General features: G+C 36.3%; 1 protein-coding gene across 9 annotated transcripts; it reads right to left on the bottom strand.

Annotated features, from left to right (window-relative positions):
• Window positions 1–43,279: 43,279 nt before the first annotated feature.
• On the bottom strand, window positions 43,280–219,041 carry IKZF2 (IKAROS family zinc finger 2). 9 transcript variants are annotated; one of them, XM_067026817.1, is made up of 9 exons: window positions 218,876–219,041; window positions 216,960–217,026; window positions 215,371–215,419; window positions 214,450–214,554; window positions 113,105–113,371; window positions 106,633–106,800; window positions 61,877–62,014; window positions 53,506–53,649; window positions 43,280–47,498 (listed from the first exon to the last, which is right to left on the bottom strand). In XM_067026817.1, the coding sequence occupies exons 2-9, from the start codon at window positions 216,960–216,962 to the stop codon at window positions 46,774–46,776; spliced, it is 1,599 nt and encodes a 532-aa protein (XP_066882918.1). In that variant the 5' UTR covers window positions 216,963–217,026; window positions 218,876–219,041; the 3' UTR covers window positions 43,280–46,773. The 9 variants fall into 9 exon arrangements, with proteins under 9 accessions (XP_066882918.1, XP_058908562.1, XP_066882921.1 ...); XM_059052579.2 differs by lacking the exon at window positions 218,876–219,041 and adding an exon at window positions 218,189–218,443 and having other exon boundaries at window positions 113,183–113,371; window positions 216,923–217,026; XM_067026820.1 differs by lacking the exon at window positions 218,876–219,041 and adding an exon at window positions 218,189–218,353 and having other exon boundaries at window positions 113,183–113,371.
• Window positions 219,042–288,358: the final 69,317 nt, after the last annotated feature.

Here is a 288,358-nt window from a genome sequence, read left to right on the forward strand (position 1 = left end):
AGTAGCTGCTTTATACATTTTCTTCCACTGGGGATTTGTCCAGGCAAGCAAGCCTGAATATACTTTACATTTCAGGCATCCTGAATGTCTGTCCCTTCCAGATGATATCCCAGTTACCAAATGGCCCTGGCTGGTTAATGAGGAATGCAATAGTGTTCCTTGCCCTGGTTATATGTCACTTGTTAGGGGATGTTGGGAGATTCCCAGATGATTTCACATCTTAAGATAGCAACTGGTAACTGCCTTATCAGACATCATGCAAAAAGTTTTCTGTGGGTGCAGCAGTTTCCTAAGTGTCCTATCTTGATTCCCAAAACAGATTACATTGGAATTATCTTTTCAAAGAAAAGCCCTAAGTTTCAAATGGTCTAAAATTTAAGAAGGTTATAAGCCCTGAAAAATAATCATTTGGGGACAGTGCGGTGTCAGAAAAAGAATATATTGGAAAACTGGCTGTGTAGTTTTGAATCTCTAATTCCTTCCTAGGAGGTATTAACTGATTGTATAGGATTGTGGTAAGTCACAATAATGTGTCCTGTTTATTTAAAATCATTCTATAATACTCTATTAAAAAGTGATGTGATTGGAATAACTAGAATCTAGGTCAGGTTATTGAATAGGCTTCCATCCTCCAATTTTTTAAAAAAATTTTATTTTATTTTTTGGCTATGTTGGGAGTTTCTCTAGTTGTGGCGAGTTGGGTCTTTGTTGCCTTGCGTGGGCTTCTCATTGTGCTGGCTTCTCTTGTTGTGGAGCACAGGCTCTAGGTGCACGGGCTTCAGTAGTTGTGGTGCATGGGCTCTAGGGCACAGGCTCAGTAGTTGTGGTGCACGGGCTTAGTTGCTCCGCAGCATTTGGGGTCTTCCCAGACCAGGGATAGAACCCATGTCCACTGCATTGACAGGTGGATTCTTAACCACTATGCCACCAGGGAAGCCCCCCATTTTTTTTTTTTTTTTTTTTTTGCTGTTTTTTAAAGTCTCTTTCACTATTCTATGGGAGACTTTGTGGTGGTTTAGAAGGAGAACTGCTAAAGTGATAGCAGGATGAGGAGGCCGATCTCACTAGCTGTATAGCCTGGGGATAATCCCTTGGTATTTCTGAGCCTCAGTTCTTTCATTGGTAAGATGAAGAAATGGGTCAGGGGCTTCCCTGGTGGCACAGTGGTTGAGAATCTGCCTGCCAATGCAGAGGACATGGGTTCGATGGTCTGGGAAGTTCCCACATGCCGCGGAGCAACTGGGCCCGTGAGCCACAATTACTGAGCCTGCGCTCTGGAGCCTGTGCTCCGCAACAAGAGAGTCCGCGACAGTGAGAGGCCTGCGCACCGCGATGAAGAGTGGCCCCCGCTTGCCACAACTAGAGAAAGCCCTCACACAGAAATGAAGACCCAACACAGCCATAAGTAAATAAATAAATTTTTAAAAAAAAAAGAAATGGGTCAACTTGGTAGTGAAGATCCCTTATAGCTCTGAAATCAAAGAGACATTGGGTTTCTATGAAATTTAAACCAGTGACATACACATCCCCTTCATTTGTTGTTGATGTTGTTCTGTGAATTTTTGATGAACATCACCTTGAGGGAGGGTGTTATCGTCTCTTTCCATGAATTTTAAGTCTGTCGCCTATTTCTCGCCTATCATTCTTTACCAGTGAGAGGTACTTTTTTGTTTCCAACAGTATTTGTCTATTTGTTTCCACATAAAGGAATAAAGACGTGAGAATAGGAAACAAAATTATGAAGTGAGTTATATGGGAAGTTTGCAAGGCACAGAATGGACCTATGATGGAGACAAGGAGGAGGAAGGGTTCTTTAGTTAGGACACTGCATGTAAAATCTCCAAAGTAAGGGAATTATATTTTAAAGAACTACAACTGACTAAATGAAGGAATGAGTCGGTATACATGAAGTTCTTGAGCTATATTTGGTGAGAAGGAGATTTTTGACTTTTGCTAAGCCCTCAGACCTCAGTTTTATTAAATAAATAATTCTCTGGATGTATAATTAGAAAGAGAATGTTAGAAGTAATTTTCCAAATCAGAAGTATGAGCCAGACCCAACTTTCCTACTATAGATTAATGCCATCATACATAATCCTGAAACATGCCTAACCAGAACTACTCAACTGGCAGAGCTGCCACTATCCTCTGCCATCCACTCTGTCCCAGCACCCTCTTGGGTAACCCACGTCTGTTTCAAAGGCTTTCATGCTGTAGAAGCAGAGATAAGAATTGTCTCAGGCTTGTGCAGACAATTAATCCTGACCACAGCAAGATGCCATTTCCCACCCCAGAAGTGGTATCAGCTGAAAAGGGAACTTTCTTTGATCTTATTCAGGGACTTCAAGCCATTTAAAATTACCCCACTTCAGCATCCTATTTCCCAATTCCACGGTCATCTTGGTTGGTTGTTATTTGAACGTTTTTTTTTCACCTTACTTGAAATTACTTCCCACCTAGGCTAATTTACCAGGGATCCAAAGCACTCATCATGTGGTGTGCAAAGGATATAGAGATGGCCTTGTGTGCAAAGACAAACTGGTAACAAGACGGCATCTCTACCAGTAGCTTGTGACTAGCATGACTCTCCATGAATCAAGTGATATTTTCTAATAAGACTTCAGACTGGTGGTTTTATCCTAAGTTGGGCTCTGGTGCCAAGATGTCTTTGGCCAAGCTAATAAACTGGTGATCAAGCAGATGTGACTTTGTTACCAAAGATTAGGAAGACTATGGAAAAAGTAAACCAAACACTACAAGTGATAATACTACTACCTAGTACAGAAGCAACAATAAAAGCATACAAAAGAATGCAGAAAAACAATTCTTCCAAAGATTGCATTTTCACTGCCCCCCTTGCTGATGCAGAGTGTCACATTCCTACACATCTGGTAATCCTTATCAGTCCTTTAGAAAGATGGGAGACAGAATTAATGAGGTAATTAGAGAGCTGTAGACAAATAAGAGAAGGCTAGTGTTTGAGATCTCAACTATGGATCTATGCACCTGGTTCTAGATCAACATATGTTTTATTTATGAATCACCTAAAATATGTTTGAGAGTTTGTTGCTTATATGCATGCATTTGTGCTATGGAGAGGAGCCTAAGGTATGTGTTATAGGGCAGTCTCTACACTTGAGATAATAATGGAAGAGGAGTCAAATACATGTGATTGTGTTCATGTGTTTGTATGTAACATATCTCTAAACTCACTTTAGGTAAGGAAAAGGGTGCACTGGTCAAGTTGGAACCAAGTGTGCAATGTTCCCTCTGAAAATGGCCCAAGGGCTTCATTTGCCTTTACTAAAATGAGAAAAGCTTATGAATAAAGTGGATTTTGAGCTGAGTATTGAAGAAAGTTTAGAAATGAATGTAAATGAGAGTATGGCTAAAGGTTTTTAGGCAGGTCATGAAGAAGCAAGTAGGAGAAACAGAAGTAGAGCAATAGCCAGGAATAATAATGGGAATGTTGACAGATGACCTCAAAACCCACTTCAGGCACTTAAGGGATTTTCAGAAAAGAATTATGTGATCCCAGCAATGGAAACCAGGTAGTAGCATTTAGATGAACATATCTGCAGGAAAAAAGGGTCTTGAATATTAATGGTGGAGCAAGAAATGGTAGCTAAGACCAAAGATAGTCAGAACCCAGATGAAAAATGCAACTAAAACAATGCAGAATAACAAAATACAATACATAAAATAAACTCTGACACTATTAGGGAATTTGCTGGGGCCTGATATCCCTTAATTTTCCGGGAATAGGAAGAGACTGCTGCTAGGGTTCAAAGGCTGGCTTAGTCTACTTAACTAAATGAAATGTTCTACCCTTCTTTTTCCTCTTCTCCCCTGCACCTTTGGAAATGGATTTTATTCTGATTTTGCATAAAGTATAACATAAAAATTTATTTAGAATATAATCTTATCTTGTCTGTTTCAAGAGGGATTTCAATTTCTTATAATGCCTTAAGTTTATTATTAAATATTTTGACAGGAATGAGTGGGGAGAGTATGGAAGAATAATGCTGAACAATTTTTGGGTATCTTCAGTTCTGGTTACTATGCAGTGGACTTTCCATATGTTGTCCTATATATTCAATTATTATTTGTTATAGTTATTTCAATTCATATCTTTTTCTGTTTTAAATAAACTTTACTGCACATTATATATAATATAGTTCATCAGCTTAATTATTTGATGAAAGGAATGACTTAGGGCAAAAACCAGTGTGAAGTAGCAGCCACATGAGAATGAAGGTCTTAAGTAAAATTAAGGAATTGAGGGTTTTGGGGACAAGTTTAAAATTAAGATATATAGTTAGATAACTAGATAGCAATTTTACTTTAAAAAAGGAAGAGGAAGAAAAGGATCCAGGAAAGGCAGAGTCTCATTCTGTTAGAACTAGAAAGTTCTGTAGACATGCATGGTTGGACTTTAGGAAAAATACTAAGACAAAGAAGCTAATATTTTGCATTATTTGCTATAGTTTTGAGGCATTACTGCAATAATTTTAATCTACTCCTGTTTCCATGGGGGTGATGAGCAAATTTTGTGGGTGATTAGGAATCTTGTGCAATATTAGCATAGATGCAAGATACTCTTAAGCAAGACTCGTATTTCTGTACCTAATTGGAAAATCTAGGCCTTTATCTTAAGATATCTATATCTTGACTGGGAGATTCATTAGTTATAAAAGAATTTAAACTTTGAATCCACAAACATGTATTGAGGAAATAGATGTTTAGGTCACTGTGCACATTCCGAAAGGAGCATCATGTTGAAAGCCCTGAAGATGTATTTTCTCCAAGATGTTTCCCATTAAGATTGAAGATAGTTACTCCAGAAGAGAAATGCCAATGTATTAATAGCACTATGTTCTTTTTGTGGGGTCTGTCTAGATACATAGGATCAGATAAAACAGTAATTCCGAGTCACGTTAATCTGGTAAGAAATGTTTGCTCTCTTTCAAATAATAGAACCACTGCTGCCAAGCACTATTAGGTGTTGCAGCTGAAAAAAATGTACTGAATATATAAATTTCTGCCAAATATTGCATTTTATTCTGTCCGAATAAGTAATAGAGTAAATTGGAATTTCTGAAATTGTTAAGTGTAATTACCAAAAAAAAAAAAAAAGGAAAAATCATCTACTCTAGCTATATGATCTTCTGGTATTGTATTACTATTTGTAGACTAGGTTTTCTATGCTGCCATTTTATATAACAGAATGAATAATATGGTAAAAGGTGTGTAAGCAGGAAATTCCCCTAAGGGAAGGCTGCAGAGGGATAGGTGTTTACCAAAGTATTCTACATGTGTATTAGAATCAATGGGACAAAAATACAAGGAAACTTTGTAGTTATTTCCTGTAACATCAAATGATATACTGTGTTGAGAATTACAGGGCATATTTACAACAACCAGTATAATTCAGCAAAAATAAATAGAAAACTGAAAAATCCAATCAAGCATTATTAATGCTTAGCAGTTAGATGGACAGTCCTTTAAGTTTTTATTTACTAAAATGCATCTTACCACCTTTTCCATGATATTTCCCATGGTGCGTTCAAGTTTAACTGAGCTTAAATATACCAAATATCAGCATATAATTCATGATTTGGAAATGTAGAGAAACAGATGTTCACAAATTGTGGAGGGAATAGAGTATCACTTGGCATTTGAGAAATGTTCTCCTTCAGTATAGTTTCAAATCCATCACCTTGTTTGATTTTAACAACATTCCTATGATATAGGTAAATTTGGCCTTTAGAAGTATTCACATTTTACTGTAGAGAACGAGCTTGCTACCTGCCCAAGGAGAGTCATGGAATTTCTATTCAGACAACTCTATTGCCTTGGTGTTCCTTCCAATAAAGCTTGCTGCCTTTCAGGGCTAGAAACAGGATGGACTTAACAAAAAGTTGGAAATGACCCTGAAAAGGAGGTATTATTTTTAAAAGAGAGACAGACAAGTGGGTTGCCACTTGTGAAGATTATGCAGTTTTATAATCCTTCGGGTTGGTTTGGTCAGCATTTGTAATCTAACCCCTCACTTACGCTTTGGAGAAATAACATTTCCTCTTACAGTATTTCTTATACATATTACATGCTTTCAAAACTATTCTTTACCACACCTCTCAAAGAGAAGCTTAAAAATATCTGAACTGCAATGGGTCATGATGCAAATTCCTACCGACCCCCATTCCTCATTCTTTTCCCCTAAAAGCACTTTTTTTTTTTTTATCGCTTCCAACCTGGAGGTGTATAACATTTGACAAAACGAGTTGAGGTGACTCTTTTTGCGATTATCTCCTATTTCCTTCTTAGAAATATTGTCTATGTATGCCATGACTTCTATGTGGCTGTGTCATGTGAATATATACCATCTTTTCTTAAAAAGTGATGGCCTTTATGCTAGTTAAGACGGATACTACTGTAAACTAGTTATTTTCTATGAAGCTAAAGTTCACTTTTGTTATTTCTCTAGAGGAAAAAAGACTTGTTTATTAATCAAAATTTAATCTAAAAGATTTGTGAGAAAGTGATATGTCTTACCAATTTTTAAGAGATTTGTTCTATTTTGGGTTATGCGTATGTCAGCTCCTCTAGTGAGAGTTACAGTAAAATTTTCAGTTGGCAACACTTGTTATTTGTTTATAAAATACCAATTCATTGTTTGAAGTTCAAAAAACTATTGCTTCTTATATTGTTAAAAAAAAAAAAAACCCAAATAACCCCAAGTTACTGCTTTACTGAATTTTTCTAAAATTTAAAGCAATCCAGACAAGTTAAAACTAAGCTAAACATAAACAAGTAAACTTTATAGTTGAGGTTCTAAACCTCCTTTCAAAATTGCTTCACATAGCAAGACTTTAAATACAGTTGGCCCTCCATATCCTCGGGCTCTGCATCCACGGATTCAACCGATCACAGCTCAAATATATTTGGAAAAAAAAAATCTAGAGTACCAACAAGCAAACTTGAACTTGCTGTGTTCCAGCAACTACTTAAAAAACATTTGCATGGTATTTACAACTACCTACATAGCATTTACATTGCATTAGGTATTATAACATATATGGGAGGATATGCCGTACATTATATGCCAACTACTATGCCATTTTATATAAGGGAATTGAGCATCCTTGGATTTTGGTATTTGAGAGGGCTCCTGGAGCCAATACCCTGTGGCTACTGAGGGGTGACTGTACTTTAAGGGTTAGTGGTGGTGATATTTTATATTTCTGTCACACTTCCAACATCATCTATTACAATTCTGGACAAATAATGGATGCTTTACAAATGTCTGATTGTTCGAAACAAATGCTTGTATCATCTGTCTCTTCCTTGCCCTTTTACTGATTTATTTTGGCCAAAGTACACTGATAGAAAGTTATTTCAATGTTTGTCAATTAGAACATTTAAAGATTAAACACTGAGTTTAATAGGGAAGGAGGATGCTAGACCTGGCCAATAGGAATAAGTGATTAATTCTGAAATAATGAAAGGGTGCAGGAGTAGCCACAACAGTCAGTTTTATGCTTGCAAGGAAATGATGAGTGGGAAATTTGTGACACCTGACTAAAAATCAATGCTCGTGGAAGGTGATATAATAGCTTTAAGCTGGAAAAAACTAAGTACAGGGGAAATCAAAGCTGACATGGTGAAACTGCACAGAAAGAAGTGGGTAGAATAATGACAATGTCAAGCAACTAATGAAGCTAATGAGGCACAATGTGATGGCACTAAAGATCTCATGTCCTCTAAAACAACTAGTTAATTTAGCTGACTAATTTCCTTACCTCTCCTACTAAACCTCTTAAGGACACCCTAGTGTGGTCCCCTTATGTGATATTTTGTATCATTTCTCAGAATTTTCAAAACAATAATATTAGAAGGATACATTTCAAAAGAGGAAGTAAATGCTAAAAACAAGCCTTTAACTTATTTATTAAAGTGGTGATAATCTAAATCCAAAACAAATCCCAAAGTTGTTTTTCTGAATGAGAGAACATGAAGGAAAGAGAAACGAAAGTAATATGTACACCTCCATTTTTTTCTGGCTCCAAGAGAAAAAAAATTAAAATGAAATATTTGTGTTAAGAAAGCTTAATACTAGATGTAAAAAGTCTATACTTATGCTACATTTACTTTACGTTAAATTATTCCCAGTCTCCTGTTTGCTTCTAAGGAGACTAGTCAATAGCTTCCTGCACATTCCTCTTAGAAATAAGAGAGGGTTATAGAAGTGGGCTAAAAGAGAACACTAATTAAAACAGATTCCAAAGACATTTGGACTCAGCCAAGCAAACTCCTTAAAATTGCAGGAGAGTTATTGTCTGCAAGGTAGCAGTCAGTGCCTTTCTCTGACTTAACTTGGCTTGGATAGGCTTCTCTGTTGGCGAGTTAAAGGGTCTCAAACAGCAAGAGATGTTTTATCTTGGTTAAGCTGATAATTTGTCCTACTTAAGCAAATGATGCAAATTTCCTTGCAAAGCTCTTTGCTCATTAGCTCATAATTAGGGTAATAAATCTGTAAACACCAAACACATCCATGAAAACATCATAGTGCTCTAAAAGTGAAAGTGGGCTTATCCTATCCTGAAGGAAGCAGTAGAGAATTTGCAGAAACCTATTCAAATTCTGAATGCAAAGCTACATGAAATTGTTATAAATTTAACCCCTAGGAAGAAGAGAAGGAAACAGTCTGGATGGTGTGAAATCACCCTAACAGTCCATGTGAAAACTGAAAGCTTTAATTGAATTTCTTAAAAATATTTTAGAATTATAAGTATTCTTTGTTATGAATTATTTTTAAGTGGTCTTTCACACACATTTTCATACACGAACATTTTTGCAAGTAAGCACTTACTCTGCTGCTGGGGGAAACCAGTGGCCTGAAGGTACCAAGCAATTAGTCAAAATTCACATAGTGAGTCAAAATATCTAGTCAAGAAAAAAGCCTAGTAGAGGACTCAGCAAAGCACAAAGCCCACACTCCACGTTTAATATACATAATTCTGGGGTGGATGTATAACTTGAACTACTCCTGAGACAAGGGAGAATTGTGAAGTCACGAGAAATCAAGCAATTCTGCTTTCTTTTACGATTAACAGGAAAATGCTAATTCTATGCTGGTTACTTGTATACTTATAATACATCTTTCATTCTCCATTGCTTGCAAATTATTTACAACAGTCGGTTTGCAATTTGTTTACAAATATGACCCCTCCTTCCTCAAAGCTCATATTAACTAATACCAGTCCAGATCATGCCTGTACATGCTATGGATCTTCTGTTTATTTCTGAGCTCCACACAACTTGTTCATTTTCCTTATCACTCAAGATTTAGAAAATGTTGATTCATGTCAGTACCATACCATGTAGACTGACTAAAACTAGCTTCAGAATTAGGGTAGGGTAGACATGTTTTCTTTATAGAAGTACATGGAATTGCCCTCAGACTCCATGTGTTTGTCCTAATCCATGTGACACTTAAATTAACAGAACTGAATTTCTTTGTAGTTTATGTTACTACTGAGAATGTTTCTTCTTGCTCAAAAAGTGGTATGTTGAGACCCTAAATTGTTCCAATCTTAGCAGAGGAGGGAGGATGAACTTTCCAGTGGTCTATTTACTCCTCTGAAGGGGAAACTTTTCTTCAGTTATCCATTTGGATCTCTTTTGGGACTAAAATGCAGACTTTTAGCTAAGATGAAACTATTAGAAATTTAGAAATTAGAAATACATGTCCTTTATTTGGCAAGAAAAGACAACAACAAAAAAAGCCAAATAAAGTGAATGTGACATCTATTTATATTTTATCCTTAGGAGGTAAGTTTCTAGAGACAAGACCACAGTGGAATCTTAGTGTATGCTAATAGGTAACCAGGAAGATGCTTATCATGTAACATTAGCTAAAAGACCAAATGTGCATGGTAGGCTCAAATATATTTTCATTTCGTATTTAACTCCTTAAAGGTCTTTAGTAGTCTGGCTGCAACTAAAAATATTTAGAATGATATACATAGGTATGAGAATTAAATCCAATCATTGTGAATAAATCATATTGGAACTTAAATTCTCCTCTAGCTTTTACCTTAAAAATTTAAATATTTCTTTGCTCTCTTCCCCTTTAATTTATCAAAGACCTACATATCCACTATCCTATCCCTATATGGGGTATTTAACACTAATTTACATTTCACCAATATATTCAAACTTTCCTTCTTGGCCTTTTGGCGAAGTCAAAAATTGCTATAAAATATAAGACATTCATCTACTGCCTAGAAGTCTCTCAGAAAAACTCCATTTAATAACTATCAGTTTTTCCAACTAGCAGAAGTACTCTGACATTTTCCAAAAAGCAGCTGCAAGCAGCATTTCTCCTGGCAGACCTACAGGCCCCATCTAGTGTAAGGGGCTTCAGTCCAGATTGATAGTCATCTAAACTAGAGTGTGAGGCACAACCAGTTTTTTCCAGAGCTAACATAAGGGAAGAGGGGAACGACCTTTAGAGGCGCTTAAATACTGAAGGCTGAATCATACAATAGAAACAAAAATAGAAAGGTGAGAGAAATGGTTTAGAGTTTTTGTAGATTGTTAGGGGAAAAGAAAAGGAAAACGCGAAAAAAGAAAAACAAAGGGCAAATACAGAAGACATCAGATATTCTGAAGCTTCTAACTTTAGCACTTCATCAACATTCCATTTTCCCCTCTCCTGGAGAGACCGAGTTTTCTTCTTGGTCCATCCTTCCCACATCTCAGGAGAGCATCCCTGAATTCTAAGGCCACATTCTGACAATACTCCTCTCTCATCCCTGTGTGTTGTCAGCACTGCTGCTTGAACAAAATGAGGGGCTAAATCCTCCCATTCCCAAATATTCACCCCTATCTCAAGTTTTTTTCCCCTATATTTTCCTATGATTTCTTGTGTATCATAAAAGGAGTAGATACTGGGTCTTTTTTTTTTTTTTGTACTAAGTTTAGGTGTTTTACATTTATTGTGGGGAACCTGGACAATGAAGTAAAGAATAACCCCTTGGCTTCATGCAGATTCAATCAATGCTTCCTTTGGCTGCCTCTTTATTGTTATTTAAGACAGAAAATAGTAAATACATGGAATCTTTTAGTTTATTAAACAAAAATAATTAAGTACACAAAACTTGTCTTTAGATGTCAACCCCAATTCTGTCTTTTCTCCTTTTGGGATCTCCACTAGAAAACTCTCAGCCCCCTTCTCTCTCATTTACACTTTTCTATGAGCTGAACTATCAGTGTGCTTCTTTCTTCAGGGGTATTTACATTTTAACCCTTGCATCTAATTCTGGAATGGAAAACTTTGTTCCTAAGACATTTCAGTTATTACACCATGTTTTTACCTAAGAGACAGGCTCTGAAAGTTAACTTCCCTCATTAAGTTTAAGATGGAGGAGGTGGTGGTGGTGAGTGATTTTTGCTCTCATCCCATGTTTTCTTCTGCACTGGAGGCCATGCAAGAGGCTGCAGCAATGGCAGCTGTTGCATACCATTTCCAGGAGACACAGATAATCATGGAACTCAGAGCTGGGTTGAAATTCTTCTAGTCAAAACCAAGACATGGCGAATAAGCAGGGGTTTATTCTGCTTCTAAACTAGGCCTCATGTCGCTTCTGTCCATGTCCATGTCATGGTCCCCCAGATACTGAGGCGGCTGGGATATGTAGAATATTCATGTGTCCTGCAAGGCTGGGGAGACATAGGTCATGAGCTGGTGCAAGGGAAAGAATTGTCTGTTTTATTTAGACCGATTCAGGAAAAACTGTGTATAGTCCACTTAAAATTTCAACATAAGAATAGCTTCATTTGGTCTTTTGTGAGGGTAGATATATTCACTCAAACTTAGATTACCCATTAAATGTCAGTCAAAAAAACTGGAGCCACTTCTTATTTACTAACATGTTAAGGATTGTCATAATACAGGACAACATTCTAAACTGAATCCTAAATATAGGTCCTCTATCACTTGGAAAAGTTGGGAAGACTGAAAATCCGAGCCAGAAGTTGCTCATCATGGACCTGAAATCTAATCCTCTTTAGGTCATTCAAAACCCCAGAACAATTAGTGTCAAAATTTCTATGAAGGAAGAATTAATTTCTTTGGTAGTGAGGACAGAGAGCTTCAAACTTGAGTCCTAAGAAAAGAGCAGGAATTGAGGATGTGAACCAAACACTTTAACTTTTAACATGAGGGCAAATGTCATGATTATCTAATTCAACCTCTCAGATTTTACTGACAAGGGACCAGATCAATTACATAACCTTTCAAGGCGTTTAGTGGGAGTCAGTCAACTTCGGTTTGATAACTGACTCCCTCATTTTTCACTTGTGGGACATTAAGTATGTAACTTTACCATAGTTTTCTGTCTACAGAATTGGGATGATTTGATAGTATTGCCTCATAAGGCTATTGCAGGGAACAAATGGATCTACTCATATATATAAACCACCCAAATCAGTATATGTAACCAGTCTGCACTCAATTATAAACTTTTTTCCATAACTCTCCTTTCACATGAGGGATTTTAATTTTTCTTCATAGCTTTCAGAATAATGTAAAGAATGTAGAGAGATCTTCCATTTACAAAACACTTCTGGAAGAAATAGCATCCTTATGAATTTTAGAATTAAAATATAAAATATATTCAATTTTAGTTCTCATTTGAAATTTAAGTGGGTCTTTAACATGAACTTTGGCCAGACTTGAAAACATGTAATAATTCAACACGTCGGACAAGCATTTCAGGTCTGGCTAAGCCTTAAGGAATGGGAAAAAAGGGAGTGGAAGAGCCTCCCCCATTCAGAGGTAACACCTACCCACCCTGCTCATAACTCAGACAGCTCTGTACTTTGAAGAGCAGAGGAATAAAAGGAAAAGATAAGAAAACTAAGACTTTCTTGCAACTCTGTCTTTCTTAGAATTTCTCTTTCCATGAATGTCTTCCTTTCTCTTTTCAGCTCTCAGCCTATCATTCAAGTTCATGAAAATTTCCCAAGATACCCAGCCTACAGCCACCTCTTAGTCTCATAAACTTCTGATACTTATCATTCATTAACTTGGGTATTAATCCCAAGCCACACTCTGATAACTCCTCTGCTGCTTTAATATTTCGCTATTACTTTTCTGGTGTTAATATTTTGTTTCCCAACTAGACTGTAAGTAACTTGAAGTTTCTGGAAGATATCTTTTTTTTTTTTTTTTTAATTGGTTGACCAAAGAAAGAAAAGGCAATGCAGAAAAAGAAAGTAACACTGTAATTCAGAAGAATTTGCCAGAACAACTCAAATACCAGCTTTGCTCCACAAGCCCCACCCCAAAACTAAGCAGGACTGAAACGGCCAAAGCAAAGCCATAGCAAAGCTCAGTCAATATTTAGCTTGTATTGCGTATAGCAATAGATTGCTAACTAATCGTTTTGCCTTCAGTCTCTCCCGTCTAATCCCTTCTTCACACGACTGCTTGAGTGATATTACCTATGTTAGGCACTCAATAATCAGTTGTTTAACTGAATTTATTAAGCATATATTTTCTGCAAGGAAAAAATTACCTTGGTGATTTGAGCAACTGTATCAATGTTGTGCTGTAAGTGAAAAGACAAAACTTTGGCAATTTAAAGTGTAAGGAACTCAACTTAGAAAATAAGGTCTTGGTACAATGTATTCAGGTCCTTTCTAAATTCATAAGGACAGCTGCAAACTAGGGCCCGCTTTTTGCTCACTGCTGTCTTAGCAACTACGGCAAAGTAATAACTCTTTAGCTACATCACTCTATACACAACATGCAGTTTGACCATTAATGGTCTTACTGGAATAATACTGGTGTTAGAAACCGTAATTCAGGATATCTTACACATTACATAGATTCATACATTCAGTCAACAAGTAGATATTCAGTATCTACTACAATCCACACACCAAGACTGATAAAATTAGCACAGAGGTAAAACAAATACTGGGGTGTTATGAGAACCTTGTTTTATTTAACTATGACAAAATAAATGCATACAGGTAAGATCAAACCTTTTGAATCAGTTAGGGCTGAAGCAGGAAACAGATGGCACATTCAAATTAAGAAAGTTTCAGAGAGTGTAATGTGAGCTTTCATGAGCTGGGTAGAAGGAAACTACAGCGCCAGTATCTGTTTGAAGGCAGGACTCTTCACAACCCTTGTCCTGAAGGAACGGTTGTGGGGGAAGGGGTGGTGATGAGAACTGTAGACAGAATACTTGTGAGGAAGCAGCTGGGCAGAGCTGAAACCTTTGACACCCCATGGGGCTGGGGCCTGAGGTATACACACCCGCCCTCATTCTGGGCACTCCCTCTTATGCCTGTCTGAAGGTCAGAGAGCAAGGAGTCTCCCTGGTGGGGTCTACATGGTTCAGCCACCCAGGCTGCAGGGCAGTGCAGAGAACAGAGCATAGACCCAGAGCTGATGATATTCAGCAGCCTTTAAAACTTTATGTTAAGTATGGATGCAGTCATTATGGGTTGGTTGAACAACACCAAACCCTTAATGAATGAGTGATTTAAAGTAGTGCATTTTTGGGCTTCCCTGGTGGCGCAGTGATTGAGAATCTGCCTGCCGATGCACGGGACACGGGTTCGTGCCCCGGTCCGGGAAGATCCCACATGCCGCGGAGCAGCTGGGCCCCTGAGCCATGGCCGCTGCTCCTGCGCGTCCGGAGCCTGTGCTCCGCAACGGGAGAGGCCACAACAGTGAGAGGCCCACGTACAAAAAAAAAAAAAAAAAAAAAAAAAAAAGTAGTGCATTTTTAAAACAGCACAATAATATTCTACTGAGATCCCTAAGGCAAGGTGTCAGAGCAGCTGTCATTACTGATACTTTTTATAGAAAACGGAAAATTAACGAAGCAAGAAGAAAAAAATCAAACTTGGTTTAGCTGTATAGAACTACTAATTTCAACCATATATATTAATTGCTTACCATTTCTGCCTAATTACCATGTAGCACAATAATGTGTATCATTACACACGTGTCATATTCATTTTACAATACTAACTGTGCAATGTTAACTTTACAGAATTAGCTCAGTTTAAGTCTGGGCAGTTTTTGTAGTTTTTGACTCGTGTAGGATGTTCTCTCTTTTAACTCAGAAAGTGATTTGCTTCAGTGATACTCTCTCCAACCATATGGTCTCCAGAGACCCAGGAAAAGGAAAAAAAAATTTGTAGCAGATCCTTTCAAGGTAATATGACTTAACTGAATAGTGCTCAGAGCCAATCCAAAGCCCAGGATTGGGTTATCAACTCATTTCAGTCATGATATCGAGCAGGGAAAAGCTCATGCCAGACCCTTTGTAACTCTTAAGTCATAAAACTCAGTATGCAGTGAACTGCCCCTAGGAGGATCAAATGGGCAAGGGGTGTGCTATCTTTAGCAAGTATATCCTGGTCACTAAGACCACATTCCATTTTTGCACTTGAACTAATTCTTACACCAATGATTAAGGTGATTATGATGTGTTAGTACTACATATTTGCATTTTCAGTCATGATTCAGACATCTCATTACTGGGTTTATGAATTCATTCCAAGGATTTATCATAAAATTTTTCTTTTTCCTTGATAAAGGGAGAATAGATTTAGTCCACAAATTCTAGATCCTTTAAATTCTCAGAGAATGCCTGAAATATACTACAAGTTGTTCTGAAAAGGCTCAGTTTAATGATATCAAAAGCCATAAGTCAGCAGTAGGTATAATACTATAATTAAAGTAGGTTCAAGGTACTATGTGGTATGCATTTAAAGGATTAATTTACTTTAAAGAGATGATCCTTTGATCCCAGTGAATAGTTGAGTTGCTTTGCCTCACATCTGGATGAGGATCTATACTCAGAAATGTAAAAGTGTGAGGATATGTTGGGACATGGGCCATATTTCACAGCCTTAACAAATACAAGAGTTTCAGTGATTCCACTCCTCCCTAGGGATTTATCTTCTAGGATCACAGGACCCTTCACAGTTACTGTCTCCTCACGTGTGATAACAGGGGAGGACGATTATATTAAGTCCCGCTATGCACCAAGAGAGAAAGCAACATGATGTGGAAAAAGGCCAATTGTTTGCATTTTCACATCATCCTTGCCTGCTGATGTGTTATCTGACCTTTAGACAGTTTGCCACTGTTGTACATAGAGGGCCGCTAAATTAACCACTTAAATGTCAGCAGGAATTAACTGACCATCTGCAGTAAGCAAATGATGGAAATATGACAGCTGGGGGTATTTTTTATGGGTTAAGAACACTTCCTACATAATCACATAGGAAGTATAGCTACCCTATATTGCTTGCCTATTTTCTACTACATACTTAAATCCATCAAGATTTTAATTCTTTGATCAACCATGTGAGGTATACCATATACCCATTACGTAGATGAGGCAACAAGATGAATGGAAACAGAAATTTACCTATTGTCACAGAGGACACGTAAGAGGAGGAGCCTGGATTCAGACCAAGTCTGTCTAGTTCTAAAACTCATATCCTTCCCACTATTCTGTACGCCTTAGCAACGCCTTTTAGCATTCCAGTTATGGTGGTTTTTTCTCCATGGAGATTTCCCAATTACCGTGTACACAGAAACCCACAGCCTATCCCTGACTCTCCTCCAGTTCTCTGTTCTTTCTAAAACATCTGACTCAGAGTAATCTTCCTGAAGCAGCAAGATACTGAGACTAATGAAGCAGAAGTTACTATTATGTCATTTGGGACAACGACCTATGGGCTGTGGTCAGTAGATTACAGCCTGGAAAGGTCACATTTTGGGGGGTCAGAGGTGATGATTCATATGATATCTTCTTTTATCAAGATTAGTTTTAAGAAATGTCAGAATGTCCAGTCATCCAAGTTCTCTAAGAAATCTGCTGGCAAAATAATTGTTTTTTCTCAAAGTTTAAAAAAAAATCCACTAAGGTGTTCTATAACTCATCATTTGGGGAGGGCTGTCAAGAGTTAACAATTACAGATTTCTCCTTCTCTAGGCTCACTCTGGCACCTGTGCCTTACATCCCATCCCTTCCAAATTCCTCAAGAAACTTGTTACCACATGTTTTGCCTTCATCTCTAGAATCTTCAGTTTCTGCTTCATTCCACATTTGTTTTCTTCTGCCTTCATACTTCACCAAAAACTTTTAGTTTGCTCTGCTGTCCCCTCCAGCTACCGTCTTATTTCTCTCCTCTTCATTGCTGAGCTTTTTAAACAAGTGGTCTCAGCATGCCGCCATCATCTCTGCCTCATATAGCCTCCCTTTAGCTCCCACCCCACTACCCTTTCATGGACGTGCAGTGGTTTTTTTCTTTGCCAGATACATCAGACAGTCTTTATTCTTGGTATCTCTGTGTCATGTTAATTTAAACTGCTCACTCCTCCTTGAACCACTGGCTTCTTTCTTAGTTTCCTTTAGTCTCTTCCTACAAATGTCAGTAGCTTTTTCTCCCCTATTTTTCCTTTTGTATTTTTATTTACTTATTTTTCTATTTTAGGGTTCTATATAGTGCTGATGTAATCTTCTTTATTAATCTTCTTTAGCAGCTTTATTGAGATATAATGGGCATACAGTAAACAGAACATATTTAAAGTGTACAACTTGATGTTTTGATATATTTATACACCCATGAAACCATCACTGCAATCAAGGTGACGAATATATCCATCACCCCAAAAAGTTTCTTCATGACTCTCTGTAATCCACTCCTCTAACTGCCCCCCACTTCATCCCTAAGCAACCACTTATCTGGTCTCTGCCACTATAGGTTATTTTTCATTTTCTAGAAGTTTTATAAATGGTATGATACAGTATTCACCCTCTTTTTTTGACCTGGCTTTTTTCAGTCAGCATAATGATTTTGAATTACTGTTGCATATATCAATAGTTCATACTTTTTTATGATTGACTTTGAATTCATTGTAAAAATAGTATACTAGAATTGGTCCATTCATGTCAATTCTAACTACTCTTTGATGGACATTTGGATTATTTCCAGTTTTTGGTTATTACATAGAAATCTTCTATGAAAATGTATGTTCAGGTTTTCCTCTGAACATATGCTTTCAGTTCTATTGAGTAAAAAACTTAAAGAGTGAAATGCATAAATCATAGGTGGTATATTTACCTTTTAAAAAGCTGGTAAATGCATCTCCAAAGTGCTGTACACTTTCATTCCCACCAGCAGTGTATGAGAGTGTAATTTCCTCTAAATCCTTCCTAACATTTAGTATGGTCAATATTTTAATTTTAGCTATTCTAATAGCTTTATTTCATTCTATTGCTTTATTTGCTTGTTATTACAATATCAAAATGTCTTCATTACTGTAGCTTTATAATAAAATTTTAATTTCTTCCTCACCTTATTTTTAAAATTCCCCAACTGTGGCTACTCCTGTTGGAACTATTGCTGAGCTTGAGCTTTCTCTCTAAACATGACTGGCCTTAGTGAATTCTGGAAACTTTCTCACAATTCCCACAGACACTTTTTTTGCTCAAGGTGCTTAAAAAAAAAAAAAAAAAAGCAGAACCACTAGCCCCAGCTTCTCCTTTTCCAAGCCTATAGCTCTGCCAATGTAAAGATGACTATAACTATACTTGGAAATCTCATTTCTTCAAGTTCTGAACTTTTCTGAAATTCTCATCTGACCCTCCCCATTAGTTCTCCCTCCCATTCCATTATGTCAGCACTACCACCATTCTCCTCTCTGTCCATCAGACTTGAAACTTCATCTGTGACTTAGCTCTGTCCTACTTCCCCTAATCCAATAAATCACCATACCCTGGCCATTTTTTTCATTCAAAATAATTTTCATATATGGCTTCTTCTTTATTCCCATCGTTCATTCATATTCTCACTTTTCTCATTCCTGAGTGACTGAAAACCTAACAGACCATCTCATTTCCAGACTCTCCCTGCCCCAAGCCATTTTCTTGGATTTATCTTTCTAGAGTAAATTTGTTCTCAAGGCAAACCCCTACCCAGAAGTTTTCCTTTCTAGCTTTGTTTTCTTCGAACTCCCTTTTAACTTGTTCCAGTCTAGCTGGTTTTTTACTTTAATTTACATGTGAAACTAGCTAGTTTTTAAACAAGTATTTTCTAAGTAGAACAGAATTTTAAGTAACATTTACTTAAAGACTTTGTGGAAAGGCTGTGAAATCCAGGAACCATCACAGAATTTGGTTCTCTGTCCTCTATTTAAACTATACCTTTAGCGTTTTCTATGAACCGAAAGGCATCCAATCATTTGAGATTGAATGATTTTATTTAAACTTGTACTTCGCCCTATATTCAAACAAGAGCCTACTATAGGTTAAAAGAACAACAAAAACAAAAATAGAAGTCTAGAGTAAGTTCTCTTATGTCTCTAAGATACGAAGTAGACCAACTAGACTGGTGTTCTACAGTAAAGAGAACAAATTCCTGTGACTGTAGGCAACTAAAGGAGAATTTTCAGAAGTGACAGGTTACTAACTATCCCCTTTCTTCAATTAAAAGTTCAATGAACCTAGTTAATTTCAACTTAGGTAAATGCCCAATTAATCTTTAGACTTGCTGGCCTAATTGAAAGTCACGGGCAAGTAACATTTGTCAAAACAGAAACAAACTATAAAAGTTTACTTCCTTGTGATATTTTGTAGAAGAGATAAGAAATAAAACATTTTCTAATAAGTGTAATTGTTCAAGGGAAGTAATATTTGAAGATCAATTACTTGAGAATGAAAGAAACATTAGAACCTTATTTATGCATACAGAAGGACATGAACTAGGAAATGTATCTTCTCCTGGTTTTCAAGAATGTGGTATCCTAAACATTGAATCATTAACATGATGAAAATGCCATAGTTAGGGAAAATCTCATGGTTGGTTATTCTGGCATAAGATTATTAACTCTTTAAAGGCAGGTATTTATCTTTTCCCCATTAGCACCTGATAAAATGCCTTATACATAGTAAGCGCATAAATATGTATTTAAAAATTGAGTTCAGTAATACTATTTTCTCAAAATTAATATCACTGACACAGTTAAACAACTGGCTTCAAAGGTCAATTAGATTCTAATTTGCAGGAAGAAAATAAATGAAAAGAAGCAGTACAATTCCAGATTCAACTTTCTCTAAACTAAGAAAAAAAAATAGATGACCTGAATCAGAGCAGGGCACCGATGAGATAATTTTCTGATACATAATGTAGATTTATTTATAAATGCTGCTAAACAGTAAACATTAAGGGGAAAAAAAATTAACCCAGCACATTGTATTAGTAGAAAGTTTTTTTTTTTCCCCAAGGAGCGCAAGTTCTTTTGGAAACCTGCATGTTTTTAAGGACATGCAAGTTCAGGTACATGCACTTGTGTGGGGTAAAGGTGTCATAATCAGAACACGGTGTTTAAAACCCAGGTGCCTGTGCACTCTCACACAGTTCAACTTCATTTCAAAGTCTAGGAGAATTGAGTTTCCTAGAATTCTCATGAGTAGAAGACGACTAGTTTATTTTTTTTTTGTCTTCCCGATTCATGTGTGAGGAATGAGCGTCAAAGAAGGGTAGTGGCACTGTTAACCTCACGCAGCAAGCTAGCCTGAGCATTGCCTGATTACCCAAGGTCTGTATTGCATTAACTTTCACCTGCTCAGGAAAGTGCAATGCTATGTTTGGATGAAAACACAGGAATCCAGGTAAGCCAAACCAAACAGTTTAGCCAAGAAGATGATTCAGCTTATTAGGACTTGGGCAGGCAAATGGGGGAAAAAAAGGAGTGGGGGGAAGGGCGGACGCTCAGCTTTTCCTCAGCAAACCCAATCCCCTTCTCCCAAAAAATAATAGGAAATTTTAATTTTTAGTAAAAGATGTATGTGATGATGCAGAGTAGGTAGAGTAACAGTTTAAAAAGAGACAGCAATAAATCAAATTTACATGTCCTACATGGAATGTGATTTCTGATAACTTTAGAAGGAGAATTTGAACATGAAAAGGTTTGAACAGACTTTCAAAGGAATGGAGAGGGAGGTAAGAGAGTGAACTTGTCCATTTAAGCATGTTTTTTCCCCAGTCCTTACTGCTCATCTGAAAACAAGAAGTAGAGCAGGTCAGGAAAGGGGTTATGGTTAACACTGCAAGATGAAAGATAAGCAGCCAGGCAGTTAGAAGCCAAAGCATTTTATCTAGAAGAGCAGGTCTGGCCTTGTTTCCATCTTGATAAGAATTTGATTGGAGAGCTTGTTTGTCTCTAGGCTAGGATGGGGTGGCAGGGCTGAAGAAAGGGGACAGGGAAGTTGGGGGCTTAGTTATGGAGCTGTGGCAAACCACTAATGTAGTGATAAGTCCTTCTTTTGTATTGTACTTCTACCTGAACTTTCAAATTGTTAGACTTGTCTGTTGAGATAACACGGCTGTGTTTCTTTCAAATGTGCAGACTTAAATATCTAGAGAATTTAAGTGACCTGAACAGGCTTATTATCCTAGTTTAAAATGTTAAAACAATGGCTAACTGGTTAAGCCACTGACTCAAAACTTGAAGGAAATGACATTGACTTTAACTCCTTTTAAATGGTATGTTTATCTTTTTTCTGAAGCATATGCACAGTGTACCCTGGATTACTTTTTAAAGTTATGTTTTTATTCTACTTCAAATCCTTTTCTTAAAAAAAGGATTACAATTATAGGAGCTTCTACTTTCTGATGATATAACTGCTTCAGAAGTGGTTTTTAAAATATAATTATTAAAATCGAAAACTTCTAGGGTCATCAAGTTCTGTTCTTGGTGTTCTTGGATAAGAGACATGGTTTCAGGTTTTCCTGGGGTTTTATTTACTATTACTTTAAGTATCTCAGTCTCTCATAGAACCAAGAAATCAAAAGTTCGAAATGAAATGAGTTATTTTTTTAAAATAGGCCTTTAAAATTATTTTAGCAGCTAATTGAAATGATTTTAACGTGGTGAATTTACTGCTCGTGCCGTTAATTGCCCAAGTTGGGTTTATTGACTATGTCAGATGATTAGCAGAGGAGGAAGCATCATAAGATGGATATAACCCATACATTTGCTGGGGTTTATAATCTATACTATCTGAGAGATCAAGTAGAACATTTGTAGCCCAAAAGGTTAGATCATAAAATAAGTCTGTATAAATGCCAGGTGGAAAGAAAGATCTTAAAACAATATATTCTTATCTTGGCTACTTTACACATTGTCTGGCACTTTGGGTCTTGTCTTCGCTGGTCCTGAGGCTGTCCCTATAGGTAAGTAGCTCTGGACACTGCCCTGACCACCAGGAACAGAGTCCAGAACACCCTACGAAGAAAATTATCTTTCTAGAATGCTCCCAATTTAAAATTTTTCTTCTTTTACCTCTTGCCTTTGGCTATTCAGTAAAGTTGTACTGGTACTGAAAGTCTGAGGCCAGAAGAAATTTAATGGTAATCAATAACAATTATGATAATATAATAATAGCATCCCTCATTTACAAGAAGCCTCCCAGGTGACAGGACTTTGTAAGACATTTTATATATGCTGTTTCTCCATTGGTTATAAACGTCTACCTACTAGGCCCTTACTCTATTTTCTTTCACAGACAAGTTTTGCCAAAAAAAGTTATATATTTATTCTATATCCTGACTTCAGGATGCTTTTAACTTTTTTCTTATAAAATAATGTATGTGTATGTATATATACTATGCATATATATATATATAATTTAGAAATGTGTGCAAATTTAAAAGTGAAATAAAATGCATAATCCAACTACCCAGCAATAAACACTTTGATATATAGCTTTTAAAAAATTGTCCTATATACATATGTACACATTGTTTATTCATAAATGGAGTCATTGTATTCATTTGGTTTATCTTTTTTTTTCAAATAATAAACTATTAATGCCTTTCCATAGTGTTAAATAGTTACCAATTTTTCATGGTTGCATATTATCATAAAGCATGGATACTTTCTTAATCAATCTTACCATTAAATATTTTAATTATTTTTGTCTATATTAGTTTAACAAACACTCAATATAAATACTTTATAGTATTTATTCACTTAATTCTTGTAAGACTCAATTAGGCTGTAACAACCTTTTCTGACAATGGTAATCCTTTTACTATTTTACAAATAAGGAAACTGCAACACAAAGATTAAGTAAATTACCCAAGGTCACAAAACTAGTAAGTGGCAGATTTCAACTCAGGTTGTCTGGTTCTAGAATGAGTGCTCTTAACTACTGTGATATGGTTACTATCATAAATAATGCTGCAATGAATATCCTCTTTTTTTTTTTTTTTTTTGAGAAAATCCTTAGAATGAGAATGCTGGCTTTTCAAATGCATTGGCAATTGACCTTCAAAAAGTTGATACTTTTCTTTCCACAAGCTGTGTATTTCCAGACCTTAGATAATACTGAGTGTTATAATTTAAAATTAAATCTCCTGCCGTTGTATTTCTCATTTCCAATCCTCTTAATCTAGTGGCCTTTTTACGGTTATCTTTTAGCACTCCATGGCACGGGGTAATTTTCCCTCACTCCCTTCTCATGCAACTCTTTCCTGCTTCCGTGTGATATCATCCTCTGCTACTCCCCTCTAACTTGTATTAACATTCCTTCTCTGTCTCCTTCACTGATACTTTTCTCTGACCTCTTTTTTAATTTTAGTGTTTCTTAGCTCTTCACTTGATTCTCTTCTCAGGTTGCAGTCTCCCTGGGAAATCTCATCCATCCCCATGACTTTAACAACAATTTAAATGCTAATGCCTCACTAATCTTTATCTCCTCCCAGACATTGCTCCTAAATTCTAGACTTACATATGTAACCATCTATTAGATATCTTCAGCAGGGATATTCTCCAGGCTTTAAAAAACAGAATATATTTAAAATTGAACTCAACATTTCCCCCCTAAACCTGCTCTTCATCTTGTAGTTACTATCTGAATTTGATGTTACCATCACACAACCAAACACCTAATGTGAGACTCACTCTAGACTTGCACTACAGCATAGGGTAAGGATGATTAGCAATGATTTTGAATCAAGTAAATCTGGATTTAATCCTTACTTAAAATCTGTGACTTCAAATCTGGATGTCCCTGGAAAAGTTGTTTAAGCTCTCTAAACTCCAGTTTTATTTTCTGTAAAATGAGGATAAAATTACCTACTCTGCAAGGCTATTGAGAAGATGAAATGGGATGGTGTATGTTACATATGTTCTTATTGGAGTTCTTGATATACTAAAACACTTAAAGAGTATTGCTATTTGGGGGATAATGTCTCACCTCTCACATCCAATTGGTTTCTAAATCCTGTTGTTTCTAACTCTGTAACTTCACTCCAACAACCCTTGTTCTTTACCATCACTGCTGACAATGCCTAGTTAGGATCTAGTCATCTCTACCTCAGTGATTGCAATTTTCTCTAACTCAGTGGTCCTCTTCATTTTTTCCTGACATCAGCACACAGGGTGATGTTCACATGCGTGATTCATTCCCTCAGTCATAGTCAACGTCAACTACAGTTCTAGAAGTTTAGGCTATAACTCTACTCCTTTCCTTCCCATGCCATGAGAAAACATACTAGAATAGTAGTAAGAGTGGCAGTATTAAAGAGGTTAACTTGAATCTGCTCCCATTTATTTCAGTCTGGTGCAAATTTGAGTACTGTATTTTCAATAGCAAACTGCTTGCAGCACATATGTGTGCAACTACATCATGGTTGAAAGCTTTGTGTTAACCAGCTTCCTCTACCAGTTTTCTTACCCCACACTAATCCCATCCTCCTCACGACTGTCAAAGTGAGCTAGTTTCTATTATGTAGATTTTACTACATGTTCTGCATTTTCTATGGTGTAAAATGCAACTCCCTTTGGTTTGGCACAAAAGGCCCTTCAGACCTGGCCGTTTTTAGCTTTTTCAGGCTTTTCTCTTTCTATACCTCACCTTGCATAGGACTTTTGAAACAACAAAATAATGGCCTTCTCATCTCCCTTTCTTCATCGCCCCCCTCACTCCTCATCCCACTGCAGTCTGCCTTAGGCTACAGGTGGTCCCTGATTGTGCCCTTCATCCTGGGCACTCACGACCTATGTACCACTGAGTATCTTCACTCAGCAGTCATGGACACTTGGAACACTCCCCTTCCTCCTGATTCTTTGGCTGCCCCTTTATTAATTGCATTTTTGGCATTTTATTTTCCTACCCATACTTCAATATTCTGCCCCCAGGACTCTTTCCTATGCAGTTTTCTTTTCTTCTCTGTTTTTCTGTTCTTTTTTAAATATTCTACTATCTTTGGGAGATCCTCTACACTTTGTAGTTTCAACTACCATCTGTATGCAAATACCAACAAATCCTTTTTTTTTTTTTTTTTTTTTCCCCTTTTCTAAGCCTTACCTCTTTCCTGAACCCTATATACCCAATTGCTCATAGGACTTTCCCACTTGATGGTCTTATAAGTGACATAATTATTCACAGTGTTTCCAGAAGGGACTTCATTATCCCCCTACCCTTCCAAACCAACTTTTTTCTCATTCAAGTTGCACACTTCTATAAATGGAATCATCCACCCAATTTCTAAGCCAGATATCTAGGAGAATCAATACTTGACCTTTACAACTCTTTTTTGAACCCTACATTTCAACCAGTTATCATATCTTGATGATACCTCACTAATACCTCTAAAGGCCCACAACATATCTCCAAATCCACTGCTATGCCTTAATCCACGCTGCCATCATCTCTTACTTAGATTAATTTATCTTTTTCCTTCAACTCTGCTGCTCACTAACCCATTATCCTCCACACTCAACCAGTTATTTTACCTCAATTCAAATCTGATAATATAACCCTCAGGACTTAAAACCCTTCAAGATAAGTTTCAAAGATTTAACATGATTGAAATGGCTCTCCAAGACTTGGATCTGGCCCCTCCTTTCACCCCAGACTACTTGCCATGTTCACTCTCATACCATACAGTCCAGCTATATTGAACTTTTTTCAGTTCCTCATGTGGTTTGTTTTGTTTTGTTTTTTGTCTCTGTTTTGCCTGCATGGGATACTCTCCTATCCTACTCCCTTCCTTTGCCTGGCTTTCTCCTACTTCAGAGCTCCTGTTCTCTAGGATTGATTATGTCTTCCCACGGTAGATTTCTAAGGTCCCAGTATTTGCCATATCATTACATCACATTTCTTTACTAAAAGCTTTCATCGCATATGACTGCTAATAAAGTAGATTCAGATTGGGGTACTATAAAAACGTTATCTACATACCTTAAAATTTTTTTTGGCCTAATACTTTAAATGCACAATCACCACTAGCTTTTTGATGTAGGGCTATGACTTTTAATTGGGAGATGAGTATGTTGAATGAAAGAGCCATTGTCTTTCTTTACCACAGTGCACCATGTGTAAGTTCTAGTTTCACTTTATTTAAAGTGCAGTGATAACTTAAAATCGGGTGAAAAGTTAAAGACATTGACCATCCAATCTGAATGTACAATTTCCTGGATTATTAAGACTTTTTTTCTCAGTCTTTTCTGGTTTACATCCTTTACCTAATTTTGGTAGAAATGTTTTTAATGATTTCCCTTTCTTGAGTCTTTCCAAAATATTCAACTTAATTTTCAAAGAAACAACTCTTTCATTTTACAGTCTATTTCACCAAATTATGCAAGCAATGTTTAATTATATTACATGGTTACAATAATAAGTCAACTGTCATAAATAGTTTGAGCATAAACACAACTAATTCTTGGCAAGCATGCAACTCAACCAATGAGAGAAGTGTGTAGGCTTACTGGAGTGTAGCCTACTGTCTGAGAGCTTTCACTGAGCCCAGAATATTAATGAGTTTGTTTTGCAAAGGCAACTGATAGGATTAGTTAGTTTGCCAAGTCAGTTAAGTGAAGGTCTGTTAAGAGTGCTCTGTTAACACAGTTGTCGTCTCTCTTCCATGTTGACTGTATGCACTCTGAGGACAGGAGAAGCATGCATGTCTTAGAAAGAAACCATCTCTTCTTTTTTCACCATGATGTTCACCACCATGGGCTGGGCACACAATAAATATTTGCTGAAGAAATGAACATATTAATAAATAGGTGGAATACCTACTCCTCATAGCCTGTCTTTCCTCCAGTATAGCTCAAGTGTCAACATCTTAATTTATAGCCTGACTTCCCTGATTGATCTCTCTATCCTTCAAAGTAAAATGTTTAACTACCCTCTTTGTCTCCACTGTATTCTAAACCTAGTCCCAACCTACCTCTTTAAAATACTCTTACTAACATTTCATTTTGTTTCTATTTCCTTTTAATCTGTTACATATCTCTGGAAGTCAGGAAATTATTTTAATTTTTATATCTTATGTTTAATATATAAATGGCACATGTAATATTTCTGAGAAAAATTAATTAATAAATGAATAAATAGCTCTGCCATGTACGTATACTTGTCACTGCTTTAGATGAAGAAACTGAGCCAGAAAGATTAAACAGCATGAGCAATATTACAAAGTAAATAAATCTTGGGGTCTCCTTGGTCCATGGACCCCAAAGCTCATTCTGTCTTTCAACTCTATTATGTCTCCTTTAACCACCTAGTAAATTAAAACCTCTTCTAGGAATAGAAGTAAAGCATTTCCTGGTCTTGATCAATTCTTACTTGCCAGCTATCCGTGAATATTAATATTCTCTTTGCTTAAATTTTTTTATAGACTCATAGGTGAATAGCAAGGAGGAAGGGCAGATGATGAATGCGCAGGATAAACGATACAAACCTGATCAATAAGGTGGAGTATGTGGTCTGAATTAGAGGAATGTGGAAACTGAGGTGGGAAAGAGATTATATAAAGCAAACCAGACCTAAAGATATAGATTTACCCTATGGCATTACTTAACCCATGGAATGAGAACATTTGTATAAATTATCCATGCCACTGTTTCTCTCCATGGAGGGTACTGTATTTCCCATATATGGTTTGGGAAGGCTTCCTGGAGTAGATTGATCCCAAGGGGTATCTTGAATGATAGGAAAAAAAAAAAAAATAGCTTAGTGTTTGGAAAAAGGGATCTAATTTGCAGGCTGAAAAGCCAGTGTTATTGAAGGAACTGACACAAATGAAAAAAGGCAAACCTGGATGATGAATAGAGTGAAGAAAGAGCCATTGCAATGTTGTAAACAGTAGAGAATCTCTGCACACTCAAGGGAAGAAAGGAACAACATCTTTATATTAAGGATTTTCCTGGACCTCCAACTCCATACCACTGACTCTTGCATTTATCTCTGATTTTGTCCAAATCCGACTTGCCTAATGCTCATCTTAGTTCTTCAGACGTCATATCTAATGCAAAATCTCTTAGTTCTCAAACTCAAAGCTTCATATTTTAGAAAATTCAGACATAAAATCAATTCTCCAGTTTTCTAAACACATTTATAACTGATCTACTTTCAGTATACTTAATAATGTAGCTGTTCAACAACTTTTTGTGTTTCACCACAAATTCTTTCATATAATCTGATTAAAACACATCCAGAATATACTACTATCTTTCCTACTCTACTCGTTTTCAGTTTTATTCAGCAAAGATATACATCCCTGTGGTCACTTTCTTCAATATCATTATCTTTGTAACATCATCTCTTTTGTTTTTCTTTACTATTTATAAATTCTTAATCCACAAGCAAGGTGGGCGGGTCAAGTGGTCTCTCCCTTTCTACCTTTCACTTCAATCACGTTTCCACACATTTACTTCCCCTAAAATCAAATCAGCTATCTTCACTGAAAATTAAAAGTACAGAATTATCTAAAACATAAAATATATTGAGATGATATATAATTATCTTCATATTTGTATCCCTGGATTATCACAGGTTAACTCCATAGATTTAGGCAAGCCGTTAAACTCTTTTTTTTTTTTTTTTTTTTTTTTTGTGGTACGCGGGCCTCTCACTGTTGTGGCCTCTCCCGTTGCGGAGCACAGGCTCCGGACGTGCAGGCTCAGTGGCCATGGCTCACGGGCCCAGCCACTCCGCGGCATGTGGGATCTTCCCAGACCGGGGCACGAACCCGTGTCCCCTGCATCGGCAGGCGGATTCTCAACCACTGCGCCACCAGGGAAGCCCAAGCCGTTAAACTCTTAAGTCTCTTGTTACTCCAACTAGAAAATGGGGTGGACAGTAGCATCTACGTCATATGATTGTGTTGAGGATGAAAAAAGAAAAACATGGAAATCACCACAGTGACTGTTATATAACTTAATGAAAGGTAGCTCTGGTCATTATTACAATACAGGATTATTTATACAATTGAGTTTAACTGTTAAGACAGATCAAAGATCTGCTTCTGAGCCCTTGGAATGTGGCTAGTGAAGTGTCTAGTCCAAATCGAGATACATTGTAAATGTAAAATAAAAACTGGATTTCAAAGACCATGAAAAACAAAGAAGGTAAAATATCTTATAAGATTTTTTATGCTAATATTAGGTATATTAGCTATATTGGAATAAACAAAAACTATTATTAAAATTAATTTCACTTGTTTATTTTAAATGTGGCTATTAGAAAAATTTTAAATCACGTATGTAGTTTGTATTTGTGGCACATATTACATTTCTATTGCATAGCACCATGATACATAATAATCACAAACTCATGAGTGGGTTTAATGTTACCTAGAAGTCCTGTCATAAACTTTCTATTTCAGGTGAAATGTTGTCACCCATAATTAACTTTATTAATTTTTATAATATATACGTATAATAGAAGAGGCTCTCTCTTAAGATTATAGATTTTAAATAATCCATATATTATGATGTGAAATTCTTTCTATATTGTATTTGTAAAATGCCCTCTACGTAGCCTGCGAAAATAATAATATTGGGCACCGTATATTTTATGTATCCAGTTAATTTATATTTGTGTGCATAGCTGAAGATTTGTATGATAATAAATGGGAAACCTTAGTTAATTTTACTACAAAGCACGCAGGTTACCAGAAGACCAGTAACACATTGTGGTTAAAAAGTGGTTCCAGAGAAGCCTATGTAGGTAAAAGAGATTGTCTAAAAGCTCTGTCGGGCTACAGGGTTGTTCTATAACTGTACATCCTGCCTTAGTGTGACCTTGAACATCATCTGACTATGAAACCCCAGTTTCCAGTCATGTGATGAGCTGGTGGTGGAGAAAAAAGGCTTATGTAAATAGATTCACCAAAAGCCTCGTGGTGAGGACCCCTGTTTCTATCTCTGTAAATTGAGACGAAACCTCTAGCTCAAAATAAGATGATAATGCATGGCACATTTAAATAACTGCAAACATACACCTATTTTTTTTTTACACACATGCCACATCTATAAAAGAACAATTGTAAATAGTATTCTATTGCATACATCACAAAGAGAAAACAAAAATCTGTTCAAACCTTCATGAGAGAAGGAGACACACATGACTGGACACCACCCACCACCCCAGCTGAGGTATATGGGGATTCACTCTCTGGCCAAGCGGTGGTCCGTGTCTGTGCCTGTCTGAGGTCTCTGGTTGTGCTCTGTGTTTCTCTCAGACACATTCAAATTCAGAGGAACTTAAAATTGAGGAAGCTTTCCCTTAAAATTCTTTTGTAACACAATTTCAGCCTAACTTTTTAGTTATCTTTCTGAGAACTTCCCAACAGAATTTTCAAAATCTCTCTCTCTCTTTTTTTTTTTTTTTTTGTTTGCATTGGGTCTTCATTGCTGTGAGCGGGCTTTCTCTAGTTGTGGTGAGCAATGGCTACTACTCGTTGTGGTGTGTGGGCTTCTCATTGCAGTAGCTTCTCTTGCTGCAGAGCACGGGCTCTAGGCACAAGGGCTTCAGTAGTTGCAGCACGTGGGCTCAGTAGTTGTGGCTCATGGGCTTAGTTGCTCTGCCGCATGGGGGATCTTCCCGGACCAGGGCTTGAACCCGTGTCCCCTGCATCGGCAGGCAGATTCTTAAGCACTGTGCCACCAGGGAAGCCCCTCAAAATCTCTCTTAAATCCCACCTTTTCTATGAGGCTATTTCTGGCCCCAACACCTTCTCTTGGTACCTGTGTTTTGATTCTTAGTCACAACTTCTCTTTATAATCATTGCTGTACATCTCATTCCTTTTATTGTTTTATGCATTCCTTGATAAAACTCTTCTTACACTTTACACTTTAATCCCTTGAGTTTAACTTTAAAGTTTGCTTTTTTGCTGTACACTCTCCCTATATGATCTCATCCACTCTGTGGTTTCATATTACCATATATATAGTATATGTGTGTGTCTATATATAGTATACATACCATATATTTTATATGTCATATTGTGTGAAATACCAGTATGACATCCAAGTGGGGTTTACATGAACTTAAGCTCAGATCTCTCTCCTGATATTAACCTAGTATCTTCGATTTCCTACTAGACATCTCCACTTGGATGTCACACTGGTATTTCCCACTCAACGTGTTCAATATGTTCCTCCTCTTTCTACCCCTCAAATCTGTTTCTCCCCACTGTGATTTTTTTTACATCAAAAAATGGCACCACTGTGTACTTACTTTTCTGACTCAGAAACTAGGGTATCATCCTCAATTTATCCTTCTTCTTCACCACCTACATACAAGCAATCACCAGTCCAGCACTTCTACCTTTTAAATATCTTTGGAGTCGAAGCACATCTGTCCATTTCCAGACCACTCTCATAGCATCAGCCACCATGATCTTTTTCTAGGATTTACTGTAGCAACTTCTACTTCCTGTCTGGCATCCCTCCAACCTAGTCTCATACTGAAGCCCAAGCAATTTTGCAAATCTAACCATGTCACTCCCCAATAGAATCTTCATTGGTTCTTGTTTCCCTTGGTATAGATTCAAATTCCTTGAATTAAAAAAAAAAACAAAGCCCTAATATCTGACTCTACTTACTCACGTCTCCATTTTCTCTCTTGCTATGTCCCTGTTCTCATCATATACTCCAGCCACGTTGAGCCTGCAGTTTCCTGAAGGTAACCATTCATATTTATTCTCTTTCTGTCATCTCTTTCTGATTCTCCTTTGTCCATTCCTCTTGTCCATCTGTCTGTTTTCTCTCCACCCTCCTCTCCAGGAGTTTGTAGATGTCTTCCCTCTGCATAGAACACACTTTCCATCTTCCTCTCTCAGTTTTCCACATTCATCAAATTTACTTCGATTTATCCTTTTGGACTCAGCTGAGATGTCACTTCTACCAGGATGGTTTGGCTCACTCCAGTGCTAAATTAGGTTCCCCTTCTATTTATCTTCACGGCATTTTACTTTTACATTTATAGTAATGACTATCATGTTTTATTCCTAATTATTTGTTTTCTTCCTCAGTGTAAGATAATTTCTTTGAGTACACAGACTTTGTCATATTCAATATTATATCCTAAGCACCCAATCTGACACACTGGAAGTGCTGAATAAAAGAATGAACTCCCTGTAGTACTTAGCAAAGTGGCTTGCCTGCAGTAGACATTCTAACCCCTTGAATTTTAGATGATTTTACTAGTGAATACTGTAACAGGAACCAAACATGCACAAAAGGAAGAAATGGTATAGAAAGGAAAGGGACAGAGCTTACAGTCTCCTCAAACTTTCAAAGTAGACTCAAATTTAATTTTGGAAACAAAATCGTCTGCCCATTCTATCCTCTTAAAGCCTCATCCTACAGGCTAATTCTGTAGACATTTGCTTAAACTTCTCCAAGGACTCAAAGTGACCTTGTCAAGAATCCCAGAATAAATAATGTTCACTGGGCCAGAATCCTAGAATGAAAGTATGAATATGTTGCTTCATACTTGTTTTTCGTTCTTCTAGAGCTATTTACCAAGTAATTTCTTCAAGGTTCTCAAAAGAAAAAAACAAAACCCTTACATCTTCAAATGATAATAATGTACTCCCTTCACCTTGACAGAATCAGGTTTAAATCTAGGTTTTAATATGTGTACATGCTTTCATAACTATATCTCCTAAATATTCTATGTTTAATATTAATAAAATGATCAAGGACTTAGACCCATATGTAGCCTAACTTTATACTTAGAGTAAAATATCAAAAGGCCTTGCTGTGTCATGAATTAGGTGTTACTCCATATAAATCAGGACTGTTTTGTACATAGTGATAAATGCAGTGGGATAGGTCGTTCACTCTTACTGTCATTCAGATGGCCAATGATGTTGCTGTCCTTGTTTCTCCAAATTAGTTTTATTATGGAATTCTGCCATAATAGCTGGACAAATGGGATGAATTTAGATCTCACAGACCAAAACAAATTTAGAAGCTAAAGCTCTTTTCCTTTTCCAGACTATTGCATTTGTAATTTACACAGGTTCAAAATAGTGAAAATAAGTCTTAAAAATGAGAAAAGTAGAAAAAGTCTTTGCTTCTGAGAAATAGAAGGGTTATTTATAACTCAGCCTCCAGAGAACTAAAGAACAAACAGCAGATAAATAGAACCCAGAAAGTTTACAAACTTAAAATGTAACAAGTGAACAAATTATACTAGTTGTACCTTTAACCCTCTGCTGGTGTATTATTATAGGTGACACTAACTGTTCAAAAGCAGCAGGCTGAGAGATCACCGATCCTGATGCTTGAATATGCTAGGTTACCATGGGTAATGCTAGCATTACCCAAAGCTACTTATAAACCTCTATGTGGTGACTAATAATTGTAGTTGGGTTATACACACATTGGAAACGTGGCTGGCAAGGCATACGGACATTAATATGAGCCACATGATCACAGAAAAGAAAACACATGCCCTCCATTTATCTTGGTCATTTTTGGAGGCTTTCTTTAAACTGGGATAATTGTGCCATGTTTTCTGAGTCACATACGGGAGTATAATATAACTCATCCAAGCATATCTAACATACTTCATCTTAAAAAAAAAAAACTACGTCATTAAGATAATCTACATTGATAGAATGATACGTTAGCAAATTTTTACATGGCCTCAAAGTCACCACACAATATCAAGCTCTTCAGTGTTAAGTTTTCTATAGGTTAGAAACTATGACCAGGATAAATTACTCTAAGAAGAGTTCAAAATATAGCACAAAGGAGAATGTTATTAACGCTGAAAAATATCGTATTGAATATGGTGTCAGGTATCCCAAGAGGCTGTTTAATAATTTTTAAAAAGCCCAAACCATATTTTTATAATTAAGGCAGAGAGTGTTTTTCAGCATGCTCTAGTTTAAATAGATAATATTGGTGTCTATTTTAGAGTTTCAATTAAAAAAAAAGGTGTAAGAGAGTTAATAACATAGTGCTAATTCAAAAGAATTAGACAACAACTCATTTCATATCTCAAAGACCCAAGAAAGCTATTTAAATTCTTCTTGGCGAAAAAAGTGCTGTTGTCCCTTTACCTGTGCCTGAAGCAGAGTTTTTCCCATGCTCATTATGTGATCAAGTGATCACATTCTTAGCTATAATCAGACTTGTCAAAACATTAAAGAAGAAAGCAGAAGACTCTGGGCTTATACCTGTAACTTGGAAAATATATTAGTGTAATACATTGGTATAGCCAAACTCTACCATTTATTAGGATGACTACAAAGTAATTTGGCTAAGAGTTTGGAAAAACATGAGTCATTTGCTGTCCCAGTTTTTTTTTTTTTTTCCCTTGAGTGTTATCAAATGATAGTAATATATATACATGTTACAATCTGATGCAAATAAATAAAACAAGAAGGGAGGTGGGGTGAGGTGGGGAGACAAAAGATAGACTGTTTGAAGGCCCAAAATATCAGGTTACTTACTTATATTGTAGAAGACAAGGGAACATGGTGGTAGGTGTAACTACAGCAACCATTCCTGAAGACTGGGGAACTTGTCAGGTCAAAGCCAAGAAATTCCAGATGGTTGTACATGTCTCAGTCCTGAGGGGTACACGACATCAGGTCGGATTTTATCATAAATATTTCACTCACTTCATAATGGCTAGAGTTGGAACTGGAGTGAATCTTGGAAACTCCGTTAGGCTACAGAATTAACAAAGTGGTAAATTAGTATCATTTTTTAGCACCTAACAAGAATAAGCACAATATCTAGGCCACTTACAGAATTTGGAATATACCATAAAGGGACAACTTATCATTGCAAACACTTGGATATCATGGCCAGTGCTTCCAGTACAAATATCTTCATATTACTCATGACAAGTGAGCTCAAGAGTTTTAAATAGAAAGGAGTTAGAAAACAAGTGTAAATATTGGAAATTATATTCTGCAATAAGGAAAGAAAAGGAGTTTGAGGATATGGATAGACTGATATGGATAGGCAAAGAATGCCATTAATTATGGAGGAAACTTGGTAGACAATCAAAAGCCCACACTTATTTAAATCAAGCATGAAGGCAGTTTTCAGAAGACCATGTTTAGGATAATTTATCCATCTTTAAAATTTCTACAGAAAAATTTTAATTCCAGATTACTTTTGCCCTGCTACTTAATACTGTTTCTTAGCCTTCCTGACTGTGTCAATGAGTTTATCTGGAATCATTCTGTTTAAAAATCACAAGAAGCAAAACATTACTTATAAGGTATGACGGTTGAAACATTATTTTTTGTTACCACTACCTTATAATATTTGTTGTCTTTGTCCATTCGGGCTGATATAACGAAAGACCACAGACTGAGTAGCTTATAGACAACAGAAATTTATTTCTCACAATTCTGGAGGCTGGAAGTCCAAGATCAAGTCACCAGTATGTTCTCATTCTGGTGAAGGTCCTCTTCCCGGTTCATAGCTGGTGCCTTCTTGCTGTGTCCTCACATAGTGGAAGGCACTAGGGAGCTCTGTGAGGTCTCTTTTTTAAGGGAATTAATCCCATTCACGAGGGCTCCACTCTCATGACCTGATCACCTCCCAGAGACACCTCCTCCTAAGACCATCAGATTAAAATTACGATTTCACCATGTGAATTGTGGGTGGGCACAAACATTCAGACTATAAATCTCTTATTCCCTTTTATTAGTGGGGCTTATCAATCAAATGCTGAATAAACTTCTTTTGAAATGAAAACACTGGACTAAGTATATACAGAATTAAGAGTCTAGTTTTAGCTTTCTCACTTATTGGGGGTGTTTATGAACAAAATCACAACAACCTGAACCTATTATTAATGAAGTATCAGGTAGCCTACCATTCCCATGAGAACTTTGAGAGTAAATTAGATAAATCCAGTTAACAACTGTGCTAATTTGTAAAGTCCTTGTAAAAAAGAAAAAGGCATAGTTAAAACTCATATTCTCGTTGCACTAAATTACTTATATTTAAAATGATTGTATTTCAGATTCCTCAGAATTGTGACAGGGTGAAGAAGAACAGATAGCAAATGGTGTAACAGGTTATGTTGAGAAGAGAGGGGAAAGAGAAAAAAGGTTGGTGTGGACACAGATGAGGAGGGCGGTGAGAAAGAAGCTGGAAAGAGATGTAGATGAACTACATGACATCATGAGAAAAAACAGGGGAAGAAGGAAAAAAAATAGGAAAGAAAATAAGGCCACTTACCCCCTAGACTGGGATTTTCAGCTTCCAAGCTACACATCCACTTTTATTGCTCTAACAGCCAAATGCCCTAGGTCTCCCCATCCCTACTTCTGAATGGGGAATGTTAGAAACTCCCCCATCATTTGCAAAAGCTGTGTGGGCCATAGTCTCTTAAGCTTTTATATCCACCAAACCAGAACCAAAGCATGGGCCCAGGGCTTTGAGATACGAGGGACTTTATTCCCATTCCCTCTTAGTTAAATTCTCCTACTTCCCTATCAAGGGATTTCACAACACCCTCCCAGTGGAGACAGCTGATTCTGACCCCAGTCTCCATCAGCTGAGGTAAAATGACAATACTGCATGACTCTTGCCTCTTTAGGCATAGGGTTACCTAAGGCCCAGTAGTGTCCCACACATACACCCTTACCTTCATTTTTACCTTTGGTTCTTCCTGTGCGTTTAAAAATCTTGCTTCTTTGCATATGTTCCAATGGGTCAGATGATCAGGTTCATATAGCTCTTTTAGGAGATTCTAGAACAAACAACTCAACACCTATATGGGCAACAGCTGTTTTTACTGTTTTGTTTTTTTAAAAAAAAACATTTTTATTGGAGTATAATTGCTCTACAATGTTTTGTTAGTTTCTGCTATATAACAGAGTGAATCAGCTATACATATACATATATCTCCATATCCCCTCGTTCTTGCATCTCCCTCCCACCCTCCCTATCCCACCCCTCTAGGTGGTCACAAAGCACTGAGCTGATCTCCCTGTGCTATGCGGCTGCTTCCCACTAGCTATCTTACATTTGGGAGTGTATATATGTCCATGCCACTCTCTCACTTCATCCCAGCTTACCCTTCCCCCTCCTTGTGCTTTGAGGGATTTGTCCTGCCTGTGCCTGACAAAACTTCAAGTTAGAAGTAGTTGGTCTGATCTAAGACATATTTTGAGATGGTAGAGCAGCAGTAAGGACAAAAAGAAAAAGGCTAACATTTCTTTTTCTCAGACTGAGCATCTGTATATTTTCTGGGATCTCCCTTTACTTTTCCCCATTTTTATATGGAATTATGGGTACTTTATACTCTTCATCTATTCCTCCCCTCTGCCTGTTAGGCTAGTTTATGGAAGCACCTCCCTCAAGTTTTGTGCCAAACCAGAGAAAAGCAGCAAAATTCAGTTTTACCAGCTGTTATCCTTGTTGGTATCTCTAGTGAGAAGTTTAAAAAAAAAAAAAAATCACATCGGGAACTGTTAGTAGGGCTATTAACGAAACATGAGGTTTGGTTGAATGTTTAATGGGTCCATCTTAGTACTCCTTAATAGCAAGAGGCAGAGTGGCAGAGTTGCTAAAATGCTAAACATGAACTTCCTTCACCAGGTGGCTCACACCCCAGGGAACCCTTGGGCTTGAGCATGTTGATAAAGTCTTACAAGCATATCAAGATTTCAATTATTTATCATTTCTCTGACTCTACTGCAATAGAAAAATCAAGAAAATACGGCAGGCTTAAAAAATCTTTTTCATTTTGCTTCTGTCGATACTATAAGTCAGAATTCGATATTTCTTGCTGATCTTGAAGGGATCCTTCATAAACTTAACACTTTTAAACCTTGCTACTTCATTTGTTTGCACTTTTCCCCCACAAAGTAGGTTAGTATTTTGGCTTAAAGCCTGGTCAATGAAGTAACATTTCATTTGAATATGTAGCATTTTTCATTCTCTGTGCCATGTGGAAGTGAAATTATTGGGGAATGTGATAAATACTCATAAAATTCTAATACTTATGGATGAAGGAAAATTCTAATAGCCATCTCAAATGTGATAGTGGACTTTAACTTGGCATGGGGGATTAAAAAATCGCTAAAGCTCAATAAAATGAGTTTATAATCATATGTGTTCTTTTATGTTTCCAGTTATGAAGGCATTTGTAACAACAAACCTTATGTTAAAACAAACCATATTTGTAAAATCTGAGATTATGACTCACATAGTGGTGGTATAACCTGAAGTGGTAGTATAACAGACAACCCATTTTTGCCTATGTGATTGAACAATCTCTATGACTTAATCCTTAATCGAATCTTGGTCTGATTCCTAAGAAATGCTGGTGTCTAATATGGTGATTGACCATTACTTGGACGGCTTGTGTAATTCACTCTGTACTCTGAAGCAAGTCACAACTTTCTTCCCTCAGGTCTTACTTTTTTCTTCTATAAATAGGTGATAGGCTCTGACATACATACCTTTAAGATTTGTTTTAAGGGTAAAATAAGATATATATGAAAATTGCCTGAAGAGAAAAGAGAGGTCATCCTTAACAAACCATAGGTTACTTTTTTCTCTGCTTTGGTGGACTACATAGTAATGATGGAGGTTTCTGATCTCACATGTACCCAAATCTCTGGGTCAGGAAGCATGACATGTATACACAATGGCAATGATAACTTAAGCCTAATATGATTCAATAGTTCAGTTTTCTGTATTTGAAAGATGTGTTTGTGTACAGAATTTTCGCCAGAAAGTTTTTATAGCAAACTTTTTATGTCAGAAGTTTATTTTATTGGTAAAATATTAAATAATATACAGAATTAAAAACTGCACTTACACTTCTGAGAAGAAATAAATCTTGGACAAATTATATGCTTGTTCCTGAGATTCCCTAAATTTATTCCAGTAGCTGTGCACTCAGACAGTACAAACCTTTATAATATAATCCTTTTCACAAAGTATTACAAAGTTTCTGCAGCTTCTTTAGTTGTACATACATACAGACACACACTCACACATGCATATACAACACTCATACACGTATACACAATACCCACATACATGCACAGAACATGTATGTGTGTGCATTAAAAACAAAGAAAATACAAGTCCCACATTTTAGTCTGCAGTGACAAAACTGTTAGCGGAGGTCTCCAAACTGGTATATAGCAGAGTGACTTGTCACACAGCTGCAAAGACTGTTTCAGTATTTCCATAGTAAACCTCATTTTCTGAGGTATGGTATTTGAGCCTTAAAAAAACTACATTACACTGAGCAAACCTGACATACAAGGTCTGGAATTTTAATTTTACATATATATTTATATATATATATATATATATATATATCTTTTTTAAACAATAGTTTTTATTTTCCCAAATTATTAGTTTGAAAAAAAATGAGGTTTACTGGTTTGACCTATTTTTTTTTTTCGCTTCTAAAACTTAAAATATCCTAGAAACTGTCAAGCAATTAGTTTTTAAAGTAGTCTAATTACCTTTGGTATTGTTAAAGAAAAACAATCTAAAATGGCCAAGACATAGACTGTACAAATGCAGTAACTGCCTTTAAAAGAAATGCCAAAGAAATGTTATCTTTTAAACCAAACATGTATTTACATTACAGCAGTTTTACTACAGGGACACAGGTATAAAAAAAAGAAAATCAGAATACTACATATAAATATGTATGATATGAAAAATACCTCTTACTTAAGTTTGTATGAAAACAGGAGTGCTCCAAATATTTCTTAAAAATTTTCTCCAATAGGTGATAAGTGTTTAAAACTGAGCTAAGTGCTTTACTTTTAAAGTTCACTTCCAAAAGGAGAATAGAGAAATAAAAAAATACTAGGTTCTTAATTTAAAACACTGGGTAAAGGTCTAAGAAAAAAATTCAGTCTCTAAGAATTTCAACTTTAGGACACATTTCTCAGGCAAAAGATTACTAATTGCAATGAAAATTTAGCCTAAATAGAGATACCATGAGATTAGACCAGTAGTTTCCACATTCTCTAATCTTTTGACTGTGGAGTGTTTTTCTTTTTGCTTGTTGTGTCCTTTAAGTAACATACCATAATTTTCAAGGGTTTCTTTTTGTCTTTAACTAAAGAAAGAAGGAGAAAAATAACCATAGTTTTTAAGACTTCAAGAAAAGTATTGCACTTGTACAGAAAGAAAAGAAAACATCTTTTAAACTAAATAGCAGAAGCAATCATTCTGGGATTGCAAATAACACATGGTCTAAAAGGTCAACTATTAAGAGCAAATGTGGAGCCTGGAGAGCCCACTCCAAACCTGGAATATTATTATAGTAATGTTAAAGCATTTTCTCCCAACTGGGAGATAGTTAAGACTTTTTGCTTCAGATTTTTAACATCTTTCTAAATTCTTGCAAAAAAATTGTTTAATCTCTCATAATACACATTTTAGGAAGAAAAGCAAATCAGAACACAAAATCCAGCAAAAAAGGAAGGCAAACATATCATGTTATTATGATTACATAATCTCTGAAGTCATATTTTAGATACCCAATATTTGAAAGTGAAAGTAACACAAGGATTATATAACTTACTAGTTTTAATCCAACTACCTTTTTAAAAAAATAATAAAACTACACTTGAGTATAAAAATATGTCAGCAGATTATACAGCCAACAAAAATCATACACAAAAAATTAAGACTTAAGAGACCTATGAATTGGAAATAAGAGTTGACCTAATCCTCAAACTAGTAGGGGGAGAGAGAGGCAGAGATGTCCAGAGACAATGATGGAGGGAATGTGGACAGAGAAAAGAGGTGGGGAGTGTAGACAAAATTTAAGAGATCACAAAGAACTTCACTACACAGAAGGGGAAGTGATTTATGTTAAAATCTGAGCATGCTTGACAGTCAAAATGTTTTATCACAGTTTCAGAAATTGAACTACTTTTAAAAAAAGAAAACTAACACAGAAGAATAAAACAACAAAAAACAAAACCCAGAGTCCTTCCCTTGTTACAGTGTATTCATTAAAAAAAAAAAAAAATCCATTTCCAGTAAATTAAGTAGAATCCTGATAAGTGCATAGTTGGGGATTCAGTGACCTCCACCCGTTCAAGAAGCTTTTCTTACTGTGTGTCACTTGAGGTAATTTGAAGGGCCCGATTAACTGCAAACTGGCTTATCTGTACCTATATGAAGTTTTATGCTGTACTTTATGTGGCTTAGCAGAGGGCCTCTAAATTTTATATTTTATTCACAATAAAAAGGACATCTTAGAAAACTAGTCATTCACGTACCACTCTCTGTATGGGATAAAGGTTAATTCACAACAAATTTATACAGAAAATATACAAATGCAATGTTACAGGAGAAAAACCCCATAAACAGAATTAGGAACTTATTTCTAAGAGTGTGAGTGAAAAATATCCACAAACTTACAGTACAGCAAGAGAAAACTAAAAGGCTAAAAATACAATGTTACATAAAAACCTTATGGAAATTCCAAAATTTTAGGTTTCTGCAATAAATGTAAAAATATTCAAGATGTCATTATTTGGCCTAGCAATACACTATGATAAAAAGAAACACTAGCATATCACAGCTTCTTGGTCATATGACATTTGCGTTGAATAACAAGCAGCTCATTTTTAAAAAAGCTGTCATATTTTAACATATCCATTGCAAGTAATACACCACCAGGGTAGGAAACCATGTGAGATTATGCTTTGGAGAACAGCAATGTGATATGACTGTTCAGTTTTGTTTTGTTCAAGGAGAATTAATTACCTGCTTCTCTACATCATTCCACAAAACATTAACAGGTTAGAAGACAGAAGTTCTAAGACTAGCAGAACACTAGTCTACAGGTGAAATTCCAAAACAATACTATATTTTATTGACCAAAAATTCCACTAATAAAACCTTGTATGATATTAGAACTTATTCTTCCTTAAAAACAAAACAAAAACACATACCACAATGCAATTCACAGCTACAATTTCCCTCTACCTCATATTTTACCTGCATAATCTTGTAATGGTATTCAGAAATACTATCAAACTAAAAAGATATTAACATCTGGTTTCAAAGTTTCCTTTTACTTTAAGCAGATAAGCTGAAAGTCTCTGTATTGGAAATTCCTCTAACAGTTTTGACCTAGGAACACAAAGAAGAATTATATAGTAATCAATTTTTAAGTGATTTTTAAAAATACATAATAAAAGTGTGGTAGAGCTACAACGGCTAACCAACACTCTCTCAATGCATTTTAAAAAGGCACCAATATAAATAAATTTAATAAGTATTTAATACATTAAATTCAGGATCTTAAGACCAGTTACTGTATATTTTAATTATTTTGCAGAAACTGGAGGTTTAAAAACATTTCTAAGATAACTTTCATATATACAGACGTTAATTTCACCCCCCATTCTTCTTTACTTTTGCATTTGGGGAATTTTCTGTTTTAGAATAATTTTCACACAGATAGTACTTACTAAAATATATATAAAATATAACTAAAGATGACCACAAATGTAACTTACCCCTTTTTGTAAAATGAACAGTTCAAAGTTAAAAATTAATGTATCCAGTACCTCCTATAATCTAAGTTCTGTCTTGAAACCAGGAGCATATAGTTTTTTATCTGTATTTTTGCAGCCTTTTCTGTTCTTTTTCCACCATAAGGAATCACTTTAAAGATAACATTTGGGAAGTAAGTAAAACATTATTTTCATTTAAATGCCTTCACTGATGTAAATTTTGTCAAACATTTATAAAATATCATAAAACTTCATGGTTCTGTGAGGTCTACAACTGAGACACAAAAACCATAAATCAAAGCAATACCAAGCTCACTAAAACATTCTTGTCTTTCTCCATTTGTCAACAAGTAAAAGTTGAAAATTTCTCTTTTCTGTATCTTCCTATTCAAAAGTAATTTGTGTTTCTTTCACTTTGGAGGTTATATCAAATCAACTTAAAGCCTTTTTTTGTTTTGGATTTGATTTGTTTTGTTCTGTAAGTACACAGTAAAGCCTCAAGGTTTAAGCTGAATAGTTGCGACTAGTCCTAAAGACACACTAGTAAGTTTAATATTTCTTAGTACGATCTGGTAAAGTAAACCTACTAAGTTGCTCAGGTATTAACTAATTTTAACTCTCTATAGGCTCTTGCAACACATCTGATCACTCTGCTTTTTTTCCATGAATTTTCTTTAAAAGAATGTGTGTGTATGGGTACTATGATGCATGTATATAGCTGCTTGTATGTATGTAGGAGAGACAATCCCTACTTTTAGCCAAATCTGAATCCTAGTCTCTCGTTCTCCCATTTTGTCCCTCCAGAAAATTCTCAATGGCATGTTTCAACAACTCAAAATCTCTTCCAATTTGCTTACTGGTCACTTTCACTATTTTAACAAGCCAGATTAGAATGGCTTTTTAAAAGTGATTGACCACTATCAGAGAGAGGCAACACATTTCTCTAACAGGAGCTGGAGATAAAATTCTGGGCAAAATTAGGGCAAAGCAATGTGATGAGTTTTTGCCAAACGGGAAAATAGAGAAGCTAACCTATTTTCATGCCCCTCAAATAATCTGTAATGTGAAATCTCACCTAAATAAACTGGGCATATAACTTATGTAAAACTTGATTTACTTGATGTCTGACTCTCATATCTATTTTTAGGTGCTACTACCTTGCATATTTCCTTTCATGAAGAAGCATGCAAATATAGCCATCCAGGGTTTCCCAGAAGCACTGTGTCCACAAAAATTCTGTCTAACCTACACATTCGAACTGATCTTGTCCTCATTTGTCCCTGCCACACCCTGAGCTATCTTTACCTCTTTTTGTTCCTTATATAAATCTAAGAAAGTACAAGTACACACTTGTAGCAAATACACTCTCAAAAGTATTAAGTCCCTTCAATAAAAAAGATTCTCAAAAAGACGAAATCAGAAAAGGAGAGTATATTAGTACTGTCCTCATGGGGGTACTATACAACTCTGTAGGTCCACCTAAATTCAGTTTCATCCCAGGGCAGGTAGGAACATGATTGTTCATACACTGAAAATAAAAAATAGTAACCAGGAAAAAACTTCATAGATGATACCAGCAGAAACTCACACATAGCCAAAGTTATGAACATATTGACTGCGATCCCAATATTTCCTTGAATTGTAGTAAAATACAAAATCACTAACCTTAAATTATTTACCTTCCTCTAAAAGGAAAAAAAATTAAATTCCAATTATTTATGAGTGGTTGGGGCAGGTGGGTGAGGAAATCTCAAAGACATGCTTCACCTTTGAATACACTGTATGTTCACAATGCAGTAATGTACCAAAGCATGCAGGAAAACTGACAGTGGACGTTCTCTTTAAAACATTTTGCATTTCTGTTTTGGTGCCTTCTCTCAGAGTTAAAGGAACAATTTAGACATTTCTCCAGAAATAATTACCACAGAGGGCTAGTAAAAGAGAGTTGTGTTGTAACCATTTTTGCCTAGCTCTAGCTGTGTCAGTGCTTAGAAGCTGCTTACATAAGCAGATGGTAAACTAGAAAATGAGTGAAGCACAGTACTGGGGCCAGATCTGCCTATCTGTCCACAGTTCTCTAGTCTTGCTAATTCTCACATCATTCTTGCATCATTAAGAAACACAGTTTCAGCATCCCATGTAATGATTTTTTTTTTTTTTACAGCAGTTATAAGCTTAATGTAATTTTAGTATTCAGAAATGGTTATCAGATAATCCAGTCATGGTCAGGCCTGTCCTCTCTAAACACAAACAGTAAGTTCCCCCTCCAAGGGTGCCCCCCAAGATGAATTGATTCAGTTTCATTCAGTTCCTCCCCTCTCGTGCTGTTAGACTGCAAAGAAAAAGCAGAGGAGCAGCCATATAAAAGAAGTTAAAATCTGTACATGAAATATGGCAACGTATGTATGAATGAAAAGAAGAAAAATTCTGTAGTAAGGGATTGAGATTCATTTCTGACAAGAACTTATAAATAGTTGCATGTTTTTGAGACAGAAAAATGTGGACGTGGACACTTAAGCTTGGAGGTTCAGTCACATTCTGGACTCCAAGAAAGGTAAAAATAAGTTTTGCTTTTCTGTCTTATCTATAGTTAATGTACCGGTTACAAAGACATTCCCTTTTCCTTGTACCAAAAAGTGGTAAATATTATTATTGAAGAAATAATAGAATAAATAGCCCTAGTGCCATAATCTTATGGGGTTCAAGTTACCATATTCAGGTCAAATTAGCAATTTCTCTGAGGAGAGTTTGAAAGAAATAGCCTATGGCAAGATTTTTATAGACCTTCCACTAGAAGAGTAAAAGACGAACAGACTATGGACAAAACACTGGGTGGTCACAGCTTGAGAAAAACCAGTGAAAAGAGAAATACCAGAAAAGGGATTTCTGAGTGGATTTTCCCCCCGCTACTGTTAGCCTAATTATATTTTTCTGCTGACTGGTTAACAGTGATTAAATGCCAATAAAGTGACAATCGTAAGCATACTTTTAGAAACAGATACATATACTATGCTGCCATCACATTGCAACTTTAAAAGAAAACTTCCCAAACAAATTTAAGAAAAGCAGAGGTCCCTTCTGGAAACTACTGACTGCCTCTTAGCCGCTCTTAGACCATGTTATTCTGAAAACTAGATAAAAATACTATTCATTAAAGGTGTTAAAAGTAAGGCTGCCAGGGTGTCTATAAAATGCCAGTCATCAAAACTATGGAAAAACAGTGCTTAAGTTTAGAAAAATAAGATCCTAGGATCTCAAGATGTATTTGTAGCTGTCCTTAACAACCTGTAGTTTAAAAGTTTTGCTATATGGTACAGTGTACAACATACCGTATTATAAATTCCATAGGGGAAGTAAACATAGAACCCACAACAACAACTCATTCAAGGAGTTATCACTGAAAATAATGTGTTTGTGTTCCATGATGTCTAGAGGGCAAAAAAACCCCAGTTTACATTTTGAAACAAATTCTTCTTTGAACAGTAAAATTACTTATCCCATTTTAAACTGTGAAAGTCCTACCCAGAAAACGCTAATCTTTCCTGCCTTCAATCATAATCCTGAACATCAGTGGCAAATTAGAATCCTTAGGTGAATCTTTACAAATCAAGTGATTATTCTTTTCTCAAAGCATGATATACCTTAACATCTATGCATGGCAGAAATGAACTGCTCTTTAATTCCCATAAAATAAACAAGCCAAGTTGTCAAGAAACAATATCCCATCCCTTCTCTCTTCTGTTTCTTCCTTATTGTAATTAGGCAGAGAAAATGACACTGCGTCCACAAAATAAAAATTAATGACAGTAATAATATTAAAAAAAAGTATGTCAACATCTGAAGAAGGTGGGATTGTAAGTGCAGTATTTCTTCATGTGCAGTTCATTACTTCATAGGGGTCCCCTTTGGAATGACAAGGCCTAGTGGAATGTGTGCTCCCCTCGAACAATGTGTGATGAAAACTCATAACGGTCCTGGCTTCTGTAGCCACAGATGTTGCATTCCAGTGGGTCCCGGTAGCCATGGCAACCCATGTGAATGGTGTACATGACATGGTCTAGGAAAAGGACTCGACAGTGCTCACACTTGAAGGACCTAATCTGTTCTCCTTCTCCATTAAAGACCTTGTAGATGTCCTTCAGCGAGCCCTTAGGAGCCTTGGTGGTATCCAAAGCCTTGACATCCTCCTTCATGTAAGCTGGGCTTTGTTTCCTCTTGGGATTTAAGGCTGGGTTTCCTTGGTAGGACTGGTGGTCATCATGGCTGCTTTCTGAGTCAGTAGAATCTAGGCAGCTATTGCTGGGAGAGGCCTCTCTTTCCTGGGGTCGACTCTTTGGTCTGATGAGAGAGATAGGGCCATCCATGTTGTTTTCATGACTATCGGAGGTTTCCCTGCTAATGGGTCTTTCTATCCTATTTGGATGATAGACCTGAGAATAAGCTGAGCTTATAACTGGGGCCACCTCAGCGATTGTGCTTGGTGGGTGCTGCATCAGAGGGTGAAGGGCCTCAGCTCCAAGGTAGGTGATTGCATTGTTGATGGCTTGGTCCATCATATGAGACTGCATCAGCTCAGCCTCCTTCTCATATGTTAAGTTCATATCAAAGTGAATGTCTGGGTAGCTGAATCGCATGAGCTTTTCCCCTGAAAGACAGAGGGGGAGAAAAGTAAAAAAGAAAAAAAAGAACACAACAAAATAAGTGGTTGGACTAAAAATATAAAAGTACAAAGTTAACTCATCACTTCCATTTTCCATAATATGGTATCTCTTATTCTTTAGATCAAGTATTTAAGCTCTTTAATTCTGCTGAGACTCACAAATACTCTTCACCTACAAAAAGGATTAGTAATAAAAATTTTACAAGCCATTTGCACTTGTTCTAATGCCACCATGAAAATGCATCTAGCCTGAAAGTTATAATTGTGTGTTATCTTATTTTCATTCTCTATTAAAATGTCCACTTGTCTAGAGCTCAGCCACTACAGGAGAAAGAAGAAATACCAGGTGAAAATAAGTCACAGATTATACTTGTTTTTGCATACTTTAAACATCAGTGACCAAGCCTCAAAGATCATAAAAGCGAGGGTGATCTGGTTATAACACTTGTTATCTCACAATTGTGTAGGCTTAATTTGGTTGATTTAGCTGCTATATTAGAGAAATATTATAGATCCAATACATGTCATTCTGGAAAAATTTAAAATGCCACAATTAAAATACTGATAAAAGCTGATATTGTCTGATAAATTGAATGAAATTTAGGGCTATATAAATATAGGATATTTCCCAAAGCACTGACTCATAAACTTGGAAAATACTAGGTTTCATTGTTTTGCTTCTTGAAATGGATAATTATTCATTTTTGCATCACCTCTTTCTTATTTAGACACATGTGCAATGGTGCTGGTATGTGTGTATACCCATTGTTAGTTTTCTATACATTTTCTTGACTGAAGGATATTTGTAGCTTTCCCTTTAACATTTACTTCAACTAATTTAATTTTACTTCAACAAAATATCTAATATTAACTATAAAAGAGTCTGGTGCATGAAATAGTAGTTTAAATTTTTCTCCTTCAAATATTGCCAGCTTTGGACAGAATATTTTACCTTTGAAAACTTCTGCCACTAAAACAATGTGTTCTCCTACTAATACTTAGTTACTTTTATAGGTAAATCTTACAGATAAATGCTTCTTTAAAATATATGTGAAGTTCTTATAAACGTTTAGTATGTTGTTGTAGGTGCCTAACATGTGATGCTGATTCACAGAATTGTATTCTGGAAAAATACTTTCACGTGGCTAGTATTATTACAGGTTTGAAGAAATGTCCCCCAAATGAGATGAAGGTAATGGTCAGAGTAATGAAAATGAAAGAAAAAATATGATGAGTCATTATCTTGTAGCATACAATTAAGATATTGTAACATCAAGAGTTTAAAAGTTAAGCTAGACAAACCTATATTCTCAAAGAATTTACAGTTTAGAGGGAGTGACAACAATTTAGGAATCATTTATAATACAGTGTGATATGTGGTATGGAGTCAAATAAGAGGAATACATAACTCATAGTAAAAGAAAACTTCTTGAAGAAAGTGACATCAGAGAGAAGAATGTGATGACAAATATTAGCCAAGTAAAGGAATGGTGGGGGTTGGAGCAGCTGGTAGGAAGGCTCAGAGGCTAGAGGGCATGATGCATTCTAGGGATTACTTACACTTTGCATATGGCTGAGAATGGAAATAGATGAGAAAGTTGGCATCAGATAATATATAAGGCTCATTCAACAATTAAGGAATTTGAATTTTATCCTGAGAGCAGTAAGAACTGAAAGGGTTAAGCAGGGAAGTGACTTAACTAGATATTTATTTAGCAAGATGGTTTAGGAAGTTGTTGCTGTAGAGATGTAGAGATCACGGTGGCCTCAACTAGTAGAGTGGCAGTGGAAATGGAGAAAATTCGATGGAATGGAGAGAATTTTAGAAAATGTTGCTAGAACTTGGTGATTATCTAGACACAGAGAATGAGAAAAAGAGGTTAAGTATGGAGCCCAGGTTTCTGGACTGGGGAACTTAGTGGATAGCAATGGGATAGAAAAGATGGTGAATTCAGATCGGGGAATACTTTGAGTAATAAGTCACGTCTAATAAGTACTGAGATATAGACTCAAACTCAGGAGAGAGATCTGGGCTTGAGATATAGATATGAGAGTCATCAGTTGATCGAAAGTAACTTCTGAAGCCATGGGAATAGATGATATCACCCAGGCATAAGTAAAGTGTGAAAAAGAGAAGGTCAAAAATAGAACCTGGAAGAACAGCAAGATTTTTATGCCTGCCCATAAACTAGGGCAAGTGGGATTTGAGCCCCATGCTTAGAGAGCCCCGGGCCTTGCTCCTCATGGAATAAGGAATGTACAGGGACAAGAGAATGTGCTTACCTGGAGCTTACACCCTAGACCATACTCTGGGTACGCAGGACCCCAGAATTCCTTCTCCAAATGGCCGGGAGCTTGCACCAAGTGTCGCACAGTCCTCTTCATAGGGTCCATTCTCCTGAGTACCAACTGTGCTGCCGGTATGTACACTCTTAGGCCTGAAGAATGGTCAATACACTACTCTTGTGTGCCGTGTAGGGGGTGCGATGTGAAAAGAACTTGGACGTGCAGACTAAAGTCTACACATATGTGCATGAGGCTCCTTTTTGCTACTGGAAAGAATCAGGAGTGGGTTTAAAAGAGGGGCCTGGCTGCAGGTCAGGGAGTGGAGGTTCTGCTCAGGCCTCCAAGGTCTGATGTGGAACTCCAAGGAATCTGAGAATTCTGTATTTATTTGAACTCAGTCTTCCAGATTAGGAGGTTAGAACACAATAGTTTTTAAGCCTGATTGATAATATTAATATATTTAGGCATATGAATTGAGGCCTCCATTAGTACTGTTGTTCCATTTGCATAACTGTTGGGGTAAATCCATAAAAAAGACTGAGAAGGAGCAGTCAGAGAAGCTGGAAGAAATGCAAGAGAGATCAGTGTCATAGAAACCAAGGAAAGAGTGTTTCCAAAGGAGTTAACTATTCAGCAGTGCAAATGCTCTCTAGGTTTAAGATGGTCTAAAAAGTTTGCTCTGGACTTGACACTCTGAAGCTAGTGGACACCTCAGTGAGAATAATTTCAGCAGAGCACAAGGAAGAAAGCCAGGTTGTATAGACTGGGGAATGAGTAGAAAAAAAGAACTTATAGAAAGCAAGTATAGAGAATTCTTTCAACAACTACATCCTTGAAGAGAAGGAGAAAGTAGGTAGCTGGAAAGAGACCTGGGTTTGGGGTTAGATTTTTTTTTTTTTAATCATGAGAGTTTATCACATTGAATGCCAAAAGAAAAATGCCAATAGAAGGGAGAGGTTAAAAATATGTGTGAGAAAGGGGGAAAATAATAGTGTAAGTTATATGGGGGCTGGGATAGGAGAATTTCAGAGCACAAGAAGAGGAATTAATCAGAAAGAAGGATGCTTCTTTCATCAATGAAAGAAGAAAGTATTCATGTGAATGCACGTGATCCTACAGGATTAGTGATATTATACTGAAATCATTTCAACTGATTTTATTTCCTATGAATCTATATGTAATATCACCAAGGAGTGAGATACCATGTTTTGGGAGAGTAAAGAAAGGTAGAAATGCCCAGAGTGGTGAGTAGGAGACAAAGCTATTCAGGGATGAGTTAAAGGAAGGCTGCTATATAGTACGAATGGGACAACCGGTATTTGAGATCAGTTACTCATTTATTTACAGTGATGCCAATTCATAAGGCTGTGGGGTTTTCTCTAAAATTACTAGCAGCTATGTAGATGTGGAAAAGCTCAACTGGCTCCATTAGAGAGTGGGGTTTTACTAGGAGAAAGACAGAAGGACAACAAGACAACAGAGTCATCGAATCTAAACTGAATAAGCAAAGAGAGGAGGAAATATATACAGAAAGTTCAAGGATCACTGGCCTGGAGGGCTTGATAAAATCAAAGAACACTATTTAACTGAGGGACATGATAAAAAGAAATTTACAATAAGTGTGGAATGATGAAATTTCTCACTTCAAAAGACATCATAAAAACAGTTACTATGCAATTGTTTGTTATTCAGTTGACCCTTGAACAACATGGGTTTGAACTGCATGGGTCCACTTATAGGAGGACTTTTTCAACAGTAAATACTATAGTACTACATGATCCATGGTTGGTTGAATCCATGGATGCAGAATAGTGGATATGGAGGAACTGTGTATAAGGAGGGCCAACTGTAAATTATATGCAAATTTTCTACTGTATGAGGGTCACTGCCCCTAACCCCTATGTTGTTCAAAGGTCAACTGTGTATTACCACTAGGATAGAATCCAAATAAAGAAAAAAATACCATCAAATTCTAATAAAAATCTAATGTCCTTATTTTAGAATCAAAATGTAATTTTAAAAAATCTACCCTTTTCTAAGGAATGTAATCAAATCAAATTGAGAGTAGCATCTCTAAGTCAAAGGAAACATGAAAATATTACAAAGAGCAGAACTAAGTAAATTCAGAAAATAGAATAGCAATAAATTTCATATTTTTCCAACTATACTAGTCTCTAGTTGAGACACAGACATTTAATGGACATCCATCAAATTAATTTTAAAAACAGATGAATGACATTTTAAAAAAGTTATTTATAAACAGGAAGAAAGAGACACAGAGAAATAAAAGTAACTTAGGGCCCAAGGCAGATCTGAGTATACTCTCAGGGGCTAGTTTTTTTTGTTTGTTTTTTGTTTTTGTTTTTTGTTTTTTTTTGGTACATGGGCCTGTCACTGTTGTGGTCTCTCCCGTTGCGGAGCACAGGCTCTGGCTGCGCAGGCTCAGTGGCCATGGCTCACGGGCCCAGCCGCTCCACAGCATGTAGGATCTTCCCAGAGCCGGGCACGAACCCGTGTCCCCTGCATCGGCAGGCGGACTCTCAATCACTGCGCCACCAGGGAAGCCCTCAGGGGATAGTTTTAAACTGACCTAATATAAACTATGATCCCTGGGGCTACCCTTCAGCATTCCTTCAATGAACTTTGTCAGTTAATCTCTCCAGTTTGTCGTAAAGTGATATTTTGGTGATTTGTTAGTTCTTTAATTTTAGATTGAAAAGAAATCTTCTCTAAGTGTTTATTGGAGTAGGACAATTGTATCACCCTTTCCTCCATGAAATAACCAAAGAAAAGATTTTCTCTCAGTCACTACTTAACCCTCACAAGGATGTTCTATAATGCGTTTTGACACCAGAATGTGAGAATCTGTTTATTTTTATCTCTTCTAATTTTTACTCTTTGTAAGTCTATAAGAATATATGTTACATATATAGTGATAATTCTTTATATTGAATCTGTTATTCATTCAGTTTTTTTTAAAAAAAACTAGAGGCTTCTGTATCCTCAGAGATACTTAACAACTTACACTCAGAGTTGGCATCATTCTGTATACTGTATCAAAGAATATCTGAGGGCTTGGAAATGAAAAAGGAAAGTCTAACACATCACATTTAATCTTTTCAGTTCAAAACTATAGGCTACATGAAAACAAAGATCAAAATATGAACTATAGATCCAAATATGAAACATCTTGAATGTAGGCTGCTGCATTATGTATTTTAATGCAGAATTTAAAAAAAAGATTTCTTTTCATTCTAGATTAAATACTAAAAGCATTAACATTGTGTAAAGAAAACAGCTTAAAAACCTGGCGCTAATGCAAATTTGAGAAGATTACAAAACTGGCTAGTAGGCTACATCATTTCCCTTAAGTATTAAGTATTGCTATTCCCTTAAGTATTGCTATTTGTTATTTCACTTTATGTAATATTTCATTTTGAGAAAGCAATTGATTACTATCACTCTTTCCTTCGTTTCTCTTTCTTAGGCCCATATGCCTAAGGGTGTGTAGTGTGTGTGTGTGTGTGTGTGTGTGTGTGTGTGTGTGTGTGTAAATGCGGTACACACGGAGTGGCATAATGGAGTAAAGAGATGGGCATTTACTTCATGAACTGAAATACACCAATATATATTTCTAGCACATGGGAACATGCCTTTGCTCATTAAAATCAATTTTTACAGAAATAAAACCCTTTGTAATGCTTACCCACAAACTTTTGTGGAGTGGAGCTTTTACGTTTTCCCATATTCCCTGTGAGCTTCTCTATGACAGCAGGTCTCTCAAAAGGCACCAGAGAAATATTGTTGTCCATAATAGGCTCTTGTTCCTTACAATCTTCCATAGGAGGTACTATATAAAACCATACAAAAAATGTAATCTGATAATTTCTTCAACATTTAAAAAGATACAAAGCTGGACTTGCCATCTCAATATGTGTTATACAAACATAAGCTAGTATGCCTGAATAAAAGTTAAGTAGAAAGAATAACCTCTAGTGTTAAAGTATACTTTTAACACTAGTGTGTGTATACTCACACACACACACACACAGAGGATTTGTTTTTATCCGAGTCTCTCTCAGATCAATGACATAAACTGTTGCCACTATTGTTGGCCAACATGTTCTTCCTGTGTCTCATCTTGGTCCTCTGAAAATGTTTTTAACGTTGATTAAAGTCAATACTACTTTAAGACTGCACTGTTCTCAAGGCTTCTGGAGTTTATTTTTCTAAAACAATTTAAGTAAGTCAATTTGTTTTGGAGGAAACCTTACACAGACACACAGAAGAGCAGTATAATAGTTAATCAGTTTTTTTTCACCCATGTATTTTCCTGTAACAGATTTTCTATTTGATGAGCTGAGCGAGCTGTGAGCCCTATTGGCAGTAGCTACATACCTGCACAAAGCAGTCTTCATGAAGGAGATCCAATTCTAAACATGTCCATGCACAGTAAACGGTGACACCTTTATGATTGTAATTTATTTTAAAAAGAGTTCTTCAGTAGGACAAAAGAATCCATTTCTAAACTGGCATGTTTGTCCTACTAAACTACTGCTCTAATCCATTTGACATAAACTCTCCAGTGCTACTCCCTCTTTATCCCATTTGTCTAAGTTGCTGTGGGCTAATATATTAGTTCATAGATATTGACATTACATATTGACACTTATGGTGTAGACACAGAACTTATAAAAGTTGTTTTTGAATAAAAATACTGTCAAAGGACATTTAAGTAAAGGTAGAGTAATATCAGAGACAGACCAGATCAGTTGATTAAAACCAATATTCACAGGACAGACCATAACTTATTATTTCTTGATTACAGTTGCTTTCTCCAATTGTTCTTGTGTAAGCACTGTTTGGAAATCTAAAGGTTTCATATCTTAGGATATCTTGTTCATCAGGCACTGTAAAATAATTTATTCTGCTCCTTTCATTTGTAAAGGGATAGCCCCACTGTGTGAAACACAATGTATTATCCTTAATAAGGGCAGACACTAAGAGTGAGAAAGCAAGAGATGAAAGTTAAGAAAATCCAGTGCACAATTCAGGTGACCTATTTAATAACCAATACAGGTTACTGATTTTGAAGAAATGAAAAATGGCATCAGAAAATGTTTTTGTAATTCAAGCATGTTTAAAGACATCGATATTCAGCTTAAGTTTTGGGTTAACCTAGTATATAGCCAGGTGGATGGGCCAGAAAAACTCAATCTTCAATCTCTCTTTTAATGGCAAGGGACTCTGTAATTACTAGATGTTAATTTGGAAAAAAATTCCAAGAGGAGACTTAGAAACAAAGAAACACATAGGTCACTTTCTATACGGATATAATTCATGATATACAACTGCAAAAAGATGTCCCCAGATATTACACACAACATCATGTCCTCTCTTAGCAACAACTAAAATAAGAAAAAAAAAAAAAAAACTTAAAAAGAAAAGCAAAGAAAGAATGACCACAGAATTCAAATAAGGGGGGCCAGGAGGATGGAATGGCAGTGGTGATGTGGAGGAAAGCCATGCAATTAGATACAGATTATTGTCAAAATTTTAACTTTTGTTTTAGGTGTTGAATTCACAGGCACTTACTACATTATTAAAAAGTAACTATATAACTGAAAAACTGGCCATGAATGGACCAAAGATGAAAATATGTCATGAACCAAGATCCAAAACGAAAGAAGGAAAGAAAAAAAGTTTGTTGTTGTCGATCTTGCTAAAAAACAGCAAAACTGGTTAACAGGGTTTGCCCCCAAATTGAATATACTAATTAGGTTTGAAATGAATAGTCTAAAACTTGGCAGTTTTGCTCTAAGTCTCACCTTGAATTTTCATATTTGCACACATTTAACACTCAAAACGAAACCTGGGTGTGGGAACTGTCCCACACCACATCCACCTCAATTCAAGTGATTTGTCCCTAGTTCAATGAAGCTCATATGAACTGAAAACAATGACTTTGGCAGAGTTCTGATCTAACTTCTACTTCACAACCAACAGTCCTTTACATATCAAATATTAGTCTTGTTTCTACCATATCAGCAATAATAATAACAACAACAGACTCACCCTGTGTAAGGCTTTCCATCTGATAATTTATTTAAGCTTTCAACAACCCACTGAGATAGGTACAATTACCATCTCTATTATACAGATGGGGAAACAGACCCAAAGATGTAATTTTCTCAGTGTGCTTTTTTAAAAATTGAAGTATAGTTGATTTACAATGCATTTTTTTTTCAATTTTTTTTACTGAAGTATTTTCTCAGTGTTTATATCTAGTTAACAGGGAATATACGAGCAGAACCCAGGTGGTGTGACTCCAGAGCCTGGGCTCTTAGCCATTATTTGACTGATGACTTTGTACAAACAAGTTTGAAATATTTTTAAGGTCTCCACTGAGAAAAGATCTGATACATTTTATATATTATATAACTAATCTAAATTATTTGCTTTCATGTATCTGGGTGCAACTCATCAAAGTGTTCTAGATATACATTGCTTGAAACACAAAACAAGTTGTCTAGTTAACTCAATAATGTATTAATTGCATTGTGAGACATTCACCTAGGCTAAGAAAATACCAATATGCAAACTCAACTTCTTAGAACAAACTTCATAACCAAATATCTTGCTTATTTTTGAAGTTATAAGCAGGATAAAAATATTTATCCTTGCATTATTTCATTATCTCACCACATTGATTAATCATAAAGATAGAACCATCCAAGTGTTCCCAATATAGCTATTTTGCCAAACAATCCACTCAAATTTCAAATTCCAAGAAGACACAGTCTGAGGGACCTAGATTAGGTCACATGTCCACCCCCCACCAGAAGAGGGCAGGGCACCTAGACTGACAGTCCTGCCATGGCTTCAGCCGATTAGAGAGGACAGCTCTCTAAAGGAAAATAGAAGTCTTGTTAATTATAGGAGGAGGAGGGTATGTATGACATGTATAACAGGCAAACAAAACAGATGCCTTCTCTTTTGTCACAAATTTTCTCCATGTTGTAGAGCATAAAAGAAGCTTTTATCTAAATTATATTCTTGACAACATTGGACAGTGCCCATACCTGAAATCACTCTTTCCATTTTCCCATCCTCTGGTCTTACTCAGCTTCATTGCTCTTTTCTTCCCCTTCCTAATGTGTTCTTGGTCTTCTAGATGTCTTACTCTATGCTCTATATAAGGTTATACCCATATAACCTTATAAAATCTCTTACTTTAGACTACTACCTATATAGTGATGGCTCCCACATCTTTATTGCCTACTGAGACTTCTCTCAAGAGTTTGAGATCTATATATTCAACTTCCTTCTAGATAGTTTCACTTGGCTGTCTCTCACAGGTGCCTAAAAGATAATGTGTTCAAAAACTGAAATCTCTATTTTCCCCCCAAAACTTTCTCTTCTTTTCATAATTTCCATCTCAGTGAACGACATTACTATCTACCTGGTCGTCCATGCTAGACACGTTGGGTAAATCCTAGATTTCTTCCCTTTCAGCCAGTCTTCTGCCCCTCCTCCTTATCACCTCTCCTTATATATATGCACAGAGGTACTATGCGTCTTAGATTCTACATCTATAGTTGCTCTCAATTAAATAACTGTTCTGCATATTGCTGGCTACTAAGCCCAACTCAACCAATCAGGAGACTGCTGCAATGGACTACTTGGCCCTATCTTGACTCTTTTGATCTATCTCCCACATTTCTAGCAATAAAATGTAAATGTAATAATACTTTTTAGGGTGAAGTACAAAATTCTTTGCTTAGCACAACAGGTCATTGATGCCCTGTTCATTGCCTCTCTTTCAGGCCTTATCACCTTCCAATTTCTCTTGCCTTTACCAACTGGGCTCTAGTTATACATAAGTACTTGTAGGTCTTTAACCCACCATGCTCTTTTAGACTTCTATTTCTTCACACATGCTGTTCTCTCCACATGAAACACCCTTTTCCATTTATTTAGCTGGCTATCCTGCCTTTCAAAACCCCACTCAAACAAAATTTTCCCTAGAAATTCCTCTTGGACACCCACTGTGATCTAGATATCTGTCCTCTGTGCTTATCATCTGATGCTTATCACTGAATGCTGTAACTGTTCGTTTACTGGTCTATTTCTTCCAATAGCTGGTAGGTGACCTTACGTAGGGACTGCATTTTATTTGGCTCTGTGTCTTTAGTACCCTTTACGATGTAAGACAAATGTAATAGCCAATGGATATTCACTAAACATCTTAATGAAGAAAATGTTGTCACCCATTGGAAATAGGTTGAACAAGCTTACCAGGAAGTTTATAGTTTCCCAATTGTCTCCATCCTTGCAATAAAGAAATTCCCTTTACCAAATAATTCAAAACATAAACATAAGAATATATATTCTTGCTTTAAAGTTGGCTGTCTTTCTGGGTCACACTTTCATTTTTGTCTTCAGGCAAGGAGGAAAAACTAATTACATACTTTGCTTTTTAAAGCTTTTACTTGAAGCTGAGAAGACTTGATAAATGAGCATAAAATAACTTTCAAATAAGATAATCTGCCATAAAACCCAATTCATCATTATCTTTATTTCCAAAACTACAAGTCATCAATTTCCTCCTTTTCCATCAAACTTGAGGACTTTTGATTCTAACTTGTAAATATGTCTTCAGTGTTTCATCCTTTTCTCCTGCTGCTTCTCTTCATCTTTTCCTTGGCATTCTCAGGCCTAGTCTCTCCTCACACTCCAGTCAGGCATCTATCCTTTATCCTACACTGGTGACACTGTTCTTTAGAAGACAGGAATTTGATTACCCCAGTGAAATTCAAACACTGGATTAGCATGTAAAGCTCTATCGTTGCATCACAACCTACTGTTTTAGTCTCATTTCCTACCACCCCTTTAACTCCAACTATGTTCTACGTCTAGAAACTTGTTAATGTTCTTTTATACCTCCAAGTCTTAGCCTATGGAAACTTCTCTCCCTGGAATGTGTAGTTTCTGTGAATCTATCAGATCTATGCAATTTTTCTCATCCTCGTGTATGGATCAAACACGTAATTTAAGAAGCTTTTCCTTGACTTCTCCAGTCAGTTAGGTCACTTCTTCATCTGTGCTTCTGGAGAAGTGTATATACGCCTTTATTAGAGCGTTTGCTTCATTTTATTGATCTTTTATGTATTTCCTACCAAACTACAAATATAAGAACAAAATTGTATCCATTTATCTTAATATTCCCAGAACATTCCATAGAGCTTGGCACATAGCAAGCCCTCCATATATGTTTCCTGAATGAAGTGAAAGAAAGTCTCTTTGACTTCAGATGCTTCCTCACTAGAAGGAGCCAACGTGGCAACATGTTTTGGGAAAGAAAGGCTAGGAAATATAACAATGTCAGATATGAAAAAGAAAGAATAGTAATTAATTTCGAAGAGCTAATGGGTGACCACAATGATGGCAACCCCCCTACCTACTCTGAAGGAAAAGACAGAATAACAGATAAGATGTAACAGGATACTAAGAGAGGGAGGTGTAAATATGAATTTCACTGTGGCTCTGTCAAAAACGAGTCACATGCCAAGCCATGTATGTGAGACAAGGTTAATGATGAACTGTAGTAGCATTTTATCCATATTGTCTCTCTTATGGTATTTATCGACTCCTACCTCATAGGGTCAATTCTCTATTAAGCATGTTAACAAAAGGAAGCAGAGATTAAGGATAATCTCAATTTATTATTACACCACACCTAGAAAAAGTATAGCATGAAATAGTAGTAATATAAATTTATGTGGTTAAAACTCCATCCATTATTGAAGAACAAATATTTGGGTCTATAAATGATATCAAAACCTACCTGCCCCCTCCCATGCACACACTCCATCTTGGCTTTGTCCCCTGCTCTACCCAGTACCTGAGTGTCTTTCCCACTTTCCTCACTCTTCCAATTTCAGAGCCATCTGTAAAGGCCTTCGCCTGTCAAGGGCTAAGCAATCTGGGGAATGGGGGTTGATGCTGAGGCTGTAGTTGTTTAGAAGTCTTTTTACCCCAAAACATACCTGTTTAAATTTTTTGGCATCACTTATTCTATAGCTGATTAATCTCTCAACAGATAGTTACATGTTGACTATAACTATTTATGTACGCCTTACCTCACTATAACAACATAAGGTCTTTTAGGAGAGATTCTATTTTTCGTATTCACATGTGTTTGCAACAGTTTCACAAATAACTGTGAATGGAAAAATTAGTTAATAAAACTAATAATCCAGTCAAATATCAAAATTGCAATGAGAGGGCTTCCCTGGTGGCGCAGTGGTTGAGAGTCCACCTGCCGATGCAGGGGACACAGGTTTGTGCCCCAGTCCGGGAAGATCCCATATGCCACGGAGTGGCTGGGCCCGTGAGCCATGGCCGCTGAGCCTATGCGTCCAGAGCCTGTGCTCCGCAACGGGAGAGGCCACAACAGTCAGAGGCCCGCGTACCACAAAAAAAAAAAAAAAAAAAAAATTTGCAATGAGAGAATATTATACAGAAAAACTAGTAATAGTGCCATAAAGTGTCTTTGGAAAACTTTGGCATGCCCCACGCCTCCATCAGCTACCTTGCCTCAAGCCACCTCTAAAAGCAGCAATTTGAACAGAAACAATGTGCTCAGTAAGTAAATGAAACCTCAAATGCCTAAGTTAACACTGGTAAGTAACATAACTTTATAGGGGATGCAATATTTATTATTTCTTAATATTTAATGCCCTGAAATAGTAAAAAGAACTTTTTTTTTTTGGTACATCCAATCACTTTAAGTTCACACCAAGCCTATGAGTGACGAACTCAGACATCACATAGCCAGACCAGAATTGTTGGACTCCTAGGTCCACCATTTTAACCTCGATGCTCTGGATCCTATACTACTGTCATAAGCCCCAGCAATGCAAGCTTTGCAGTACCAAATTTACAAAGACTTAAAAAATGGACAGGGTTTTAAAAATGTTGGTTGATAATAATAATATAAAAACAAATAGACTCAACTCACAACAATGATAGAATTAAATCTGATTCTTTAGATTATATAACCTATCCTCAATACAAAGAAATGCTTCAATTATTCAGGATAACAAAATAAAAGATTCCCAATTCAACAAGTAATCATTAGCTGTCCAATAAACATAGTTCCACAGTACATACTATATAAAACAAACAATACAACACCGGTATTTATATTTTAAAAGTGACTACAGGATTTCCCAACTGTACTATTTAATACTAGGCAAATCTTTTTTAAATGAAAGATACAAATGTATCAGTAAGTTAACATTTCTGTATATATTTGTATGAATAATAAAATCAATCAGTATAAAAATATAATTAGTAGGACCAAAGAGATGCCCCAAATCTAAAGAATTAAAATTCATAACTCTCCTTAAAAAGGATGATTTACTAACATTAACTTTTTAGTTATAGATCATTATTAATTGATAAACCTTAGGGACTGCTTTCCTACCCGCTATTGTAGGAGATCAGGATGTTTTGTTTGAGTTTTTATTTTTGTGGAGGGAAGTGGCACCTAATTTTGGTCTAGAATGTTCCCCATACTTGTAGAAAGCAAAATCAGTAACTTCCAAGATAAATCACAAGACAGACTGGAGACATTTTCAATGATATCACTGATCACTTACCTAAGAGAAATGAAAATACACAACCAATTACTTCTTTTAGAAAAACCTACAGACTTATGTGAAACCATCTCGAACTCTTTGGCGCAGCCAATGTAAAAGAAGAGTAAAGAGTACCTTACTTTGGTGTATTCAAGGCCAGCCGCCATTATGATGGCAGTTCAAACACAGGCTATCAGAAATAATTTGGGTGTATCACAGAAACTCAATATAGCTTGTTTGCAAAGTGTCCCAAAGCTCAACTCATTTCAAGTACTTAAGATGATCCCATACAAAGTGAGTGTGACCTAAAATTGCTCTAAAATAGACTATAGTGTTACCTTCATGCTGAAGGATAGAGGGAACTATTTAACCCATAACAAACGACGAAAACAGTAGGGGAGAATGAAAATGGTGAATGCCATTGCTACCCACCATGGTGACTCATGACCTGCCCGGCAGCCTCCATGCTGACATTCTGGAGATAGTTGTGGCAGCGTTCCTTGTGCTCCTCCAGTGAACTGCGCTGCTTGTAGCTTCGTCCACAGTAGTTGCACTTGTGAGGTTTACCCACTGTGAAGAGAACTCAAGGTTAGTGTGCTGTCAAGTCTCATCCAAAGCAAAATTACCAGCTAACTCTTGATGGTCTGGAGGAAGCATTTATATGCGTTTCAGACTTCAATCTCTTCCTCCACCACACTCCAGTTGAGGCAATTAAAGATAATAAACTTCTACCAAGATTAAAAGACAGCAAGAAAAGGCAGATCGTACCTTTGGTGATAGGGGAAATAATGAATCAAAATCATATTCTGACTGTATCCTAGATCATGAGAGGCTGGTGATTGATCTTCAAATTATCTGACTCTTAACACTAACATTTACTCTTACACAGTTCTCTCCGCTCTGACTCATTCAAAAGACAAATCAGGAGTGTCCTAGATACATGATGAGAATTATTTTTATTTATTGGGAGGGGGCTAAGAATAGAGAATTTTACTGAAGGAAACTAAAATCCAACAACTTGAAATGTCATTGTCTAATGAAAAGATTATTCATAGGTACCAAGAAGACTAGAAAGAATTCAGGTGATGAGAAAAAGCACAGATAAAAGCAGGGAGTTTCTCTTTTCTTTCCACCTTGGTAATAACTGTTCACACATGCAAAACTTTGCAGCAGATCAGCCTATTCTCCCACATCAGTCAGCACTATTCTTATATTACCAAGAATTAACCTACTAGGTGCTTTGAGTCAGGATTATTAACAATAACCACCAAAGCCCTAACATATTTAGTTATACAACGATAGTGATACTTAATTACATATTTCACATTCAGGAAATGAATTTTCTAATAGCCACATCTCATTATACCTGGTAAAATGCTTCAATGCTCACATTAAAAAAAAACTTTAAAAAATTAAGAAGGAAAAAAAACACACTTAGGGAAAGAGGTGTGTTTTAATGTAAGACTATTCACAAGGGTATCACAGAGCACTTTGATTCTTGGTGTTGAATGGATGCAGAAAACCATAAAGCATCAGGTGGTCTGTTGCCAAAGCCCTCAGTTAAGCATGTTGTGAATCAGGTCAGCTTCTCTCATTTGACTCCCTTAGAAATCATTTTGTTTTGCCTAGAGGACAAATAGACAACTCTTTTTCATGGTCAAAGATACCATCCTCAACTCCAGGTCCCTTACAAACCCATGCTAGGATAATGGTCATAAATGAAATTGAAATACTTTAACAAGACAAGGTATTCACACCTGCATAAAAATTTCACTACATTGATTAAAAAAACCAAGCAAACCTTTAGATTGTATTTGAGGTGCATATAAATTCAAATCAGTTATTTGATAATCACAATATTTTGTAAACCGTCTTAAAAAACAAAAGCTGTCTAAGGCAGGATCAGTCATTTCTAAAAATACCAGGCAAAGTAACTTCTATTTTTCAGAACCAAGAATTTCTGGGAAGTAAAAACCAGGTAGCTTTTTATATTGTGAAGACTCTTATAGCACTGTGTGAGAGCATAAAAAATACAAGAAAATATTTTTTTAGTCAAAAATATTAATGTAAATAGTATAAATATATTTATATATAATTGCATTCCAAGATATGGGGCTACATATGACAAAAAGCCTTTTATGAATTTTCTCTCAACAAGTCTATTAAGCAATTAATACTTGTTAAGCATATACATTGTAGTTAACAGCCCACTATAAACTAGTTCCATCGTCTCTGTCTTCCCCTTCTTAAGTCCTGTTGCATTGTGTCCTGTGATACCTATATTTTACTGTGAACATAATATCCTCCTATACTTCTTCCCCTTATTTCTCTAAGCAATTGACACCTTTTTAACTTAATTAAAATATAGTTCTTGTCCACTCCCCTCAGCTAACAGCCCTCTATAAACTCCCAACTCCCCAGATAAGGAAGAAAAGACAGGATACTTTCTACTCCCCTCATTTTAGAATTTAATCCCATCTGCTTTACTTCAGCCTCTCCCATTTTGTCATCTATTTGTTTAAAACATCACTCTTTCCTCTCTTCATCCCGTCCTTGTTCTCTGTGAGTATAACAGATATTTGAGTAAAGTGCTCTAAAAGTATAACCTCAATTTCTCCAAATCTTCATCTGTATTCTATTCCAGCAATCCACATACTGGGTGACATGCTGGACTCTGACATCTCATAACTATTCTATGTCCAAGAAATTTGTTCTGGAAGTGTTCCACCTTACCCTTCTACATGTCTCATTTAATACATCTTTATTGAAAGCCTACTAGGTACCAACACTGGGACAAGGCTGGAATGTAAAGTGGAGAGCAAATTCGCATGGTGCCTATCCTCATGCAACCAACAGTCTGTTGAGGAAGACAGACATTTAACAAATACACAAGCAATACATCACAAATTGTAAATTCTACAGAGCTAAAGAATGCTAAACTAGTATAACATGGGGACCCCAATTTAGTGTGAGAAGGTTGGACAGGAAGGTCTGCCTGAGGTATGAACATTTAGGCTGATAACTGAAGAAAAAGTAGAAGTTCGTCAGATAATGGGGATGGGGGGAGGGGGGAGGAGAGACAGTGTTTCCGGGAACTGCCGTCATCTCTTTCTATTTACTCTCAAGTTCTTAGCTCCTTCGAATTCTAGATCATGCCCTTGCTACTCTTTTGAAAATTATTTTCAAGCATCATCAAAAGTCCCTTCCAAATCCAATGGCTCTACTATCCCTACAAGACCATTTCCTGTCAGTTCTTTGATATTTCTTTTTTTCTTCCTCAATTTTTATTGAGATAAAATTGACATAGAGCACTGTATAAGTTTAAAGGGTACAGTAGAGTGATTTGACTTACATACGTCATGAAATGATTACCACAGTAATTTTAATGGACATCCATTTTTCCTAAAAATCAAGTTCATGAAAATACTGTTTATATTTACGCCCTATATATGATGAGTTTAACTGTATAATAGGTATCAACTATATGAGTTAATATATATAATATATGTATATATATTCACAGAAAAGGACCAGTCTTTTGCTACTTTTCTTTTTACAAATGTTATTATTTACACAGTCTCACTATCTGAAACACCTTCATTCTGCTACCCCTTCTCAAAGCTCCCTGAACTCCCCAGTGCCATCTTTTCCAGGCTCCAGGTCTCCGTGATGTGATATCTTCAACACAGGGACCTTCTATTGCCCCTCCCGTAATAAAGTTCTATATTGAGGGTTAAAAAAAAAAACACATTTAAAAAACGTCATCAATAGTCTCTAAAGTGCTAAATCCGGTAGACTTTAATCAGTCCAAAATGTTCCTAATTCCTTGTCACTACCAAACTTTCAGAAGTCTTGAATCTCCTGTTTTAGCTTCTGGGATCAGATTCTGCATCCTCACTCCCTGGCTTCTCAATCTTTTCCTACCTGGTAGATATATATGTACTTCCAGGTTTTGCTCTCAGTACAGTAGTCTCCCTCTTTTCCCTCTTTTCCCTCTAGATTTAAGCCCTCATTTCTATGAAATGTCCAAATCATGCATGGAATAATTTCCCATGTTTGGAAGCTCCTATTTGCCACAAACATTTTAAAAGTGATCATGGTGAACCCAAGGACACAGTTTCCCCCCTCTGTGCTCTCGCAGCGCTCTGTCCATATTGTTGATGCATTACTTATGATAATTGCATTGTAATTATCCATCTGATCTGTTTCCCTCATCCAAACAATGAGCTCTGTCATGAGGACAGAGGTCATGTTTTACTCAATTTGGAATTGATAGTGCTTACTGTAGTTATTAAACATAGGAGGTACTCAATATGTATTTGCTGAATGACCGTACTTCAACCTCGTACTTCCAAATGCCTTTGGAGTATTGAGTTATACATATTCCTCTGAAATCTAAAATCTAAAATTCAACATATCCAAAATTATCTTCCTCTACAAAACTACTTCTCTATTCTGACTGCTCTTTTGTGCATTACCACTGTTTTAATAAACCAGACTCATGACAAGGCAACGACTATTGTTGCCTCCTACCTCATTTCTCACATCCAAATAATTGCTCAAGTTTATCCCTCCTTCTCACTCCCAGAACCAATTTCCTAGTTCATTATCATGAACCTGGGCAAGCTTAGAATACTTCAAACCAGGTGTTCTCTTCCCTTGTGTAATTATTTTACTCCCCCTGTCAACAACCTTCAATGACTTTTCACTTCTACTGAACAAAGTTCAAATCCCTGTACCTGGCATTCAGCATCCTACACTGTCTGGTCCCAAGGAATACATCCCATCTTCTACCCCAGGATTCAGCCAGGATTACCTTCCGCTTTTACACTTCTGAGTCTTAGTTCTTTCTGGAATGGCTTGACACAATTTCTGCCTCTTGAAATCCTACGCATCCTTCCAATCTCCCTAACCATGTTCCATCCAAAAGCGATCTTTCCTACTGAAGAACTGTAACTGTATTGATCCTCACACTCAGGAAACTTGTAACATTCTGTCTCTTGAGTTATTTGTGATTACATCTGACCCATGAACAACTTGGGTTTGTACTGCATGGATCCACTTATAATGTGAATTTTTTTCAACAAATACATACTACAGTACTGCATGATCTGCAGTTGGTTGAATCCACAAATGTGGAACCGTGGATGTGGAGGGCTGACTGTGAAGTTATATGTGGATTTTCCACTGCAAGGGAGGGGGTGTTGATGCCCCTAACCCCTGTGTTGTTCAAGAATCAACTGTATGTATACATTCATTTTGATCTCCCATGTTAGATTATGAGCTTCTTGAGAGACTGAAATAATGTCTTATATATCTTTGTAACCTCCAAAGAGTTTAGCATGATTTGTTCACAGCAAGAACTAATAAGTGGTGTTTTCATGAATGACATCATTTCCTAACTCTTTAAATATTTTCCTTTCACTGGTTTTCCCTGAATCTTTTACTAACTTTAAAAGCAATGCATCCATATAGAAAATTTTAAAATTCACCAAAAATTATTTATAATTATATCATTTAGAGATAAGTATCTTTAACATTTTTATATCATGTATTTTTTCTATGCATGCAAAGATATGTTTTGTTATGAAATTGGGTCATTTTATATGCTGTATTTTACAATCTGCTTATTTTACTGAACAATATATCTTGAAATTTCCCCATGATATAAAATAATAGTTTTGTTGCTGCTGTTAGGTAACAATTTTTTCCCAAATTCTAAAATTATGATATGTTGATTTAGTTTACCTTAGCATTCTTAGTCTTTTTCTTATTTACTTTAATAATTATTTTTCTTTTACCATAGTTACTATGCCCATACTTGAAAAAAAAAAAAAATCAAATAGCCCTAAAGGGTACTTAATGAAATAGTCTTCCCCTCACCCCACCCCCATCTAAACATAATCTATTTCTCGGTCCTCTCTTTTTGGAATTTCTATTATTTGATGTTAGACCTTCCGGATTGAGTCTTGAAATTTCTTTTTTCCCTCATATTAATTATCCTTTTACCCTGTTTACTTTTAGAAAAATTTCTCACCTTTTTCTTTGAATCTTTCTGTGAAATATTTTCTGGTGAATATAAATTTCTCTGACCTCTTTCCTTTTCTTAAAAATAGTATTCTGTTTTTTCATGGGTACAATAACATTTATCTGAGCAGAATTTTTTCTTTTTAAAAAAGTTCTTTTTATATTGTCTTCTCTGGCTTTTTTTCTTTTTTACATTGGTGTCTGCATTGGAGGCTTTCCTTAAATGTCTGGTGCCTGAATATTTATTGTCCATTTATATTTAACAGTAAGGCACTAAAAAGCTAATTGGAAGTTCAGGAAACACAGGTGAGGTTTGTGAACTACTGGTGAACTACTGCAGAGTGACCAGGTAATGAAGCAACCTTTTCATTGTCAGACCCCAAAATATAAATATATGTCTTTTCTCTAGGACCTCTCAATTCCCTTAGAGAAGATACCTCCAATTTCCAGCCCTGGGGGTGGGGGGGGATATGAAGCTAGATATTAGTATTCCGGAAGTAAGGCAAGATATGGGGCCAGGAATCTAAATGTTCAACTGTAGTCTTTTACATACTGTCCCTGCTTTAAGTCTTTTGTTTTCCCCCTACTCTCTACTTTTCCTGGAGTCTCTAAGCTAGAACCTTTCCAATTCAATATCTCCAGAGAATAAATGTTATTTTCCTGTAGTTGGTTGGCTGTAGTGAGAGTGGCTCTGTGGCCTGTTTTGTATTCAGATTTTGAAATCCTTTTATATTCAATTCAGAGTTTCATCCCTACCATCAACAGTCATGTTTCTTCCAAGTCCAGAGACTTTTCAGGATTCTATAGGGCCAAATGGCTTTGCTACTCATCCTTTATTCCCTTCTATAATCACTATAGGTTCCCAAGTCTTCTGTTTTGTGAAGTCTATTACCACCACTCCCTCTATCTTCTTTCCATCTTCCTCTTGCTGCTATTCTGTCCTTTCCCATTGTCTTTGATCTTAATACATTTATACTTCTAACGTCTACTGTGATTTTAGTGGAGTTTTAAAGAGTAGAGACAGATGTAGCTTTTCATTTCATCATGTTTAGACAGCAATAGACAGTATCACTTTTAATGTTGGTATGCTATGGCTCTGGAGGGGTGTGCCATAACTCTGTATTTAGATAAATAGGAGCATGACATGTTAGTAAAGATTAGCCACTAAAAAAGGAATCACACACTTGTAAGACAAGGGAACTTGTGGAAATGTAAAACTAAATATTTCCTCTATTCTACTCTAATCTGCTATGTATGTGTCTGTTATAATACAACATTCCCCACCTATATTCAAATATGTTTTAGTGTAACCATTTGCAGTGGTTCTCAAAATATGAACTACATGCTACCTATGTTACAATTACCTGGAGTACTCTTAAAATGCAGATTCTTAGGCACCATGCAAGGACCTAGAATTTCTGAGAGAGGTACTCTGATCTCCCCATGTTAAACAAGCCTGCCAAGTAGTTGCTTATGTACTGAAGTTGAAAAACAATGGTCTATAGAAGCTCATAAATCATCATATTCTCTAAGTCTGGTATTGAGTTAAAATTTCTTATTAAAGTGAAGAATACTTTTCTTAACTCGACCATAATGATTTTAATTATATTACTGAAGGAGTTAAAATTAATTTTCTTTTACAAGAAATGTTGGGATTAAAATCGGAAAAGCCTATGGATGAAGTATCATTATTACTGGTAAAAAATTTTTAAAAAATATTTATTTTGGTATGGGAGTTTACTACTGTACGTTGATAACATCTTTTGAGGACAGTGATCCAGTTTAAACTTTACATCAATTCTACTTCAAACTGACCTGTGTGTCTGGATTTTAAAATTCAAGTGGATCAGAGTCAGTTCGGGGCCATTCTGATTGGTTAGGAGAAACCCTAGAGGTTACCTCTTGCTCCTGGGAGACCCCAGTGGGGTCCAAATGCTGGGTGAGCCCAACATGTCCTCAGTAGGTTCCCGAGGATACAGACCCAGGCCTGGAGATAGCGTGTGAGATGCCACCCACAGCATCACCATCTGGGAGAACGGGAGGGGAGAGAAGCCTTTAACAATCTGTCATTACCCCAAAGAGGCCTCAATTAGGCGGAAGTTACTATTTTACCCTGGAATTGTGTGTTACAACTGGAAGAAAAGGAATAACATTAATGGACCCGTTTACTTCCCAATTCTACTGATAGTGCAAACTTGAGCCACACATTACTTCAAATATATGGTCAAGAAAGGAGCCACATTTTCACAAAATGAATGGATTCAGGTTTGTTTCATTAAAAACTTGGGCCTCACCAGAAAGACAAGATCCAGCCTCATCCACCAGAACACAGGCACTAGTCTCCTCCACCAGGAAGCCTACACAACCCACTGAACCAACCTTACCCACGGAGGCAGACATCAAAAACAATGGAAACTACGAACCTGCAGCCGGCGAAAAGGAGACCCCAAACACAGTAAGTTAAGCAAAATGAGAAGACAGAAACACACAGCAGATGAAGGAGCAAGGTAAAAACACACCAGACCAAACAAATGAAGAGGAAATAGGCAGTCTGCCTAAAAAAGAATTCAGAGTAATGATAGTAAAGATGATCCAAATCTAGGAAATATAATGGAGAAAACACAAGAAGCGTTTAACAAGAAGCTAGAAGAACTAACGAGCAAACAATGATGAACAACCCAATAAATGAAATTTAAAATTCTCCAGAAGGAATCAATAGCAGAATAAATGAGGCAGAAGAACGGATAAGTGACCTGGAAGATAAAGTAGTGCAAATAACTACTACAGAGCAGATAAAGAAAAAAGAATGAAAAGAATTGAGGACAGTCTCAGAGACCTCTGGGACAACATTAAACGCACCAACATTCGAATTATAGGGGTCGCAGAAGAAGAGAAAAAGAAAGGGACTGAGAAAATATTTGAAGAGATTATAGTTGAAAGCTTCCCTAATATGGTAAAGGAAATAGCTAATCAAGTCCAGGAAGTGCAGAGTTTCCCATACAGGATAGATCCAAGGAGAAACATGCCAGGACACATATTAATCAACCTATCAAAACTTAAATACAGGGGCTTCCCTGGTGGCGAAGTGTATGAGAGTCCACCTGCCAATGCAGTGGACATGCGTTCATGCCCTGATCCGGGACGATGCCACATGCCACAGAGAGGCTAAGGCCGTGAGCCATGGCCGCTGGGCCTGTGCCTCCGGAGCCTGTGCTCCGCAACGGGAGAGGCCACAACAGTGAGAGGCCCACGTACCGCAAAAAAAAAAAAAAAAAGCAGCAAGGGTAAAAAAACAAATAACATTCAAGGGATTCCTCATAAGGTTAACAGCTGATCTTTCAGAGAAACTCTGCAAGCCAGAAGGGAGTGGCAGGACATATGTAAAGTGATGAAAGGGAAAAACCTACAAACAAGCTTACTCTACCCAGCAAGGATCTCATTCAGATTCAATGGAAAAATTAAAACCTTTACAGACAAGCAAAAAGTAAGAGAATTCAGCACCACCAAACCAGCTTTACAACAAATGCTAAAGGAACTTCTCTAGGCAGGAAACACAAGAGAAAGAAAAGACCTACAATAACAAACCCAAAATAATTAAGAAAAAGGTAATAGGAACATACATATCGATAACTACCTTAAATGTAAATGGATTAAATGCTCCCACCAAAAGAAACAGACTGGCTGAATGGATACCAAAAAAAGACCCGTATACATGCTGTCTACAAGAGACCCACTTCAGACCTAGGGACACATACTGGTAAGTGAGGGAATGGAAAAAGATATTCCATGCAAATGTAAAGCAAAAGAAAGCTGGAATAGCAGTTCTCATATCAGACAAAATAGACTTTAAAATAAAGACTATTATAAGACACAAAGAAGGACACTACATAATGATCAAGGGATCAATCCAAGAAGAAGATATAGCAATTGTAAATATTTATGCACCCAACATAGGAGCACCTCAATACATAAGGCAAATGCTAATAGCCATAAAAGGGGAAATCAACAGTAACACAATCATAGTAGGCGACTTTAACACCCCGTTTCACCAAAGGACAGATCATCCAAAATGAAAATAAATAAGGAAACAGAAGCTTTAAATGACACATTAAACAAGATGGACTTAAGTGATATTTATAGGACATTCCATGCAAAAACAACACAATATGCTTTCTTCTCAAGTGCTCATGGAACATACTCTAGGATAGATTATATCTTGGGTCACAAATCAAGCCTTGGTAAATTAGGAAAATTGAAATCATCAAGTATCTTTTCCGACCACAATGCTGTGAGACTAGATATCAATTACAGGAAAAACTGTAAAAACTACAAACACATGGAGGCTAAACAATACACTACTTAATAACCAAGCAATCACTGAAAAAGTCAAAGGAGAAATCAATCAAAAAACACTAAGAAACAAATGACAATGAAAAAATGATGACCCAAACCTATGGGATGCAGCGAAAGCAGTTCTAAGAGGGAAGTTTATAGCACTACAATCCTACCTCAAGAAACAAGGAACATCTCAAACAGCCTAACCTTACACCTGAAGCAATTACAGAAAGAAGAACAAAAAAACCCCTAAGTTAGCAGAAGGAAGGAAATCATAAAGATCAGATCAGAAATAAATGAAAAAGAAATGAAGGAAATGATAGCAAAGATCAATAAAACTAAAAGCTGTTTTTTTGAGAAGATAATAAACAAAATTGATAAACTATTAGCCAGATTCATCGAGAAAAAAATGGGAGAAGACTCAAATCAATACAGTTAGAAATGAAAAAGGAGAAGTAACAACTGACACTGCAGAAATCCAAAGGATCATGAGAGGTTACTACAAGCAACTGTATGCCAATAAAATGGATAACCTGGAAGAAATGGACAAATTCTTAGAAAAACCCAAACTTCCTAGACTGGACCATGAGGAAATAGAAAATACACACAGACCAATCATAAGCACTGAAATTGAGACTGTGATCAAAAATCTTCCAACAAACAAAAGCCCAGGACCAGATGGATTCATAGGTGAATTCTAACATTTAGAAAAGAGCTAACACCTATCATTCTCAAACTCTTCCAGAATATGGCAGAGGGAGGAATACTCCCAAACTCATTCAATGAGGCCACCATCACCCTGATACCAAAACTAGACAAAGATGTCACAAAAAAAGAAAACTACAGACCAATAACACTGATGAACATACATGCAAAAATCCTCAACAAAATACTAGCAAACAGAATCCAACAGCACATTAAAAGGACCATACACCATGATCAAGTGGGGTTTATCCCAGGAATGCAAGGATTCTTCAATATATGCAAATCAATCAATGTGATAAACCATATTAAAAACTTGAAGGAGAAAAACCATAGACCATCTCAATAGATGCAGAAAAAGCTTTTGACAAAATTCAACACCCATTTATGATTAAAAAAACCCTCCAGAAAGTAGGCATAGAGGGAACTTACCTCAACATAATAAAGGCCATATATGATCAATCCACAGCAAATATCATTCTCAATGGTGAAAAACTGAAAACATTTCCATTAAGATCAGGAACAAGACAAGGATGTCCACTCTCCACTATTATTCAACATAGTTTTGGAAATTTTAGCCACGGCAATCAGAGACGAAAAAGAAATAAAAGGAATCCAAATTGGAAAAGAAGAAGTAAAGCTGTCACTGTTTTCAGATGACATGATACTATACATAGAGAATCCTAAAGATGCTACCAGAAAACTACTAGAGGTAATCAATCAATTTAGAAAAGTAGCAGGATACAAAATTAATGCACAGAAATCTCTTGTATTCCTGCACACTAATGATGAAAAATCTGAGGGAGAAAAAAGAATAAAATACCTTGGAATAAGCCTACCTAAGGAGACTAAAAGACCTGCATGCAGAAAATTATAAGACACTGATGAAAGAAATTAAAGATGATACAAACAGATGGAGAGATATACCATGTTCTTGGATTGGAAGAATCAACTTTGCAAAAACGACTGTACTACCCAAAGCAATATACAGATTCAATGCAATCCCTATCAAACTACCACTGGCATTTTCACAGACCTAGAACAAAGAATTTCACAATTTGCATGGAAACATAAAAGAACCCGAATAGCCAAAGCAATCTTGAGGAAGAAAAACGGAGCTGGAGGCATCAGGCTCCCTGACTTCAGACTATACTACAAAGCTACAGTAATCAAGACAGTATGGTACTGGCACAAAAACAGAAATATAGATCAAAGGAACAGGATTAAAAACCCAGAGATAAACTGATGCACATATGGTCACCTTATTTTTGATAAAGGAGGCAAGAATATGCAATGGAGAAAAGACAGCCTCTTCAATAAGTGGTGCTGGGAAAACTGGACAGCTACCTGTAGAAGTATGAAATTAGAACACTCCCTAACACCATACACAAAAATAAACTCAAAATGGGTTAAAGACCTAAATGTAAGGCCAGACACTATCAAACTCTTAGAGGAAAACATAGGCAGAACACTCTATGACATCAATCACAGCAAGATCCTTTTTGACCCATCTCCTAGAGAAATGGAAATAAAAACAAAAATAAACAAATGGGACCTAATGAAACTTAAAAGTTTTTGCACAGCAAAGGATATCATAAACAAGAGCAAAAGACAACCCTCAGAATGGGAGAAAATATTTGCAAATGAAGCAACTGACAAAGGATTAATATCCAAAATTTATAAGCAACTCATGCAGCTCAATAACAAAAAAACAAACAGTCCAATCCAAAAATGGGCAGAAGAACTAAATAGACATTGCTCCAAAGAAGATATACAGATAGCCAACAAACACATGAAAGAATGCTCAACATCATTAATCATTAGAGAAATGCAAATCAAAACTACAATGAGATATCATCTCACACCGGCCAGATTGGCCATCATCAAAAACTCTAGAAACAATAAATGCTGGAGAGGGTGTGGAGAAAAGGGAACCCTCTTTCACTGTTGGTGGGAATGTAAAGTGATACAGCCACTATGGAGAACAGTATGGAGGTTCCTTAAAAGACTAAAAATAGAACTATTATATGACCCAGCCATCCTACTACTGGGCATATACCCTGAGAAAACCATAATTCATATACCACAATGTTTATTGCAGCTCTATTTACAATAGCCAGGATATGGAAGCAACCTAAGTGTCCACTGACAGATGAATGCATAAAGAATTTGTGGCACATATATACAATGGAATATTACTCAGCCATAAAAAGAAAGGAAATTGAGTTATTTGTAGTGAGGTGGATGGACCTACAGTCTGTCATACAGAGTGAAGTAAGTCAGAAAGAGAAAAACAAATACTGTGTGCTAGCACATGTATATGGAACCAAAAAAAAAAAAAAAGGTTCTGAAGAACCTAGGGGCAGGACAGGAATAAAGACGCAGACATAGAGAGTGGACTTGAGGAGACAGGGAGGGGGAAGGGTAAGCTAGGACGAAGTGAGAGAGTGGCATGGACATATATACACTACCAACTGTAAAATAGATAGCTAGTGGGAAGCAGCTGAATAGCACAGGGAGATCAGCTTGGTGCTTTGTGACCACCTAGAGGGGTGGGATAGGGAGGGTGGGAGGGAGACACAAGAGGGAGGAGATATGGGGATATATGTCTATGTATAGCTGATTCACTTTGTTATAAAGCAAAAACTAACACACCATTGTAAAGCAATTATACTCCAATAAAGGTGTAAAAAAAAATTCAAGTGAAAAAACTTACATTGACCAATTTCTCTTACATTGCTGGTCGTGCTGTTGCAGTCTTTTTAGGGGGCTATATAGTGTTATTTCACATAAGAAAGAACAGCATGGAAATTAATCCTTTCCACTGGCAAAAGATAAATAGTTTGCCCAGGTGTGGATTGTGGGAGTCTATCTTTCCCACTTCCCATAACACCACGTTAAATGCCAACTGGAATATGTTGTCAGAATATAGCTAAAGCCTTTAAGTCATTTATTGTTCAACTATTACTTTGAGAACTCATGGGGAAAAAGATAAATAAAAGGAGAGGTTGGGAAGAGAGAACCATTTTAGAGTTGCTAATTTCCTGTCTTGATAAGCTAAAGTAGGGCTCATTCACATGATCATAGCTTTACGTGGGCACTTCCAACCATCTTCCTCAAATATCTGTTGCCTCTGAAATCTGAGTTATAGTACATATAGATTTTACTTTTTAAAATCAGTTTTATTGAGGTATAATTTACATTAAATAAAATCCACTCACTTTAAGTATACAATTGAAGGAATTTTGAAGTGTATATGGTTGTGTAACCACCATCACAATTACAATAGTTTAAATTCCATCACCTTAAACCAAAGTTTGGGATTGACATGTACAAACTACTATATTTAAAAATAGATAAGCAACAGGACCTACTGTAAAAATAAATAGATAAATAAATAGAAACTTGGAAAAACTGAAATGTATGAAGAATACAAAGTAAAATCATCTGCAATAAACATTATTATAAATCTAAAAAAAGTAGGTCTTACTAATAGAGTTAGTCTTTAAATTGGGTAGTGTAAGTCATCCAATCTTGATTTTTCAAAATTATTTTGGCTGTTTTAGGTCTTTTGTATTTCCAAAGAAATTTGGAATCAATTTGTCAATTTCTATTTAAAAAAAGCCTGCTAAGATATTGATTGGGATTGTATTGAATTGATAGGCTAAATTTCAGGAGAATTAACATCTTAACAATACTGAATTGTTCAAAATATGATCATACTATCTCCATTTACTTAGGTCTTCTTTAATATCTCTTGGCAGTGTTTTATAATATTTCTTGCACAGAATTTCACATTACATTTATCTCTATTTTTCATATATTTTGGGTGCTATAATAAATGGCATTGCTTTCCAATTTTCAGTTTCCAATTGTCCATTGCTAGCATGTAGAAATAAACTTGATTTCTTTTTATTAACTTTGCATCTTACAACCTTAATGAAATCACTCATTAATTTTACTTTTTTGGTAAATCTCTTGTTATTTTCTATGATCATGTCACCTAAAACAAAACATAGTTTTATTTATTCATTTCCAATTTGTATTCTTTCCCTTGCCATACTGCATTGACAAGACTCCCAGTACAATATGGAAAAGAAGTAGAGCAGACATTCTTGCCTTGTTCCTACTCTTAAGGGTAAACTTTCATTCATTTATTGTTAGTGTAATGTTAGTTGAAAGTCTTTCAAGGATGGTTTTTATCCTGTTGAGAAAGTACCTTTCTATTCTATTGCTGAGAATTGATAAACCCCACTTCGTCATAATATATTATCCTTTTTTATATATTTCTGGATTCTACTTGCTAAAATTTGGTGAAGGATTTTTGCATTTATGTTCAGGAGGGATATTGCTATACAATTTTCTCATGTTACAATGTCTTTGGTTTTGGCATCAGGGTAATGCTGAACTCATACAATTAATTTGGAAATATCACTCTCCCTTCTATTCTCTGGAAGAATTTTCTCCTTACATTATTTCTACCTTAAATGTTTGACAGAGTTTAAAAGTGAAGTCATCTGGCATTTTCTTTGGGGGAATGTGTTTAAATATTGGGTGGGCCAAAAAGTGCCTTTGGTTTTTTTAAGCAAAAATAAATGACATTTTTCAATTTCACCAAGAACTTTATTGAACAACATATTCACCCTTTTGTTCCACTACCTTCTGTCATTTTTCAGGCAACTTCATATTCCATCTTCCCAAAACTTTCTATTTTTTTGAGCAAAGAACTGTTTCAGGTGCCTTTTACAGTCTTCCAGGGAATTGAAATTTTTCCATTAAGAGAAGTTTGTAAAGACCAAAATAAATGGAAATCCAAAGGTGCAATGTCTGGCGGATGAATCAGAATGTCCCAGCCAAGCTGTAACAGTTTTTGCCTGGTCATCAAAGAAACATGCGGTCTTGTGTTATCCTGATGGAAGATTAAGTGTTTTCTATTGACTAATTCTGGACACTTTTCATTGAGTGCCACTTTCAGTTGATCTAATTGGGAGCAGTAGTTGTTGGAATTAACTGTTTGGTTTTCCAGGAGGAGCTCATAATAGAGGACTCCCTTCCAATCCTACCATATATACATCACCTTCTTTGGATGAAGACCAGCCTTTGGTGTGGTTGGTGGTGGTTCATTTCACTTGCCTCAAGATCTCTTCTGTTCCACATTGTTGTACAGTATACACTTTTCATTGCCCATCACAATTTGTTTTAAAAATGGAATGATGTTTTCATTACGTTTAAGTAGAGAATTGCATGGGGAAATATGGTCAAGAAGGTTTTTTTCGCTTAACTTACGTGGAACCCAAACATCAAAGCAATTCACATAACCAGACTGGTGCAAATTATTTTCAACGCTTGATTTGGATATTTTGAGTATGTCAGCTATTGCCCATGTGGTATAACATTGATTGTTCTCAGTTAATGTCTCAATTTGATCACTATCAACTTCAAATGGTCTACTCGACCATGGAGCATTGTCCAAAGAGAAATCTCCAGCACGAAACTTCACAAACCACTTTTGACACATTTGATCAGTCACAGCACCTTCTCCATATACTGCACAAATCTTTTTGTGTGTTTCAGTTGTGTTTTTACCTTTCTTGAAATAATAAGGCATAATATGCCCAAAAAAGTTGTTTTTCTTCCATCTTCAATATTAAAATGGGTACACAAAAATTCACCAATTTTGATGTATTTTTTTAAAATGCATGCTGATATAACAGCTGTCACATACAATCTAACAAAGCTGTTTCAAATAAAGTTAGAGACAACTAAGTGCGACTAGAGCTATCTTACGGAAAAAACCGAACGAACCTTTTGGCCCATCCAATATAATTTCAATTCCTGGAAAGAATATTAAGTTATTAAGAATATCTATTTATTCTTGAGTGAGCTTCAATAATTTGTTTCAAGAAATTTATTTCATCTGCTCGTATTTGTTTATTTCAAGTTTACTGACATAAACTTGTTCATAATATTTCCATATTGTACTTCCAATGGCTATAGGAGTTTTAGTGATGTATCATTTTCATTTCTGATGTTGGTAAATTGAATATTCACTCTTTGTGCTGGTTGATCTTGGCTACAGGCTTATGCATTTTATTAATCTTTTCACAGAATCAGCCTTTGATTTCATTGGTTTTTCTCTATTATTTGTCTGTTTTCTCTTTCATTATTATTTCCCTCCTTTAGACACTCTAGATTTAATTTACTCCTCTCTCATAATCTCTTTAGAAGCAAGCTTCATTGGTTTGAGACCTTTCTTCTTTTCTAATACAAGCACTTAATTATATACGTTTTCCTCCAAGTACCACTTTCATTCTCATCATGTTCATGTTTCCTTTATATTCTTGAACATAAGGAACATATTTATTATAGCTGTTTAATCAACCCTATCTGCTAATTCCACCATTTGATCATTTCTGGGTCTGTTTCTACTGATTGATTTTTCTACTGATTGTGGGTAATCCTTTCCACCTTCTCTGCATATCTGTTAATTTTTTAATAGATGCTGGCTATTGTGAATTTTACATTAGTGGGTCCTAGATTTTGTTGCATTTCTTTAAAGTATGGGTTACTTGTTCTGCTATGCAGTTATATTAATTGGAATCAGTTCAATCATTCTGGTATTTGCTTTTATGCTTTAAGGCAGATCCAGAGAACGTTTTAATCTCAAGAATTAATTAGCCCCAGTACTATGGCAATACAACTGAGGTCTTGACTCAATGCCCTGCATATGACAAAGTCTTTCTATGCTGGCTGGTGAGAATGAACTCTTCCCAGCCCTAAATGAGCTCCAAGAATTGTTTGGCCTTCTGCTTTCTGGTGTTCTTTCCCCAGCTTCAGGTAGTTTCCTCATACATGTAAAGAGATCACTATTTAGCCAAAGAGTAAAGAAGGCCCTGAAAAACTTGAGTATTTTCTGTGCAGTTTCCTCCTATCTGATACTCTGCCTTGCATATCTAAGCACATAGGTCTCCCTGGACTCTGATCTCTGTCTCCTCACAGTGAGACTGCCTGGCTATGTTTGGGCTTGCTGTCCCTGCACTGTGGACTGGAAACTGCTTCTAGGAAGTAAGCTGGGGTAATCATAGACCTCACTGCCTTTGTTCTCTTCTCTCAGGGATCACAGTCCTACAGTGCTTCTTGTTCAATGTCTAAAAGACATCTAATATTTTGTCTGGTAGTCTAGTTGTTCAAGGTGGGAGGCTAAATCTAGTCCCTAATACTTCATCATGATTGGAAGTAAAAGTTATGTTAGTAATTGGGTTAAATACCAAGAAATTAAATACCACTAACTTTGGAGGTTTTACTATCAATACAATTCAGGTAACAGAAATAGTTTCTTTTAAATATAATTCTAAGAATATTCGTCATAATACCAAGAGTCCTAAAACACAGAAGATAGCTGTGTCAGTGTTCCCAAACACTCGAAAGTTAACACCTAGTCTCTTATTTGGCATACTGTCCCTCATAAAAATCCTACACTAACCAAAAAAGGGAAGAATTATCAGTATAATCTGTCAGAGATATAGATAGAGACTACTGACCTGAACAATGAACTACAAATTGAAGATGCAGTAAAGAAAACTTGACAATCCTGACAACTATTCAATTACTAGAAAATTCTAGCAAATTTTTTTCTGTTTTCTCCATCTGTCATTATGAGGAATTAGAAATAAGAAATACCTGCACCTATATTCCTAAGAATCCCACATACCTACCCAGAAGTAAAAGCAAATCAAATAGCCATAAAGAATTGTGAAGTAGAAATGTTTACCATAAATTCATAGGGTGTTATGAAGTTATATAGCACAACCAAGACTTGTTCACTTATATTTTCTTGAAATATGTCACTTCAAGAGTTATCCTAGTGAAACCTATAAAACAAATTACAATAGCACTAATTCAAGTGGTAAATGTTTTATCCTTTATATAGATATGTTTGTTTACACATACAGAAACATGCAAAGAAACATCTATATACAGAAAATATATTTACCATTTGTCATGACACATATAAAATCAGGAACAGAGCATTATGCATATATCACATTCATTTTCCCTTAATAAAATTAAATACATCCACTTTCCTATAAATATATAAATAAATGCACAAATTTGATACCTGATTTTCTTAGCGATTGCTTAAAGAATTATAAATTAATCTTAAGAAAGATTAGCTCTGAAATATGGCACAACTGTCATTATTTCTGTAATTATATTACTAATTGGGTTAAATACCAAGTTATACTTTATCTGAATTAGTGGTTGGTTTTATTGTATCAACCCTGTACATAAAAAATTCTAATATTCTTGATCCCTACTGCTATATTGCTGCATCAAAAAAGGTTTTGCCAATTTATATTCAGACTAGTAGTATACGAGAGAGCCATTTCACAATACTCTCAACAATGAGTACTCTCATTAAAATAATAAATTATCCACTATTGTGCTAGGCCTATGAGGCTCCAGTTGTAGCAAGGCACTTTGGGGACACAGAAGCACACTCTTGGGCAGGATATTTTAAAGCAAGATAAGCACAGGATATTTTAAAATTTTAGGGAAATAATAAAACTCTACACCCCTCAGGTGCCACGTGAACTACCTGCTCACAGTTTCAACATTACAACACAATACATTCCTTTCAATGATGTCATCTTTGTGAAGCTAGGTTTCAGCAGTTGCTGCAACACAAGGCAAGTACCTTGTGAAAATCAGTGTGGAACAGGAAATGAGAGGGACGGTGTCCAATCTGATTCCCGAGTTAGGGAAGTTGTGCAGTTCCCAACAGGGTGTACAACCCCATTAGTAAGTATGACTGTTAATGAAATGAAAACATTTTGCCTTTCAATTTAGGTATACTAATTTTCAAATGGCTATGAAGTGGTTGGGACAGAGATACTTAAGTCATTTAGACTTGACTACTTAATAAATGAAACTGTTAGGTATAATTCTTTTAGGTCTAAAGGCACTGGAAAAACGTACTGAGACACCAAGAGCACTGTGAACCAAGAAAGTTTGGGAATCTCTGTGCTAAACAACTCAATATAATCATACTTCTTTTTAATCTCTGTATCTATTAAGGCTAATAAACCTTTGACTTCTCATAAATACTTAGTTTATGGCTTTTTGATGTTTAGATGTTTTGAATTTTCATGGAGTTAAAACTGTTGGTAATTTTCCTCTTTGTTATTTATTTTACTGTTCTAAGTTTCAAAATTCTGCCTGATACAGAATTTCTGAGAAATATCTACATCTATTTTTTTCCCTAAATATTTAGAAGTCTTAATGACTAATTTTTTCTTTGATAGATTAAATAGAAAGAGAGTATTTTAGAAGGAAAACAAATTCCTACCTGAGAGTGAGCTATTTTTCAAAGAGAACCTCTGTTATGCTAAATTATTTCAGTATAATTAGGTGTCTGTAAAACATTATTACAGTAAAATAACTTTTATCTCTCTAGGCAGAGTTTATCAATGGCAAGGAAGGAGAATGTTAAATGTTCAAATATGTCTGTGAACTAGGACAGTTAGGTGGATTTCAGAGATTCATAATGTACATGACCATACCAAGGTTTTTTTGATGTTTATTATTTTATTTTATTTTATTTTATTTATTTTGCGGTACGCAGGCCTCTCACTGTTGTGGCCTCTCCCGTTGCGGAGCACAGGCTCTGGATGCGCAAGCTCAGCGGCCATGGCTCATGGGCCCAGCCGCTCTGCGGCATGTGGGATCTTCCCAGACTAGGGCTCGAACCCGTGTCCCCTGTATTGGCAGGCGGACTCTCAACCACTGCGCCACCAGGGAAGCCCTGATGTTTAGACTCAATAACAAAACAAGCAAATAAAATCTGTTTAACCCAATATTTTCCCAAATTACTTTAAAAATAAAAGTAAATTATAACAAGTATTAATTTCCTAAGTAACTATTTTTCTATGGAGGTACACTGAAAAAACTGAACTATGATAATAAAATAGGTACTGCTTGTTCTTTTATAGGATTTGCTAAGTGTTGAGCAAGGCCATATAATTCTTCTATCACTCATTTAACATACATTTATTGAGAGTCTTCAAGTGCAGTGGATACAACCCTGAACAAGACAGACATTAGCTTTGAATTCACAGAGCTGACATTACTTTTTTTTTTTGAATTTTATTTATTTTTTTATACAGCAGGTTCTTATTAGGTATCCATTTTATACATATTTTGTATATATGTCAATCCCAATCTCCCAATTCATCACACCACCACCACCCCCGCCACTTTCCCCCTTGGTGTCCATATCTGTTGTCTACATCTGTGTCTCAGTTTCTGCACTGCAAACCTGTTCATCTGTACCATTTTTCTAGGTTCCACATATATGTTAATATATGATATTTATTTTTCTCTTTCTGACTTACTTCACTCTGTATGACAGACTCTAGATCCATCAACATCTCTACTAATGACACAATTTCGTTCCATTTTATGGCTGAGTAATATTCCATTGTATATATGTACTACATCTTCTTTAACCATTCATCTGTCGATGGGCATTTAGGTTGCTTTCATAACCTGGCTATTGTAAACAGTGCTGTGATGAACGTTGGGGTGCATGTGTCTTTTTGAATTATGGTTTTCTCTGGGTGTATGCCCAGTAGTGGAATTGCTGGGTCATATGGTAATTCTATTTTTAGTTTTTTAAGGAACCTCCATACTGTTCTCCATAGTGGCTGTATCAATTTACATTCCCACCAACAGTGCAAGAGGGTTCTCTCTTCTCCACAACCTCTCCAGCATTTGTTGTTTGTAGATTTTCAATGATGCCCATTCTAACTGGTGTGAGGTGATACCTCATTGTAGTTTTGATTTGCATTTCTCTAATAATTACAGATGTTGAGCAGCTTTTCATGTGCTTCTTGGCCATATGTATGTCTTCTTTGGAGAAATGTCTATTTAGGTCTTCTGTCAATATTTGGATTGGGTTGTTTTTTTTTAATACTGAGCTGCATGAGCTGTTTATATATTTTGGAGACTAGACCTTTGTCCGTTGATTTCTTTGCAAATATTGTCTCCCATTCTGAGGGTTGTCTTTTCGTCCTGTTTATGGTTTCCTTTGCTTTGCAAAAGCGTTTCAGTTTCATTAGGTCCCATTTGTTTATTTTTGTTTTTATTTCCATTACTCTAGGAGGTGGATCAAAAAAGATCTTGCTTTGATTTTTGTCATAGTGTTCTTCCTATTTTTTCCTGTAAGAATTTTATAGTGTCCAGTCTTACATGTAGGTCTCTAATCCATTTTAAGTTCATTTTTATGTATGGTGTTAGGGAGTGTTCTAATTTCATTCTTTTACATGTAGCTGTCCAGTTTCCCCAGCACCACTTATTGAAGAGACTGTCTTTTCTCCACTGTATATCCATGTCTCATTTGTCACAGATTAGTTGACCATAGGTGTGTGGGTTTATCTCTGGGCTTTCTATCCTGTTCCATTGATCTATATTTGTTTTTGTCCCAGTACCATAGTCTTGATTAATGTAGCTTTGTAGTGTAGTCTGAAGACAGGGAGTCTGATTCCTCCAGCTCCATTTTTTTCCCTCAAGACTGCTTTGGCTATTCAGGGTCTTTTTTGTCTCCATGAAAATTTTAAGATTTTTTTGTTCTAGTTCTGTAAAAAATGCCATTGGTAATTTGATAGAGATTGCATTGAATCTGTAGATTGCTTTGGGTAGTATAGTCATTTTCACAATGTTGATTCTTCCAATCCAAGAACACGGTATATCTCTCCATCTGTTTGTATCATCTTTAATTTCTTTCATCAGTGTCTTATAGTTTTCTGCATACAGATTTTGTCTCCCTAGGTAGGTTTATTCCTAGCTATTTTATTCTATTTGTTGCAATGGTAAATGGGAGTGTTTCCTTAATTTCTCTTTCAGATTTTTCATCATTAGTGTATAGGAATGCAAGAGATTTCTGTGCATTAATTTTGTATCCTGCAACTATACCAAAATCATTGATTAGCTCTAGTAGTTTTCTGGTGGCTTCTTTATGATTCTCTATGTATAGTATATGTCATCTGCAAATGGTGACAGTTTTTCTTCTTCTTTTCTAATTTGTATTCCTTTTATTTCTTTTTCTTCTCTGATTGCCGTGGCTAGGACTTCCAAAACTATGTTGAATAATAGTGGCGAGAGTGGACATCCTTGTCTTGTTTCTCATCTTAGAGGAAATGCTTTCATTTTTTCACCATTGAGAATGATGTTGGCTGTCAGTTTGTTGTATATGGCCTTTATTATGTTGAGGTACGTTCCCTCTATGTCCAATTTCTGGAGAGGTTTTATCATAAATGGGTGTTGAATTTTGTCAAAAGCTTTTTCTGCATCTGTTGAAATGATCATATGGTTTTTATTCTTCTATTTGTTAATATGGTGTATCACATTGATTGATTTGCATATATTGAAGAATCCTTGCATCCCTGGGATAAATCCCACTTGATCATGGTTTATGATCCTTTTAATGTGTTGTTGGATTCTGTTTGCTGATATTTTGTTGAGGAATTTTGCATCTATATTCATCAGTGATATTGGTCTGTAATTTTCTTTTTTTATAGTATCTTTGTCTGGTTTTGGTATCAGGGTGATGGTGGCCTCATTGAATGAGTTTGGGAGTGTTCTTTCCTCTGCAGTTTCTTGGAAGAGTTTGAGAAGGATGGGTGTTAGCTCTTCTCTAAATGTTTCATGGAATTCACCTGTGAAGCCATCTGGTCCTGGACTTTTGTGTGTTGGAAGATTTTTTATTTTTTTTTGCAGTACGCGGGCCTCTCACTGTTGTGGCCTCTCCCGTTGTGGAGCACAGGCTCTGGACGTGCCAGCTCATGGGCCCAGCCACTCCATGGCATGTGGGATCCTCCTGGACCGGGGCACAAACCCGCATCCTCTGCATCGACAGGTGGGCTCTCAACCACTGCGCCACCAGGGAAGCCCTGTTCGAAGATTTTTAATCACAGTTTCAATTTCATTACTTGTGGTTGGTCTGTTCATATTTTCTATTTCTTCCTTGTTCAGTCTTGGAAGGTTATACCTTTCTAAGAATTTGTCCATTTCTTCCAGGTTGTCCATTTTATTGGCATAGAGTTCCTTGTGATAGTCTCTTAGGATGCTTTGTATTTCTGTGGTGTCTGTTGTAACTTCTCCTTTTTCATTTCTAATTTTATTGAATTGAGTCCTCTCCCTCTTTTTCTCAGAGTCTGGCTAATGGTTTATCAATTTTATCTTCTCAAAGAACCAGCTTTTCATTTTATTGATTTTTGCTATTGTTTTCTTTGTTTCTATTTCATTTATTTCTGCTCTAATCTTTTTTTTTTTTTTTTTTTTTTTTTTTTTTTTTTTTGGCGGTATGCGGGCCTCTCACTGTTGTGGCCTCTCCCGTTGTGGAGCGCAGGCTCAGCAGCCATGGCTCATGGGCCCAGCTGCTCCACGGCATGTGGGATCTTCCCAGACCGGGGCACAAACCCATGTCCCATACATCTGCAGGCGGACTCTCAACCACTGCGCCACCAGGGAAGCTCTGCTCTGATCTTTATGATTTCTTTCCTTCTACTAACTTTGGGTTTTGTTTGTTCTCCTTTCTCTAGCTCCTTTAGGTGTAAGTTTAGACTGCTTATTTGAGATTTTTCTTGTTTATTGAGGTAGACTTGTATAGCTATAAACTTCCATCTTAGAACTGCTTTTGCTGCATCCCACAGGTTTTGGATCATCTCGTTTTCGTTGTAATTTTTCTCTAGGTATATTTTGATTTCTTCTTTGATTTCTTCAGGGATCTCTTGGTTATTAACGTATTGTTTAGCCTCCATGTGTTTATGGTTTTTACAGTTTTTTCCCTGTAATTGATTTCTAATCTCATAGCATTGTGATCAGAAAATATGCTTGATATGATTTCAATTTTATTAAATTTATTGAGGCTTGATTTGTGACCCAAGATATGATCTATCCTGGAGAATGTTCCATGTGCACTTGCGAAGAAAGTGTAATCTGCTGTTTTTGGATGGAATGTCCTATAAATATCAATTAAATCTATCTGGTCTCTTCTGTCATTTCAAGCTTGTGTTTCCTTATTAATTTTCTGTTTGGATGATCTGTCCATTGGTGTAATTGAGGTGTTAAAGTCCCCCATTATTATTGTGTTACTGTCAATTTCCTCTTTTATAGCTGTTAGCAGTTGCCTTATGTATTCAGGTGCTCCTATAATGGGTGCATAAATATTTACAATTGTTATGTCTTCTTCTTGGATTGATCCCTTGATCATTACGTAGTGTCCTTCTTTGTGTCTTGTAATAGTCTTTATTTTAAAGTCTATTTTATCTGATATGAGTATTGCTACTTCAGCTTTCTTTTGATTTCCATTTGCATGGAATATCTTTTTCCATCCCCTCACTTTCAGTTTGTATGTGTCCTAGGTCTGAAGTGGGTCTCTTGTAGACAGCATATATATGGGTCTTGTTTTTGTATCCATTCAGCAAGCCTGTGTCTTTTGATTGGAGTATTTAATCCATTCATGTTTAAGGTAATTATCGATATATATGTTCCTAATACCATTTTCTTAATTGTTATGGGTTTGTTTCTGTAGGTCCTTTTCTTCTCTTGTGTTTCCCACTTAGAGAAGTTCCTTTAGTGTTTGTTGTAGAGCTGGTTTGGTGGTGCTGAATTCTCTTAGCTTTTGCTTGTTTGTAAAGCTTGTGATTTCTCCGTCAAATCTGAATGAGATCCTTGCTGGGTAGAGTAATCTTGGTTGTAGGTTTTTCCTGTTCATCACTTTAAATATATCACGCCACTCCCTTCTGGCTTGTAGTTTCTGCTGAGAAATCAGCTGTTAACCTTATGGGAGTTCCCTTGTATGTTATTTGTCATTTTTCCTTTGTTGCTTTCAATAATTTTTCTTTGTCTTTAATTTTTGTCAATTTGATTACTATGTGTCTTGGTGTGTTTCTCCTTGCGTTTATCCTGCCTGGGATTCTCTCTGCTTCCTGGACTTGGGTGGCTATTTCTTTTCCCATGTTAGGGAAGTTTTCAACTGTAATCTCTTCAAATAATTTCTCAGGTTCTTTCTCTCTCTTCTCCTTCTGGGACCCCTATAATGCAAATGTTGTTGTGTTTAATGTTGTCACAGAGGTCTCTTAGGCTGTCTTCATTTCTTTTTATTCTTTTTTAAAAATTCTGTTCCCCAGCAGTGAATTCCACCATTCTGTCTTCCAGGTTACTTATCCATTCTTCTGCCTCATTCTGCTATTGATTCCTTCTAGTGTATTTTTCATTTCAGTTATTGTATTGTTTATCTCTGTTTGTTTGTTCTTTAATTCTTCTAGGTATTTGTTCTTTAATTGTTCTTGGTCTTTGTTAAACATGTCTTGCATCTTCTTGATCTTTGCCTCCATTCTTTTTCTGAGGTCCTGGATCATTTTCACTATCATTATTCTGATATCTTTTTCTGGAAGGTTGCCTATCTCCAGTTCATTTAGTTGTTTTTCTGGGGTTTTGTCTTGTTCCTTCATCTGGTACATAGCCCTCTGCCTTTTCATGTTGTGTATCTTTCAGTGAATGTGGTTTTTGTTTCACAGGCTGCGGGACTGTAGTTCTTCTTGCTTCTGCTGTCTGCCTTCTGGTAGAGGTGGCTATATAACAGGCTTGTGTAAGTTTCCTGTTGCGAGGGACTGCTGGTGGGTAGAGCTGGGTGTTGCTCTGGTGGGCAGAGCTCAGTACAACTTTAATCCACTTGTCTGAAGATGGGTGTGGCTGGGTTCTCTCCCTGTTGATTGTTTGGCCTGAGGCAACCCAACCAGGCTCTTTCGTGGGGCTAATGGTGGACTCTGGGAGGGCTCACCCCAAGGAGTACTTTCCAGAACTTCTGCTGCCGGTATCCTTGTCCTCAGGGTGAGACAGATCCACACCCCGTCTCTGCAGGAGACCCTTCAAACACTAGCAGGTAGATCTGGTTCAGTCTCCTATGGGATCACTGCTCCTTCCCCTGGGTCCTGATGTGCACACTACTTTGTGTGTGTCCTCCAAGAGTGGAGTCTCTGTTTCTCCCAGTCCTGTTGAAGTCCTATAATCAAATCCCACTAGCCTTCAAAGTCTGATTCTCTAGGAATTCCTTCCCCTGTTGCCAGACACCCCAGGTTTGGAAGCCTGACATGGGGCTCAGAACCTTCACTCCAGTGGGTGGACTTCTGTGGTATAAGTGTTCTCCATTGTGAGTCACCCACCCAGCAGTTATGGGATTTGATTTTATTGTGATCACACTCCTCCTACCATCTTATTGTGGCTTCTCCTTTGACTTTGGATGTGGGGCATCTTTTCTGGTGAGTTCCAGTATCTTCCTGTCAATGACTGTTCAGCAGTTAGTTGTGATTCCGGTGCTCTCGCAAGAGAGAGTGAGCACACGTCCTTCTACTCCGCCATCTTGAACCAATCTCTGAGCTGATGTTACTTAACCATTCAAATATTTCTGTTTGCTTTATAATGTAGAATGATTAATATTTGAATTAAATAAAAAACTTAGTATAAAGACACAAACACCAGGAAGAACAGTACGTAAGTGTGGATGAGCATTTTAAATGAAAACTATCACAGACAATTGAAAGCAAAAGAATCTACTTTTTATTTTTAGCTCAGTGTGGAAAAAAAATAGGCACAGTTGTAAAAAGTCTCATGCAAGATTACTTTCGTAAGAATGTATATTGTTGACATCTACTTTCCTATCATTCTCTTTAAGTAACAAGTTTTATAAGATTTCTTCAACTGAACACCTGAAATAAGGAAGCTAAATGCAACTGAATGAAATACACATTGTAAAATATTTTGGCAGTGTAACAATTATTCTTTCCAGGATCTTCTTTATCATAGAGAGTATAATTATTTCTTTTTTCTATATTTGTCTATAAATTAATTACTTAAAAAACAAAGATGCTGAAATCTCAGAATTTTTGCAGCTGTTAAAAGTACATACAAGTCAGTTGTTTTTCATACCACAGATATTTACCAACTACCTAAAGTGTGGTATGTATAATCATAATAATAAACATATATTCATAAACCATTGAACTTAGAGGTATGCCCACCTCTCTCATAGAAAATGTAACAATAATTATTTAACTGATTGACTGATGAATATAAGAAAAGGAGCCACCGAAATTACAAATGTGAAAAAAAGTTATAATACAGCAAGGAGATGGTGAAGTAGAAATCTAAGACACAAGACAAACAGATGTATTTGATACTGTTTCATTACTATAAATGTGCAAAACATTTATCATGGGGAATAAAAAGTATAAAGTCAAGGAAGAACTTTCTAGGCTTATAGAATAAATAAATTAATAATCCCATCACAGAAGTTTTCCTTTTTGATATGATTTCTATTCTCGCTTTAAACTACTTTTCTCATCGGACTTTCCAATGTTATAATAACTCAGGGAAGTAAGCAAGGCTTTTAGATATTGTAACAATGTAAGTAAAAAAGAAATCTGGATATCAAAGGGGTCCAATTAAATTGAAAGTAGATAATCTCTAATTTATGGAGTATTCACATAGGGTAAAGAATGATATATATACATATATCCATACTACGGTTTCATACTTAGTTTTCAAATAAGAGCCCTAACACTTACTGTCTATGTGTGAACCCTAGGTTAAGTTAAATAAGGAACTATTTATACCTAACTCATAGGATTTTTGTGAGAAATATAAAAATATGCACATAGAAAACTTTAAAAGGTACTTGACACAGTAAATGCTCAATAAATGGCAACTTTTCTTCTGCCTGTATCTTTCATGACCTAACACATTTATATAGTTGACTTATTTATAACGTTTACTGTTGATTGCCTATCTCTCTTCATTAAAATGTTAAGTTACACAGGGCAAGATCTTTTTTCTTCACTGTTGTATCTCAAGTGCTAGAAAAATGCCTGGCACATAGGTAAGAAATATGTGTTGAGTGAATAAATGTGATTTCATTATTAGAGCTTTTTAAAGCTTCTTCACATGGTACCAAGGATTTTCAACTGAAAGAGGCCATCACTCATGTGTTTTGTTTACTATCCAGGAGTGAGTAAAAAGAGCACTCTTGAGCTACATCTAATTTCACAAGAAAAAATCTAAATGTATATACACTGACAAACATGAAAAATATACATTAGCTGACTCTATAGAAATTAGAATAGGTCAGTGTTTTTTTTCCCTTTCCTTTTTATGGGGATTTTTTTTAGAACAAGTACATTATACCATAAGGCCCTCATCATTCAATTTATCAACAAGTACTTTTTGATCACCTATTATGTGCCGAGCACCATTCAGGGAGCTGGAAATACCTAATAAATAAGACAGAGGAGACAGACAGTCTCACAAACTTACATTCAACTGGAGAGAGACAGGTAACATATGCATAAACAAACAAAAAAGATAACCACAGATTCTGGTTCAAGCTTTATAAGACTTTAGGATAGAGACAGAAAGATAGAGAGGACCTAGGAGGATGCTTTAGATAGGGTGCTTATGGAAGGGCATTATCTCCAAGGAGATGACATGGAAGCAAATATCTGAAGGATAATGAAGCAACCATGTCAAGAACTGGGGAAAAAGCTGAAGGTAGAGACTTCTAGAATCACTAGTGCAAAATCCAAAGGGTAGGGAAAAACTTAAAGAACCTCATGTGGTAAAGAACACAGCATGAGGGGTAGAGTGGTATATGCTCAAACAGAAGAGGTGGGCAGAACTTCCACTGGCCATGATTAACAGTTTAATTTTATTATAAGAACAATGGAAAGCCATTAAAAGATTTTAAGTAGAGGAATGGCATGATTTAAACTGGTTTTTAAAATAATGTTCTGGCTGCTATATGAAGAGCAGATTGGAAAATAGGAGTGTGGTAGCTGAGAGCATGGGCTTTGGAGTCAGGAAAAGCAGTTTATACCCCAGCTTTTCCTGAATATATTGGAAATTGTATGAAATGTGCATATGTAGTTATAATGGTAAGATTTTTACTATATCATAGCATAATTTTGAAAAGCACTCTCACATAGATGAGTTATTCTATTCTTAGATTTATTTTATTCTAAATTTTTATATGTCCTTAAGCATTACAGAACATTCTTGTTTATTTTAGCATGATATGTTTCTTTAGTTTCATTATGTCAAACACTTTAGTGTGCTTGTGTGTGTGTTTAAAATCTAATCCAAATAATACATTGTTGGCAAAATATAAATTTAAAAAATAAGGTAAAAGAATAATAATCTTAGTAAGATAAAGCTTGACATAAGGAACCATACACATAATATTAAAAACTATAGATGTGGGGATTTTAGCGTCTCTCTCTCTCTAATTTTGACTCTACTTATCTGTAAAATAACGCACTTAAAATAGTGCTTGTCACAGAATAAGAGCCCGTTAAATGTTAGCCATTAACTTTAATTTTTACAATGGACTGACATTGATCATCTGCTAGGAAACACATATAACCACAACTGATCTCCAGTAATCTTAAAAAAGTAACTTTCTAGTTAACGTAAGAATGTTCAACTGAAAGCATCCATAGATTCTTTCATTCATTCAATCGATACAGTATAAGGGATACAGATGCAAAAGAGAATATAGTAAGATCTTTTCTTTTGAGACACAGAATTTAGGATCTTTCGTTTTTATCTATATGCTTATTATCATATTTTGTACAATTTAGAGAGAAACCACGCTGATGATTTATGATACCTTAAATAAAATTTTAATTATATTCTAAGTATATTTTATATGCTTATAATGAATGATACTGGGTTTTATTTACCTCATTTGTACGGTTTTCTAACATTTGGGAGTTTTCTTACAAGATTGGCAAGACAGTACAGGCTGTGGATGAACAGGTTTCTTTGACTCACATGCACAGATCAAGGAGGAAAAATAAAAGGAGAGGGTGGAGGTTAGCTTACAAAAAAAAAACCCTCAACAAAACAAAACAGGAAACAATGTGATGTTCATTTTTGGACACTGGGTAAGTAAAGAAGTTGGCATGCTGCCCTCCCGTTTCTGCCACGGAGTTCCAAACATGCCAGGCCTGCAGACTCAGCACTGTGGAAAGGAAAATGTGAAACAGCCACAAGCTCAGACTGTCCACAGTAACATCCAAGTAGGATGCAAAACCGTACTACTCAACTTGTCTACAGAAAACTGAGAATAAGAAATATGTCCATGGTTCCTGCTTTTTTCTTTAGAACTCCTGAGAATAGAAAAAGGTAAGGAGGAAAGGTTCCAGAAGGAAACTAATCTGATTTGGTCTTTGAGCCAACGTGGAGAGCCACATCAGATGAGTATGTGTTAGAGAAGAAAGACTGCTTTTCCATTAATTACTCCTTCTAGAAATAAGTGTCAAAAATGTAAAGAAGCATGACTACCACTATTTGAAAAAGAGGAGATCGTATATGCTATTAAAAGCTTAATTTCTTTTACAAGGACCATATAAGGTAGAGTATATATTGATTATTTGTGTTCTACTGGGTAGAAACCACATAGATGGTCACAGCAGCTGGCCTGACTGCAAGTGGCTTTCCCTCCTGGTCAGCTTTCAGTGGGCAGGGCCTTGCGTGTGAGTTGTGTGTGTCTGAGTCAGGAATGAAGACACTAATCAAATGCCCTCTCTTCAGTGTTTATTGCAAAGCATACAGAGAGGCAACACGGGCATAAATGTCAGGACTTGATAGGTAAAATCAGCACAACACAGTTATGCAAATCACATGTGCAACTGACACTGCTTGTGTAATTATCAATGTAATCCTCCTCTATCAACCACCTCCAGAAGGAAAGGAGGGGTGGAGGGTGGGCAAAGTTCACACTTGGGAGATCACCCAGAGAGTGGGCCAGGTGCCAGGTCTACAATCAGGTGAAAACAGTTCCTTCTCAAGGGAAGTCTGCAGGGCAAATTATACTACACTAAATGCACCATCACTGCTATGAATGAGCTACACTAGATTCAGTTTCTATAACCAGCATCATTTAATCCAATATGTCTATCATTATACTGGTCTATGGCTTAGTATTGTTTGAATGGATCTCTTTAGCAAATCTGTTAGAAAAGTCATGGTGATATGGTTTTAAAATAATGTCAATATGGAAATAACTGATAATGATAATCTTTTAGTCACATACCCAATTTTCAGACATTTAAACTCTTATTTCACAAAATAATCAGTACTATTAGTATCCAAAGGTCTATAACCTGTAGCAAATCCATGTTATAAAAAGATTTCATACGTAATAGAAACTTAAGGTACTTATTTATGTACTTTGTGTTTACCTCAAAAAAATAAAGCAAAGTAATATTGAAGCAAACATTGAAGGATAAGGGGGAAAACAGCCTATGAGAAAAACAAAGAGTAGAAGGCAGAAGGAGAGACAAGAGCAGGAAGATAACTTAAATGAAACAAGATGAAAAGGGTGTATTAGAGAAGAAAGTGATTACAAATGCCACATGTGCTTTGAAGTACCTTTTAGTTTATGGAATTCCTGAACAGTCAATAATTTAAGGAAATGATGCGACTGTAGTAGTGAGTCCCTTAGTAAGAAATGAAAATAAATCTGAGGGCATATCATCCTCATGGCAAAGTAACAGACTGTCTCATATGAGAAGACTTAAAACTAGAGCATTTGACATGAACTTGTTTCTTTAACAGTATGGTTAAAGGTTAGCACTATCTCAAACCAAGTCAGATGCTACTTTTGAACTGTATTTTCAAGAAATTTGAAGAGGAGGAGAAAACTATCTTTTCTTATCAGCTTCTCTAAGAGCATGTAGTTTATACCTTGAAAATGCCTGTTAGTTGGTTTAATAGTCCACTAAATGTGAATATCCAAATATATTCAAAAGCAGGGTGAGTCATAATATTCTATAGGTATATTCTCATGATAAAGGAATAACTGAACAAAATATAGAGTTAAAAATAAAAGGCAAACTTTTACGTGAGTTTGCAGCAGTATACTATTGAACTGATACATTTAAAAAAAAACATTAGTATTAGGAAAACTAATACAAGTATTCCATATTTCTGAGCTATTTTTATGGATAAAATATAGAACATGGAATTATAGGGTCTTAAAAAAACAAAAAGACAGTCCTTATATAAAAGAACTAAAAATGTACAATGAGGCAGATGTTGTTTTAACAGATGGATATGGTACATCTGGTCCAGTTGCTTTTTATAAGACAAAAGAGCTTTAACTTGACAACTAGACATAAAGAAAAAACTTCTTAAGTGAAATTTGTCAAACATTGAATAGATTACAAAATCATGTTGTAAAAATTAACATAACTGAGGTGTTTGGAAATAAACTAGACATTTGCTCAGAATAATGTAGGCTTATTGATCCTTAGAAGACTGTGACACTGGAAGGTTCCTCAAATAGATATATTCTAGGGTTATATGCTATAGATATATCACATAAACTAATTTTACAAAGTGTTTATTTTTAGGTGATATATCTAAATAATTATATAATAAATACTGATTTAACTGAAAGCTAATAAGGTTTTCCTTTGACTATAACAGGTCTTACTGAAAACACAAAGTAATTCTTATTTTCTTAAAATGAGATGAACAAAAAAAATCAGAAAAAATTCCTACATTTATCTGCTTATTCAAGGATATTTTATTTATATATCTCTGAACAGTACCTTAACGTTATAATAAGTAATGTAAAAATACAGTAGTGTTAAGGAATACAAGAGACAGTGGATAAGTTTCCTTGGGACATAGGATTTTTCATTTTCAAATGAAAAGATTCCATTTTTAAGCAAAGAATATTTCTTTTGTAAGAATGTAAGTCCAGTACAATTCCATGGCCAAAACTGAATTTTACATTTGGCATAAAAACATTTGAGACTGCGCAAGAGGCATTCTTACTTACATTTTTCTCTTTACAATTTATACAACGGAATGTATAATGCATATATATTACATAAGTTTCCATACATTGAAAATACATACTCTTCTATTGTGTTTTAAATATTTAATTTGGGCACTGCATTAGAGTATGTGAGAAATATACCTGAAGTGCTAATTAGGAAAAAATATGCAATTCTAGTTCCTCCTAGATTTAAAAAATAACAAGTATGCTAAGTATTGTTTTGATTAATAGGGGTCCAGGGCTTAATTGTAACACTATTTCCCCAGTGTACTGGCTATAATAAAGACAATTAAAAGGAGTAATATCTAATGTATAAAGCACACTAATCAAATTTCTAAGAATGAAAGAACTATACTCACTTGCTAAACTAAATATCTGACAAAACTAATAAAACATTTTTTATAGCAGAAGCACTGATTCAGCACACAAAACTGACATAGATACTATGTTATGTTATAAATTTACATAAAGGAAATTAGATGATTTGTGTGGTAAATCTCAGATTAATGGATAGAGTTTAAAATATAAACCAGTATCTTTTATTTTCCTACAACCTTATATATTAATATAAGGTTGGGATATGTTTACAAAGTGTAGTTTACTTTCTCAATGGACTAAAAATTTGACTGTGGTCTCCAGGTGATATATTGTTGATGATACAATTCTTTACTTCTCTCTCCTTTCCTTCTCATCATTTCAATTTCACATGTAAAAGGATCTGGGTTTTTTTTTCCTTCTTCAGTCATTCTTTTTTTTTGAGTGTTCCAAAGAGACAAAAGTAGAAAGAGGGTTGCAATTGCTAGATATCTTAAATTTAGCCAACATACTGCAATAAAATAAAGCAATTCTAATGAAATATCCAGCATCAATATCAGAATAGCTCTAACCCATAATATATGAAAATAGTTTTAAAAAAATTAAACACTGATGACTGCTGTACAAACAAAACTTAGATTGTATTATTTCACTTTTTTTTTTCCTGAATGGACAATATTTCAGAAATAGGATATAGCACTGCCATAACAAAAGTAAGAAAAGTTCTGATTTCTCCTGTTATTATCTTAAGAAGTTGGGAATAAAATCTAGGAGTTGTTGACAGGAATTATCTGCTCTTGAAAAAAGATGATCATATTAATCTATTTCCAGAAATAATATTATACTGTTTAAAATTACTGTTTTATTTAAAACAATTATTATTTTATTTATTGTATTATTTATTTATTTATTATTTGTTTTATTTATTTACTTGTATTATTTAAAACTTTTCCATAGCAAATACTGGTAAACACTACCAAAATATTTTTGCTCTTTAAGGAGCCCTGATTTATTAATTATTTATAAAATTGGGCATCCTTTCAAAATTAAAAAATTGTTATTAATGACTGTAATCAAAATTTAAAACATGCAATCAAATGTGTGACTGCATCTTCCATTCCAGTGTGAAAAATATCATTCAAGTACTAACTGGCAATGGTGGGGGAGGGAAAAGTCAACATTGTTTCACACTTCTGCTGGCATTCAGCAACACAGAGAGAGCTTTTTCAAAAACATTCTTTAAAAGGGAATGCATTTTAAATGAACAAATTATACCTGGAACTAGAAGTGCAAAATCAGAAACTGTCTATATCAAGGTTCTGAGATTTACGTTAGCAGATGGTAGCAGAGAAGTAATGTTGGTGCCGTGAAGGTCATCTGAAAATCTTAAGACCTATTCCATTTTATGCAAATCTGTTTTGAAAGTTAAAACAAACAATAGAAAACTAAAAAAACAAAACAAAACTGGGGAGTGGGGACTACCTTTTTACTCTTTAAGGTTTGATCTTAGTACTGATGGGCAGCAAAATCCCAGGAGAAAAGATAACAGATTGTTATTAGCATCATATAATCTGAGCAGCATAAGATTAAAAGATTAAATTAAGTGATATGACCAAGTCACATAGCTAATTTGCAATGAGCCCATTCGAAGACCCAGATGTCTTGACCTCTTGACTTGCAGACAGTACTCTTTTTTGCTTTATCATTTTGAGTTAAGAGTTCAGCAAGACAGAGGATGCAATAAACATATGGGGCTGTATCATTTATTCCATAGCATGTAGTACAGATTTTGGAGTTTGACTGTCTTGGTTTGAATTCAGGCTCTGCCCATGTGACCTCTCTGTGCCTCAATCTCCTCACCTGTAAACTAGGAATAATATTAGCGAGAAGCTTTCTGTCTCTCCATTCCCTTTGAAAAGCATACAGAAATTCTGGTGCTCCCAGGCCCTTCTTTGGTATGCCGACATAAACACTTCTAGCAGTTGAACTGGATACTCACGTTCAGTCAGTTATGATTCTAGCCAAACCTATTTATGCCAGCTGTACCTGTTATCATAATTAAGTAAATTATTCAAATATACATACTCCAATAAAATAAGTACAGAAAGAAAATTCTTTCTATAAAAACTAGTTTTACCACTCTGGAAAAATTCAATAAAGGTGAGTTGAAAAAAAACTGCTAATGAATTGGAGGTAGGCAAAGGTAATCTTAAGACTTAGTGAGAAAAATCTTTAAAAAATTTAATGTAAGTCTGATTGCTTCACAACGTCTTTAAGTTCTTAAAGAAACTGAAAATGGAATTAGAGATGATGTGATATGAGTGTGGTTTAGGCCAGAAAAATTACTTGGAATTCCATAACTAAATTCCTCACTGAAAGGAAAGGGCCTGGCCTTTTATATATATTTATATATATATATATGTATATATATATATATATATTTTATATATTTATATATATAAATTAAATACATATTTTATATTAGGTTGGCCAATAACATCTTACAGAAAAACCCGAACAAACTTTTTGGCCAACCCAATGTTTATATTTTTAAATGTTAAGGACCTTTCTTATGAAAAGAATTTCCCATATTGCTAGATGTACTGTTTTTAATTGATAAACTACTTGGTTTTGCTCATGTCAGGTAAAAGAGTGTTAATTAAATGAATAATCCATAGGAAGTGATTAGCACAGTGCCTCATGCCTATGGAGAGTTCAAGAAATGCCAGACATTACCTGTCAATAACCTATTGGGGCTGTGCAACCAAAATCGAGACACTACCTGGTGTCCTCTAAAGTATGCAAGAGAGTTCCAAATAGAAACTTTCAGCTTATATGGGACCTTACAAGGGAGGGAAGGAAGGAAGAAAGAAAGAAAGGAAGGAAGAAAGAAAGAAGGAAAGAAAGTGCAAGCTAGCATTTATTGAATGTATACTGTATTCCAGATATTTTTCTTAAACTGATATAAAATCTCACAGAAATATGTAAGTGCACATCAATACTGGGCTCATTGTTACCAACCTACTACATGGAAAATTTTCAAATCTAAAACACAGGAAGCAAAGATGCAGTATTAATACTGTAGAACACAACAGCTAACTAAATAGAATAAAACAATGAGCTCTCATTACCCAGAGTAGGGGTTGGGATGGAAGAGAAGGAAGCAAGATACTTTGTATTAATAATAATATTTATAAAAAACAGAAGTTAGAATTAAAAATCATTACATTACACTTAATACCCTATACTAATAAGCTTAAGCATTAGTTCTTAAATTTAATCAATCTGTGGCGTATTTTCTTTCACCTCTATAGCCATTTTCACTCTGCTCTGCTCTACTCCTGCAGAAATCTAATTTCTATTGGCTTCATCAATAGGCTCCTTTTTCCTCTGGCTTCTGGTTATGCTCATTTAATGTTAAGGCATCAGCAAGACAGGAGGGGTGGAAAGAGTGAGGCCAAGGTGTTTATTCCTCAGTCACAGGTTAGCAGGGGTACATTCCTCTACTGAAGGTCAGTTTCAAAACTGTCTCCTACATCTCCTAATTCCAGTGACCTCTTCAGACATGGGATTGCAACCATCCCTTGTTGGTTTTCTTTATGCCTACCCCTTCTCTTGTAAATATTAGTGCTTTCATGAATGTCTCCACATTTTCCCCATTTGAGTGTCTCACTGCTTTCCTATCAAGGCTCTGACTGATAAGTTATTGGTAGCAGGAGTGGCCCACGGCCTCAGACAAAATGGCATTCTGGCATTGAGTTTCTCATGTTTGAAGAGAGTAGCATGGCCTCCTTATCAGGAAGTTAGTGAAATTCTGGTAATCCTAGACATGTGCTAGCAACATGCTTATTCAGATTGTCACTGATGGTAGTATAAAGTGCAGATGTAAGGCAAAGCTTTAGGAGTTGTCTTTACTTGCTGAAGGAACAATGGTGGTGTCTAATGTGAAGACTGTAGTGTTACATGGCTACTGCTGATGGCCTGAAGGATTATACAAAGGAGAAAGGACAAATTGAAGGTCCTGAATGCTCAAGTCAGAACAGCGGTGAAATATCAAAGTTCTCTGTTAGCTTTAAGAGAGTCCTTATTTACTTAAGGCTCAGGGAAAATAAGGCTGAAGACCAACTCCAGAATCTGATTTGAAGGGTTATGAAATTGCCATATTAAATAAGATGGGCAAAGCCAATACTGTTTGGTCTTGGTAACAGGGTAATGATAGGGAAAGAGTGAAACAAGGGTTGTTACGATCTAATCAAATACTGAGGTTCAGAATGTTGAACCCCTAAACCTTCCCAAATCATCCTTGCCAGAAGACACATTTGTCTTCACTCCCCACCATTCCACTTAAGGAAAGCAACAGTCCCGTAAATCAGCCTTTCCGTAGAGTAAGAGGACTTCCAACTGCTTCAGCTGAGGTGGAAACTCAATCAGAGAATGGCGATTCTTTTCAGGACTCATTTCTATTACCACTCATGGCCCTCCAGGCTCATACCAAGTTAGATATTAATATAGCCAAAATCGAGGGATATTTAGGAGGTGACAGCCTGTACACTGAAAGAACTGCAAAACTTTACCAATTTGTATTAGTAAGGAGTCCAGATAGCATGTAAGGAAATGGATTGATTCTAAGGGTTTCATACCAAGAAGATGAACTAAAATGCTAGATCAGGCCAAATTTATCAATACAGGTGCATTCATCTGGAATTTGGGATTTAATATATTGCCTTGAGCAGGTGGGAGTGACTGGTTTATTGACTCCTTGATTCAATGATGGCTTACACACTGAAAAGTTGAAAGGGCAGAATTTTTTTGGCACACCAAAGTAGAAATCCAAAAGCTCAAGTAAGAATATTAGAAAGGATCTATTATGAATGACCCTGTTCAGTCCTCCCCTAACCATACCCCTGGAAGGGCCTCACCAAAGAATTACATTGGTGAGGAAAGAACCAGTGTGCTTGAAAAGCTTCCTGGTACCTGTCTTCTCTAGGCTGTAGAGAACAATGATAGATGTTACAAACAGATCTGGGCTCCCTAATTTGAATGTATCCAATGTGATCTTCTGAGATGGCAGAGGCTTTGTGGTAGAAATTAATTTCAGGAAGTGCAGTTATCTTAACAAGCCACAGGGATGGGATAACAATGTGTTTTGTGCCACAGCGTTCTATGGAAATGGCTAATGGATTACAGATCCTCCAAGAATGAAAAAGATGGTTAGACTGCCAAGCTGCTAACTGTCTTACATGGACAGAAGAAGTCTAGGTCTTGTGGGCAAAAACCCAACTTTAGTCGCCGTACTGGGATTCATGATCTCTTATCCACTGCCCAGACCTAAGACTATTCACATATCCAGAGTCACATAATTTTAGGTGGAGACAGAGTCCCTTTCAGAAGGGCCCTGAAACCTGGCCACTGCTGTATGCTATGAATTTTCCTCTAAGCCATTCCAGAATCACCTGTGGCCATTTATGAGGGTGACTGTGAATTGGGAGAAGGAAAATACCAAATCCTTCTGCAGGTTGTTAGACAATTGTACTAGATTAGCTCTGAATTGACATTAATCCCTGGAACCCAAAATACCACTGTGGCCCACCAGTCAAACTGGGAGCTTATGGAGGTCAAGATATATATGGAGACTTCACGCAAGTCCATCTTATAGTATCATAGGAATAAATGCATTTAGTAATGGGAAGAACCCTTACACTGGTTCCCTGACCCACGGCAGGATAAAAAGCCAAGAACAGTGCTGTCCAATGAAAATATGAATCACATATATAATTTAAAATTTTCTAATAGCCACACTTTAAACAGGTGGAATTAATTTTTATAATATATTTAATAAATATAATTTCAACATGTGGCATTAACCATATGAAGGTACTTAACAGCCACATGTGACTAGTGGCTACCATATTGGAGATTGCAGCCCTAGAACTATCATTTCTCCCAAGATAATAAACTAAAACTGAAGGATGCTAGGGTGGTCACTCCTACTACATACCCGTTTAAGCTGTTTGTTAGGTTAATGCAAGACCTAGATGGTTCTATGGATGAATGACAGTTTACTCACATCATAATGCCAACTACAGAAGCAGTTCTAGTAGTAGTATCTCTGCTGGAGCATATTAACATAATACCTGATACCATGTATGGAGCTACTGACTTAATTTCTTTTAAAAGTAATTCCTTATCAACAAAGATAATCAGAGGCAGTTTATCTTCACAATGCAGGGTCAACATACTTTCACTATCTTACCTTAAGGCTAGGTCAACTCTTCTCTCTTTGTCATAATATAGTCCAAAGAAATCTTGTTCATCTTGACATCTCACATAACATCAAGGTGGAACATTACATTCATAGTATTATACTAATTGGATTTGGTGATGGGTCAGGAAGTAGTAAACACTTAAGATGCCTCAGTAAGACATATATTAGGGCATAGGAGATAATCTCTATGAAAAGTTTAGAGACTTGCAGCATGGGCCTAGCGATGTAGGCATGTTGAAATAGAGCCTCTATAGTAAATGATAAGTTGCTGCACCTTGTACCTTTCATTATGAAGAAGGAGGTAGAAAATGTGGTGTCTTCTTTGAATTTTAGAAGCAAGATATACCAGGTTTGGGTATTCTGCTCTGATGCATGTACTAGATAATCAACAAGGCTGCCAACACTGAGAGGGGACTGGGGCAAGAAATGAATCTGCAGTGTACCTCTGCTGTAATGAAAGCTGCTATTTAGACCTTTGGTTCTAAGATCCAGAAATGTAATGATTTTTGGAAACATCTGTAGTAAGCAAAGATGGTGTATGACATCTGCCACTGAAGCATCAGAATGCAGATCCCTAATGGAGTAAAGATATGTGATCTTCTCAGTAATGATTTGCCATTTGAAAAGCAGTTCTTAATTTGTTATTGGACTCTTGTTAAGGCTGAGTATTAGGTCATGGGATTCCAAAAGACTATGTGGCCCAAACTAGACAAAATGAACTATGTGTTAATCCGATTTAACACATCATAAAATAAGACGTGCACAAGAGCATTTCATTGTTAAATGAAACTTGGATCACACAGGTTTGGGAAGCCCAAGTATACATCATGAGCAAGTAGCTCACGTGTTTCTGATACCTGCTACTACTGCTTCACAGTCTCTCACAATCTGGCCTCATGGGGTGTTCTCAATGACCAATTAACATAGGATAAAACCACATGAACCCAGCTTGTAAATGGATTGTATGGTATTTAGTATTAGCTGCAACTACTGTGTTATAGGCCCAACGAAGGGGGCTGCCCCTGAAATATAGTAGTGAAAGATAACCCCCTAGCAGAATTTTAGATTGTACCGTTTGCATGAAAGAAGAGATAGCTGAGGTAAAGATACATGACATGGCCATATGGTCAAGGACTTGGAATAACAAGACTGGAAGATTGGAGATTGAAGGTTTGGGAGAGTTATGCAGATGTGCCTCTCAGAATTGGTACAAAGTGTGACAACATGGTTACTATGTGAATTTCCTCTAGAGGGCTTCCATTGTGGAGAATGCTCTTAGTAATCTGGACAAGATTATGTGATGGGTGACCCAAGCCAATAACACGATCTATTTTATGGATGACAGATTCTTTATCTAGCTACCCTGGTGCTTGCTCAAGTGGCCCATGTACAAAGTGACAATGGGAACAAGGGTGGAAACTATGTATGGCTTCAACAACATAGATTTCCACCTCTCTATGGCTGATTTAACTACCACAACTGCTGAGTTCACCACTTTCCAATGCTGAGACACTGATACAGCACTATTCTCCAAGGTGATCGACCAGTCAGTTAATGGCTGGCAGGTTACAATGAACTTCTTTCAACCTGAAGGAGGGAGAAATTTATTCTCATAGGAATTGATAGATATTCGGGATATAGATTTACCTCCCCTTTCTTCAATACTTTTGTATGTGCTTCTACGCCTGGATTTAACAGAAAGCCTTAACAATTATCATAGTATTCCTTAAAATATTGACTTTAACCAGGAAATTCTTTTCACGGCAAAGGAAATACAGAAATGGGCTCAAACCTACAGATTTCGCTGGCCATACCTCATGCCACATCATCCAGAATCATTAGGCTAAATAGAGTGGTAAAGTGGCCTACCAGTGGAGTGGTTCATGTATAGTTGCTAGCTGGGAGAAGTTTGGGTGTGTTCTATAGGATATGGTAAATGCTTAAAGTCATCTATCTCCTCCATTGCCAGAATGCATAAGTTTGAGAACAAAGAGGTTAAGGTAGTAGTGGCCACAACACAAATACCTCAAATAACTCATTTAAGGGATTTTCACTTCCTGTGCTGAAATCTTGGGATTGGTGGTTTTGGAGATCTTAGTGCCCAAAGGAAGAATGTTTCCATCAGGGATCAGAGTTCTGTTACCATTGTATTGGAAGCTGAGACTACTCCCTGGCTATTTGGGGCATTTTAAGCTGCTGAATTAACAGGAAGAGAAGTGGGCTATTGGCTGGTAATTTTTCCAGATTACCAAAATGATCTGGGGTTGTTGCTATATGATATCAGCAAGGCCAACTATGTTTGAAACTCAGGAGATTTACTGGGGCATCTCTAACAAAAACTTCTCCAATAATGCTGGTTATTGAAAAACTACAGTAATCCAAGGAAGAAAGGGCCACCAAATACTCAAACTTGTAGGAATTCAGGATCACCCATAAAGAACCCTGTCCAGACCAGGGGCTAAAAAGAGGGTGAAAGTAAGGGGAAGATGAAATTGGCAGTGGAAGAAGAAAGCCATAATGATCACCTTGAGCTTTCTGACCAATTAGAGAAGCATGGACTTTGGAAGCTATGTTTTATGTTCTATTATTGTGAAAAGCATTGGTGATGGTTAGTGTTGGAAGTAGGTCTGAACTGACTTCACCCCTTGATGATGCAGTAAGTGGATGATACCCCTCTCCCCCTCTCATCCCTCCATTAAACTCCCCTTATTAGCCAATTTGAGCATATCTGTTTATGTATCTGCAACAGTCATGACTTAGTATACCAAAATGCAAAATCAGCATAATAGCAGTTAAAGGGACCATGTCTTTTTTTTGAACCTCAAAGTAGAAATATATTTATTTACAAAATTTACAGTTTCATAGAAACAGCTTTGCTTTATGCACATAAACTTTATAATTATATAGAACCATGTAAATTATAGGGTCTGGCCTTGCAAAGCCAGTGGAAAGAGCTTACTTTGTGTGACATCTTTCCCTCCCCTCATTCCACTAGCCACCAACCAGGAGCCCCTATATGGGCCATGCCTAATCTGCATAACGAAACCAATTGTAGCTGTCCAGCTTAGTCTAACACAAAAACCAAGGAGTCTTGACTTCTTAGACACTACCCACAGGGATAAATCTCTTGAAAGAACAAAAAGGAAATCAAGGAAACAAATTGAGATGACTGTCAAATGCCTTCCAGAGGTGTCAACAGGCAGTGAACCTTCTAAGAGCAATCTAGCAATCACCAGGTAAAGTTACATGTATACACTAAACTATGATAGTAAAAACAACAGTTTTGTAAATTTTGTGACCAGTGGAAATAGATGTTTAAAGTTGTATTTCTGCCTCAACTTCATCCTCATGAAAAGCTATGTTTTATATAATCCTTGGTCAACTGAATAACACTTTAATATGCCAGAGTGCATGGCTACCTAAAGGAAATAACTGTCAGGTCTTAAAAATATCTTTCAATAAAGAATACTTTTTATAATAAAACAATACCACTTTAAGATATAATTTTCACAGCATAATTTCTAAATAAAATATAATGTGTGATAGTTGGAAATGAGTGAACTGTTTTAAGTCAGGGATGAATATAAAATATATACTTAAAACAGTTTAATATTTGCTTTAATTTCATTTTTCTGTAACAGCCCCAAATTTAAGAGTTAATGTCTAGAATAGTTTTACATTATTTCACATTCACATTTAAAAACTGTGTAAAGCCTTAAGGATTAACAGGAAAAATGTAAAGAAAGATAGTATGAGCATTACCTCACAACCCACAGCACTCTCTAATATAATTTGTCAATGTAGATGAAGATATCACTTCCATCATATCGTCATATTAAAATTAAATTTTAATATGTCATTATGAACAGAAGGAGCATACAAAACTGGCTTGAGAGGATTCTATATTAATTTCCACCTTTAACGTCTTAGTTATGGCAATTCATGCTAAGGCCAAATGAAATTCATTCAGTATCTAATCATTCTTTTGCTTGTATGCACTATATTCTGGCATTTAAAATAAAATCAAACTTATTCTAGATTTTTAAATGATGACTTATGAAGCAGAGAGAAGTTTCAGAGAGCATCCAATGACTATAGTTTGAGAGTTAAAGAAACAAGGAGGGTTAAAATTAAACATAAAACACTCTCACAGCCAATTTTCTAATGAGCATAATATTTTCAAGTTTAAAAATAGTGATATTTGACTTCCCACTGAGGTCCCAGCCCAGGTACCATATCAGTCAAAATAATATCACAGCTTTCCTCTCCTCTCTATGGTAACAACAGCACGTAACGATGATATTTTACTAGATTTTCCATTATTTTGGATTAACCATAATTACTGCATTAATAATTGTAAAATTTAAAAATCATAGAAAATTTATATAACAGTTGTTTCCTTCAATGGCTTGAAACTCTTCAGTTGACAGTACTCCTTTCTGCCAAGTCTGTTAAGTCTAAAAAAGAAGGGCCATATGCATCCTGCAAGATTTGTCAGTTATTCAGTGTACACAAATAAAAATACTGTCTAGCTCATTCCCAGCTATGCACCAAAGTTAGAAGTTACTTTGTATTATGCTATAGCAGTCTCCTGAGTTCTCATATTTTACCTCTACTCAAAGAGTTGGTGGCACTTACCAGAGTGGGTCCTGAGGTGTCCTGTGAGGGCGTCCCTCCTTCTACAGGCATAGCTACAGAAAGGACATTTGAACGGCTTCTCTCCAGAGTGTAATTTTATGTGTCTCAAAAGGTTGCCCTTCTGAGTAAAAGAAGCTCCACACTGGTTACAATGGAAGGGACGTTCACCTGCAGAAGGGGAAAGAGGTGGGGACGATCAAGTAGGTTATGTGCAAGTGACTAATTTGCTGTACAATGTTAACTACAGCCAGTTCTCTGTGCTGAGAATGTCCATCTCCCTCCTAAGTCTTCCAAACCTTTATCTTCCTAGAATTTGCTTTGCTAATACCAAAGTCCCAAACTTTAGGTCAAGTGCCGTTTCCGCTCTTCATGTAAATTTTACAGGATTCCTGTTATTGACTGAAAAGAGTAACAATCATAGCATTGACCACTGGTTGAACAACTAGGTGCCATCACTTGACTGACTTTATTGGTTGCTTTACATACAATATTTCAAACCTCATGATGGCATTACTAATTTGGTATTAATAATTTCAATTTACAAATGAAGGAATGGAAGTTCAAGTATCAAAGTTTCTGATTATAGTCACAGCTAATAGGTACTTGAGCTGATCATGACTCTTGGTCAATTTGACTACAAAATCTTGCTCTCTTTATTGTACCATGTTATCTCTTAAAAAAAATCACAGAAACTTTGAGCTGAAAGGGACCTTTAGTCTAACTCTCTAATTTAGCCGATAATTTTGTTATCAGGGAGCCAAAGAGGTTCAATGAATGAACTAGGTTGCAAAGCTCATTACCACAAAATCTCAAAATATAGCCCAGGTCTCTGGATTCTCCTAGTCACTAACAATAAATCCTGTGGCAAAATTTCCTGATATAATCAGAGAAAATGAAAAGAAAATTATTCATCCAGACATTTCCTGTACATATATTCTCTGTTTCTTGTGAAAATCATTTGATAGGAACCTTTTCTCCTACTACTCATATTGCTCTAAAATTGCTTAAGCCAGAATTATCTGCTGTCTGTTGCCATCAACTGGCTGTTGACAATGTCACTGAAGGTAAAAACATAGTTTGATGAGGGAGTAAAACTGGCAAGTAGGATCATACTGATAACATCATTAAACCATGATGAAATACTCCCTTTAAACATGTCTATCTCTAAAGATAGACATAAAATAAAAATATATAAATAATACAAATATATCAAAACAACATTAGGATAAAAATTAAATTAAACAATTCCCTTTTGGTTGAACTGGACCATTTCTGTACTTGAGGTTAGGTAATGACTATAATTTTAATAGTTTTCAAAAAATTTTACACTGAATTGTCATGTTTCATATCGTTAACTGAAACATTCATAATAATAGTGAATAGTGAAACCACACTATATTTGGGGGCCTTTAAAATAATGCAAACTCAATGATTCTTTTTATTAAAGAAAGCTAGGAGGCATGAATAAGATAAACTTTGGTCACCTTCTGGCAGCTAACACTGCACATTCTATCATATAGATTATAAAGCCCAAGGAAATTGAAAAACTGACAGATCAGGTGTATCTTGAATTCTGTAGTTCTTGCTCATTTTGGAACTTAATGAGATATATACCGAAAAAGAGTATCTGTGTGTGTGTAGCAAGGGTTAAGGTTTTCTTCTTAAGAAATTTGGAGAGGAAACTTATGACCTAAGTTTACAAAAAGTCCTATATTGATAGTTGAAAAATAATTATTCATAATGTTAAAGTACCTTAAATTTTATCTAATTTAACTTGGTTGATTCATTTGGTAAAACTGACAAATCAACACTAAATACAGCTTAAAAAAGAGGCACAACCTAAAACCTCTCATATGATATCTTATAAAATAATCAAAGTTTAAAAATAAACCTAATTTTGGTAAATCTTTTTTTAAAATCTTACACACACAGACACACACATATACAACTTAATTCTTTTACTTGTTTCAATGGAACAGCAGTCTAAGACTTTTTAAAATCAGAATTTTCTTCTCCCCACCTGTGTCATGAAATTAGTAATAAAAAGGCAGGAGGATTTTATTAATGAAATTTTCTTCCTCTCTAAAAAGTTAATAGCAAATGTAAATTATACATTTTACTAAAAACATTTGATTTTACTTCTGAAATCTATGTAGGGTTTCCCAGGCAATAACAAATTAGTACTAAATAACTTTAAAACAAATTAATGTGGTGAACAAAAATATTTGAAATCATGTTTGCCTTTGGAAAATACTCCTGTAGCATGCTAACTTTGATTTTCTTTAAGCCTCCTACAGTCTTTGAGCTGAAATACTTAAAAATTCCTAATTTAGGTTACTGAATTAATCATTCAGAATAATGCTAATCTAAAAAAATTATAATAAGGAGCATTTTTTAAAAATAATTTTTAATTTACTTAATTGAGTTTTATGAAACTAATGACAGGGTAATTTAGTTGTTAGGTTACATTTATAAAATATTCCAGATATCCTCAAATATTTTTTAATAAGAATTACTTCTGAATTTATATGATCATCTTTAAGGGGGTAGGAGAAATGTCTAGTTATATCCAGAGACACTGCCATGTTGCTGAGTGAATAAGTCTTAGTGCGAAGGCGTTTGCTAATTCTGTTCCCATGGCCATGGGAAGTAAAGAAAGAAGCATGATGAACGTAATCAGTCATGCGCCCATTTTTGATAAGAGGAGAGAGACTATGATAATAATGCACTTTGATTTCAATCAGATGAAGCTTTAAGAAGTACTGATTTTCCTGGCCTATTAATTTCAGAGGTATGTGTAAAATCTGATAACTAACTGAAAGGTACAGTTGACTACCCATATTGTCTATGTAACTTGAAATAACACAACTTGGTTATTTCTTTTATAATAATTTGTTTTTTCTTTAATAAATAGACTGAATCAATTGGTCCTTTTCAGGTTGGTTTAGACCTTGTCTAAAAAAAAATATATATATATATATATTAATCACTTTCTTCAGATGTAAATAAAAGCCAATTTCAGGAGAAACCCACAAATTTACTAAAAACATTAGTGACATTAAAGAGTAAGTCCAATTCCCAAACATCAAGTAGGCTATTGTATCTGTGATAACTAATCCTCCCATGGGTGGGCCCCAAAGTCTGGATTAACAACTCTGGATCCAGGAGAACAATTAAGATGTAGTCACGTAGCCATGCTATTCTTTATTTCCATTCTCAATCTGTTTTTTTGTTTTAAATCTTCTAATCTACTCAAGGACCATTTTATTCACTGGGTGAAGTTATCTACTATTCTTATTATGGAATAAATTATATTTCAATATTTTATATACTTTCATAAACATATTTCTAGATCTGTGTTTATTCAATTGTAATGCAAGTATACATGCATCAATTTGCTTTGGTGAATCAAAGACAGAGGGTGTGCCTGTGTTGCATGGAACAACCACCTACAAATATGAAAAATCACGTGTAGAGAGGGCCTTGGAGCAAGAGAATGGCTCTACAAAGCTGCAATGGACAAAATATGATGCTGAAAACTTAGTTACAAAGATAACAGTACTCTACCCCAAAGAGATGCAAAATTAAGGATATTCTACATTTATAGTGTTTGTATCAATTTGTGTTTATGCATGAATTGATTTACTACCCCTATTTCTTTTCGTTTCCCTGTATTCCCAGTGAAGAGTGCCTGGAGTATCCGATGACAATATTACCTGATTACCTACTAAAGTAGCAATACCAAAGAAATAGCACCAAGCCATTAAAAAGATGCTGGAATTGGCACTTTAGTAGAGTATGAAAGAGAAAGAAGAAGAAGTGAATTAGATATGATACTCCATGTCAGTTTAATGAATTGGGTGGTTATATATCTTCTTCCACTATCAATTTTATGTTAGACATTCCATGAGCTAAACGCTCATAGAAACAAGCATATGTTTCTCAAAGGCTTTTAAGGATTTAAGACAAAGTCTTTTATACTGGCAAGCTATAAATAGTTGGTGAGAGGGGGAAGTTCTAAAATAAAGACAGTTCATCAAATTAAGGAGAAAACATTTGGTTAATGACTATATTCTGACTATATATATTTCTTCCAGTCTAAAGAAAGTAGACTTTCTATTCTCATATTGCTAAAATGGAGTTGAAAATGTCATGACCCACTCAAATGTATAAACTGGGTCATCAGAAATACATATAAAAATGGCTAATTTAAAGACACATCACAATTTCACGGTTAACAATGTATGGCAGGTATCTCAAGCTCCTCTACGAATGGCTAGTAACTTTAAGAAAAACCTCCCAGATCTGAGGAAAGTGTAATAATTTTTCCAATACTCTAATAAATATTTATTAACAATAAAAGTTCATAGAGTTCCAAGAGTACTTTAAATAGTTGTTCAGTCTATTTTCCTTGCCTTTACTAGCTGAGTGAATCCCATACTCCTAGGACTTGTGGAAATCTGTGTAACTATTTAGAAACACTTTCCATGTTAGTTAGATGGTTTTCAGCTCTACTAGAGTAAATATCAAATGGACAGTACAGTAGGTATGCAATTGTTAACTGCGTTTACAAACCAACAATCCTCATGGAAATCACTTCACTGCAGTTACAGTGAAACATCAATTAACCTACATTTTCAACCAAGTATATTCAGATTCCTTTGAATATTCTTAACTCACACCATAAAAGGTTTATTAAATATCTTATAAAATTTTAAAAAAAATATTTTTCAGCCTTAAAATGAATACTATATGCAATTCAACTGAAAAGTCATTAGGCTAATTTTGTTTAGTTTCTACATTGCTAGATGGGAGAAGTTAGATATCTGAGTGTTATCTTCCTCAATATAATCACTCTGAGATGATGAATACATCGTAACTTTGTGGAACTCTTCTTTTAGAACTGCAGTTGGAATTACTTCATGAGCATAGAAGAAAAGTAGCCTACTTTACAGCCTTTTCCTTTTTTTCTTATCAAATATGGTACCAAGCTTGATCTTTTAATTTTTCCATGAGACACTTTAAAAAATTAAAAAAATTTTTTTCATTAGTAATACAAATATTACTATAAACTTAAAAAATATTTTAAAATCATGATGCTATTTAAAAAGGAAATTCAAAACAAAAATGTAACTGACTATATGGTTGGATAAGAGTGTAAGCCCTAAAGCTGATGATTTTGTTTAAGATAACACTGATTTTAATGTGTAATTTCTCACTATAATTAAAATATCAGCCTTATAGTAATACCTCATCATAAAGTATTGATATATTGATATACCAAGCATAGAATATTGGAACAAAACCACTCTGGACATCAGGAAACCTTGATCCTAGCCTCACAAGGCCCTTAACCACATAAGGGATCATGGATAAATCACTTGACTGTTTTGGGCTTCAGTTTCTTGATGTGTAAATGAGAGGTTTGGACTAAGAAGACATCAATGTCCCTGGTATCTCTCATGTTTTAAGCATCTACTTATGAAATTGATTATCTAGAAGTCAATCTTTTAAATCAATGTCTTTACTGTGATTTATCTCTCTTCCAAAAGTGTCATATTTTAAAACTCTTAGTGTATGAGTGATTACTATTTTGCTGTATAATACTACTCTGCATTATAGTTTAAGCTATCATTACCTTTAAATCAAATTTCATATAAATTTGAATTTTTCTGGGTCAACGATCCGCCTACCTTGCCACAATCTCATTTCTTGTGTTTTACATTAAAAAGAAATTTTAAAAAAAATTTACCAAAGGATTTGAAGAGGTTTAAATAAGGCCTTCTCACTGAGTTGGTTTTTCACATTACTCAAAGGTCTAAAAGTATATATTAAATTAACCTGAGGTCTCTTTTCCTCTCCTGATTCTGTGATTACACATTCCTACCACCCTTTGCTGTATTCTACCCTACGTATCTCCTTGCAGGAGTTATAGTTAAAAATTACAGGAAGATGGTGACATCCTGCAACTGGGGAAGATAAATATCTGCCTCCTCCAGAGACCCATGGTAGGCAAAGATTGATTGGAAATTGTATTCCAAGAAGTTAACTAGACAAGATGAAAATGATCGACCCTTACATAAATGCATGAGTACCATGTTACAGTATAAACGTTTAGCTAGCAAACTCTATTACCTGCCCATGGGTATGGTAAAATATGTATATAAATACAAAAAGATCAAGTTACACAATGAAATTCTCCTATACCTTTTGAACCCTTATCATATTTTTGCTATATTAAGAACTGTGGAAACTGAATCCCAAACTTCTTTTTGATATGCTATTCAGATTTGAAGGCTGGAAGTCAAGACCCAGGCTACTCTCTGCTTTTCAGCAATCCAATACTAGCAGAATTCTGAAAAGGTAGTTTCACCATTGCCACCCCTGAATAAAAAGGAAAGAGAATAGATGTCAGGTAATATCAACATCAGATGTCACAGGCAGTCATCAGGTTATTCTTTCAGCTGCTTACCAGTGTGACTCCTTTTATGTACCATAAGCACATTGGGCCCAATGCAAACCATGCCACAGACGTCACATTTCAGTTTACCATTCGGAAGCCGGATTCCTCCCTCGCCTTGAAGCTCCTGGACTTTCCTGTTGTCTGCCACCTCGCTGCTTTCAATTAGGGGTTCTTCTAGGCTGCTACCCTCATCATGGCCCCTGATCTCGTCTTCGCGGCTCAGGGGTTTCCTGTCACACTCTTCATCACTCTGCATTTCTAGCTTTACTGAATTTGCTGTAATTTAAAAAGAAGACATTTTAAATGCATGTTATGTGTTGTCACCTACAACATCTCTTTTCCACCCACTGCCATTCTATTAACATGGTTGAGAATGCTATACTAAGTAGAATATAGTCCATCCCCCATGCAATGTTAATACATACTGTGTTCTATGATATTTCCGTGAAGCTCTGGCATGAAAGTGAAGATGGCTTAGGAAAGCTCAAGACAACTGGTACTGTTATACTTTTGAGTTTGTCACTAAGGCTACTGAGACTGAGGTAGGATTATGAAAAAGACAAGATTAGATGCTACTTAACCCATTGAGCTACACCTCTTCTGAATGTAACAATCATTATATATACACGTCATAGTCTCTGTTTCCCATCAGGGTACTTGCATAAAGCTGCTTTTTTTTTTTTTCTTTAACATCTTTATTCGAGTATAATTGCTTTACAATGGTATGTTAGTTTCTGCTGTATAACAAAGTGAATCAGCTATATGTATACATATATCCCCATATCCCCTCCCTCTTGCGTCTCCCTCCCACCCTCCCTACCCCACCCCTCTAGGTGGTCACAAAGCTTCAAGCTGATCTCCCTGTGCTATGCGGCTGCTTCCCACTAGCTATCTATTTTACACTTGGTAGTGTATATAAGTCAACGCTCCTCTCTCACTTCATCCCAGCTTACCCTACCCCCTCTCTGTGTCCTCAAGTCCATTCTCTATGTCTGCGTCTTTATTCCTATCTTGTCCCTAGGTTCATCAGAACCATATTTTCTTCTTTTTTTATATCAAGAGAAGCAACTTGGGATCTTAATCCAGCAAACACCTTAGACGTATGAAGGCACACTGTCAAGGCAAATATCCTAAAATCAGACTAAACACATACATTCAGTTGAGAGCTGTATAAATGAAGGGCAGAGTGCACACACCTCACGTGCTCTTAAGCTACTCTTTCTTTTCTTATGTGAAAAAAGTTCTCTATGGAACATATTAGTCTGCAAATCAAAGTATTCCAACTTTAATCTATGCACACCAAAAAGCAGTGAATGGCATAGCATGCATGCACGCACTTGTGACTGTTAAGAAATTCAATGCCTTCTGTTTGCTGTTTTTGGATCATCCCACAGAAAATTGGAATTTTGTTGGCACAGCCCTCATTATGGATTGCTGACAGAGTCCTTTCACAAGAGAAACAGGCTTTAAATGAATACCAGTTTTTTATCCAGTGATCTTGAAAATGCCTCAAGAAACCATATCAAAGTTACTAAGCAAAACAAATTATTTGGTATTTCTTGAATAGAGGAACTATTTTCATAAAAAGGAAGTAAGTTCTTTTTACTGCAATTGTTGTGGTTTATTTTTTGGCTTTTTTTTTTTTTTAGTGGTGCATTTCTTCATTCATTTATTCATTCAGGAAATATTTACTGCAATTGTTTTCTTAGAGAAACCACCCCTTTGTGATTTGTCATTAGTACTCATGATAGGTAGTACATATTATCAAAATGACTCTTCCCTTTCTCCCTCTTTGGAACTCCCCTGTGAGCTACAGGCAGTGTGGTACAACGTGGGGATCACTAGATTTAGTCAGGAGAACTGGCTTTGACATGCACTGAAGTATAATCTTGAACTAATTATTTAACCTCTGAATCTTACGTCTTTCATTTGTGAAGATGAATTCAGATTACAGAATAAAGTTTAAGCAGAATAGTTTAGCTATTAAGAGTGAAGATCCTAGCAGTGGCACTTAGTAAGCAGTGTCGCCTTCTGCAAGTTACTTAAGTTCTCTATGTCCTCTACAACACTGGGACGATAATGGTACCCACTTCCTAGGGCAGATGTAAGCATTAAATGTGTAAATATTAAAAAATGGGCTTACTATTATTTTTCTTTGGACATACAGTGCTCTTTTTATTCCATAAGGTTTTTGTAAAGATCAGTTAACATAGTATGTAAACTATCCCAAGATCTACAAAGGGGTAGACAGTCTTCTTGCCTGATCTCTAATAAAATATCTACTCCCTTGAGTTTTACCCTATTTACAAATTAGAACTGCTTTCCTGGGTTTTGAGAAGAGTAAAGACAATATTTTTCCATCTTAATATCCCCAGTATGCTAGAGAAATCTGTGGCATATAGGAGGTATTTCAGGCAGTATTCCCTGAGGTATTTTACTTGATTTAGAATCTTGTTTCTTTAAGCTTTTTTAAAACTATGTTTAAAGTATCCATTAACATAGCAACCAAAAATTAATCGTCATAAAGGATAAAAAGTGAAAATTAAGTCCTTTTCTACCCAAAGTTCACCCATTCTTCAGTTCTGGTCTCAAAAACAACCCCTATCCTTGTCTTCTGTTTAGAACTGTGTGTGTGTGTGTGTGTGTGTGTGTGTGTGTGTGTGTGTATGTGTGTACATGTGTGTATCTATAGTCTCTCTTTTTACACAAATTGGACTGTACAATTTATCTGACTTTAACTCTCCTTTCTTCAATTAACATCTGTTCAATATTTTCCATACACAGAAATCTACACTGTTCTTTCCAATACCTGCATAAAATCTACTTTACAAATATAATTCATTCATCCAGGCTTTTAAGATTACTTCTTGTTTAGTGCTATTATAGACACTACTGTATAATACCACACAGAACTGTTAATCTGATAAACAGTGGTTATTGTACTTCAGATTTTTAATATGCATTTTTTTATTGTGATGAAGTTGGGCATCTTTTTCTATGTTTAAATGTGTGTTGTTTTTTTCTTTTTTAGAACTGCCTATCAAAGTTCTTTGCCCATTTTTCTACTAGGTTGTCAGCCTTTCTCACTGAATTTAAATGCTTTATATACTAAGGAACTTAGCGCTGTGTCTGATACGTTTTGCAAAAATTTTGGTTTATCTTTTTACTCTAGGGTATTTTTTGGCATGTATGCTAATTTTACATTTTGAATTTTTAACATTTTGAATTTTTAACATTTTCAATTATGGCTTCTGGATTCTGTGTCTTGCTTCAGTAGATTTTTCCATATTCCAAGAAATTTTTCCATATTTTTTCTGAGAAGGAAATTTTTTCTAATTAATGTACTATTGGTTACCCTATGTAGTCCCACATTTCATCCACAATTGTCAGTCATTAAAAAGAAATATTAAGAAGAAAACAAATGAAAAGTATGACTTTATGCAGCATGACTTCATATACGACAAGCCTGTGAGCAAATTTTCTCGCACATTTGAGTGATGTCCTAAAGATCACAAACTTCGCAGCAATGCCATCATTTACATTCCTGAACTAGTCAATATCTGATAAGCTACCTTTAATGAGTATAAGGTCTACTAGCATTTCATTTCGAGAACTGAAGACATGTATACCTAAAAGAGTGGGTTTTGGGTCTGAAACTCTATGCCTCTTAAATTTCAAAACAGTACAAAATTATGAAGGATACGACTTGATGTTACACTAAAGTATCACCTTTTCCCTAGTGAGAATATTATAATATGGACATCAAAACATAGTATCAAACATGGGTAAATATGTCATTTAACAATTCATTGGATATTAAAATTATACTTAGAACTTCTATCCACAGAATATACTTGAAATGAATATCCAAAAAAAATGTTTATTAGCACTGAAATACAGAAAAAGTGGAAAATTATAGACATCTTTTCTCTAACAATATTATACTCTAAGGAATTATACTCTAAGGAATTATATGTTTGCCATGTATGGATGTACACACTATTACTGCAGTAAATAGAGTATATGTATTGATATAGTAAATCAATAAAATGAAACACATTTTAATACACACATAGCTTAGATTAAGTTTTGCATTAATATGATGGCCTATGTACAAAAATTCTATTCTAATTAATTTTTAACCCATCCTACTAAAATTAAGTTGAAATTCTAGGACAAAAAGTGATTACTTAAAGTGGTCTGAATTTTAACTGTTAAATAGAAAAAATTTCCCTACTCAAAGAACATAAAAGAAATTCTCCTATGATTTATTTTTACTGTTTAGGATATTTCTAATTAACGCAGAGCACCTAATATTTTAACTCATTAATGGTTAAATTCAAACGTCTGGTAAATTTATACTCTAAATTATAATTTATATATTAATAAATGAGTCATAATTATTTGTAGTTACAATATATAAAGCTATTATAATTATTAATCATTGTATAATAATCATAGTACATGAGTTACCAATTCTTTAAATTTTAACTCTTCATATAATACTTCTTTTACAATTTGGTTAACAGAAAGACATCCTCATAAATGGCTAATTTCTATGAAGATAAGAACTTGCTAGTGTGAGTGAAAAGAAATCTTGTTATTATAAATCTCAATACCAACAATTATTTTTCAAGCTTATTTTCTTGCTACAAAATGAAGAATGTAAAATTTAAACATATCTGTGGGAATTTACATATACTTTTATATACTGAGAAGCAGTAACAGTTTAATAAAAACAATATTTTGTCAGAATGATTAGCAATGAAAAGATGTTAAATAAGATTTTAATTGATCAATCTGTTCTTTGTTATTTGATATTGTCACAAATAACTATAATATATAGATATCTGAATATTTTTAATAAATAAATATGCTTAACTAACATAGGTATCTTTTTTTCTTAAAGGAGATGATATAGTTCACAGTTTAAAACAAAAGTCAAATTTTAAAGCATCAAGAAAAAGTTAATTGTTACAGTGAATTTTTTTAGTAGACTTGGAGGTTTGTGAACACAGTTAAAGGATAATAACAGTTAATCAAAAAGACTTTCATAATCAATTTTACATAGACAAAGCTTTGAATATATTTCATGTTAAAACATTCCACAGGGGGCTTCTCTGGTGACTCAGTGGTTGAGAATCTGCCTGCTAATGTAGGGTACACAGGTTCGAGCCCTGGTCTGGGAGGATCCCACATGCCGCAGGGCAACTAGGCCCGTGAGCCACAACTACTGAGCCTGCGCATCTGTAGCCTGTGCTCCGCAACAAGAGAGGCCGCGATAGTGAGAGGCCCGCGCACTGCGATGAAGAGTGGCCCCCACTTGCCATAACTAGAGAAAGCCCTCGCACAGAAACGAAGACCCAACACAACAAAAATAAACGAATAAATTAATAAACTCCTACCCCCAACATCTAAAAAAAAACCCCACATATATATTTATGCAAAAAATTGCTTCATAATGCAAACATGTTTATGAATTAAAGCTTTATCCCCCTCTTCTTTATGCTTTCAAACTACTGTTTTTGAACGTTAAGATATAGTTTATAGATGCTATAAAAACGCATGGTTTAATCACCTCCCATTTACATGTAATCATCCCAATGTCGAGAAGTAAAGAGACTCACACAAGAGCCCTTATAAATGACTCCCAGGCCAAACAAATTTCAATTGTAGAAGTTTCTTCAGTAACCATACTGTGCTGTCTACACTCAAAGCCTTCATAATTATCATTGTTTTGAGATACATAATACTGAGTGGATAAAGTTACACTAGACTTGCCTTAAATTCAGTAACATGGTATTAAATAAAAGGATAACTGAATAAGGGTATTTACACAGCTAAACATATATAGATCACTGTATTTTTTTTTTTAAATGGCAGAAAACCAAATGGGGAAAAATTATGTTATTTTGTGAAGCTGTTAAAACAACATTATTTTAATTGTCTATTTTATACTGAAATTTTCTTTACGACTCTCATATTTCGAAAATTAAAGACAATTCAAAACCCAAATGTGTACTACTTAAAAATAAAATGGAAAATGAAATGTACAATGTTGTTACATACACTAACAGACCTTACAAAATAGATCTCACCCACCTCAACCAATAAGACACAAGGACCAAAATGGAATTCTCTTTAAAACTCATTGAACCAGCAAATATTTATTGCTTGTCTAATACTTTGCTAAAAGTGATTGATTTGAAGGTTTAAGACTAAAAGCTGAAGAATATTTTTCACTTAAATAAGAAACCTAGATTAGCAGGATGGTATATACCCAGGTCATGAAAGAGTTTGAGTAAAAGTACAGGAAATATTTTACTAACGTGTAATTTGAATTTATTGAACTAAACAGTACATAAATGTGAAGAAGCTTTTCCTTAGAAATTGGACATTTCCTATTTTTTACTCCAGAACTTCACCAAATTACCCACTTATGCAAGTGGCATATGATTTTGCAATGTCTGGCAGCTGATGGCTTCAAATAATACAAAATTCTCAATTTTTAAAATTTGGGGGGAAAAGATCATTTTTTTACACGTATGGTGAAGTATATCCAGTTAATTTTGAATTACCAAATTGAAGGAATAAATTCTATCCTCATCCTTAGAATGAGGTTTTCACAGATAATCCTATCTTTTTTAAAATGTCAAGTTTTGAATAATCATAGTAACCAGAACCTAAAATATCATTATTAAAATGTTTTAAAATCTAAATTAAACTTTATACAATTTAAAACTTTATTGTTACTATGAGTTGATTCTACTAATCCACAAACAGATTACTGAAATTCCCTAGCCAGGAAAATAATGCAAAGGTATTATTTATTTGCTGTATTTGAAAAGATATAATATTTCTTGATCTTACATAGTATAAAATAGGCCTTCTAGATTAATTACTATCCACTTAGTGATTTATTTCTGTTGAATTTCCAAATTATATTTTTCAACTCTTAATTTTTAAAGGAAGCAAATACTACGGGAGTTAAATATTTCTTTCACAGTGCTAATAATAAAAGAGCTAAAATGCCCTTCCTATCAAACTGGGAAAAAAATCTTTCAGGTGTGATGTATAAGTGGACTTTCATATGCTTGGTTTCTGTTGTGGGAACATTCGAGAGGACACTTAAGGGGTGTTATTACTTAGAAGCATTAATTTCTCCAGGGCTATGCCAGATACTTGAAACGGTGTTATACACACTAATTGAATCAATATCTATCTAATAATAATAATTATCTATCTAATAATCTGTTGAAGTTGCTTCTGAGCTAATACAGCTCTCTCATTTAAACTTTCAAAAAAGAAACACCAAACATTAAATCCATGTTAACAGCCCAGCAGCTGTTTAAATAATGTGTTAAAAAAGCAAACTGCTTTCAAAACTCTGATGTAAAGCACAATTATTTACTAATGAACTTACAACCATCTAAACAATGAAAGTAAAATCCTCACAACAAGAATTATATTAAGGTATGTGCAATCATTTTTCAACAAATTTCCTCAACAAAATTTCATACAATATAAAAACTTTGTTCCTTTTAACTGTGAGTAAATAAATGCATAAGTCTTGCAAAACAGCTCCCTCATAACATCCTTCAAGTATTCATTTTAGAAATGGTTGGACAAGTCCAGACACTGGTGTCAGTGAACTGCAGCTGAGCCCCTTTGTAGGTAGCATTCTGTCTGCACATCACATCACCTCATTTTCTCGTCCTCCCCCCTCTCTCTCTCTCCTTTCCCCAATATAGTCGGACTATGTATTTCTTAAACCTAGTGGGGTAATAGATCAAGACAGTGCTGGTTTCTGAAATATGACTACTATTCTAAAAACAGTGTAGAAGAAAGTTACTCTGCACCTGATTGCAGGAAACCAGGGTCTTTACCTCCCTTTCTTCCACTTAATTAGTTCTGGGACCTTTCGGGAAATTTGTTTATTTTGACTCAGCCACCTGCATCACCTGAAATATGGGAAAAATAACACTTGATGCTTCTGAAAGCAGCAGGCTAGATAAAATAATCTCTGTACACTAAGGATTTAGAATCCTTTAAATAATAATAATAATAGAAAAATAACAACTTACTATAATTCTTCATGATTAAAAAAATTCATATTGTCTCATTTGATACTCAGAACCACAGTGGACTGTAGGTAGGGCAAACACAGATAAACGGAGGAATGGTTGTTAAATAACCTTCTCAAGGATGCAAAGGTAGTAAATGTGAGCCTGATATCAACTCAAGATCTTCTGTCTCTTTAGCTTTGCATCTTCCTATGACATGATACTGCCTCTCCAATTAAACAAGTAACTAATATTAGTATTATATTTAGGACAAATACCAGTCCTGGGCAAATAGATCTTTCAGATGTTATAAAACTGTGTCCATCAGTTGAAGAGGATACCAGGAATTCAAGACCACATCAGTCAGATAAAATAAAAATAAGTTTCCACAAACTGAACTACAGAATTAATACTTTCTATCAAGTCTGGGATGCATATGCCCACTCAAAAGAACTACTTTCTAATTGTTAGATTTGCTTTGGTCTTAAGGCAGGGGTAGGTCCATGTAGTACAACTAATTCCTGAAGAATCTGCCAATATTCAATCGTTTTCCTGATCCTTGCTTTTTCTATATTCCTTGTCATGCTATGACTTTTCAGTGGTAGGTAAAGACAGCCATTTGAGGAATAAATCAATATAATCAACTTTAATCTCTAAACCAACAGTTACGGAGGATGGCATTTTAGGACTTCCTTTGTCACATTTTGACAGTCTTGTGTCAATTTTTTTTGCAAAGATAAATCATACCTGTGAGTAGCTCATGCAGTATTTCATTTACATTTAAAGAGATCTTCACAACAAAATAAATACCAAAAAAGTATCCTCTCTACCTCCTTGGAAAAAAAAGTAAAACTAAGGAGCCTAGAAATCTCACTCCCTAATGGTCTCCCACAATGCATGCAACCATAAACAGCATGTCCATCATCAGACTACCCATCTTTATTGACCAGCACAGTGGCACCATTGTAGCCCAAGGATGGAGTTTGTTTTCTGGCAGACAGCTAGTTCATGAGAAATGTACAACGTGGAGAAAATAAGCCTAGTTTAAATAGAAATGCCACAGGCAAACAACAGTCTATCCCTTTATCCATCCTTTAAATGAATGATTGCATTTGGCAAGTCCTAGAGATTCAATAGGTGCCATGTCTTGCATATCCAACTCCTTTTTGTGCATTTTCGTGGGCAACACAGAACTTCTTTAAGATTCCCCATGCCTTCTCACCTGGAACAATTGCAACAACTTTCTAGGTGGGTCTCTTTTCAGTTTTTTGCCACACTCTACTCCCCCAATTCATCGTATGTTCAGTTTCTAGATTAATTTTCCTAAAGCAGAGCTCATATTGCCCTTCTAAATGTCTTCCATGACGGCTCACTGCCTACAAATTAAATACAAAGGTACTGGTATGGACTTTAAGGACCACCACAGCACAGTTCCATCACTGCTCTTGGCCATATGTCCTATTAGTCCCTTAGTTATTCATACTTTTTCCAGTCATTTTCTAGTCATTCTTCGTGGAACTTATCCTATACATCTCTACTTATCCCCCCCTCCCAGCCCCTATTGTTATTTTCTGGACTCTTTCCCCTACTTCTGTCAATATCAGCATAACTTCCAAGCTGACTTATCTTCCACCTTTTTTCATGAAGTGTTTCCTGAGCACAAAGACACATTACAGTGATTTCATTAGTATATTTGCCTTAACTCTATGCTCCCTATGGAGTAAGATTTTTGAAAAAAAATGCTGTCTTTATTCACAGTTGTAAAACCATCTTCCCCTTACATGTACCAGGCATTCAATAAATGTTTGTTGAACTGTTGTTGCTGATTTACCTATCATACTTCTTTTTTAAGTTACATAGGCTACGCATAAATTAACCATAGCTGACAAATAATTATCACAGAATTAGGTTTTGAACACAAAACATCATCAACATAACATTAACTAAAGGACCACTGTATAAAAGGAAAGACTTTAGGTGCATTACATGCATCACCTGATACTAATCATGTCATGATACTAATCATGACAGCTGCTCTGTGAAGTATACAATATTACCCTCATTTTACAGATGAGAAAACTAAAGCTCAGAATGGGTGAAGTAACATGTCCAAGTCACACATCTATTCAGAGCCAGATCTGAAATTAGAACCAAGAACTGATGACCAAATTCTTGCTATTTCCCCTATGTCACCAAAAGCAAAACAGTTACTAGTTACCAATAAAGAAAAAAGGATGGGTCAGTATGTTAAAGAAGAGGAACTTTGCATCGATGTGTGCCATCTGACATTTTCTTTACTGCACGTTGAATACAGGTGTAGTAGTAGTTTGCCAGCTTTGAGTAAAGAGAAATTTGTCTGAGAGCCTGTTTTGGAGGACGACCAGCTTCCACTGCCAGATTTTCTGAGCATGGATTTTATTTCATATAAGAGCAATCTAGTTTGAACTGGTGTTTGGCAACCATCTGCTTAACATAACTGTGGGAGGTTTGTGAAGCTAATTACATTGTGAAATTCTCTCTTTAATAAGGGGAGTACAAAAGTGTTAACCCAACTTCTGTAAGAAGTAAAATCATTACTATAAAATCCAGCTGAGTGGGCATATTCCCGAAGGGACCCAAACATTAGATTGCCAGAGGTCACTGAGGACGTTTAAACCAGGTCAGAAGGCAGTGCTGCCGGCACGCTAAAGAGAAGGAGATAAGAAATGGAGCAGGGTTTCTATTACGGAGCAAGGGCAACAGAGGGGAGGACCAAAGCCAGGCGATGCACTTCAACAGCTTTACTGAGCCTCTGAACTGAAGTGACAGAGGAACCCAACAGCTTTCCATACCCTGGGTTCAAATATCCCTGGTTGCCAAAATCTGGAACAAACATCAAGGCTACAGAAGTTCTTTCCCTGATGTTCTTCCATAAACCCTTCACCATTTGTGTGAGATAAAGAGAGTCAATATTTGGCCCCGAGATGCAGGATTGTTTGGTTAAAAATGTATAATCAAGAAAACGTATCAAATAGTAGTAAAAAAAAAAAAAAAGAAAATTTGTAGTTGTGATTAGGAAAAATGAATCTGGACAACCACCCAGCAAATTTTATTTTCTGCAATGTAGCAGCAGCAATATTTTTTGCAATGTTAATACCTGTTTCCTACCCCTAATGAATAGACACTTTAGTCAGTCATATAGAGTGCATTTGTTAAAAGGTAAAAAAAATCATTACAAAGCAACGTAAGAGGTACCAGGTGAATAATGGAAATGCTGGATTAGAATACCTGTGTTTAAGTACTTTACATATGTGAACATTAAGAAGTAATTTAACACGCCCCTGTTTCCTACCATGTAAACTGGGAATAATATCTCCTATATAAAAGTCATAAAATTGGGGAAGCATAGTCAGTTAGTGCAAGCAGTTAGAGCCTATGGCTAGGAGACTCAGGACCCTCGGCTTTAAGGCCAGGCCCTTTCATTTATTAGCCACATGACCTTAAGAAACCTCTCTCAGTCTCATTTTTCTCATCTATAAAATCAAGAAGATGATATTACTTGCCTCCTAGGGCTGTTCTGAGTATTAAGTACAATTGTATAAACAATACCCTTAGAGCTATTTTACTTCTTATTAATAGAGCTACCATATGAAAGCATATCATAAAATGTAGAACATCAAACAAATGTTAACTGGGGGGGTGGGGTATGTTTACTCCAGGGAAGCACGGGGATGACAGAGAAGGCTTCACGAAGTAAGTGGCATTTAAGATAGTACTTACAGGTTGGATATGCTTTATATAATAAAGAGAAGACAGATGGCACTCAAGAAGCGGGGCGAGCATGAAGAGAAAAGAAAAATGCATGAATACATGTTGGTTTTGAGTGACACCGTTTTTTTCTGGAATGCATATATTCAATGGGTAACATAAATAGAAAATATTTTAAAATCAAAGTTTAAAATAGAGTAAGGCACAAGGGAATTAATGCTTGTAGGTAGTAATTTCAAAGATGAGTGCTGTCAGCTTAGACTGTTTCAACAACCAACCACAGCATGAAAGAGGGATCTCCTTAGAATTTATTCGTTCATCCTTTCAAAATTACTCACTGAGCACCTGCTCTGTGCCAGGTACCAAAACGCAGCAGTGAATAGGACAGATATGGTCCCTGCTTTCATGGCACCTGTGAAATTTGTGCATATATGTATATATGTATGTATACGTATTTTTTTGCTTTTATATATGGGCAACTGTGCACAGTAAAATATTATGATGTGAAATACAATGACTTGAAAGCCCTTCCCCCAACGTATGCTACTACTATAAAATCTCAGTGCAAAATGCAGAGCATAAGTAATCAAGAAATACTCTCATAAGATCACTATTTCGAAAAGACAGCTTTTTCTGAATTATAAGTAGTTACTTTAAGCAGTCATCGATCTGTGAAACAAAGTTTTGATTATTCAATGCGTTGTCTTTCTCCATTTCTAGAACATCCTTTAGCCAGCTTTCTAAAGCTCATAGCTAAAGTATATGAAGCATACTTAAAATGATGATATAGTTCTATGTATCACAGGAAGCAAATTAAACAGATATGTCTGGTATCATTAAGGGGCATACAAAAAGCTTGTCTTAGCTTGTAAAAGTAAGCTAATACACTTACTAGATGCAAAGGAGCCCCTTACTCATTTAAAAAATACTTTCTTTAAAATACTTGATGGGGCTTCCCTGGTGGCACAGTGGTTGAGAATCCGCCTGCCGATACAGGGGACACGGGTTCGTGCCTCAGTCCGGGAAGATCCCACATGCCGTGGAGTGGCTGGGCCTGTGAGCCATGGCCACTGAGCCTGTGCGTCCAGAGCCTGTGCTCCGCAACGGGGGAGGCCACAGCAATGAGAGGCCCGCGTACCACACACACAAAAAAAAACCCTTGATGTTTTCTAATCATATCATAAGTAGAATAAAATTTATACAAACTGAGTTTTATTTCTCCTTAAGCTATGATTTTATGCTGATCTCACATCTCTGTCACCTGTAATTGGACAGGTTACCTTCTAAGAGACTTAGCTTCCTCATCTGTGAAACCTAGATAATGCTACTTATTTGTGCAGCTAAAATGATTAAAAGCCTACCTTCCTGAGGCCATGATTCTTGAGGTCCCTTCAGTCTGTGGTATATGTGACTCCAGGATACAAGCAAACTATACTTGAAATTTTATGTAAAAAATGATTTGTGTAATCAGTAATAATAATCAGATACTTAGTATCTAAATATAATTTTCTTTATATAAAAAATCATTGCCAAAACTGATGTCAAGGAACTTACCCACAATGGCTTCTTTTAGGAGTTTTACAGTTTGAGGTTTTAAATTTAAATCTGTAATCCATTTTGAATGCATTTCTGTACAGGGAGTAGGACAGTGGTACAGCTTCAATTTTTTTCTTTTTTTTTTTTTGAGGTACACGGGCCTTTCACTGTTGTGGCCTCTCCCATTGTGGAGCACAGGCTTCGGACGCGCAGGCTCAGCGGCCATGGCTCATGGGCCCAGCCGCCCCACGGCACGAGGGATCCTCCAAGACTGGGGCATGAACCCGTGTCCCCTGCATTGGCAGGCGGACTCTCAACCACTGCGCCATCAGGGAAGCCCCAGATTCATTCTTTTGCATGTGGCTGTCCAGTTTTCCCAGCACCATTTATTGAAGAGACTGTCTTTGACCCATGTCTGTTCTTGGCTCCTCTGTTGTAAATTAACTGACCATATATGAATGGGCTTTTTCTGGACAATTTTACTTTCATCTGTGTCTATTTTTATGTTAATATCATACTGTTTGGATCACTATAGCTTTGTAATATACTTTGAAATCAGGAATTGTAATGTCTCCAGCTTTGCTCTTCTTTCGCAAAGATTGCTTTGGCTATTCAGGGTCTTTTATGGCTCAATACAAATTTTTAGGATTTTTTTCCTCTTTCTGTGAAAAGTGACATTGGAATTTTGATAGGGATTGAATTGAGTCTGTAGAATCCTTTGGGTAGTATGAACATTTTAACAATATTATTCTTCCAATCCAAGAACACAAAATATCTTTCCATTTATTTGTGTCTTCTTCAGTTTCTTTCATCAGTGTTTTATAGTTTTCAGTGTACAGATCTTTCACCTCCTTGGTTAAATTTATTCCTAAGTATTTCCTTTTTTTGATGTAATTATAAATGGTATTGTTTTCTTAACCTCTCTAATAGTTCATTGTTAGTGTATACAAATGCAACCGATTCTTGTATACTGATTTTGTACCCTGTAACTTTACTAAATTTGTTTGTTAGTTCTAACAGTTTTTCGGTGAGTCTTTAGGGTGTTCTATACATAATATCATGTCATCTGCAAATAGAGACAATTTTACTTCTTTCTTTCTGATTTGGATGCCTTTTACTTCTTTCTCTTGCATAAGAGCCAAGATATGGAAACAATCTAAGGTGTCTTTCAGTGAATGAATGGATAAAGAAGACATGGAATATAAATACAACAGAATATTATTCAGCCATAATAAAGAAGAAAATCCTATGTTTGTGACAACAATGGATGAACCTTGAGGGCTTTATGCTAAATGAAATAAGCCAGAAAGAGAACAACAAATACTGCATGGTATCACTTATATGTAGAATCTAAAATAAGTCAAACTCATAGAAATAGAGAGTAGAAATGTGTGTTGCCAGGGGCTGGAAGGAGGGGAAAATAGGGAAAGGTTAGTAAAAGGGTACAAACTTTCAGCTATAAGATAAATAAGGTCTGAGGATATAATGTGTAACAAAGTAACTATAGTTGATAACACTGTTTTGTTTAATTAAAATTTTCAAAGATTGTAGAACTTAAATGTTCTCACACACTCACAAAATGATAAATATGTGAGGCAAGAACTGTTTATTAACTACATGGAAGGAATCCTTTCACAATGTATACATATATCTATTCATCACAATGTATACTTTAAATATCTTACAGTTTTGTCAATTACATTTCAATAAAGCTGAAAGAAATTCAGGAAGCTTTTAAAAATAAATAAATTTCTTTATACAAAATATGTTCCTAGGTTTGGGGTTAGACAAAAATCTTACTTTTAGGGCTTCCCTGGTGGTGCAGTGGTTGAGAGTCCACCTGCCGATGCAGGGGACACAGGTTCGTACCCTGGTCCGGGAAGATCCCACATGCCGCAGAGCGGCCGGGCCCGTGAGCCATGGCCGCTGAGCCTGTGCATCTGGAGCCTGTGCTCCGCAACAGGAGAGGCCACAACAGTGAGAGGCCCGCATACCGCAAAAAAAAAAAAAAAAAAAAAAAAATCTTACTTTTAGATCATATATTTAAAACCTCTGGGTTTAAAACAGCATCCCTAAATCTACCCATTAATGAATTTCTGAAGGTCACAGGTAAGAGCATGTTTAAATGTGAATATACATATTTATACATATACATAGTATATATACTGAAAACCTAGTTGGTATGTGTGCAGGATGTTCTTTATTAAGCAGTAAATGTTAGCTACTTAAGCAGAAGATAGTGCAATGTGATGAGTGTGCCATCCCCATGTGTTTCCTTCAGGTGAATACTGGCTGGCATCCAGAAGGGAAAAAAAAAAGCAAAACAAACACAACATATTCAAAACTTAAAAAACAAACAAACAGAGTGCTACAACCTTCACAGAAAGCATGAAGTCCTTGATTCAAATAATGCTATAAAGACTCTTGAAATTTTCCTCTTTTCTACCGTGTCCCTGTCAGGATGTGAACCCTGCCATTATGTATGGCTTGCGGCTATTTGCAAGTTTCCTCCCCAGCTGGGACTAAGAGGCAAATTGCAGGTTTCCAGGGAGGGGGAAATGGGTGACAGTAGTGATCGTCTCAGCACTTCACACTGACTGTACAAGCCCAGCGATACCAGCTACCTTGCTCCCTGTGACAACTGGCCACCAGGTTTCATAGGTTAAATTTCTGAAAGTAATACAAGTTGTTAGTTTTAGAAGCCTAGAGTTTTTCTTTGCTTGAATCATTACAAGGCATTTTACTTTTTTTCCACATTCAGAATGGGTGAAATTATTTCAGGGGCACAAGATTACCCAACTCTATGATTTCTGTCACATGCATCTCACAGATCACTGTCTTCTTCCACATTCCTAGTAGGCTGCCTCTGTGCAAGGCAGCACATGCTTACCAAAAGCACCTCATTCTGTGGAAGCTGTCAGCAATTACTGCGATGAACTTTAAATCTTTTTCCTCTAACTACTGGAGTATTCCAGAAATAATGACACAACTTCTCCCTGTTTTAAAATGTCAAGCTGACCACTCAGAAATTCAAGCTACGTTTCTCCAGGAAGGCCCAAATGATAAGACGTTTTATGAGCCTTCCGTTTCATCTCCTGTTCCATTACTATGCTGCCTTAACACCTTCATAGTGTAGCAACACCTTCTGAGACAAGCTGAAACTCAAACAAACCACAAAAGCTGACACCTGAACAAAGTTAACAATATGTGCCTGGCAAGTGTAAGCTATATATTTTTTTCCTTTCCTTGATCTGATACTATCATTTGAATTAATTTTATTTTCTTCCTTTAGTGCTATTTCTAATAGTTTGAATCTGTTGCATGATTAATTTAATTGTGCGATAATATTTTTAAAAATATATACCCAGTATACTCTGTTATTTTCATGTATTTCAGGATTAAATGTATTTTCAAATGTCTGGTTCAACATTCACACTCAGAGAGAAAACAAAATCTCTCCAAAAATGTGAACTAACTTCCTTAAATTCATGAGGCTTTAAACTCCCAGCTGATACCAGAATTAGAGATTTTCAAGGTTAATGGGAATGCAATAAAATCTGGATGTAGTTTTTCAGATAATATAGAAAGCATATGACTTATAATTTTAACTATGCTCAATTTTGGCACAGAGAGGTACATTATTAAGAAAGAGATACGGGGCTTCCCTGGTGGCGCAGTGGTTGAGAGTCCAGCTGCCGATGCAGGGGACGCAGGTTCGTGCCCCAGTCCGGGAAGATCCCACATGCCACGGAGCGGCTGGGCCCGTGAGCCATGGCCTCTAAGCCTGCGCGTCCAGAGCCTGTGCTCTGCAACGGGAGAGGCCACAGCAGTGAGAGGCCCGCGTACCGGAAAAAAAAAAAAAAAAAAAAAAGAGAGAGAGATATATAAAGATTAAGTAAGGTTTAAATGGCATATCTTTAACCATACAAAGGAAACACAAATTAAGGTATAGGATCCTGATGAATAGCTTTTACAGACAATATACTTCTCTCTTCAGATATTAAAAATCTTGTTATTGCTGACATCTAATATACAGTGTGTGTTTGGGAAGGCACTGGCTTGTATTCCAAGATCAGGGAATTCACAGGCTTTCCTGATGCTGCCTTCACATCATCCCTTTCCCATAAAAATAAGTAAGCAAATCCCTTCATTCATTCAGTGCATATTTATAGAGTGCAATCTATACACTAGACACTGCTAAGTATTGGAGATACAAGGGTGAACAAGACAAGCATGGCTTATAATATGATTGAGACAGGGACGATGGCAACAATGTAGGTTGTCCTCTGAGGGGAACAGAGTGCCAGGGGAATACAGGTCTCAGGGACAAGATAACAGAGTTTGAGAGGAGGAAAAGAAAGACAGGAGAGCCAGTGATGGTGTCCAGGTCACTCAAAACATTACTGCTGAAAAAGAAAAATACAAGGATCTCTAAGGTTAAATCTAGTTCCAGTGGGGCCATACGAATTCATTCATTGTATGTGCCAGTTTGAAATGGCTACTAGCAATGGAAGGAGTAGGTGAAAAGACAGGGAGAAGTACTAACATTTAGTGAAGGCCCATTTTGTTGCGTGTCCTTCAACATTAGCCATTTAATTCCCAAACTTTGTGGTAGTTATTAGCTTCATTTTATAGAAAAGGAAGCTGATGATCAGGACCACATCATAAGGCTGAAAAATACTGTGTCTCTGAAACCAGCCAAATACCCGCATGATGTATTTCATTTGGTACAAAGGGAACCAAATGGGGGGGGCGGTACCCAACATCCACAGAGACAGGAACCAAATGGGGGATAAAACCAACTTCCACAAATACGGGAATTCAAGGTTCATTCTCTATTGATAGTGCCATCTTAAGACGTATTTTACTGAGTACTATAAAGACACATGTTTGTTAGGAACTGACCTTAGAAGAGTACAGAATAAAGATATACAACACTAAGCAAAACACAAACTCATTTACTGAGTAACATGCCTATGAATGAAATGCAACAAACATAAAAGTGCAAAGAATTTGCAGAGAAAAGGAACTGAATGCAATGGATGAATCTAAGAATTGGAATTTTACGCCTGATTTTAAGGTGGCAAGGGTGTGAGTGTTCATTCACTCCACAGGTATGTCTGGGGATAACTTTTGCACCAGGTACTCTGCTAAGCACTAAAGACAGTGACAAAAATCAGAGATAGTCTTTGCCTTCATATTCTGCTCATATCAGGTGGAGGCAAAGGAAGACAGCAATCATTCAAGAGTCTGTTTGGAGGAAGGGAGTTAGTATAAAGGCAAAGAATTTGGAACAAGAAAGGCTCAGAGCAATTCACTAAAATTCCTGGAACTGAGGACTTGCAGCCCTACCATATACCCCATTTATCAGAAATAACTTCACTTCATTACTGCTTTAATGATGTGAATTTTTGTTTTTAGTATGTAAACAACTAACAAAGCAGAATATTTACCATTGAAAATATATATTTATGTATCAGTTGGAAGGTCTCAATAATTCCTAGAGTTCCTTTACCACATATACAAACAAATTATCAAATTGTCTCTTCCTATTTCCCACCATGAAGGTAGCCCCACAATTTGAGCAAACCCTAAAAAACTAAAGCACACACACACACAGACACGATTTGAATGAAAACCTAAAATAAAACGTCTTCAACCCATTATACTAACCATCATTAGATACAAGATTGCTCTGACATGTAATAGAACATTTGGTCAAAAAGTAATAGCTGGGCTAAAATATCTACACGCTGATAATAGTTGCAAGCTTTCACTATGCTGCCATGTTATCAGTCTTAATGAAATTCACTTGTCAGTTCCATTTTGAAACAGTGAACTCTGGCCTTGCATGACAAGGGTAAAATTAAAATCTCTTTTCTTTTCCTAATCAAATCAGCTAAAAATGGAAAATAAGAAGGAAGGAATTCCTCTCACTAATTGGTCAAAAAAAGATTAGTTTTCAGATTCCTTTCCTTTGCTTTTTTTCTGCTTCCACTGTTGAACTCTTCAAATAGTACCATCAGCTGCTTTTTTAAAAAAACTCACTCTGTCGCCAACAAGTATATTGAGTAAAACTAGCCAAAATATGTGGTACTATACAACGGTAAGGAATAATGGAGTAGATAGTCTAGAATTTACTTCTACACCAGCTGCAGGCTTTATTATCATTATCTTTTACTGGGTATTGAACCCATCCTATTGTGGAATATGTCACAAAGCAGCTCAATCTAAAACAGAGAAGGCAAAGAAACTTGTCTACTTATCTTGACTTTAATTACAAACTTCTATAAAACCTTAGTGAATTTCAGCACTCTTAAAAGTAAGCCTGAGAAGAGAAGGGGTCATATTTATTTATCTTTTTATCCCTATTTATAGAGCACCTTTTCAAGCCTAGTGTATTAGACACATTAGACTTCATTTTCTCTTGTTATTATTTTGTGCTTTTGTTTAAGTGTTAAGCATGGCAACCCAATAAACATTAAGTATGGCCTAGAAGATGATATGAAAATTCAACTCAAATGACACAGGAACCTGATAAAGTCTAATGCAATTAGTCTAATGTAATTAGACTAAAAACGAATGTAGTTATTATGGTACTAGGTAATGATATACAATAAACCTACCACAGAACTAGAAGTAGATTCTACTACTACTTGTTAATGATGGACTTCAGTGAGTAAAAATGAAGGTAAACATTTTGTATCTCAGTTTCCCAATGAGTCAATGGAAATAAACTAACTCCATATTTCCCACAGAAGAACTTTACAAAAGTCAAACAGAAAACACTTCCAGGGAAGTATTATACAGATGTTTTCTCATAATCATAAAAATGTCTTACAGTTGTGGCAAGAGAATTATTCAATGCTTGACGGGCAAATTGATACAGAGCATATCACACCTCTGAAGGATGTACCTCTTGTACCACAAGAAAATCAGCAGAAAATCAGCATACACGTTTACCTTTCCAAACTGCAAAGCTCATATTAAATACATAATATTCAAATCAGGAAACTGAAAACCACATTGACATCTAAAGAGCCAGACATATGTACAAATTTATAAATAACATAAGTTATTTATAAATAATGATGTGAAGAACTTTATAACTTTAACATATAACTTTAACATCATTATTTATAAAGAATGATGTGAAGAACTGTCTCTAAAACAAACAAAATCTAGAGGCTGAGAAAAAGTGAATTTTAATTTCACTTATTAATCCCGAGAGTAGAGAAACATACTATTTAATCCAGTTTCTATAATCATATTTATCCAGTCCCGTAATTGTTTTTTAACATCCTCTCAAACTTAAAAAAGTAACAGTAATTTTCATTATTTTGTTGCAAGTGTCCAGAGCACTGATCTAAATATCAGACTAATTAACAGTATAATAAAAGAGCAAAAAGTAAGAAAAAAAGAACTTTGATGAGGGAGATCAATCTTTTACTAAAAACATGAACAAAATAAGTAGTATTTGTTTCCCAAGCTTTCCCTTCACTAGTAACCTAATATAAAACTAAATACAAAGAAATAAAATTATTCTGACATGTTTATAAGTATTATATACAAATATTTATATCAAAGATTAAAGTCCAGACAGAACATTAGTTAGAATTTACAAAAATACAACAAAACTCTTAAATCCAGTTGACTGGAGATGTTTACTTTTTTTTTTTTTTTTTTTTAAGACTAACATAGCATTAATTACTGCATAGAAGTTATGGTTAAAATTTCACATGGAATCTATCTAGACTCTGTGCTGTACTTCAATATTTACCAAGTTTTGCTAGAGTAATAATATATCAAATTTTCTGAAATGATTCCAATTAGAAAGAAATCCTTTGCTTACATATTCTGTAAAAATTTTACTCATCAAGCTTTTTAGCATATTCATGTGATAATATAGGAAATTATTATTACAATTTTATTTAAAGGTTCACAAAATTTACTCAGGCCAAAAAGACAGGCATGGATCCTCATCATAAAACAGCAGTGTGTTTTCTTAAACTAACTTTTAGGGATTTCAGATCTGAACTATTTTTATACTTTTCTAGGAAACAATTCTAAATTGGCATACAAATTGTCTCCCAGCCATCTTCCATACTGATGCCCTATTATTAACATGATTGAGATAGTCTCACCTAAAGAGAAATGCTGAAATCCACTGCCTTATTTTGCAGTTTAAAAAGTTTTATTTTGTTCTTCTGGTTTAATACAACCTTATCAGTATTTTAATGTACGTTTCATTCCCATTCATTAACATTAAATATAAAATAGTAGATCTCACTGGGAAAAGTTTCCTAAAAGTTATGCCATGTATTAGCGAAATAATCCATTGGCACATGCTGTATATGTTTATGTTCATTAGCAAAATGTTCATTTAAATACTTAAAATTAGCATATCAGCAGTAATATTTAAAATTAAACAAGAAATAAGTAAAAAGCCACTTGGTAGAAAATATATATCTTTTATGCCCTATGTGACTTCAAATGTAGGTAGATGTTCTGATAATGTCATTAGTAGAAAGAAGTTAATTATTTTTTTTTAACATGACACTCAATTTGCTCTGGATTTCACCTAAATACATATTATTTATCAACTGCCATTTGAGAATCCTAGTACAAATACTGCTTTTCTGAGGTAGTATAAAAACCTTCTTTAAAAATGAAACTAGTATCCTCAAAGGAAATATTTGATTAATTTTTCATTAACTGATATATATTGACATAATAACCATTAGGTAATTTATATTAAAAACAGTAAACATATTTTAATCATCCTCACTTGGGTAAAAAGTACAGATAAAACATTTTCATGTGACTTCTATCTTGCTATAATTCAAGCACTGAAATACAACCTGAAGAATATGGAAAGAAAATTTATGATCCTTCTTCACCTGGGATGAAAATTGTCAAATGACTCATGAGCATAAAATAATTAAAAGCAAACCACCATCCAGGCACGGGACTTTACCAAATTTAGGTAAAAAAACACAGCAAAAAGCAACGGGGATGTGGCATCACAGCATTCATATACATATATTAACCCACATAGAGACACGAAAACTATGTTTTTTAAATTGCTATTTGTAAAAAATAATACAGACTTTTTTCCCAACCCTTTTCTACAAATGAAAACATTTAAACTAAAACTAGATTTTTATAAACAGGGAGAAAAAAATGAATTAAGCTTCAAAAAACCCTACTACAAAACTTACAGGGCTTCCCTGGTGGCGCAGTGGTTGAGAATCTGCCTGCCGATGCAGGGGACACAGGTTCGTGCCCCTGTGCGGGAAGATCACACATGCGGCAGAGCGGCTGGGCCCGTGAGCCGTGACCACTGAGCCTGTGCGTCTGGAGCCTGTGCTCCGCAACGGGAGAGGCCACAACAGTGAGAGGCCCGCGTACCACAAAAAAAAAAAAAAAAAACTTACCAATCTTCCAGGGATGAAGGTGTCATATGTATTACCACACAGTTTTTCAGTTGTATAGAAAAACCCATTTGCATATGTTCCATATGTTCCAAAACACAGAAACATGAAAGGGTTCCAACTATATATAATGTCATTTCTAAAATAATAGTAATAGAATTCCTAAATATAAGATATATATAAGACATAAATGAGACACAGAACTATTTGGAGACAATGTGTATTAAGCATATAATGCTTAATACATATAAGGTATTACATATAATGAAAATTAAATATGACAGCTTGCAATTTAGTTTCACTGACATAGCATCTACCAATCTATTCAGCACGTGTACACTATAGCCTTTTAATTAAATCAAATGAGATAATGTATGTGAAGTGCTTTTTAGCTCTAAAGACAAATGTATTTAACTACAGTTATTACAATTTTTTTGGAATTAAATATTTAATATATAATTGGGGAGAAATGGAATACTATCATTTCCTTTCCTCAATACTAAGGAATGGTTATTCATTTTCAAATGTTCAGGAAAATTTCTATATGTTATTTTAAATTAGGAAAAGCCTGAGATATGGCCCACTTCCACATCCAAATTCTACAATTCACTATAAAAAAATCAAGTGTATGAATTTACAAAATCAGGAGGCATATAATTAAAATAAAATCATTTCAAGGAAATTTCTGGTTACCTTAGACTAAAAGATGGTTACATATTGGCAGGAATTTACCAAAAGGACTGTGGAATATCTCTATGTAGGCTACTAAAGAATGGTAGAAATATCCATCTTACATGATGTGAGATTCACCAAATCTGGTATAGAGAAGGCTTATTTTAATAACTTCCTAGTGATATAATTCTCCATTTCCAGAATTCTAACACTAATTGAACATCAGAATGGAGGACTAATATGTATAATAATTTGTCATTTGTTTGTATTAGTGGTTCTTAAAAGGTACTCTTGAAAACCACAAGTGTTTCATATGCTAAGTTGCAGTACTGCATTGTTAAAAGTAAAATAATACTGGTCTTTGCCCATCACAAAAAGTCAATTTCTAGACTTTCCAAATTTAAATTTTTTGTAAGAATTTATATTAAATCACTGTTACTAACTACTTCTTGGCATACTGAATGCTGGCAAACAACAAAATGAATGAAAATAGCTAATGAATATGAATGACAAAAATGGAAAACAGTCTAACATCTTTAGTTTGTCAGTTTATTTTAACTAACCCTTGGGGTTCTAGTTGTGACTTTATTCTGTGTATTTATATTAAAAAATCATGTTCACAGCTAGTTTGAGTGATGAAATTATATCTTTATTTCTCTTTGAAATCTAGATTTTGCTTTTGTTTTAAAATCCATAACATCAGTGGGTTAGGTTAGGAGATCTTATATTCCTTTCCAGCTCTAAAGCTTTATGATCCTACTAGGGATCCCCCTGATAAATCCACATATTCTAATCCTCAAATCTTCAACTGTAAACAGATTACCCATGTATCCTTTGAAAAGACAATTCATAAATACATGAATTTATGTTTAGTTATGTGAATTTTACAAGGGTAAAAAACAAACTGAAATTGTTAAGGAAATTTGAAAATATGCATAGCAATATTCTAACTTCTGTAAAGAAAAATACACAATTTTTTTAAAAAGGGGGAATTTTCCCCCTTTATGTTACATTAGTTCTTTGGTCCATATAAAGAATTAAGTTCTTTTCAGAAACAAAATCTGTCTTATACAGATTATGAGACTATTTTGTCTGTTTATATTGTAACGGAACTCATACTTAGTTCCATATAGTTCACAGAAATTTTCAAATATGCCATCTCATTAGATCTCATACTACAATATGAGGTATAAATATTTCCAAAATACATATAAAGAAACTGAATTCCACAAAATTCAATTGATTTTAGTAAAATCACAAAGTTGAAGATCCATGGCTTAAATTTTATTAGTTGTTTGTTTGTTTGTTTGTTTTTGATCCAAATACTGTGCTTTATCTTCCCTTTGAAAAGTAATGCCAGAAAGGAAATTTTACATTTTGGTGAAATAAAGTGAGTTGCTACCTACTCTTGACCATTAAGTCAATTATCTGCCTCATAAAAGTAAAAGTTTTTTTTTAAAAAGTAAAAATTAATAAAGGAAGCCTCAACTAAAATTAAAGTCAGGAAGACCTGCAGAGAGAGCTCTCAAGCCCTATCACTCATCATCAATTACCCCCACAGGAAGAGATGGAATCCAAGTATCTCTTGCATCTCTAACAGGAAAGTGCCTCTACTTTACTTGCATCTCTAACAGGAAGGTGCCTCTACTTTACTACCCCAGCAGGAGCAAGGAAAATTTTCTTCTTGTCCAGTAACAAGCCCAACCAATGGGAAATGCCACAGCTCAGCCAATAAGAAGCCATCATCACCCTGAACTCTTACTTTACCCCACTGAACTTTAATTTAGAATAGCCCCTGCCATGTCCCTCTTTTCCTTATAAAAGCAAGCTCCCCTCCCTTGTTCTCCGGATTTCCTGTGGTCCACCATAGCTTTCATTTCTCAAGTTGCAATTCCTCTGGCCATTCTCAATAAAAATTCATTTTGCTAGTGAGATAACTGGCTATCTTAAAGTAGACATTACTTGGTGTCAAAAGTGGGATGGGAAAGCAGTGACCCCCCCACACTCCACCCAAGGGATAATGATCCCCAAACTGAGCAAGGTATGCACATTGAGCCATTTGTGTTCATTGTTTGCATGAGTAAATGCCTACTTTCAGTTTGGTAAGTCTCCTCTTGGATTCCAAGCTCCACTCACTGCATTTTGAGCTATCCAACTTTATTCAGGATCATGAAAGAGTTGGCCCTTGGTGTCAAGACTTCATCCTTGGTGAATATTGATTATTTTCCTTTCAAAAGCACACTAGTGCATTGGCACAGTTCCTCTTGGAATTGAGCTAGCTAGGAAGTTTCTTTTGTTCTTGGGAAAATTTGAGAAGTGGGATCCCAATCACCTGAATGTTCTAAGGGCAACCCTCCTTCAGGGGCCCTGGCCAAGTTTATGTTTAAGAACTATTGGCCCTCCATGTGTACATTTTAGCTAAATGGAGCAACCTGACCAAGAGTAATCTAGAACTCCATTGGCCATTATGGCGAACTTTTCACCTCACCAAACTTGGGTTTCTTAGGACTAAATTGGAAAGCCATGGTTCTAAACTAAAACAAACTGAAATGGAATGTCTATTTTAATTGCTGCCTGGAGGCTTCCGAACTATCCAAGACCCCAAAATCACCTCTTTGAAAAACAGAATTTCTAAATTAACCAAGACAAACAAACAATTGAAGGAAGACAAAATGGCTCCTGAGTCTTTCTTTTCCCTTCCCCCATCTTCTTTGTCCCTGGATAGGTGACAGCTATCTGTACTCAGGTTCTAGCCCTGGTGCCATATTCCTCTCTTCTCCTCTGAAAAAACTTCCCCCTTTACAATCAAACCCTCTGAGAATTCAAGTGCTAATCCCCTAATTACTGTTTCTAAGTTAACTGGAGCAAAGAAACAACTAGAAGGAAAAATTTAAATAGCCATTACCCTAAATTTTTGATAATAGACAAATATACTCCAAAATTCCTAGGAGAAAACTTGCTTCTTGTTACTGTCTCTCTGTTGAAGCTGCTTGATAAGTCACTCACCTCGTTCAAAATGGGGAAACGTTGTTTTAGAAAAGTCCACCTTAAGGAGCACCATTAAAGAGAAGTTTCCAAATCTCTCCGGAGACAATGAAATGCATTCTTTGATTTATATGCAGAAGTCTCTCAAGAAGACAAATCGGCTCCAAAAGTATCCTCTAAAGGGATACAGTATGCAAAAAATAAAATCTTTAATTAAAAAAAAAAAAACAACTTTGGATAACTGAGCAAGCAACCTTAACTTAGTCCATCTGCCAGGAACACAATTTGGATCCAACTATTCCACTGAGTTTTATACCTGAGACAAGGCTAAAATTGAAAACAAAACTATAAGGTCCCTGGTCTGCATCTGTCTGTATTTTCATGTGTGTCTATATATATGTGTATATATGTGTTGTAGATGTGTGGTATTTTTTTTCCCTTTTCTGAATGGTACTTCTGAATGGTTCTGCTAGAATTAATTTGTAAAAGGACTCTATTTAACTGGCTTAAAAATGAACACATGCCTTATATGACAGAGACTGGCCCAGGTGCTTTTTGTGTTTACATGATCTGGGATAAATTTTAGTAAGTGAAAGCTAGCTTAAGGTTGTTCGTTTAATTAACATGCATGTTTTCATTTAGAGTTATCAATGCTGAAAATGAAGACATTTAACTTTCATTCTACCTGAATTTATTGGTCAGATGAGTTCATGTTACATCCATTACAAAATCTGTCAGCAAGAAAAATCACTTGGTGTGATAAAACTTTCACAAGTAATCTAAACATAATTGTTGAAAACAAGAACATTAAGGGGATGCAAATGAGATAATAGCTTCCCCAAATCTTTCTGGCAACCTAAAACCTTACAGTTTTGCTAACTTAAATTAACTGATGGTTAGTCATTAAATATCTAGATCATTTCCAATTAAGATAAAATACTGAAACATAACTAAAAATAGGTTCATCCACGTTTGGCCCCCTTTTCAAATAAACTATAGATATTTGGTTCTATTGGTAAACATGTTTAAACATTAGAAAATTTACTATGAGGAAAATATACATTTAGAAATTATGAAATGTATTCATAAAATTTGCCAGTAACAAACCGTTCACAATTGTTTAAAGTTAGAAATAATAAGGGAAACAATTCTGTATGCAAAGCAAGCAGGATGTGTGTTTTTGGTAAGAAAAGATATAAAGAATGGAAATGCATCTTTTGTTGAGGGAAAAGAAAGTAATTTTGTCCTAAAGTGAGGCTGGTTGTTTCAGAATAGGAAAGAGGGAAAAAAAAAAACAAAACAAAAAAAAACAAGCAAACAACAACAAAAACAGGACAAAGGGTGAATGAAAACAGTAAGTTGTAGAAAGTTTGTGAAAAAGTAATCTTTAAAAAAGTAACTATTTGTGTGGTCAAGCTGGGTAAAACTGAATCATTACAAGAGGTTTAAAATTAAGAGGTTTAAAATACACTACTGATTTTATTAAAACTAAAACGCAATTTTCTTTCATTTGCTAAAAGAACAAGGTTTACTGAACTTTTGGTCTGTGCCTGATAAGAGATTGTGAAAGGTTTTTCCTTCCTTACCTTTAAATATCTGCTTAGAAAACAAGATTTGTATTTTATCAAAATTATTTCCCATGCTTCATGATGTCTTAATCAGGTCTCTAATTACTTAAGAAATTTGAGTCTTCTCAATATTAAAAGAACTACGTTTTGCTTACAACTATGTAATCTGTGCATTTGTCTTTGAAATCTTTTACTGTTACTTTGGTCATATAGATAATTAAGTATCATTTCATAAGAATCTGCAATACTATTTGGTCATAGGTCCAAAATCGTTTGATATTTTTTGACAAACTTCCCCAAAATCAGATTCTAAGTGAAGTCTTTTTGACCTTGAACTAACTTTGAGCTCTTCCAGAAGGCACCTGAAAAATCTCAAAGGATTTGTCTCACCTGATAAATTTCTAAACTAATCAGGCTTACTTGATATGCTAAATTACATGGGAAGCTTGTCAAAAAAGAAGGAATACTAAACTTTTAACTTTGTATCTGTTAATTAAAATATGTTAGTATGTGTCCCAAAACTGCATGAAACTCCTGAAATTCTGCAATGTCCTGACATGTGTTATCAAGTCGTAATTTTAACATGTATGTCACAGAAATAAGCAGATCCTCTTGTCAATTCCATTATAATGAAATCTCATCAGATCTTTAATAATGGGCATTTAAAGTCTTTTTTTTTTTCATTTACAAACGGTTATGCTTTACTCTGATGCTTTTGCAAATGTGTTTCCTCTTCAGAGAAATTCATGGAAAATACTTTGATAGGTACTCTAGAATACAGGTTTTTGTTACATTTAAGATCTTAATAACAAACTGGATAAGAATTTCTTAAACTCCAACAGAAAACCAATTGCTTTAATGTTTTGTTTTCCAGATGTAAAGGGCTCCTTTTTCTCCTCTCCCTTAAGCTATCTATAACTTAGAGCAATTTGGTAAAATGTATCTTCATTACAAACGTTGAAGCATTAATCCTTTTCTCCCTCCATGATCCCTCAAAGGTTCTGAAACTCTTATTAAATGTTGTTTTTCAGGACAGTATGTTTTTGCATAGGTCGGATGGGAATCTGTTCCCCTGGTAACGGAATGCCTAATGCACCTGGTTCCTGCTTCCTGTAACACACGACTGAAAAAAGGGGTATAGAATTCAATATTGTAAAGACCTAGTTATTTCTATTAAAAATAACCACACTTTAGTGGAACAATCCTGCTCACAGTGTATTCCCGGAAGATGAAGACCCCAAACACCACACTTTGCAACCTGGAGATTTGTTTACTGGAAAAGACACCTCCAAAAGGACTCTCTCCAGCTTTGCTGGAAGAGCCCCTATCAGGTACTGCTAACGAAGCCTTGTGCCACCAAACAGCAGAGAATGGATTCTTGGATTCACGTATCACACCTAAAGTAAACACAAGACCCCAACTGGACCTGTACGTCAATTGACCTGAAAGTAAAGACTTCCAGGAACTGAAGCAGATGACACCTGACAGAGACAGCTTTCCCAAGATGTCTGGCCCAGGCCTGTAAATCTTTTCACCTCTGCTTGCTCTTGCTCCTCCTTCTCCCTCTCTCTTGGCAAGACAATGCCCTTATTTGCATCTCTCAACCTATTGAGAAAGGAGGAACCTCTCCAATGGTTGGATCCATCATCAGAAACCTAGATCTGTCCAAGATAGTAATGATCCTATGAGTAATTCCCTGGAATTTTAAATGCCACTGTATGCTTGAATTGTGCCCCAGGCCCATTTTAGAAAGTGAGGGTACTAAGCCCACTAACTTCATTCCTCCCTTGCTTCAATCTAACCCAACCTTGGGATGGGAAAATAAGAGCTCTCAAATATCTACATAAAAACTCTGTGGGATGGCTAATATAAATTGGGCCATTTGTAAACTTGCTGACATACCCATATGTTTAGACAGCTTTTTGATATGTAATAATATAATGTCTGAGCCTTGGCTAAATGATGCTAATGTCTCTATACCAGTGAATGGGTCCAGAGACACTGTCAGTTTTGCAAACCTCCTGGCTACATCTTTAAATGTGGAGGTTTTGGTAATGGTCTTTATGCTTAGGCAACTCACTGTCTTGACAGCAGGAGGATAAAAGGACAGTGTGCCTTGCTGTATTTACTGTCCTATTCTCTCTCCATAACAAAATAGAAACTTCCCACTGGTCCATCTCATTAAACCTCTATAATCAATCACCCTAAAGGAGAACTTCCAAGAAGTATATGTGGTTCTGTGTCTGCCTCCATAGCTAGAGCTTTCTTTGCATAGATGGGAGTACATGCCAATGGAATAAATGATCAGAAATCTCTCCCTAACATTAGGAAAGCTGGTCAGTTCCACGGCCAAAGCAGTTTTAGCTCAGCAAAGACTGACTCAATGGCTAAAATACTTTTGGATAATCATATAGCGTTTGATTATCTACTTGCTGAGCAAGGAAGTATCTGTGTGATAGCTAACACCTCCTGTTGCATATGGATAAATGCCTCTGGAGAGGTAAAAACACAATAAAATTAGGAAACAAGCACATTGGCTACAATAAAGTTCACCTAACAATTCATGGGTCTTTTGAACTATTTAGCTTGTTACCTTCAGATCTGGGCTCCTGGTTTAGAACCATCATACAAACTACGTTTGCTATATTGTTTTTAATTCTGCTCTGTATACTTGTTAAGTTCTGTACCTGCTGTTTGATGAACCATTGTAAAAATGACATACCTAATAAGGTGATGCTACTCTAGCACTCTGAGATGATTCAACACTTATGACCTTGACGAAATATAGACTGGATAAGAAATACCTGAGAGTTCTCCCAACTTGTTACTCACATGTGGCCTCAAGCAGTTTCCAGTCCATGTACATTTCCTCTGATATGGGACAGGACAAGCAGGAAAGTCTCTTTCTGGGACAAAGGGACAAACCAGTAGATGTGGAGAACCTGACACTTGATTAGCAATGCTTCAAGAAAAGTTCTTGATCAAAAGGGGGAAATGTGAAAATAATAAAGGAAATCTCAACTAAAATTAGAGGAATACATGTAGAGGGGGCTCTCATGCCATACCACTTGTCATCAGTTACTCCAAACAGGAAGGTGCCTCTACTTTACTACCCCAGCAGGAGGAAGGAAGATTTTCTTCTTGTCCAGCAACAAGCCCAGCCAATGTAAAATGCCATATCTCAGCCAATGAGAGGCCATCACCATGCTGAACTCTTACTTTCCTCCAAAGAACTTTTATTTAGAACATGCCTCCAACTCCCCCCAACATTTCCTTATAAAAGCAAGCTCCCCTCCTTTGTTCTCTGCATTTGCCTATGGCCCACCATAGCTTGCATTTCCTGAACTGCAATTCCTATGGCTATTTCTGAATAAACTCATTTTTCTGGTGAGATAACTGGCTATCTTATTTTTTCAAAGTTGACATAAGCAAGGGCCAGAGAGAAAACGCACCAAACAGAATGGGACTCTATTGTAATTTCCTGCTATACCAAGGTCATCCTTCTCTCCCGTGTCAACCTCACAGCCAAACTGTATTCTCTAAGAGTTTTCTGTTTCCTGATCTATGAAGGACAGCAGTTGCATGGTGGGTACTAACTTCTGAAATATCAGGTTGATAAAAAAGGATTAGTCCATCATCATGAGGTTAAGTCTATTGAAAAACTGAAACTATTGCATTTGTTGGTTTTTGTTTTATTTGATTTCCTTTATTTGAAGGGTGAGGTGAAGGAATATCTATGAGCAACAGACTCCATCCATAAAACTCCATCATAAATTTCTTGCACGTTACCAAGAGAGGACGCTCATAGTGTCCCACCACAATTGGGCAGGATATGTATGCCAGTCCCACTAAAACCGTGTAAAATATGAATGAAATAGCCAGAGTTTTTGTTTCCTTTGGCAGTTATTTCCATTTTCCCCAAAATACTAGGGCCTTTAAAGCACCTAATTAATGTCCATATGTTTTTCCACTCTCCATTCTGATGACCACTTTGTCCTTTCCACACACATCCTAAATGAACAAGATTCTGTATATGCTTTCCCATCACCTGCCCCAATCAAAATTCACCTATCATTTCCTCTATTCCCTGGAATCCTGCCAAAAGCTTTTAAGAAACCAATTACCTAATCTGATAAACTGATGAGCTATTTCTAGCAAAAACATTGATTAATACTTAAAAACCACTTGTGCCCCAATTTCACTTCCTATAACTTTCAACTAGAAATTTCAAAGGAACAAAAGGAATAAAGATACTCTTAAGAGAGGAAAAAAGCACCAAGCTTGAGCTACTCTATACCCTGAAGTATCTATAAAGCATAAGTATAAGTATATCTGGTATATTCAGTTCTGATGTGGTAACAGGTAAAGAAGAGTCTTTTTTGCTTATCCGGTAATTTACAAACATTTTATTAGTAAACTTCCAAAGAAGCTGAAGATTTACTTTAATGTAATTTGTGGAATAGCTGAAAAAAAGACTAACTATGAATTGATAACTATTGAAGCTAGGTGATGGATGCATGAAGGTTCATTAAACATCTACTTCTCTATATTTTCAAATTTTCCATATTAAAAGTAAAGAGAAAATAGGTAAGAAAATCAATCAGTTGATCAGTCCAGAAGCAACAGTTATAAAAATACAGCAAGCAAATTTAATTCAGAAAGAACCGTGAAAATTGTTGGAATAGAAAATAAGTGATCAAAAAGAAAAAAAACTTTAACAACATATGACAATAAGAGATATGGGTAAAATACAAGTGATTAAAACTATACGTAAAATAAGTAAGAACTACTAAGTGTTTAGAAAATACTTTCAAATAATTTCTTAAATCTAGTAAAATTTCATAAACCTGATAAGTACTTTTAAAAGCCCAACACTGACTTTTAGAACAGTGACAAATCTAAGATAAAATATCTGAGTTAACCATGGTAAGAAATAGTTTGATGGTAATTTAACAAAAACTATATGATGCATATCACTGACTCAAAATCCTAGCTAATTCTGACCACCTTAATAATTGCAACACACATGTGGGGAAAATAAGACCATTAACTAAGTTCTCTCCAGAATCCTAAATTTAATCGAAGATGGAATGTTTGGCATAGTCTTGACCTATTCTTAAATTAGTCCTAATCATTAAAAATCCCTTTTATAAAGAGGGTTTTTTTTTAGTGTTAGGCTGGATTTTTTAAATGTAAATTTATTAAAACTGATAAAAAGGAATTAGAGTTCTTATTCATTTGTCCAACATTTATTAAGTTAGGTAGAGTCATAAGCCCAGAGACTAGAAAGATGAATGAGGCAAAACCACTGCCCACAAACTCAAGAGCAGACATATCAGGCCTGGGAAAAGCATGAGAGGTAGTTCAGAAAGACTCACAACACACACAGCTGGCCAGTGTTATCCTAGCAATCAACAAACTGGAACATGGCCCAAAGGTACACTGAAATCAAGATATTAGCCAGAATAGAAGGATAAAAGAACAATTATATGAGTGTATCATTATTAGATTCAATTCCACTCCAGTATCTGTAATACCCATGAAACAGATGCAAAATAGGTGAAGGGCAATGATCCCAAATGAAGTAGCAGAAGTCATTCATTCTTTTAAATATTTACTGAACTACAATGAGCTTAAAGTCTAGGAGAGACAGAAAGTCAACAAATAATGAGAATATGGCGTGATGATTGCAAATAGATGAGTGGACTTAGGTATAGGAGGAAGTGTAAAGGAGGGGATGACCAAGGAAGTGTGGGTAGGTTAAGGAAGGCTTCCCAAAGAATATGACAAAACTTCATCTTAAGACATGAAGTCTGCCAAACTGTTGGAGGACACCCAGGCGCAGGGAATAAGGTGTATGAATGCTGTAGAGTATGGAAAAATGGAGTGCAAACAATTGGTGGTCTGAAACTAGCCACGGGGAAGGTGGGGTTTAAGGCCAAGAAAATCAAAACCCTGGAAGCAAACCACAAACTCAGGCCCTAAGGAACTGAGGTACCAAGGTCAGACCAGGACAAACAAATATAATTCTGCATTCAGTTAGTGGGCCACCACACAGCTCCTAATGTCCTCCCTGGTTAGGGTCCAGAATCTGAGTCTGTTAAGGATATTCAGCTGTTAAGGTCAGAGGTCAGGCTGCAAAGCCAGGCAGATCATTAAATATACTTTAATAAGAACTAAACTAGAACTAAACCATAGACCTAATAAGGCATCTAAAGAAGTAGTGGAACACCAGATCAAGTGAAAGGTAAGCGAAGCTGACTACAAGTTATCCAGTAATTATGAAACATCTAGGATTTTTAGTAACATGTCAAATGGAGATTCATTTTTCTAGTTTTGTTCTACTCAGTGTTGTGCACTACATGTTGAAACAATGTGCCATGAACTCCAGCAGCAATTAATATATATGTTATTGTGCTAAGTTCGAGTAATAAAAGTAATGATAAAGAATAATCCTTATACTCAAGAATCTTATAGCCAAATTGAGGAAGTAAAACAGCTACCTAAATATATGAATAAATATACAAAATACAAGTGTCAGATCAGTGCTTTCTTTTATTTACCAATGTACTTTTTTCACTAGCTTATCCTGTAATGTTATATTCATGCCAGAAGTGATGAGGTTGATAATAATAAGAAAACTGATAAAAGTAGCAAAAGCCCACTATGGTATCAGTGCCAATGATGGCAATGAAGCAAATCCTTGTACCAAGTCAGTTCTAAAACTCTGAGTCTACAGGGTTTGGCTCTTATATTCATAGTCAGTATTCCAGATTATTCAAAGTACTCAAAGCCTTCAATAGGTGGGATGTGAAGGAATATTTAGATCATGTAAATTTACCTCTTATGAGGCAAGAGTTAAAAATGTCCTTTTTCAAAATTTGGTGAGTATGTGAATAAGAAATATCTGCTGTCACCTTTACACAAATACTAAAAGGATGCATACATTTTAGTGACAATTGTTTTGGATGGGATTTTCAGCAAATTAACTTACTATATTCATAAAAGCTGGGGACATTTTCACTACCTTTGACTGTTGAAGAATTCCTTTTTCATTCTTTTTTTTTTTTTTTTTTTTTTTTTTTTTTTTTTTTGCGGTATGCGGGCCTCTCACTGTTGTGGCCTCTCCCGTTGCGGAGCACAGGCTCCGGACGCGCAGGCCTAGCGGCCATGGCTCACGGGCTTAGTTACTCCGCGGCATGTGGGATCTTCCCGGACCAGGGCACGAACCCGTGTCTCCTGCATCGGCAGGCGGATTCTCAACCACTGCGCCACCAGGGAAGCCCCTCCTTTTTCATTCTGAAATATGTTTGCAAAATATAATTTCAAAGGAGAGGTTTTGCTTTGCAGGGTTAGCAAGTCATTTGTGTCCCCAAACCATTTAATATTTATCTTCCTTCATGTGTCTGTTTATCTGATGGTAATTTTATCCTTTTGATACAAAATTATATATTTTCAAACCCTCAGTTAAAATGAGCCATATAAGTGAAACAATATCAAAAACTATAGCAAAGAAAGCAAGAAATATTAAAATTAAGTATTGAAAACACTCTACTTTTACACTATTTGAAGTTTAAGTAACCTGCACAAGCTCTAGTGGAGAGAGCAGATTTTGAAGTAAGTCAGGCCTTGGTTTAAATACCAAAACTGATGCTTATCATTTACCAATTATTCAAATACCCCTGTCTAAGCCATAGTAAACTGAGAACATGCTGTGGAATCAAACCGTCTTGATTTCAAATCCCAAAGCTGTCACTTACCAGCTGTGTATCATAGAGCACGTTAGTTCACCTGTTTCTCTCCCCTAGAATGTTTCACTGATTTAAAAAAATTGAAATAATGACAGCTACTTCTCAGAGATACTTTCAGGATTAAATGGTATAAAGTATATGAAATCATTTCACACAGGGCCTTATATACAATCGTACTCAGTAAATGTTAGTTCTCTGTTCCTCTCCTTCTCCAAAGGATTCCCCTAAACTACCATTTGCTCACCCATTATTAGTTTGGTTCCTATAGCCAGTGTTAGAAAAGTACTTAATAATTATTTTTTTATAGCTTGGTACACGAAAATGAACATACATGAGATCTTGTAGAAGTAACAAAGTAAACAAAAATATTTTGAAACTATCTTAAAATGATAAAATATATGAATAAAAAACCATCTGTCAGTCTAAAACAGGAGTATACTTGAGAAGAGAAAAATCGTGACTTCCCCCAACCTTAAAGTTCTATGATGGCAGGTATCACATCTATCTTAGTCACCTGATGTTTTCTCAACACCAAGGACAGTACTAGGTATACAGTAGATAGTCCATTAACATTGTCATACATATAAGTGAATGAATGAACGTGTAAATGACATAGGTTTGAAAACCTCTGCAGTCTATAGCATTTGAGAAAAACAGGTCCCCTCACCATCTCTTCTTTAAGTATTTTCTAAGTTGCCATAAAGCCCAAAGATTTTCTTGGGATGGGCATTACTTGAATGCCTTTCATACATGAAGAAACATCGGTACGACTTCTCTAAACTGAAAAATAGTAATAACATGAACCTCTGTGGAAGTCATATTTTGCAACTTTTGCAGCTCCTCCCTGTTTCCCCACCACACACTGGTACAACGCTCTTTGCTAACGTAGTATTCTTTTTCATTGGATGTCCTTGTTTGTCCTCATTTTCCTGCTTTCATCATTCCAGGTACAGCCCCAATGTTATTTCCTGAGAGAACATCCCTTTCTGATGAATTCTGGCAAAATTAATGGCTGCTATCAGAATAGTAAATCTACACCCCGACTGTAAGGGGAGTGATATGATTTGACTGTCTCTTCTATTAAACTCTGACCTGAGAACAATCTTATTCACCTCTGCATTCCAGACACTTAACACAGTGGCTGACACATACTAACGTGCAGAAAATGCTTCCTGAATCAAATTGAATCCTTTCCCAAGTTACCTTTCTGATTTGTTATAATAACACTTAGAAACAGGTGATAAAAGCAATTTTAAGAAGCATTTTTTAAAATAAGAAGTTTAACTCCTTTTATTAAAAGGTGCTAAAGAACAACTAAATATTTTCTGGATTACATATATTATCTAATAGAAAGGCTTTTGGACACATAACTCATGTTACCAGCCAAATTTGCCGACGAGGTAAGTGACACCATTGATATCTTAGAGGATGAATGGCATGTATATTAATATATTTACATCAAACATTAACATATTTCAGTGTGATTTCATTTAAATGAGGCTTAGTTTTTTTAAAAAAACGATTAAGGACTTTATTCACCATATTCTGATTCTAGAAAATATTTTTAAGTCTTATTTACAAAAGCCAGTAAAACTGGAGTTTATTCATCAACCCATGAGAGTTTTAGCGTGCTGGTTTCACTGTGGTGTAATAAAAGAATGAGAGAGTGGATATCTACTCTGTAAAGGTGTTGCAGCATTAATGATAGGGAAACTGACCTGAGAAAAACATTTGAAACCCACAACATAATCTGTAGAATGAAGGAGGCAACATGATGTGGGGTTAGCCTGCTGGTCAATACAATGCACTCTGTTTAAAACTTATCTTATCCTGATGTACAAACCTCTTTATGTTTTGCCGTGTATACAGAAGAGCAGGTCTCTATTCTCAATTATCCTGAAGGAGGTTGCACCTTGTTAATGATAGGTGTCAAGATCTCCAAAAGAGATGGACTTTACTCACTGGAAAATGTTGAGACTTTCCGGGATCACTCTGGCCAAGCTCTTAAACTTGAGAAGGTGGTGATTAAAAGTTAGCAAGTAGCTCTGTAGTGGTGAGATGTGGAGGAAAGAATAATTGCTAACCCAAACAGCAAGCAACACCAAATATTAACTTCACTGAATTGTAGACCTCAAGACTGATTAGTATAGGCATCATCACCCCATTAAGAACAGGAATTACCTGGACTTAGAAAAAACTTTTGAATTTTCACCTAAACACTATGCTAATAAATCTTACGTTCTTCAATATTCAGCAATACTTCTCAGTGTTTAAATATAACTCTGAATGTAAGCATGTAGAATCCAGGGAAAGAATCTCTGGAATGCTCTAACTGTTTGAATAGTTCCTATCCTGCAAATACCTGCGTCCAAACAGAAACAAAAAAAAAAAAAAAAAAAAAAAAGGCTGGAAGAAAGCTGCAAATGTTACTAATTTAGTAGTACTAAACTCTCTGAAAATACTGTTTTGAATAGTGCAAAATAATATAGGACATGAGGTATGATTCACAAAAAAAAAAATAGACTAAAACAGCTCTAATTTTCCATAGACACGAATGTCACCTGTGGCTGCCGGGAAGCAGAAGTGATCTCTATGTGGTATTAAGCTAGTTCACGTGAGTGACAGGAGTCCGCTTATTTTTCACACAAAAACACTAGCCACAGCAGGGGCAGCTCACCTTTCCTCCATATCCATACAGATGTTTGGAGACTTCTGGACTTCCTCAGCAGGAACTACAGGGACTAACAACTCTTTCAGAGAGACACCCCCCACTGCTTATACAATCAGGCACCGGTCCAGCAGCCCCTGGCTGTTCTGGAGCGAAGAATTTTAGGAATGGGGAAAGGAATGGCATATTCCTTAGAGAGGTTAGCCTGGAATGGGGGTGGAGGAGGGAGGAAAAGAGGGCACCCTTCACATCCCTGTCAGTCAATTATTATTACCTATTATGCTGATGGAATGGAATCTAACATTATACTGGCCACGTCTGGCTCTCTTCCATGTTCAAGACAATTGCCAAAGAAGAGGCTGTGGTTTTACTAAGTGATCTAGCGTTTGCTCCTTAAAGATCTTTCTGTTAATGTAATAGGAAGAGTCTCAACATAATATTCTCTAGTATACATTTACTCTGTTCTGAAAAAAGTTTCCATAATCTAGTACACTTAAAATAGTAATCTGAGGTTTAAAATAAAGGTTAGAGGCAGTCAAACGAATGGAAAACCTAAGCACATCAAAGGTCTTGATACACAACGTACGGTGAGATTAACTGTAGAGCAGTGAAAAAGATGTGATCTAAATACTGCCTGCTGCTGTATTTGACTCATTATTTCTGTGGGAATTTGATTTGCATAAATGTATGCCAGACCTTATGAGGCAACAAATACCAATTTACATCACTGACCATATTTCCAATTCAGAAAACCCCCCTAATGTGCTTACAAAATCCAAAATACTGATTTTAACACTTTGCAGTTCTAGGAGGTACAAAAACACAACTAATTTAAATAAGAAAAGACCCCTTTCAATCTATATATGTGCAATAAACATCTATTATTATTTGTTCATTCATACCCTAGCTCATTCCAAAATATTTAAAATCAGTTTAAAAAATAATATTGCTTTTGTCCAAAATAATAACAATAACTGAAGATATTTATATCTACTAATTCATTCCAGGTACTGTACTAAGACTTCTGCAAACACTATCTAATGTAGTCATCAAAACAACAGAGTCAAATAAGTAATATTATCCCCATTTATAGATGAGGACACCATATCTTAAAAAACTAAATAACAGGCATACCTTATAATTAGTAAGCAGCAAAATCTTTGGATTAAGACCCTTTGTTCAAGAGTCAAGGCTTCTATCTTCATGTCTCATAGAAATAAATCTCAAACTTCCCCTGTTCAAAACAGAGCTCTTTACTTCAGTCCCCAAATCCAACCCTCCTCCCAGTCCTCCCGTACCAGTAAATGACATCACTATTCACCAGGTAGGTTGCTTAGGTCAAAACTCGCAGTTACTCCTGACACCTCTTTTCCCCCCACATACCACTTCCAATCCATCAGCAAGTCTGAAAGGTTCTACTTACACGATACATCTGACATTTCTCACCATCTCCACTGCTCCTGCTTGAGTTGGTCCACCACCATCTTGCACATAGATCACTTTCCCTCAGGCCTCCTTAAGGTCACCTTGTTTGCACTATTGCTCCCTTTGTCCACTCTCCACAAAGTATCCAGAATGGCCTTTTGGAAATATATATCACCCCCTACTTTCCTTCCCCTCATTTACACCATTATATCTACACTGGTCTTGCTGTTCCTCAAATACACAAAATATGCAAAGTTTTATAATTCCCAAGAATAATCCTAATGCATCTTAATTTAGTAAATCTAATGCTTTATGTAATAGAACATTTTTGGCTGACAGATCTAGGGGCCAAAAAGTAATCTCTACTCTCTCGCCCCAATTCTGTTTATAACCATTCATGGGCATGAACACCTTCATCCCATAAGGGAAAGAAGAGGGAGGAAACTGAATTAAGGGTTAGTAACAGAGAAGTATCGAGGCCGAAGTACAGCCTCATATCTGTTCTCCGTGGGACTCCTTTGCCTAAGAGTAAATGCTTATAGTAGAAGAATAAGGGCCAAAAAAATGATAGAACTCTGTTCCACGAGAAATGAAATTTAGAAAAGAGATTATGACCAGAAACCAATCACGAAGCACTTCCTGATAGTCTGGATACTAGCAGCATTTGTTCAAGGCCAGATGACATAGTAGGGCACAGAGTTGGGGAGAGGGCTCCTACAAACAAATCTCAGAAGCCACCTATGGCATCCTTGATATAAGCACTGGCTTTGTCCTCATGACAGCAAAGGGTCTTTGTCAATGAACTTCTTGTGTTTTGGATGTAGACCTTTGAAAGTCAGAGGAGGGATGGCAGGAAGCGTATGGTAGTGACAGCTGAGAGAATGACTTCCAGCCATCTGTGAAGTGACAGTTGACTTCTGGAAGTAACTGGTAACTAAGAACGCTATGAAGGAGGTTAATTTCCACGAACCAGACGAGGGGGGCTGGCACTGGGAACCCCAAGCCACCTTAAGCTGCTCACTAAAGTATATGTGTCTCTATGTGGAAGTCATGGGCTAGTGGTACCTGTAACATTTAGATTCTGCCTATAGGTGAAGTACAATTTCTTTCTTTTATGTTTAAAGCTTTCTAATGGAGAGTAAACAAACATGGTCTTTTGTGTCACTAGCTCCAGGCTCATTTTCGTTGGCATTCACACTTTTATTTGATGTCCTGGCCATACACAGAATTATACAATGAAATGTTTTTATATCATACTTCACTTTCACCAAGAAATAAACCCATTTTAAAATTCAAGATTTTAAAAAATTACAGATGTAATTGGTTAAGATGAAGTCTTGATATGACTAGGACCCTTAGAAAGAGGGGAAATTTGAATACATGTGCACGTAGGGAGAATGCCATGTGAAAACGAAGGCAAAAATAGGGGTGATGTATCTACAAACCAAGGAAAGCCAAAGATTTCCAGCAAACCACCAGTAGCTAACAGAGAGGCATGGAACAGATTCTGTCTCACAGTCCTCAAAAAGAATCAGCACTGGGCTTCCCTGGTGGTGCAGCGGTTGAGAGTCCGCCTGCCGATGCACGGGATGCGGGTTCGTGCCCCGGTCCAGGAGGATCCCGCATGCCGCGGAGCGGCTGGGCCCGTCGGCCATGGCCGCTGGGCCTGCGCGTCCGGAGCCTGTGCTCCGCAGCAGGAGAGGCCACGGCAGTGAGAGGCCCGCGTACCGCAAAAAAAAAAAAAAAAAAAAAAAAGAATCAGCACTGCTAATATACTTTGATCTCAGACTTCTAGGCTGCAGACTGTGAAACACTAGATTTCCACTATTTAAGCCACCCAGTTTGTGGTACAGTACTTTGTTACAGCAGCCTTAGAAGATTAATGCAACCTCAGATGAGGTCAAGGAAATGTAGGAGTGATCAAGAAACTACTGCAAAAATCTTTTGAAAGACTCTAGAGAAGAGGAAAGATGCCAAAGCACCACAGGTAGGGTAATTTTATAACTTTTAAAGGCGAAGGACATGAATTCTGCAAATCAGATAAGCTTATGATGAACCCATTAAAATTAGCAGGCACATGTTTGTGTAACAACTTTTTAAAAGTTCCAATATGGGTTCACTAAGAACAACACTTTTATTTTGATTCACTTATTACGCTGGTAGATTAAAATGTGTGGACTTCGTTCATCCTGAACTTACACATCTGAAGAAACCTCTCCCAATATTCTTAAGGTCAAAATGGAGAAATATGCAGGAAATAACATGAGAGTTAGGTACTTTCATAACAGGTTGAACAACCACACCCAAAAAGTGTTGATTAATGAAAAGATGTTAACTTGAAGAGAAGTCTCAAGTTGTATGCCATGGGGCTACTTTAACCTGATTGAAAAGAAATATGCAAAGCATGTTTGTCAAACCTGTGGACGACACGCAGCTGACAAGGATACCTAAGCCTCTGAATGGCTGAGTCTGGATTCCAGAAATCATCTAACTGAGGAATCACTGAAGGAACTAGAGATGTTTAACCAAGAGATAAGGAACAAGGGAAGGTAGATATGAAAGCTCAAGGGTAGAAATATGGAAGATGTAGGAGCAATGAAGTTCTTGCAGGAAAACTTTGACATCTTAATGAAAGAAAGAATATTTCACTTCTCTCTACTGCTATCACTCTAGTTCTAATTAATATATTTTACTTAACTATTATTGCTGGTTTCCTCATATCCACTGGTTACCCCATTTCTTCTCTTGCATTTTCCAATTTTCTCAAAAACAAGTTAAGCCATCTTTTATAAACTGTAACCAAAATGACCTTCTGTAACATTTCAAGGTATGATTATGGTCATACTTAAATTTTTATTTTAAATATAACAGGCTAGGGCTCTCACTTGCCCTAGAAGTGCAGTCTACATGCCATACTACAAAGAGGAGTAGGAAGCATTAATCAGTTTGCTACTCTCAAGACTAATGGTCTTTTATCACCCATCAATGCTGGTCTCATCTGTCATGGCATCCATCATCCTGGCTCCCTATTCAAGCCACTGTGGCTTGATGATCTGGTTTCACTTGGTGCCCAGCTCAGCCATGATTTACACTTACTATAATTGGCTGCTCTTCCTCAGCATACGAACTACCCTGATGACATCTACACAACTTTCCAGCATCAGCCCCATGAGCTCAAAAGCTCTTCTCAGTGTTGGTCCCCAGCCTGTGTTCTTCCTTTCTGTCCTCAAGTAAATTTTTCCTCAAGGTAATTTTATATCACGATTTGCACTGCCCTTTCCTGAGACTGGGTTTTGGTCAGGGCCACACAGCTCCATCCCAACAGAGACCAGGTATTAGTTCTTTCTCTTCCAGAAAGCCCTGAGCATCTTATGTAAATTGACCGCCTCCTCCCCAGGAACCAGCTTTACAGAGCAGAACACACCTGTATTCTCAGGGAGTGGTGGCCTTTTATTAATGAAGTCAGAAAGCTTTCTGTTCTAAGACAATGGCTGTGTTCTTGCTCTACATTCATTTAACTAAAAAAGTCATTTAAGTAATACAGAAAATCAACCTTTCTAAATTTAAATACTTGCTACCCCCCAAATCTATAAATCAAATCCTGCCAACTCAGTGTTCAAAATCTTTCAATAGCTGCTCATTTGCATTAGGAGATAAATCCACACTTCCTCCCATGATCTACAAGAAAGTATTTATCATATGGGTCCTTCCTACCTCTCCAGCCACAACATGTCTCATCCTTCATCTCGTTCACAAATACTACTTGCAACTGCCTTCTTTCATTGCTTTGATGAACAAAAACACTATCTCCCTCCTTAAGGCCTTGCACACATATATACTCCACTGCCCTGTGAGGATCCCCTCCTTACCTACTCTTCAGCTAAAATTTCACCTCTTCTAAATATTTAATACAAACTAAAGCCCTAATGCTCTTTTACACAGGCCTCTTATACTTTTTTTTTCATATCACCTATCATAAACCATCATTAGGTATTTCTGTGTATGCTTACATTTTGGATGTAAGGCCAGAGCCACGTTTGTTCTGTTCATTACTAGAGAATAAGTTCATTGCCTGGCACATAGAAAACAGCAGAAAATATTGTATTAAATAACTAAATAATAACGAGATGTGCCCCAAAACAGAACCACCAGTTTTGCAATCTTGGAAAAACATCTTCATTGCATATCAAAGGTTTTGCAGAAAGGATTGCTGAGTTAGAAACATCAACTACGTGAACTCTAACCTTTCTAGTTCTGGAAATAATGCTTTATAAGACGTAGGCTGATATGGATTATAAGACATGAAGGTCATTATAAATCTGAGAAGTAAGTAAAACTTTCAAAGAGGAATTACCTGAGATAGGACTAAGATAGAACTTAAAGGAAATGTTTGACTTGGAATAGCACAAAATAGAGAATTTCCGAGGTGTGAAAAAGAACACAGGGAAACATAAAAAGGGAAATGAGAACATCTCGTGTTAAAAGATCAATCTGACTTCTTTTAAGAGAGGCATGAAATAACAAGTTAAGCAGAAATGGTAAGGTCAGATGATAAAGGGTTTGAACTGAGTTCTTATTTCCACCTCTTGGTCAGAGGAGTGATGAAATTAGGAAGAGTCATCTGCCTATAATAAATATGTTAGAGGGAAAAGTAGCTAAAGGTAAAGGGCCAGTAAGAGGCTACTAACCTACCATAATACTTATGAAGTAAAAACCGCAGTGATAGTCTCGATATCTAACAATTACATACATTGGTACACTGCAGAGGGGCTGCAGTTCCCACAAGCATCAGCAGGAGAGAACTGGCCAGGGACTATCATAGCTTCAGGAGCCCACATGGGTACTTGGCATTTGCTAGGAATGGTGGGCAGATTACCAGCACTGCCACCACTGTACCATCTTTTTTGAGGCAGTCTGTGCCCCCATTGGCCTGGGAGAGGAGTTTCATAGGAAGACGGAGGATGCTATGCATAAGCTGAGACAGGCCGGCTGGCTAGCTGACAGCATGTTAGTCAACAGGGTACTCATCTTTCTTCATGGGTAGAGTCTAGATACTCATGGAACTTGGGGCTAAAAGCTATTCATCAAACCTGCACAAAAGCATTTTAGTATTTTAGCAACCAGCATAACTGTACCTGCAAGTGCTTGATGAATGTCAGCCCCGGGTAAAGAAAGCTTAGAATGAGACAAGGAGAAGTAGGATGAGAAAGGTCAGGATCAAACCAAGAGAAATCCTACAGGAAAAAAATAAGAAACTAGAGGACAGGCTAAGTATGAGAAACAACATTTAGTAATCAGCGATTCCAAGATTTCAAGCCTAAAGAACCATATGGAGGAGAGGGCTATACTAATGACAGATAAGATATTTTGGAAAGAGAATTTGAGTGAAGTGATATATAAGAATTCTGAGTTTTTAGTATTTTGAGCTTAAAATGTTATTTATAGTTATTTCTCAATATCCTAAATACAGCTAGAAATATTCATCTTAAGTTCAGACCTGAACTCAAAGTTTCAGACTTTGGGAAAAACTAAGGAAAACTAAGGATAAATGTGGTAATTGTAGATAAGCCCTTTAAGTACTGAATACTACAAAGAATGATTGATAGAGAAATAGCTTTTAGAATAAATTAAAATCAACCAAAATATACCATTAAATTAAAAATTATGGTGTTACACAAGTACTGAATAAATCATTCAGTAAACCCAACATTCATTCAAAACAGTGATGCTTAATCCAAGAGGCACACCAGAATCATATGGGTAAATCATTTAAATACACTGATTGCTATGGACTAAATTGTATCCCCCTCCAAATTCATATGTTGAAGTTCTACCCCTCAATTTTATGGTACTTGGAAATGGAGCCTTTGTAAGATCATTAGGTTTAGATGAGGTCATGAGGGTGAGGCCCTCATAATGGGGTCCGTGTCCTTTTAAGAAGAGATACCAGGGCTTCCCTGGTGGCGCAGTGGTTGAGAGTCCACCTGCCGATGCAGGGGACATGGGTTCGTGCCCTGGTCTGGGAAGATCCCACATGCCACAGAGCGGCTGGGCCCGTGAGCCATCGCCGCTGAGCCTGTGCGTCCGGAGCCTGTGCTCCACAACAGTGAGAGGCCCGCATAACATGCAAAAAAAAAAAAAGAAGAGTTACCAGAGGGTTTTCCCTCTGCCACATGACACAGTGAGATGGTGGCTATGGGCAAGTTGGGAAGATTCCCTCACCACCAGACCCAACAGACCCAACTATGCTGGTATCCTAATCTCAGACTTCCAGCCTCCAGAAATGTGAGAAAATAAATTTCTTTTATTTAAGCCATCCAGCCTAAAGTATTTTGTTATGGCAGCCTGAGCAGACTAATACACTGATATTTGACCAATTAAATGAGAACCACTGACTTAAATCATATTCAAAGATTACAGAAATAACTGTATCTAATTTAGTCACCCAACAAATTTAATTGAAATATTTTAGTAGGAAGATCTGTGACCCAGCAGAAAAGTATCCAGCACAGAGTTAGCACTCTAGAAATGTTTGTTACATGAACAGATATATGAATGAATGAGAAATGCATACATGCATGACTAAATAAAATGATCTTGTGACAGAACATATATAAAGTAAAATATCATAAGCTGAGAAAATATAGAAACTTATTCTTCAATGAAGAGACATACAACAATAAAGATTTATCTGATAATGAAAACAGTTTTAAACACTGAGGAGTCAGAAATTTAAAACCATGTATATATTACTCAATTTAATTATACAACAACCTCTTTAATTATTCAATGGTACACAATAAACATTTTTTTTTTTTTTTTTTTTTGTAGTACTAGGGCCTCTCACTGTTGTGGCCTCTCCCCTTCCGGAGCACAGGCTCCGGATGCTCAGGCTCAGCGGCCATGGCTCACGGGCCCAGCCACTCCGTGGCATGTGGGATCCTCGCGGACCAGGGCACGAACCTGTGTCCCCTGCATCAGCGGGTGGACTCTCAACCACTGCGCCACCAGGGAAGCCCCACAATAAACATTTTAAAGATTAATTCTTTAAAAATATATTTTTTTATTAAAATTAGCATAACCTTGAGATTGCTTTTTATCTAGTTGTGCTGAAGTTTCTTATGGTGGAAGAGTCTGACATTTCAATTTGAGCTAAGAAGCACACTTTGCTGTTTCACTAAACCTAAATAAAAATAAGTTATAGCATGTATTTCAGCAGAAGCAAAACTCAAGAAAAATTCTTAATTTAGTATTTCTAGCTCATCTAAGGATATTGTTTCCATTTACTAAAGAGAGAATTATAGATATTTAAAGTAAAATGTAAATACTATGCCTTGGAGTAAAAGAATCCCAATTGCAGTTTCCTTAGTATCAATTGATATTCATAAGTAACCCATCTCTGGGTTACAATGCTTACTAAATATCATGCAGCCTACAGAAAGATAACCTGGAACATATGCCCAGAATTGCCAAGAAAAGATACTGGAGAAGAAGGTAAAGCTGAAATTTCAAAAAACAGCACCCATTCTCTGAGGACAAGGCGCTTGATCAAGAGAGCATTATACTCTAAACTTGATATAAATTTCACAAACTTAATTGCCAAAATATTGACCATAAAAACACCTAAGAATATCTAAAAACGTATCTCAGAATTGTGACTCAAGCCTGGGCCCCCCAAATAAAACTGCTGATAATTACATGTAAACTATGTTTTTTTTTCTCATTGATTATCAAAGCAACAAGTTCTCATTATATAAAATCAGTATATACAGAGACAGATAAGCCAGCATCCACAAATCTACCCCTACTTTTAACATTTTATCATATCTCTTTCTGTTGCTTCTTTTCAAAGAGAGTTGAGAGCACAAATGGATAGATAAATAAATTATGTATTATTATTCTTTTCAAGGAGTTGAGACTATATGCATATTATATACATATATAATATGCATTATATATTATTTACTCCTCTAAAATAGTCTAATCATTTCCCATTTCATTAACAAAATCATCACATAAATTTCTAATGTTGCATAATACTTCCCTTTATGTAGCAACCATAATTTCCTAAGCATTGTTTCCAAAAATAATTTCCAATAATAATGCTTCAGTGACCATATTTATGCATAAACTTCTATCTGTACTTCTGGTTAGTTTCTTAATATTAGAATATTAAAAGAGGCATTAGTAGATCAAAAACCAGTGGGGACATTATAAGGGTCCTGATATATACTACAAAATTTCCTTCCAAAATGAGGCACCAATGTATATTCCTATGAGTATTGTGTGAAAACTACAGTATTACCAATAATGTTGTCAATCAAACCAATACAACATTAGCAATGTAAAATAATCTCAGTAATTTTAATCTTTTTTTAATACCCTGGGTGAAACATGATATTTCACTTTTTTAATTTTTTTTTTGCGGTACACGGGCCTCTCAGCACTGTGGCCTCTCCCGTTGCGGAGCACAGGCTCCGGACGCGCAGGCTCAGCGGCCATGGCTCACGGGCCCAGCCGTTCCGTGGTACATGGGATCTTCCCGGAGCGGGGCACGAACCCGTGTCCCCCGCATCGGCAGGCGGACTCTCAACCACTGCGCCACCAGGGAAGCCCAATTTCACTTTTTAATGTGTATTTCATGCTCACGAATAGTGATGAACATTTTTTTTCTTCTTCTAATTTTTGAAACATTATAAAGATGAGTTTGTCATACAAGCTATTAACTCCTAAGATTAAAAATTTTTTGACAACTGCCAACTTAATGTCAGTCACTGAATGGCTGAATTATTATTGTCTTTATATTTTAAGACTGAGATAATACATTGAATATGTAGTAAAATCAAGGTTGACGGTATACTTTATAAGATGGTTTATTTTGCTAATTTAATACAACTGTGGAATCATTTTAGATGTTCAAGTTAAATATGGGGGTTCTAGAAATATTCAGTAGTTGGAAATAATCAGACTTGTAATATAAATTGACATGCAACATTTTAAAACATTTTATTAGTGAATAATCATATCTAAAAAATTAAAGTTCCATCTCTGCTATAATTAACAAATAGATAAGAAAAAAAAAAACTCTGCACAGTTAAGCAAATAGTTATACTGTATAATATATATAATACCAATTCTCTTTCTCAGGACTTTTTTAATCACAATTACTTTTGCTGACAAATATTTTAAACCCCAAGGTTCATAACTGATTTAATATTTTTCAAGTACCCAGAAACCTCCACATTTAGCCTTTCTGTGCAGCATATCAGTTATTAGGTAACTTTTATGAGCAATCATATCCATGAGATTCAATGACTTAATAAGATATAATTAAATTTAATTAACAAACCCTCCCATCCTCATTTCTTTGTGTATAAGGGGAAATAGTGATTCTTATACTAGAGAGTACTGTATTCTGGACCTGGCACATAGAGCACAGAGATGCTCAATAAATGTTAATCCCTTCCCTTCACTCCTTGCTCTCCCACCCTTCCCTCTCTATCAGTGTATACTTGCTGACAAATCAATTATTTGCATTTAATTAAATGTGTGATAAAATATGATATAATTACATGATACATCACCAAGTATCTTTATACCCTATTAATGTTAGATACAATCTGCCAAAGTACAGGATCATATCAAAGGACACTTTTCTGACTCAATATTGAAAAACGAAAGACACTGTGAATTATACATTTTTGCAGTTAACGTGTAGTAATTAACCTCAGAAAATCCCAGAAGTTAGGTCAGCTATATCATGCTATATTGTTGGTTCTAGACCTTCACTGTGCATCAGAATTATCCAGGGAAATTAAAGGATCATTATAGATGCCTGAACCCACCCCTGAAGATTTTGATTAAATTGGTCTGGGGTGCGGCCAAGCACTAGTATTTTTTAAATATCCCCAGATGATTCTAATGTTCAGCCAGAATTAAGAACCACTGATCTCAAGTCAAAAGGAGATAAGCTACAGAGGAGTAAAGTGACTTGCAAAGAAAGCCAGTGAAGAAGCTGAGCCTAAGAATCCAAATCGTCACTTTTAGGAACTGTAAGAAAAATCTCACTCTGGAGTTAAAAGGTCTGATGTTACATAACCTGACAATATTGAAACACATTATTCAGGCAGGTACCACATTTAATCCGCATTTAACCTTAAACAAAATGATGATGGTCAAAAGTCATCCTTGCTGTTGTCGCAAATAGTCTTCCCATCACACTACCTTAATTACATAACTAATATTCCCTTTGCATCTTAAAGAAAAAAAAAACTTTAAAGACTAACAGAAAAATGAGCAATCACTTTTTGCTATGTAAGAAGAAATGTCTTCACAACTAATCTACTCTATACAAAAATGAACAGAGTAAAATATGGCAGAATCACTCCAAAGCAAAGCGCTCTCTCTGTCCTGGTTAAAACCTGTTTGTCTGGGGATTGGCTCAGCTGCTCTAGTTCCAGCTTCCCAGCCTTCCAAGGCACTGACGTGACCTCAGTCATCTCTTTGCTGCAGCTGGATCCAACTAACAAAATCCAACACATGCAGGCACTTGTTTCTCCATTATCCAGTGCCTTCAAGGGCAGCAGAGAATCAGGAGTCAGTCACCCCTTCTAGCCTTGCCCTAGATAGTTTTTATCCTCAATATTTAAACACTCTCCAAAGGTGATCGGGCAGATAGACACATGAATGATCAGTAGTAGAATGACCAAATGGAGACAAACAAAATATATTATTAGCTAGTTGGATTACAGAGTTTTAGGGAAGAAAAGCATATGGAAAACCAACTGAGTTTACCTGTCACTGATGAAGATCCAGAGGCTTATTTGGTTGGGGATTCTACATACGGAAAGTCACCCTTCCTCCCTCTCTCTCACCCCCTCTCCCTCCCTCCCTCCCTCCATTCCTTCTTTCTTTTCATTTGCAAAGATAAAGAGAAAATAGATTACTAAAGAGGTTGGAGAAGGAGAAAAATACTTTAAATATCACTTTATGAGATGCAAATATTATATACATGCTTCTTGAGAACTGGGTAACTGTGTCCACATGAAGATTTGGGATGCCTTTCAAAATTCCCATCTCATCTTCTTTTTGAGAAGAGGGGCCCTACCTTATGAACAGTATCAACTATAATCTGAACACATTATCCCTAAAATTTTGCATTTATCAATAATTGGTAGTAACAGACTCTGAGGTCAACATGTATGATGAATACTCATCCTACTGTGCTGCACCAACTTACCACTGGAGGAAACGCTTGAGTTTTTCTTTTCTACCTCTAACTAGCTCCTGAATTTAGAGCACGACACACATAAAAAATTAAAATCTACTAGAACTAACATAATCTCTTTCCTCCATTGCTAAAAAAGAATGTCCTAAAAATCTGGGATATAAATTAGAAAACACCGTCTCCTATCCTAACATACAAAATGTATGTGTTTAACAATCCCTCCCCCGCCAGAACTCATCTTTAAAATGGGGGTAACATGAAACCCACCCCACTGTGATTTTATAGCATTAAATGAGATAAAGCAAACCCCTTGTACTTGGCACATTGTAAGCCCTTAATAAATGATACTTATCAGACATATAGTAAAAGCTCTGCTCCTTTAGATGCAATGAAGAGTTGGCTTCCATTTTCATTTTTGTTTCATTTATAAAAATTATGTGGTATTCTACTTAGTAATATAGGTTGGTTTAGTGTATGTTTATATTTTAATGCATAGCATTCAAGGTAACTGACACGGAGCACGTAGGTGACTCTCCTTATGTTATGTCCTCTAAAGGAATGCTTCTCGAAGGACCTGTGAAGGATCACCTTTTTTAAAAATTCCCAATTTGTCACAAATACCTTTGTTTAATACAATAAAAGTAAAAGTTGAAAAATATAAGCTCCAAATTTTTATTACTCTGTCAATTTTTTCCAAAAGTTTTAAACACTTAATTTCTATGTTTATCTCAAGGCCAACTAGTAACAAACACTTCCTGGTTCATAGACTGCACATTAAGTAGAACTGTTATAAAGAATATCTGATGTTAGGAATGATGGATAGGGACTGTTTTATAATAAAACCAACTAAAATTAAAAACTAAAACTCCTTCTCTTACTGATGATGTTTCATTTACATAGACCACAATAATTCAAATGAGATATTAAAAAAACAATAAAATAGCCAGTATACCATTTTGAGCCCTTCGTAAAAACAACAACTTTAATCTACTACCTTGAAAGGCTATTGAATGAAGAAACTGGATTTTAACTTAATATTGATTTAGTACAGAGCAGTATAGAATAACTCCTATACTGTAGAATCGTCACTAAATAAACTATGATAAACAACCAGTAAGAGTAACCTCACAAGTTTACATTTAAATTATTAAATGAAGTCCCTCACAGTAATCTAACTACAATATATTTTGGAACATTTGGCAACTTTAACAGAACCTGTTGCTACTCCAGACAGTACTAAAAAAACGTGCTATGTACCTGTATAGAGTTAAAGAGAAACCCCAACAGTATAAAGACAATAAAGTCAATAATATATTAAGATTTTTAGTTTTTCTTATAGAATATATAATGTTTATTATGCCTTGTCTTTTCTCTTCTTTTATGGTTTCAACACAACCTCTTACCAGTTTTGGCATTAATACAAATAACAATATAGACTCTACCTACACAGTTGAACTTTATTAGGGCTGTCCTTTTAGACACATATATATATTTTATATATATTTAAAAACATTTATATATTTTTATGTGTATAAAATAAAGGGATACATATATCCCTTTATTAACGAAACAAAATCTCCTATATCCCTATCCCTAAGAAGACAATAATACAATGAAACAATGTGAGGTGGAGAGAGAACATTCTTGTGTCTATAATGATAAAGTTTGGTTTAATCAGTAAATCACTTCATACACTTCAAGCCCATCTAAAACAAATCTCAGAAACCATGAAATGTTTTCAATGGTTATTTAGAAGTCCAACACACTATCCACTGAGCAACAGAGCCACCTTCGCTGGTTATTTAAAACACTATATAGTGCTTGGGATTGGAAAGGAAGATAAGAGGTAGTCTCTAAACCAGCATTACTGGGACTTCCCTGGTGGTCCAGTGGCTATGACTCAGCACTTCCACTGAAGGCGCAGTTTTGATCTAAGGGGAACTAAGAGGCCACATGACATGGCATGCCCCAAAATAAATAAATAAATAAATAAATAAATAAAACAGCATTACTCATTATTTCTCCCATCCAAAAGAGCTTTTCTCTTTTGACAAAATTCAACACCCATTTATGATAAAAACCCTCCAGAAAGTAGGCATAGAGGGAACTTACCTCAACATAATAAAGCCCATATATGACAAACCCACAGCCAACATCTTTCTCAATGGTGAAAAACTGAAACCATTTCCTCTAAGATCAGGAAGAAGATAAGGTTGTCCACTCTCACCACTATTATTCAACATAGTTTTGGGAGTTTTAGCCACAGCAATCAGAGAAGAAAAAGAAATAAAAGGAATCCAAATCAGAAAAGAAGAAGTAAAGCTATCACTGTTTGCAGATGACATGATACTATACACAGAGAATCCTAAAGATGCCACCAGAAGACTAGTAGAGCTAATCAATGAATTTGGTAAAGTAGCAGGATACAAAATTATTGCAAGAAATCTCTTGCATTCCTGTACACTACTGATGAAAACTCTTAAAGTGAAATTAAGAAAACACTCCCATTTACCATTGCAACAAAAAGAATAAAATACCTAGGAATAAACCTACCTAAGGAGACAAAAGACCTGAATGCAGAAAACTATAAGACACTGATGAAAGAAATTAAAGATGATACAAACAGATGGAGAGATATACCATGTTCTTGGATTGGAAGAATCAACATTGTGAAAATGACTATACTACCCAAAGAAATCTACAGATTCAGTGCAATCCCTATCAAACTACCAATGGCATTTTTCACAGAACTAGAACAAAAAGTTTCACAATTTGTATGGAAACACAAAAGACCCCGAATAGCCAAAGCAATCTTGAGAAAGAAAAACAGTTCTGGAGGAATCATGCTCCCTGACTTCAGACTACTACAAAGCTACAGTCATCAAGACAGTATGGTACTGGCACAAAAACAAAAATATAGATCAGTGGAACATGATAGAAAACCCAGAGGTAAACCCATACACATATGGTCACCTTATCTTTGAAAAAGGAGGCAAGAATATACAGTGGAGAAAAGACAGCTCTTCAATAAATGGTGCTGGGAAAACTGGACAGGTACAGGTAAAAGAATGAAATTAGAACACTCCCTAACACCATATACAAAAATAAACTCAAAATGGATTAAAGACCTAAATGTAAGGCCAGACACTATAAAACTCTTAGAGGAAAACACAGGCAGAACACTCTATGACATAAATCACAGCAAGATCCTTTTTGACCCAACTCCTAGAGAAATGGAAACTAAAAAAAATAAAAATAAACAAATGGGACCTAATGAAACTTAAAAGCTTTTGCGCAACAAAGGAAACCATAAACAAGACGAAAAGACAACCCTCTGGATGGGAGAAAATATTTGCAAAGGAAGCAACTGACAAAGGATTAATCTCCAAAATTTACAAGCAGCTCATGCAGCTCAATATCAAAAAAACAAACAACCTAATCCAAAAATGGGCAGACGACCTAAACAGACATCTCTCCAAAGAAGATATACAGATTGCCAACAAACACAGGAAAGGATGCTCAACATCACTAATCATTAGAGAAATGCAAATCAAAACTACAATGAGGTATCACCTCACACCAGTAAGAATGGCCATCATCGAAAAATCTACAAACAATAAATGCTGGAGAGGGTGTGGAGAAAAGGGAACCCTCTTGCACTGGGGGTGGGAATGTAAATTGATACAGCCACTATGGAGAACAGTATGGAGGTTCCTTAAAAGACTAAAAATAGAACTACCATATGACCCAGCAATCCCACTACTGGGCATATACACTTAGAAAACCATAATTCAAAAAGAGTCATGCACCACAATGTTCATTGCAGCTCTATTTACAATAGCCAGGACATGGAAGCAACCTAAGTGTCCACTGACAGATGAATGGATAAAGAAGATGTGGTACATATATACAACTGAATCTTACTCAGCCATAAAAAGAAATAAAATTGAGTTATTTCTAGAGAGGTGGATGGATCTAGAGTCTGTCATACAGAGTGAAGTAAGTCAGAAAGAGAAAAACAAACACGTTATGCTAACACATATATACAGAATCTAAAAAAAAAAAAAAGATTCTGAAGAACATAGGGGCAGGACAGGAATAAAGATGCGGACGTAGACAACGGACTTGAGGACACGGGGAGGGGGAAGGGTAAGCTGGGACAAAGTGAGAGAGTGTCATGGACATATATACACTACCCAATGTAAAATAGATAGCTAGTGGGAAGCAGCCGCATAGCATAGGGAGATCAGCTCAGTGCTTTGTGACCACATAGAGGGGTGGGATAGGGAGGATGGGAGGGAGGGAGACGCAAGAGGGAGGAGATATGGCAATATATGTATAGCTGATTCACTTTGTTATAAAGCAGAAACTAACACATCATTGTAAAGCAATTATACTCCAATAAAGATGTTTAAAAAAAAGAGCTTTTCTTCTTCCAGATGTCAAATTAAAAGCTTCCTTACCTAAAGTAGTCCAGAAAACACATCAGAAATGAAATGGAATAGATACCTTCACTCCAGTCTGCCTTAAGAATGCCCTAGGTAAGGGACTTATATTAGCTTTCTTCACTTTGAGGTTTTTCTGGTGACTGACACTACCTACTCTGAAGATGATTCTGAGGTTACAAAAACAAATGAGTTTCAAATGGAGAAGAGCTTCCCTAGGTCCAAATTAAATTTATATTTCATTTCAAGAAGCAATGATTTAAGATGTTTAATATCCACAAATGGAAGTAACTTTAAGACCCCAGTGTATAAGGTCACAGTCACCTATCAAAAAATAACCCAGTATCTTTCAAAGTACTTTTAATCAGTCTCTGTATTCTGTCATACATGGAATAGAGTACGGCTTTTTCCATGTTTGGTCCAAGATGCTAATGATGGTAGCTGTGGCAATCAAATCAGTAGCACAAATGATAGCACATTAACACCTAAAGTGCAAAGGAACATTCTTACTGCTTTATTCTCACTTTAGTTCTGTCCAAAGGACAAGAAATAATGTCATTCCTCCCTTAACAAATAAAGCTACCATTTCAGATAACTGATCCATAACCAGTTACCAGTATTCAAAACTGGCACTTAGAAGAACACTGTCACCATGCAAGCCAACAGGAAGTGAATTCCAGGCTGTAAACCTGAATCTGCTACATAGATTTTTCACATTTTTGGTAAAACCAAGAAAGAAGCACATATAATGCATAGTTTTAGGGGCTACCCCAGTGGCGCAATGGTTAAGAATCTGCCTGCCAATGCAGGGGACATGGGTTCAAGCCCTGGTCCGGGAAGATCCCACATGCCACGGAGCAACTAAGCCCATGCGCCGCAACTACTGAGCCTGCGCTCTAGAGCCCGCGAGCCACAACTACTGAAGCCTGCACACCTAGAGCCCATGCTCTGCAACGAGAAGCCACTGCAATGAGAAGCCCTCACACGGCAACAAAGAGTAGCCCCCACTCGCTGCAACTAGAGAAAGCCCGTGTGCAGCAATGAAGACCCAACGCAGCCAAAAATACTAAATAAATAAAATAGTTTTAAAGTTGTGGCGATTTTCTTTTTTTTTTTTTTTTTTTTTGGCAGTACTTGGGCCTCTCACTGCTGTGGCCCCTCCCGCTGTGGAGCACAGGTTCCGGACGCACAGGCCCAGCGGCCATGGCTCACTGGCCCAGCCGCTTGGCGGCATGTGGGATCCTCCCAGACCGGGGCACGAACCCGTATCCCCTGCAATGGCAGGCGGACTCCCAACCACTGCGCCACCAGGGAAGCCCCTCATTTTTTCAATTATATTATAATTTGTGACTGGCATCTTTCAGATGGGACAGATGTACTATCCTAGAAATAACTAACTATTTTCTGTACCCAGGAAAGCCAAGACATGGTTAGCAGTTGTCAGGGTATCTGTTTGTCCAACTTTTCTCCAGTTGGAGCAAAGGTAATAAGCTCTTGAAGAATAAAGAGAAAGTGGAAAAAGAAAAAATTTTCAGATTGAATCCTCAATGCTGAATTAAAATGCACAGTGCAGTACAGTACTTGACCATAAAATGCAGTTCAAACAAAACTAAACCAGAGCACTTCACAATTCACCAAGACAAGTCTGGAGGTTGTTTTTGAACCTCTTCTTTGTTTCCAACATAAAAGCATTATGGCATTTTAAACAGAAATAAGATGTCAATCTCTTAAGATACCAATAACTCATTATCAGAAGTTAACGAAAAGGATACATAAAGACCCACAGCATGGAGCTAAAAGTTTTGATACGACCATATATATTATTTAAAAGAAGGAGGCCTCAGTTATATTGAGTTTGTAGAAAAATATACTGTTGATTTTACTAATAATGAAATATTCCACTCTTGCTGTCACATTCCCAGTTGTACCAGAGGAAGAAAAAAAAAAAACAGTGCTGCCTCAGCATTCCTGCTACTCTACAAGAGCGTGCATGAAGGCACCAGGATGGAAGCAAGTGTGACCAACAGGGCAGCTGAAAACAGATTTTTTTTTTTTACTCTAGAATATCGTGGAGTAGGCATTAATGGAAAAATACGAGAGTAAGACAGCATGGAGGCAAGAAAATAATTGGAGGCTCAAGCCCACAGAGTAGTCATGCTAATGAGAATATAAACAATAACAATGATAAGTAACTGAGCTCCTATACTATTCCAAATACTATAGAGGAGGCTTCATTACATACCTCATCTAATTCTGACAAAGTCAACACATGTAAGTATTATCGCTTCTACTTATATAGATATATCAACTGAAACTCAGAGGTATTAATTTATTCACACACGGTCACTTAGTAGCTAGCAATGTTTTGGAGTAAATGATGATAGACTGTGATCAATGATGATAGACAGACATGTATACATGTTTATCACAGTTAACAGAGACACTTGGACTTTAACCTATGACTGACTGTCTCCAGAGCCTGGACTGCCTATAAAAATATCTTATTAACGCTTACAAAAGGTAACCTGATTTATCAAATCAACACACTAAAAAGGAGAGGCTTAATATAAGTTTAGCAGGCACCTGATGAACATACACTGAATGAAAGAATACATGAAGGAGTGCATGAGGACAAAAGATGAATAGGCTTTTTTTTTTAAGGAAAGAGTAGGAACTCTCTTTAAACTTTCTTATTGTTACCTTCATTCCCTGAAAGAAAATGTCTTCTTAAAACTACAACTTGATCTTCAATAAATGTTTGTTTTGTAAACTTTGGATAATTAATACAATATCTGAAGGGAACTTAACAAATAACTATTATAAAGTGTATATAGATTTCTAAAGATGTTGCTATAACTTAGAACAATTATTACAGAAAAACACACTGTAAATTTTAAAAATAATCACAAATAAAGTGATCAGATTTATAAGGAAAATGTTAAAATTATAAAAAGAATAGTATATTTTGAAATGTACTGAATAAAAGGAATGCTAATTATGTCCTATAAAGGGCACATTCAGAATATGTATATATTTTCTGCGTAAAACTGTGTTTTGTTTCCTTTATTTTAGTTCTCACACACTTCAGATTCTATTTGCAATATAGGTGAAATATAGGAGTAAAATATAGGACAAAAAGAGGGTTAACTATTCCATGCTCTGCAAAAACCCTCAGAAAAAAAAAAATTATCTTGGTGGTGTGATGAATTGGGAGATTGGGATTGACATATATACATTAATATGTATAAAATGGATAACTAATAAGAACCTGCTGTATAAAAAAATAAAATAAAATTCAGAAAAAATTAAAATCAATTTAAAAAATTTTTTAAATAAAATAAAATATTCCAAATCAATTTTTAAAAAAAATTATCAGCATGGTTAAAACAGAACCTGTTAGTCTATCTCTTAGGCTACCCCACAAGTGTTTTAAAGTTTTGTTTTGCTGTGGTTTTGAACCTTATTGTAATCTCTCTACCTCTGCTTCCAACAGACAAAAAAACAAAGAGTTAAAAGGCAAATACAACAGTAAACCACCGGGCAGAGATAGAGCTCTCTCAGCCCATTCCTTAACAAACTTGTTGCCAGGCCTGTCCGCACCATCCTAACTCCTATGTTTCTCTGGCCTTGAGCCAAGAGTATCATTTTACTCCGAGTGCAGAAAAAGAGTTTCATTCTTCCAATCTTGTACTACTTTCACCCCGACCTTGTAATCTTGTTTTTCCACATTTTCTAACTACTCAAACAAAAGCCTTCCCCCTTAAAATATGCACAAAGCATAGGGAAAAGAAGAGAAGGAGAAGGAGGTGTTCTCTCGATAGATAGTACTCATAGTACTGGGTGCTATTTTAAACACTGATAAGAACGGGCATGGAAGCAGGGACTCTGCCTACACCCAGTGAATTCAGGTAATGTATCCATTGTTCCACGTTGCTATGGTCTGGTGACAGGAACCACAACTAGAACAAGCTTGCCCAGCATTTTCCTTTGCATTTAGATGCCAACTTTGATAAGGTCACACCTTAAAAGATCCACATAGCATGCAACACACAGATAGCAATAAACGCCTTCAGCCATTCCCAGACTCAGGTAAGACGGTAAAAAGAAGAGGAAATCAAAACATTCACAAACGCAAACAGATTTACACAGCCAACCAATTTGTAACTACCACTCTCTAGATCCTTCCTCACACCAGGGACCTAAGTGGAGCCAACAACAAAAGTAGTGGAGAGATTTCACTCCTCCCCCCTCCCTGCTTCTATCCCAGAATTTTCTCAGAGGAGCTCACTGCCTTCCCTCACTGGTCTCCTTTGAGGAGTATCCAAAAGAATTCCCTCATGGCTGTGTTTCTTTCAATTCCAATGACTCCCTGAAGTGAGTCATTCCTGACCCTTTAATTCCCCTGAACCTCCCTGAAGATCTGACGCCTCTCCTAGAGCAGAGCTCTCCCCCATAAGCTACCAATAGAAAGCAATTCCCCAACTGCCGTCCCTCCCAATCATTCCCCGAAGATCCAATCCTCTCTTCCACTGCTGTCTTACTTTCCATTCGCTCTCTTAAAGAACCTTACATCACTGTTAGTGAAAATACACAAGAGGTTTGGGAAGGAAGGGGAAGAATACCACTGAAGTGAGGGAAAACATGTGCGCGCGCACACACACACACACACACACACACACACACACACAGAAGGAATATTCTAATTTCTGAACTAGTTTTTTTTCTTACCTGAAAGTTTTGTTTATACGTAATACATTATATCACCTCTGATATACTCAAACTTTCCCAAATCACTTGATGAAATGATTTTATCTAAAACATTTCAATAAGTGTAATACATGTGTATTTCCCTAACAAAAAACAACACAATTTACAGAAAGCTTACCAACTTATAAAATTGCGACCAAAATCCAAAGACAGAAGTGCAAAGATCCTTTTTTACCTCCTATCAAGCACTGAAAATCAGAATTCTGGGGAAAAAAAAACTTCTTCAGTAAAACTACTGATAGATTGGCATCATGCTCAAAATCTCTGTAGTTAAACTGCTGTGCTGTAGCTTACAGTTTAACCAAACTCTATCACAAAACTCTATTTCATTGTAATGTTGGCACTAAGATTTAAGAGTTTTGAAACAACTTCTTTTACACTATTTAATTTTTGCCTGCTTCAGATAATATAACATCTCTGGGGCAAAAGATAAATGTATAATCTGTTTGAGAACATTTTCTCCAATCTATATACTTTCATAATCAGAAATATAGTGATAAGAATTAAGTGATTCCATTTTTTTCCTCTTAAAGGTATAAATTTACCTAAACTTATTTTATTTAAATTGTTAAACTTCATCATTGACCACTTCTTTTTTAAAAAAAGCGTACTACTATAATGACTGATAATAATAAATCAAATAATTAGTATTTAAATATTTTAACATTGATCCTATTTTAAAATTTTCTTCTGTAGTTTCTAAAATAGTAATTTATGGAAAGAGGGGGCCAAACTCTTTTTCTAAATGAAAAGGTGGTCTAACCACTCTTAAGGAAATATGTTTGTTTTTAGTAGGTTTTCCATTCTGATACCAAATATCTAAAAGCCCTTTGCCACTTGGAAAATCTAAAAGTAAAGTATCTTAAGTCTCACTCTCACATATCTTGTTCATATTCAGTACTATGATGAACACATTAAATAATCCATGTACTTAATATGTGATTAATATATAATACTTGCACAATAGTGCTAAAAAATATCTAATTTTAAAATACTTTTCAGCTAAAAGGTTTTTCTAAATTATAATGTAATTTTCATTTGAAATATCTCCGTCATTGCACTCATTAGGTCATAGGGTAAAGAGATATATCATGTGGTTGATAAATGGGAAAAAATTATGAATTTAGAAATAATTATATCATATGGGGGGCCAAATTAGCCTGCTCAGATTCAGAAACACTTAGGGTTCTCTCAGATACATATGGAAAGGGGGTCATCACAAAGCACTTGGACTGTTAGCAAAAGACAACCAAAATAATGGTCTTCTGAAGATACTTTGTAATCCCTTGCCCTTGAGAACTTTAAGGCTTAGCAGAGCAAGGACATGAAGAATTACTTCTTACTTGGGTGCGATTCATTATATTTATGTCAAGAGATGATAATTATAAGGTCTCATGGCTTCAAGGTTGTAGCTTTTGAGAGAGGGGAATCTTTGAATCCAAATATATTTCATGCTTCATTTTAAGTATGAATGCATACATGCATTTATCCATTTCCATTAGAATCTCAAAATTCTAATTGTAGAATTGTCTCTATTTCTCTCACTATAGAAAGAGCAGATTTGGTCATCTGTTGTGAGAATCTGACTAGAACTTAATAGGTACACAAGTGAATTGTGAATCAGGTTCAGTTATTATGAGAACTATACTCCTACTTTCATGTGCCAGAGATTTCAGGTTTTCAGCAATAATTTGCCATGAGATATATATATATATCTTTCTCAGGAATACTTATGGGAGGAAAAACAATTAAACATACATCACACATACATATTTCTATACTCCTACGCCTTTCTTGACAATATTTTTGAGAATTTTCAAAAATAACTGGAACATGGTAGAGCATACTACAGCCTGAATTAGAAGTCAGAAGACTTAAAGTTTATCTCTTTACTAACTACAGCCTTGGACAATTCATTAACTTTTCTGGGTCTCAGTTTTTACACCTCTAAAATGAAGGGGGTTGAAATATCTTTCAAAAGCTACGATTAAATGAAATGAAAAGATTCAGGGGCATGATCCTCAATTAGGCAAAAGGTAACATAAAGACAACAGGGACACCAACTTGAACTGTCAGAAGGATAAAGTGAATATAAATTGAGGAAAAACAATTGAAATTACTAAATAGAAACCCACAAGATATCCCTTTTCAGTGTGTAACTCACTGAAAATTCCCCAAAGTATTCATAATGAGTATTATGCCTGATGTCAACTAGAACAACACTAGCTGCTAAGAAATGAAATAGTGAAGACTATATAAGACGTGAAATTATTCCATTGGAAAGTCGGGGATTTGTTTAAATTGAGCAGAATGCTGGCAGAAATTTACATATTTCTTTTAAATTTTACATAGCACAAAATAACTTTCCTTACATTAGCTTAATGTACTACTTTTACCGTCCCCAGTGTCCTGTGATCCGTATTTGGTCTCCATAAGTAGATTTAGATGCATGAAAAGACATAGGAATCACCTTCTAAAAACCCTTAGTGTGGCCCACAATTTCAGAGAGCTGAGCTACGTGCTGAGCTACTGAACTGATGTGACCTGAGATCTGATCCCACTTCAGAAGTCATCAGGCTACAGTGGTAGTGTTACTTTACCAAAATAAACCCCTCCTCTATATGAAAACGTGCCAAGAGTGCTTCCAGGTGCCAACTTCTACTCTTCTGGAATAAGATTCCACTAACAAAGTTAATAAAGCTTTAAACTGTTTTTCTTTAGGAGGTATGTGATTAGATTCTACTCATCCTGAAATTAAGTCTCAAAGTAGATGTAAAAACACACTGTTTTTTAAATATTATACGTATATGCAATACACGTTTATTGTATAAAATTCAGAAATCTAGAAAAGAATATAAAACAAATAACACAATTCCAATACTCAAAGATAACCATTATTAACATTTGATGTATATTCTTCCTATTTTTAAGAAGTATACATACATTTATATATAAGTGGGGTTTTATTTACAAATTTGAGATCCTGCTAAACAAACTTGTGCAGCCTTTTAAATTTCTGTATTTTGAAGAATTCCTATGCCGTAATTATCTTTATAGCACATGATTTTTAATAGCTGTATCTTATTCTCTCCAGTGGATATGCTGTTTTTTAAAACAATCAACCATTATTTAAAATCTTTCAAAGAATTTAAATGGAACAGCTAATTCTCCATATTAAATATTCTATTTGAAGAAATGATTTTAAAAAGTGATTTTAATAATTGATCCTATCAAACTTTCAGTAAATGAAGAATGAATTTAAACCAAACTTACCGCAGTAGAAATTTTTGTAATCAACTTCCCTTTTTCATTCAAATAAATCAAATATTATATGTAGGGGCAAACTGTGCATACTACCTTATTAAAATTCATCTTGGAATTTTAGGGTTGCATATCATGATTAATATAACCACAAAACTAATAAATGCTTATAGTTAGCAGTCTTTTTCGAAGACATTCACTCTAATCTTGACCACAACTCTATGAGGCAAGTATATATTGGTATCGATTTTATAAATTAAGAAACCAACTTTCTGAAAGGTTAAATAATTCTCACAGCTAATAAATGAATCCTACCAAAATGTAAGATGTAGCTCTTGAATCCCATGTTGAATAATGTTTGATATTTATATTTATGTCTTGTATATTCACATTTATTAACTGAATTTTAACCCTAATGAAAACGAACTCCTAACACTAGCACTATTACTATCATGTTACAGCATGGCAATCTGACAATGTTATACTTCAAGGAGATAAGCATAATAAGGTAAAATATATTCAGAGATTTTTAATAATATTATGATTTTCAGAGCTGCATGTTGTATAGTAACGTCCAGGAATTTTTAAGATGAATTCCAGTCCTGATTTTTGTTTAATTGGTTTTTTAAACTACCACTTACACATATTTTTGGATAATAATTGCTTGATGGTTTTAAAGTGTGGAAACTAAGACAAAATGCAATTAAAATGATTGAATGTATACAATAAATAAAACTATCAACAAATGATTTGAGTGTGAGGAATTTAAATCTATGCTGGGGGGAGGGAAAGCAAATGGATGGATTATGCTAGTCTCTTACAGTTACACTTGCATGGAACCATGGGGATGACATTTTTAGTCCCACTTCCGAGGAAAATTACTGAGTAATACGGTTTTTTTTAATTTTCAGTGCTTATCTTTTCTTTTTGTTGACTACATATATATATATATGTTTGCAGAGTTCAAAAAAAAAGTTTTAAGGTATATATATATATATATATATATATATATATATATATATACAGTGAAAAGTCTTGCTTTAACAAAGTATATAGTGAAGAGTCTTACTTCCAATCCATTCCTCTATCTGCTCAGCTCTCAATCCTTAACCCTCTACCAAAATACCCTCAAAACACATTTTTTGGCTTTCTTATACATCTTTTCCAATATTTTTAATAGAGTGATCAGCAATTTATCTCTTTTTTGGCACAAATGTAGCTTATATTATTCTGTCCTTGCTTATTTTTTTTAACTTAGCAATATATTTTGGAAATCTTTCCATATTCATAATATTCTCATTTTACACACCTACATAATACCCCCTTGTTGAGGTACCTAATTTATTTAACCAGTACTCTACTGATGGACATTATTTGCAAACTGTTTCTCATTTTTACTATTAAAAACAATGCTGGGCTTCCCTGGTGGCGCAGTGGTTGAGAATCCGCCTGCCGATGCAGGGGACACGGGTTCGTGCCCCGGTCCGGGAAGATCCCACATGTCGCGGAGCGGCTGGGACCGTGAGCCATGGCCGCTGAGCCTGCACGTCCGGAGCCTGTGCTCCGCAATGGGAGAGGCCACAACAGTGAGAGGCCCGCGTACCACAAAAAAAAAAAAAAAAAAAAAAAAAAACAATGCTGCAATGAATAAATTTGTACATTTAACATTTTACAAATATGTATATATAAGATAAATTTATAGAAATAGGAATACTAAATCAAAACTTATATGCATTTGTTCTAATTTATATTCATACCAACTTATACGCTCATCAACAATGTATAAGAGTCCTATTTCCTGATAGCCTTGCCAATAAAGTATGCTATCACACATTTGGAGTTTTGCTAATACACTGGATTATAAATGCTGTCAAGTGTAGTTATAGATTTTTTTCTATTTTGAAACTCTTTATATGTATAGTCACTGGTATTTTCCTTTGAACTATGTGTTAGGATAATTTGACCAGATGTCCATTAGGCGTTCTTTGTCAATTATTAGGTTTTGTTATATAATAGGGAGATCAGATCTTTATTCATAATGAGTTACAATTTTTACCTTCAACTTGTTATTTATGGTTTTGCTGATTTTTTTGCCATGTTGAAGTTTTAAATTTTTATAAATTCAAACGTATTAATCTTTTTAATTGACTTTTAGATTTTGAATTTTATTAAAAAGGCCTTCTCCATACTAAGACCATAAGAAATTTATATTTTCTTAAACTACTTTTATGGTTTCATCTTTCACATTTAAATCTTTGTTCCAAATCAGAGTTTATCCTGATGTTCAGTATGAGATATGGATGCTGCTGTATGTTCAGTACGAGATACAGACTATATGATGTACCAATCAAAGAATACAGTAGTTCTTCCCATTTTTAAGGATTCTTTTTCATGTTATTTAATATAAATATTATGCCATTAAATAACAGGTATATTAATTTTGAACTTCCCTATTAGGGAGTTATTGTTTGTGATCATTTTTCAACTGATTCTCTGAGGTTTGTGACATAAAATCTTATAATCTGCAAATAGTGATTATTTTACCTCTTCCTTACACAGTTTTATATCCTCTTTTCTTTCTTTTATCTAACTGCATTGGCAGTTTCCTCCAGCACAATATTAAATAATGGTAAAGAGAGTGAACCAAATTTTTCCTTGATTCCGATGTTAGTAAGCATGCTTCATGTGTTCCTATCAATCATGACTTTTGGGCTGCTATAAATATATTTTATCACATTGAAGAAGTCTTTCAATCGTATTTTACTGAGTATGAAGAATAGTCATTAATTGTCAATTTTTTTCATGTCTTTTCAGTGTCTATAGAGATAACATGCATATGATTTTTCTCCTTAGTTTAATATGATAAATAGATTTCCTAGCATTGAAATATTCTTGCATTGCTGAAATAAACCCCTCTTGTTGACAATATTATTACTTTAATGGAACCTAGACTGTTGTGATTTTTTAGGAACTGCCACTTATTTTGGACCATTTTATTTGACAGCATTAAAGTATAAGAGGCCAAGTCTTAAAGTAATAAAAAAATTACCAACCAGAAAGATTTAGGGAAAAGGACTTGAATTTAGATTTGGGACTGGATATAAATTAACTGATTACACTAGACTGTTACAGGTCCATTGGTTAGCAACTGTAGGACTAACATTTTCAGTTCTACTCCTCAGGGGAATTATAGGCTCAGCAGAAGCCTTTTAGCCTAATATTGTGTATGGGTTTTTTAAAATGTAATAATACATTAATTTAACTTTATAAAGATTTACTGAACGCCTACTTCTTTTTTCAAGGCATTGACTGGCTCTATAGTGTAGTTCACTGGCTTGCAGTTTTTGACCTAGATACACAATAAGAAATATATTTTTTATTGTAACTCAATATATATGCATATCTATGTGTGCCTAAATATATATGCATGTTTATGAAAAATGGTTTCATAAAACAATATTTATACCTACTACATATAATGTACATTTACTATACACAAATATATCTTATATTCTTATCTTTTTTATTCCATATTATTTTTATTAAACTTCTGGTTGCAAAACACTATACTGATTTTGCAACCCATTAATAAATTGCAATCTGTCGTTTTGGAAATATTATCATACTAGCTTAGAACATGGATTCTGGAGCGAGACAAACTAGGTTTGAATCACAGTTATACCTCTTGATGGCTTTTAACTGTAGGTATGTATCTCATCTTTAAGATGAGGGCAACAGTATCTACCTATGAAGATTAAAAGAGCTAATACTTATAAATGCTTGTTTCAATAATATATTTGACTGGTTTGATAAAATATTTCCCTTAACCCTACAGCTGCCAAAAAAAAACATCATCCATAATATAGAAACTGAGGAAAAATCATTCAAAATACAGACTTCCTAAGATCTATTACAAATAATGATGAACAGCAAATATGATCTAAACATCTCATCTGGACTGTGTCTTTCCTTCCAAGGCCTTGGATATAATCAATAACTATTTGCTGAATTAAATAAGCATTAAGGTCTCCCTTTTATTCTCCCTTTTATATACAGGTGCACATAAGTCCTTTTTAAGGACTTTATAAACCAGTAACCATACTAAGTAACTATAATTTACCAGTACACTATAAAGAAGTTACCATACATTGTGACTCAAATATATATTTTTGACTATTTCATAGAACCATATTAATATCTCTAGTAGATATAGTCTTTTGCTCCAGGTTTTCAAATCTGTAAACTTGATAAAGAAACACTTCTATGCTATGTTTCTTAAAGATACTTATGAGAACATTCTGGCTTATTGTCTATCCCCTAACTCCTTACTACTTCTGATTGAGTAGTAAAAGAGGTAACAAGACCCTCAACATAATTACAGGTATTCATAAGGAACTCGGTGACCTAGTTCCTAAGATCCATGTGTTCAATGTCTCTTACCCAGAACTCCTACTGGAGAAGTTGGTGGCACTAAAAGAGGTGGTAGGAACAAATATCCTTCTTTCTTCAGATTTATATGCTAATCCTTAGGGGAGTCAAAACGAAATGGAAATAAGCATATAGTAAACATCTGTATGAAAGTATGTAGGTCTCTAGTGGTCATTCTCAGAATAACAGAAAAATATGAGTCTTTCTATTTTATCCACCAAGACTAATAATGCACACCCATGCTGGCTCTTGGCATGGCTGTAGCAAGGGACAATCCAGGAGACATACAATAGTGTAACTCTAACTCAGTCTGAAATGGTAGGCCAAAAGTAACCTAATTTTTACAGTATTTAGGTATAAAAACACCTTAAATCCAGCCTGGAGGAAAGTTATCGTATTTCCTCCTCAACTCCCAGCATTCCAGGGCCTCTCTAGAGTGAACTTTGAAGCCAACGGAGAAAAGGTATTTATTAGACAAAATTTCACATTTCCATCAACTTGCTGGAATTTGACCACTATACATATCAAATGATACTAATAGTTAGGCTACCTCTGGTAAACATGCTACATTAATTTCAAGTACAATCTCAAGAAACCCTTTAACTATACAAGTGTCTGTTTCTCAACAAAAGAAAGCCATGTTTGAAAGTCAATTAATATTTTTTAAAATAAATTTATTTATTTTATTTATTTATCTTCGGCTGCATTGGGTCTTCATTGCTGCATGCAGGCTTTCTCTAGTTGCGGTGGGCTTCTCATTGTAGTGTCCTCTCTTGTTGCGGAGCGCAGGCTCTAGGCACTCGGGCTTCAGTAGTTGTGGCGCACAGGCTTAGCTGCTCCGCGGCATGTGGGATCTTCCTGGACCAGGGCTCGAACCCGTGTCCCTCACACTAGCAGGCGGACCCCCAACCACTGCACCACCAGGGAAGCCCATAAAGTCAATTAACTTTTGAAGTAAAAAGTTTTGTTTTTTCTATTCTCTCTCTCTTTTTTTTTTCCCAATTGTAACTGTTGATATTTTGGAACATTTTTTCCTAATTGGGTGAAGGGGTGAAGGGAGGTATTTGTTTTATTTAGTTTTAGCACGTTCCTAAATCTGACTGGGATTGTGTTCTTAAACTGGGCATCTGTTTGACAAGGAGGGGCAAGGGGTAACCAAGTTTGAAAGAAATAAATGTAAATGGATATTTTTACATTTATCACAAGGACGGCAAGCACTAGCAGGCTGGCAGAACCCCTGTCTCTCAATGAAACTGCAGCACCGTCCTCTCCCTAATACACTTATAACAATCAGTCCTGCCTAACACATCCGCTGGAGACTTGCTCTCTATCCTTCAATGTCTTCTTGAATTCCTTCAACATTGATACTCAACTCCAAAATTCAGGTTCAAATAACAGCTGACTGAAATTTTTCAACGTATTTTCAGTGCTCATATTTGCTAATGATAACAATAGGATGTATTGAAAAAATGGTATCTTCTTCAGAGAAATCTAAAATTGAATCTGCCCCTAAAATAAAAGGGTGTACATATGTATGTGTGTTGTAGGGAAATAGGATGTTATTTTTACTCTGCCAAGAACTCTGATCATTTTAATTTGAAGATTCTAAACATAAATTGTGATAGAAAAATTAAATAGTGTTTTATTAAATAAAATATTAAGTAAGAAAGACCTATTTTTTTCTTGAGAGATGTAATTATTAGTGATCATATTAATTGCCTATGTGATATATAACATCGTATGAACCAAATGTATGAACTGTCACAAAATAAAGTATATGAAAAAGAATGTGAAAATCAAATTATGAGATTCCTTAAAAAGTCTCCTGAAAGGTGTAAAGATTTGATTTTCCACAGTGTCTGATTTAATATGACTTTGATCAAAGAATAAACCTCTGAAGAGGTTTATAAACAAAAGCATAAACCCTCTTAGGGAAAGCTTTTTAGAATTAAAGCAAAAACATATTAATGTAAAAGTTGCAAAACAGTAGATTCAATTGAGCACTAAGAAGGCAAAATCACAGCTAAATTAGGTAATACCAGGGCATGGTAGCTATGAAAAAGCTGGAGGATAAATATATACAATCACATATACTATTATAAACCATATTTCACATTGCTACATAGTTCTTAAATTAATTCCATTCATTCATTATTCAGTAAGTTTACTGAACTTTTAGTTTATGGAAGGCACTGGCCTAAGAAAATAAAATTATACATTTGTATGCCTTACAGATGAACTGGTCTTAATTTGAGATAGGAAGAAGGGAAACAGTGACTGGAGAGGAAAATAAGACATTAGCCCTCTCGTGAATAAACATGCTATCCTATTAGTTAGATGCAATTCTATAGGCTTGAAACAATGGAGGAATTAAACCTTGGATGGAAAATTTCCTTTTATTTCTCCACCACCTTGGGAAAATGTCTGTTTTCATAGTGAGGTCTCTCAAAATGGTAACAGGCTAATTGGCACAGGTTCTTGAGATAATGGAAGCTCTCCTGGCTAAGCAGGCAGCCGGACCATCAACTTCAGATCCACATATCTCCCGAATTACAATCAGAGACTGGTGTTCACACCCTGAAACCAATCCATTACTCTCATCTCCTGCCTTAAAAATAATTTAAAGGGATAGGTGAAGGTATTGCATAACTCAAACTATGTGGATCTCGGCAAATATGTCCCATTAACTACCACGGAATAGTCATATTGGCATTAGACCAAGTTTTTCCTACCAAAACCAAACGATAAGAGAAATGTTACCTGCCAAATGTCAGTAAACCCAGAAAGTCTAATTATTTACATGGCATAATAAATACTTAGGTCTTATTTAAATTTACAACATTTTAGAAATGAATAGCTATCTCAGAATCACATTGCTTGGGTGTATGACAGAAAAAAATACCTGTGTAACAACAGAGCTTTCTCACTTTGTACACAAAAAATAGGGTGAAACTCTTAGATATACCAGAGTACCACCTGCACCTCTTTTAATAAGAATAATAGATGATACTTCATTGACTTTCTGGTAAATAACACTTATAGTAGGAAAAACAAAGTCAGATTATCAACATCTTAAGTGGTAAACTTTCCCTTGGTTATAGGAGCACAAAAATGATGTACTAGTAGGTTCATTACCACAGAATGAAACACTCAGTAGCCTTAAAAATCATTATATATATATATATATATATGTATATGCTTAATAACATGAAAACAGTGTTTAAAATGCATACTGTTCAGGGAAAAACAGTCATACAATAAGCAATTTTTATTATATGATCCTAGCCATTTCTATGTTTACAAAGGCATAGAAAATGACCTGGATATACTTTAAGTTGTTAAATAAATTACATACAAAGCAATTAGAACAGTGCCTAATACATAGTAAACGCTATATAAGAATTTCTGCTATTATTATTTTGCAGCAATTGTGAGATTATGAGTGCTGCACCCCTTTTTTACTTATGCATATTTTCTTTTTCTCCTTATTAAACTACACTCATTGTATAAAAAATATTTACAATAAAACGCATATCATTAAAATATACTTAATGAAAATCAGGATTTTCACATCTAATAATCACAATCCAGGAAAACTAACCCATATTATAAATCCTCCACAGAACTGGTACACCTAATAATTTTTACTCGGTGGCGTTTAAAGTTCAGTACGAAAAAAGCTCAGAATTAAAGGTATATAGGAAAGAGAAGAAACAAACATCACAATTTTAGACATCTGAGTATTCTGTGCTGTACTAAGAAAGAAATTAATTTCACAAAAGCTCCTGACCTCAATCAACAAGCCCACACGTAAAGGAGCCGTCATTATTCAACACCACCTCCCCAACTCAGAAAGCCACAGGAGCCACTACCATTCATCCAACAGTTATTTAATAAGAGCGTTTCACATTCACAGGATCACTTTCTAGGTTTCCCAAATGCTGCTAACGTTTCATGCATCATCTCATGTAATCATCCCAACAGCCTTATAATAGAAGTGTAGGGCAGAGGGCAATGAAGCCCAGAGAGGTTAAGTAACTTATCCGTGGTTGCACAGCTCATAAGTGAAGCCACGATTTCAACCGAGGCAGAAGCTAGGCCCCAGCATCTAGTCACTAGTTCAGCATCTTCTATGTGCAAAATGTTAGGCATATCAACACCCTTGCCCTGCTAAGGCCAGGGTCTTTTTTTTTTTTTTTTAACATCTTTATTGGAGTATAATTGCTTTACAATGGTGTGTTAGTTACAACAAAGTGAATCAGTTATACATATACATATGCTCCCATATATCTTCCCTCTTGCTAGGCCAGAGTCTTGAACAATTATTCTGTCAATCCTCTTTCAACTCTCAATCCGAACCCCTACCTCTAGCACCACAGTCACTGTAACTGCATTTATCACCACTATCACCAGAACTCCTGACTATATGGGGAGAAATGTATCCCTCTAGTTCTGTGATTTGAAAAGTATTTCCTCAGAAATGGCTAGCCTGCATAATTCTATTGATAAGATAAATGTCACATTAACTAAGCTTTTTCATTGGTTATTCTGGAAATTTAACACCATTTAACCATGTTTTCAAATGAAAAGTGCATCTTTTATTCCAACATTTTACTTTTAAATTATCAAACAAAAAAATTTTCTACAACATGTATTGATTCATAATCAAAACCACCATAACCAGGATATGGAGCAAAAAAGACATTTTAAGTAAAAAAGAAAAGTGACTTATAAACAGACAAAGACAATCCCTGTTATATCTTGTTCTGTGTCTGCCAACTAACTGACTAGGTTTTCCCACCTTCCTAGGGAAAACACACTGGATACCAAAATAGAAAAGTTTTGTATATTTTTGCAAAATATATGTTTATACCTATGGCATTTTTATCTTTGTGGCTATTTATTTAAAAGCTGTAGTTTTACGGAGGCTTTACCAAAACAGTTGCAATTCTTTTCCATGGCAGTGTTTTGACAAGTGTGGAAATTATTAAATCAAGCACACCTTTTCCACACCACACATGACAAAGCACTGCTTATCCACAGGGAAGGGCTAGTCAGAGGTCTCTCTCTGGTATAAGATTATCAAATGTATATTTCTGCAGTATTCAAAGACATTTGTAAATGTGTCCTGTATTTATAAAACTATAACCAGAAGTTCCTTATACTGAAACAAAACAAACAAAAGTAAATAATACCAAGTCCAACAAACTGACAAAGGTAGTTTCAAATCTTACTATTAGCTCAAGCTCTCGTCGGCCTTATAGATATCACCTGAAACCGCCTCACTCACAAAAATTATTTGGCACTGGGTGAAAGAATGGCCAAGGAGTCACTTCCAGATCCTAATATTCTCCAACTTTTTAAACCACAAAGTTAGTCTTTATTGCTGATATTCTGTACTCATGAAACAAAAAGTCTCAACACAGGTCAAATACCACTTTGGAGCTGGAAAAAGTTACTTCAATGTTATTAATTTGATCGAAAACAAAAGGAAAATATTCCTGGGCCCCAAACATTTCTTCCATACCTTCCCATATGATCTGGTGCCTGAAATTCCCATTATTAAAACTGTATTACAACTTGAGACCGAATTTCTAGAAAAGCATCGACTAAAGCACGCATGCTACTCTTACACAACTGTAATCTATTAAACTAAGTCACTCTCCAAACTCTCGGCTTGAATGACTTTACCGAATTGTTCTATGACAGGACGGAAAGCTGAGAAAAGCATTCTGACTGCCATAGACAGGTTCTGATTTGGATAGAGAGGGACTGTGGAGACAAGTATCAGCATCGTGCAACCCTGCAAGGAAGGCAGGACTGAGTGGGGTAGTGAAGCAACAAGAAAGTACCACAAGGGAAGTGGGTTTTCTAAAAGGAGTGCTAAGAAAGAAGAAAGAATAGCAAAAGGCCCAAAGACAATTCATATGCTTCACTAAAACTAGCCTGATCTATATAACCTTTGCTGGGGCACCGGGTGGCATGCCCCTTCCTGCAGCATTCTAAGTACTCTTCCCACCACAACCTCATTTATTTTTTAATGAAATAGGTCAGCTTGACAAAGGGCAAATGCCTGAGCTGAAACAAATTTCCCTAGAGTTAGTCAGAGGAAGTTTCATTACAAGTCTAAAACTATGAGCCAGCACAAACAGGATAGATGCAAGTGTGGGAGAGAAGAAATATGAGAGGGACAAAGAATAAAGGGTGTACCACTGTTATTATTCTGTTACAGATGACACATAGAAGGAAGTCCATAGGAATTTTGCTTATTAATACTCTAGCCTACTGTGAGGCCCAGCAACAGACGTATCCATACTCGCTACCTCCAAACTACAAGCAGGAAGCAAGGCCTGAAGAGGTTTGAGCGCTGAGGGCAAGACTATCCATACAGATCTGGGTTCGGAGGTCACCATCCTTTATGGATTCCTACTGCATCCTGTTCACGTAAGGACAGGTGAAGTCAGATCAAAATTGGCCTTTACTACTTGATCCCCACCGCCAGCTAAAGGGGATTCCATCTGTCTTCCCCTAAGGGCAGTCCCCCACTACATCCCACTTCATGAAAGCCCATTCATTTTCCCTTAGTCATTTGTTCACAAAACACTGGAGAGGGGTGCACCTATTCTGTACCTGGTGCAGTTGCAAGATCACAGGTACAGAGATGAACAAGACATAGTCTATGCAACAGAGGATCTCAAAGGCTAATATGGGAGAGAGACGTAAAACAATAACAATAGAATGCGATAGATACTTTAATAGAAATATGTACACACTCAATGCTACAGGATTACAGGAGAATAATTAAAGCTTTAAAGAAGCAGTAACATACAGCTGCTCTTTAAGGATTGGGAGTTTCTTGGGAGTCAAGAAAAAGGGACAGAAATTCAAGGAAAAGGGAAGGGCTTAGGCAAGGAAGGTAATTTGAAAGAAGTTGTTATGTTCAACACAAACGTGGCAAGTGTCTGTGGTTGAATCATGGTATGTGTGAACGGGAATTTCAGGAAATGAAGATGAACAGATTACGTTGTTTAACAAAGGGTGTAGTATAAAATATGAAAGAGCTTATTAGTTCTTTATAGGTAATATAGCTCTTTTTAACTCCCTGTAGGTAAGGGGAGTCATGAAGGTTTTAAGACAGGGGAATGATAAACAGATTTGTACTACAGAAAGAAATGTGACAAGGCCAGAGAAAGAAAATGATTAATTTTATGAATCGAACTAGAAGGTAGACAACCTCCAATTCTTCCAAAAATATCACTGGATCCTCTGCCTTAATTATATGGATATAACTGGGAAACTGTTATGTTTGCTGTCTCAAACTCACATCTAAAATATTCAACTGACATTTAATTTTTTATTATGATTTCTATCTGTGAAATTTCATTTTTTTAAGTAAGAATGAATTCTTCTCTGTTCAACATACATTTTTCATAAAGTATTCAATAAGTACTCACTGATTATGGGGCATAATAACCTATAGGATCTATTCTATAAATAAGTTTTATGCTTTCTGATTCTGTTTCTATCTTTTCCATTATTTCTATCAATTCTCTTATGTTCTCTGATTCTATTTCTAGTGTATTTCTACAGACTATTAGAGAAATATAAGGTCAAGTAGGTAAATATTCGCACAAGTGCATTTAAAGCATGCCTCTCCTCTTTCCTTCTGGCTGCAGCTCATGGGGATATGGCTCCCTATCTTACGCAAATCAGTACTTGGGTGCCACAGTGATACCATTAGGTGTATTTCTTACATTCAGTAGTAACTCAGTGTGGAAGTTGGAGTCTCTGTGAAACTGTTTAGCAGATCATATAGGATATTCCTGGAATTCCATTAATTTTTTTTCTAACATTTGGAGTTGCTGTAAGTGAAAGGACCCTAGTGAAATTTTTGCTATTAGTCTTGGAAGAACTGCTCTTAACAGACTAGTCCGCTTCTTTGAGGTACAATAAAAGAAAATATCATTGTAGCAAAGGCCTTTTATAACCACAGCATTGCTTTAAAATGACTATTATATTTTCGTACAGACAACTAAGTAGCAAAATGGTAACATTCTTAAGAGTTCCTTCTCAGTTTGGTTATAAACTGCTTAGCGCTAATCAGCTGTTGAAATCTAAACTGATTATTTCTGAAGTGTCAACAGATGCACAAGCTCCAGAGCTGAAACAGGAACATGTGTCTGGTTTTTTGTAAACAGGCTGAAGGAATACAACTGACAGAAGTACTGTCTCTTCTCTAGAGAGAGAAAATATTGTCTCAGAAAATGCAGTGTGAAAATGTTGCACATGGTTTTATTAAATGTCCCAAACAAAGTAACCTGGAAGGCCAAGAAAAAGGAAAGTGACCAAAGGCAGGTAGAGAACAGGAAAAAAAAACAAGAGAAAAAGAGTAAAGACATCCTGCCTGCTGCAATAAAGCAATGTAATATATCTTTACATTTTTAGCTTTTTCTTGAAAAGGGCAACCTCCACCTTTCCCTCCACCCCCTGAAAACCCTAAGGATGCAGTCAGGCAAATTCTTCTTGTACCATCACAGAAAAGTAAGGGGCATTTTAGTGTTTGATAGTAACATGTTGTAATCCTCCGGCTCCTTGGAGCAACCACTGTCTTCTCTCCAAAGCAGTCCTTTCCAATTTCCTGCATAGATATTATTTGACAGCATTTCTTAAACTGGCCTGATCATCAGAATCACAGAGCCATGGGTTCCTTCCTTGCTGATTCCGATTCAGTACACCTGGAGTGAGGTGTGGGCCTCTAGTTTTACAAGCATCCCAGATGATTCTTACGATCAAACACGTTTGGGAAACAGGCTGTATAACACAACTATTTTTAAAACAACTTGCTATGAGGATTATCCCTTCCTGAAAATTTCACAATACTCCTTGAAATGAAGGGAGACCCAACAGTGCATATACCCAATCATTTTTCAGCTAGGGAATCCCCTAATCAGATAATTCTCCAAAATAAAGCAAAGATGCGTCTGACAAAGCCTCGCCTGGTTTATCAAGAGAAAATCCCATGGCTAGATTTTTGCCACAGGTGATCTGGAGCACTGGTATGTCTCCGAAGCTAGGGTCAGCTCCTCCCCAAATGTTCACACACAGACAGAGCCAGCTAATTTCCCTGTTAAATGTGAGTGAGTCACCATCCTAACAATTTAGATTGCTAAGGTGCACATATTGAAATATATGCTTCCCGGCACAATTCCATATCCAATTACCATAGTAAATCCAATAAAGGCACAGTAAAACTGCCACTCAGCCAGGGGAGAAATACGAAGTCATAAGCCAATTCAAATATTGCTAATACCCTTGGAGCAACAACTGTGGATGCCTAGAACCCCTGTCAGGAAACTCCGTCTTATCTTTTTCACTTAGGAATTTTTCACAATAAATTTCAGCTGGAAAATTTTGGTAAGTTTCTACATCCTAAGCTAAATGAATGCCTGAAAGATATTCCCATTTTTTTATTTGAGTTTTGCAACATCGCTCTATATGCCTCTTCCCTTTTAAGTCTTAGAGCAACAAGCTTTCGGGTAAACATAACTGCTAAAACATCTATGTACGAAGTCAAAAGTTTGCATTCCGTTTGAAATGGAAACATAATCAGTGAATTTGTGTCTTCAAAATATGTCCAGTTTTCAGGCAAAATATTGTCGTAAATATAATTTAATCTGAACTGTCAAAAGACTTAAAAGTTATTTAAGGTTTAAAAGAGAAATTCCTTAAATTTATTTAAATAATTTAAAAGTTATTTATAGTTTTATTAAGAGGTAACTTACTGAAAATAAAGTCAGTTTTTTTTATTTTGTTTTGTTTTTGTTTGTTACTTAACCATATTTAGATGGTTTACTTGTAGCTGTCTGGGCGAAGATGGAAAGAGACAGGACGAACATATGCTAACTATGGCATTATTTCTCAGAATAAATTATGACAGTCTTTTAAACACAGGGCCAATGTAAAACTCTAAAAACGTACATGAAAACCTAGGACTACAAGCACTAATACAAAACAAAGCATCTAAAATTCCCCTGAGATATTTAGTTTGTGTCTTAGTAAAAGGCAGTGACATTCCAGAGAAGCAGATGAAGGCTCAGCATAAAGGACTTCCTAAGAATCAGAGCTGACCAACAATACAACAGCTTCTCTCGCACAGAAGTGGTCAAGGAAAATCCCAGAGACCACCTGTCACACGTGCTGCCAAGAATATTCTTGCTTTGTTTAGGAAGTTGTTCTAAATGACCTCTGGGGTCACTTCCAAGTAAGTGTTTGATTCATCAAGGTTATTTTCAGTGGTGAAATAAATGACATGGGTGTACACACACACGCACGCACACACACACACACACACGCACACACACACGCACACACACACACACACACACACACACACACACACACAGTTGCAGTCCCAGAAGAGAACTTAGCAGCCTGATATTTTTAAATGTTATTTTATAGGCAAAAAGCAGAGATTGAATCAGCTACATCCTCAAACCACCATTCTGCAGAAGGAAATAAGGTACACATTTGTTTTACCTCAGCATGCTCTTTGAGTCAAAGAACAAGCCCAGGTCCCTAGTGGCCTCTAGCATATTCTTTAACAGGCTGCCATCAATCTAGTTCTTGGGACAGACTGGGAGCTACAAAACTGCAGAACACATTTGGATGTATGATTGTATAAAAAAACACAGATGTCATGAAATGAACTTTCTCTGCTCTCCAGCATATTTCAGTTTCCCGTGCGAGAAAAACCTAGTAGTTTCCTGAAAAAGCGTACCAGAAAGCAAACAAACAAAAAGAGGACTAGACTTCAGCCTTTTTCAGGAGTAGGCTTAGCTGTGAGTTTTGAGACAAATCAACTTGCTCATGAACTGACAGACTCAGAGAGCTCCATTAGTCTTGAAATAGGAAAGAAGGAGAAATCGGGTCCTATATAGACAGCTCCTTATCCCCTTGCATAACCTCATGAAAAGCATCCCCCTTATTCAAAAACTAGAACCTCCAATGTAATTAATCAAATAGTTTTTAAGTAACACCTTACTTTTCTTTCTGTATTCTCTGCTTGCTACTTCTATTTTTAAGATACGCACTCTTTTCTCCTAAAAGAATTGCTGCTACACGGATAGCCAGGTTCCATGGTATAACAATTAAGATTTTCTTAACCTTAGAACTTTATTGAAGCACTATGCTAAATACCTTGGAAGAGTTTCTTATGTGATTTACCAAGATGAACCAATGAAATGAAAGCAGAAACAGGAATAAAAGCTACATTTTCTGCCATATTTAACTTTTGGAAGTTTTTGTTTAACATCAAACAATCAGTATCTTCCCATTAAATCTGCCTTGAGACATGGACCCCAAATAAAATCTTTTTCCTCCTTTCTCCTAGTTCTTAATAGAGTTTTTAATTATAATTTCTTCTGGATGCTTAAGTAGAAATGTTCTTCATGGACAGAAATTAAACACAGACATTCCAACCAACAAACATACAAAATAGTGTTTAAGTAACCATAATTAAGAAATGTCAAATAACCTTAGATACTATTTCATCCTTATCATATTAACCGACATTGATAAAATTCAGGGCTGTCGAAGTTGACAAAACAAGGACCCACAGCCTACTTGTAGTGTAAATTGGTAACCTTTTCACAGGGCAATCTGCCCATACTTTATCCACCAAAATGGTCATTGCACATACTTCATGACAGCAATTCTGCAACCAAGTTATCCTAAGGACGCTGTGCAAAGGTAAATGGATGGACAGGCCATTCACTGTAACACTGTTTATGTAATAGCAAACACCTAGAAACAAACTAAATGCTCATCGTTGAAGGACCAAGTAAATCACAGTGTATATCCTCAGGGTATAATGTATAATGGAATTATATGCACCCAAGAACCAAAAAAAAAAGGTCCAAAAAAAGATTCCTAAATGCAAAATCAAGTCATAAGTCAGTATACACAGTGTAATCCTACTGGTAGTAAAAAAAAAGAAAAAAAGAAAAATATATAGATGTGGTAGTCTATATTCTAGCTGAACTAGCACTAGACTTAACATGCTAGAATATACCAAAAATTATGGAAGGATAATTAAGAAATTAGTAACATGAGAAATGGAGGGCTGGGATTACCTGAGCAGTGTATTTTATTTTATATCTTTCTCTACTGTTTTAACTTTCTACTCTGCCCCTATGTCACTTCTATTTAGAATCTTTATTTAGACTACTCTTCAGTCCCAGACCATGGCAGAATTTTGTAACACTGGCCACATCCCCTGTGGGATGAAGCTCACTGCCCACACCCCATCATCCCCAGCACTAACATACCATAATACCAAAGTTCCAGTTCGGAACTTACGTAATGAATGGTTTCAGAGCTGACATTTCCCCCACCACTTTTCTTCTTTCTTCACATCCTTATGTTATTTGTGCTGATTTTGGCCTCCCTTTCTCTAAAATATAAGCTTGTCTGAGAGCAAGGTCAATGTTGTTTTAATCCTTGCTTCCGCCAAAATCATATAGCAGAGTACTTAACAGGTATGAGTAATAAATAACTGTTAGGTTTTTATGAGATTATAGCTTGGAGGTTAAAATTTTATTTTCAAGGGAAGAAACTACCACACTTTCCTGATCATGTATATTTGCTAATAAATCACCTCCACATTACAAAAAGAAACACTGAGGTACTTTAAACTTAGATTTGCCATTATTAAACAATTAAGTAAACGATGGAGAAAAGGAGACCGAAACATTAAAAGAGGTCTAAATAAATTTTGTAAATGGTATGAAAATATGCAGCCTTTCATTAGGTATGCCATATGGGGCAAGAGAACACAGGCAAAGAAAAAGGAATCGGACTGAAGAAAAAAGTGTTATAATAATCCCCTCATTTCCAATAGCATCAACTACAATTTCAAAAAAAAAAAAAAGGCACTGGTTTCAGCACCAAGTACACATTTATAACACTGAATAGGAACTACCCATCAGAATGGAATGATTATTGATTTCTTAATGGATTACTGCTGCACAAATTTACACTCACCAAAAAACCATCAATCTTTGGGTAATAATTATAAACCTATCACAGTACATACAGCATTCTGACTGAATTGAAACTCACTGCTATCTGCCGGGAAATGACCAGTTTTCTATTTCTCCAGCTCCAACCACAATACAGAATGGTGAGCAGATGCTTACATCAAATGTTATTATAGGACATGGCTTTGTGACAGCCACAACATGCACCATCTGTAAATGGCTATTAGAGAGGTAAACAGTCAGGTCCTGGTGGATGTTTTCTTATTATTCATTAGCTATGAAAGCTGTAAATAAAATGGGCATTAGGTAGTTACACTTGTCAAACTCCTATCATCACTGGCAGGTAGTGGAGAAGGGGTCAAGGGCAAACAGTACATTAGCTGAAGTCACGCTGTTCTGACTTTACATCCTAATTTCAAACCTCTCCCCAAATCTGCATCAGAAGTGCCAAACCACTAAGCTACAGAGGTTAGGTCTCGGTCTAAACCCTAAGTGTATTCTTAGTGAATTGCATTTTTACTAAATACCAAGTGGAACACCATTATAATTCAAATATTATTTTCCAAAAAGAAAACCCCATTATGTCAGTTCCACCGAGCAGTCTTTAATCATTGGATAATTATGTGATCCAGCATTAATCAAACAGTTTCTAATTCTTGTATTTTCCAGCTGTAGGTTTTAGATAACACCACTTCCTTCCAGATAGTTAATCCCATTCTGAACACCTTATTGATCTATAGTATGCACATACAGTCATAGAATGAAGATAGTTAATCCAACCTAAATAAAAGTAATTTGCAATCAATGGTATACTTGTCATTTTCTCTTTAGCTTCTAATCTATTGACTATTATCAGAATTTTTGGTTAGATATATCAATTTTCCTTTCTGAAAATTATAACATGTAATTTTTCCACCCAATTAACTAACTTTAAAAAATGTATTTCCAAAACATCCTAGGAACTAAAGAAATGAGATTTGATTGTTTTTATAAAGGATTCCCTTTCCTAAGTACTAGGAGACTATTAAATTATCATGATAATCAACCATAATAATTAAAATACTATTAAGTATAATATAAAATCAAATAGAAAAGCTAAATAAAGTTACCATAATAAAATAAAATAAATTTGTGAAACACCACAATGGATTTGTGAAACAGTGAAATTTGTGGATGGCAAACTCATTTGTTTGTTTTTTTAATGGAAAAGAATATTCTAAACATTATAACAATCAAGTAAGAAAAATACTCATATTCTCTAGAAGGCAAGAGATAACTTTAGACTGAGTCGATACTACTTACAGTTCAAGTAATCTTAGGAACCATATCTAATAACTATAAAAATAATATGCAAATATTTATAATCGACAAAGAATAACAGTTAATTGCGTTAGAAAATGAGCTAAGTGCTTTATGTAAGTTACTGCATTTATTTCTTAAAACCTGATGACAGGTATTATTATTTACAGCTGAAGGCAATAGAATGTAGAATATCCAGGAAACACTCCCAAGGTCACATAGTAGAACAATCAAATATCAGCAATTCCCTACATTTAAAGTAAAGACCAGAGCAAGGACTTGACCCCAGGTCTGTGTTACTTGAAAATCTGAACCACTTCCATTGGGCCCCACCCCAAAGCAGAACAACAGCTGCACCCACAGAAACTGCTATGTTCCAGAGCAAACAGGTACCCAATATTTATTGTGAATGAAGCAAATGAACAAATGAATGAAAAGAAGGAAAGAACAAATTATGTAAGGGAAGCAACACCAGGCCAAGAGCAAGAACACAAGGTTTTAAATCACTATTCTACTCTTTGCCCATGTGACCTTGGGCCTCAATATGCAGATTTCTAAAATACAGGCTTTGGAATAGATATTACAGTATAATATACTGTGTTTACCATACTGGTGCAGGCACACGCACAGGCATACATACACACACACACACACACACACACATAAATACACACATGCAGAATTCTATTTATGGAACGGAAAGGACAGTAATTTAGTGAGACCTTGAGCCCATATTTATCATGTACTATGTTCCTGGCCCAATTCTGAGTGTTGGGGTTATATCAGTGATCAAGACAAATGTTCTTCAAGCGTGTGTTGAGAGAGGAGACAAATAAATAAACGAGATAATTTCAGATACTATTAAGTATAACAAGATAGAATAGAAAAATGTCATAGAATGCCTGAGAGGGGCTTATTTATCTAGGGTGCTCAGGAAAAGCCTCTCCAAAGGGGCAACAGTTGAGTTGAGTGACAGCAGAAAAGAAGGAGGCTTCATTCAAAGTTATGAAGGAAGAGTGTTCCAAACCCTCAGATGGGAATGAACTTGCCCTGTCCAAGGAGAAGAAAGAGGGGAGATATTTTGAGAGTTTAGTGAAGAAGAAGAAGAATGGAGGAGGAGGACTCAGAGACAGAGGCAGGAGCCATGTCCTATAGAATCTTGCAGACTCTGGAAAGGAATTTCAATTTTATTCTGTTTTTAATTGAAAAGTTTTGTGTTTAAAGCAATGGATGGTTATTATCTGGTTTCAGTTTTAGAAAGTGCAGGTCTGACTATTGGGTGGATTATGGGGCAAAGAGGAGAAAGAATGGAGGCAGAAAGACCAGCTACAAATTTTTTAATATTTTAGGTTTAGAAGACTAGGAAATGATGGCAGCTCAGACTAGAGATGTAGGAGTGAACATTATGTAAATTCAAGACATATTTTGGGGGACTTCCCTGGTGGCGCAGTGGTTAAGAATCTGCCTGTCAATGCAGGGAACACGGGTTTGAGCCCTGGTCCAGGAAGATCTCACATGCCGCGGAGCAACGAAGCCCATGCACCACAACTACTGAGCCTGCACTCTAGAGCCCGTGAGCCACAACTACTAAGCCCACGCACTGCAGCTACTGAAGCCCTAGAGCCCATTCTCCACAACAAGAGGAGCCACCGCAATGAAAAGCCCACGCACTGCAACGAAGAGTAGCCTCCTCTCACCTCAACTAGAGAACACCCACGCGCAGCAGCGAAGACCCAACGCAGCCAAAAATAATAAATTAAAAAAAAATTTTTTTTTAAAGATATATTTTCGAAGTGGAACCAACTGTTTCTGATGGACTAGATGTAGAGATTGAGAAAAGGACCAGTACCAGATACAGATTGGAAAGTCAAAGCATCTTGTATCTAAAAAAAGAAACTGAGAAAGAGACAATGACCTGCAGATGGAAACATAAGGGCTGCTAATAGATGTAGGTGAATACCAGATGTTTTCTGTTCACTGAGTAATTGGCAGCCACTGATTATGACACTTCTGATGAAGCCACTCCCTCTCTGTTTCTTTCTCTCAGACAGGGGCAGTATCTCACTTTTCTATCAAAAGCTTCTAGCTTTCTGATTGCACCTAACTGGACCATTTCCTTTATCTCAATAGTCAGTAACCTAGAAAATCAAAACACATGGTAAAAATAGAAACTTGGAAATAAATACTAATTACCAAGCCCAGGGTCTCTCGGGGCAGCAAAGAAGTAAAACACCAAATTCAAAGCATGAGTGCACTTTAAAGCAAAAAAAAAAAACAAAAAAAGGCTTTATTATAAAGTGATAAATACAACTTAATAGGCCTTAATCACCAGAGGTGTGCCCATCCAGATACATGATTCTGAAAATATATCAGTATCCAAAATGTATCCAAGAACTCCACACTTGAAAAGCAAGCATTTGGGGGAGTGCTGAAGTTCCCCACCATCCTGAAGAGCCACCCAAGTAGGTAACAATGCACTTTAATTGATTAAAAACTTGCTAGCAGCAGAAGTATTTTACAGTAATTCAACTCCAACGCTCACACAATAAAGAAAAAGATGGCAAACAGAAAATTACAGACTGATTACCACAAAGGATTCTTTTCAGCATAAAAATGCAGATGACCTGTTATCATTAAATTGCTACTATAGAGATACAAGCACTTTCAGTTCAGTTAGGATTAAGTACATTGCTTTCCAATATATGCCATTTAAATATTATAGGCTTAATTTACAGAACCTATACCAAGCAAACTACATTTCATGAACTTCCAAATAACATACAATTTTGTTGTAACAATAAAGAAAGGAAAAAGAAAAGAAAAAGAAAAACCAAAGGTAGAGAAGCAATAAAATGATTAGTTCTTAAGAAGATGTTACAATGTAAATAATGAGAAGACTTGGTATTCTCCAAGCTATTAAATAGACTGCCTAATTTTTCTGTAGCTATAGGCATGATTACAAATGTCTGTAAAACTAGGTAACGATTGGTTGCTCTTTTAAAATTGCTCAGACACATTTAATCAATTATTTCAAGAAAGGATTCAGATAAAAACTGGAAAAAAAAAAACTTTCCTAAAGGTTGGGTATCTGATCCTAGGTACTGTTATAACAATTATATCATGGACAAAGGTGATAAGTATCACGATTGCTCTAAGAAAATTCAGGTCTGGCCTCACAATCTAGCATAAGCAGAAATGTGTACAGTTTCAAGGAAGAGGCATTTGATTCATGGGTTTTTAAATGATCTTTGGGATTTAGCTACTGGGTAAGAGAGTTCACTAAAAACAGCAGCAGTATTACTCCCATTTTCATGTGTGTCTACTAAATGGCTAGGTTATGATTTGAGAGATCTTGGATCATGGAAATTAGAAACTTTCATTAGACAAAAATAATAATAATAACTTTACTTTTTAATTGAAGTATAGTTGATTTACAATGTTGTGTTAATTTCTACTGTACAGCAAACTGATTCAGATATGTGTGTATATATATATCAACACACACGTACACATTCTTTCCAAAATTCTTTTCCATTATGGCTTATCACAGGATATTGAATAATAATAACTTCAAAACTATAAACTTTCTCAACAATCTCTCTTACTTCATACTTCTTAACAACAAATAACCAAAATGTCTTTAGGTGAATTTATATATATATATAAATTTTATATAAATACATATATAAAGATTCTCTACAGATCTTTTAGAATCTTTATAAAATCTATCTCTGTACTGTAGAGCAATATTGACCTAAAAAGATGCATTGTATGAAGTCATGTGAGGCCTCTAAGCAGTTGAAGCTTTTAGTCTAACACAGTATTTTGCTTGAATGAGTGTTGCGAAGGGAGTTCAAGAGCCTAAGCTAGTGTTAACTTTAGACCATTTATTTTAAAACTGCCTTGTGGGTAAAAAGACTAGCTGGGTGATGTATCCTTAGGACACACAGTACTGAAGTGACCAAACCTGTGGGCTTAATCTGACTAATAACTTATAGAAATAACTGAGTTACATCTCTAAGGTGTCTAGCCAAATAAGCAATTCATATTAACTCATAATGTAGTTAAAAATTAATAGGCAGCCTTCTTGATTGAGAGACATACGTATAAGGCAACATGCTAGCTAACTTCTGTGGAAAAGATATTTTTTGAAATGTGTTAGGCACTGTGATAGAAGCTTTACTGAAGTGTTTTATTAATCCTCACAGCAACCCCAAGAGACAAGCACTAACTTTGCCTATTTGACAAAGGAGGAATTGGAGATTAACACATAGCACAGCCCAAGTCGTAAACCCAAGTCTGATCAGCACTGAAGTCAAGGCTCTGACGGCTACCCTCAGGCTGTAGAGATTATAGTCATTTTCCCTGCGCTCAAGGAGATTCCAGTCTTACAGGGGCGATAAGATGTATAGGAGCAATGGAGTAATGGTAAAACAAGATAGGAAGTGATAAAGGCTTCCTAGTTTTTAGAGAGGAAATTATTCCTGGATAAGAAGGATCATTTGGTTTTAAGGACTGATTGCACTGTCACTATGCTCATAGTAACCCAGACCCAGGAAAAGTTACACTTCAGACGTGAAAAACAAAATGTGTAACTTTACATGATCTCATTGGGATTTACAAAGATTTCTGCATCTTTTAACCAAATGACCTATGAGTAGCCTGTTTATTATGTACTCTGCTATAAAACCTTTTCAAAAGAATATCCACTTTTCTTCTTGATTGTTCACAGAAGAAAAAAATGGACATTACTGGGGACTGCTATATAGTTCTGAGAATTCCAGATATGCAACAGAGAGATGGGTAATGATGTAGGACACACAGCTCCATGAGTATGCAAATTCATGGAATTTCAGAACCATACTTGGAATTCACTCACCAACATATCTAGTAAATAAGTAAACAAGACCCCTCTCTGGGCCAGGTCAGGAGGGAGGCACACTGTGCAGTCAAATCCTGCCACCCGCAGTGGTTGAGAATCCGCCTGCCGATTCAGGGGACGCAGGTTCGAGCCCCGGTCCGGGAAGATCCCACATGCCGTGGAGCGGCTGGGCCCATGAGCCATGGCCGCTGAGCCTGCGCGTCCGGGGCCTGTGCTCCGCAACGGGAGAAGCCACAGCAGTGAGAGGTCCGTACCGCAAAAAAGACCCAACCAACCAACCAAACAAACAAACAAAAATCCTGCCACCAAACACATCTTCTGAACTGCCATCTTCAAATGAAGTGCATTCCTACTGCATAATTACCATTTCAATTACATCCCTCACAAACAGAGCAGGTTTATTTGTGATTCGCATTAATTAGGTAATTTTACTTTCATTTCTTTAGTAATTGATTTGAATACAACAGAATTAATAATTGCCTCATATCTGCACACACATTACTTTTCAAACAAGGACGATCTGACAGCACTCAGACAGATGAAGAGCAAAAATATCCACTCAGTGATGCAGATATCTTGAGTTTTATCAGCAATGCTTTGGACTACTTTTTTTGTTAATTGTTTTTGATTAAAAGCAGACTAAAAGCACATCCTTTCTAGAAGACTAGTTGATACAACATGTATGTGGGATCTTTTTCTTGGTTATTTGATTCAAGTTTTTTCTCATACTCTTTTTATCTAACAATAAAATAATAGCTACCATTCTGGTTAACTTACTCCATGCCAGTCTCCGTTCTGGAGCCTTTACACATATTATTTCTAACACTTGCCACTCCTCTGACAAAACAGATTAGTAATATTCCTGTTTTACAAACTGAGATTCTAAGAGATGAAATATCCGTCTAGAGGTCTCACATTTGATATATATCAGGCTCACTTTTTTTTTTACCACACAGGGAGGGGAAGAGGAAAATTCATTCAGTTCTGTATTTTTTAAAAATATATGTTTATTATTTTCTAGTAACAAATACAAGGGTTAAGTAATGCCAGGAAGAATAGATTCCTCTGAGACTGCTTAAATAAATATTAGGATCAAGTTTTAATGAGCACATTGTATGTTAGATGTGAAAGCATTTCGAATAGTCTAAAATATTTTACAAATAAAATATATGACTTTTAATAGGCTTAAAAACTGTTTTTTCTTAAGCCAGTTAAACATATACCCTGATCTTGTTTTTATTATTTATGGGCTTAGCAAACCTTCCCTTCAACAATAATACATGTGTAAACTTCATCTCACGTCTGATAAATGTTTACTGCAGTATTATCACAAGGTTAATTTTAGAAGAGTATTCCAGTAGGTAACAGCCAACCTGGGAATTCTAAATCTCTGACAGGGTATGATCTGAAGAAAGTCTTTTGAAACACTCAGTGCTTGTGTCTTAGATACTTCAGGAGGAAAATGGAAAAACAAGAGATCAGAGAACAAAAACTGGATGCAAAACCCCATCTCATCTGCTCAATATCAAGTTCCTTCTTCATTGCCGCCTCCCATGAGGGAAAAAAAAAAAAAAGAAAGAAAGAAAGCAGAGAAAGTTCTTACTGTTTCTGGCAGGCTTATGGTCTCCCTAACTCCCCAACGGCCTTTCCCACTGAAATGAAGTAAAAAGGCAATTGAGGGACAAGACCAAAGTTGACTGCATCCGTTATAATTTAGGAACACAACCAGTTAGGATACCTCTCAGACACAGCACATATGTCAGTCACTTTTGCAGAAGATAAAAGCCATAGATGAGTCCAAGATGGCCATCACTAACACCACTGGGTTATGACAACAAACAATCTATTTTAGGTACTACTGAGCTCTACTGCTTCAATCTTCCAATCTTTCTAGGCTGAAACCCTCAGGACTCCAGTTCTTCTAACCAGTCAACCCCCATCTTTCACTCCCTGGCTTTCAGATATCTGAAAAAGTACATTTCTTTCTACTGACTATCAATATTTATCATTTATCTTCTACCAGAAACCACTTTAATCCTATGGCCACATTCTTCATCGCTCAAGCAGGAGGTAACTTCTTTAATTAACTTATAAATTCAGATATTTATTTATGCTTTCTGAAAGAAGAAAACAGGAAGGGAAAGATCCTATTTTTCATTTGCCTAGTCCTCTCTCCAGTAGATCTGCTAACTCAAGTGGGTTCTGTGGTTTATCCCTCACTTCTGGATTCTCCATTTGTGTTCTCTCTTCTTGGGCTAGCTCTCTTCTCTGTTCTCTATACTCCATACCTCTCCTCTTTCCTTTCAATGAGCAACATTCAATGGAATTTTAAATTGATGAACATGAAACAGAGACTAAGGGTCTTTTAAAAAAGTAAACTTTATTATCATATACAAGGTAGAACGGAAAACCTAAGGATAAGTTTTAACTTATTCTACTCAGATTTCTTTTGGCATTGTAATGCTACATGTCTCCTTACCGTTGCCAGAAGTACAGTTATATGAACATTATTTACTTTACAGCATCTCATGCTATGAATCAATATCACTCAAAAAACTTTCCAGAGTACGTAACTTTATTTGGAAATTCCACTGTATTACAGCCATTAAGAAAATACCTTATATTCAGAATAAATTTAAAATAATATTCAATGAGTCTGTTGACAGCATTTGTATATGAGAATACCCCTGACTTCAGTATTTATCATCAACGGCAATAGTCCAATTTCATGAGTCTCTTATATCACTGAAATTTCAAGGTTAGACCTTTCTTATCAGAGATATCATTGTCTCTCTTATAAAACAGCTCCGTGCTTTGAGAAGATGGTTGACTGAATTCATCTTTTTTTAATTATACAAGTAAAAAGATCTTTTATAAAAGATCCAAATAATGTAGAACTATTTAGAATAAATGATAAAACACCCTATTTACCTTCACATAAGCCAAAGTGAACACTACCAATAGTCTGGTCTTTCCTTCCTTCTTTCCTTCCTTATTCTTTGCTTTCACACACACACACACACACACACACACTTTTAAAACATGAGTGGCACTCTCTTGCACATACAGCTGTATGAAAGCAATTGTTTAGTTAACTATAATTTCTCTGATTTGCTTAAAAAATAACAGATCTTTAAATTTGTTACCAGTTATTGTACTCAAACTGTGGGACAAACTAAAACTACTCAAATTCATCAAAAGACAGCCTTATTGTTAGCACAATATATGTAAAAATAATTTATTTTAAATTATGTTTTCTTGGGGAGCAGGGGTGTTTCTTTTTGTTTCCAAAAAACTGAATCCAAAAACTGTAATTAGGTCATTAATTTGTCATAGTTCAGACAGATGGCAGTGTGTAATTCATATTTTGAGTAAAAAACAGCAGGCTTACAGAAAAATATCTCATATTTCTTTTTCTAGTTCTCAATTATGTTCAAATAAAATCTATTACCACTTTCAAATATTTTGCAACGTTCAGCAATATAATAGAATTTGATTTATATTTCAAAATACTATATTAGAATCAGTGTTTTTAAAGTACTTATAATTTTAAGACAGTGTCTAAAAATGATTAAGTACTACTTACCTATTTTCAATATCTAAAAATTCTTAAACAGCCCAGTTTCCAAGCTCTAAGTGAGATATGAATAATCTATGCAATCATTTCTAGTAAAAGTAAATGAACCTACTTCAATCAGGTGTTAAACGTAAATCCTCAGCTCGAAAAGGTATACAAATGCTACTTTTCCACCAAGAAGGTAACAAATGTAATGAAAATAATGCATTCTACCTCAGACCATCTGGATAATAAAGATACTGACATAAGTCTGATTAAAAGGCTTGAAAGACATGTCTTACAAAAGAAATATATTGCCATATGGAAATACTACTTGCTAAAATGTTTGTTTTGAACAACAAAAACAAAACAACAAGGCTCTTCATGAAAATGACATAACAGGAAATGTTTTATATAGTTGCAGAGGGAATAATTCCTCTTTAGAACTCAGCCAGAAATTCTTAGTTAATTCAACAGAAACAGAGCAATGCAGCTTCCCAGCACTTCAAAATATGGCCAAGCCCTGCATACTGATGTCTTAGTAAGTAGTAGGTAAAGTTGACACGTCAGGTGTAAGGAGAGCTACAGCTTCCATGATAATAAGAGAGCAATGACAAAAATGTCAAAGGTGTAGACACCAGAATGTTAATTTATTAGAACGTGACTTTACACTGATTAATTATATGCTCCTCAAAATATCTGGAGAGCATAAGAAAAGTTAATTGAAGCATTCCATTTTGTACATGCAGTTTTAAATAAGTGATAGAAAAACTGATTTTAAAATTATATGTGGCGTGAAATCTGTAAACACTAAATGTGTCATATAAAGATATTAGTAATGAAGACGATGATGATGACTATAACATATTCACTGAAACATTTACACTAACTTGAATTCCACTGACTATGTTAGTATAGAATCAGAAAATTGAAGAGACGTTTATAATCTTGAAGATCATCTGTTTGGGGCTGATCTGAAGATTACAAAATCCTTTTGAGACTGAGACATGGTTGAAATAAATACATACCCTAACAAAGAAAATCACAAGTAAAATGGGATTTCAGAATTATTTCAACATCTAAGAAATCAACTTTCCAAATTCCCTCAAATAGATCAGAAACACATTATTTAAATACACATATGCAATACGTGAATCACAAGCAGTTCCTTAATTCAATAAATAATTACTGGGCTCCTACAATGACCCAGTATGATACTGTATACTGGGAATGAAGAAATATTCTGTAACATCTTACGGAAAAAGCTGAACTTTTTGGCCAACCCAATAGATAAGGCATAGCCATTTTCTTCAAAGATTCACATCTGGAAAATCTCTAATTAATTTCTTTATAATCAACATGTGGCCCCAAAATAAAGCTGTGTGCTTTGAAACAATATTCTTAAATTCACACTCAGTAATTACGATAGCCTTCCCTATTAACTAACCTAAAATACTATACTTTTCTATAAAATCTTATTTGCTGTGGCCGGACTACTTCAGAGATTTCAGGAAACTACTGTGATGTTTATTCCTCCTGACCTATTAATTAGAAGCTCTCCTAGATCCCCAGCTAACGTAAGGTGCCTTTCTCAGGTGGCAGTGCTATTTTCCATCTTCATCTAAAATAGATACTAAGACCTCTTAAACTGCTGGCCACATCACCCATCAACATTTCTGTGAGTGGAAGTTTGAATTTATGGTAATAGTAGTTGGGGTATCCTTTATAGGTATTATAAGATAGCTTTCATAGAGTTAGGCTATAAAATCAACATTTAACACATCGAAGCAGAAATATAAAATTACATTAAAGAAAATGAATGGATCCTAGGCTGACAAGAATTGGTTATAACCTGATTACATGTATAAGTTAAAAACTGAATCTGCGGGATTTAGCCAAGGAAGCCAAGAAAAAAAATGACTCTCAGAAGTATTTTGGCTGAGGCTATATCTAGGGAATCTAAATCCATGTCCATTCAGGGAAGAAGGAATTGGACAAAAGACTTCAACCATACTGATGCAAATGGCACTGCTATTTCTATCGTGATGCTGAACATATTAGGGTCTCTTAGTCTGATGCCATTAAACATTTGAATTATGTAACTAACTCCCTTTGTTTGGATTCCTTGCTAACCAAATGACCTTTGTTGCTTTACCCATATAGGTCAGTACACACACACAAAAAGATCTGGTCAAGCCAACTGAGGTGATCCAGATCCTATGTTAGTTGGTTCAGGTTTTGTTTGTTTGTTTTATTTTTAATGAAAGTACAGACATTAATTGGTATTCCAATTTTAAACATCGATTTTGTAAACGTGTTTAATGCGAGTCAACCTTGAGATACGGGACCACTCTATGCGTGCTGCCAATCAAGTTTTGGAACTTACAAGGCTGAGAACAAAATCCTACATTATAAAAAATTTCTTGGGGAAATGTTCTCCTGTGGGAACTATTTTAGAAGCTGGCTGTATTTTTGTCTCTGTTTCATTGTGTGTCTTCAAATTTATACACTTTTGAAGAATTCTCAGAAGTAAAAGGTGAGAAGCAGTTCATTTCTCTGCAATGGATATAACTATGGTGAGCACAACATACTTATTTGCTTCTAAATGTAATGGGATTATTAATATCTCAAATAAAATATGAATTCTCTTGGACCTTGAAAGATAACATCCACTCCAAAAAAATCCCTAACACATTTTTTGTGCCCCAGCATCAGCAGTGCATCACACAAAGAAAATGCTTAATAAATGTTTGCTGGATCAGTGATTAAAGGATAAAAATATCTCCACAGCAAGTTCTGAATCTCCACATACAGGAAATCTCAGATGAAGTTATTTTCATCATTAACATTCATTTGAAATTTCACGGTGTCTTGGGTAATCAGGGCTTAATTTCTAAGATGGAGTCCTATAATATATGTTTTAAGGAAATAGATTAAGATGTTTTCTATACCACACTTTTTTCCCCTTACATTATTTTATCCCAAGGGGCACAATATTATAAACTTAAAAAAAAATTATGTACCAAATAATTTCCAAATGATATATATCATGTTGTATATTTATCTCAAAGTTTTCAAAAAGCCTCTGCATAAAATCAGTAAATTCTTTGGCTATTAATGTAGCAGAACTGGCTAATACTTAGTTAACAGATGATTCCTCATATGTTTTAAGCTATGTATTTATAGATGAGAAATAGGTTACAGAATACAGACAAATCATTACAGTAGAGGCCTTGGAGTATATGGCATATTATTTTTTAAAAATATGTAACCATCAAAGTTATGATATTAAATAGACCACAAAATTTTAAGGAGACGGCTGGCATGTTTTGTTTAAAAATCAGTGAGTTGATCACATCAACTAATCCAACTTCTGAGACTAGCATAAAAGGACTCCATTAAGCAAAAAGAGTTCATTAAAACCTGTGATCGTACATTTCCATATAGAATTTTGATTCAATGGGAGCAGTTGGGGAAATATGGTCATGGATCAAATGCTGAGAATTACTTAGGGAAGAATTTTTTAAAGAAATACTAAACTATTGTTAAAGAATACAGGAGGGAAAGTAACAAAACCACAAGCTACATATTAGATTTCACTAATTAGGAAAATTCACACTTAGTCTAAACTATCCTCCTGCCTGATTGCTATCCTCTCCCAAATTCCACAGGTGCTTCAAACTCTCTGTAGACAGAATTAAACTAAACTAAATCTTTTCCTGGAAACCTGCTACAGTATTTCCTATCTTCCCTGATGGAACCTACTGCCATCTATCCAATAATCTAGATATCATCATCATGAATTTTCTCCTCTCCTTAACCCTACTATCCAAGTCCTGTCCACTTTAAGCTATGATTTCCCAAATCCTTCTCTCCCTTATTATCTTCACTACCACTAGCTCTCATGACTTTTCACTCTGTCATTGCAACAGCCTGTTAAAGAACCCCCTGCCCCTAGAGTGCTCCCCAGCCACAATCATTTTACTCCTATTGTAGCTGGTATGATCCCTGTCAATAAAAAGACTGAAGTAATCTTCTTTGTTAAAACCCTGTGCTCCCTTGAAAATGAAATCCAAGTTTCCTCTTATAAAAGATATTCCATTATCTTGCCCTGGTTAATTCTCCAGAGTCATCTCTGGCTTCAAATTCTAAGACTCCAACTTTGCACTCCAGAAATACCAATCTGTTTGTATTCCCAGAACATATCATATTATCCCTCAGCTCCCACTGTGGGTTTGTTTGGTGAGCAAGCCTTCTGCTTCTTCCCTAAATCCTATTCATTGAATACGTCTCAGCTTAAGCAGCATCTCCCTCCAGGAAGTCTTCTCAAACTAGTACCACCCCTCACTCCCCATAATAATAACACTGAGGTTATCATAGTATAATGCCCATGTTCAGATGTCTGTTTCAAACCAGAGCATGAGCTACAGGAGGGCAAAAATAGTGTCCTATTCACCTTTGGATTCACCTTACTGAGCCTGACACACAAAAGATAGTCTATAAATATTTGTGGAATTAATCAACTAGAACAATACAGCAACATGTCAAATGCTTGTAAGTGATCATTTTATTTTAAGTTTACTTCAAATTTAAAACACCTAAACTATTACCCCCAAAATGCATAATTAGCAACAATGAGGCCTACACCTTGATTAGGTATCATCAAATGAGAATTGATGGCACTACCAGAAGCAACAAATATGGTGAAATTTTAGATACAGATTTTCAAAGAAAGAAATGATTCTAGATATGGCTAGGTTGCTCTACTAAGAGGACTTTCTCCATTCTTAAAGACTAGTGTCTTTAGAGCACCAATGATAAGCAATGATTTTCTTCACATGTAACCAAAAATATAAAACTTAGCTCAGGAACACTGAAACCCAATAAAAAGAACCTCTGGCACATAGACAAACTCTACTTCTTTCTTAATCAAAATCTTCACAGATGCTTTAAATAATAGAGGGGTTTTTCTTTCATTTTTACCCTAAATAATTAGAAATGCCTATCTCCATTCCATGGACCTATGTAGTAAAACGGAAAGAGCAAAAGATCTGAATGTCAAACAGATATTGATTTGAAAAAAAAAAAAAAAGAAAAAAAAACTTTCTTATGAATCATGGTTTGGTGCAAAAGAAACTTGCCTACTCTGAGTGATAGCAGCAGTAATTATTTATTGGATCTTAGCATGTGTCAGGAACTGTGCTAAGTATTTTTCATAATATTGCCTCATTTAAACCTCACAACAGGGACTTCCCTGGTGGTCCAGTGGTTAAGACTCTGCACTTCCACTGCAGGGGGCACGGGTTCCATCTCTGGCCTGGGAACTAACATCCCACGTGTCACACAGCACAGCGAAAAAGAAGAAAAATAAAGATAAAAAAATAAATCTCACTACAGCCCACTGACTTAGGTATTGCTTATCCCAATTCTACAGATAAGAAAACTGGAGCTCAGAGATGTGAAGTAACATGACTAAGATCATACAGCAAGCTAGTGGCAAAGCAAGAATTCTAACACAGGCTTGTATAACTCCAAAGCCCATATTTTTAACCACCTGCAATCTACTGTTTCTGAGCCTCAGTTTTCTGTATTATAAACAGAGTAACTTCACAGAGCTGTTGTGGAGACTAAGTGAAATAATATGGATCACTCAGTATAGTGCTGGGCATCCTATATATATTCAATAAATTATGCCCCCCTCTTTCTCTCACTCCAGTTGTGATTACACATTTATAATAAGGGAAAATAGTTCCTAAATACTCTTTACCTATTTCAGCAGAGATATCCTGAGTCTTGATTAATTCACAAAAGGAAAATACTAACAGGTCAATAAATATATATTATATAAACAGATATAAAGGAAAAAAGCAAAGAAAAACAACATAGTCTACCTCATCTTAGGACTGTGACCCTGCTATTGATCTTTCAGAACATCATAAAATCAAAATGTATCTATATTCAAAGTTAGGAGAGAAGAGGATGGGACCCAGGGATCTCAATTCCTTACAGCTTGAAGGAAGACTCCCAAAAGAACCTAACTAATCACATTACCTTGTTTTTAATGTATTTCCAGTGGGGAAGACAAATTTGGACAAAGATAGAGGCAACATAAACAACACTTCTACAGTAAGCTGTTTTGTTTCTCCAAGACAGACATTTATTCTTACTTCAAAGCAGACTTAAAAGATGGGGGGTGGGGGGTGGGAGCCGAATGAGCAGCAAAGAAAAAAATACAGAAATTTTGCTGTTAATTCCCTGCTCATACATACTTACTTTAGTCCTTTTTTTTTTTTTTCCTTTTGGTACATGGCATGACACTTACCTCTGATAGGTGTAAAGAAATCAAGTCAAACTTTTTTTTAAATTTCCTAACAAGTAAAAACTAAATGTAAGGTATGTTGGGTATATATACAAAACTAAGTACTACAACTGAAAACAAAGCGAGCTTTTATATCAAGTCCATCTGGTGTTATATTAGGGTGTGCCCTATGGAAATCCAGCGAAGGGTGACTGCCAAACTAAGCGACAGAAGACAACTCAGAAAGCTGGTGAGTCCCCAAACATTAGCTATATTTTTTAAAGTGCATTAGAGCATCTGCTTAACAAGATTATCTGTTATCATTCCACCCTCATAATAACCCTATTCTACTTCTGTAATACTATGTTTGTCACTAAAACATGGGTCAGTACTGGACATGGTGGGCAGGGCACCCTGAGATAATGACATTTTCAAGAGTTATCAATAAAGTGATCTAACTAACCCGCAAGGTAATACCAGTTTTACATCCCAATCCTGACAACTTTATTCTTCTGCTAAGGGACCTAAGAGGCCAACTGGTTTTTTCAAGCCTCCATTTCCTCACAAGAAAAACAGAAATCATACTATACTTATGCTTCACTAGGTTCTAAAAATGGAAACTAGCTAAGAAAAAAAAATGAATGTGAAGCACTCTAAAAAGAATAAACTAGATTCCCTGACCTGATTATTGGTCAGAGTCTTGTAAAACTAGAATTACTACTTCTTCCAATTCCATACATGCCACCTGGCCATCAAACTGACTGATAAATGGTATTGACTGCAAAGTTGATCCATGTAAAGGTTTTAAAGTAATAGAAACAAAGTTTATGTCACAATGTCTTTTCATGCCATTAGCTCTCTCCAAAGAAAATTTACTTATTAGCATTATAAAAGTAAATGATAATGAGAAAAATAAGATTAATGACAATTTTTTGAACCTTAAAGATCTTTCAAAATACTCAGCAGCAGGTATAGCACAGTTTGAAACCGATACTGAAGCAACTATACAAGAATTGGAAATGAGCTAACCCAGAAACATAAGGAATCACAAAGTAAGTCTCATCTGATGGGCTGAAATACAGTATGGATTATTTTTTATTGTTCTGTCTGAGTTGTCTGTCTCAGATTCTTAACTTCCAGATTCTATTTTTAAAATCACTTAACACTGTGTATTTCCAGTAGCCATCAAGGCATATACTGTCATCCCTGACACCGAAGATTGTCAGCAGACTCAATATGTACACTAATGATCTTGGGCAACAATGCCCATCTTCTTAACAAAGAGATCCTTATTCTAGAAGAAAAAGTCTAAGTTTCTCTAAGGAAATCCACTCGAAAATATAGGATGTAGTCATTACAAAATGTTAAGTTCACTAACACCTCTTACTTCTTTTTATCTTACATGCTGAATTTTAAAACCAAAGACTGTCAGGCACTGTAACATTTTTAGTTCTCTCCCAAGTCACCGATGCTCTCATCTAGCACTGTCAAATAATGATAGCTGCTGTCATTATTTTTTATACAATAGCTGGCAGCAAGTTGTACAGATACCCTTCATCTTAGAATAGTCATCGAATAACCTAAACAAATGACTATGACCTTAGAATAAAACTGACCACTTTCCTAAAGCCAAAATAAGTGGGCTATCACATGGTAGTGTTACTTTACTGCTAGAACGTCAGTTATTTCATAAAATCAAAGGCTTTATTCCTTTTATTTTTTTTCTAAACTGTTTTAAAATAACTTTTCACTTCTTACACATATACTCTTCTCCTCCTTGCTGCTATGGAACCTATCTTATTCTATCATAAAGGTTTTCACACTTACTTTCAGCTCTAATACTTTCAACCGAAACTGCAATTCTGTTTTTGGAAGTCACAGCCCTTTAGGAATATTCTTTGAAGATATTAAAAAATGTGGAAAATAAATAAGTTCTTTTCATATAATAAAGTCAGCAATGCATATATAAAGGGATTTAGGAAAACCAGTAATCTCAGACACAAGTAATTTGACGAGTCACACACGCACAAAAAATTATTCCAAGTCATAGAAAAACATCTGAGTGACCGATTGTAGGTCTCTTATTCTAATTAACAGACAAGAGTCCCTCTCTAGCACTATTTGCTTTGGCAATCTAAAATGCTGATATTCTCCTAGATCTAACAGAGAGGAAAAATGGGTATCTTCTCCATCTAACACCTAAGTGGGTAACCTAGATACTGTAAATAGAGGCTACGTAAAGGATGCAACAGACAGCTCTGAAGTGATAGCCAAAATATTTAACCTGTAACTCTTTGGAAAAGAACATGAAAACACATGCAGCTTAGCTAAAAACTGTACTAACATGGAATTGCCACAGGCTAGTAAGTTAAAAAAAAGAAACAAGAACAAAACCTCTTTACTAAACATAATTTTACTGCTGTTGGATAAGAAAAACTCAAATATCAAAAGCACAGTTCTTATTTGTCCAAACTGATCATGCCCATGCTCTGCAATGTTTATTTAAAGTAAATGAGTGAACTCCCTTTTAGAAAGGACTACTTGAAAAACCAAAATCAAATTCACAAATAAAGGAGCTAATTAACCAATTAACAAGTATTTTCCAGCTGATATTCTAGCAGTGGCTGGGGGATGACAGTCAAAGCCTGATTACCCAATATTACGTACCCCTTATATTCAATGTTTCTAAAGATAATAGCTAAATATTAAGCTAAAAGAAATTGCATACCAATCTATCTTTCCTCTTTAGGAAATTAAATGAAAATTATCTGAAAAATAAAAAATCTATCCTGCCAAGGACCTAACAACATTAAATGTTAAAATGTAAAAATTGTACTCCCTACATTGCAACAGTACTATAACTTTTACCAAGTCAATAGCCAACTAGCAGAAAAAATAAATTAATGTTACAAGATCCATTACAAGAGATTAGCACTATAATTTAATATACATTCCATCACTAACTATTAATTGTCTTCCTACATGATAAAGGAATTTCAATGACTGCTTCTAGAATGAAATCTTCCTAGGAAGTGCTTCCCATGAATAAAAATAAAGAAAACTTTTAAATAAGTAAAGTAAGTTCACATAGTTCAGTCAAAATTTCAAGTCAGTAACTAGAACCACTTCAAGTTAACGAATTGCAAAATGTATTCAATAGTATTCTATATACTCTTACTTATAATTCAGACGTCTTAACTACTTATGAAGCTAGTAGCTTCACAATAACATCAAGTTTTGAAACTGTAAGGGAAGTGGAAAGAAAATTTGTTCTCTCAGGATAATCAGAATTAACATATTAAGAATATGCTCATAATTCACTCGATTCAGTTTTCTTTAGTTATTAAATCTTCATTTAAAAAGGAAAGAAAATGCTTTTCTTTCACATGTCACCCAAATAGAAAGCTTTTAAATTAAATTATATTTACATGTAAATCAGATGGTCTTTCTGTATAAGAATATAACACATATCACAAGTATAAACACGATTTCAAATTAAGTTTAAGTAGGAGTAACAGAGCATTTGCACTTGATAACTTATGAAACATTATAATTAAGAGAAAATAAACCAAATTCTTAGCAAAGTATTTTGTCTTCTGTCACTGACAGCATGTAAGCTGCTTTTCTATTACACAAAAACAATGTTTACTATATCAATGAATGACCCTTTACCAAAAACAGTAGCCAAAACTGTCTATTCCTGCAAGCTCAAAACATCCTTCCAAATTTTCTCAATTCTTCTCTGGACAGTCTAAAACAAAATGCTTTCACTTTGTCAGAGAAATGGATGTAAATGAGTCCCACAAATTTTCAATTACATTTCACTTCCAATGCTTTGGACACGAAACTTTCCCATGTTTAAAAAAAAAAAAGGCAACTAACACTGCAATTCTACCACTGATGGATTAGCTTTCTGCCAAGGTAATAGAAAATAATTTCTTTTTCTTTATTTTACTTCGAAGAGTCCTTTGGAAATAACGTGTTTCCATATTTTTTTACCCAGCAACAAAAACAAATCTAGTCATAAACCTGGCAAGACAAAAGAATAACCAGAAAAGCCTAACATTTCTTACCTGATACAGGTAAGCACCAGCTCCCAAATGCCACCTTGGGATAGTTCAGACTAGTAAGCAGACTCATGTTTTACGATACCAAAATGAACAGGAATAAATCTGTGTTGTTCTTTCTTTAACAAAATCTATAGCAGCAGCTACACCACAATGTGAGAGGACCCTACAGACCTAACAATTCAAGTCTATCGCTAGAGAAATAGGGAAAAAAAAAAATCATAAAATGAAGACTTACTGCTTGTCATGTGACTTGGTGAGGCATGCTGTCCATTGGGTGTGCTTGAGGTGAGGTCAATTGCCATACTGGAGTGCTCCCTTTCAGGTGAAAGCTCATTGTCACCTGTTTTCACAAAATAAAATCTTTTGGTCTCTGTTCATTGTCATCTAAAATCTAATTACCAACTTTGTAATCATATATGCAGGGTATGCATATATGATTTTAACGAAATACATTTTTCCTTAAAAAGAAACTATAAGGAAATGTTATTTAGAAATACATAATAAATGAACGAAATGACAAAAAGCAACAACCAGCCCACGATTTAAAAATTACAAAATTTCATTATCACATTCATCTTAACTGTAAAATAATGGAGACTGGAGTGGAGTAGTTGATTTCTAAAGTATCTCCTAGTTGAAAAGAATGTTTTCTTTTAACATCTAATTTAATCCTTAAGCACACAGTATTTTTAATGAGCATTTCCAAAATGCTGGCTATCAGTGAGTTACATGTTTGAAAGGAGAGTTTACTAAAAAAAATGTCAACTTGAGTGAGCTAATTCTCTTTCACATTATGTGTCTGAAAAATTAGGTTACAGAGTACTAAGTATTTAGTACATGCCATATTAGTAGACATATATGTAACCCGACCTATTCTAGATTTAAAGTAAATGAAAAAAAATAAAGTAGTAAAGTGTTGATCTGCTAAGCTACTACTGATTTAAATAATATCCTTAATATAGCAGGTATATATCTATAGTTCCTTCTTATTCCACTTCAGTGCTATTTTCTCAAACTCATTTACAAGGTGAAATTGTGAACAGATAGGAGGTAAGAGTTTACAGTTCTTGATAAAAACTTCCAATTCAGAAATTACAATACAGGTAACAAACATAATTTTATTACCAATAACAGATTAATGAAAATGAATACTTACACGTTATATAGCCATCAATAGCCTCTGTTTCCATAGTCAAAGTGCAGTGCTGCAATACAAAAGATTATACCCTTAACACAATGATTCCTTTCAGTATCTGCCATTAAATGCTTAACTTATTTGAAGCTCCAAGCAGTTAGCCCATGTTGCTGCTGCTGCAACCTGTGCCCAAGAAACATACTACAGTGTACTGTATGTGCTCATTTGCAAGTCACTGAACTCTTTCTGCAAATGATCTGATTCCTGCTGGAGATAGGATAGGAAAGATAAGTGTGCTATGAGATGGGCTGCAGCAAGAAATGAATGACTCTTTTAATCAGAATTTACTCGGTTTAGAGAAAAAAATAGGAAGGGGGGTACACCTCCAAAGTGCCAGCTTTAACTGGGATTGAAGTATTTTACCATTCACTACTTCCTACAATCAAGCTGCAGTTTGAGGACTTCCCGAGTATACAGATAGCTCTATTCACAATTGTTGCAAGTTGGTTCATCATGTTCTAATAGGGAGGGGGGGGGAGGACAAACAAACAGAAGAAATACAAAACAAAACAAAAAAACTTCGTGCCCAAGTATGTCTCGAAGGTTTCTGCAGCAGTTACCCAACTGCCAGGCTTGTATTGACATTTTAGCCAACCCCAAGTTCTGTGTAAGCACCTGTTCAATGTAACCTTAATTTCCTGCCAGACCATGGTTGGATACCACGCCGAGCCTACTTAATACACTCCAATTTTGAAAAATTCATACACTTTTTGAAGAGGGGAAGGAGATCACTTTTTCAAAGTTTGGGGAATTATTTTCGTGCACCAATGACACAAAACAAGAACTTAACTCTCAGAAACAAAAGTAAATTGTATGAGATGACACCCCCTAGCTTTGATTTCACATAACGAAAAAAGATCGATAAGCTAACTGTATTCTCTGAGGAAAAAAGTTTAAAGAAATGACATGTCCTGAGAAGATTTTTACTTATTTTTTTTTTCCTTTGGCCCTGGTCCTTTTTGCCTTTAGTTTCAAAACTCTCACTGCACCAGCAGCTAAATTATTCACAATGAGCCATTTCTGTATTGATCGCCAAGTATATTTAGCCCTGGCTCCTGGAATTTCTCCATTACTTACTGGAAAACAGGCAGCTTCACTTCTTGTCTCCAAAACCACTTCCCTTCTCCCTCCCCTCCCCTTCTTCACCACCACCCTCCCTACCCCCCCCAAAAAAAAACTTTTCTTTCTTCCTTTATGGAATAATCAGATCAAATTCCCAACTCAGTCACTACATAGCACTTAAATTTCAACCTGCTGTACTGTTATCAAATTCTTTCAAATTATGATTACATAAGGCTTTAAAGAGAGGCATCCGTAAAGTTTAAAGGGGAGCAATTTCTTCGGATATTTTACAAATGAGCTTATCTCTTTAAAAATGTACACATTTAACACACACATATTAAGAAAGAAACGTCAGGGAGAAGCGAAAGAAGTCTGCCCCATCAATGAAATGGTTATTAACCCTCAGAGAATGAAAGAAAGAAAAGGAGAAAGAGAAACGAAATGTACATACAAAAGAAATTGTCCTTTGATTAAAAAAGATTCATCACCATTTCCAGCTCTGTCGGGAGATCTCAGCTTCTTCTAACCCCTCAAAGAGGAGGTGACAATGTCGGGCTGAAGATAAACGGAGAGAGAAAGAAAGAAGTTTTTTGTGTTTCCCCCTTCTCTTTCCCTCCCTTGCCCCTTCCAAGCCAAGCCCCCTGCAGAGTTCAAGGCAAGGAGGAAGGAAAAGCACTTTACAGGTGGGTCATTCCGAGCCCAAATCCGGCAAACAGATCGGCTGATAAACAAAACCAAGAAATGAGAGAGAAGGAACACCCCCCTTCTCCTCCTCCTCCTCCTCCTTCTACCCCTCCCCCTCGTCCCTTTGGGATGGTCTAGTAGGAAAAGTCACTCAGGAATGGCACCACGTACTTTCAGGAAAGAGGAAAAAAAAGAGAGAGAGGTCAGTCAGTGCTACAGCAATGCGATTAACAAGAAGAGAAAAAACTTGATCCACCGGTTCCTTAAGAATCGACCAAAAGCTAAGACAAGAAAACTGAAAGAAAAGGCGGGGGGTGAGGGGGTGTGGGGGGTGTGGAGGGGTGTCGAGAGGGGAGGGACAGTCAGGGAGAACCCAGCAAAGAACCTAGGCCAACTTCACAGGGCTGCTTTTCGCCCTTGGCAAAAAAATGATAATAATAATAAATTAAATCTTAATTCCATGTCTTTTGCCCATACCAGAACCTGTCAAAGTGATTTAACGGCTGCCTTTTTACATGTCATACCAGGTTGTTGTTGTTTAATTCCAACAGGATCTGGATATTACCTTCTATCTGGACAGCTGTAATTTATTCCAGGCTACCCAACCTTTCTTGGAATTCAAGTTAAAACAAAGCAAAACAAGTCCAAATCCATGACAGCTATAGAGATGAGAACTGATTAATCGATTAACATCCCAGAAACAGATTACAAGGAGGGGACGATAAATTAAGGCAGAAGACATCATCTTCAACCCGATTCCCTAAGCGTCCTTTACAGAAATCATTACCCTAATCATAACCACAATCCATCCCTCCCAGAGAAAAATATCTATAGTATTATTATTATTACTGGTTAATAGCAACAAGTCATTTGATCACATAACAGTGCAAAACGAGATACTATATAATTACACTTAACTTTGAAAACACTCCCCCCCTTTGCAAATCAGATACACATATTTATATATAACCTATGAATCAGAAGACAAAACAAGAGCTGTTCTTCACCACGCAAAAGGCAAGCGGAGATTTACCTCAGCAGTGCATGCAGTAAAATAATCCCATCACCCTTTTGTTTGTGTTTACTGTTAGTGTGTCCTCTCTCTTTCTTTCTTTCCTGTGCCTAACGTGTGTTTGTGCACTGCAGTTGGTGGTGGAAACTAAGGCAGTGGATCTGTAGCTAAGGGTAATCCTGTTTTTACTTCCTCCATCTTCAGCGAGGAGCAGGGTTAGCCCGGGACAGCTGGTCAAACCCCGAGAAACCGATCCGCCGGAGCCCGAGCACATCTCCCCTGCCGGCCGGGCTCGCGCAGACGCCCGCGGGCGGAGGGCGGGCTGGCGGCGGCGGCGGACGGCGGGCGGCGGGGCCCGGGGCGCGGGCGGGAGGACGTGCGTGCGCGCGCGCGTGTGCGGGCCCTGGTCTCCTGTGCGTGTGTGCGTGTGTGTGTGTGTGCGTATGTGTGTGCGCGCGGGCTGGCAAAGGCGCGTGTGCGCGTCTCTGCGCGCTGCGCCGCTCGGCGCGCTCGGCAATCGATTACAGGACAAGTGCTGCCCCGGCGGCTCTGCGACGCGCGCCCTCCCTCGCGCCCACCCGCGCCGCCCCTGACCCGGTGCCCCCAGACGGCGGACCCCGCCCCCAAAGGGGGGGTTACCAGGTAACCCGCTTCCAAGAGTGCTCCTGCAGCCCCCATCCACTCCCCGCGAGTCGTAGTAAATCTCACGTTTTCTGCCGGCTCGGAAGGAAGAATTGCAACGGCGAGGGGAGGTTCATTTCGGCCTCGAGAAGTTTTCTTTCAAACTGGGATTTGTGGTGAGGCCGGACGAAGGGAGCGGGACCGCGATCCAGGCACGCGACGCGGAGCTTTGGGATCGGCGTCCTGGCCGGAGTCTGGGTGTGCGCGTGGACCCACCCACTCAGCTTCGCAATAAACTGTGCTTTGCGATTTCAGAAAACGGCCCCCGATAGACCAGGACACGAATCAGCAGAGAGGGGTCCTGGGGAATGGATTGAGAAGGAAAGTCAGGTCTGAAATGAAGCTCAACTATTACTATTTTGAAAGTGCTTTACAGTGCAAGTTTAAAATTAGAGTGTCTACTTGTTTTTTCTCCACCGGGCACGTGGCACATCCACCAAAAGTCAAAGGAACGGGGGAGGGTCCAAAAAGTTATTAGGAGTAAAGTGTTGTCCATCGATATCATCAGTTATAGCACAGCTTTTGTATTTGGGAAGAACTTATGTGGATGTCATGAGAAAAACAAATGCACGTTCTTTCTACAAACAGTTGCATTTAGCATCTTTCTTGACCACATTTGCAAAAAGAGGGAATAGAGACTTCTATAATTAAAGGGAAAAGGAAAGGAGCTGAAAATACTTCACTGTGTAGTCTGGGTGGCTTAAGTTTGAAAACACATGAAATTATCAGGACTGCCAAACAGCATTTCTGAGAAACCATATCACAGATTGTGAAGAAAATCAATGCTGAAAGAGTAGGAGCAGGCACTGTACCCCTACTCCTTTCAAGAATCCCAGAAATAGTTGCTGAGGAAAGAGAAATAATACGTTGACAATAAAATCATCACCTATATCTTAAGCATCACTCTGTATATCTGGGAAATTTGGGATAATGTCTTTAGATTTGGGGCCTGGGGAGGAATTTATTCACACTAATAGACACTAAATCATGAACATCGTATGACTTGTATAATCCTGTATTTAAATTTTTTAATGAATTACCTTTTAAGGGTTTACTTCTTATGTTGGATTTATTAAACAACAGTTGTACCAATAGGTTTGTTTTTTAAATTTTGGAAAATGATAGTTGGTGCCGTGCTGCAGACAAGATTAACCAACTTTCATTGGAGAGCAAATCATTTGGGCTCAGGCTAGCAACAACTTTATGACGATTTTAAGAACACCTGTGAGTTATACGTTGGTAAAGCAGGGGTTGTTTTTTAACCTGTCAATTATCCAAATAAAAGTAATTTTCCTAAAGTCATATTTGGGAAAGACCAAACATAGAACTCCACAAATCATTCTAATCATCCCAATAGATAGCAAAGATTTTAATCTTAAATTACCACAGAAAATTGTAATGTTCATAATATATAATTTCCCAGTATACAAAGGGTAACATACCTTCTCTAAATTGCCATAAATCCCCCCTAAAAACTAAGCCAAAGTGTTTAAGTATCTGCAAAGTTATGGAGGTTCTTAGAAAAGATGAATTAAAACATATTCAAAATTAAGATGAAGTATCTGGATAGTTTAAGCTATTTAATTCTTTAGTAGAAGTGGATCCATTGTGAAGTCTTAAGGAATCATCCTCAAGTTCCCTAAAGCTAGCACAGTTGATACAGTCTTTGCCCCTGGCTGATTAGAGCTTAATTTAGCTCCCTTGAAAGCCTATCCTTTTCATGAGTTATTTTCATTGGCTCCCTAATCACCAAAGGTACACTCTCTCCCTCTAGTGGCTAAGTGTTCAGACACTTGACATTTGGTGGCCCTGTCTCCCCCCAAATGGGGGACTTGGGCAGGAAGCAATGGCGCCCAGATTTTAGAATGGCAAAGATCTCATGACCACTTGTGAGAATTAGACCATTTGGGGAAACTTTACCCTCTTCTTAACATGCTACGTTCCTTTCTAATTTGCAGATCATGGTATACCCAATTTACCCCAAAGAAGTCAAGATTATGTTTACTTATAAAAGACTAGGGGTTCTATTTCATCCTCTGTGGTCAAATAATCCTGGCTCTGAAACTCACAATTCCACTTTGGGGAAGGAACCTTTGTATTAACTGTAGAAATTCACTTTGCTAACAGTTTTTCTCAACAGTATTTTTATAGTGGTCAGAGCATATCTGTACTTCCAGCCTTTGCCATAACTGTCCACACTTTTATAGTTACACTATGCATAAAAAATATATCCTCAGCAAGTGCAGTAGCATATCCTTTGGCTACTATATGCAGTTGGAGAGTTAAATTTTCACTTTGGGGGCTGGGTGAGGAGGCAGGGAGAAAACATACCCCAGCCCCACCATTTGTCATATCACTGGTTCTTCCTCCCCCTTTCTGTCCCATCCTACAGAAACCGTTCCCTCCCAGCACCAACCCCAACCTTAGCCCTTGCACATTTCCTTCATTACGCAGTGTGTAAATATGTTATTCATTTGTTGAGTTTTTAAAAGAAAGTCTGTCTCCCTCATTAGAATGTCATCTTTTTTAAGGACAGAGATTATGTCTGTCCTGCTAACTGTTGTTTTCTCAGAACTAGCACAGTATTTGGCAGGAGTTGGTACTCAGTAAACATTTTAACTGAATAGAGTAATATGCAGCAAGTCCCATGCTCACCTAGCTTCCATGTGTCAAAACTATTTTCCAGGGCCAAAAAGCATAGGACATCCAAGATATACTCTAATTCCTTAAAGAACTTGGTCAAATCTTGGCTCATAAGTCATGTTACAAATAACCTTAACAGGTCAACTCTGTCTTATGATCCACGTGAAGAACATGAATGCCTTGGTAGATAATATAAAGTTTTATAAGTATGAATAGTAAAAGTGGGTAAAATAATTTTGAGTAAAATACATTTATGTGACCCCTCTGTTTCATAAACAGATTATTTCATGTTAATACCTGATAGTTCATGAACTAGACTATCAAAGAATGCAACAGATTTAATTCTATAACTACTAAGTGCAAATAACAAAAGAACATTTTTAAAAGGCAGTGTAGCTAAAAGATACATTATAAGGTATTAGTCTTGTTTTCTTTGGATACTTTATCTGTTTTAAATTTAAAAGCCCTAGTACCCTTTAAAAGAATTTGAATAAAATTTCCTTTTTTTTTATTCAAGCAATTTTATGTTTTTAAGTTTGGGTTTTGTTTTTAGCAGAGGCTAGGAAGAGACAGTTTGTAACATTGCAGTACTTTCCTACTATCAAAGAAGAAATTTTTGGAAACTGATTATATACTTATTTTTTTATTTAGATGGGCTTTATTGTGCTAGATATAGAACATAATCAACCAGAGTAGGTGCCCTAAAATAACTTGAATCCCTGAAAAAGTTAAGTTTACCAAGCACACATAGGCACAGTGTTTTAAAACTGATTACTTGTTTTATTTTTGTCAGGTGGTGGTGTTCTCTTTGAAGTGGTGTTCTCTTTTTAAGCAGGATATGGAACAATGGTCTCACTTTCTCCTGTCGACCTAGATTGGCACTATGAAGAAGCAAGGAAGTCATAAATGTAACCATAGTTTCAAAGAAAGCACTCTAAGATACCCCATCCATTTCATAAGTAAGGTGTATTAATACCTCCTAACTATGCCTCCGTGACTACATTGATAGTCTGGGGTCTGTCCAGCTGGCATTTGAGTCCCACGTGGTAGGGGTCTTCTCATTCCATCCACCTTGAACAATAATAGTTTCTTTTAACAGTTCTTAAGAGTGTCACTTTGCAATTATATAAGGCTCTTGTGCAAATACCCATGTCCCTAGAAAAGGTAACATTATGACTTAAATTCACACTTTGAAAGAATAATATCACATTTCTTCTAGAAAGCACATTTTGATATAGAGCAGATGATAAGCTATCTCTATCCCAAATGAGAATTATAAGTTGTGGGAGTTAGACCAAAGGGTGAGGACTAGAGAGATTTCTGGGAAAAAAATGAAAGCACATATTTTTAAAGATGTCAATGAAATCTTTCACAGTTGCTTTAAAATGAAGATGTGTTCAGCATTTGAGGAAATGAGTGCCATTAGTGCAAAAATGAAGGAACTCTGAGTTGGGTCAAGTGCAGATAGATGATGCTCGAAAAACAACTCTGAAAGGCATGGGGAAGAAGATTCTTCTAGGAAATCCTGAAATCATCAAACACAAAAAGTATAATGAGGTTATTGGAAAGTGTTAGTACAAGAAAAAAAAAGATGATTCAAATTTTGAAGACACAGCTCACAAATAGAGGATAACAGTAAAAGGAGAACACATCTGGTGAGCATTAATTTAGGTACAGAATAATAAACACTCTCTGGGAGTAGAAGGAAAATCAAAAGTGATCATTTGACTTTGGAATTGGGAGGTGAACATAGGGCCAACTAGCTTAAAGATCTATAACACCGATGGTTTGATTCTACTGGAGATATCCATAGTCTAAATCAGAGTGATGGCAGGTTGCATCTCATGAGAAGTATTTAGTAGACCAGTGCCAACAGGTATGTGATCCTGATTTTTTTTAAACCTGTGATAAGCTCATGGAATTACCCAGTGTTTGTGAGAAGACTCAACTCTTTGTAAACCAAAATTCGTTCACAGTCCAGCAAAGTCTAATCACATATTTAAACAATCCTATATAGACTGAAGAAAATAGAACTCATTAACAACAGAAAGCGAAGGAAAGAATCCAGGGATTCAACTTTCCTCCTTTTTTATAGCCAGATGGTGGCAACCTAGGGAATTAAAAGCCATACAGGGATAGAAATGGGGAGCCCTTTTCTGCTTGATGACTCTGAAAGAGGGCATGAGGTGTGGAAGGAGGGAAATGAATCAAAGAAAGGTCATTTTCAGGTAGTCAAGTCAAAGGTCAACTCTCCTAATTTTCATGACTTGTGATTTAAAGAAAGGTTAGCTTAAAATAGAGGTTAGGGGCTTCCCTGGTGGTGCAGTGGTTGAGGGTCCGCCTGCCGATGCAGGGGACACGGGTTCGTGCCCCGGTCCGGGAAGATCCCACATGCCCCGGAGCGGCTAGGCCCGTGAGCCATGGCCGCTGAGCCTGCGCGTCCGGAGCCCGTGCTCCGCAGCGGGAGAGGCCACAACAGTGAGAGGCCCGTGTACTGCAAAAAAATAATAATAAATAAATTAAAAAATAGAGGTTAGTTTGGCATTCTGAGCTGTACCAAGACATGATATATGAAGATGAGAATAACACCAACAGTATCTCTCCCCCAGCAGCTATGTTCAAGCTTCATAAAGGTACTGAAAACTTGACATCATGGAGAGGTACTGGACACTTAGTAGACTAAGGATATCATCAAAAGTCCTATAAACCATATTCCAGAAACTGCTTAATTGGAAGACTGTCTTTCAAGTGTACTCTTTTTGAGAAGTAAATCCTCATGCATAATCTACAGCACTTTAATTTTTTTATTATAAATGCTTTTATTTATATTCTACCTTGTTCTAGACTGGTTTAAGTTACCTTATAAGGATATGTATTTACATTTATATAATTACTATATATAGTATTAAATTACATTTACACATATGGTATTAAATTAAATTTAGAGGTACAAGAAGAAAGCAAAACATAAATGAAAACATGAAATGAGAATAGTACTAAAACTACATATCATGATTCCCACCTAAACATTTCTTTAAGTCAGGCCACAAAATTTGTAGCTTTATAGCAGCCAACCCAAAAACAAAACAAAACAAAGCAAACAAGTAAACCCTATTCAGGTACATTCTCCACAGCACCCATAAGATAAAAACTGAGCAATTATTCAACAGCAATACAATTCTTTTACGTTCTAATAAAAAGAATACTGTGTAATGTAATACAGCACTTTAGATTGATGATACAACTAATTTGAACAAAGTTGAGATATTGGTGGGATTAGGAAAGCCGTATGTACTGTTATTATCATCACTATACACATTTATTTTATGTCAGGCATCATAACCCGCACAGTCATTTTTAAAGAGAGGTAATATTAGCCCCATCTTTCACATGAAGAAATTGAAGCTTGGAGACATTATTATCTAGTCCAGAGTCCCACAATGTCAGAGCTGGATTTAAAGATGTGTTTTAAGTTATAGAAACCCTATGGTAATTACCACTAAGCTATACTGTCTCCTTAATAACCAAATATGTTTATCAATCATACAAGCCTGTTGCTGTAGTTAAATCCAGCCCTTTTAGTAACATACTGTCTGATATTGAAACACTTGAAAGGAAAACCGAATGTCCACAGTGTTCTTAGGAGGTTATTCAAATGTGGTATCAGCATAGGAGTCTACCAAATCCAGCGCCTATTTGTGTGTGAAACTCAACCTATTGGACATCTAATACTTTAACATCAGATATTCATCTGTACCTACCTTCAGCCCTTCTGAACAAGCGAAGGACAAGAGAACCACTGAAGGTGAATTAAAAGATAACTACCCTCTAAAGAATTAAGTAAAGAGATATAGACAAAAACTTTAAATTCTGGATCACCAAGCATATTTGCACATTTTGTTTCAAAGGGGATCATTTCCGATGTATTGCTCTAAGAAACATAAGCGTCAAACTCCTCCCTTTCATAGACTTTTGTACTTCACCTATATGTGCAAAGAATGAATGACTGACTTTCTGTTGTAAACATTGTGATTTTAAATAGTTACGGTATTCTTAAATGACATTTTGAATTTCAAGAAACAGGTTTTATTTTAGCAGAGAGCAGCTCTCAGTTTATAGTAAAGGTCAGTTTGGACATTTTGCTAGGACCCATTAAGTGAAGCCTGTGAGATTAGAATTTTTATCTCAGTTTTAATTTACAAATACAGTGAATATTGGAGTAAACGAATAAAACTATACTATTTTATTTAGTTTTTTCCATCCCAGTTTGCTAATAGGTGTAGAAGTTGCATATTTGTTCTCTCAATAGCAGAGGTGGTTTTTTTTTCCAAAAAAAAAAAAAAAAGAAATAATACTTTTATTGGGGGAAATTTGCTTTAGGGCATTTTGAATAACCTGCTCTAATCCAGCAGAGCTTCTGCAAACATTATGGAATAGCCAACAAATGAGATGAACAAGGGGTCTGGTATATCCATAATACATTCTTAAAAATAATTTAACATTTCCGAATATTTATTTTAGAGAATGAATGCTTAACAGAAAACTAGTTAAATATTTAAACAGGAATCATCTTTCTTCACAATGTAATATGAATTAGAGAGGGGTACCCTACTCTCAAGTCTTTGGGAATATTGCCTTCAGAGATCATTCCTGATGTGGAGGTGAACACTGCAGGCTCTGAGACCTGGTACCATTAGGCTGATTAGCATACACAGAACCCTTGATCAATTCCAAACCCAACATTAGCAACTTTGTAATATTTTCACCCTCCATGTCATTTTTTTTGTGGGGAAGGAATAGACATGGCAATTATGTTTTTGTTTACAAATAAATGATGTTTTGGGGATTTGTATATCCATGTCTTATGAGTTTAGACATTTTCAGTTATTTTTTCTAAGAATAATAGTGCACCTATGAATTTGAATTTCTGCAATCCCCACGGCTAAAGGCCAAACCCTGAAGAGTGAAGCTCCCTAAGGTCTTGTTATTGTGCACATGACCCTTATCCTCTAACCAGACTTCTCTCCTGACCCTTCAGAATATTATGGACTCACCCCTTTGCCTGCTTTAGGACCTCAGTGGATATTTAGCCTCAAACAGGCCAGCTTGCTTATGGACATTCATGAGGGACAGCAGCATTTTTGAGATAAGCTGTCTAAATGGAACCATCCAGAGATCTGAGAGGGAAACCAGGAGACCTAAGAAAGAGAGAGAATGAAATTAACCACAACGAATGCTGCCTGTAGTGATGACAATAAAAAACAGATCAGCATTGAGAGAATAAGAAGTGAGGGAGGAGAGGCTGTGAGTATGGAGCAAAAATGTCCATGAGTTTGGCTATAAAAGGAAAGGCAGAGGCTAGTAGCTTGAGGAGGATGCGGAGATGAGGGAAGTTTTGTTTTGTTTTGTTTTGTTCTTTATGTAAGACTTAGGCATTCCTCAATGCTGATGAGAAACTGTCAATAGCAATTTAGAGACCGAAGATAGAAGCAAACTGGAGAAGTGAGGTCCCTGAGGGGATAGGAAAAAAATATCTAGAGCACAAGTGAAATAATTAGCTCCAGAGAGGAAAAAGATAACCCCTTGTACTTAAGAGAAGCAAGAAAGGATGGATGCAGATGCAAGTAAGTTGGTTAGTTGACATGACGGGGAGTTGGGGAGGGTTTGAAGAAGATATCAATGCTATTTACTGAGAGTGAAAGAAAAAGTAACTGGGTTCAAAGTTTAAAAAGAGTGAATAAGCTTGAAATAGTTGCTATGAAGGCTATGGGAGAGGCTAACTAAAAAAGTATGGAAAATTGAAGGGCAGAATAGAGGAACCAGTTGAGGCAGGTGACCACAAATAAGCCAGCAGTATGTTCCATGCTGTAACTATAGCTGGGCTCACAGCCCAGGTATAATATGGAAACAAAATGAACCACAGACGTATCCAGGGTAGAAATTTCACCAAGTAGGGAGCTGGAAGACACTGGATCAAAGAAGTTGAATTTAATTAAAAGAAACAGATTGAAGCAATGAATGATTGAGTAAGCTATACAGAGAAGGATACTCATAGATTGGGTAATGACCAATAGGGCAAAGCAGAGTGATACATGGACCTAGGATTCCAGTGGGGTTGAATAACTTGTCTAAGAGGGAATACTGAGTGAGACGTATATAAGTACAGAGGACTGTGAAGAGAAATCTGATATCTCTGATGGAGAACAAGATACCAGGATCCAGACTGGAGGTTGAGAAGTCCTGGACTTTAGGGATTGGATTATCAGAAAAGTGATAGGATAATCAGGAGATTATCTTGGGTTTGGGGAGAAGAGAGGAGGATACTGAACTAGGTGCTGAAGTCTTCGAAGACTGAGTCCCTGAGAGGCGGCTGATGAATAACAACAAAAAGGAAAGGCAGTGAAGAGGTAGCAGGAAAGAAGGAGCATCAGAGGAAATGCAGTTTCATACAGAAGTGTAAATATTCTTTAAAAATGGCTTTGGATTGTATGGAGGATGCTGACCCCATTTTCTAATCCTGACCTAGGTAGATAATAGGAAAATGAGTGGCCTTCACTTGAGAGGACTATGGTTAGAGTGACCATATCATCTGGTTTGCCAATAACAACCCTAATTTACACCTGTGGTCCTGACACAATTATTAATAGTGCCATCTTTTACTCTTAAAAGTGTCCTGGTTTCTATGTTAAGTAGCACGTTCAGCCTGCCTTAAAGAGGAGTAGTGGCCCCAAGGAAAAGCTCTTTCATTTAGGAAATAAATTATTTTTAAATAAGTGAGAAAATATAGTATGGATTTGCTTATTTGTTTGCTTTTTGTTTTGTTTTGCTTGAGAGAAGAGTTCCAAGGACCATAATAAGAAAGGTTTGGGAGGGGATGGGACAGTGAGATATTGAATCAGAGGACAGGAGATACCAAGTAGTATTTGAACTGAGAATACAAAAGAGGAGTTGATCACAGGAGCTCTCATCTCCATTTAAATTTTCTCATCCACTTTCTGACTCCTTTAATCAGGAGTCACATGGACAATCAGGCCTTCAGAAGTTAAATATGCCTATTATTTATATCTTTACTTTGTGGCCAGAGATTGTAGCAGTTATTGTATTACAAGATGAAAGATTGGAGTAATAGGCCTTTAGGAACATTTAACATTGTGCAAGTTTCCTACAGATTATTGCCATAAGATGGCTCTTAATTGGGATGATAGCTCCTGACAATTGCTTCCCCTTGCACTTACATTTTGAGCATTCTTTCCTCTGAACTTTGACAGATTCAGCTTTCTCTCTGCCAACTGAACTCCATTACTTCCTTCAAAATCAGGGTAAGAAAAGAAGGCAGCTTACGGTCTCTGGAACATATGAAGCCTGGTTTATTCATCAAAGTCACTAGATTTCGTCAAGGACTATACACTGAGAGCTGATGGAGAAAGAGTTAGAGAACTTAGATCAGATGACAATACCAAAAAGCAAATAGAAATTAACAACCTTGCTAAAAGCAAAATATTCTGATGTCTCTAGTCATAGCCATAGGCTAAAATGCACCTTCAAAGACTAATGTAAGGTGTAACTAAAATAGAATTGAAGATTCTTTTTTTTTAAAAAAGGAAATGGTCCCACTTTCACTAAACACAGAAATCCCCATTACAGAATCTTCATAGGAGACCTTTAAGTCAATGTGGTCATTTGCATTTAAGTCTACAAGTAATATATGGTAATACAACTGATGCATAAAGATTGTCAATGTAGCTTATTGAAATATAGATAAAGCTATTTCCCTGAGCTGTAGACATTCTTCAATGGTCATGATAAATAAATATGTAAGTTAAAATGAGTGGTTTTTTTTTCATTTTCTAAAAATATTCATTCCAATTTACAAATAGACTCTCCATAGGAATCCTTAAAGTAGAAAGCTTACAGCATTGATTTAAAATATGAATCATTTATTTAAGTCTATGCACAGTTTTTCAGAATTACCTCATGTTAAGAAATCAGTCTCACTGTCTAAAACTGTAATTCACAAACTTTTTTTCTGTTTCTAAGCAATCCACACATTTAATATATTCCTATTTAGTTACATCTTTTCATTGTGTAAGAAAACTCTAAGCTGTACCCACCCCACCCCCTTAGCTTCCCACTCCATTCTAGAGGAATATCAGAGTATTGGAAGTGTTGTAGCAGGTTGAAAAATATTTCCTATAACAGTGTCTTTCAGATGTCAGGTTGTAACCTATTAGTGGGCCGTATATTTAGAGTGTTATATCCAGCAATTTTTAAAAAATGAAATAGAGTAGAATAGAGTAACCAAAGCTGCTTCTAGTGCTACTGAAAGAATGAATGCTTTGAAAAGGCCAAAATTAACTAAATATGTGTGCTTTTCTCATTAAATACTAAAAGCAGTTAAGGTGACTGGTTTCAGGTGAAATTTCAGTTTCGTTTAGCCGCACCTTATCTTAAAAGATTCATAGTAGCCACCGCTGGTCTTCTATAGTTTTTTGTTTTATCAATTGGAAAACAGTTCTGTTCAAGACTGATTTCTGGTTACTGTTAGAAGTTGATTATTGATTGATCCCCCAATACTTGCTAAAAGAATTTGAACTCAAAGTAAATCCAGAGAACAATAAGATGAAAACCTATATATAATATAAAAGAAATCAAAGGGGAAAGAAAAAGTATCAAGAAATGCTGGTTCCAAAATGCTGCAATTGAACACAAAGCTTACTTCTGAATTCATGGTAATCAGGCAAAAGAGTAAACACACTATAGGTTACATAGCCCTAATTATCTAGGAAGCTGTAAGATCATCAGCCCAAACACACAGAATTTCCCAGCTCAGAGCCCCAAAATGAATTTGACCCAGCTGATGCCAACAAAAGTGCCATTGGTGGTACGGTGATCAAGAAGGCCTAGGGTCAAATCCCAACTCTGTCACTTACTGTGTTACTTAACAGTTGGACATGTTTCTTAGTCTCTATTTCCTCATCTGTTAAAAGTGGATAGTAATAATATAACTTAACTCTTGTTTTTTTTTTAAATAAGGATTAAATGAGGTAATATTTGTAAATGATCAAATCAAGGCTGAGACTGGCTCTGCTACCTGGTAAGGGTTATATCATGTTTCTTTACTTAATTAAGCAAGCAAATATTCTTAATGGCAGTTTTGCAAAGGACATTCTTAAATCAGTGTGATTGCAGTTAGTGCAGTTCATTATTGTAGCGATATGAAAGCCATTGCTTTATACCTTATGTTTCTGTTGATTTCCTTCCCAATATTTTTATTTTTCAATTTTCTTTTAAAGAAAAAACAGAAAAAATAAACATATTCTATGCCACATGGGTCAGAATACCCATATCTCATGCTTCTTCTTCAAAACATCATCTTCCTAATAAAATGTCTGGTTCAGATTTTTTTGTGCAGACCTCAGTCAACTGAAAATTAGACCATCTGTGTCATTGTGTAGAAAAACCTCACCTAGCAACAAACAGCTAAACTCACCCATACTCATGTCAGGAATGACAAGTTTACAATTTGCAAATTATCTCTTGCAAAGACTAAAAACTGTCCAGTTTTTTATTCATTTTCCCTTGTTGGGGAGTCTTTCAAATGAAAAATTTTGACTTAAGCATTTTTAATGAAATCAAAGTTACAAAAAAATCTATAGACAAAAAATTTTGTATATGAAAAGACAACATATTAAATCGCACCTTATTCATAAGCCACTTTAGTTATACTGAATCATTAAATCACGTTTTTTATTTGTGCCCCTGATCTGTTACCATAGATTATACATTACATACATTAAAAATACATGCTTTGTAATTTCACTTAGGTTAACTTACTTAGCATCTACACTCCACTACTGACGTCAATAATGTTATCATTTAACTCATAATAAAATATATTTTTTCATGCATGAGAATCCTATCTCCCTTACTATATTAGAGCAATTTTAGAGAAAGACTGGGTCATTTTTTCTAACATCCTTACTCTTAATACTGTGATTTACAAAGATTTGCTACTATCTTTATTTAAAAAATTATCATAGAGATGGAATCCTTCATCAATAAAGTAGTATAAAATACTCCAATGGGGCTTCCCTGGTGGCGCAGTGGTTGGGGGTCCGCCTGCCGATGCAGGGGACACGGGTTCGTGCCCCGGTCCGGGAAGATCCCACATGCCGCGGAGCGGCTGGGCCCGTGAGCCATGGCCGCTGAGCCTGTGCGTCCGGAGCCTGCGCTCCGCAATGGGAGAGGCCACAACAGTGACAGGCCCGCGTACCACAAAAAAATAAAATAAAAATAAAAATAAAATAAAATACTCCAATGCTTTCTAATCATTCGTTCATTAAAAAGCACTTTTAATGCAACTTCCTTTTTCTTTTTCTATTTTCAAATATCTATGCCTTTTAAAAAATTTAGGCCTTTGAACTTTGGCTAAATCAACCAAGCTATTATTGCCTTTTGCAGTTATTACATAAACATCTTTGGTTTCTCCTAAATCTTTGCAGAGTTTATAAAAAGCCTCTTAAATGTTTTTCGTCCTCTTTTTTAGAAGTTTTATTATCATATTATTTCAGTTCTCACTAGTCCTCTTTTTTAGAGGTTATATTATCACAGTATTTCAGTTAACACTGTACACCTCAAACATTGGTTTTGATTTAGAGTACTGTATTCATATTATATACTTTTTAAAAAGTGAACTTATGTCTTAAAATAGTGCATGACTTCACTATGACCACAGAACTAAAACTAGGATTAAAGTCTAGCTTTCAGAAACACCTGTTACTTATTCTCAATTTCTTTTAACTCAGGCTAGAGAACATGGTGAACTTTCAATTTTTAATCTTTAATTTTTATTTATTTTTCTTTTATGTAGTTCTAGTATTTTTATTTCTCAATAAAACTGACACATTTAAGTTTCATTTTAATGAAAATGAAAAGTTACTTTGGACATTAAACTGAAAGTAAAATTAACTGTATATGCTACCACTTAATAGTAATGCAAATTTATAGCTCAGTGTATCTTAGTCTTATCTTTTATGTTTTCATTTAAAAGATTGTTTTACAGTAAATTTATTTAGGAGCAATATATTTTAGGAATTGCCAAAATTGTTAGTTTTTCTCCTTTCCACTCAGCTCATATCTCTCATTTAGCTATATAAGAATTAAAATTTTTATTGGCAAATCCATGCTGCAAGTTGGATGGGGAGTTTTGTTAATTGCAAGAAGTGAGAACTTTATCATAATTAATTCATTTTTATTATTTAAACTTCGATTAATTCTAAGAAATATTTGAGGTCACTGTGGGAGTCTGATTTGAGAATCTGAAGAATTAAATTGGGAGGGTCTCAATGCCTATAGGATTAAATTCAAAGTGACAGGGGACTTCCCTGATGGTGCAGTGGTTAAGAATCCACCTGCCAGTGCAAGGGACACCTGCCAGTGCAAGGGTTCGATCCCTGGTCTGGGAAGGTCCCACGTGCTGCGGAGCAACTAAGTCCGTGCACCACAACTCCTAAGCCCGCACGCCTAGAGCCCGTGCTCCACAACAAGAGAAGCCACCACAATGAGAAGCCTGCACACCGCAATGAACACTCAACACAGCCAGAAAAAAAAAAAAAAAATTCAAAGTGGCATAATATAAGCAGTGTAATATATTTTGACACAACTCATTCATTTGATATATTATTTATCCTATCTATGTATTTTGGGAGGTCATAGCCATAAACTTTGAATATCCTTTTAAAAAATATCTAATAATTGAAATGAAATGAATTGTAATGTGAAATAATAAAATTGTAAAAATTACTATAGCCTGCAGATTATCGTTACTGAGCTTTGATTCTTTACTAAAAGTTATGTTGCTACCCATCTCCATAGAATAATGTGTCTTAGAAAAATTATTCAATGTATCTTATAATAAGAGGCAGAAGATCTTTTCAATAGAAATAAATATTGCTTAGTTTTATTTTTAACAAAGCAATTTTTATCGAGACTTATCTGGCTAAGTACAATAACAATAATAGGGGGAAAATCAGAATCTCCCTCATTACCTGCTTCTGTAATTGTGCATGCATAAAGTATGCTTGAAGGCTTTGAGAGATTGTGCAACTTGAATACTAATTTTGTGAGTACTGTAATTTCACGTCTGCTATCCATGTTCAAGCTGGTTGTGCTCTGAAGAGCAGCTGAAGCTTTATGAAAACTTTGTAAAACATTCTATTTAGAAACAATTCTTTTCCTGTGCATTATGCACTCTGGGTATTTTTCTTCCTTTGTGTTTTATTTTGAGAACATTTGTATGAAAACAAGATCTTTGTTTCTTACAAGCACATCTGCTCTTGCTGCTTGTAGATTACAAGAAGTCATCATCCTCTGTGACATCATAAGTATTTCCATGGCAACCCACTGGGCTTAGTTTTTTTTAAAATATAATATAAAGTTATAGACTGTCAGCAGAAGAAACAAATTCTAAGTGATCAACTGTATTGTACATGGCTTGGCTGGTATTAGTTCAATGCAGGAGGAAATATATGACACCTTGTGGTTTATGTTCTATAGTAAATAATGATATAGATTTGAATAACAGCTGGAAGGATCTTGAAGCCCTTGACTTGAAATGATTTTATGAACAGTCTCTACATCCACTCAGCCACTTCAATGCTGTCACTACTGTGATGAAATGTGGCAATGAGAGACCTCAGAACATAATCATTTGGATAGCAAGCCAAGACTCCTAAAGAGGACTGGGATCAGGAACAAATTGTGGCACGTTCTACTACATCAATATCAGTCAAAATTATGACGTTTTAGTCACCATAACCAAGCAATCCATAAGAAAATATTTATCGAGTACTTGCTATGTGCATAGCACATTTAAGGTCGTACACACACAATCCCTGACCTCCCAAGCCCTTCTGTAAGATTGTCAGATTAAAAGTATCAACATTTTTTCCCAGCACTACTTAGTTTTGAATTAAATCGTTTCCCCTTTTATTTAAACAGTCCCATTTTATTTGAAAAAGTGTACACGTTTGACATGAACCACATTAGTCCAGGATATTTGGTGAGCTGAGCCTGAATAAGCTGTCCTGTGTTGAATGCTAAGGGAAATTTAGAGAGAGAGGGCTCAGAGGCAGCTGCTGTCTGGGAGCCCTTGGATTCCGAATGGCAGCAATAAGATACATGATCCTGGGTCTAAAGCAAGTGTCAGTTATACTGGTAGCAAACACACAAAATTGTGAGTCTGAAGATAGGTCAGGAATGAGAAGATGGCACAAGTACTAAGGACAAAGCATCCAAATCAAGGGAAGAAGACCTAGGGGATCTGTCTAAGCAGAGCGGGTGTTGGGCAAAGGTCATAACGGCAGGCAAATGGTAGAGGTCTAAGCAATGAGGTGGGCAATATTGTAGAGGCCCAAGAGCATGAATCAGGGACCCAGTCAAGCAAGACTGAGCTCAGACATAGGAGAGCCATTCACCGTGGTACCAGGGGACATGGCAGGAACCAAGTGAAAAGGGTCTAAAGTGTTAAATGTCCCAATGAGTGAGTATTGTTGTGGCATATATTCATAGAATTATTTATTTATTCACTGGTTCAGTGACAAACACTCTATTAGACACAGGAATTAATAAAAATGACAAAGTTGACCTTATGAAACACATTATACTGGATGAAACAGACAATGAAGAATTCAGCAAATAAATGTATAATTAAAATCTGTATCACATGTCATGAAGGAAATAAACAGGTGTCATAGTAAGATTTAAAGAAGTGGGGGTAGAGAGGTGCTACTTAGGTATCACTGAAGGCCTCTCAGAAAATATATGTAACATGGATTTTTAAAACAATCTTCTTAACCCTACACCTCATCCCCCTCCACCCTGGCCTACCAGCTTTAAAAGGATAACTATTTAATATGCACATCCGTGGTTAGTTCTATTACCAGATTTTGTAATCAGCCAGTGGCTTCCTGCACCCAATGATTCTATGCCATCAAAATCTCCTTTACATCCCTGAATTGACCCAGGTCTCTATCCAGACTCCAAGGTCAGCTGACAACCTGATTTCTCTTTTTGCCACTTAAACCTCCATGATGATAAGTCCCTGTTAGAAATAGCTTATGATGAGGGTAGAAGTTTCTTCTATTCAGAAGAGGCTAACATAATAAACAAGCCCAAATATCTCAGAGGCTTAACACGTGAGAAGTTCGTCTGTTGCTCAAAGCATTTGGTGAGCTTCAGGACCTTTCCAGATTTGCTCAATCATCCCCTTGGGTGATTGGAGGCCTCTGCTGACTCCTCTGCTTTTCCCTAGCAACCAAGGGAAGGAAGAGAGCAGAGGATCGTGAGAAAGTTTCTATGGGCCAGGCACAGAACTGTTGGGCATCTCTGCACTCCTCTGCCCACATTCCATTGGACAGATCTCAAGTATTCAATGGTACACCTAACTACAAGGGAGCCTAGGAAATGCAGTCTAACTGTGTGTCCTGAAGGAAAAAAGAAATAGGTTTTGTTGAGTACAAAAGTGTATCTCTTTATTTAACAAAAACTTCATTTCCCTCTTTTCCCCACACAAAGAGCTTACTCATCCTCTCCCTGAGTTCACTGAAGGCCCCCACCAGTCACTAAGAGACCATGCTTTGACTGAATGAACCAATAACTTACTTTGAACACAGAAAGAAGGCAACGGCATTTCAAAAAATACGAAAGACCAAGGAACATTATTAGTATATCCTTTTGTCTGGTGCTATTTCCCCCTATATTAGCCAACCACTTATACAAAAATGATGTCATAGAAGGAAAGGGAAAGATGGAGCAAACCATAGTTCCTTCTTTCATTCCTTCCTTACTCACCAGTAAGCCAAAGGTAGAGAGTATTGAAAGAATGTGCACGTGTGGATAAGCAAAATAAAAACAGCTGAATTCGTAGTGTGAAGCATTTCCACTGTTCTGGCAAGAAAAAAATGCATCTGCATGTTCACGCTGCAAAACAAGAGTTGTGTAATTTCAGTAATTCCACATGAGTTAAATGCTCTCATATTTGCGTTTAAAATTGGCATTGTACAATATAGAGATGAATAGTAAAATGAAATTAAATACTTATTTAGAATGACATAAGGAGCAAATACAAAACACCGCAAGTCAAAACATGCTGTAAAAGAAAGGATAAGGTTTTATATTTTAGTAACCTTGATAGTGACTTTTCCCTGTGACCCGGTATTTTTATTTTGCACTGGGCTCTGCAAATTATATAGCCTTCCCTGGGTCCAGTGAGCTATGTCCTTGCCCCAGTGTAACTGCAATTAAAGCTTCCAGTCTGAAAAGGGAGGAATAGGATACACACAGCAGTCAATGACCCATAGAAATGATCCATCCTTCTGGGTAGGCACTGTGAAGGGTGACTGCCCAAGATGCAGATAGTTTCTTGTTCTGTCCCTGATTCTGCTTTCTGTGGCCCTTGGCTCCTGTCTCTGAGAGCTTCTTCCTTAACCATCATCTTCCTTAGAAATATCTGAGATGCTTGTTGAGGAATGTCCCCTCCTCATCGATTGTGGGGCTCTCATATCTCTCTTCTTGTCTAAGGGTGGTTTTAAAGACTTTTTTTTAGCACTAGCTCAAGGTTTCCTTGTTCTACAATTTCTTCAAAAAAAATTTTTGGTAAGTTTCCGATCTATTTGCTTCCAGTTAGTTCCATGTGCCAAGTTTTTTTTTTTTTTTTTTCTACACTAGACATAGTTATTAAACTTGTCTTATTCTTGGTTTCCTGGTCCCCATGTTTTTCCTTCAGTTTAAAGGCAGGTACCTTGAGGCAATCAGCAGCAATGTGCTATGGTGGAAAAGACCCTCTCTTAATCTGATATTTACTGAAGGGGTGAGTTGTTTGCAAAATCTCACTGGCCCTCTGTCATTCAGGGTCATTTTTTTACTTCAGGTCCCAAAGCTATCAGCTTTTCAACCATGGAAGGCCCTTGATCCCTGAACTTTCTACTCCTGCCATTCTCTGCCTGAAAATCAGCCCAAACTCACCTGAGTGCATGTCTTTCTTGCTTAGATAGTTGGCCAACACAGTATTGCATTGAAAGTTCCAACCACTTTCCCTACAGTCTCAGTAATTTGTGGTCAGCCTTCCAAGTTCTCCCATGACAGCCTTACTGAAAATGTGCTGAGACTTGGCAGAACTCTCCAGACATCCAGCCTACTATTGTATATCTTCACTTTCTGCTGGCCAGGCACTAAATCAATGCCACTTACTTTGGGGTTTTGTTACAACAGCAGCACATGTCAAAGTACCAATTTCCGTTCTTATCTAGATAGGATAGCTGCTGTAACTAACACTAAAATCTCAGTGCCTTAATATACTAAAGCTTATTTTTGTTCATGTAACACATTACTGTAGGTTTATGAGGAGTGACATACCACACAGTGATTAAGAGAACTAGGTTCCAGGCTTTCCTGGTGGCGCAGTGGTTGGAGGTCCGCCCGCTGATGCAGGGGACACGGGTTTCAAAAAGAAAAAGAAGAAACACAATGCAGTTTATACAATGAACAGGATTTTAGGTTCCTACCCAATGGCTTCATAGTAAGAAAAGGATCTAAAGCAACAAAAAAAAACTAAAAAAGGAGACAAGTGACATCTGCAACTTTCTTCTATCTTTTTTGACAGGAACCATTTTTTAAATAAACTTTTAATTTAAGAACAGTTTTAGATTTATGGAAAAATAGTTGCAAAGATAATATAAAAAGTGGACTGTATAATTTCTCACCCAGTCCCAAACCCATTTAAAATGTTTTTTGGTTGTTTATTTGGTTACATTGGTTTGCTTTTTATTGTTTGAAATCATATGCATTTAATGTTGCTTCAACAGATCAGGGCAATAATTCCAATATTTGTGTTAGGAGATACCACTGCTATATTCCAGGGATTTAGGGTAATAAAAACACCCTGCTTCGTTAGAATTCAGAGTTGTGACCTCTGGCCTTCTTAAGTAGATTTAGGAGAGTTTAAAACTGCACCTCTGGGCAAATATTTTAGGAGCTGATGAGCATTCAACTTCATTTAAGATACAGCTTGTCATCAATACACCCAAGAGACTGACAATTTCTATTTATCGCTTAATGATAGTGAACCTGGCGTTCCTCATTAGCCCCAGGACAAGAAAGGAGTAGACCAATCTTTGAAAGACTAGGAAGGTCACTAGTCTTTTGAAGAGTTTGCAGTAGCTTAGAAGCTTGCTGCCCAATAGCCCAAAGTGGACACTGAATACACTCAAAATGAGGGACTGTGATTGCCCCTTTGCCACTCAAAGCTCATGCCTTTAAAATATAACTACTTGGGGGCACAGGTCCTGATTCTCCATGTAGAAATTGTGCCTGACACATAGTGGCACTCAGTAGATATTTGTTGATTGACTGACTCTGAAGAAACTTGGTGATACCTACTCTGTGTAAAGAGTAAGAAGAGGCTACTGAATTGTCAACGTAAGAGAGAAGCCTTAGAAGGAAGAAACTCATGACTTTACACCCTATTTTTAAACCTTGGGATTCTGTAGGAAAAATGCACACGTGGCCCAAGAAGCAAACAATATTCAATAGCCCCTACATAGAACACAGAAACCATTTCTTACTGAAATCTAAAGTATTCAAATGTTGAGGTATAGTTGAGAATGACCACTGGCTAAGAGGAGATTGTACACAGAAAGGCTTGTCAGTAGGGGTCAGTGGTGCTGATTACATGTGGCAATAGCAGGGTGCTATCATCTCCACAGAAGATTCTCGTGGCTTAGGCAGCTACTTGTTGTGGGGCATGAAACTTGGTGTAAAAAAGATGCTTCTTTGGACAGTTTTCATTGTTTTACATCATGAGACTTTAGGTCTTTGCAAGCAACCTGTTGTAAAACATATATGTTGATATTTCATGTAATAATGATGGGCATGCTTTAGGTTCAGTATGCACCAGGGGAGAGTATTTTTAAGTTTTTAGGTAGCCACCACATGGCCACATAGTAATCCCTTAGAGTAATAGTTCCCCTTTATATTATGGATATCTGCTAATAATATTAATATGTACTATTTATTGAGCACTTACTAAGTGCTCAGCAGCATATGAAATATTTTTCTCTAATCTTAAAAAAAAAATCCATATAGTTGGTATTATTACAATCTCCTTTTTTTTTTTTTTGCAGTACGTGGGCCTCTCACTGTTGTGGCCTCTGCCGTTGCGGAGCACAGGCTCCGGACACACAGGCTCAGCGGCCATGGCTCACGGGCCCAGCCGCTCCGCGGCACGTGGGATCTTCCCAGACCGGGGCACGAACCCGCATCCCCTGTATCGGCAGGCAGACTCTCAACCACTGCGCCACCAGGGAAGCCCTACCATCTCCATTTTAAAGGTGAGGAACTGAGTCTTAGAGAAAAGTTAAGAAACTTGCCCGTACACACACATCTAACAAGTTTGGACTGAAACCCAGATTTTGTTGATTCTAGATCCTGCAAGCTTGATCACTATGTTAAATTCAGAGACAGCATAATAAAATGAACTGTGTACTTTCTTTTTACATTGTTCCATTATTCTGTCACTAAACAATGTAGTTTAAATCAAATGTAGTACAGCCGTAAGAACTAGGGTTTGCTGCCTTAGAACCAAGTTATTCTTCATTTACTTCATTCAACAGTTCTGTGTTGTGCCCTTCTTATGGTCTTAGCACTGTATGGAAGATACAAAGAAACATAAGACACAGAGCCTGCCCTCAGGGATATTATGTTCTTGAGAATAAGAGCAAATTAAATAATCATAAAATCAATATGATAAGTTCCCAAAGTGAGTTGTACAGGCATGTGCCATGGGAGTTCAGAAGAAAGAGGGACCATTGTGCACCTGAGTGGACAGGGATCATCTTGTGGAAGTTGAATGATTCCTTAGAGAGTGAGAAGGATTGGGGTAAATACAGAAGTACTTCTATACCTACTTCTTCCTACAGGAAAGAGGTTGAACACAGATTACAAAGTAAAAATAATCACTCAAGTGTCCATAGCATAGTAATTAACAGTTTAACTAGAAAGTATAATTTGTACTGGGGAACAGTAAGAGAAGAAAATGAAAATTAGAAACATGTAAGAAAAGCCTTGAAGGGCCAGTCAAAGCTTTACTCTGTGGGACAGGGGAAGGAACCTGGGACTTCGAAGGTAGTAGCGAGAAGGGTTGGCTGGATTGGGTGAAGTGGAAGGGATCAAATAACTAAGCTCTGGGTGGAGGTAAGATAAATAGTAGGTACAGTGGGAGAGGGACAGATGGTAGGTAAACTTCCGGTCAAAGAGGGATAGAATGAAGACTGAAATCTTGGTATGTCTGAACCCTATGAAAATGCTTTCTGCAAAGAGTAGGCCATGTTGGTGGAGTGCCATTACAGAGAAGACATACAGCTTAATGGATTTAAAGAAAGCAAGGAATTTAAAATTCATTATATAATGTGTGCATTCAACAAATAGTTCAAAATTGTTGATGATGGCACACAGTTTTAAATACAAAGAGAAAAATATGAGCCCAACTCTGAAATTCTAAATATAAAAGAGAAGAGTCAGTGTTTCTTGGGGTGAGGGGAAGGCAGAGAGAAAAAAGGAAGTGCAGAAAGGTTAAAAAATGATACATCTGAATGTTCTAAATATCAAAGGAAGAGAAATTGAATGATAAAGGTGAGTTAAGGATCTGGAGACCCAAGGACCAGTCAATTTCTCTTTTCTACATTGAGTGATATGAGAAGGGTAAACAAGGGTGTAATCTTCAAAATATAGGCTGTGATATTTTCTAAAAAAATCGAGTCTTGCTTAAGGGGAATGGGTGATGAAATAAGCTCAGAAAATGATTACCTTATTTTTCGATGACAATTATACATTCGGAACTGTGCAAAGGGAGTTTAAATAAGTGAAGTAGAAGTTTTATAAGGCACAGTAGAAAGAATGGACTACAAACATGGACATACTAGGGTCAGTTTCAATATATTGAAGAGAATGTTTCAATTTTGGAAACTGACTTTGGGAGGTTCCTTGGGCAAGTGGGGAATGAAGGGGAGATTTTTTAAGAGATGTGGGAGCCAAAACAACTCTGTCTCTAGGAACACCATTCTCTATATGAAACTAAATGACTGTCTGGGGGATTTGAATAACTCATACTTCATTGCTCCTTCACTCCAGTCAATTGAATATAATGATGTCCTTAACTTCTAGAAATGCCCCTTGAAATCATCAAGAAAAGAATGGATTGGTGTATTTCTTTCTTATTCTTCAGTGGTCACCATGAGTGTTATTCTTCCAAGAAGGCTTTTGTATGGAAAGGAGGGTGTGTATGGATGCATGGAGTGAACTGTAGTAGATGTAGTTGGCTGCCCCCTCATACTCTTTCTACATTACCCTCATTGTCTAGAAGCCACATGTTTTGAGTGAAATTAGGCTAGTCCAGCTCCTTTAAGATTGGACTCTGATTAGCTGATTCTAATCTGAGTGTTACAGTCATGGACCCCCTTATAGTAATTGGTTCATGGATAATGGGTCAGTTGAATCATGACCTAAGCCAACTTAATACATGAAATTCCCCTGGTCGGAGACTGGTCAAGAGTCAGTAGAGAACTTAAGTGGTTCAATTAGAAGGAAGTTCAAGACTTTAGTTACTGTTTGCAATAAGATATTTAGTCAATCAATCATTCTCTCCTCTTTCTTTCTCTCACTCCCACCCTCTTATTGTAGTTATTGGTAATTTTGTAACCACAAGATTAACTAGCCTTGGAATAAACTTGCCACACTAGAAAGAAAACTGGAGAGAGAAACAAACTGCTCCTTGGTGAATATCATAGAGCTGCTGGATCAAGCCTTGGCTGCAACTTATACTATAAGTGATATTTTGAGTTTGTGAGTCAATAAATTGCCTTTATTGTCAAGGCTAGTTAAGTATTATAACTGGGACACCTTTCTGAATTATATTTATACTCATCTACTGAAATATTTTATTTTATATTATATTTACTTGAATCTCAAAACATGCTGTCTTGCACTGAATTTATTCACCTATATTTCCTATCTTTCTGCACAGTTTTTGAGCTCCTTGAGGTCAAGGACTGAAATTTACATATTTCTATGTTTCTCCTAGCTTGCAGAATACTACTTTGCATATAGTAGTGCTTAATAGATATTTCTAAAATGAATAAATCAAACTTGTGAAAATGTACATTTGATCTCATTAGCATCATACTGCAGTTAACACACATTAATAATTCTAAAACTTAAATAAACTGAGTATGAAAACATCATTCTTTTAATGTTTCATATTTTACTTGTTTGCTTGTTTCTCTTCCTTGCTATAGGAAAGGCTGTGATAGTGATTTCTGTTTTTCACTTTCTTCCCCACAAACCACAAAAATTTCTAAGATGTTATGACAGTTTATCTAAAGTTCTAAAGACTAACAAGCATTAATCAGTGTTATCAGTTCTGTTGATGTAATTCTAACCCAAAGCTGAGTATCTTGACATTTTAGTTAGCTAATGTAGTTTTATCTTAGGTAAAGAAAAGATTTACATTAGGATTTGGATACACTGAAGATAGCCAAAGGCCAAAAGGAAAAGCTACCTTAAAAGCTACCTTGCTGGGCTTCCCTGGTGGTGCAGTGGTTGAGAATCCTCCTGCCGACGCAGGGGACACGGGTTCGTGCCCTGGTCCGCGAGGATCCCGCGTGCCGCGGAGCAGCTGGGCCCGTGAGCCATGGCCGCTGAGCCTGCGCGTCCGGAGCCTGCGCGTCCAGAGCCTGTGCGGATAGGCGCGTCCGGAGCCTGCGCGTCCAGAGCCTGTGCTCTGCAACGGGATAGGCCACAACAGTGAGAGGCCCGCGTACCACAAAAAAAAAAGCTACCTTGCTTTTAATTCAAGCCTTGACTCTACTAGATATTTGACCTTGGTAGAATTATTTCTCTTGGTCTCCGTTTTCTCATCTATAAAATGGAGATACTTATACTATCAATCTTATAGGATTCTGATAAGGATCAAATGAGTTCATAAAAGCAAAGCACTTAATTTTAACAAATACTTAATGAGTACTGTTTTTCTTCTTTTCCTTCTTCCTCTCTTCCTTCTCCTTCTTTCCCTGCTCCTCTTCTACCTCCTTCTCCTTCTTATTGTTCTACAGTATTGTTTTGATGTTATTACCATCCAAGTCGGGAAACAATTATAGCTTTCTCCATGTAAAAATTACTTTTTCTTCTTTCAGTTTCAATAAAACATTGTATTTGCTGCTTCAAGATAAAAATATAACCTTCCCACCTACCTGGTATAGATAAAGCCTGCCTGGTCACGTTTTCAGTCACATGCCCATGCAACAAATAAGTCTACCTATGAGAATATAAACAAATGAAAGGGCCCTAGAAGAGAGTACCAAAGTTACAAAAATAAAATAATTACATAAACTTAAGGTATTTTTTCAATAAAATAAACACAGTGGCCTTTAAAATATATTTAATACAAGAAAAATGTTTAATTCATAAAAAGTAGGTTTTTAAAAAACTAATTTGATTTTTATTTTACTTCAGTGTTTAATAAAGTTAATTTAAATTATGTAATTACATTTCATTGAAATTTTCATTGTGATAATTATGTACTCACATACAGTTATAAGAAATAATACAGAGAGATCCCTTACACACTTTGTTCAGTTTCTCCCTATGGTACCATTTTGCAAAACTATAGTATAATATAATATCACAACCACGATATTGACATTGATTCAATCCAGCCGTTTTACTCAGATTCCCAAGGTTACTTGTCCTCATTTGTGAGTGTGAGTACATAGTGTGGAGTTCTTTATGATTTTCTCACCTGGGTTCATTCCTGTATTCATCACCACAGTCAAGACACTGAATAGTTCCAACACTGTTCCAACCTCCCTCCAGTCCTTCCTGTACTTACTTTCTGGACAAACAAACCAACCTTATGAATTAAGCACCCCAAGGCATGTTAGTTCTATTGCTAGATTAAGGACAAGGTTCATTTGCAAATGGTCATGTGCTTCTGATATAAATGTCCCTGAGCAACACTCATTAACAGGCACATCTGACTATGTATTTTTGCGAATGTACTTACTTTTCTCTAGCATCTCTCTACATATGTATCTCTCTATCTAGAATAGAACTGAAAATACAAGGATTCATTCATTTATTTACTCCACACTCAACTCTCATTTATTTTAATTACAGGGATCTAGTCAATATTTTAACATCAAACCAGGGAGGGACTTTGCTATCTGGCATAATCACCACACTCTTATCTTACCTTTTATGTATAGGATTTTACCTATATTTATCAGATGTACGTGACATTAAAGTCCAGTTATGGAAAATATTAAAATTAAATATATACTTAATTTTGTTTGTATTTTAAGTAGAAATTTATTTAAATGTATTTTTCATATAAGATATTAAAAATATAATATACCTAGATTATCAATATCCTCTAGGAATAAAATTATAGTCAGAAATGCCTATCAGCCGGTGAATTCATTTTTCAAGGTATGAGAAATTACAGAAAACTTGAAATTTATGGCAGCTAAAGGGAAATGTAGGAAGACGAACTTAGAAGGTGTGCTATGAATCCTTTAAACGATTTCAGTGCAGAGAGACTAGGCATTCAGGAACTACTTTGGAGAATACTTGCCTAGCTGTGTTTCCTTCCCAGTCATCGGTTCTGTCAACTGAGGATATCTCTTGAGGTTTTCTCATCAGGAAATGGAAATAAGTTCATTATTTGTAAGAGATTAAATATTGATCACAATTTTATATTTATTTCATATTAAAATCTGTATGTAAGTGCTTCATTATTGAGTTCAGTTTCTGTGTGATTGTTCAGTTTCAAACAGCAACACAAGAAAATTTGCTTCTACTGTGAACATAAAAAAATGAATACTGCATCATATAAAATGATGGAGATGACACTCAGTGTCATTTTGTGAGGTGTGGTGTTTGAGATTTAGTGCTCACCAAAAAATAAATGTTGACGAATGGCCAACATGATAAAATACTGAGGCAAAATAACCCAAAAGGAAAATGAACATGGTACTGTAGTCAGACTGTAAGAGTTCCTTGCTGTGCCACTGAACAAGCAAAACACTCGAACTCCCTGTGCTTCAGCTTCTTCATTTGTAAAATGGCAAAATTAATAATAATAATAAAATCTACTTTATAATATTGTGCAGTTTAAATTAGTTGATACATGTAGAGCACTTAAAAGACTCCCAGGTGTGTACTGGTTGCTCAGTAAATGTGAACTGTTATTAAACAAGACATATTTTTAAAAGTAATCTCAGCCTTTATCCTGAGTATCTCAATACTGTAAAACTATGCTGAGAAATGGCAATTGTTCAAAGAGCAATCTCAGAGATCTTGCAATAGTACTCTGAAACAATCATTGAAAATTAGTTGATTTTGCTATTAGAATCACTACCTCTTTATCATAAGAATTAACAGTGAGCAACACAGCTCTGTATACCATAGAGTTACAGAGAAACCCACATAAAAGTTTGCCAACTAACTCCCTCCCGCCACATATGCTGATAAGGAGCAATCTCCAGAGATTTCGAAGCGCTGCACAATTACAAGTAAACTGCGTATCGTGGAAAGATTGAGGTAGAATAGGTATATAGGCTGTTAGCCTTGGTATGATATTTCATTTCCCTTTCTTTTATTTCCCCATCATCATTTCTCTACTCAATATTTCCCAGCACCTTGCTATCCGTTATTGCTTATTTATCACATACCATATTTAATACCAAGCATGATATTGTATTGATCAACCCATTATGTCTTTCCAGCCTGTCCATCTCCTCTGTTCTGATGGTTTTACACACTAGCTTTTTTGAATGATGGCATAATTTGATTTAGAGTCCCCTGGTACACACTATTTCTTGAGAATATATTAGACACTTCAGTATGCTGCTTTAGTTCTTTCTGGGCAAACAGCAATCCTTTTGCTTTTACCTGCTGACCAATCCCTCTTATTCTCCTTTGCAAGCTTTTCTTCCTCTGTCTGTCTTTTGCATGTTTTTCTTCATATTTTTATCCTAAATTCTCTTCAACTTCTTATCTTTATGGTCTGCTTGAATGAACTCCTCTTCAACTGTTCCAAATATAATCTATATAATAAATGACTCCAAAATCTAAACCCCTAAGCTAGACCTCTCTATTACTAGCCTTATGACAACTTCATGTGCTTGTCCTGCAGTCCTCTAAACTCAGCATGACCACACTGAACCAATTATCCCCCAAGTCAACCTGCTGTAGAGAATGACACCCATAACTATGTATGTTATCCTTAGCCCCTCACTTCACTTACCTCCTACAGCCAATCAGTCACCAGTCCCTGATGAATCCATCTTAAAAAAAGCTTTCTAATTGGTCCTTTTTTCTCCATCTCTATCTCCAAAACCTTATTCCAAGCCACAAGTATCTCTTGCTGAGATTATTGCAAATCTTTCTAAGTGGTTTCCTTCCACCCCAAATATTCTCCAGGGATGCTGTCAAAGTAAGCTTCTTAAATGTGAATCTAGTTTTGTCACTCTTCCATTTAAAAACCTTTCAATAACTTCTTGCTCTCAGAATAGAATTGCAACTTTTTGTTTTAACTCCTAAGGCCCTTCATGACATGGCACCATCTAGGAGTCAAGCTGTTTCATGGTGAAAGCATAAACTTTGGGATTACATGCCTGTATTTAGATCTTAACTGTTATTCATCCATCCATCCATCCATCCATCCATCCATCTATCCATCCATCCATTATTGAGCAACCACTGTGTGCCTGGCACTGTTCTTGTCTCTGAATAGAGCAATGAAGAAAATAGACAAAGCCTGCCCTTCTGGGGCTTTCATTCTAGAGGCATGAGACAAACAGTTAACAAGAGAACACATACAGTATGTCAGATAATGATAGGATGCTCCAGGACAGTGGTCATGATGAGATTGATGTGCATATTTGTGTCCATCAGAGTAATGAAACAAAGAGGGCAAATCTCTGAGGTAGAAGAGTATTGAAATGCCTTCCCCCTCACAGCTGAAATCATCTTGGGGCTAAATGTCTCTGGGACACTTTAATTTAATTTATTATTATTATTTTTTAGTATCTAAAAGAATCTCTATCTGCTGCCTGGAGAAGGAGAAGAGGCTATGAGGAAACAAGAGTGGAAACAGGATGACGATTCAGAGGCTATTTGCAATTGTCCAGGACACAGATACAGTTAGAGCAGTAATGATGGACATGGTGAGGAGTGGTCCGACTCTGAGACTATTTCTAAAGTAAAACCCAGAGGACGTGCTGATGGGAAAGCATCAGGACTACCTGAAGGTTTTGACTTGAGAACTACAAGTGGTGGAGCCATTCACTAAGATGTGAAAGAATGTGGGAAGATCCTATTTGGACTTTAGAGGGAGAATCAAGGATCCAGAATGTGTTATGTTTGAGATGCCTCATACATGTCCAAGTGGAGATGTTAAATAGTTAGCTGGGTATGATAATTAATATGGAGTTCAGCTGAGTAGTTTGGATGGGGATATAACATGGGCTGTCATTAGTATATCATGATTTTAAAGCAATGGGACTGAAGTGAGGATACTGAGGAATGAGAGTGCTAATAAATGTTAATGAATGGCTCTGTGTAAAAGATGTATATAGGTCTTCACTGGTGGCACAGTGGTTGAGAGTCTGCCTGCTGATGCAGGGGACATGGGTTCGTGCCCTGGTCCGGGAAGATCCCACATGCCGCGGAGCAGCTGGGCCCGTGAGCCATGGCCACTGAGCCTGAGCATCTGGAGCCTGTGCTCCGCAACGGGAGAGGCCACAGCAGTGAGAGGCCTGCGTACCGCAAAAAAAAAAAAAAGTATATAATATGTACATTTTTACATACTACCCCTTTAGACAGGACTTGCTCTCTCTAATTTACCACAGTACCCACTACCCACTAGGCTACACATGTGTACTTACACAGGCCCTAGTCAGTCACTTATACTACCTGTCTGGCCATTCTGACATTGGTTTGATAAACAGGAGTCGTTTTTCTTTCTGGGTTCTTTTCATTTTGTTTATTTACTTTATGCCGCCTTTCATGCTGAGAATTTTGTACACTACATGTAGCTGCTGGGGTGTGGGTGGCTTAAGAGTTGTCTTTCCAAGAGAAATTACCAGGTTGCCTTGAAATGACCAAGTTGAACATGTTTCAGGTATTGTCTTGGGAAGGACAATTTTGGTGTGTGAAGAATATCAATATGTTAACTTTGATCAGTCTTCAGAATTAAGACAACCAGGTTTAAAAGGATTTTTAAAAATCCTTTTCCAAATATGGATCGCTCATTTTACCTTAATTTTTTTTAAGTAAAGCAATAATTTCAGGTATAATAAAAAGAGCCACAAAAGTATCAAAAATGTATTATGGAAATGATTCAGTGTAGAAAACTTATATTCCGAATAGTCATGAACCAGATTTGTCATCAGGTGAATATAAGGATCACAGAGTTACAGTTGGATGCCAAACACTGTCTGAATTAATTGCCCTCTCATTGAGGTCAAAAGGTTAGCTTTCAACCATATGCCATATTTTTTTAAGTGATTTTTTTCTTGTCTGGAAAACGTATGAAATATAATGAGGAAGCAACGGAAAATACTTCATATTGAAACCAGAAGGATGACTTTCTAGCCAAAAAGAGGTCATAATTTTTTCTCGTTTTGAATTTTTATCTCCTTTCTGTTCTCTTTGTTCTCTCTTTCTGCTCCATCTGCCTTTTCTTTCATGGGTTTACATGTCCTATGATATGTTTTTCTTTTTCCTGCAGAGCATAGATATAATTTCCTGTGTGGCACTCAATATCTCCAAGACCTAGGATACTCCTTGAGAGGTATGGTACTATTTTGAGGTAAGTTATAGCATAAAACTGCATTAGCTACCTCATTTGTGAAAATTATACCAAATTCCCAGATATGTAGAAAGCAGTTGCTGGTAAAAACACAATCCTAATGGTCTTCATAATTGATGTTTGCAAAACCAGAAATAATTCTGATGATGTTTCATCCCCTTTTAGGACTTTAGCGGTGAGAAAGGATTCTGTGTTTTATGAGATCTAGTAGTATTATATTTAGACTACTGCTGTATTTCTGTAGCAAGGAGACTTAAGAAGCTTTTCTTATACTAGTTTCTGAAACACTAATGGAACATATATATACATTTTTTTTCTACTTTTATTAACAGAACCACAGGAATGCATTTTTGTGGCAGACGATTCCACATGGAGTATGAACATTTTTCAGCTAGAAGTTTATACCTTTAGAAGAAGACATTGTTACACTGTTCTGTTTACCTTTTTCAATAAAATGTAAGATTCACTTGAGGGCTCTCCCAGTTAATTTTTAAATTATTTTGCCCTACTCTAGAATAGGTTTTCGAATTAAACTTTCTGCAGTGCTTATTGGTCTACACATTAATTATAAACTGCTTGACCTTAATCAATTTCTCTTCTATTAGTCCAAATGTGAACTTAGTGTTTAAATAACTTAAGGTACATCATCTGACTCATGCAAACTTCCATTGACTTTCACTGGAGTCGGTGAAATTTTGTCAGACATCCAGGATCTAATTTGTTCCTACATCCCAGAATACAAACTATAAACGAGAAACTGGTGAACTTTGTGCCATATAGCAGGTTAATGTTCTTTTAATGTTTTTCCTCATCTCGATGGGATTTTTTGATAAATCCATAGCATTTATAATGACATTTAGATGCCTGGTAGATAAGTATTAATTTATAATCTATACAAATACTTAATGAGTTTATTATATAAAATATTAACTTTACCATTTATTATTATCATTCTTCTTTAACGTTAGTTTCTACGTGCCTTAGTTAACTGGAGTCTGTGTACAGAAACAATTCATTCTTGCTGATTGTTCATTCCTAAAATATTTAGGCATAGTTTGAATGATGATATTGGGTAGCTGGAAAATATTTCTCATGTAGATGGAAATGAATAAAAGATTATCTAAAGTAGAATGAATCACAAGGAAGCTAACAGATCCAGCATGATGGCAGCATAAAGATGTATACTCTACCCCCAACCAAAAAAGTACCTCTTTGATCAAAGTAAAGCAACCACAGAGATAAGGTGAAGTGAAATGGGGGAGAGGATGCTTATTATGTGGATGCAGACCACAGACGTCCAAAATTTTCTTTCAAATAGAGTTGAGAAGAAAATTAAAGGAAAATGCTATTATTTGGAGAGTAAAACAGTCTTACAGGAAATAAAGGAAATTCTGGCAGGCATCAGAGGGACAAAGAATGGAGCTGCAGGCGGACTCAGAAAGGATGGGGCCTTGGAGCCTCTTTCCCACCGCAGTTCAACAACATTCCAAGGCCCTGCTGGCATCCCTGGAATGTAAAGTGAGCACCCAGCCCCTCCTCACTTTGTTTTTCTGATCCAGCTTTTTGATAGTTGCCTGAGCTCCTTCAGATGAAGGAGGGAATACCCATCCTGTGAAGGGGTAGGTCTGAAATGGAGAAGAACAGAAGTAAGGAGACCAGAGGAGGTGGAGAAGAAAATAGTGACCATGGCAACAAATTAAAAATGGAGGAGACAACATAAAGCATGGAAAACTGAAACTAAGAGGACAGAAATAAGCTTGCTCTGCAGTCAGTTACCCTGGGTCCCAATCCTGGATCACTGATTATTGTTAGGTGTGTGCTATTCAACACATCTCTTAACCTGTTTGTGCCTCAGTTTTCTCATCTATCCCATGAGGATAATAAACACCCTACATGTGAGGATTAAGTGATAATATGTCACTTATATAAAAAGGGATTATGATAGTACCTAGCACTTACTGTGTTCCATAAATGGTGATTGCTTTTATTACATTAAATAATTTAATACATTTAGTTAAAATTATTAAATTAAATACTACTATTATTAAATCTAAATGAACGTGGGCTTAAACAACTCATTTATTTAAAAGGTGAACCCTCAAATTAAGTCGAAAACAGTCTTTATGGTGTATGAAAGACAGCTGAAGCAAAATGACTCAAAAATGAAGAGAAAATGGACAGTGTGGTAGAAAAGCTGATTGCTATTACCTAGGAATATTTAGTCCATGTAATATAATCCCAACCACAGAATAAAGGTCATGGTCTTCATCCCTTGACCCTGGCCTGTCCCTGGCTACAGATGATGGAATCAGAGATGGACACCTAACCACAGACCATCAAGCCATGATCTGGCTAGTGGCCTGTGCTTTGTGTCTTGGCTGAAAAAGGCTTTGGAGAAGATCAGATTTATCTCTTAATATTGGGGAATTAAATGAACGGAGTGGAAGAGTGTTGTTGGAGTGAATTGGTAACTCCTTGTAGCCTTAAATGAAGTATAGCATGAAAAGAAGCACATGGAAGGAAGCTTGTCCTGGGCTACCTGGTGGGGGACAGACAGGGAAATGCATAGATATAGTCTAACCCTGTAGCAGGAAGTGGTTTCTGCCCCTGCTTCCTACTCAGAGACCACTAAGTGACAGCAGCAGAGTCCTCTATTGAGCCAAGTTTCTTTCGTTAAGATTAGGACCCTGACAGAAAATGTTATACGGGAGAACGGGGTGGGGGGGGGACGGGGACTGTAAATTCTTGGAACCCTGGTCTCTCTGAGGTACTCTCTGTACAGTTTCCCTCCCAAGCATGATGAGACTTCCCTTTATAAATTCATCCTGTGACCAAAGCTTGGAATGCAGAATGGGCTTGTGGAAATAAGCAAAAGCAGATTAAGGAAGAAAGGCCCTTTACCAGGAGTTTTAACTGATGTTTCCCTTCAGGGCCCTGAGGCTTAAGCCTTTATTTCTAGAAGAATGGGGAGAGGAGGAGTTAGTCCCATTTGTTGCTAAGCAACCAAAGCTTTGCAGGCCTGTTCTGAGGTCACGTTTGCAGCTATTGAGAATCAGTGACAAGGTGGATGTAGCGATGCAGGGAGAAGCCTCTTCTTTCAAAATTTCTGGTTCTGTGTTTTAAATGATGGAGCTCTCAAGAACAGAATTGATTGGAAGCCTATCAAAGTTCTTCAAAAATGGTGTTTTGAAAAGTAAGCCAGGCCTGAGAAGGAGGGGTAAATTTCAGACTCAAACCAACAAAACAGAGCATCTTATCTCCCATACAAAGTCCAGGACCAATACAAAGGATGCCAAGAATAAACTTAGTGAGAAATATACCAAATCTATGTGAAGACAAAGCAGAAACCAACCAACTAAATGAAGGTGATAAAAAGATATCAGAATAAATGGAGAGATATTGCATGTCCTTGATGGGAGGACAGATATTGTAAGGGTGTGAATTTTCTACAAATTTATTTGTAAATAAGTATACCACATAGATCCCTTCTGTTTGTTTTTGGTTTGTTTGTTTTGTTTTGTTTTTTACATGACAACACCATCCTCATTAATCTGGAAGAGTAAATGTGTGGGATTATTTAGAAACATTCTGAGAAAGAAGAGAAATGAGTAGGAATTTATCAAAGACATATTAAACCATATTGTTAAGATGTGACAATTGAAACAGTGTGATATTGTGTAATAATAGCATTGGAATAAATAGGCAGATCAATGGAAGAGATTAAAGAGTCCAGAATCAGACACAAGTGGGAATTTAGCAAGTATTATAGGTGATAATTCAAATCAATGTATTGAATGGATTTTCCAAAATATGTTTTGGAACAAATGACTTAGCATTTGCAGAAATATAAAGTTGAAACTCTACTTCCCATTTACCCCAAAAATAAATCCTAACTTTAAAATTAAAAGATTGAAATTGAAAAAAATAAGATCACAAAGTACCAGAAGAAAATTTAGATTAATAATTTTACATTTCCTAATACAAGGAAATGTATTAGTCTGCTTGGGCTGCAGTAACAAAATACCACAGACTGGGTGGCTTAAACCACAGAAATTTATTTCTCACAGTCTGGAGGCTGGAAGTCCAAGATCAAGGGACAAGCAGGGTTGGTTTCTTCTGAGGCTTTACACTTTGGCTTGCAGATAGTCACCTTTTCACTGCATCCTCAAAATTTGTTTGTTGAAGCCTGAAGCCTTAATGTGGCTGTATTTGGAGATAGGGCCTCTAAAGAGATATTTAAGGGAATGAGGTCATAAGGATGGGGCCCTAACTCAATCTGACTGTTATCCCTATAAGAAGAGGAAGAGACACCAGGGATGCATGTACTCATAAAAATTGCCATATGAGGAATAAACAGGAAATATTTTCTAAGTATTACCTCCAAGGCAGAAAACAGTCATTAATTTCACTAGAAATAAAAGGAATTCAAATAAAATAATGACAATCTCATTTTTCATTGATATGATTTTTTTTTTTTTTAACTGTAAAGTCCCAGCATTGGTGACAGTATGGGGATGCAAGTATGTACAAGTACTCTCTCACACTGTTGGGGAGAGAGTAGGCCAGTATAAATACTGTGCAGGGAAATGTGGCAATTTGTGACATTAAAAAAAAGCATGTGTATGTTTTCCTATTTATTAGATTTTACCCTAAAGAAATAGTCCAGTAGGTGAAAAAAATGTATGTACAATCATGTAAGATAGTTTCAGATAATAAAAACAGAAAGCAAAATTAATGTTAATAAATAAGGGATTGGACGAACCAGTTAAGATGCTGGTTATATAGTGATATACTCTTCAGTCATTAAGAGATATACAGTAGATCAGTTCTCTGGATATGGACATAGAATCTCTAAGATGAAATGTTAAGTGAAAAAAGCAGGTTAGAGTAAGTTCCCATTTTTGTAAAGAATATAAAGAGAAGTAAATATGTTGCAAAGGGTTTATATATAGTCTGACTTGTTTATGTTAAACATACAATATTTTGCTAATCAGAAAGAAAGCTATTTTCACTTAAAAAAACATTTGTAGAAATAAAAATCATATTCTATACACAGAAACTATATTTAAAATATACAGAAAGCCAACCTATGACCCAGCAATACCACTCTGAGGTATTTACCCTAAGTCATGAAAACATATGTCCATAAAATGACATATAAATATCTTCATAGCAATTTTATGCATAGTAGCAAAACATTAGAACCAACTCAAAAGTCTACCTTCAGGATGACCAAATTGTGGTATATTCATACAATGGAATACTACTGAGTGATGGAAAAGGAGGAAACTATGGATATATATAGAAAATCTATAGAAACATTATGCTGAGTTGAGAGAAGAAATGCATAAAAGAACACATACTCTGTGGTTCCTTTTTTTTTTGCGGTACGTGGGCCTCTCACTGCTGTGGCCTCTCCTGTTGTGGAGCACAGGCTCCGGACATGCAGGCTCAGCAGGCCTAGCCGCTCTGCAGCATGTGGGATCTTCCCAAACCGAGGCATGAACCCGTGTCCACTGCATCGGCAGGCAGACTCTCAACCACTGCGCCACCAGGGAAGCCCTGTGGTTCCATTTTTATGGCCTTCTAGAACAGGTAAAATAAGGTGAAAGAAATCACAACCCAGGTGGTCCCTGGTGGGAGATATTGACTGGAAAGGGGCAGAAGGGAAGTATCTGAGGTGATGGAAAAGTTCTATATCTTGGTTTCAGTAGTGCTTACTTGGGTACACTTCGTTGCCAAATTCCTTTGACTCTACCCCCTGAAGTCCATGCATTTTATATCATGGAAATTATATATCAACAACAACAACAGCAACATTAAACATTAAACATTGCCAACTGACTATGAAAAACAAAGATATACAGAAAGCATATTTTTTAAATGACAGAAAATAAAGGTAGAGAAAAGACTCTTGCCTGAGGAACCTCAGAAAATAAGGAGAAAAGGCCTTATAAGGTTTGTGGGTTTAAACATTTGCGGAACATGAACTTAAAGCGTTCCTGTGAAAGTTGTATGCTGACTATAGATGGAATGTTGTAACTAAGAAAGGTCCCTTGACACTGATGAGAAAGAGCTTGAGAAATACAGTTGGATGATGGAAGAGAGGCATCCTGCCACCAGCCAAGAATTTGTCCATTTAAATGTATCTCTTGAGATAGAGGTTTATTCCTAATGTGGAGATGTGTACATCAGATTTTCAAAATTGGTAACACCAGTTATTAAGAGTAAAGAAAGTTTTGGAGGACTTCCCTGGTGGTCCCGTGGTTAAGACTCATGCTTCCACTGCAGGGGGCACAGGTTCGATCCCTGGTTGGGGAACTAAGATCTCTCATGCTGTGTGGTGCAGCCAAAAACAAAAAAAAGGAGTAAAGGAAGTTTTAAATAATTTCTCTCTTTCTTACTCCATGAGGTATTATTTGTTTGCTTGCTCTCTGAAGTATTGCTCACTAAGCAAGTTTTTAAGCTCAGTTGTATTCTTTTTTTAAGGAACGTATTTGTTTTTTAAAAGATAAAAAGTATCCATATTATATATAGGAAGCTCTTTGTTGGAAATCTGTATTATGCCTTATATTATGTGACTTTTGTCAATTTTATTTTTTTAATCTTTTTTTCTTTGCTTCCTAACAAGTAAAAAGTATATTTAAAAATATGCAGGGCTTCCCTGGTGGCTCAGTGGTTGAGAGTCCGCCTGCTGATGCAGGGGACGCAGGTTCGGGAAGATCCCACATGCCATGGAGCGGCTGGGCCCGTGAGCCATGGCCACTGAGCCTGCACGTCTGGAGCTTAGGCTCCGCAACGGGAGAGGCCACAGCAGTGAGAGGCCCACATACTGCAAAAAAAAAAAAAGCAAAGTTCACTTTTTATGAACTCGATACTCAGTCTGTTGTGTTAATCCCACAACATACCCATGATGTTAAAAATTCCATGCTGGCATTTCAAATGGGAGTGAAGCAGCATACTAAACTACTTTCAGCAAGGCTAGTGCCAAATGATGAAAAAATATTTTTTAAATTTATCATGAGTCCATTGAAGTACCAACATGTCTGACTTTTACATTTAGTATTGAAGAGGAAATCAACAAGAAAGGAATGATTATTAGGTTTTGATTAGACATCAGGCTCTCCACTACCCTACTATTTCTGTTTTCCTTTGTAAAAAGGTACGTGCAGATGTGCAGCCACATCTTCAAGTTCGCATTCATATCTGTTGGATGAAGTGTTTTGGTAGTAAAGATGCAGCAAGAAAGGGCTGGAAACTTTGTAAGAGAGGGAATCACTCGGAAGGAATGAAGTGTATAACGGGTTTTAGGCCCTGCAGAAAGTGAATTCCAAACCCTGCAAGCCAGAAAGAGAAATGAAAACAAACAAATGAAAAAGGTTGACAGATGAGACTTGATAAGTGCAAGGGAAGTTTAGTATTTGGAAGCTTCATTACAACCCCTGCCTACTCTTTTCCCACATATCCAACAGAAGTGCTTTGCTTATCCCTGAGGAATATATTATTTTATTTTTATTTTTTAATTTATTAATTATTTTTTTCTTTTTGGCCGCGCTGCTCTGCATGTGGGATCTTAATGCCCCAACCAGTGATTGAAACTGTGCCGCATGCAGTGGAAGCGCAGAGTCTTAACCACTGGACTGCCAGGAAAGTCTCTCCTTTTTCTGTTTTCTTTTTGGTATTATTTTAATTCATGACATTTTGAAGTAAGCACTGTACAGAAAAGTTACATTATATATGTATTACTTTTTAAAAAGATAAAAATTGTTCCTTCAAATATAGCATACATAGATCTAACATTAGCAAAGAAGTTCAAAAGAGAGATCAAAGCAATGCCAGTTGTTTAAGATATTAAGACATTTAAAAAGAAGCAAAAATATAAGAGTAATTTAAGCAGTTCAAAAGTAAAATTTAATATGAGAAGTATACATTTTTAGAAGATCATAATCAAAGAAAATTGGAAGTAAACACTTATGAAAATTTTCTGAATGTTTTAGATAAATGTTTAGACAATAAATATGTAGAAAATGGGTCCAGGATTCAGATCTCCCCTCCTGTTTCTTAAGTTATATATTTGTGTTTAAACAAATCTTGCCTCTAATAAAGGTATCATAATCATGTTTCATTAAAATAACTTTTAAAGAATTACAAAATAAAATTTATATTAAAACAAGCATATGTACATATATTACTAATGAAAAATATTTTAAAGTTTCAGCAAAATTGAATAACCTCTATAAATCACTTTGGTACATTTGTTAACATAAAAACTTGTCTTCAATTTTTAAAAAATTTTTTTAGGAGATCACAAGTTTTTAGTCCATTTATAAACTGCTTTTTAATGGGCAGCTGCAAAAGCTTTCCACTGCATAGTCCTTTTTTTATGTAGTAAGACTGTCAGCAACTTTAGACATTTATGATCAGACTTTTTGATTTTTACTATACTCATTTAATACATGTAACTTGCTATTTAGAATGCAGACTTGCCCTTTAAAAGCATTCCCAAGTGAATATATCCACAGTTTTCATATTGTAAAAAATATATATAAATGATTCCTTATTTTGAGGCAATTGATAAAACTACTTTGCAAAAGAAATTTGGTAGAATATAACCTTTTAACAAAGGAAAGTTTCTGAAGTTGAGGATGTCACAAAATATAAAGGTTAGGTGGAAATAACTGTGATTATATATCCTAAGCACATTTTTACCTACTAATGAAAAAATCCCAAATAAAATGTATATAAACTCAAAATTATCCTTGAGAATCAATGTGTTTTAAACAAAATTCAGTATGTAAATGGTTGTACTTTCTTCTTTAATCTAGGAAGTAACAACTTTCTCTAATCATTTGAGAATATAACTTTGTATCTTTGATTCTCACCTCGTATTTTTATACCAGTTAGCAGTGTTCAAAGCCATCTCATTTACATATTTAATTTATTTATTTTATTTTTTTTTTGTGGTACGCGGGCCTCTCACTGTTGTGGCCTCTCCCGTTGCGGAGCACAGGCTCCGGACGCGCAGGCTCAGCGGCCATGGCTCACGGGCCCAACCTCTCCACGGCATGTGGGATCCTCCCGGACCGGGGCACGAACCTGCGTCCCCTGCATCGGCAGGCGGACTCTCAACCACTGCGCCACCAGGGAAGCCCTACATATTTAATTTTACCAGTATATAACATTGTTCAGTTGAAATATCATCCTCATCTTTCAGATGTGGAAACTGAGAGATATTCATTCTATCAATCATTATACAATATATTAACTGATTTTATATGCCAGACACTGTGCTATAGACTCTGGAGATACAAACGTAACAAGAGCCATCATCCTTGGCTCTGAAGATTTGGCAACAATGACCATGGAGTATGAGTATTGCAAAAATAGCAGTGTGTATGAGATGTGCTGGGAATACATAGGAAAGAAAATACATTGAAACTTGGATAAAGAAAGGCATCTTAGAGATGAAGGCTAAGTCAAGTATCATGAATAGATATTAGACAGGCAAAGAGGAACAGTGAAAGGATAAGATGTTTTCTTACAGAAGCAGCAGCCTGACCAGAGTCACCAAAGGCAGAGTAAATTGCCTATTCTGGGAGCAGCTAAAGGGTCCACTTTAGGTTGGGATGGGAGAGAGGAGAAGAAATGGTGAAGGATGGGGTAGGAAAGATATCCAAAGACTAGATTATAAAAGGACCTTGTACACTATGCTAATGGACTTCATACTGAAGGGTGTGGAGAACCAGGAAAACTCATCAGACTTGATTATTTGAAGAAAACACTATGGTTTTGGAGAGCAGGCAAGATTGTATGGTAGTGAGTCTTTTCAGGTGACTATTATAATAAACCAGATACAAAAATGATAAGGGTCCAAAGTAAGGGAGCAATAGTGGGAATAGAAAGAAAAAGACCATTTGAGTTTATTTAAGACATTAAACAATTGTTTAATTTGAGACTAAATTGCTAAAATTTATAGTGTAAATAAGTCAAAATGAGAAAGACATGTGAACACCTAGTGCAGATGTGCAGTCACTTGTTAAATACAACATGCCAGTGGGATTTTAGAAAGAATGACTGTATAAGAATAGCCAAAAAAGTTTTAAATTAAATACAGAAAATAGGAGGCTTGTATTATAAGATATTCAAATACTCTAAAACTGTCATGATAAAACATTATGACTCTGATACAGAAAGAGTCAGATCAGTGAGATAGTCCTCCAAAATAACAATAAATGTGGGTATGTCTAAAAGCATCATAAAGCAAAATTAAAAAGCAAACAGCAAACAGGAAAAATACATTCACCATATATAAAAGATAATGGATTTACTCATAACTTTAATGAATAAGGGGCTCTTAGAATTACACAAAAATGGATAATACACTGACAAAGGATATAAACTTCAAATATAAACAAGTGGGCAATAAGCATATGCTTATTGAATAAAGTTCAAATTTATTCTTACACAGAAAAATAAAAATTAAGACAGAGATATGCCGTTTTTACACATCGAGTTACAGGATAGCAAAAATAACTCCAAGCAATATGTGAGGAAATGGCCACTTTCATATATTCCTCATGAAAGTGAACACAGGACAGTGAACTGCAACCTCTTTCTGGAGAGCAAGTTTGGCAATATGCATCTGAGCCTTAAGGATGTACTTTGACTAACACAACATTGTAAATCAACTACACGCCAATAAAGAAAACAAAACAAAAAAAGAATGTGATTTGACTCAGCAATTCCAGATATAGGAACTTATACTAAGGAAACATAAATATGTGAAGAAATTTAGTGTCTTTGCCTGTGTGACCCCCACCTCATGCAGATCCTGAAACAAAGATTTGTGGGTGAGTCCTTTATTGGAGCATTACCCCAGGGAGCAGGAGAGAGGACAGGAGAGCAAAGGAAGGAAAGCAGAGCCAGCACAAGGCTGCATTATTGATTCAGTCACTATTATGAGCAAGAGGTTGTCTGATACCACATAGACCATCTGGGAAGCCATATGAAATATGTCTCAGGCTTTCCATCCAAAGGTACATTTATGCACCTGCTCCCATCTTTCATCAGGCAAAGTCCACCCCACAGGGAGTCAGCCCTACCACCTTCCAGGTTGCACTTGAACAGCTCCTCCCTATCCCCCACCCTCTCAGTCAGCTGAGGGTCATTCTACCTGGGCCTGTGGTGAGATGCTGTCAGGTTGCACTTGTCTGAAACTGATCAATGCCCTTGAATTGTCTAGAATATGAGGCTGAGAGGACCTGATGTAGTGCATAGGAGACATCCAACGAGCTCCATCTCTTGCAACACTGAGGTTGGCTTGTGTCTTCCATTACATACATCTCCCCTACTATGATATGGGGGCTTCATTTTTGGCGAGGATAAGTTGCCCTCCCTTCTTCTCTGAAAGAGGAGAAATACAAGTCAAATTTGCCAGAAACCCCTGCAAAGTGAAGGACAGCTGCAGTCTCTCCAAAGACTTAATAAAAGAAGATGAGTGAAAAATGAGCAAACAAAAGCAAAACAAAAGTAAAACACCTTAGGATCGCCACTGCTGCTGGTCCTGAGATTGTGATTGCTATTTATCATTTCCCTTCTTCACTACCAGCTCAAAATTTCCCTAATCCATAGCCAGCACTTGGCTCTCAGAGTGGAAAGAGATCTAATGTAATCAACCTGCCAAAAACTGGTTGGCTTTTCTCCTCAAGGAATGATGCTATATCACCTGTTGATCTTTGCTGCTGGCAGCTTGGTCATTCAGCAGTGGTTGTAGTGAGGTCAATACTGATGAAAGGGAGGCTGTTTTGTTGGGTTCACACATAGTCTCTGCCACTGCCCCTATAGTCACTGTATTCGTAAGCACTAGCACAGCTTAGGAGGGAGTCAAGTTGATATCCACAGGATAAGTCACCCTATTCTTTATGGTGGATGTGCTATGTAGGCCACTGATGTCAGACACATATCCCCATGCTTTGTGCCCAGTGTGATAGGTCCAATAATATGCCTCTTTCACAGATTTACTTGTCAATTTTCTAAACTTGTTCTTTTTAGATCACTGAAAAACCAGCCTAGCCATTTGCCATTGCCTAGGGCTCCATATATGTCCTTACCTTAGGTCACTTTTCCTTCCATTAGAATTGAACAGCCAAGTGTACTTCTCATAGTCTCCCCACTGGGAGAATTTTCCTGCACCAGTGTCATTTAGGCTATCACTCAGTGGTGCTATAACACGGCATCTGTTCATTTTTAGCTAACATCAAAATATTGTACTGACCTATCTGTGAACCAGTCTCAATTACTTTCCTCCTCCTCTTCTATAGTTGGTCTGTAGAGAACACCCTCCACACCCTTGAGGCAATAGGTTTGAAATGATGAAGAGGTATAGGGGCAACAGAGTGGTTGACATAGGGCCACATGTTCATATCTTTACTTGAAGAGGATATCCTAACATGCTCCAGATCAATGAGCCCCTACAAAATTTATGGATGTAGCAGGGTCTTGAATTTTTGTGGGTTTTATCATCCAACCCTGGATAGCCATGGATCTTTCTAGGGAATCAGCTCCTCACTAAGTTCAATTAGTGTGATGGCGTGTATATAGTAGATTAACTAGTAACCTAACCTCAGAAATCTTGTAGTGTCAATTCAGCTGCATTCTATTCATAGAAGAAGTCTCAAGCCTGCCTAGATTCAAACTCCCACCTCTTGATAGGAGAGGGCCAAGTTTCTATAACAACATGTGGGATAAGAGATAATGTTTTGGTCATCTTTGGAAAATATAATCTGTTACATGCATTCTCTGGACTTACATGATAAATACATTTTTTCTATTTCCTCCTCTATGAATGACTTTTGACTAGTTTATTAATACCATTCCAAGGAAATTCTGGCAAATATAGTCATCTCATTTCCTTTAAGATAAGTGCCAAGGAGCCATCCCAAGAGATCATTAAGACCAGCTCCAGTTATACCTGACAAGACTTGTAATTCTGAGTTATGGGTTATGGATGTGTACCCTTATGTCAAAAATTCTCCCCAAACCAGATTTTTATTTCAACAACTCTATTATCCAGGCTTATGAGCCATTTCTACATGTTGTCCTGAATTCTGCTAATATATTATTATTCAGGTCCTGCAATTTCTTGGTGTTTAAGCTATTTCTCCCAAGATCAGGAACTGTACATGATAGCCACTCAGAGATTTGACCCTGGTTATTGTCCTGTAGGCAATGAAGCATTTCAAGGGCAGGTCTTGCATCATCTTCTCACCCAGCCTCAGGTGAGATCATTGCAGGTTCTCCCTGCAAGGGAAGAGTCTGCTCTTCTGGCTGTTTTAGCAAAATGGCAGGTTTAGGAGAATTAGAGGTTTTGTGATTCTCTGCCATTTCCATCCAGATGTTCTCATTTTAGTTCTCAGCTCCAACCCTTTACCTATATGGGCCCTGATTCTGCTGTAGAAGATTTGTCTAGATGCTGCCTCATAATCTTATTTAAACTCTGCCACCCTTACAATTGTATCCTGAGCCTGACTTTTAGCTGAGAGGACCCTGTAGCTGAAGGAGATGAGACTCTCCTGCAAAGCTGCCATCTCTGAGTTTCACAGTTTGCTAGAGTTGATGATTGGCTATAATGAGGCTTCATGTTTTTGAAGGTTTCTAGCACAGTTAACAAAAACTAGCCTATTCCACAATTCTTATAATTATAATAGCTATAGTTATAATTGTCCCCATACTATTCAGTTGTCTCACCTTCTACCTATACCTCATCTCAATCAACCACAGGAGAAAGCCTTAGTAATTGTGATGCTATTGCATAACAGGGATTCTATCGTGTGTGTGTGTGTGTGTGTGTGTGTGTGTGTGTGTGTGTGTGTGTGTGCTCTGACCAATGAATAATCCAACTCCAAAATCCTATTGTGAAGATATGATTTCTAATGTCATTCCTGATACCATCTTTTATTTATTTTTAAGATTTTTTCATGTAGACCACTTTTAAAGTCTTTATTGAATTTGTTACATTATTACTTGTTTTATGTTTTGGTTTTTTGGCCCCAAAGCATGTGCGATCTTAGCTCCCTGACCAGGGATTGAACCCGCACCCCCCACATTGGAAGGCGAAATCTTAACCACTGGACCACCAGGGAAGTCCCCCTGATACCATCTTTCTTGATTTGTTTTCTCCACAGAGCAAAACCTAAAACAAAGGCTTATGTATACGTGCTTTATTTGGAAAAGTTTGGATAAGAGAAGTAAACAAGAGAAAGAGGAAAATCACTACGGACAGCTGGTTGCTAAATCCTGTAGGACCATCTGAGAAACCTTATGAAATTCATATTAGGTCTGTCCATCCTGGGATAGAGAAGTGATATGCATCTATCCACCAGTTTTCATTCCTATTGGTTAAAATTTCATCCCAGGAGGTGTGGGCACCAAGGTGTTCCTTGGAATCCTATGACTTAGAGTCAATGGAGAGTTCCTGGGATGGGACATGAAAGGTTCATCACAGATAACCAAGGCAAGATGCTATCTTTTTGCATCTGTATGAAGCTGGTCAGAGTCTGTACCAGAGTGGTTGTCTCAGAAGTGTGTGAAGTAAAGACAGGTAAGAATGAAAGGATCTAAAGGAGTGCTTAAGAGGTGTCCAAGACTATAGTCATAAGAATATTTATCACATCATTAAACAAGTGAAAGAATGTGAATTCCCATCAATTTAGGATTTGTTAGATAAACTGTGGTATATCAGGTGGAGTCAAGACAGCGGTGTGGGAAGATACAGAGTGGGGGATGCTGCTGCCTGCTGGTGGGGGACTCTGAGGCCCAAGGAGACAGGAGGAACCCCAAAGTGAGCCAGTAGGATGTAGGGAGACTGAGAGGGGAGCAGAAGTGGAGGCCAGACAGGATTGGCACCCTTGAGGCTGGGGAGATCAGGAGAGGAGGGACTCTGCATGGGACTCTCTGGGAAGAGCAGAAGAGAAGCTGAGGGCAATTGTCTGGCCCACTCAGGCAGGGGAGCCTGCTGAGCTCCCAAGCTGGTACCCCCCTCCAAAGCCCCATCCAGGCCACATGGGTGCTGGGGGCATAGGAGGGAGGCCGAGGAGATCAGGAGTGGCAGGCGGGAGGGGCCCTCTGGGAGAAGCAGGAGAGGAGCAAGGGTGACTGCCCTGCCCACTTGGGCCTGGGGAGGCTGCTGAGCTCCCAGGCCAATCCCTGCCCTCCAAAGCCCCCTCCAGGTGACATCAGTCCTTGGGGGCATAGGAAGGAGGCCGAGGGGAGAACAGGAGAGGCAGGAGGGAGGAGCCATCCAGGAGGAGCAAAGGAGTGGAGAGCATTTGCCCCACCCACTCGGGCAGAGGGAAGCTGCTGAGGTCCCAGGCCAATCTCCTGCGCTCCAGAGCCCCCTCCAGGCTGCCTGGGTGATTGGGGGCATAGTAGAGAGGCTGGGGAGATCAGGAGAGGGAGGGGGGAGGGGCCCTCCCAGACCAGAGGAGCAGGAGAGGAGAGGAGGGCATTTGCCCCACCCACTTGAGCCCAGGAAGCCTGCTGGGCTCCCAGGTGAGGTCCCCAGCCCTCTGAGACCAGGGGTGAGGGGCATGACTGGGACCCTTCTGTTCCTTGAACCTCAGCCCTACCCCCACAGACCCCAGGGCCTTTTCCAGCCCTGTGGGTCCTGAGCATTGGCCCCGCCCACCACCCAAACCTCACCCTTGCTTAGGCCCCACCCTCCATAGCTAAGGCGTTTCCCCCCTCTCCTTTTTTTATTTTCCCTTCTCCCTCCTCCTCTTTTTTACTATTGTGGTACTGATGTACCTCCTGGTTGTTGATTCATCTATATTTTTATTTTTACATTCTTTCTAACATATCTGTTAGTTTCCTAGTCTAATTTTATTTTTTACTTTGTTATTGTTCTTTCTTTTTTTTTTTCACCACCCCACATGGCTTGTTGGATCTTGGTTCTCTAGTCCAGGTCAGGCCAAAGCTCCAGCAGTGGGAGTTCCGAGTCTGAACCACTGGACTAACAGAGAACCTCAGACCTCAGGGAATATTCATCAGAGTGAGGTCTCACAGAGTTCCTCATCTCAGCACCAAGACCCAGCTCTACCCAACAACCTACAAAATCCAGTGTTGGAAGCCTCAGGCCAAACAACCAGTAAGACAGGAACACAATCCCACTCATTAAAAAAAAAAAAAAAAAAAAAGAGATGGCAAAAAAATTGTCACAGATGAAGAAAGAAGGTAAAACCTATAAGACCAAATAAATGAAGAGGAAATAGGCAACCTACCTGAAAAAGAGTTCAGAGTAATGATAGTAAAGATGATCCACAATCTCAGAAATAGAATGGAAACACAGACAGAGAAACTACAAGAAATGATTAACAAAGATCTAGAAGAACTAAAGAACAAACAAACAGAGATGAACAACACAATAATTGAAATGAAAAATACACTAGAAGGAATCAGTAACAGAATAACTGAAGCAGAAGAACGAATAAGTTAGCAGGAAGACAAAATGGTGGAAATAACTGCTAAGGAGCAGATAAAAGAAAAAAGAATGAAAAGAATTCAAGACAATCTCAGAGACCTCTGGGACAACATTAAATGCACCAACATTCGAATTACAGGGGTCGCAGAAGAAGAGAAAAAGAAAGGGTCTGAGAAAATATTTGAAGAGATTATAGTTGAAAACTTCCCTAACATGGGAAAGGAAATAGTCACCCAATTCCAGGAAACACAGAAAGTCCCATACAGGATAAACCCAATGAAAAACACACCAAGACACACATTAATCAAACTAACAAAAATTAAATTCAAAGAAAAATATTAAAAGCATCAAGGGAAAAATAAAAAATTACATACAAAGGAATCCTCATAAGGTTATCAGCTGATTTTTTGGTGGAAACCCTTCAGTCCTGAAGGGAGTGGCAGGACATATTTAAAGTGATGAAAGGGAAAAACCTACAACCAAGATTACTCTACTCAGGAAGGATCTCATTCAGATTTGATGGAGAAGTCAAAAGCTTTTCAGACAAGCAAAAGCTAAGAGAATTCAACACCACTAAACCAGCTTTACAACAAATGTTAAGAAACTTCTCTAAGTGGGAAACACAAGAGAAGAAAAAGACCCACGGGGGCAGAGTCAAGATGGCATACTAGGAGGACATGGAATTCGCATCTCTGCACAACTAGGGCACCTACCAAGCACCAGTGGGAGACCATGGACACCTAAGGGGATGGGAGGAACACCCAGCAACCAGGTAGGATGTGGGGCATGGGGGGAGTGATGGGGAAGGATAAGTGGAGGTGGGACAGGACTGGCGCCCTTGAGGGGCACCTGGGGGAGGGGAAGGGATCCCAAGACCCAAAGGGGGAAATTGGGGAACCATTGGAAGGGCAGAGGATCGAAAGGGAACATGGCCAGGTTTCCCCTGCCCAATTTGGCCACAGGAACCTGCTGAGATCCTGGGTCTGATCCTCTGCCCACCAAGGCCCCCTCCAGCCATGCAAGTCTTGAGGGAGTGGGAGGGAGGGAAGGGAGAGCAAAAGTAAGGGTCTGATCTCCAGGACTAGCACCCCTGAGGGGTAGCTGGGGAAGGGGAGGAGTTCCTACACCCAGCAGGACCCACCCATGTTAGGGGTCCAACAGGGACGGGGGAGACCCTGGGGGAGACAGTGTTGGGGTGTGTGTGAAGGAACAGAAGGGGATGTGGCCAGTGACTTCCTTGTCCAGTTAGGCACCAGGGAGCCTGTTGGGCTCCCAGGACTAATCCTCTGCCCTTGGAGCCTCCCTCCTGTCACGCAGAGCCCAAGCCACACACCTACACCTCTACCCAGGGTCTTACCTCTACACTCGGAGATCCCCTCCAACATGCTGGGCCTAAACCCCACCCACACACCCTCACCCAGAGCCCTACCTCCAAACTCTGGAACTCCACACTCCAGAGGCCCTCCTTTGGACGTGCTACCTCTCTGCTTCCGTGCAGGTCCTAAGAAGAGGCTCCACCCCATGCTTGAATGTCGCCCTGCCTAGGCCCCGCCACCAGGGCCTTTTCCAGTTACGTGTGTCCTTAGCCTAAACCTCACTGCACGCTCAAACATCACCCTCCCCACCTGCCTAGGTCCCATCCAACACTAAACCCACCCGTGCCTAAGTTCCACCACCACCTAAACTCTCCCCCCGTAGCAAAGGCTTTTGGTTTTCTTTGTTCCTCTTTTAGATTGGGGTTCTGTTTTACCTTGTTTATTCGTTGTTGTTGATTCTTTTATATTTTTATTTTGCCTAATAAATCTTTTATTTTTCTAATTTTATTTTATTTTTTATACTTTGTTATTGTTCTCTCCTTTTGACTTGTTTCCCACCTTTTTCTTCTTTACTCTGTTGGGGTTTTATTTTACTTTGTTGCAGTTGTTTCAATTTTAGTTACATTTTTCCTAACATATATTTTATCCTTCTAATTTATTTTGATTTTTATTGTTTGATATTGTACTGCTCCTTTTTTTCTTTCTTTCTCTTTTTAAATTTATTATTAGATTTTTTTAACCATGCCATGAAGCTTGCAGGATCTTGGTTCCCAGATCAGAGGTTGGACCTGAGCTCCTGTGGTGGGAGCTCTGAGTCCAAACCACTGGACTAAAAGAGAACCTCATCCCTGAGAAATATTAAATGGAGTAAGGCCTCCCAGAGGTCCTCATCTCAGCACCAAGACCCGGCTCTATGCAAACGCCTGCAAACTCCAGTGCTGGACATCTCAGGCCAAACAACAGTAAGACAAGAATACAGCACCACTCATCAAAAAAGAAAAAAAAATTGAAATGACAAAAAAATATGTTACAGAAAAAGAGGCAAGGTACAAACCCACAAGACCAAATAAATGAAGACAAAATAGGCAAACTAACTGAAAAAGAATTCAGAGTAATGATAGTAAAGATGATCCAAAATCTCGGAAACAGAATGGAGAAAATACAAGAAACATTTACCAAGGATCTAGAAGAACTAAAGAGCAAACAAACAGTGATGAACAACACAATTACTGAAATTAAAAATACTCTAGGGCTTCCCTGGTGGCGCAGTGGTTGAGAGTCCGCCTGCTGATGCAGGGGACACGGGTTCGTGCCCCGGTCCGGGAGGATCCCACATGCCGCGGAGCAGCTGGGCCCGTGAGCCATGGCCTCTGAGCCTGCGCGTCCGGAGCCTGTGCCCCGCAATGGGAGAGGCCACGGCAGTGAGAGGCCCACGTACCGCAAAAAAAAAAAAAAAAAAAAAAAAATACTCTAGAAGGAATCAGTTGTAGAAAAAATGAGGCAGAAGAATGGATAAATGAGCTGGAAGATAAAATGGTGGAAATAACTGCCAGGGAACAGAATAAAGAAAAAAGAATGAAAAGAATTGAGAACAGTCTCAGAGACCCCTGGGACAACATTAAACACACCAACATTCAAATTATAGGGGTCACAGAAGAAGAAGAGAAAAAGAAAGGGTCTGAGAAAATATTTGAAAAGATTATAGTTGAAAACTTCCCTAGCAGGGGAAAGGAAATAGTTAATCAAGTCCAGGAAGTGCAGATAGTACCACACATGATAAACCCAAAGAAAACACACTGAGACACATATTAATCAAACTATCAAAGAGTAAATACAAAGAAAAAATATTAAAAGCAGCAAGGGAAAAATTACACAAAAGGGAATCCCCATAAGGTTAACAGCTGATCTTTCAGCAGAAATTCTGCAGGCCACAAGGGAGTGGCAGGACATATTTATAGTGATGAAAGGGAAAAACTACAACCAAGATTACCCATCAAGGATATCATTCACATTTGACAGAGAAATTAAAACCTTTACAGACAAGCAAAAGTTAACAGATTTCAGCACCCCCAAACCACCTTTACAACAAATGCTAAAGGAACTTCTCAAGGTAGGAAACACAAGAGAAGGAAAAGACCTACAAAAACAAACCCAAAACAATTTAAAAAATAGTAATAGTAACATATATATTGATAATTACCATAAATGTAAATGGATTAAATGCTCCTACCAAACGAAAAAGACTGGCTGAATGGATACAAAAACAAGTCTGGTATATATGCTGTCTACAAGAGACCCACCTCAGACCTAGGAACACATACAGACTGAAAGTGAGGGGATGGGAAAAGATATTCCATGCAAATGGAAATCAAAAGAAAACGGGAGTAGCAATACTCATATCAGACAAAATAGACTTTAAAATAAAGACTATTACAAGAGACAAAGAAGGACACTACATAATGATCAAGGGATCAATCCAAGAAGAAGATATAACAACTGTAAATATTTATGTACCCCACATAGGAGCACCTCAATACATAGGGCAAATGCTAACAGCCATAAAAGGGGAAATTGACAGTAACACAATCATACTAGGGCACTTTAACAACCCACGTTCACCAATGGACAGACCATCCAAAATAAAAATAAATAAGATAACACAAGCTTTAAATGACACATTAAACAAGATGGACTTAAATGATATTTATAGAACATTCCATCCAAAAACAACAGAATATATTTTCTTCTCAAGTGCTCATGAAACATACTCCAGGATAGATCATATCTTGGTTCACAAATCAAGCCTTGGTAAATTTAGAGAAAACGGAAATCATATCAAGTATCTTTACTGATGACAATGCTATGAGTCTAGATATCAATTACAGGAAAAAAACTGTAAAAAATACAAACACATGGAGGGTAAACAACATACTACTAAATAATGAAGAGATCACTGAAGAAACAAAGAGGAAATTTAAAAATTCCTAGAAACAAATGACAATGAAAACACAATGGCCCAAAACCTAAGGGATGCAGCAAAAGCAGTTCTAAGAGGGAAGTTTATAGCAATACAATCCTACCTTAAGAAACAAGAAATATCTCAATTAAACTTACACCAAAGCAATTAGAGAAAGAAGAACAAATAAACCCAAAGTTAGCAGAAGGAAAGAAATCATAAAGATCAGATCAGAAATAAATGAAAAAGAAATGAAGGAAACGATAGCAAAGATCAATAAAACTAAAAGCTGGTGTTTTTGAGAAGATAAACAAAATGGATAAACCATTAGACAGACTCATCCATTAAAAAAAGGGAGAAGATTCAACAGAATTAAAACTGAAAAAAGAGAACTAACAACTGACACTGCAGAAATACAAAGGATCATGAGAGTTTATTACAACAAACTGTATGCCAATAAAATGGACAACCTCGAAGAAATGGACACATTCTTAGAAAAGCACAACCTCCCAAAACTGAACCAGTAAGAAATAAAAAATATAAACAGACCAATCACAAGCACTGAAATTGAACCTGTGTTTACAAATCGTCTAACAAACAAAAGCCCAGGACCAGATGGCTTCACAGGCGAATTCTATGAAACATTTAGAGAAGAGCTAACACCTATCCTTCCCAACCTCTTCCAAAATATTGCAGACGGAGGAACACTCCCAAACTGATTCTATGAGGCCACCGTCACCCTGATACCAATACCAGAAAAAGATATCACAAAATAAGAAAATTATAGACCAATATAACTGATGAACATACATGCAAAAATCCTGAACAAAATACTAGCAAACAGAATCCAACAACACATTAAAAGGATCATACAGCATGATCAAGTGGGGTTAATCCCAGAAATGTAAGGATTCTTCAATATATGCAAATCAATCAATGTGATACACCACATTCACAATTAAGGAATAAAAACCATATGATCATCTCAATAGATGCAGAAAAATCTTTTGACAAAATCTAACACCAATTTATGATAAAAACTCTCCAGAAAGTAGTCATAGAGTGAACCTACCTCAACAAAATAAAGGCCATATATGACAAACCCACAGCCGACATCATTCTCAATGGTGAAAAACTGAAACCATTTCATCTAAGATCAGGAACAAGACAAGATTGCCCACTTTCACCACTATTATTCAAAATAGTTTTGGCACTTTGTTGTAAAGGAAAAACTAACACACTATTGTAAAACAGTTATACTCCAATAAAGATGTTTAAAAAAAAATAGTTTTGGAAGTTTTAGCCACGGCAATCAGAGAAAAAAAAAAAAAGGAATCTAAATCAGAAAAAAAGTAAAACTGTTTGCAGATAACATGATACTATACATAGAGAATCCTAAAGATCCTACCAGAAAACTACTAGAGCTAATCATTGAATTTGGTAAAGTAGCAGGAAACAAAATTAGTGCACATAAATCTCTTGCATTCCTATACACCATTGATGCAAAATCTGAAAGAGAAATTAAGGAAACACTCCCATTTACCATTGCAACAAAAAGAATAAAATACCTAGGAATAAACCTACATAAGGAGACAAAAGACCTGTATGCAGAAAACTATAAGACACTGATGAAAGAAATTAAAGATGATACCAACAGATGGAGAGATATACCATGTTCTTCAATTGGAAGAATCAACATTGTGAAAAGGACTATACTACCCAAAGCAATCTACAGATTCAATACCATCCCTTTCAAACTACCAATGGCATTCTTCACAGAATTAGAACAAAAAATTTTACAATTCGTATGGAAACACAAAAGTATCCAAATAGCTAAAGCAATCTTGAGAAAGAAAAACGTAGTTGGAGGAATCGGGCTCCCTGACTTCAAACTATACCACAAAGCTACAGTAATCAAGACAGTACAGTACTGGCACCAAAACAGGATTATGGATCAATGGTACAGGATAGAATGCTCAGAGATAAACCCACACACATATGGGCACCTAATTTACAACCAAGGGGGCAAAAACATACAATGTAGAGAACGCAGACTCTTCAATAAGTGGTGCTGGGAAAACTGTACAGCTACATGTAAAAGAATGAAGTTAGAACACTTCCTAACACCATACAGAAAATAAACTCCAAATGGATTAAAGACTTAAATATAAGACCAGACACTATAAAACTCTTAGAGGAAAACATAGGAAAAACACTCTTTGACATAAACCACAGCAAGATCTTTTTTGACCCACCTCCTAGAGTAACAGAAATAAAAACAAAAATAAAGAAATGGGCCTTAATTGAACTTAAAAGCTTTTACACAGCAAAGGAAACCATAAACAAGACAAAAATACAACCTTCAGAATGGGAGGAAATATTTTCAAATGAAACAACAGACAAAGGATTAATCTCCAAAATATACAAACAGTTCATGGAGCTCAATATCAAAAAAACAAACAACACAGTTAAAAAATGGGTGGAAGACCTAAATCGACATTTCATCAAGGAAGACATACAGATGGTCAAGAGGCAGATGAAAAGATGGTCAACATCAACAATTATTAGGGAAATGCAAATGATAACAACAATACAGTATCACCTCATTCTGGTCAGAATGGCCATCATCAAAAAATCCGGAAACAATAAATGCTGGAAAGGGTTTAGTGAAAAGGGAACCCTCCTACACTGTTGGTGGGAATGTAAATTGATACAACAACTATGGAAAACAGTGTGTAGGTTCCTTAAAAAATAAAAGTAGAACTACCATATGACACATCAATCCCACTACTGGGCATATACCCTGAGAAAACCATAATTCAAAAAGAGACATGTACCACAATGTTCATTGTAGCACTATTTACAATAGCCAGGGCATGGAAGCAACCTAAATGTTCCTTGACATATGAATGGATAAAGAAGATGAGGCACATATATACAATGGAATATTACTCAGTCACAAAAAGAAATGAAATTGAGTTATTTGTAGTAAGGTGGATGGACCTAGAGTCTGTCATACAGAGCTAAGTAAGTCAGAAAGAAAAAAACAAATACTGTATGCTAACACATTTATATGGAATGTAAAAAAAGAAAATGGTACTGATGATCATAGTTGCAGGGCAAGAATAAAGAGGTACACATAGAGAATGGACTTGAAGACAGGGGTTGGAGGGCAAAGCTGGGGCGAAGTGGGAGTAGCATCGACATATGTACACTACTGAATATAAAATAGTTGGCTGGTGGGAAGAAGCAGCATAGCACACAGAGATTGGCTCAGTGTTTTGTGATGACCTAGAGGGGTGGGATAGGGAGGATGGGAGGGAGGGTCAAGAGGAAGGGGATATGGGGACATGTGTATGCATATGGCTGATTCACTTTGTTGTGCAACAGAAACTAACACAGTATTGTGAAGCATTTATATTCCAATAAAGAGCTTTTTAAAAAATTGTGGGGCTTCCCTGGTGGCACAGTGGTTGAGAGTCTTCCTGCCGATTCAGGGGACACGGGTTCGTGACCCAGTCCAGGAGAATCCCACATGCCGTGGAGCGGCTGGGTCCGTGAGCCATGGCCGCTGAGCCTGCACGTCCGGAGCCTGTGCTCCGCAATGGGAGACACCACAACAGTGAGAGGCCCATGTAGCACAAAAAAAAAAAAAAAAAAAAAAAAATTGTGGTATGTCCATTCAGTGAAACACTGTGAATCCCTGAGAAAAACACAATAATAAAAGGCTGCATCATGATATAAAAATATCCACAATACATTTTAAGTTGGAAAATCTGGCTATAACAGCAAAGTACAAACCTGTTGAATAATATCAATTCTGTTTTGTCTAAATCAATAATTTCTCATTCTTTGGAATGACTAACATTTATATACTTCCTTTATCCTTTCCTTTTTCCTATGTATCTTGTTATATTCTACTGGGTTCTACTCAGGCTGCAGAACACCTCACTTCCTCTCTAGAAATTATTTCTAACTTTCTATCAATAGAGAATTATTATTATAATTCTCTTCCTTCTCTTCCTTCTGCTTCTTCTCATTCTTCTTGTTCTGCTTGTTCTTGTCTTTCTTCATACATATTGCACCAGAATATTAGAGGATGATAAAGTAATGTTTCTTTTGGGTGAAAGCCTGTTTTTCTAAAATTTCTTATCAATTACCTTGTTGTATCAGTCAGTTTGGGCTGCCATAACAAACAACTGGATAGTTTTAACAATAGAAATTTCTTGATGGTACCTTAAACAATAGGAATTTATTTCTCCTAGTTCTGGAAGCTGGGAAGCCCAAGATCAAGGAGTTGTTCACTTAGATTCTGCAGTGAGGGCTCTCTTCCTGGTTTGTAGATGGCTGCCTTGCCTTCTTGCTCTTTCCTCAAATGATCTAGAGAGAAAGAGAGAGAGAGAGGAAGCAAGCTCTCTGGTGCCTCTTCTTACAAGGGCACTAATCTCATCATGAAGGCCCTACCCTTACAACCTCATCTAAACCTTGTTACCTCTCAAAGGGCCCCCTGTACCATCTCCAAATACCATCACATTGGGGGTTATAACTTCGACATATAAATTTTGGAAAGACACAGTTTAGGCCATAATACCTATTATGATTGATTTTATAGAATCATAGACTCTTATACCAAGATGAAATTTAGAGGGAATCCAATTCAAACTTTCACTCAAAAGTAGCGTTCCTGGCTATAAGATTCCTGAGAAATGATGGTGCTAGTTTATATTTAACTTATTAATATTTGGTCATAGGAAGTTTACTAGCCAAGAAGAATCTTTTCAAATAGTATATTTGTCTCTTAGGATGAGAACAATTCTGAGGACAAAGTAATTTTAAAATCTTAATAATAACAGTAACAGTGAGTATTTATTTTGTTCTTACCATGTGCCAGGCATAATACAAGCACTTTTCAAGTGTTAACACATTTAATCTTCACTCTAATCATATAATATAAGTTTTATTAGTGTCCTTATTTTACAGACAAAGAAACTGAGGCACAGAGACTTTAAATAACTTGCTCAAGTTCCCATGGTTAGTAAGTGCTGGAACTGGGGTTTGAAATCTAGCCATCTGGCTCCAGAGTCTGTATTCTTAAACAGTAGATCAAGAGAATAATTTCCAGAGCTTCCACTTTTATTTCCTTCATTCTCATTTGCCATTGCTTCTTTATTTTTCTTAAGGTTTCTATGATCTCTAGGCCAAATGAGATTCCAAAAATAACAATTTTAATTTTCAAATCGAGGGCATGATTTCTAAATGGACCAAGTTATTTTTGTGAACCCTACATAAAATTCAGGAACAGAACTTTGGGAAGGAACTTCCAGATGGCAGTAAATCTTCACAGTTCAGTAATTAAGCCTTTTGAGAATGTTACTCTGTTATGGAACCACTGCCTGATTAACTGTACAATATCAATTATATCAAATGGCACTACTTTAATTCTGTCAAAATTTAGGGAAATCTGACATGCTGACACGAGACTCTATGAAGTGTGGTAATGAGCTGCCAGATGTCATAAAGTGCCACGGGGGGGGAAACACCCTTGCTTTCAGACGAAAGATGGGTTTTTTTTCTTTATTCATCTTACAGTATGCTTTATTAACATGCTTTATGAACATTCAGACACACATGCTTGCCCATTTTGAAGTAAATAATCTAATTTTTTTTTAGTTTTTATGAATGAAGTTCAAGTGATAATAGTCAAAATCATAGAAGGAAATAAATATAGCACATATTTTTGGTTGAGAAAGATTATATACCTAGGAAATTAGGCCCTTATACCTTTTGTTCCCTCATTTCTGTGAAGAATTATTCTCAGAAAGTTAACTGTAACTTTGCAAAAGTTAAAAGTTTGACTTGCCTAATTTTACAGTGACAGACACTTGTCTGGTCATTAAGGACAAATCCAGGCTGTTTAAATAGCAAACTGGAGTTATTAAGTGACAGGATCTTTCAACAAAGTTTGGCTTTCTCGAAAAGAAATGCTCTTTTCATACAAAATAGAAGGAACTTTATTATAAATACAATAGCTATCATCAAATGTGAGAGCTTAGGGTTTCATCAATGAAGTAATAAGAATAGTTAAAAGGCACTGGCCACTTTGTTTTGATTTTTGCATCATTACTTTAATGCAGTATTTAAATATTTTAATTTTCCCCTTGCATCCTGAGGTAGACAAAAGGAACCCTGCATGATGACTTAGAGAGATGAATGAATGTCCTTAATGAGCATCTTATCATGGAAAATTCATTCCTTTCCACATATTCAGTGATTATCTCTTTCTGAACCATGAACATATCCATACTCCTTGACCTTCTTTTTACCTTCTTTCATGCATTTCCAGTTACATCCTGGATATTTCCATTTGAAAATCCCAGCCCTCCCTGGAATTCAAGTGTCAACCCACCAGTTTTTCTAGTACCCTCCTCACTGATCCTCTCCCTCCCTTTCCTTTGGTATAGAGAATCATTGTTTTCCAAGTCTGCCACAGTTGAAACCTCAGAGTCTTCTTTATTTTTTCTTTGGCACAATCAATTTCAGCATTCTATGGATTTATAACCTATTTATTGAATCTTTTGAACTCAATAAGACATAAGCATAAAAGGGGTTTTATTTTTCTTGAATCACTGCTTACAATTAACAATCAAAATTTTGCCATCCCTTAATGACATTTGTAGAAGATTCCATTCCCCTGGAGCTCCCTGCACCAACATTGGTCAGGTTTTTCCTTTTCCAGAACCCTTCAGCTCCTGTAATTATCCTCCATGGTTACAATCTGCTGGTCTCCTCACCTGGAAGGCTTTCTCTTCTTACCTACCAGCAAACCTTTCATTGGTGTTTCCTGGCTCATAGGAAATTTAGGCAGTCCTGCAATAATAAACAGTAGAAGACTTGGCTGATACCTTACCTTCTTGTCTTTGTCCTATTCTCATTTTCCAGTTATTTTTTCTTGGCTCTGGTAGGCTGAAGAGAAAATAACAAATCCATTGGCTGAACTGGATGAGAATAGATGTCACTCTCCATTGTTGGCAGGCACTTTCAAATTTTTATGAATGATTTTCTTGGAGTTCCTCTCTTATTGGTCTTGAGAAAGGAAGCGCTCCTACTAGACCATTGTCTTATACTACCTATGGAGAAAGGGAGAGTTAATAAAAACCATTGCACTTCACTCCACCTGTGTTTTCTATTATATAGACAATAAGGCAGGTTGCAGCTGGGATGATACTTGCAGGGAGAAAATTGCTGGTTCAGCTGCCTCTTATATCCAGAATGGGTACCTGGCTCCTACTAGCCGTTCAAGTATTTGCTACTTTAGTTACGGAGTAAGCTTACCTGAGGATTCTTTTTCTTGAACTTTGAAGTCTTTGTAACCAGTTCTGGGGCAACAGAAAGAGTCCTACTTAAGATGCTATTCGAGTCACCAAGTTGTCTTGATATTTCCTTCAAAGTATTTTTCACATTCATAATAGGGGCAAGAATGTTATCTTAAGAGCTTGCACCAGACTTTTTTGTGCAAGTGTATATATGTGTGTGTATAGGGGGGGGTCATGGGGAATCTTGTTTTGTTTAAGAAATCTCTCAGATGTCTCAAAGTAGAATATACATTGCAAATAAGAGATATGGCCAACCTATATCTCTGCTATCTACTAGGTAATTGTACACACCTAGCTTTAGCACTTCAAGATCCCATAACACACTCTGAAATCAGGAAGTGCATTTCAGTGATGACTTTTCTCACCATCTTCCCTGGCCTACACTGGTCAGATTTTACAGTGTTATTCAAGAATGCCGGTGGCTTCTTATGCATTTCTTAATGACTAAAAGAAGGGAGTACACCGTGAGCCCTCCTGAGAGACATAATGGGAAGGTGGGTGTGTAGGACACATATCATATATCCACTCTCATATTCTCATCTTCTTTAAGCGTCTGGATTTTTTCCTCTACGTTATGTAAAGGAAATTCTGTACTCTCACCCACATTAGACATAATTCATCACTGAGTTCAGGTTTCAGTTAAGCAAACAAACATTTAGATTCAGCTGTTGAAACTTATACATTAAACTCATAACCTCTGACAATTACATCATATTGATAACTTTGGTCTGAGTCAATGTTTATTCCATTCCACTTGATCTAACCTTGTTAGAATCCATATTCCTCAGAAATTTGTCAATATAAAGTAGCAAAATCTCACAGTTCATTAGATATGGTCAGACTTTGTACTTTTCTCTGAGACATGCCTGGATTTGACTGTGGTTATAGGTCTAGAGGCGATGAAGGCTGTTGGAGGGTATTGAGAAGAATAGACTTTACTTTTCAAGGTAACTGTGTTAACTGAGCTTATTACAGGATCTTCAAACAAGCAAATGGTGGTCTGCTCATATGATAGAGGAATGATTGCTTCTGCTGGCAAGGGATGTTCAGGAAGATTTGACAACTCCAACCCTTATTGTTGTCTGATTACACTCAGATGTGGCCATTCCATCTTTTAAGGCCCATTCATTCATCATCAAACTCTAAATTTCATACAAAATATTTTGCAGGACTGTTAATCCAAGTTATATTTTCATACTGTAAAATATTCATTTAATTGTTGAGTTTAAGTTCCAGCCATTTCTGCATTATAGCTAGCTAGAATTCAAGATATATTTCTAAAACAAAGAAAATGAAAATCTACCATTCAAGGACTCTTGCTGAAATAACTATGTACTAAGAGAGAAACTGAACTAAGTAGAAGGAATTAAATGCAAGTAGCAATGTTGGGCAAAGAAAACTGAATAAATAAACTTCTAAATCAGTTAAGGGGAAAAAAGAAGAAAGAAAACTCATCCACACATTAGAAGGCAGGAAAAGTGGAAAAAGAAAAAAATAAACAGCACAGTAAGTGGAAAGTTCGAGTAAAATGGTTGAAACAAATCTAAATACACTGGCTAACATTATCATAATATATATTAGTAAAACTTGCTAGTTAAAAGACAAAGATTCCCAAACAAATTGTTTTGGAAGCTCAGCTATATGTTGTTTACAAGAGATTCATTTAAAACATGATTGCATAAAACATTTACTTAAAACATGATTGAATGTATAGTGATAGAAAAAGGAATATCACAAAATAATAATCAAAAGTAATCTGGGGACTTCCCTGGTGGGGCAGATGTTGACTCCTCACTCCCAGTGCAGGGGGCCCGGGTTTGATCCTTGGTCTGGACACTAGATCCCACATGCATGCCGCAACTAAGAGTTTGCATGCCACAACTAAGGAGCCAGTGAGCTGCAACTAAGGAGTCTGCCTGCCACAACTAAGGAGCCCATGTGCCACAACTAAGAAGCCTGCCTGCTGCAACTAAGACACAACCAAACAAATAAATAAATTTTTTTTAAAGTAATTTGAAAATAGACCTTAAGAAAAACATTGTTAGTGTTAATAGGGTATGTGTTTAATTATAGTTTCATTTCACCAGAAAGATAAAAACATTTCTGAGTTTAAAGGCATATAACAACATTGCCTCAAAATATACAAAGTAAAAATGAACAGAATCATAAGAAGTTAACAAATGCACCATTATAATTGGATAATTTAATACCTTCTCCAACGTCAATAAATTCAAGCTAAGCAAAAAGTGGTAATGGTAAAGAAAATTTGAATAACATTTAAAAACTGAATCTATTGGTCCATTATACACTCTCAAAACAAATAGAGAATACACATTCTTCTCAATCATATATAGATTATTTATAAAAATAATCTACCTAGTAAGTTCAGAGGAAATTTCTATAAATAACAAGAAATTTATATAATGTAAAATGAATTTTCAGACCAAAATGCAATGAATTTATAAAATATATAAGGAAAGAAAGCTCTTAGGCCTATCTTGGCAAACTAAAATTCTAAAAAATTGTAGTCAAAACATAAATAATAATGTAAATTGTGGCATTTAGAACTGGATATCAGTGAATGCATTACATTAGAAATTTGTGGGACCCAGTTATATGAGAGGTATTTTTAGCTCTTTATATATATATATATATATATATATATATATATATATATATACACACACACACATACATACCTAAGAGAAAACAGGAAAGATAGAAAACAAATAATGAAATAAGCATTGAGTGAGGGAGTTAGACCAAGAACAACAAAATAAAAGCAAGAAAGTAGAAAATAATAAGGAAATGCACAGATTAATTAAATATAAACAAGATCGATAAAATAAAAAACTAGTTGAGACTGGCAAATAGTATTAAGAACAAAAAGAAAAGGTACAAGTAACCAGTAGTAGGAATAAATATGGGGATATAACTAGAACAAATTAATGATGTATATTTGTTGGTCTATATGAAGGTACAGTTGAAAAATAATCCTATGTCTTCTACTAGTTCTTCTACACTGTTCATTTGATTCATGCTTGTTTTGAAGCTATGAAGATCTGTCAGATTCTCTTTAAATGGCACTGCATCAGTGCCCTTGGTTAACTATTGTAGAGGCTTTCTGGACACACACATTACTGCTATCTTGGTATATCTTCAAATACAACTTTAATGTAGTGCAGCGGGATTCTGTACTGGCCTAGTACAATTGTGGAATGATTGAATTTGGGGGTTATGTGCAGGAGATCTTAATTTTCCTTTTCCTTTTAGGGTCTATATAATCTTTCATGATGCCATTTTTTCAGTGTTGAAAGAGTAGTCCATTGACAGCCATTCTCAGTCAGTTCTCAATTTCTTCCTCCATTTACCAAAGATTTATCTCAAAGAATTACACAGTTAGAAATAAAACAATAAGTTCCTCATAACTCATCATAGTTAATATGGTAACTCTTCTAAGATTATTTGCATATAAATGAGCTAATGGTTTTAAATCAGATAAATTATGTTTTCATGAAATGACAGGCACCAAACATAGTGAAAAGGGCAAAGTATTTTTAAATGTATGAGGGTTTTAACTACTCAGAAACATGAAAGTTTTTAAATTTGAGACTGGAATTGCAAAACTGGTGTCATGAAGTTCTAATGCAGTGTTTCTAGCTTACCTCAGTCCAGGTTTTATTACATAAAATACATAGAATTTGTTCTTAGAAGAAATGTTCTTGGAACATTAATGAGTACAAATCCATCTACATAACTAAAAAAGTAAGAGGTTTAGTTCATATTAGAAATCAAGACCAGCTTACTTTGGAAAATCTTTTGTCTGGGTAACACAGAACAAGGAATAGCTAGAACCAGTTTGGGCAAGTCCAGCTGCTAAGTGAGTCACCAGAAGCTACAATGCAAATCTTTTTTTGAAGTAACTGATTGTTTTCCATTCAGGTTTGTTCCAGGGTCAAATAGAGTTTCAGCATTCCAAGAAGAAACATGGAACTACCTCCTCATTGCAGAACATTTTGTCTTCACGTCACAAATATTGATGCATATATTTAACCAACTGCTATTTCCTGACAAGAATGTGTTTCAAGACTGTTTTCTCTATTTACATTTCACATGAAGAAAAGAGTACTGTCCATTGAGAAAGCTATTTCTTCATTAGGGCAGGTTCCATATCTGATCATTTTGTAAGATCTGAAGGTAAAGAACAAGACTAATTATGAAGCAATTTTTGTGAAGTAAAAAAAAAAAAAAAAAAAACTATCAAAAACTTCATTAGGAGCCCATGACAGAAATAAAATTAGAACTTGAGTACCTACATATATGGAATATTCCATAACTTGAGGATCAGATCCCCTAATTTTTTTTCTAGCCTATAATACATTGCTGCTACTTCTGTGTTAACTAAGAAATCTTATCAATATATAATTGTTTAAAATGGAAGAAGACTACAACTGCATGCTTTCTAGTTATAGGTAACTTTTTTGAGTATTTAGTATCTCCCAGCCACTGAAAACACATCATCTCAGTTAGTCCACATATAACTATTATCATCGTCTCCATGTTACAGATGAGGGAAACGAGGCTTAAAGAGGTTGGAGGACAGAACTTCCAAAATGACAAGAATGAGAACGTTCTCCAGGAAAAAAAATATTTAACTGCTGAAAATTATAAAAAGCACTCATTTAAAACTCTGGAAACTGTCCTAAGGGCATTTAAGCAAATGGGGAAGCATTTGTTCAAGAAAATCGTCAAAATCTCAGTAAGAACAATGAGAGTCTGTAGCCCTTGAACCATGACTCACTCTATTATTCAGTGTGGCGCTGTGAGAACTCTACCCCAGTGTGTGCATCTAAAAGGGGGCTCCCGGTGGGAACTTCAAGATGGCACAAGAGTAAGACGTGGAGATTACCTTCCTCCCCACAAATACATCAGAAATACATCTACATGTGGAACAACTCCTACAGAACACCTACTGAACGCTGGCAGAAGACCTCAGACCTCCCCAAAGGCAAGAAACTCCCCACGTACCTGGGTAGGACAAAAGAAAAAAGAAAACACAGAGACAAAGAATAAGGATGGGACCTGCACCACTGGTAGGGAGCTGTGAAGGAGGAAAGGTTCCCACACACTAGGAAGGCCCTTCGCGGGCGGAGACTGCAGGTGGCAGAGGGGGAAGGTTCGGAGCTGCGGAGGAGAGCGCGGTAACAGGGTGCGGAGGGCAAAGCGGAGAGATTCCCGCCCAGAGGATCGGTGCCGACCAGCACTCACCAACCCGAGAGGCCTGTCTGCTCACCCGCCAGGATGGGAGGGGGCTGGGAGCTGAGGCTCCGGCTTCGGTCGGATCGCAGAGGGGACTGGCGGCATGAACACAGCCTGAAGGGGGCTAGTGCAACACGGCTAGCCGGGAGGGAGTCCGGGAGAAGTCTGGAGCTGCCGAAGACGCAAGAGACTTTTTCTTGCCTCTTTGTTTCCTGGTGCGTGAGGGGAGGGGATTCAGAGCGCTGCTTAAAGGAGCTCCAGAGACGGGCATGAGCCGCGGCTACCAGCGCGGACCCCAGAGACGGGCATGAGACGCTAAAGCTGCTGCTGCCGCCACCAAGAAGCCTGGGTGCAAGCACAGGTCACTCTCCACACCGCCCCTCCCAGAAGGCTGTGCAACCTGCCACTCCCAGGGTCCCGTGATCCAGGGACAACTTACGTGGGAGAAGGCACGGCACGCCTCAGGCTGTTGCAACGTCAAGCCGGCCTCTGCCGCCGCTGGATCGCCACGCACTACGTACCCCTCCCTCCCCCCGGCCTAAGTGAGCCAGAGCCCCCGAATCAGCGGCTCCTTTAACCCCCGTCCTGTCTGAGGAAAGAACAAACGCCCTCAGGCGACCTACACGCAGAGGCGGGTTCAAATCCAAATCTGAACCCCGGGATCTGTGAGAACAAAGAGGAGAAAAGGAAATTTCTCCCAGCGGCCTCAGGAGCAGCAGATTAAATCTCCACAATCAACTTGGTGTACCCTGCACCTGTGGAATACCTGAATAGACAATGAATCATCCCAAATTGAGGAGGTGGACTTTGGGGGCAACTATATGTATATATTTTTCCCTTTTACTCTTTTTGTGAGTGTGTATGTGTATGCTTCTGTGTGTGATTTCATCTGTATACCTTTGCTTTTACCATTTGTCCTAGGGTTCTGTCCGTTTTTTTTTTTTTTTTTTTAGTATAGTTTTTAGCACTTGTTATCATTGGTGGATTTGTTTTTCGGTTTGGTTGCTGTCTTCTTTCTTTCTTTCTTCCTTTTATTCTTTAAAAAAATTGTTACTTAAAATTTATTTTTAATAATTACTTTTTATATTTTATTTAATAACTTTATTTTCTTTTATTTTACATTATTTTATTTTATTTTATCTTCTTCTTCCTTTCTCTCTTATTTTTTCTCCCTTTTTTTCTGAGCCATGTGGATGACAGGCTCTTGGTGCTCCAGCCAAGTATCAGGGCTATGCCTCTGAGGTGGGAGAGTCAACTTCAGGACAGTGATCCACAAGAGACCTCCCAGCTCCATGTAATATCAAACGGCAAAAATCTCCCAGAGGTCTCCATCTCAACGCCAAGACCCAGCTCCACTCAACGACCAGCAAACTACGGTGCTGGACACCCTATGCCAAACAACAAGCAAGACAGGAACACAACGCCATCCAATAGCAGAGAGGCTGCCTAAAATAATAATAAGGCCACAGACACCCCAAAACACACCACCAGATGTGGACCTGCCTACCAGAAAGACAAGAGCCAGCCTCATCCACCAGAACACAGGCATTAGTCCCCTCCATCAGAAAGCCTACACAACCCACTGAACCAACCTTAGCCACTGGGGACAGACACCAAAAACAACGGGAACTAAGAACCTGCAGCTTGTGAAAAGGAGACCGCAAACACAGTAAGTTAAGCAAAATGAGAAGACAGAGAAACACACAGCAGATGAAGGAGCAAGGCAAAAACCCAACAGACCTAACAGAAGAAGAGGAAATAGGCAGTCTGCCTGAAAAAGATTTCAGAATAATTATAGTAAAGATGATCCAAAATCTTGGAAACAGAATGGAGAAAATAAAAGAAACGTTTAACAAGGACCTAGAAGAACTAAAGAGCAAATGAACAGAGATGAACAATACACTAAATGAAATTAAAAATTCTCTAGAAGGGATCAATAGCAGAATAACTGAGGCAGAAGAACGGATAAGTGACCTGGAAGATAAAATAGTGGAAATAACTACTGCAGAGCAGAATAAAGGAAAAAAAACAATGAAAAGAATTCAGGACAGTCTGAGAGACCTCTGGGACAACATTAAATGCACCAACATTCGAATTACAGAGGTCCCAGAAGAAGAAGAGAAAAAAAAAGGGACTGTGAAAATATTTGAAGAGATTATAGTTGAAAACTTCCCTAATATGGGAAAGGAAATAGTTAACAAGTCCAGGAAGAACAAAGAGTCCCATACAGGATAAATCCAAGAATAAACATGACAAGACACATATTAATCAAACTATCAAAAATTAAATACAAAGAAAAAATATTAAAAGCAGCAGGGGAAAAACAACAACACACAGGGGAATCCCCATAAGGTTAACAACTGATCTTTCAGCAGAAACTCTGCAAGCCAGAAGGGTGTGGCAGGACATATTTAAAGTGATGAAGGAGAAAAACCTACAACCAAGATTACTCTACCCAGCAAGGATCTCATTCAGATTTGACGAAGGTATTAAAACCTTTACAGACAAACAAAAGCTAAGAGAATTCAGCACCACCAAACCAGCTTTACAACAAATGCTAAAGGAACTTCTCTAGGCAGGAAACACAAGAGAAGAAAAGACCTAAAATAACAAACCCAAAACAATTAAGAAAATGGTAATAGGAACATACATATTAATAATTACCTTAAATGTAAATGGATTAAATGCTCCAACCAAAAAACATAGACTGGCTGAATGGATACAAAAACAAGACCCGTATATATGCTGTCTACAAGAGACCCACCTCAGACCTAGGGACACATACAGACTGAAAGTGAGGGGATGGAAAAAGATATTCCATGCAAATGTAAAGCAAAAGAAAGGTGGAGTAGCAATTCTCATATCAGACAAAATAGACTTTAAAACAAATACTATAACAAGGGACAAAGAAAGACACTACATAATGATCAAGGGATCAATCCAAGAAGAAGATATAGCAATTGTAAATATTTATACACCCAACATAGGAGCACCTCAATACATAAGGCAAATACTAACAGCCATAAAAGGGGAAATCAACAGTAACACAATCATACTAGGGGCATTTGACACCCCACTTTCACCAATGGACAGATCATCCAAAATGAAAATAAATAAGGAAACACAAGCTTTAAATGATACATTAAATAAGATGGACTTAATTGATATTTATAGGACATTCCATCCAAAAACAACAGAATATACATTCTTCTCAAGTGCTCATGGAACATTCTCCAGGATAGATCATATCTTGGATCACAAATTAAGCCTTGGTAAATTTAAGAAAATTGACATCATATCAAGTATATTTTCCGACCACAACGCTATGAGACTAGATATCAATTACAAGAAAAAATGTGTAAAAATTACAAACACATGAAGGCTAAACAATACACTACTTAATAGCCAAGAGATCACTGAAGAAATCAAAGAGGAAATCAAAAAACACCTAGGAACAAATGACAATGAAATCACAATGACCCAAAACCTATGGACGCAGCAAAAGCAGTTCTAAGAGGGAAGTTTCTAGCAATACAATCCTACCTTAAGGAATAAGAAACATCTCAAACAACGTAACCTTACACCTAACGCAATTAGAGACAGAAGAACAAAAAAAACCCAAAGGTAGCACGAGGAAAGAAATCATAAAGATCAGAGCAGAAATAAATGAAAAACAAATGAAGGAAATGATAGCAAAGATCAATAAAACTAAAAGCTGATTCTTTGAGAAGATAAACAAAATTGATAAACCATTAGCCAGTCTCATCAAGAAAAAAGGGAGAAGACGCAAATCAATAGCATTAGAAATGAAAAAGGAGAAGTAACAACTGACACCGCAGAAATACAAAGGATTATGAGAGATTACTACAAGCAACTCTATGCCAATAAAATGGACAACATGGAAGAAATAGACAAATTCTTAGAAATACACAACCTGCTGAGACTGAACCAGGAAGAAATAGAAAATATGAACAGACCAATCACAAGCACTGAAATTGAAACTGTGATTGAAAATCTTCCAATAAACAAAAGCCCAGGACCACAAGGCTTCACAGGCGAATTCTATCAAGCATTTAGAGAAGAGCTAACACCTATCCTTCTCAAACTCTCCCAAATTAGAGCAGAGGGAGGAACACTCCCAAACTCATTCTGTGAGGCCACCATCACCCTGATACAAAAACCAGACAAAGATATCACAACAAAAGAAAACTACAGACCAATATCACTGGTGAACATAGATGCAAAAATCTTCAACAAAATACTAGCAAACAGAATCCAACAGCACATTAAAAGGATCATACACCATGATCAAGTGGGGTTTATCCCAGGAATGCAACGATTCTTCAATTTATGCAAATCAATCAATGTGATACACCATATTAACAAATTGAAAGATAAAAACCATATGATCATCTCAATAGATGCAGAAAAAGCTTATGACAAAATTCAACACCAATTTATGATAAAAAACCCTCTGGAAAGTAGGCATAGAGGGAACGTTCCTCAATATAATAAAGGCCATATATGACAAACCCACAGCTGACATCATTCTCAATGGTGAAAAACTGAAACCATTTCATCTAAGATCAGGAACAAGACAAGGTTGCCCACTCTTACCAGTATTATTCAACATAGTTTTAGAAGTATTAGCCATGGCAATCAGAGAAGAGAAAGAAATAAAAGGAATCCAAATTGGAAAGGAAAAAGTAAAGCTGTCACTGTTTGCAGGTGACATGATACTACATATAGAAATCCTAAAGATCCTACTGGAAAATTACTAGAGCTAATCAATGAATTTGGTAAAGTAGCAGGATACAAAATTAATGCACAGAAATCTCTTGCATTCCTATACACTAATGATGAAAAATCTGAAAGTGAAATTAAGAAAACACTCCCATTTACCATTGCAACAAAAAGAATAAAATATCTAGGAATAAACGTACCTAAGGAGACAAAAGACCTGTATGCAGAAAATTATAAGACACTGATGAAAGAAATTAAAGATAATACAAATAGATGGAGAGATATACCATGTTCTTGCATTGGAAGAATCAATACTGTGAAAATGACTGTACTACCCAAAGCAATCTACAGATTCAATGCAATACCTATCAAACTACCAATGGCATTTTTCACAGAACTAGAACAAAAAGTTTCACAATTTGTATGGAAACACAAAAGACCCCGAATAGCCAAAGCAATCTTGAGAAAGAAAAACAGTTCTGGAGGAATCATGCTCCCTGACTTCAGACTACTACAAAGCTACAGTCATCAAGACAGTATGGTACTGGCACAAAAACAAAAATATTGATCAATGGAACATGATAGAAAACCCAGAGGTAAACCCACGCACATATGGTCACCTTATCTTTGATAAAGGAGGCAAGAATATACAGTGGAGAAAAGACAGCTCTTCAATAAGTGGTGCTGGGAAAACTGGACAGCTACATGTAAAAGAATGAAATTAGAACACTCCCTAACACCATACACAAAAATAAACTCAAAATGGATTAAAGACCTAAATGTAATGCCACACACTATAAAACTCTTAGAGGAAAACA

The sequence above is a fragment of the Kogia breviceps genome, chromosome 2 (genome assembly GCF_026419965.1).
Source record: "Kogia breviceps isolate mKogBre1 chromosome 2, mKogBre1 haplotype 1, whole genome shotgun sequence".
Taxonomy (NCBI): domain Eukaryota; kingdom Metazoa; phylum Chordata; class Mammalia; order Artiodactyla; family Physeteridae; genus Kogia; species Kogia breviceps.

Coding starts and splice junctions, on each gene's coding strand:
- IKZF2 (XM_067026817.1), bottom strand. Junction 113,372..214,449: donor ACCAAGTCACATGACAAGCA/GTAAGTCTTCAT, acceptor TTTAAATTACAG/CAAATTCAGTAAAGCTAGAA. Junction 62,015..106,632: donor ACACCTCAGGACCCACTCTG/GTAAGTGCCACC, acceptor TTCTCTTCACAG/TGGGTAAACCTCACAAGTGC.